Source organism: Mytilus edulis, chromosome 10, assembly GCF_963676685.1.
Source record: "Mytilus edulis chromosome 10, xbMytEdul2.2, whole genome shotgun sequence".
Lineage (NCBI taxonomy): Eukaryota > Metazoa > Mollusca > Bivalvia > Mytilida > Mytilidae > Mytilus > Mytilus edulis.
Genome location: NC_092353.1, coordinates 49333092 through 49569276, shown reverse-complemented (window position 1 = coordinate 49569276; position 236185 = coordinate 49333092). Strand labels below are relative to the sequence as shown.

Genomic DNA, 236185 nt, shown 5'->3' with positions numbered 1-236185 from the left:
GTGCGACATATTTTCAACGTGTATATGCCCTGAACTTCTCAGAGTTTAAACTAACACAAATTTTCTTAACTACCCCTACCTCGAATGAAAGGTTACCACAGATTTCAATGTAAACAATATGCACATGTTTATTTACTGGTAACATTCCCAAGTTATGTCTCTGTGAGATGGAACACAGAGAGAATAACTGGGAACCAGTATGTAACCAAAATTAATTTTCTATCAATATTCAAACAAGCGTGTTTTGAGAAACAGCTGTATTTACAAAGTGCAACCTATAGCGTGAATTTAATGATAATGTTAGCCTTTTTATTCTCCATACGAAGCTCCCGAAAGAAATCTTTGCAATGTATGACATAGGGAGGAAACTAATTGAATGAAACTAAAAATACAAAGCCAGTAAATTGTAATGTTTTTTAAAACAAAACACAAATAAAAAAAATCAACGGATAAATAAAAGAAAATCATCAAGACAATATATCTATGAAATAAGAAGCTGTTGTCCCTCAAAGTATTGTTTCCTTGTTTTCGATTCGTTTTTGTCGATTTTTCTACGTTAGTTATTGTATAACTTTTACTTTGATAAAATTTTAATAAAATATTTATAAATATACATAATTATATTTATGGACAACTTTTTTGAGTGCACATACACGTGTTAGTTCTTTGTTAGATTACGATGAGTGCATTCCTTCGTTTTAAGACCTTAATAATTACATTAATGAAAATATCATCTCCCTTGTTCACAGCTTTGAATTTTCCCGTAAGCTTGTTATCACTTTGTGTTTCTTCGTCTATTATTTATTTGTCGAAATGCACATCGGATGTATAAAAATAAGATATGAATACATCTGTGTATATGCTGATGCGTTTTGGAATGTTCTATTTCGTTATATTGATAGCGATAGAAAATTATGAAATTCATGAATATTATGATGAGTATCTATATTGTTAACAACCATATGTGCGCTATCGGTCATGAACCTGTTTAAGCTTTCATTTTGAACAGTTTTATTGGTTTTGCTCCTAAGTAAGTTTTTATTTTGATGGTTAGCAAAATATTTTGATCTAGAAATCAATGACGGAAATTCTAATTCGTAGATCATGTGACGATCGTACCGATCGTTTTTGCATAAGGATTGTCTTTCGTTTAACGTAAAACAACATTATGCTTAGGATTGTCGTTTTAACTTCTAAAACATCTTAATAGGATTTAAAATCTAAAATTTAAATCAGTTATCGGTAGTGCTCATACCACTGTCCGTCGTTATACTACATCGTCAAGTAATGGTATTTGGTTTCTAGTTGGATTATCGATCTTTGCAAGTGATTGATTTACCCATAATCCTCCTTTTTGACGTCGACATTTAGGAAAAGCAGACGCATTTTTTAGCCATAGATTTATCTTCTAAAAAATCGGAACCAATCTGACACATAAGTTGTTAAAAACCTTATTTGTTTTAAAACTGTTTCAAATAGTATTTATCAAGGATTTAATTGTCGTTTATTTTGACTCGATGGATACAATTGTCGAAGGGTCATGGCAAATTATGATTTTTAGTAGACGGCATGGTCAGGATTTTGTCGTCATTCCGAGAAGAAAAGAGATTACTTCTATACATCGAATTATTTCTAAATTTTATTTCCGATATGCAATTTTGACAATTTGAATTTAGTTCAAATTTAGAGCAAACTTCTAAATCTAAATTTAGCATTATTTTGGTTGATTAGAGACGCACGTTAAAAGTTGAGATGGCTGGATTATTGAATACAAAATAAAATATTGTTTGCTTTACGATGGATGGGCCATTGGCATTGGCAAATCTTATATTCAATTTTTTGTTCTCGTGTTTTGAGACACGATCGGCCACAGCAGAATCAGCAAATGCGTTGTTTTTGTTTGTTTTTTGTTTTTTGTTTCTTTTGCATTGTTTTAATTCTTATATGTTCATATACATATTTACATAATTTATCATAGCATGTCTTTTTCAGTTTAAAATGCTCAAGGTATCTGGAAGGAAGAGGCGACAATGTGTTCTACATAGGCTAAGAAAACTATTTTGCCTTCAAACATTGATGGAGATTCGAGTGTTAACATATATATAGAGGGTCCAGTAGCAACAACTTTACACAGTTCAGAGGTTATGTCTATGACTTACTATGGCTCCGGTATTCACGTCCGCTACTTCTAGTTCTGCTGATGATAATCAGGTAATTTTCCAGTTTTTCAAAATCCATCTCCGTGTAGTAAGGACAATGATGAGCTTGCAAGAAATGTCGATAAGTTAAAACATTTCAGGCGAATATGTTGATCTGGCCTTACCATTAGCTTATTCAGAGGCCTCTTCTGTGGATAATTAGAAAGTCGTTATTTCACAGGACTTGTGATACCCCCCAAAAAAGGGGGGTCTTCCTTTATTTTTATATGTAAGAATGTGACACAGAAACAGGCCCCTTATTTTCATGTCTTGCTGATTAGAACAGGGTTGCTTTTTCTTGCCCTGCTGTCGGGAACAGGTTTAATTTTTAAACAATTAATTAAAAAGAACAGATTGGATACTGGATATTGAAACACGTATGTTTTTTGCTTACATTGATAAACTGTTTGGTGACAGGATTTATATTTCTGAACTAGTCTAGAAAATAAAGGTCTCTGGCCAGAATAAGGTATACATTTTACAAGCGTGTCTAGAACAGGGTATACATTTTCGCATTCTAAGCATGTCTAGAAGGTGATTTTTTTTTTCTACAATATTTCTGTTTAGAACAGGGTATGTTTTGCAATGTTTTCTGGTTAGAACGGGTATGATTTAGAAAGTGCTGTCGGCACAGTTATACCTGAAAAGATAGTCAGTAACTCCCCTCCCCCGGAATACAACCAAGACAGCAACAAAACAGAAATTTACACAATAGGTACATTGGGTAACTGGACAGATGCGTTTTTTTTAGTCTAGATTAGTATATTTTGTACTACTGATCACTCGACTGTTTTTCAAGATTTACTCAAGTACATACATAGTATACGGCTAGGCGCTAAGTGGTGCGCACTAGGATGGAAGTCGTACGATGAAAAATTTCGTCTCAGAATGTCACAGGATCCAGCTGGTTCTTGGGCTGTTGTTGACCCTGACTTATGGCTACTCAATATGTATCCTCCGTCTAGTATTGGTAATGGCAATAAGAATGGGGCGCTTAAAATGTTACGCATTCAATTACCAAGGTTCATGCGGGAATCATGCATGTGCTTATACTCATTCTTGTTTAAGTTGCTTTGAGGAACACCCACTTATGATTCAGTGCCCATACAAGACTGTTTTCCTGAAGGCAGGCAGAAATGTAAGATTTAAGCAAACTAGGCCTCTGTTTAGACCGAGATTTAAGGCACGTGTAAGCAACTCGTTGCAGTATCCCGTCAATACGAACTCGTATACTGGGCAAAATATGAAGTGAATTTTTAGCAAATGCTATTACAATTGATCTTAAAGAGATATCAAATTGAGAGTTTTTGTTATATTAATCTTATGTTTAATTTTGTATAGAAGTTGGATTGCATTGATTTCGAATCCAAACTGATGTATCATCTATTGGATAAACACAACTTTGGGGTTATACAAAAGTGTAGCTTCCTAGCTCCGACTGAGGGGTTTACTTTTGGCTTAAGGTTATCATATGAAAAGCGGGGAATAAATAAAAAATTAAACTACCGCAAATAAATTTAACGTAAATTCGTATTACTATCATGTAAAATCAATCAAGAGCTATACTGGGATCAGATACTTTTAATCTTATTAAATTTTTGTTAAAAGATAATTCTAACCTCTCAATTTAGCAACATTTTTTTTTAATTATTATTTATTAAGATTATATTAAAACCAAGCACTATATTTGATGATTAACAAGCAAATATCAAAGTTAGTAAGGATGTTGATTCGTCCACTAGTATTGTTATTAATGGTAATTAATTTCAGATTTGAGCGTTGTATATTCCAGGCTCAAGTAATGCAGCCGCAGATTCTCTGTCTCGTTTTCGGGTGATCCGATCCCGTACATTGGGACCGGAAGCATTTATTATACCACACATAACTTTCATATGGTCATTTCGAAACTGGAATAGACTTTCAAATACACAAATCGGTAGTAGATAGTACGAAAAGTTTACACGGGCTTTACATTTGTTAAACAGTTTCGGGAAAGATTTCGGTCTTGCCAATGTATGGCTTATGTCCTTGCAGGACATTGTGCTTTTACTGCATATATTTTAAATTAGGATTTGCTAATTCAACAATACGTACACATCGATCAGCTTGATCTGGCTTAAGCATTTACAATAAGCTAAATGTGTATGAAGACTTTACTCAAAATTTACAGTAAGCGTTGGTTTGGAACGTTCAAGGTTGCTTCAGATGGACAGTAGGTTGACTTTTTAAGAGAGATATTGCATCGTAATTTGTCAATATTATCAGGTATATGAAGTTCTGCATACAAAGCTATGATATTCCAGGCTGTTTTTTCCTTAGCTTGTGGTCTTTTTATGTATGGCTGGGGAGTTGACAGTTCAAAATATGAGCAATACATGGTCTACAAATCATGCTTTAAACAAGACTGATGTCATAATTTACAAGAAATATGTAGAAACTCATTTGGTTTCATCTAAGACCGATCAGTTTGGTAGAGGGTTAACTATAGAATAGAGTATTTTAATATTAAAGTGCAACCTGAATTATAACAAGCAATTACATTCATATATACAAGTAATTTTCAGCCAGCCAAATAGGCTTATGATGCACTGTACATTGTGTATCATTATTGAAAGTTAAACAAATAAATATAGTTCAAATTTACACGCAAATTATAGCAAGGCACGTTATCAGTTGATCACAGATTGTCTGATGGTAAAACACTTCAAAATAATATACAACTTTACACATTCTTCCTGAGCAATTAGACAAATGTGTTTGTCCAGTGGCTTTTATTGCTTTGCTATTTGCCAGATAGACTTGTAGTAGGTGGACCTCTATTTTGTCTTTTGATGGTTAGCTAGTTTGACTAAATACCAATTTTCTACAATACTCAAAATATGATCTCTACATGTTTTAGGTATTAAACATTCTCGTTGTTCGTCGAACTCATTCAACATAGGTATGGACCTATAATGGTTACTTCTATAAATTGTGACTTGGATGGATATTTGTCTCATTGGCACTCATACCACATCTTCATATATCTATATATGGAGAGAACTTGTGTTGTGATGGATTATCCAATAAAATATTTAGGTCGTTTGAAAGCGGGTGTATATTTGCGTTACATATACGATTCCCAGTTAATTGTGTGTATGTTGCCGATTCTCCTATAAGGGTTTGGATTGTTAGGTCGTCAATTATTAAGAATGTGATTTTGGAAGCAAGACAACGACCGGGAGGAGGTAATTTGGCTTTGAAAAGGTCGGAAGTGAAAATTTGATGGTAGGTTTGTTTTTACCGATGGCTTAACTATCTCTAAGGTGAAGAATATCTAATGCGAAGATTGGAAGATCCTCACAGCTATATTACAGTGCACATTGGGAAATGATATATTTAAAATATCAAACTAGGTTACTTTCATCATTAGCTAGTTCAATTTATATCAAGGTTATATATTGATTTGCCTGTTACAACTTGATTTGGTCTCGAGTTTTATTGCCAAGACTGCAATGACGGTCTTCAAATATTGCATTATATATATATAGATTAGACCATTGGTTTTCCCGTTTGAATGGTTTTGCACTAGTAATTTTGGGGCAATTTATAGCTTGTTGTTCGGTGTGAGCCAAGGCTCCGTGTTGAAGGCCTACATTGACCTATAATGGTTTACGTTTTTTTTAAATTGTTATTCGGATGGAGAGTTGTCACATTGGCACTCACACCACATCTTCCTATATCTATTTGACAATTTTTTAGTTGCCTATATATGTTCTTAGTGAACAGTTAAACGAAACATCGACATTATTGGGCTGTTTTATAAATAATACAAATAGTTGCTTGTTAATTTACAATTTATATCATATAATGGATATTCATTTATCAGAAAATTATTTTAATCAAATTTTGCTTGAAATGGCACAGCTATGCGCAGCTCCCCCCAATTTTATTGGCGGTTGACGGTTCTGTGAAAATTTTAACTATAGGCTAAATTTGTCGCAGCACCGCCAATTTGGCAGATTTCGCTGCGCTTAGATAACATATTTGCAGTTTACAGACTTATTGTAATCGTATGATAGCATTAGCCTCTGATTTCCAGGGTTAATAGCTTATCTTGAACTTCCCCTTTTCATATATGGTCTGCCACCTCAAACATATTCGGCGATCATCATATAACATTTTCAAAGACACATATGCATTTTTATCAGTTAATTTTAGTTCATATATCTACATGTATCACAAATTGCATTTCATATAATAGTACATATATCATATCTGTTAATAAATGCTGTGGCCATTTCCTGCCAATACCAATCTTGTTATGTTTTATGAGCATCTAAGATAATAGGATTTAAAATCTAAAATTTAAATCAGTTATCGGTAGTGCTCATACCACTGTCCGTCGTTATACTACATCGTCAAGTAATGGTATTTGGTTTCTAGTTGGATTATCGATCTTTGCAAGTGATTGATTTACCCATAATCCTCCTTTTTGACGTCGACATTTAGGAAAAGCAGACGCATTTTTTAGCCATAGATTTATCTTCTAAAACCCGCCCACCCTCCCTTAAATTAGTAGAATGCAATTCCTACGGAAGATACTGCTGTTTGGTTTTGTTTGTTTATTTCAGAATTGTATTGTCTAGACTACATCAGTTAAATCAACACTCTATGTGGAAAGATGTACAAAAGTTCTAATGACGAGACGGTCATTCAAGAAAAAAGATTAATCCTGGACGAGGAGTTGACGTGCATGCATATAGAAATTGAATGGATGACTTGGAAAGAAATTTATTAGTTTGTTGTTGTTTTTTTCTGATTTTATTAAACTTTGCGTTGGTAGCGATAACTTCTGATATCCAGGGTTAGTCGCTTGATTTATGGCAGATTTCGCTGCGCTTAGATAACATATTTGCAGTTTACAGACTTATTGTAATCGTATGATAGCATTAGCCTCTGATTTCCAGGGTTAATAGCTTATCTTGAACTTCCCCTTTTCATATATGGTCTGCCACCTCAAACATATTCGGCGATCATCATATAACATTTTCAAAGACACATATGCATTTTTATCAGTTAATTTTAGTTCATATATCTACATGTATCACAAATTGCATTTCATATAATAGTACATATATCATATCTGTTAATAAATGCTGTGGCCATTTCCTGCCAATACCAATCTTGTTATGTTTTATGAGCATCTAAGATAATTCCTCTCTCCCTTTACTAGTCTCATATAATAGATTAACATTATGTGTCTTAATTGCGATTATGTTGTGTATCTTTAATTTACTTCATAGTTTTCCCTTCATTTGTCTCCAGGCTATTGTGTGTCTTTCGGTCGTATGACTTTTGACCTGTCTCGTATTTATGCATTTCGCTATCGACTTTTCGGTTTTGGTCATTTCTGGTGCAGGTTTGTCCTGATGTGCTAATCAGATACAAGAGGCTTTAACAGTGTTGCTTCTATTTTGTTTACCCTTATATTTAAATTCTTCTTAATGTGTGTACATGGTATGTACTATCTACTCTAAAAACTCAGCGTCTTTGTAAATTTACTACCAACAACAATGAATAACTATTGTTGGCGCAGTTTTTAGATTTATTATTATGTTTGTTTGAATTTTTAAGTCCATGTGTTTTGTGTCGGTGAAGTATGTTTTGACTGCTGGATCACCATTATAGTTACATTAACATATTATAGATGTCTGTTAGACTTTTTGATATAACAGACCACTACTAAAAATAAATCTCCGGATAATGTCTGTACCAAGTCAGATAAACGACAATTATTTCAAACATATTCATTTATGGTGAATTGGGAAACCAGTTATTGCAACTTAATATATTAATTCCTTTCCACTTTTCGGTGCGAGTACTCTTGCAGCGGCATTAGCCTGCTCTTTTTCGAAATCTACAAGGGTGTTTATTCCGTGCAAGAGATATGTCTGTCTCTTAACACGTGTCAGCCATTTATCGTCCCCATCCGACGGACTATCATTGTTTCTCAAGATCATACTCGTAAATGGTGTCTAGGAAGAGCCGAATATTCAGTCCCTGAAATTTTCTCCCCGGACCAGAGATCGAACCAGGAATTGTTGTGTTAGAAGTATAACCACTACATCACGACAGTTGTTTCCCGCGCGTTCCATTGGTTGATAACATTTGATTATGTCAAGAAAAAAATAATAATGGACTTTCCCCTTTCTAAATTTACCTTGGACTTTGGTATTTTTATAATACATGTACATGTTTTTACTGGCGTACAACAATCATCCCATTTCATTCAAATGTAAATTAATACAATACTATGCGGTCTGGGTTTTGTTCATTGTTGAAGGCTGTACAGTGACCTCTAGTTGTTTTTCTGTGTCATTTGGTCTCTTTTGGAGAGTTGTCTCATTGGAAATCATACCACATCTTATTTTATTATACAATAAGAATCTTTAAATAAAGGTATCCTCTTGTACAAAGACTTCTAGAAATAAGTCGAATGATAAACGTTACAAAAAGTAAAATAACAAAATACCGAACTTCAAGAAAATAATCAAAAAAGAAAGTCCCTTATGAAATGACTAATCAAAAGGTCAAACACATCAAACGCATGGAAAAACGACTGCCATATTCATGACTTAGTGAAGGTATTCCTTTATGTAGAAAATAGTGAATTTTCCCCATACTAAAATCCATTTCATAAGTTTGTGTTGAATTAAACTCATGTTTTTTTATTTTTATAAAATGTACCAAAAAAAATGAAAGGACAGAAAAGAAAAGAAAACGATTCAGTTCATTGCTTCAAAAGGTTCATACAAAGAGAAGAAATGAAAACAAAAAGCATAAATAAACCATCTTTCAGTTCATCTAATTTCAAAAATGATAACTGAATGCAGATAAGACCCAAAAAAAGTAAAAAAACAAAAATACTGAACAAGGAAAATTCAAAACAGAATGTCATTTATCAAATGTCAAAATGAAAAGCACAAACAAGGAAAATTCAAAATAGAAAGTCCTTTATTAAATGTCAAAATGAAAAGCCCAAACACATCAACCGAATGGGAAACAATTTTCTTATAGCTGACTTAGTACAGGTTTTTCCTTATGTGGAAAATAGTGATGAATACAATTGAAGGGATCGGATACCTTTCTCATGATGAGACATATACTGAAATATTTCTGAACGTGTAAATATGTAACTAATTTTGTGAACAATACATCGATTAAAACCACGGTTTTAAGAATAGCAACAACTCCCTTATAAACCCTAGCTTCTGGTCCTGGCACCATCACAGAGTACTAAAACAAAACGTTGAAATATGTACAGAAAAAAGTAAAATCACAAAAATACTGAACTTAGAGGAAAATAAATTCGGAAAGTCCATAATCACATGGCAAAATCAAATAACAAAACGCATCGGAAACGAATGGACAAAAACTTTCATATTCCTGACTTGGTACAGGCATTTTCAAATGTAGAAAATGGTGGATTAAGTCTTTATAGCGCTAACCCTCTCACTTTGATGACAGTCTCATCAAATTCCGTTAAATTTACATTGATGCGTTAACTAAACAGACACAATAAATAAAATAGTCAAAATATGGGTACATCAGTCATCATCGTATAACAATTTTAGAAGGAACTATTTAAGAGAACACAAAAACATCTATCTACAAACACATTCATTGATTTGTGTGTCTGACGTCAGAAAATTATGTACGTCACATAAATCTGTCGTTCAATGTGCATACATTCTCACTTTCATATTTACTAGATCATTAAAACAGATAAAATACCATCCGACTGGAACCATGTAAACGTAACACCTGTATTTAAAAAGAGGGATAAACACAACCCAGGCAATTAAAGGCCTATATCCTTAACATGCATAGCTTGCAAATTACTCGAACATATTTTTGCAAAAAGCATGATACATTATCTAGAAACGAGAAACATACTTTATGAATTACAACATGGTTTTAGGGCAAATCGAACATGTGGGTCCTAAGTCTTTTCACTGATAAATGAATAATCACAAAACAATGACAAGAACATTAACACGGATCTCATAATCATGGATTTTGCTTTTGACATGGTACCACTGAAAAGAAACTAATCAAAATTAAATACTTTAGCATATCGGATCAAATATTAAACTTGGTTGGATCCTTTCTTTCAAAAGGAACTGAAACATTACGTTTAGAAAACATATCATCTTCAAAAATATCATTTACATCAGGTGTCCCACAGGGTACAGTGCTTATACTGATACATAAATGACCTCCTAAAATACAACGAACTTAGCCAAATCAGACTCTTGCGAAATAAGAGTATTATCTACCTACAAATTAAATCGTAAACGCCTGCCCCAAGCTTCAAAAAGACCTAGAAGCTGCCGTACAATTACAACAAGTGTTACACCATGAACATTACAACAAAGAGAAATTCCATCCACGACAATATTTATGAACACATTTCAAATTCAGTAAAAACGCAAACTTCAGACCTAAAATAGAACACTTGCATTAAAAAAAAAACGCTAAAGCAAATAAATTCTTATTTCATCAGAAGAAATCTCCACTGCATGGGACCCATTTGCAAATGAAATAAAAGATCACTAGAAAAAGTACAAGGTATGTGTGCAACAACAGTGTGTCCGAGATATTAGATACCATGAATTGGCAAGCATTACAAGAAAACGCACTAAGCGAGGCTAATAATGCTTCACAAAATTGAAAACAAAAAATATAGCAAAATTTACAACAGTTGAGTCAGTCTATTACAAGTTCCAACCATAAAGACTGCAATGGAGAAATTCAGTGTAATAAAGGCAGCCACAAATTGTCTTTCTTTTGTTAAACCATTGAATATATAAAAAAGAAGATGTGGTATGATTGCCAATGAGACAACTGTCCACAAGACACCAACATGACACAGACATTAACAATTTTAGGTCACCGTACGCCTTCAACAATGAGCAAAGCCCATACCGCATAGTCAGCTATAAAAGGCCCCGATAAGACAATGTAAAACAATTCAAACGAGAAAACTAACGGCCTTATTTATATGTAAAAAAGAAAAAATAAATATGTAACACATAAAACAAACGACAACCACTGAATTACAGGCTCCTGACTTGGGACAGGCACATACTTAAATAAAGTGGCGGGGTTAAACATGTTAGCGGGATCCCAACCCTCCCCCTAACCTGGGACAGTGGTATAACAGTACAACATAAGAACGAACTATAAAAATCAGTTGAAAAAGGCTAAACTCATCAGATGGACAAAAATACAAGTTGACGTGGCCGGGTACTTATACATCCCGACAACAACAAAAAAACACTAGGAACAGATCTGAGAGTATGCGCAGCTATCTGACAGCTAGTTGAAGACTGGCACACATTATCTTCTGACATGACTAACAACCCTAATATAGTAATCTCCAAGGGTGCATTCCTTGAAACTTACCCACATCTGAAATAAACAGACAATCATGTTTTTATTTTAGAATTAAAAAAAATTGTCATACCAAAAGAGAGTAAATAAAGAAGAATAACTAGAATAAAAAATTAAAAATCCGAAAAAATATGACCAAACAAAAAATAACTATAACAATATATAACTTAAAATTTGGTTAATCTACTTTTGGTAAAAATTTAATGCATATAAATTTGGATATATTTACCAGACATGCGCCAGAATTTAAACATCAGTACGTTGATTCTGTAACCGAAGGAGAAGAAAAATCTCCTTATCTTTAATGATAAATAGCGTTTTTAAGTGGGGGATGTCAATATTCAAAACGATTATGCATCACCATACAAAGTTGTAATTTTTTTTAATACAGTGAGTTGGTGCAAACTTTGTATGCATTGGTGCAAACTTTGTATGCACAGGCACTTGTTTCCATCCAAGGAAAGACCCACTATAAACGTATATTAGTGCATGGTTCTTAAGTACCTGTGTTTGATTGACTGCAAATCGCCGATGATATTGACAGCCACTCCTACAACGTTTCTGTCTTTGCTAGTGGCACACAAGTTACCTGTTATAATATCAACAGCCACTCATACAATTTTGATGCCATCAGTGGTGGACTGCAAGTCACTAATGACATCATTAGCTACTTTTACATTGTTGATGACACTGCTGGTGGACTGCAAGTCACTAATGACATCAATAGCTACTCTTACTTTGTTGATGACATTGCTGGTGGACTGCAAGTCACTAATGACACCAATAGCTACTCTAACTTTGTTGATGACATTACTGGTGGACTGCAAGTCACTAATGACATCATTAGCTACTCTTACTTTGTTGATGACATTACTGGTGGACTGCAAGTCACTAATGACACCAATAGCTACTCTAACTTTGTTGATGACATTACTGGTGGACTGCAAGTCACTAATGACACCATTAGCTACTGTTACATTATTGGTGACATTGCTGGTGGACTGCAAGTCACTAATGACACCAATAGCTACTCTTACTTTGTTGATGACATTACTGGTGGACTGCAAGTCACTAATGACACCAATAGCTACTCTAACTTTGTTGATGACATTACTGGTGGACTGCAAGTCACTAATGTCCCCAATAGCTACTCTAACTTTGTTGATGACATTGCTGGTGGACTGCAAGTCACTAATGCCACCAATAGCTACTCTTACTTTGTTGATGACATTACTGGTGGACTGCAAGTCACTAATGACACCAATAGCTACTCTAACTTTGTTGATGACATTACTGGTGGACTGCAAGTCACTAATGTCCCCAATAGCTACTCTAACTTTGTTGATGACATTACTGGTGGACTGCAAGTCACTAATGACACCAATAGCTACTCTAACTTTGTTGATGACATTACTGGTGGACTGCAAGTCACTAATGACACCATTAGCTACTGTTACATTATTGGTGACATTGCTGGTGGACTGCAAGTCACTAATGACACCAATAGCTACTCTTACTTTGTTGATGACATTACTGGTGGACTGCAAGTCACTAATGACACCAATAGCTACTCTAACTTTGTTGATGACATTACTGGTGGACTGCAAGTCACTAATGTCCCCAATAGCTACTCTAACTTTGTTGATGACATTGCTGGTGGACTGCAAGTCACTAATGCCACCAATAGCTACTGTTACATTATTGGTGACATTGCTGGTGGACTGCAAGTCACTAATGCCACCAATAGCTACTCTTACTTTGTTGATGACACTGCTGGTGGACTGCAAGTCACTAATGACATCAATAGCTACTCTAACTTTGTTGATGACATTACTGGTGGACTGCAAGTCACTAATGACATCATTAGCTACTTTTACATTGTTGATGACACTGCTGGTGGACTGCAAGTCACTAATGCCACCAATAGCTACTCTTACTTTGTTGATGACATTACTGGTGGACTGCAAGTCACTAATGACACCAATAGCTACTCTTACTATGTTGCTGGAATTGCTGCTGTCACTAATGACATTAATAGCTTATATTACTTTGTAAATGAGATTGATATTTGACTGCAGGTCACTGATGACATTAATAGCTACTCCTACTTTGTAAATGAGATTGCTATTGGACTGCAAGTCACTGATTACATCAATAGCTACTCATACTTTGTAAATGAGGAGATTGCTATTGGACTGCAAGTCACTGATTATATTAATAGCTACTCCTACATGTATAATCCTCTGTGTTTGGAGGACTCCCATATTGGATAGAGGTTCAACACTTAACTTTATTTTATATACGAGTTTTTCCACAAACAGACAAATTAAAACTGAATTTTAAAACAAATATGTATATGTTATTATATTTGTGCTTTTTACATCATTTCTAGTTCTAACGAAGTTTAGAAAAAAGTAGAATTTAAATAATCTTATGTTTCTTTTATTAAGGCTTAGTGGAGTTTTATACCAGATGTTTAAAAAGTTCTCATTATTAAAAACAATCTCTTGACACGTGTCAAAACTATTGGCTTTTTATTCTTATGTTATAATGTATTCTGATGATGCACTTGACTAAAGTTATTTCCCCTATCTGTTGTTATTTGTAACAGTTTTTGTTTGTGTTTTTTTTCTCTCATAATTTCCCTCTCTTTACCTCTTTGTGTCTTTGTTGACCAAACCCAAGCTAACGTCTAATAAAGGTCACATTAAGAATCAATCTGGAAAGAAAATACACAAGGCGGTCTTTAATGATCGTTCAATTGAATGGTGGCTAGAAATTGGCCGATTCATTGAGTCTAGCGCTTTGTTTGTGTTTGTGTTTGTGTGGTATTGTTTCTCTAACTTTGATATTTCAATGTCACATTTCGGACAGCCAGTATAAAATCAAAATTTTAAAACCTTCATAAAGTGCGTAAATTTGAATTCGGTTATCTGTAATTTTGTTTCTAGATGCAAGTAACAAAGAACAATGCAAAATTGCAAGACGACTGCTTTTTTTATGACAGAGAACCGTGTTGATTAATTTAGTCTGAAAGTCGAAACACCGACATAGATACACTTTCATAAAATTTTTCAATGTAACATTTCAGACAGCTAGTATAAATCAAAATTCTAAAAAATGCATAAAGTGCCTCATTTTGAATTTAGTCATCTGTAATTTTAGTTCTAGTAGCAAATAACAAAGAACGATGACAAATTGTACGATGCATGCTGTCTTAAGGTCATACGATATGGTTACAGGGGGGGGGGGGGGGGGGGTAATGACGTTGCTAACATAAATTGTTCTATCGAAAGGAAAAATACGTCCACAAATGCGTATTTTCAGGAAATATCTGAAATTTGAAATTCAATTTACTTAAAAAGTCGCACATGACGGTTTATTTTTTATTACATATTTGATTTAATCAGGTAAACAATAGCTTACATGCAAATTTTCATCAAAATTTAAATACAGGATCAAAACTATATCGTATGCCCTTAAGGACAGAGAACCGTATTGATTAATTTAGTCTGGAAGTCGAAACAGCGACAGACAGATCGACTTTCATAAGATTCATCGATAGATAGTATGGCCAAGTATATTTTCTTGGACCTTATCGTTAAATCTTAAATTGATATATCATCAGTTTAACAAAAAAAACTGCTTTTGTATTATTTGGGGCACTGTAAGCAGGAACATACATATTGATATAGATACACAATTACACTTGTAATTCTATATGACAATATTTATATTATAATATATCTACTTTAAGATTAAACTTTTTAATAATGTGATTGAGCAATCTCGATGGAATTGCAGTCAGACGCTTCCAAAATTCATCAATATTGCGAAGTCTTGCTTCGAGATTTTATCAATTTTATACTAAAAAACCTATCAGATTCGTTTCCCCTTAGATATACTGTTCCCAGCTATATGTAACTTTTCTCTTATTGTGCAATGCATACACATAATTTCATAATTGCAGTAATAATTCTAATAACATTTCATATTTTATCACGTTTTCAATGTGAACTAATTGTATTTATGCACTTGAATTTTTACTTGATAACATTTTTGTTCGCTTTGGAGATTCCGTATATCGTCAAGTTATTGGAATTCCAATGGGGACTAACTGTGCACCACTTATTGCGGACCTGTTTTTGTATTGTTATGAGTTACAATTTATGACTAAAATTAGCAAAGACCCATCAAAACAACATTTGATACAAAAATTTAACAATACTTTTAGATATTTGGATGATATATTGGCTCTAAATAATGACGACTTCAGTATGTATACTAAAGAAATTTATCCTGTAGAACTTACTTTAAATAAAGCTAATGATAACAATGACCACTGCCCTTTCCTCGATCTTGATATCTATATCATAAACGGGAAGCTTAATACAAAAATTTATGATAAAAGAGATGATTTTTCATTTCCTATTGTTAATTATCCATTTTTAGATGGTGACGTTCCCTTGTCACCATCTTATGGTGTTTATATATCTCAACTTGTACGATTCGCTCGTGTATGTAACAATGTATTAGATTTTAGCGAGAGAAATTTATGTATTACTGAAAAATTATTACACCAGGGTTTTCGATATCACAAACTGGTCAAAACATTTACTAAATTTTATCACCGGTATAAGGAAATAATTCGTAAATATAACTCAACATGCAGACATCTTATACGTTCAGGTATTTCACATCCAAAATTTTATGGAAATATTCTTTATAAAGCACAAAAATGTCAGTATTCTCCTCAGAAACTAACAAAACCTTTAAATAGACTTATTAAAAGGGGATATAGTTACGATACTGTTGTCAGGTCATTAAAGATTGCATATTTTGGCTTTAACATTGATTCACTGATAGGGTCTTTGCATCGGAACTAAACACATTTACTTCTAAAAAAACAGTTGTTGGCATGACACGGGTTATGTTCTTCTCATATATTTTATGATAGTATGATACTAAACCCCTAACAGGAGGGATTGTACCTGATATTCATATGATGAAGACATAATCTTTCAATCAGTTTAATTGAGGTCTGGAGCTGGCATGTCAGTTAACTGCTAGTAGTCTGTTGTTATTTATGTATTATTGTCATTTTATTTATTTTCTTTTGTTACATCTTTTGACATCAGACTCGGACTTCTCTTGAACTGAATTTTAATGTGCGTATTGTTATTCTTTTACTTTTCTACATTGGCTAGAGGTATAGGGGGAGGGTTGAGATCTCATAAACATGTTTAACCCCGCCGCAATTTTGCGCCTGTCCCAAGTCAGGAGCCTCTGGCCTTTGTTAGTCTTGTATGATTTTAAATTTTAGTTTCTTGTGTATAATTCGGAGTTTAGTATGACGTCCATTATCACTGTACTATTATGCATATTTTAGGGGCCAGCTGAAGGACACCTACGGGTGCGGGAATTCTCGCTACATTGAAGACCCATTGGTTGCCTTCGGCTGTTGTTTGCTCTATGGTCGGGTGGTTGTCGCTTTGACATATTCACCATTTCCTTTCTCAATTTTATTTTAATTGTAACATATTCCAGCGTTAGAAGTCAATGGTCTATATATATTTATCAAATCGTACGTTTTTATCTAGTTTACATTATTAACGTGCGACATCTGTGTTCAAAATAAAAAATCAATTATTGTATTATCTTCAAGCATGGCCATGGTAAACACATATATATCTGAGACAGATAGTTCAGGCCTGAAATTGATATTTACTTAAAATCTGGTAATAAATTTATCTGTTTAGTTTATATGGATGTACATTTTATCAATACATGCTTGATTGGTAAGTAGATTTCTTTTTTTTAAGCAATAACATGTAATGCGCATCTGGTGCAGGAAAATTGGTACCGTTAATTTTATATGTACTAGATCATTCATTTCATTTATGAATGAATCGGTGTAGCATTCTGACAAACCTTTGCTAAGATTCTCAACTCTAACACTTTGCTATTTTTAAAATGCCTATTACTGTATTAATATCTATAAAGATTTGGATCCTAGATAGACGTTTATGTTTGCTTGAATAGCGTACCTGAACAAGAAAAATGCCGTTTTTATTATTTCAACCTTCTTTGTCTATCATTTTTGTTAATTTGCTTTGTCTATATACCTTTTATTGTTTCTTTGTTACATATTTGTTTGTTTTATAGTAATTAAGATTATAACACAATGTTGACTGCTGTACCCCTATTTTTTTGCATTTTTACCTACCATGTCTGTTTGTTTTGTTCACACATCGTTGGCAATATTATGGAATTTGAAGCCACTGTCAAGTGAGATGTTTAGCTAGCTATAAAACCAGGTTTAATCCACCGTTTTCTACATAAGAAAATGCCTGTACCAAGTCATGAAGTTGTTATCCTTTCGTTTAATGTGTTTGAGCTTTTTATTTTAACACTTGATTAGGGACATTCTGTTTTGATTTTTTCTTCGGAGTTTAGTATTTTTGTGATTTTACTTTTTTTGCACCTAACACGTTTTCCAAACTAACACTTTCTTGCATGTTATCACCAGTTTTGTGTCCATATTACTGCTCAAGTTCTATACTTATTATTTTAGTGGTGTTTGTCTGGCTGTTGGATCCCAAAAAGCTTATGCTCGTCAATACAACGTAACTAAAAACAACTGTCATACCAGAAGAAAGTTTAGGTAGCTTGGCCAACCATTTTCTTTATGAAATGCCTGTATCAATTAAGTCAGGAATATGATAGTTTCTTTGAGTTGTTTCCTTCTTTGACATAGCCGACCGTTCGATTATGTTAGGTTTAATGGGCTCCTCCCATGTTTATTTTCCTTAGATTTCGGTATTTTTGTAATGACATTAGTTTAGTAACTAAATGATATCAGCTCATATCCACTGGTAAGTTAGCCAATAAAATTTCATGATAAACTTGGATATATCACTCCAGAAAAGTATAAGCACATGATACTTACATATCGTGTGTTTTCTATGTTGTAATTATATGCTATTGTTTCAGAAAAAAAGGTTTGGTACCATTAAAACGTTTAATCCCACTGCAAATATTTGCACCTGTCCTAAGTCAGGAGTCTGATGTACAGTAATTGTCGTTTGTTTATGTAATATTACGTGTTTCTCGTTTCTCGTTTTTTGATATAGATTAGACCGTTGGTTTTACCGTTTGAATGGTTTTACACTAGTAGTTTGGGGCCCTATATAGCTTGTTGTTCGGTGTGAGCCAAGACTCCGTGTTGAAGACCGTACATTGACCTATAATGGTTAACTTTTATAAATTGTTATTTGGATGGAGAGTTGTCTTATTGGCACTCATACCACATCTTCCAATATGTATTAGCACACACACACACACACACACACACACACATACACACACACACACACACACACACACACACACACACACACGCACGCGTATTTCTTGATTAGTCTTCGTCTACAATTATTTATTTCTTACAAAATCATTTTTTTGCATAGACCAATCAGATAAGTTCAATAACAAGAAAATGTCATCAACTACCTTGATCTATAGATTTGTATATTTATACAATTTCATCTTATCCATTTGAAATATGTCTGACTTCCGCATTTGGAAACTAGCGTAAAACTATTATTTTAAGAAAGAAAGTAAAAAATAGGTTAGCTTTATTGAAATTATGAAACGAAACTTCTAACTAAATGTCAAAGGAAAAGAAGGACAAAATTTGATTTTATAGTTGGCAAATAAGCCAAAGCAGCTGACGGAAACATTTGATGGCTTCCGTCTATAACGTCACTCAAAAGTATTTACAACATTGAAATGAAAAAGACATCGAAAGGAAACAGAGATACAAGGTTATTACTTCATTTGGTGTAAAGTCTAGAAATAAACCAATTAAAGACAATAAAAAAACAATAATTTATTTCGCGATTTGCCAACACGGATGTTTTACCTCACATATATGACTTCGTTTAATAACTTCTTTATATAAGATGTTTTTACTCTGTGGTGTTGTATGGCTTGTTTAATGAAAAAGAACGATGTTAAATTACAAAGATATATTTTGTCGAAGGCAGATAAATGACAGTTTCGTTCTACCCATGTTGTCTAGATTCCACACGATATAGATCATGACATATAAGGTCTACACTGTGTCTTTTGATGTATTTTTTTTTTAATCGAAAATCTTTACGGTTGCCGAGTCTCAAATATTTTACCTTTTAATTTTTAAACGTCGAAGAGTATTTTGTTTTAAGAAAAACGCGCCTGGCGTACAAATTAGAAGCCTAGTATCGCTGATGAGTTGTTTTTATCACAGTTTAGCTTGTCTTTTCAGTCGTTCACCAATGTTTGAATGTTCAAGTGAAAAGTCATCTGGTCAGATTTTGCATTTCTTTTTTAAAAAGCTCGAGGTTTTCTCACTGATATTTGTTCTCTTAAGAATGTATCCATTTCGTAGCCGTTTTACTAAATATATTCTTTGCTACAATTAATGTAAGTTACAATCGAAATAAAATGACAAATATTTCCACTTTCTAATATAGTCTGAGATGATTTCATCAATATGAAGTTCTGAAATGTGAAGGATTTCAACGATTATTGCTGTTTATATTCATTTGTAGAAATGCTGTCTATCAAAAATGCTTTTAGTAGAATGATAAATATGGTTTGTGCTAACGCAGACATATTGTATGGCGGAATATCTAAATTGGAAAAGATTACTCCGCTGTCAAAAACTATGTAACTAATGCCTGTATTGACTTCAAACGGTTCCTTTCTGGTAATTTGAATTGATTTGTTTCTTGCAGATTATAAATAGGTTAGAAATGCGGTTGATATATATATTTAAGATTGATCAACGACGGATTTAAAAAAAAATGTGTATTAACTTTAACTCCATGTGACTGTGTGTGTGTGTGTTTGAATGTGTGAATGTGTGTTTGAGTTTGTGTATTGTGTATGAGGACACAATCATATCTTTAACGAAACTTTATTATACTAACTGTGTTACATATGAATAAGTCTTCAGCATCTAGGCTTTTTCAAATCGCTGATGATGAATTCAAAATAGCTTTACATATGCTAGGCCGTTTGTCTTCTCGTTTGAATTGTTTAACAATTTTCATGTCGGGGCCTTTTATAGCTGACTATGCGGTATAGGCTTTGCTCATTGGTGAAGGCCGTACGGTGATCTGTAGGTGTCATTTTCTGTGTCATTTGGTCTCTTGTGGAGAATTGTCTCATTGGCAATCATACCACATCTTCCTTTTTATACTAACTTAAATTCCATGTGTGTATGTGTGTTTGAGTGTGTGTATTGTGTATGAGGGCACAAATTAACACATCTTTAACGAAACCCTATTGTTTAAGTCTTTTCAGTATCTATGCCTTTTTTAAATCGCTGATTATGAATTCAAAATAGTTTTAGGAAATTTCTCATATATATGGCGTCAAAAGCAAATCACTGGTTTTGAATCAGTGATGCTTAAGATAGTGTCTCAATACGGTGTTGTATATTATTATTATCAACTTCCTTAAGAACAATTTACAGTGTAATGAATTATTTCTGTATCGTTAATTCTCAATTACTGTTTACACTTTTTTTGTCAGACAACGGAATATCTTAGAAGATTTGGAGAGCTAATTTGAAAAATTAATGACGTTCACTTTTCGCGTCCCTGTCTTTGGACGTGTTCTAATCAATATTATATTTTGGAAGGAAAAAATGCGCCGAGCTTTAATCAAATTTATAATTAACTCTCTGTGGAAGCTGATTTCTACTTGAACAACTATTATTAGACTATCCATTAAGAAACTGAGTTGTGTCAATGATCAATACACGCTATTTCTTTAGGGGGAAAAGTTGTTCAGTAATTGGTGGAAATGAAATAAAATCAAATTTGTAACCTTAGAATGAGGCGAACAAGAAAATATCAAGTAAAATATCATTGCTGATGACATCGACTCTTGTCCATTATGTTGTGTTAAATTTGTACATTTTGCTTATTACAGTTTCAATATCAGAAGACATGAAACCACTATAATGTCTCGGAGAAAATGGTTGCTAAGGGATACAATTTGTGCGGAATAAGATAAATGTGAAGATTTTACAGAAATTGAAAGGTTAGTTATAAATTATTAACTTAACATTTAGGTTTTGTATTTTGAGTATTGCATGGCTTGTATAATTGTGTTTTGAATTTCTTGAGTAAATATATGTTTTGTAGATATGATTAGAACGACAATCTTATTTTTATGCCCCATTTACGAGCATTATGTTTTCTGGTCTGTGCGTCCGTCCGTCTGTCCCGCTTCAGGTTAAAGTTTTTGGTCGAGGTAGTTTTTGATGAAATTGAAGTCAAATCAACTTGAATTTAAGTAAACAAGTTCCCTATGATATGATCTTTCTAATTTTAGTGCCAATTTAGAAATTTAACCCCATTTTCACGGTCCACTGAACATAGAAAATGATATTGCGGATTGGGCATCCGTGTACTAGGGAAACATTCTTGTTTTAAAGTATTTTTCAGAGACCTCATATTATTTGGTGTGTTTGTTGGTTGTTTGTTTTGTGTGTTCTCATGTGAAGTGAGATGACATTTTAAACTGATAGCTTTATTACCAATAGTAAAAATCTAGCAATATGGGAAGGCTTGCATTTTATGTTAATTTATTTTTCTTCTTCCAAGATCGAAATCATTATTAATCTTTATATCGACAATGCCTTATAACTTCAATGAAGTAATTGAGTTACGATAAACACCAACTGAATACAGCGGAAAAAGGGGGGGGGGGGGGATTCCTCAAAAGAAAGAATGTGATATTTTAAGACTACCCTTTACCAATTATGGTTGGCTCTTTCTATACCGCCTCTTCGTTATTTTGAAATTTATAGTAAAGTTTGTTGATAATGATTAAATTGATATTCTTGATATAGTTGGTGCATTTGATTTTGATTTAAATCCTCCTCATTTATTTCCCTTGAACTTTTTGAAGAAAATAAAATTATAAAGATTATATTAGCTACACATTTATTGAAATGAATTTCAATCTAGTTGATTTTCATCTTGATAAAGTACTCTTTTTTTCTTTTGATCTTGAAATGTAGATATAGACTGGATCAATATATGAAGGAAGCGTTTGACTGTGTTACTGAGCTCTCTATTCCCTTTGAGCAAAGTCTAAATAGTTTAACCCTTGTAATTTTGTATTTTTCTTTAATTTTAGTATTGTCATTTTGTATTTCCATGTTAAGAACGTTATGTACTTGGATGTGCATTGTCTATAATGTAGAAGAAGACAGAATGGTAAAATTAAGTGTTGATTCTTATTATTCAAATCAATATTGCATTATTATATTGTGCAGATGAGAAAACGCACGTGTTTGCCCGCGAGACGAACACAGTCGCTAGGCAATAACCGTTTATCTTAATGATTTGTCTTTTTTAAAATGCTCGGAGAAATAATGTTATCTCATTAGAAGCGAAATCCATAAATTCTGAGTCAAGATTAGTGTACAGATAAGATGACAGTCATCGAATCAAGTATTTGATCAGATTTCAGTCCGATGCCCCCTCATGAATCAAGGAGCATTAAATCCAAACAACTTCTCTGACTGTACATCTCAAGTTAAAAGAATAATGACTGTTGTTACCCTTGACCCTTAACTACAAGTTTTACCTCTTGAAACTATGAAAATACGCTAAGTTACCTCCTTGAGAAAACTTTACGTATACTTTAAAATATATTAAATCTACAGACACTTATATCCCTGAAACATGTGAAAATAAAGATGAATTTCATCAAATGAAAAAAATAAAATAAAATGCAGATGTTCTATTTTAAAAAAAAAAACCCAAATGATTGCATAACGGAAAAGTATTTGCATCTTATTTTTTTTGGTTCGAAAATTAGGCGAAGGTGAACAATAAACATTTGTGATATAAAAGGAGCGAAAGATACCAGAGGGACATTCAAACGTATAGATCAAACTGACAACGCCATTGCTTAAAGGAAAAAGACAAACAGACAAATAATAGTACACAAGACACAACATAGAAAACTAAAGAATAAGCAACACGAACCCAACTAAAAACTGGGGTACATCTCAGGTGCTCCGGAAGGGCAGACAGATCCGGCTCCAAATGTTGCACCCGTCGTGTTGCTGATGTTATTATAAACTCGGTAAATAGTCTTATTCGGTCGGTCAAAGTGAAAATTGACCGGGATTGTCTCATTCTTTTTTTTTCTGCTAGTCACTAAACAACAACATGAATAGCCTGTGTTCTAAACTGGAAATTTGAATACATATATTTATAGTTCGTTCTTATGTTGTACTGTTGTACCACTGTCCCAGGTTAGGGGAGGGTTGGGATCCCGCTAACATGTTTAACCCCGCCACATTATTTATGTATGTGCCTGTCCCAAGAAAGGAGCCTGTAATTCAGTGGTTGTCCTTTGTTTATGTGTTACATATTTGTTTTTCGTTCATTTAATTTTTTTTTTTACATAAATAAGGCTGTTAGTTTTCTCGCTTGAATTGTTTTACATTGTCTTATCGGGGCCTTTTAGCTGACTATGCGGTATGGGCTTTGCTCATTGTTGAAGGCCGTACGGTGACCTATAGTTGTTAATGTCTGTGTCTTTTTGGTCTTTTGTGGATAGTTGTCTCATTGGCAATCATACCACATCTTCTTTTTTATTTGTATATATATATTTATTTGCCTAGACCACAAATTAAATTGACGTTGTTTATTTTCAAAATCTCTATTTCCCTTGTAAGATAGTTACATTCAACATATAAGGAATTCCTTTTGAATAAAATAGCCTTTTTAAAAAAAAGAATACGTTGAAAAAGTAAACATTTCGTTATAATCGATAGTGTATAAGGTTTTGTCAAATTAAGCCGATGCGCAAATGTTTCATTACTATTTTTCTAGAAAATAGAAAGAGATTAAATAAATAATAGTCTGTGTGTTGTTTTAATACCGTGATCAGATAACGTCAAGATGTTACACATTTTTTTTTATCATGACATTAAATGTATCATATAAAAAAAGAAGATGTGGTATGATTGCCAATGAGACAACTCTCCACAAGAGACCAAATTGACATAGAAATTAACAACTATAGGTCACCGTACGGCCTTCAACAATAAGCAAAGCCCATACATCATAGTCAGCTATAAAAGGCCCCGAAATGACAATGTAAAATAATTCAAACGAGAAAACTAACGGCCTTAATTTATGTAAAAAAATTGAACGAAAAACAAATATGTAACACATAAACAAACGACAGCCACTGAATTACAGGCTCCTGACTTGGGACAGGTACGTACATACATATCATCACCATTACAGCTGTGATATCGATTGACTTCCAAATAAAATTGACCAAAATTTAGAATGGAAACGGGGAATATGTCAGAGAGACAACAACCTGACCAAAGAGCAGATAATAGCCGAAGCTCACGAATGAGAATTCAATGCAGCGACAAAATCCCGAACCCGGTGGTGGGCCTCAGCTGGCCCCAAAATAGAAAAATGTGTACTTGTTAAGTTAAAATGGACGTCATACTAAACTCCAAAACATATAAATAAACTAAAATTTGAAAAAAACAACATACAAGACTAAAGAAGGTCCGAGGCGCCGGGTTCAAGTTGGGACAGGTGCAAAAATGCAGTGGGTTAAACATGTTTTATGAGTTCTCACCTCCACCCCCTTGTATCTCTAGTAAATGTATAATAAACAAATACAAAGTCTATATTTAATTGTCTACAAAATAAATGTCCTTAATTTGATTTGGATTAAAAGTAAATAAATGTATGTCATAACTACACTTCTTGGCCGACGTTAACAGGAGTGTATGTGTAAAGTATTTTTTAAAGTGTGGTGCATCCATGGACTCAGGGGGCATATAGGGATCGAATAAGCTCCCCGCTTTCCACGAACTTCAAAAACACACACAAGCTGTGATCAGTTTGCAGAAAATCGTCTTAGAAAATTTCGGATCGCTACGCTCGGTATCATATTTATCATTTCGCAACAAATACAACAAATTTCCTTGAACCATCCGCGACTGTGTAATCAATGTCCAGCCAATGATGTATTTCCGATCTTGGCATTAAATTTTGACTGCAGATATTGTTATTCTACAGACCTACTCTTGTATCATGATTATAGTGTCACTGGTATTTTTCATCTCTTTTAGTATATACAGTAAATTGTCCAAATTATACATATCATCTTGTGAAATGAACAATACATAAAATGGTGTCCAATATCAACTGTCGGTCAATATACGATCTCCTTGTTTTATTGACAATTATTATCAGAAATAGTCAGATATAAGATCATGTGAAAGTATTGTCTGCATAATATTTTCTTATTATAAACCATATTAACAAACGAATTTTCTAGCTTTGTCGATGTTAATGGTCGTCTCGTATTGCTCTATGGTTAAGGTCTTGAACCTATAGGTCAATAACTTTAGTTAATCTCTTTTGCAGCGGCGGTTGTCATGGCGTCATAATTTTTAAGCCATACAAAATATATACTTCCTTATGTTCTTAAGTTTGTTGTTCAATAAATCTGTCAAATTCCTAAGCTGATGAAAAATAAACTTGAAATAAAGGTACTAAAAATGACAAAATAATTGTTCCAAACTGGTAATATCAGCTGTGTATGCCTTATACAGGTTCTAAGACTTGTAAGAAATCCTGCTTCAAAATTGTTGTTCTGTCTTTTATTCATTTTTAAGTAAGTGGTCGTCCTATTGGTAGATGGACTATTCAGTTTATTGTTGGTTCGACTTTTACGAAAAATGATTTAGATTTGTATTTTCACATAGACCAAGGTGAGCCTCTATTTTATTTACTTAACGTATTCCATAAAGATGAAAAAAATAAATAGGATATATAGATTAAAACAAGAATGTGTCCCAAGTACACGGATGCCCCATCCGTACTATCATTTTCTATGTTCAGTGGATCGTAAAAATGGGGTAAAACTCTTATTTGGCATTACAAGTTTCAAGTTAATTGGACTTCAACTTCATCAAAAACTACATCAACCAAAACCTTTACCCTGACCTCGACCAAAAACTTTAACCTGAAGCGGGACAGACAGACGTACAGACCAGAAAACATAATGCCCATAAATGGGGCATAAAAAAGGTATTATACACTACCAGTGACTACACAAACCAACAACACCCGACTCCTTACAATAGACGGATAACAACAACGAACAAAAGTGATCAAAATAGCCTAATTTATAGGACCTGGTACAATAACATAACAGGTTTTCAACATGGACACACATTCGGCAATCCTCGGTAGAATCCGCTACTCTCCTAATGAGGGTACGGAATCGGACGAGTTGAGACGAATGCATGGACACAATCTCCTCCTTTACAAATCTAAATCATTTTTCATACATCAGCAAAAATTAATTGTTAGTAGATCTGGACTTATCGATCTTTTTTGTAATTTAAAGTGTTTATTCATCTGTTATATATTTATCATATAAGGCGAAACGCCAAAAAATGTTGAAAATCGTCATTAAAGGCAGTAACTCCATTAAGTAGTCGAGATGACGATTTCGAACTTGTTAGACATATTTTGTAGAACGTGTCTTGCTGATCAATTTTGCAAATTAAAGTTCCTCTTTGACCTTTTATAGTTTTCCAGATAGAAGCCAAAACTGAAAATTAAAATTCACCAACCGGTAAATTCTGCATTTTTTCTTTATAAAAAATGACAATATAATCAAGACAATTAGGGAAACACTGTCGGAAAAAAATACCCCCTTTCTATGATAAAAACAGTACTTAGCGTTATCTTGCATTCTGTATACTTCAGTCATCATACGAACAAAGTGATGATTACGTGATAATTATTTTATTAAAAAGAAGATTACAAAAAATAAACTGAGTCATTTAAAGTTTTAATGATTGCATTTATTGATTCTTTAGTTATTTGAAAGGAACATAGTTTTATGCAAACCAATCCTCGAATGAAAGGTAGAATACACAAGAAATTATTTAGTTAAAAATTATTTTACAATAATATTTCTGTCTGAATGCATTTAATATCGTGAATAAAAACTGGACATTAATTCTATTAATGCTGTGTTCACACGTAATTCGAATTAGTTTAATTCGCATTCGAAACGTTTTACGTCCAAACTCGAATTGTAATGCGCGTCAAATTCGCTAAATACTGTCCGAACGACGTTAACTTTTAATTCGTATTAACAAAAACGCATTTCTAATGCGAATTGGATAATGCGATTTAACCAATTCGAATCAATTCGAATTAAAAAGAAGAGTATGTGAACGCGATTAGCGAATTCGATTCGCATTCGAATTAAATGAACGTGTGAACGAGGCAATAGTTTCATGTTATTATATAGCAGATTCCATCATCAAGAATAAATTCCTAAGAGCATGCCGTTCATGAAATGTTGATCAAGTATGTTTTTGAAGTTTTATATTCAAAAAAGAATCCTATATCATAATTGTGTAAGATATTATCTAAATATTCTAACGGTTATAATTAGGTTTTAATAATTGGTTGAAGATATCTTTATTAGAAAAATGAAGAGCCCTCAATTTATAACTGTGAAGAAACACTTGAATCAAATGTATTAATAAATGAAATGTTAATTAATACCCTAGCGTATTTGTCTATCAATTTATCAAGATGATCGCAAGCTATTCTTTCAATAACTTTGCCTAGGGATTCCACGAAAACAATTTCCGTTTTGTTAAATTCTTTACTTTTGTAAATATAAACTTAGAAATCCATAAATACGACCAAAAAAGAAAGAATTTAAAAAGGTATCTCGTTATCAAGAATAGGCAATTCTACACAAACATGAAACAGATAATAAAAATCTAAAGACTTTTTTGTATATACTGTAACAAACCGCCGCCACAGGCCGAGTAATTGTGGAAGGGTCTGTTGACAAGTTTTGGGGCTCTCGTCAGGAATATTCTGCATCTTGGGGTTTTTCCTTTTTCTACCTCTAAAGACGAATGGATGCCAGGCAATGCACTCATATTTCTCATGAAAATTCCTGAATGGTAACGAACATTCAGTTCTGTCATTACTAGTTTGCTTTTTATCGCGATCGATATGGGTTCATTATGTAATGAATTCCAAAAGGTACAATATTGGCGACTAGCAGATTGTATAATTTTGAAAACTAAATATTAATAATTTAACATTATTCGAAATAACAATTGAAATATTGCGCTTAAATCTAATCCATCATGTTTTTAAGAGGAAATAATTTCATTTAGAGTATTCAAGAATGTATAATTGAAGAGAACTTTCCATTAAAATCAAAAAGGTTTCTTGTAATCAATTTCAAATTATCCTGTTTCTATGTTTTATTGCGTTATGTTTGTATTTTCAGTGCTTAAATCATTCTGAAGTTTACGGTTGTCGTTAATGGTGACTGAAGTTTACGGTTGTCGTTAATGGTGATGAAAGAATGGATTGGAGTCTTTCACGATGATTCTGTTTTTAATATTGACTGTCATGTTACGTTTCCAGACTTATTCATCACTTCCACAATTAGGAAAGAAAGTCGCAAATCTGACAGGTAAGGTTGCATGATTCCTGGCAAACTTTCCCGCGTGAAAGATACTTACAGAAATAAATGTAAAATGAGATTCAGATATTCATCACTTCCACAATTAGGAAAGAAAGTCGCAAATCTGACAGGTAAGGTTGCATGATTCCTGGCAAATTTTCCCGCGTTAAAACTTCGGAGTGGCTATTTGTCCGGCTAGCCGGACGAATAGTGCCAGGGCTATTTGTCCGGCCATTGTAATGCGCATGTCATATAATGCGCGTTCGGAAGTGCGTGTAATATTATCTTCAGTAACACCAAGGGGGCGCGTGTAATCTGATCACTGATTTTCAATTTTATGATCATATGGCTGAAAACGGTGATATCAATATTTGTGATAAATTTTGCAGTTTGCAGAATTTGACAATGGAACATGATATTATGAACTTCCAAAATGATATAATCTTATAAAAGGAACTAACAAAAAATTAAAATTACAAGGAAAATGGGAAATAAAAGATAATTGATCGGAGAACTAGTTTTACAAAATTATTCGACTCGCTACAGCTGTGTAAATGGTGGAAAAGATGTTCAAAGCAAGAGCAGTTGAGAAAGGCCTTTACAAGGGGGTGGTGGGGGTGGTTTTTTTTTTTTTTTTTTTTGGGGGGGGGGGGGGGGGGCTACAAACTTGAAGTGGGGATGATGGAAATAGGATTTTAAAAAGTGTGGTAAAAAAAGTGGGATAATGAATACACGGGACAACAAAGATGGGATCAGGAGAAAAAAAGAAAAGAGAAATTTGGGAAAAGGAGCACACTATGTCACCCCGACCTACTCACGTAAATAGAATAAAAAAACAGTGTTTTTTACTTCTTTTTATTTTTTATTTTTTTTTTGGGGGGGGGGGGGGGAGGGCATTATAGAAAAATCTCTCACCTTTCACTCAAAATATGGATAACTTTATGTCAAGGGGTCTATAATTCTTTTTGACAGCTACAGACATAATAATTTTGTACCTTTTTCAGCTAGACAAAATCCTATACGTTAACTTAAAATGCATGAGTCAAACACTACCCAAGTTTGTTTTACAAGTAATTCCTTCTTTCTTCTTATATAAAAAAAAAGGGATATATATGATTTTTTTCTGATTATTCGTTATCCACATTGGATTATATACTAGTATGAAGAAAACAACAATTTCAAATACCAGTAACAAGATTAGGCCCTAACACTAAAGATTACAAACATGTGCTACCCCCTGGTGCTGCTGAAGATAATAAAACACGAACACATACATATTATAGTGACATGCGCATTGTTTTGGCCGGACAAATAGTCCTGGTACTATTCGTCCGGCTAGCCGGACAAATAGCAACTGCCTTAAAACTACTTATCAGAAGACAATGTGAAACGAGATCAGATTAAAAAGATTTTGTTTCAGATGTATACGGTGTTGATATCCATGGAGTCAATGTACATCACGATAAGGAGGAAGTGTTGTAAAAGCCACAATATCACAAAAAAGGAAACAGTTTTTTTTTGTCATGTGATATTGGCTCCGGCTCACTGGCGAAGACCGTACGGTTGGGACTGTTCTTTGGTATACAGTTATGTTGTTGTCTTATTGTCCAAATTATATATAACTCCTATATTAAATCGAATATACATGTATCTTTAAGTTTTTAAAGAAATTTAGCGATTGACATATTGGGTTTGATTGGCTAGTAATGTCCATTCCGATGTCAGATTTTTGTTTTGAATCGCGATAACAACAAAAATAAATTTACAGAAAACGAAAAAAAATACAGAACCGGTTAGTTTCATATATTTCATGTATTGAGAATGGAACGAAGATAATTATCGAGTTACTCACAGAGACTAATTACAATTGCATCGCAATTCCGTTATAACTGGTTTATAATCTAATAAAACTTAAGGCTCCGTGCTTCATTCAATATTTATTAAATTTTCAACTTGAATTTCAATTAATGAAATAAAGATAGTTAAACAACATTTTTCATCGAGCTGTTAAACTTTCTTTGAAAAGGAGAACATTTTGTAGATAGATGCATGATATTTCTCTACTAACAGAATAGTTTTTAAATTTACAGTCAATTATAGTTAATATAATAGACAAACTTTCGAGTTCGATGCATTTCCGTCAAAAACTCTGGTTTTGGTGAACATCATTCGTGCGTTTAGGGGCATCGTCATTTTCGCTCTAATGTTGAGCGAGTGGTTGGAAAATTAAAATACTACATTGAACAATTTATTCGGCAAACTAAATTCTCAAAATTAACAATCAGCACTGCTGTCACTCATTAGGGAATTGTGATTAAGTACTTACAAAACAAAAATTAATTCTAGTTTATTCTCCACAATGACGATCACTAAGACGCTTGATGAACGTTGATATTGCAGGGATACAGGCAACCCCCTCTATCTGGTAAATGACGTCACAAAGGCGCGCCTAATTGACGAGTTTTTTTTTCCGGTGACGGATGAACTCAAAAGTGGTCTATAAGCTTCAAGGTTATTTTGTTGTTACGTCTAGATCTTGTTGTGTTTTGATTATCTTACATGCTTTGTATGCTTGGTTTCTCAATCTTTTACTTGGACATTCTAAAAAGGTTGTTTCAGTAACACAAAACGTGCATCCAGTGAAAATTGTATACTGTATTTTATGTAGGAAAACAAAAATAAAAGACAATTAAACGATTCAAAAAGTGAACGTTGAAAAATAACTATATCTAGGCGGAATTGTTGCAGCTGGAAAGGAGTAGGTTCAGTAAGACCCCTTTTTGGCCCCAAAATATAGCAGTTTTACAAAATTGTTAAAATGTAAACCTTTAGTTGTTTATTGGACAGTAGAATGCTTCTGCTACATAAATATGGGCTGTTTTTGACAATACAATGCACATATATCCGGTACTAGCACCATTAAGTCATGCTAAATTACTGAAATCCTCATAATTCTAGCATTTTAGTTAAATTTTAGACGGGTTTCGTGTAAAACGAAAGTGGCCGCATTCGTGTTCATCCTTAATATTGAAATGTAAGTTGTATTTTATGATGATACATAACATATATAAAGGTTGAGGATGAGCACGGATGCGGCCACTTTCATTTTTACCAAAAACCATCTGAAAAGGGACATTTTCGGCATATTAGGTAGATTTTTCATATTTGAGCTTGAATCGGATCGTTTTTAATGACTAAATCTGTTAAAATCTTTCACATAAACTAATTAATTCAAATAAAATAGACACTTAAGTGTTTAAAAAGTGGTCAAAATCTTTCTTCAGATGAACCTGAAAGAGGCCAAAATAGGTTCTTACCGGACCTACTCCTTTGTCAAATTTGTGTATTACATCAATTTTTTTCCATATATATCTACAATACAATGCATATCAACAATAGTCTTCCTAAGTTATTGCTGTATATTGTTATAAAAGATAAATCAATATAACAATGCGATGTATATGCTGCAAATAAACATTAAGATGTTCATCTATTGAAAAGTCCATTCCCGTGAGGGCTAATTTGATATATCTTTGTAAATATGTTTGCTTTCAATTTTTATTCAAAGTTTTGGTAAAAGCATTAGCCTACACACTGTCAGCGAAACACTATATATATTATCTGTGTGGTGTGTATTTTTGAGAGAGAGAGAGAGAGAGAGAGAGAGAGAGAGAGAGAGAGAGAGAGAGCTGATAATCGAATATACTTTAAGAATAGTTCAACAGCAAAGAAATGATAATCGAATATACTTTTCTCCTAATTGTCAGTTTGGCTGGTTCCGTAAGAATTGTCCTCAATCTTAACCTTTCTTTTGCCAATGACAAAACTGTCAAAACAAACATTAACTGAGGACAAAATGATATCATATATTTTCATCGAAATGTCGTCTGCAAGAAGATCGATGAGTTGGAAAGTGTCTGTCAATAATGTAAACTTCTTTAATCACATCTAATTCTCATAGACATCCATGAATAAAATCAAATTGCGAGTTTATCTGAGTATACTTCTGGGAATCGGATTTTGGAATGACACGTTTGTATTTAATGACCAGTATGATTTGATCACTGAAGGAATAGATTCACCAATTCCCTAATAACTCTTTTCTCGCCACTGCTTTCAAGAAAAGTGCCAGTAAAGATCCTCAATTTCCGCTCAAGTGAAATTAATGGAAATGTATTCGGTGACTCCGTCAAAATGGATTTTTAAAATGACATGCATTCCGATTTAATGCATCAACGTTATAGGTTCAACATAGAGCATTCCTGTAAAACCATATTAGTTCCTCGTTTAAATCCTAATTACAAAAAAAAAACAGTAAATCTTTCGTCTTCTTGAATTATAAAACAAAATCTTAATTATATGGCTTTTGAAAAAAGTTTTACGTTTAAACACATGCGTGGTGCAGATAATCAAAAGTAGGAAATGCAGTAAAATATTCGAAATGACATTTAAAAATCAAAGTGCTTGTTAGCATTGTGGGTAAAGGTTGCTTCAATTTATCAGTGGGAAGTAAAATTAAATATTACATTGGTTGTAGTTGAATTAACAGCAAGTCTAGACTTAGGAAGATAACTCCAATTTTTAAAGACGACTTTAACAATGACATTATTTATAATTTTAGAACAGATACTAGTATTTGCAAAAGTTATGTAATTTTCTTGACAAGCTTGACATCATGTTGTGCCTTGAATATTTGAGCATATATTACATTGATAAACTAGAAATGTTCATGGATGGGATTTATAGAATGTTATGATCAATGCACTTTAGTTTTTATATCAAGAAGGTAGTGATAAGCCTTGCAAAGTCTAGATATCAAGACAGCCGCATGAGGTTTTGCTTGCATTTATGCAATCTTTACAACAAAAAAAACCCAAATTTACCAAACAAATGGAAGTTTATAACGACCTTGACCGGCTATACAGCCCTTACACGGTCGGTCATAATTTACCACATTCTCATCAACCAAGCAAAGATTCATATGCACATTTATTAAAGATCAGGCATTTAATATGGCATGTTTTTTCTGTGTGTAGCTTACAAAATATTTGAAACTGTTTAAACGGTGTAAAATAAGAATTACCATTATTACAGCAAAATGCATTGAGTGTGTAGGTAGTGGTAATGTCTTTGGTTAGCTTGCTTGTAAGCTGAACCTGGAGTCATTATAAGGTTATGTGTACCACCCTCCTTTATCCTTTAAGAGTAAACTATCTGTAGTCTGTAGGACTGGACTACTCCGAAAGGGGGGGGGGGGGGGTAGTCATTATAAATACTACCTTCACCTACACACTCAATGCATTTTGCTGTAAATGGTAAGTAGAAACTGATGAACGGTTTACGATGCGGATTATACATTATCTACACTTTTTATTCTTTTTTTTCAGAGGGACCAGTTAAAAGGTGTCGTCATGAGTATTCGTTTAGAGAGTATACATCCGGTATATTTATGTCGCCACAATTTCCCGAAAAATACGGTAACGAATTGAAATGTGTTTATTTCTTCCGAGCTGATGATCGAGGAAGGATAAAGATAACCTTTGACCTCTTCAAATTAGAAGGACCAAATTCAGACAAGGGGCAAGTGCTATCATATTCCTTACACAATAATAATGAAAATATATATTTTTATTGTATCATAACATCACAAAATTCCTTTTTTTCGGGACTTTTCTTTTTGAATTTTCCTCGGAGTTCAGTATTTTTGTTACTTTACGTTTTAATTGAGCTTTCCTCAAACCGATGGTCTTCATCGTAATACGATAGGCGAATAAAGTATCAATTTAAAAAATACCTGTACCAAGTCAGAAATTTGACAGTTGCTATCCATTCGTTTGGTGTGTTTATGCTTTTGATTTTTCCATTTGATTCGGGACTTTTCTCCTTGAATTTTCCTCGGAGTTCAGTATTTTTGTTATATTACATTTTAATTGAGCTTTCCCCAAACCGATGGTCTTCATCGTAATACGATAGTCGGATAAAGTATCAATTTAAAAATGTGTATTAATTTGTTTGACAGATTTGTTAAAAGTAAATTGATTTTCTAACACGACCATGATTATATATTGTGTAATTTAATGATGTTGTCCAAAAAAATAAAGTTTGATAGGATTGTTATCATTCAATTGAGAGAAAAGATGGAAAATACGACGTCTCCAGGGAATTGCAAATGATGGTTAAATGTTCTACTAAAATTAGATCTTCCACGTTCTTTTATTATTTTTCTGCTACTGAAAATCGATTTTCAATAGAAACTTTTACGATTAGGCTTAAGGGATTACTTCAAGTATTTTATAAGGAATCTTTATGTAACTGATATTTATTTAAGGAGACATGTAAAATTTAGATTCGTAATTGCTTTAATAGCGCACAAACAAATATACTTAACTAGAAAATCATTAAACTGAAAGAATTCTATAAAATCTACGTACAAATCCTACATCATTAACATTTACCCATTTTAATACTGTACAGCATTTTACAAACTGATATGAGATATAAAAAAAAATGTTAATTCATAAAACATGGGACTTTTTTATGTCCTGGATGTTTTTATTTCATATCTATCTTCTGAATACTTTTTCTGACGCAGAACTCATATAAACAGCACTCAACATAAAATAGTTCAATGGGAAATCAAACTTCTACCATTAAAATAAAATATATCTTAAAAGTAAAATATATCAAAAGTTAATTTTAAATTTTTAATATTTTAAAAATCACAGATGATAATTGTCAAATATTTCAAATATTCTGGCCATGAGCATCACTGAAGAGACATGTATTGTCGAAATGCGCATCTGGTGCAAGAAAATTGGTACCGTCAATTTTATTGTCAACTGCATAATTTTATTTCAGTTGCCAGTTTGACTACATTGACATCTACAACATAGATCTCTCTGGATTCAAGGTATTAATGGATAGATACTGCGGAGAAAGTGTTCCGAAAGAATTCATATCTCAACAATCGAAATTGGAAATCGTATTCAATACAGACTTTACCAAGACTCTACATGGATTTATTGGACATTATGAATTCCTAGACGAAAGTAATGCCAGTACATATATAAATAAGTATGGGTATGATGTGGGTGATGTAGTACTTACAAATGTATATTTATTGGTTTGATGTAGATATAAAACTGCACCACCATTTACAAGGATTTTAATTTCAACATTTAAAAAGACACACAAGGTTAAGTCTTCTGCTAGTTATTCGTATTATTTAATTTAGGCGTTAAGAACATTTGGCGACCCCACAGTTTAAATTTCTATAACACTTACGATATGACAAGTTGGCGTTACAGAAGAACGCTTACCTAATCTGACCCAGTCAATCATTGATAACCTGACTGGGCGCGCCAAGAAATGGTCTTGTACACGCTGCTATGAAAATGGTTCTATCTATTATTAGCTCAGCTAACATGGCTAATCTTGAGGAGTATGTTCAGTATGTTTCACCATTTTCTACATCGTTTGATGATTCTGAGCTTTTGATTTTGCCATTTGATATAGACCTTTCCGTTTCAATTTTCATTGGTGTTTGGTATTTTTTAATTTTTGCTTTTCACTATCATACTCGTTGTTTATGCCTTGCACCAGAAACCAACAATCTGTTGAATAAAACCAACTAGTCTAATGTCAGCTCATTCACCGTGCATTGTCATATCTTAAAACTTGATTCAAGTGTTCTTGTTAAACCGAAAAATGATCATCTTACACATCAAATCGTAGGACGGTATAATGTTAACATCTTCGAAACTTTAAAGGCTCTTTTGTGTCTTGCAAGTTGTTTTTGTATCTTCTACTGAATTTATTATCTGACGCCGAAATCATTAAAACAGCACTAAACATGATTACAAAACTTTAAGCCCATTTTATTTATTCCCAATAGCATCGTCTGTCATATGTATTTTGTAATATGCTTGTTGTTCGGTGTGAGCCAAGGCTTCGTGTTGAAGGCCATACATTGACCTATAATGGTTTAATTTTTTTAAATTGTTATTTGGATGGAGAGTTGTCTCATTGGCACTCACACCACATCTTCCTTATCCTGATAAAATTCTTTGCGATATTTGTCCAAGGACATTTCGGATAGCGTTTTGTCATGAAAAATGTCCTGTTCCTAAAATTGTTGAAAAATCATTATACGATAATTAAGAGTGGATAATTAAAGTGTAATATTTTTCCATATGCAAGAAGATGTCCATATTTCAAAGAATATAATAACCATTTTAGATTGGCACCAATTTGGAATGTCGACTATTGGTTGTGGACCGGGCTTCCATACTGGTATGACTGGTATCATCTCCTCTCCTAATTATCCAGATAATCCAGTCATCTCAACTGAACCCGGATCTCGTTGTACCTGGATCATTAAAGTGCAGGACAACGAAAATATTCTTGTCACCATGGTGGATTTAGATTTATCTAGTAAGTCATCTTGATGTTGTTAAAAGTAACTTAAAACCCAAAACACTAATAATTGTAATAAGTTGTTTCAGAATCTTAAGGACATTGTTTGTATGTACTGAAGTGAAAATAACATGGGTTGGATGCCATTGTTGAAGGACCACCATACGGACGTTTTTGTGACCGCTTTGAAAACACTTCTCAGAATGTGTTGTTTGCACACCAAAAAGAAGATCACGTTTGATGCCTTTCAATTGTTGAGAATGCTATTAACCAAACACACTTTTTTGATGAGCGCTTTTCAGAATACAAAAATAAAATATCCGAAACACCTGAGATCACCCTTAGTTTTTAGTGGGGTTCGTGTTGCTTAGTCTTTAGTTTTCTATATATGTTGTGTCTTGTGTACTATTATTTGTCTGTTTGTCTCTATCTTTTTTAGCCATGGCATTTTCAGTTTATTTTTATGCCCCACCTACGATAGTAGAGGGGCATTATGTTTTCTGGTCTGTGCGTCCGTTCGTCCGTCCGTTCGTTCGTTGTACCGTTCATTCGTCCGTCCGTTCGTTCGTCCGTCTGTCCCGCTTCAGGTTAAAGTTTTTGGTCAAGGTAGTTTTTGTTGAAGTTGCAGTCCAATCGACTTCAAACTTGGTACACATGTTCCCTATGATATGATCTTTCTAATTTTAATGCCAAATTAGAGATTTTACCCCAATTTCACGGTCCACTGAACATAGAAAATGATAGTGCGAGTGGGGCATTCGTGTACTGAGGACACATTCTTGTTTTATCTATGAATTTGACTGCTTTTGTATCTTTCGCCCCTCTTTTCTAAAATTGTAAATTACAAAAGACACATTTAAAACTATCAATATATATTTAGAAAACTAACAAAAGTAAATGTGAGTCACACGTCAATAAGACATCAACAAATGTTCTTGACTCTTAGGTATTATAAAATCAATTTTCTGGCAACATATGGAAAGCAATCGTTATTGGAACAATTGACATATGACCGTTATATATTATGGCTTGGTGAAAGCGTTTATTACAGTGCATAACATCCTACGAGTAAGACTTGTTTATGGTTTTATATATAGAAGTAGAGTCTTAAATTGACAATATGTGCTGGCTAAAACTTCAAATTGCAAAGCGGCATTTTTATAAATATTTATGATACTAATGTGGTTGCATCAGATGCGTATTTCGACAATCAATCCTGGGTCGGATCCAGCCATTTTAAAGGGGGAATCCTAACCCAGGATAAAAGGGGGGTTCCAACTATATGTCCCTATTCAAATGCATTGATCGGCCAAAAAAAGGGGGTCCAAACCCCGGACCCCCCCTGGATCCGCCACTGTAATCTATTCGATGATGCCCGAGGTTGATGGTCGTGGCTAAGAGGTTTTTCATTCCGAAACCTAATACAAATATTGAAGAGTTGATATAAGACTAATCTGTTTACTTTAAACAAAATGAAAAAAAAATAGACGTAAGAAAATATATTCAACATAAAGAGGTACAAGAGAAAGTTACCAAAATGGACGAAAGAGAGGTAATATCATAATCTAAAGAAAAAGAACGAAGAGTTAATTACAATAAGGGCAACAGTATTATACCGCTATTCAAATCATAAATCGATCAAGCGAAACCAAAACCGGGACATAGACTAAAACGGATCGAGGGAAACAATTCATAAATAAAAGGAAAACAAAGGAACAACAGAAACACAGAACTGCTAGCCTACAAATACAACTGCCAACGTACACTGCAACGGACTATTTGAAAACAACTGTAATACATGTCATTCTTTTGTAAAACTATTCAGTTTTTGCACAGCTGAAAAGTTGGTTGACGGTCTCTTTGATTATTAATCATGTTATGCATTTTATGCATTTTATCATTACTGGTATACACGGTACGATAAACCTGTCAATTTTCAGATCAATCGACTTTTCTGGTAACTTGAGATTCAAGAATTCAATAAACATGTATTTCGTTACGTATTTCGTTACTATACCATATATTGAGCAGGATTTATGTACCCTTCCGAGGTACTTGATGTCAAACATCGTATTTGTTAGGGTTCGTGTTGTTTAGTCCTTTGTTTCTAGTAATTTACGCCTGTTTGTCTTTTCTTCGTTTTTGGCACGGTGTTGTCAGTTTCTTTTCGACTTTTAAATTATAATTGCTATTTTAATTTCTTTCGCTTCGTTTTGGGGAATCAGACACAATATAACGTATTGGTTATCAAAGTCGTGATTGAGAACGTAAACCTGAAGTAGTGTCGGTTTCAATCGTTCTCATTACATTGCTGTAAAACATTTAATGTGAAAATAATGTAAACATACATGCACATAACATTTTCATAACTGCGTGTACAACGGCAATACTTATGTTAGTAAAATTACTTAATCAGTTTTAGTATTCAACATTTAAATCACCACACAAGGTTTTATTCTCTGCTAGTTATTCGTTTTATTTGATTTAAGCGTTTAGAACTGTTGGCGACCCCACAGTTTAAATGTCGATAATACGAACGATATGACAAGTGGTCGTTACAGACGAACGTTCATCTAATTTGATAACTTGAGCGCGCAAAGAAATGGTCTTGTCCCGCTGTTATGAAAATGATTCTAATAATCGCGATAAACAGACTTTGATAGAGGGTATGTATGTACAGAGAAAAGTGAGGTTGCCAATTGGGCAACTGATATCGTCAAGTATGTCATAGATCGAAGTTTGAAGTTGTCTATGGACAACTTTAGGGAAACGGATCTACACTATTTACAGCAAAATTCACTGAGTGTGTAGGTAAAGGTAATATATTTGGGTAGTTTGCACGTTAACTGAACCGTGAAGTCTTTATAAGGATAACTTTACTACAAACATTTCGTTGTAGTCTAGTCCTACAGACACATAAATAGATTGTTATCTGTCGGATAAGTTTATTCTACAAGGAGGGTAGTATACCTAACCTAATAATATCTTCACGGTTCAGTTAGCAAGCAAGCTAACCAAAGATATTACATTTGCTAATTACACACTCAGTACATTTTGCTGTAAGTTATTTGAAAATGTTAGAAGTAAATTGTCTGCTTACAACTCTCATACATCTTAAGAACTGCAGGAAGTTGGAAATATATTATATCTCCTTGTTTACTGTATACAATATCACTAGAGCCTTTTTATACCTGTCAAACTAATATTTCAATACCTTCTAGAGAAAAATAATCTTTACGTTTATTGGGTTGACAATTTTCTTGATAGCTGGCTGGTGATAAACTTTGCATTTTATTATGTAACATTTACAATACAAGCATTAATAATTACAAAGTGTCATTTTTTTTAACATTTACGATACTGCACAAGATGCGAATTTCGACAAGCTATTCAGGTAAGCTCCAGTCCAAATGATTTTTCTAATCCAAAACCATATACAAATATTAAGGAGTTGATAAAACCAATATTTATACTTGAAACATGTTAGACAAACAAAAAATAGACGTAATGATTAATATGTTCAACATAAAGAAAAAAGAAAAAACATGGAAGTATAAAATTGATAGACATTATCATTCCAAAAGAACAAAGAACAAAACATGAATTGCAATAAGGGCAACAGTATTATACCGCTGTTCAAAAGTCATAAATCGGTAAAGCGAAAACCAATCCGGGTAAAAAACCAAACCCGTGGGAAACATAAACTTTAAGAGGGAAACAACAAAATCATCAAACTTCCACAAATCAAACGCCAACATACATGCAAATGGACTATTTGATATCAACTGCAATATATACCATTCTTTCTTTAAACTTTTCAAAGTTTTTGTACAGCTGTCGATTTTATTGACAGTTTCTTTTTATTGTTATTCATGTTATGCATGTTATGCATGTTCTTCACTAATAGAATATACGGTTCGGTAAATCGGTCAATTTTCAGATGACACGACATTTCTGGTATCTCATGATCTAAAACTGCGAAAAACATGTATTTCGTTACTTTATTCAATCCTTGGTTTCTATGTAGTGTGTTTTACGCCTGTTTGTCTTGTCTTCGTTTTTATGTGTTTTTATGTCCCATTTATGGGCATTATGTTTTCTGATCTGTGGGTCCGTTCGTTCGTCTGTCCCGCTTCAGGTTAAATTTTTGGGTCGTGGTAGGTGTTGATGAAGTTGAAGTCCAATCAACTTGAAACTTAGTACACCTGTTCCTTATGATAACAACAACAACAACAACAATTTTTATTTGTCAATCAAGACGCTCCGAAAAGCAGTACAATTACAGTTTAAATTAAAGTGTACAAATAATTTGGGTGAATTTGGTTTTTTTTATTGAACTATTTGAAATTACGATAAAAGTTTTAACCAAAACTATATAAGAGAAGGGAGACAACAAACATAGTATATGATATGATCTTTCTTATTTAAATGCCAAATTTTAGTGTTTAACCCATTTTCACGATTCACTAAACATAGAAAATGATAGTGCGGATGGAGCATCCGTGTTCTTTGCACAATTGTTGTTTCGTTGTTAGCATGGTGTTGTCGGTTTCTTTTCGACGTTTAAACTTTGGTTGTTATTTTGATTGCTTCCGCCTCGTTTTGAGAAAACAGAGACATCGTGGTTTTTTTTATCGATTTCGTGATTGCGATTTCAGTCGTTCTCATTTTCACATATAATATATTGCTGTAAAACATTTAGTATATAAATAATATAAACATGCATGCACATGACATAATAGTCGAGATTAAATAAACTTTGATAGAGGGTATGTATGTACAGAGAAAGGGGAGGTTGACAATTTGGAAACTTATATCGTCACGTGTGTCATGGATTGTAGTTTAGAGTTGTCAATGGACAACGTCAGATAAACGGATCTAGATAGATTATATCAGTTAGAAAATAAGCCTCTATGTTAGAAGTAAATTGTCTCTTCACACCTCTCTTAAATCTTAAGAACTGCAGGAAGTTGGCAAAATATATAATATTTTCTTTTTTACTGTTAAAATATCACTAGAGCCTTTTTAAATCTGTAAAACTAATATTTCAATGCTTTCTAGGGAAATAACCTTTAAGTTTATTGTGTTGACATTTTCTTGATAGCTGGCTGGTGATAAACTTTACATTATATTGTGTAACATTTGCAATAAAAGCATTAATAATTACGTAGAGAAAACTTTTTTTGCCTCTTTCCAGACATAACAAGTTCTCATAATTTTTATAAAATAGCCTATGTAATTACCTATAAGAAATATGCAAGAGATATAATCAATATGAATGAAAGCAAATGTTGTTTATAGTTTTCATCAATGGAAACGTAACCAAAGAACGAAAAACATGAAGGAGAAGATGGAAGACAACATTCAAACCACATAAGGCAAATAAAGTACACACAACATTTTGGAAGTATTTTGTATTGTATTGACAAATTTTGGTTTGCGTTTGTTCACATAAACGTCCTTTGTTTGTAATTACCTGTTTTATTTCAGGTGTTCAACATCGTTTTGCACATTTACGTCTTTTATTCGCCTATTTTACTGTACCATTACATGCTGACGAGAACTACTGTGGTAAATCACCTGATGCATTGCATTGCAGATTTATAACATAAACATCTACTATTACCGGTTTTAGTACTATTAATTACGTCTATTTTTACCTGTTTCATTGCAGGTTGTTCACATGTAATTCTATTATTCGCCTGTTTCATTGTAGGTTCATATTTAAGTCTATCATTCGCCTGTTTCATTGCAGGTTGTTCTAAAACACGTCTTTCATTTTCTTTTTCATTGCAGATTGTTCACATACACGTCTATTATTTACCTCTTCCATTGCAGGAGGTTAACATACACGTCTATTAGTTACCCGTTTCATTGCAGGTTGTTATTTACCTGTCGAATTGCAGGTTGTTCACATGCACGTCTGTTATTTACCTCTTTCATTGCAGGTTGTTAACATACACGTCTATTATTTACCTGTTTCATTGCAGGTTGTTCACATACACGTCTATTATTTACCCGTTTCATTGCCGGTTGTTATTTACCTGTCGAATTGCAGGTTGATCACATGCACGTCTGTTATTAACTTGTTTCATTGTAGGTTGCTCACATACACGTCTATTGTTTACCTCTTGCATTGCAGGTTGTTAACATACACGTCTATTGTTTACCTCTTGCATTGCAAGTTGTTAACATACACGTCTATTATTTACCCGTTTCATTGCAGGTTGTTATTTACCTGTCGAATTGCAGGTTGTTCACATGGACTTCTGTTATTAACTTGTTTCATTGCAGGTTGTTCACATACACGTCTATTGTTTACCTCTTGCATTGCAGGTTGTTAACATACACGTCTATTATTTACCTGTTTCATTGCAGGTTGTTCACATACACGTCTATTGTTTGACCCTTGCATTGCAAGTTGTTAACATACACGTCTATTATTTACCTGTTTCATTGCAGGTTGTTCACATACAAGTGATAGTCTATCATTAACCTGTTTTATTGCAGGTTGTTCACATACACGTCTATTATTTACCTGTTTCATTGCAGGTTGTTCACATGCACGTCTATTATTTACCTGTTTCATTGCAGGTTGTACACATACACGTCTATTATTTACCTGTTTCATTGCAGGTTGTTCACATACAATTGATAGTTTATTATTAACCTGTTTCGTTGCAGGTTGTTCACATACACGTCTATTATTTACCTCTTTCATTGCAGGTTGTTAACATACATGTCTATTATTTACCTGTTTCATTGCAGGTTGTTCATATGTATACAAGTCTTTTATTTACCCATTTCATTGAAGGTTGTTCACATACACGTCTATTATTTACCTGTTGCATTGAAAGGTTGTTCACACACAAGTGAAAGTCTATTATTTACCTGTTTCATTGCAGGTTGTTCACATACAAGTGATAGTCTATTGTTTACCTGTTTCATTGCAGGTTGTTCACATACACGTCTGTTGTTTTTCAATGGCTTTACTGTACCATTATATCCTGATGAAAACTACTGTGGTAAATCACGATACGTACAGGAGGACTTGGAGTTCATTTCCGGTAGTTCTAGGCTTGTAATAAGGTAAGCGGTTTATTGCTTAATTTGAATACCACTTTTTTTATACTTGTTTCGACTGGTTCCCAACTTCAGAAATGATTTGGCTTCCAGTTCTGTTGACTAGAGTAACAGTAATTTATTTTATGAAGACACACGAGTGTTTTGCATATCGATAACCTTTGACAGCTTGCTAGCTAGCATAGGTTAATTAAAATTTTTCCCAACATAGCCAAGTTTGACACTTATAATTATTATTAAATAATTATTTTATTGTTGCCTTTAAGTAAGCAATTTTTTATTCATATTGTTTCTTTTATATATATATATAAAGGTTCAACTGATAATACAGAATCAATGAATCAAAGAAGTACAATATAAAAAAAGAAGATGTGGTATGATTGCCAATGAGACAACTCTTCACAAGAGACCAAAATGACACAGAAATTAACAACTATAGGTCACCGTACGGCCTTTCACAATGAACAAAGACCATACCGCATAGTCAGCTATAAAGGGCACCAAAATGACAATGTAAAACTATTCAAACGAGAAATCTAACGGCCTTATTTATTTAAACAATGAACTAAAACAAATATGTAGCATATAAACAAACGACAACCACTGAATTGCAGGCTCCTGACTTGGGACAGGCACATACATACATAATGTTAGCATTTGTAGTATTGTATTCTTTTTTTTTCTTTTTACAGATATGAGGCTAATCCTCAAGTAGATGCATCTAAATTCAAATTAGTTTGGACAGCAGTCACTAAAGTGGAATTAGGTTAGTAAAAACCTAAGTTTAAAATACATTTCGCCCGGTTAACCCTATGTTCAGATCTAATCAAAAATCATATAATCTTTATATATATGAATAAAACGAGATATGTGGCATGATATGAACCAATCGGACAATTTTACAAAAACGAGACTGTATTTTCTATAGACAAGGTTGACCTTAACGGTATAGCTTTCTACAAATTACGCTTTCAAAACTTAACAGTTGCATAAAAGTTCATTTTGAAGATTACGTGAACAAATACAGCAGCACATATTGCTTTGGTTTATTTGCAAATAGCTGATACCACTGCTTGGTGACCATATTCCACGAATTCATCCAGTTATCAATTAAATAAAATGATTTTCGATAATACATTTTGAAACAAATTATTGGCTGCATGTTATTTTGTGAATAATTTAGAACCGAGGTTTCATTTTTTTAAGGGATTCATCTGATTTTGTTTGGGTTTATTTTTGTTGTGGTTTGTTTGTTATCAAAGTATGTATTATGTTGTGTGTGTGTTTGTTTGTTTGATAAAATGGAAATCAGGAACAACCAAAAATATTAGACAGTACAACAGACGCTACCAAGATCCACCATCCACTCTTTTTTTGTCTTTTTTTGTCTTTGTTTTATAGATTTTTCTAGATATTTTGTTTTTCTGTGAGTATGGTTGGGGAATTGGGGATGGATTGTTTTGGTTTTGGATATCAAGATCTATCGTTTTAGTGTTTTTGAAAGTGTTAAAAATACTAAAGCGTCGAACGTTTTTTCTACTTTTTTTTAAGTTTTAGTCTAACCCATGATTGGAAGAAGAAATCCAATTCTTTGTCATAAACTATATCCATTACTTCCATTTTATGTCTTAATTTGTTCATTTACAGCTAGCTTTAATTAAAAGAAATTCATATATTCTTGATATTTGATAACACCAAGATCTCTTATAGTCAAACGATCATACGAACTAAATATAGAAAAAGTATCGCCGTTCCAAGAAGTATGAGTATAATATATCAACCCCTGAATCAATCGAGTTCAATTCGTCTATGCATTTGGTGATCTGTACAATCATAATGCTAATTCAGTATTATCAGATTATGACGCAACAATTTTACGAACATTGAAAATCTAATTCAACCTGTATTCCATAAGATTAATTATTTTGTGTCAAAGAAGCTTGTTTAGGAGTGATATAAGCTTAAAACAACATTTAGTGAGTACATAGTTTTCATAATTTTGTCGAGATATTTTGTCATTTCACATGAAGATAACTGACATTCACAATTTTACAGGAAAATGTCATCAGTTTTTATGTCATGAGACAAAACACTGTTTGGAAAATAAAAACAATGGATGTAAAACACCAACATATCAATACTGTATTAACCATTCATTGCTATGTAATGGTCTTCCTAACTGTGGAGTAACTGACAATAGTGATGAAGCAAGATGTAAGTAAACATTTCGGACTGATATAAAGGGAAATAACTCAATTGAAGAACGAAAAATCAAAGTACGTAAAGTACTATATAAGAATAATGTTACAACCATTAGGCTGTTGTCTTCAATGATTTGGTAATATGTTTTAAAAGAAGGACGACAGATTTCAGAGATTACAACTCATAAATCGAAAAATAAACCGACAACAACAAAGAAAAAGACAAACTGACAAAGAACATTACACAAGACACAACAAAGTAAACTTAAGACTAAGCAACTTAAACCCCATCAAAACCTGGGAGAGTCGCTTGTTTAATTTTCAAATGTATGGTACAACCTAAACCATTTTTGTTTGTTTTATCAAATCTTTAACGTTTGGATTTTCAAATATTTCGGCATCGAGCTTACTGAAGAAACATTAATTGTTGAAATTTGCACCTAGTGCAGTTAAATTGTTACCGTTGATTCCAACTAGACAAATCAAAAGAATTAAACAAACACTACAAAGAAAATCAGAAGAGCATCACGAATGTTACGAAACATGGATGCAATGCAGAGGATGTTCTTGTTCCAGTGGGAACAACTGGCGTGATACTCAATTACATTTAGCAGTATTTATAAAAATAGTTATCTTTATATGAGGTTATTGCTGTATTAGATTTTCCGAACAAATTATACAATTCTGATTGAATACATAAACAAGGCGCTGATGTTAAATCTTTGTGAAATATGGCATCCCTATGGATTTGATCGTGGCATACTAGTAGATCAATGATCCTGGTTCTGTGTTAGCAAATTGATATACTGTCAAACATAATTCAAAAGCTAAGATCTATTTCTGGTCTTCTTTAATAAGCTCACATTTGGGTTTAATTTGTCCAGTATATGATATATTGCACTTTGGCTACGACTTATTTGGATTTTGGATTTTCACATTTATATTTTAACTTCGTAATGCATTCACCACTGTGTGAATTACACAAATATATTCTACCTCTATTAATAATTAAGTCCTGATTGATAAGGGTTATTAATAAATGTTGAAAATGGTCTCTCTTCGCCCAATATTTTAAATTATACTTCTACGGCTTCAATTTGACATATCTTCTTTACGATCAAGTGACTACACTAGTTACTATCTAATTGCTATCTCCAGCGTCTACGTTTCATTCTCTTTTAATGTTATATTTTTCATGAAAAACACAAAAGTTTCTATCTTGTGGGTGGAATAAAATATACACTTTTTAAATTTTTTTAGATGTTATGATCAAATATTATGATTGAATTTCTGAAGAAATCTATTGCAGAAAGATAGATTCCATTTCCATTCTCAATTCTATGAATTATCAAATATGATAATAAGTCCTCGTTTATTCTACTAAGGTCCTGATGACCTAGAACTTAGGTAATGAAAATGGATTTCTTTTTATTGTGTTGCTTCTTTAAGACTGTATCGGTGTTATAGGCATACGTCAAATAAAGGAAAATAAAACGGCCGATGTAATAAAACGAGCTATATCAAAACTTTCTGGTACAAAAACCAAAAACCAAACACTCCTATGTCTGAGCTCCTTTTTCTAAACAGGCATTTATAATAGAAAATGTGTATCGATATTACGCATAAAAACATATAAACTCAAATGACTAATAAACTGCACCAACAGTCTATAGAAAACAATACCCAGAACTCACGGGGTATAGATGATTAACTTATAACCAGTCGAGTGTATCGGCCAGATAATCTGACTTGTTACATACAAATAGATACTTATTGTTGGTTTACTAGTGACATGGCTGAAAAGGTTAACACAAGACTCTGTTGAACCAACTCGTTAGCTATTTTAACACACAAACACTATATAACGACAATCAACTTTAATTGTAAAAAGCTTTTGTTTACATAATGTCCTTTTGCTAAATTTCTTGAGACATTATTGCTATTACTAAGATTATTCAAGCTTGTTGATGCTTACATTAGATTAGTCCTTATCTTTCAGGTTTAAACAGACTGGTTTTCATTGTAATATATGTTGCTGTGCCCGTCTCGGCTATTCTGTTAATACTCGTCATAGCATTATTATGTTTCCGATACCGAAAACGTAAACAGAATGTAATAAAAATGGAGTCACAGAAGCCACCACAGACACATTGGGTATCACCACACATCAGAACATCAGATCCGGGTTCCATTGCTGCGCAGTCTGCTACTTTGTTAACAACGAGTTTTGTTTCGGATGATAAAAATACGACGGATTTTGTCGATATGACAATAGATCGACGAAAAAAAATTCAAAATCGAACAATCGAAAACATTAAAAGTAGTGAAATGTTTAATAAAAGAAAAGAAAGAGATAAAAATGTTCATTATGAAGGAGTTGATGTTGGTTCAAACAATGAAGATGAAATTCATGACATAGTGACACACAATATTCATTTAGAACCTCAAATGCCCAATCAAGGATTACGAACTCATAAAAAACGTTCATCGTATCATATGATGCAAGAGTTAAATTTAGAACATGGACCTGATACTCAACTTAACGTTTAGTGTTTTCATAGGGGTAGGCACGTATTTGGGGTGTCGGGTATCGAGAGTTAATAGTGGGGTTTTGGGATATAGGGTGTACAAAAGTAGTGATGAAGGATATTTGGGATTTATGGATCTAGGGCTAAACGAATGAGATCTGGAGAAAAGAAGGAAAAACTGATGAAAGGGTAACCATTATAAAAAAATAAGGATTTGGACAATGAACACCCCTTCATGCCACCCCTCATTATGACATTCCATAGTAACAATTATTCAAATTGACCAACTGCTGTAGAATGTTTAATCATTTTTTATATTTTAGTACTGATATTATTAGTAACTTGTCTTGTAATCTTTTAAAATTCTTCATTCAAGCAAAACTAATTTATAAACAATCAAGTCATACATTTTTATTTACAAATGTGCAAAAGAATCAAACTTATGCAATCATGCTTTTTTTTATATATTTGACATAAGTCGAATTAAAGGGGCACTAGCTGTCAAATTCATGTTCACCAATTTGACTCCAATTCTCATATTTTATTTATAACAATGTAAAATATTTTTCCAAACTATCAAAAGTATAAAATAAACAATTTACAGGTCATGGTCTCAAGACTTAGCTTCGTTTCGTGTGAATTTTAGCAATGACGCCATATAATTAAATTCCGAGTTGACCTTCTGTGATCATATAAGCGATGTAAACATAAACATAGATATAAATAGATTAAGCAACTCGTGCAGTTGGATTTTTATAGGTCTACTGAATTTTGTATTATAGATCAAAAGTGTATGTTTATGGTCGTTTTTTCCAAAATAAGAATGATTTTTTTTTTAATCGAATCCGTCAATTAAATTTTTTTCCTTCGTTTCACTTTCATTGTTGACATTCTTTTCCTCTAAATAACCGTACACGGACTATGCATGCGTTATTCTATCTCTTTCTATGGGGTTAAATTGGAGTTCACCTGAATACAGGTTTAATGAGGTCGAGTTATTCACTTGCAAGTGAATAATTTATTAGCTTAATTTGACAAAATTGAACCATTTTAGCTGCTAAAAGTGAATTATTATTTCATTATTTCACTTTCATTATTGATTGATAAAAAAAAATCATACTTTAGATTTTTTATATATCTCGTAGCTATAGTGCCCCTTTAAATCCATATAAAGTATATTTTTATATACTGAAGATGTTCACATAGATAGTACTGAGATAACAATTGACTTCACATGTAAATGTTAATTATTGTACATTATGTATTTGTTTAATAAATAGATGATAAAGGAGTGGATGAACGAAGTTCAACATTGGGCCCCTCATTTTCCATGAAAATATCGTTTTTAAATCTCCTACATTTGAAGAAAAAAATGCAAATTACAATGATAGCTGACAAATATCATATCAAGACAGTTTTGGCAAATTCCATCAATGATGCATTTAAACATCATAATTGTGTGCTTTGTTGGTGAAAATCATAATATAGAATGATTTTTATAAATAGATTAAGGTAGCACAATACAAAGATTTGTTTACTTCCAATCACTAAGCTTTAAAATGCTGTAACTCTCTTATGATTGTGTAAAAAATAATAAAAGAGTTATATATAGATAGATAAAAGAATAATCTTTAAAATGCATGCAATATTTTTATTATGCAATTATTATGTAATCAATTATTATGTAATTAGTGGCAAAATCTCGGTCAGTTTCCTTGAATGAATTTAGCTCTATCATCTCTTTAACTATGCAGAAAATTTCAACGAAATCTTATTCAACACATCATGGGCTTCAAAAGTGTGTCTCAAATTGTCCCTATGGTATTCCATTCTCTCATAAATCTCTAATTAGTGTGAACATCCTAACCACATAAAAGAAGATAATTTTTATTAGGTGTAAAATTTGTTCGATACATTCTATCTGAAATCTGAGACACCCTTTTGTAGATAATGGCCATAGGAACAACATATAATAAAATCAACTCTCTAGGAATACCTATGCAGAAGCTAATTTCATTTGAAAGTGGAAATTTTTGGGGAAATATTTTAGACACAGTTAACATTATAATTGGTTACATAATTGTTGCATAATACTAACATTGCATTAATTTGAAAGAGTAATCTGTTAGCTATCCATAACTACCACTTTTATAAATTTTCAAGCATTATTAAGAAAGTTACAGCATTTTAAAACTTGGGAGTTGGAGTTATAAAATCTTTGTATTGTACTACCTTAAATTAGTATTTCTTTTAATGCATAGAACCAACATACTGTCGTGTCATAACGTTTATCACACCGCTCTTTTCATAAGCGATTTTAGTTTAGTCTAAGGTTGTGGCCATTACTGTCGGGTCAGAGGGGCAATATGCTATTAAATGATTTGAAATATAACAAATAACTTCACATACCTTTGAAGACATACTGTTTTATACAAACAATGAACTAGTATCACATGCTTGGTTTTCACTTTCGGTTTCCTGTATACGGTTTATGCTGTGCTTTACACAAATTCGTATTTTCCAGTTGTGCTATCTTTGTGACGTTGCTGTAGAAAATCTTATGACCGTGACGGATATTAGAGTTAGTTAGAGCTTTGTGCTCGCTCTATTGCAAGTATTCTTTTGCATTGTATGATATTATTTCTTTGTGTTTGATATCTATTATTTCGTTATTTAAGATAAACTGATTTGATTGAATATTCTTCTATGTACATTATTAGAAGACCAAAAAACGGTTGAATTTGATATGAGTGAACTAGAAATCAGAACTTAATAAACCCTGCCACATATCCATGGACCTATATATAGCCATTCGCATCGTCATTTGGTAGTTTTGTTTCGTATTTGTATGTGTTACAAGAGCATCGCTTCCATATTTTTTGTGTTGGTTCCATTGATACTGTGTAAAGGTCAGTAATAAAACAGTAACTATATTTTGTATATCCTGTTTAGCATGATAACTTAAGTATTATACTTTCGTGTTGGTACATAGTGATTATGAAACATGTCCGTCCCTCCCACAGTCCTTCTGATCAGATTTTGCATCCACAGTTGTTTCTGTTCTACTTAACATAATTATGTGACATTTTCATTTTCTTTTACACCTCTTATTTCATTTCTTCATCAAGGATGTGTATGCCCGTGCAACTAAAAGTTGGGGTTCATTGATTTACCTCTGTCCACTCGTCCGTCCGTCTCATTATGGGTATATATCTATTACAGGTCCTCCTTTGAGGACCTGTAATAGTTATATACCCATTCGTTCTCGCGTTTAACCCATTGCCGGGCATAATTCTCGACTGAATCCACCAGTATTTTGAAGTTGTATTTCAAATGAATGCGCGAGATTTCGGACCTTTGGATAACAAATTTCGCAGGGACGTGTTATTGACAATGTTGAGGTCTCCGGTAATAACGTGGCCAGCCGAATTATATGTGAATTGGGAACTAGCACAGGATCAATCAGGAGGTTTATACTTGAAGTTGTTAATGTTGAGACCCTGTTAAACGTGTTTGCTATTGAACATTTTAGTTGCAATCGGTTTGGTATAGGTATAAGAAATTATTGGTACAGATCGATCTTTAAGATAAGGAGGTATTTTCGACTGAACTAATTTATGATGAAGGATATTGCCTAAGTTGACGCCATCGAGACCTTTGTTGGCAAAGAAAAGTTTAAGAAAGATCTTTTCTCTTTTTCATCTTTTCCAATGCGAACTGGTTTGTAAAGTCTGACTTGCAATATTCGAAATGATAGCTGTAAGTTTGTATTGGTTTGAATGAGGGTTTGTAACAGTGGTGTCCAAACATATATTGAGCAGATAATTTTTGAAAGGGGTATTGAATGAAGTTTCATGCGAATGTGATGAATACATAACGGCTTTTGTATAAAGGGCAGCACGTCATTATTAGAAACATCATGAAAAGTAGGTAATGTATAATGACGATGACCATAACTGCGACTACTTCGAGGAGTAGAGTTGAAAATATTCATCACATTCACCGAGCTACAGTAAGGACTAGATATAATACCTATACCATCAATTTTGTCGAATCAATTGGTCCTCTTTTTGTCTACGGAGAGGCGTTGCAAGTTGAGGATTGTTAGTCTTGCGGTATATTTTTTTCTGCTATCTGTTTGTTCATATATTGAAGGTGTGCAAGTTTTAAGGGTTTGTATTTTATTGATACTTTCTTTTTAGAAGATGGTTGAACTCTAACATTTTTGGAGTATATACTTGCATAAAAGGTGCATAACATTTCCGGATAACTCATCATGCAGTGAACCTGAGACCTATGTGCGTCAACGCTCAACTTTTTGTATTTTAAAACATCACTTTGAACTAACTTCAGAGTGGATTGCGGGGGAATAACGTTTTAGTTAATGGTTGAGTTTTGAGATGACTGGAATTAATCATATCTGCGAAATAAAGGATACGTTTGTGGGTACCCATTTTGTATACCCTAATTTCCCTTAACCCCTTAATTAATTCAAATTGTATTCCCTGTGTGGCGACACATAAAGGTGTTATGCAACAAATATCAACTTCTAACTAAATTAATTTTTTTTATTTTTTTTTATTTTTGCAAACATTCTTTGTATTAATTTTTGTATTGTCAATTGATTAAATAAAGGCAACAGTAGTATACCGCTGTTCAAACTCATAAATCCATGGACAAAAAACAAAATCGGGGTAACAAACTAAAACTGAGGGAAACGCATTAATATAAGAGGAGAACAAGGACACAACACTACAATGTAACTAACACACACAGAAACGGACCAAGCATCAGACAAAATCCCACGAGAATAACAAATATAACATCAAAACCAAATACATGAATTTGGGATAGACAAGTACCGTGACACGTCTTATCGCAATGTCAATTTACACTCAAAAATAAGAGAAAACAAACGACGCAACGTTAAATTGTAACACACACAGAAACGAACTATAATATAACAATGGCCATATTCCTGACTTGGTACAGGACATTTTTAAAGGAAAAAATGGTGGGTTGAACCTGGTTTTGTGGCATGCCAAACCTCGCACTTTAATGGCAATGTTAAATATAACAAAAAAAATGACAACATAATATTACAGGACTATAATACAAATAAATAAGAAAACGTATTAGACAAAGAAACACATGATTAACAAAAAGCATCAGGTTTAAAATTTAATACGCCAAAAACGCGCCTCGTCCACACAAGACTCACCAGTGACGTCCAGATATAAAAGATCGATAAAGATAAAAGTTGTACAGCACTGAAGATCAAAAGTTGAAAAAGATTGTGTCAAATACGGCTAAGTTTTTATGCTTGGGATAAGAACATCCTTATTATTTAGAACAATTAATGCTATTGCAAACAGTAAATTTTATCAAATGAATATAACAGATATACATAATGAAACTGAAGTATTAACTCATTACATAAAACAAAGACAAATACATAATGAATGACCAACACAGAATAGACACACCCGACTCAGTCCAGGCCTCAACGCAGTAAATTATGAAAATGACGTCACATACCATGGTGAAAAGGCATTAAAAATTACGTCACATACGACGGTGAAAAGGCATTAAAAATTACGTCACATTTGATATATGAAATTTCTGAAACAGCAGAAAAATTACGTCACATATTAAATCATTCTTTTAGTAAATAAACCATAAGATTATAGTTGTTTTTGTTTGTTATTAAATATATGTGTATAGAAATATGTATACCAATTTAAAAAGACATATTACCAATGCTTCCTGGAATAGTCTTTAAAAGTTTAGATTAACACCATATGTTTTCCTGTGAATGAAGTGCAGAGAACAAGAAATAAGTTATTTTTGTAGTAATCTGCATTTCATTGCAAAACTTACATATTTCAATGTACTGAGCTGAGAATTCTTTAGAATAAAGGCATCATTAATTTTTTTATTACAATTTCAGGTATAATTGCACTTTTGAAATGAGAAACAACAATAATAGCTCTGTTAATTTGTTTTATTAGTGCTTGTTCAGACTTTGTGTCATGAGTAACTACAACCTATCCATATGTATATCCTATCAAATGCTGGTTTGTTGGTCTGGTTGTTCAAGTGTACCTTCTATTTTGAACTTTGGGTCAGGTTCAAATCCAAATTTCAGTTTTAAACTGAAAACTTACTCTTTATCCTAAAAACAGTATTTCATTTAAAAAAACCCATCCTTTTCAGAACTTCTGTGAGAGGTCTAAAATTTCTCTTTCCGACGCAAAGTAACCCTAGTATTTCCACCCCCTTTTATCAGTTTGATTATTTTTTGGATATTTTTTATGCTGGATTTTTACTGCATAACAAAAACAAGACTTATTTCATAGCTATGTTGGATTTTTACAGCATTTCAAAACATAGTTCATATTTAAAAAAAATATATCTTAAGTCATGCATCTTTTAGCAGAAATAGAGCCATATATAGTTTTAAACAATTGATATTTATTTGTGGTGAAATATTGTATGCACAATCTCCGTTCTTAGTGGAGCCTGAAAGAGGGAGATCTCCCACCATGTAGAGGTTTGCAGATATGAGGCACTGACACAAGTAAAACGATGATAACAGCTGAACTAGTACAATCGAAAGAGGAATAAATTAGATGAAACACAAGATATGAACTAAATTTTAGTTTGGAGGATTATAAAATTTTAGCTCTGTCAAGATAAATGTATACTTCATCAGATAAATATATATTGACATAAATATAAATTCATTTGAGCCTTTATAACAATTTATAATAAAATTATCACAAATTAACAAATAACATTTCAGAAGTATATCAATTAACATGTCATCAATGATTTATATAATTTATAGATCCCCTAGTTTTTGGTGGGGTTCGTGTTGTTTTTTCTTTAGTTTTCTATGTTATGTCATGTGTACTATTGTTTTTCTGTTTGTCTTTTTCATTTTTAGCCATGGCGTTGTCAGTTTGTTTTAGATTTATGAGTTTGACTGTCCCTTTGGTATATTTCGTCCCTCTTTTATACATTTATTCAAACATCATATTGTACTTCGATAAAGACTGCCCGAATGGCCAACTTCCCTTCATTTATAAGGTTTAGTCATGTTTGCAGTGCTTACCATCTTATATACACTATGAAATTATATCCAAATCAAATAACAATTCTAGCAAACAATGGTTCATGTATGTAATATGCAGTGTAACTTGTGATTTTTTTTTACTGTTGAAGACATAAAAATTGTATAGACATCTATTGAAGTGATAATAGATTTTTGGTAATTTAGTGCAGCGGCGAAATCTGAAAAGACGCTTAGTTAAGGAGTTTAATGCACCCAAAGAACACACACCTGAATTTTTTTTTAAATGAAAGAATACATGTTAAACTTATATTTTAAACATGCCGTAAGAAAATCGTATGGTCGAATTTCCGTAAAAATGGCTTTTTAGAGCGTTATGTAGTGTATAAAAAAAAATCACTGATACACTAAAATGTTAATTATTATTACGAATCACAATATTACGGCTATTCTTTAAATTGATAATGTAAGAATATATCACTTACGATAAAAATAGTCAATAATTGTTTTAAAAACATTTACCATTAACATTTTAAAACCCGTTTTACTTCAGTAGTTGTGATTAACACGATTTCACCGGTTTCCGTTAATAACAGGATAATTATAAAACACTTCATTTGTGTTTATTTGGCATAAATATACACTTCGATATTTACTTTATACAAAACAACTTTCGTTTGTAACATTTCTTATTCGATTAACAAGAAATTTTTAATTTGAATAGAACACCTCAATCTGTTACACATTTATTTAATTCCGGAATTACGGTCCGGGACGTTTATTTTTGTTTAATCCTCACTCCGTTCAGTTCTATCACTGTACAAGCCAAATGTCGATTAGCATTTCACATTGAAATTGTTTGATTAATATCAGTTTTAGGGTTTATATTTGTCTTTACACTAGTTTTATATTTGCTTTGTTGTTGATTTTATTGTTTTTTGTTATTTTTAATACCCAGAGTGGTAATATATTGGTTTTTTTTATCATTGTTTACATTGTGTTGAGTAATCGCTTAAAAATTATTCCGGATCTGTTCTGAAAATTTTCCGGATAATGTCACAGTTCGGTAGTCCTTTAAAACTTACCCCAACAAGTGCAAAGAGAGGGAAGTCTTCCTTAGATTGGCAGGGATGTATAATTTGTCAGATTAAAAGCCCGGAAAAATTATATATTTTCACTGACAAGGGCAAAGTTAGTTTTATTGAAGCTACTAAACTACGGAAAGATGAGATCTATTTGAAAATTGTAGAAGAGTTGTCTTCTATTAATCATTTTTTTTCGGAAAATATTGATGTTAAATACCATAGATCTGGTTGTAAATCTTACACCAGTAAGCAGAATCTATCTGGTTATAAACAAGATTGTATGGAAACGGAGGAGAATATAGGTGGTGCTTGCATTTTTTCACCTGCTGCAAGCACATCTAGAATCACAACTCGATCAGAGTGGTATTCCTGTATTTTTTGTAAGAACAAAACTTACAAAAAAGATGCTAAATTGCACAAAGTGGAATCAGAAGACAGAATAAAGAATATACTTGAGGCAGCTAGAATTAATTCGGATCATGAAATTGAGTCAACGGTTTTACATGAAAATTTTACTGAAAATGCCCTTTATCATTCGGCCTGTATAACTAAATATCTACTGAAAACACCCCAAAAAGTAAAAGCAGAATCTTCTGACCACGATACTGCATTTGTGAAGTTGGTATCAGAAATTAATTCAGACCTGATGGTAAAGCATAAGGCTTTTATGATGTCCAACTTGCTTGAGAAATTTCGTTTCTTGCTTCCACAGGACTATGCCGACAAATACACAACATATAAATTGCAAAATAGGTTAAAGAATTATTACGGCGATTCAATTGTCATACAACAACAACAAGGCCAGGGTAAATCAAATATCATGTTCAGCAGCTCTATATCCATCGGTGACGCAATCAAAGCTGCAAGTCAGCTAAAATCTGAACTCAAAATAGCACAGTTAGATTTGGAAATTGGAAGTTCCAAAATACAACAAGTGAAGAACAGATTTTACACACCGCTGCCAATATTTTAAGGCGTGATATACATAGCCTTGATCTAAACAATGATTATTACCCAACACCTTCCGAATGTTCTCTGCCGTTGTCAATTCAATCAATGCCCCCAAACCTGACCAAATTTATTTGTTGGTTAATAGATGAAAAGTCTTTTCTGGCCGTTTCAAACCAAAACCATACTACCGTAGAAAAAATGCGAAATTGTATGTCGCTTACAGAAAGCATAGTTTCAATGAGTACAAATGTTATCACTCCATTTCAAATTGGTCTTGCATTACAATTGTATCACGAATTTGGATCAAAACAATTAGTTGAAACATTAAATGCTCATGGGTTTTGCAGTTCGTATGATGAGGTTAGGCGTTACCTAACAAGCTTATCAAGTCATGAAATTGATAGGATCAAAAATGGCGTGTATGTTCCAAACGGTATTGTACCGCTGTCTTCCAATGGTTGTCTTATCCAGGAAGGATCAGATAACATTGACATAAACACGGAAACGGTGGATGGCAAGGATACTTTCCGTTCTATGGCTAGAGCTGTTTTCCAACTGCAGACTGAAATGACAGATTCAAGCGCTGTACATGCTGAACAGGTTAAAGTTAAACGAGGACAGGAAAAATCTGTACCAGTCGACGAGCAGACACTGTCTTTGATAAACTGTGTACCATTCAACAAGCCAAAAGAGCGTCCTGAGCCTCCACGTCGTGAGAATGCATATAGTGATATACAATCTTGTTCAGAAAGATGTGAGGCTTCTTTAGACTCCGTTTGGGTTTTGCTGCGACTTCTGTTCAGAGAAGTAATTAAATTTCCAATGGAACTTCCAGAACAAATTAAACAAGCAATCCCCTTCTTGACTGGGTTTAATGGCCTAATCTCAGAATCACTTCCTTGTCGGACACTTGTTACATATGCACCAGTTGTTGACTCGAAGCCAATCGATATGTCAACCGTTTATACAACTATGAAGAAATGTATGGACATGTCAAAAGAAGTAGGACAGGACTTTGCAATACAGACGTTTGATCAACAACTTTACGCAGTATAACAGCAAGTGAAATGGTCAATGCCGGAAGTTTTTCAATCCCATATTTTGAGGCTTGGTGGATTTCACACACTTTCTTGTTTTATAGCTTGTATTGGCAAATTGTGGGCAGATGGAGGTCTTCGGGATCTTATGGTTGATTCTGGTGTTTATGCCGGATGCACTGTTGACCAGATGCTCTTAGGGAAACAGTTTAACCGATCAGTTCGAGGTTTAACACTCGTATATGAAGCATTACGATCGTTATGGTTTGCTTCGTTTTTCAAATGGTGTGAGGAAAATGATGGTATTGATGCAATACCAAAGGATGTATGGGTGATGCTGTCCAAATGTCAAGCAAAGTTTTCAGATGAATCGGAATCTTACAAAGATGTACTTAACGAGTTAACGATTCTGTACACCACCCATGTATTACCATTAACAGTAAGATTCAGGAACTGGGGATATCTCGAGTCCCCGACATTTAAGTACTGGGATATGTTCCTGAACGCGGTTGAAGTAATGCTCCAAAACATTCGTGCAGAACGGGAGGGTTTGTGGTCATTGCATTTACATACTACTACTGATATTCTGCCATACTTCTTCATAACCAACAGAACAAATTACTCCAGATGGACCCCGGTTAATATTCTTGATATGCTTGATATCCCTCATAAAGTTCAATCAGCATTTGATTCTGGTGAATTTGCAATTCACCAAAAAAAGGGAACTTTTAACGGCATTTGGAGTGATATGGCCACCGAAAAAACCATTATAAAAGACTCTAAAGGGCATGGGGGGATTGTTGGATTAACCCGCAAAAAATCTGCATTGATTAGATGGACATTAACGAGACATGTTCTCGGTCATTTCGGTTCAGAAATGCGTGATAGAGCTGGTTTGTCCATAGAGAGTGATTTATCTCACGAGGAAATGAAACCAGCAGCAATGACACGAGACAACCAACAGGTTAGTGATTTGATAGACCATATCATCAACAAAATGACAGATCCTTTTGATGTTACCTTACATCCAGTTTCTCTCATAAACATTTCAACTGGGATGCACGCATCTAAAGAAGTTCAAGATTCTTTATTGAATTCTATTAATAAAGGCACACAAAGGGTTAAATCCTTTGTTGATGGTTCTTTGTCGAATGGGCAGTCTCGAAGTTTCTATAACCCGATATCAAGATCTAAACTAAAGTCTTTCGAGGATATGACGAAAAAAACTAAACTAAAGTGTCGTTCTGGTGACACAGTTAGTGTGCATATCAACCCAGAGTTAGTTTTTAGGCGTGCCTTATCTTTGGCAAATTGTCGAGAGGATGTAACAGTTGAAAACGTTCTGTCCTATCCAATTAGCCCAATCCCAACATCCATGTTCCATGACGATGGTACAATGCGCAAGACTTGCAAGGCAGATTTAGCTCACATACTGGAACAGGATGTAGTAGTCTGTCAAATCCTTCCAATATTCGATATATCTCGAACCACCCATATAAGAGATGGCATGGCATTATTGCAATCTATCAATGCAAAAAGGTTTAAAACATTTGGTGAATTGGCTTTAGATTTTGTCCGCAATCAGGTTGCTTGCTTTCAATATGCTTCAGTGGTTGCTGACATTTTTGATAGATATGACATTCAAAATTCCATTAAAAGCTCTGAACGGGAACGTCGATCAAAGTCATTTTTCAATCCAAAAGTGTTTCAAGTAATCGGAGGAAGAATCATTCCAGACTGGAAAAAATTTCTTTGTTCAGGTGAAAACAAGCAGTCACTTATAAAGTTTCTTGGTGAATTCACTTTGCAATATATGAAAGAAAATGGATGGACAAAAACTGTACCTTGCTGGATCATTTCCCAATCCAGAAATAGTGAAAATAATAAGTCCCAAAGGTATATCAGATTGCAGTGAATTGTCAAGTACACAAGAAGAGGCAGATACACGTATTGTTCTGCATGCATTTAATGCTGACAAACTGTACAGGGAAAACGATGTAAACGGTCGCATTATTGTAAAGTCTCCGGATACGGACGTGCTAGTACTTTTAATTCATTATTTCCCACAGATGACTCATATATCTGAATTGTGGTTTCAAACAGGAATGATCACTAGCATTAAGGATTGTCGGCGTTACATTCCTGTTCATGAGCTGTGTGGGTCGTTAAATTCAGTTTTGTGTAAAATCCTACCAGCTGCACACGCTATTACAGGATGTGATACTACATCGTCTTTATTTGGCATAGGAAAGAAATCCATGCTAAAGGCACTAAAAGAAACGCCTGTTCATTTCAATTACTTGTTCCAGATATCTTTATTAGATATGGAAGACTCGGTAGCCGTCAGTCGAAAACTCGTAACTAGGCTTTATGATCCTAAAGGAAAGTCCAAACGCTGCCATACTAATCTGAACAGTTTCCGGGTGAAATTAGCCACATGTAAAGATTCTAGCTTGGTCCGACTCCCTCCTTGTGAAGCATCTTTCAAACAGCACGTCCTTAGGTCTTCTTTCCAAACCAAAATCTGGATGACTGCACATATCGCCAAGTCTGCTATTGGATCGCCTTTACAGTTTGGTTGGAAAGAAGGAAAGTGTGGTCTTGAACCTGTCTTGTTTGAAGGTCAAATGTCATCTGACTTCCTTCAAGATTTGGTGTGCACATGCAAAGGAAAATCAGTTTGCAGTAAAAGTTGTGTGTGTTTTGAACAGAATTTGTCCTGTACTGAACTGTGTCAATGTCAAGCATCAGACCTTTGTAAAAACATCAATACACACCTGGCAGATATAAATGATGATGATGATGATGATGATGCTTGATTACCTGCTAGATTACCTGACCTATCTACGTCTTTATAATGCTAATTCATATATAAACTTGTTTTGCTTTTAGTTTTTGTCCACTTTTTCTGTTGATTTAATATACGTTTAGTTTACTTTTACACTGAAGCTATTTCCGTTTATTATGATAGGACGATCGGGCATTCCTAATGTTAAAAAACGTCAAAAAAACGTATGATGCTAACATATTTTATAAACCTTATATGAATACATTTTGATTGAACAACAAAAATATTAATGACAGCTTTTGTCTGCAAAAAAAATGTAAAAAATTTACTGAAATAACCATCATGACCATTGAAACTGAAATCAATGAAATTAACTTTTATCACCCTTTACCTGACTTTAAACTTTTGTATAGTAGCAAGTCGTCTTAAGACTTCATTTTTATGGGAAAAAAATATTACCAAAGTTCAAGGTCATCCTTGTATGGAAACTAAATGAAGTCATAAATAAACAAAATGTATCATATAACGAAAAACGTCAATTTTAACGTTAAAAATGACGTATTTAGAAAACAAATGGTATGCCCAACAGGCTCCATATATGTTGAATGAAATATTGTCCCCTGATTGTTTAATATGGTTTATGTTCCTACGTTTAGCCCAAAATAGACAGTAAAGTCAAAATTTTGTAATATTCAATTGTTGACCTTTGACCTCAATTATGCAAAATTCCGACCACTTCTCATGCTTACGGCATCATTAATATTAAAGTTAACAATTTTATCTTTTCAATGATATATAATTTAGCCGTGTGTTCGGTGGGTGCATTAAAAAAATTGTTTTTGATTCTACCGCTGGTAATTCATTTTGATAAAAAAAAGAAAAAGTTGAAAACAAATTATAAACAGACTGGGTGAAATGGAAATGAAATGTCCTGATAATTTGTTCACTTGTTAATAAGCATAAATGCATCCTTTTGGGAATAAATCTTTGTTAGCTATTATTTGTGTGTTTCTCTGGTCTATATGTTCTCCCATTTATTTGTTTTGTAATGCCACAAAACCAGGTTCAACCCACCATTTTTTTTTCTTAAAATGTCCTGTACCAAGTCAGGAAAATGGCCATTGTCATATTATAGTTCGTTTCTGTGTGTGTTACATTTTAAAAGTTGTGTTTCTGTGGTGTCGTTGTTCTCCTCTTATATTTGATGCGTTTCCCTAAGTTTTAGTTTGTAACCAGGATTTGGTTTTTTTTTCTTAATCGATTTATGAGTTTCGAGCAGCGGTATACTACTGTTGCCTTAATGTAACATATGAATTTGTCTTCACTGAAAAATATACTATTTAGTATTATTTGAGCTGTTTTCATACAAAAAAAATCACACATAAATTAGATCAATGCATTTTCGAATAAGTGAAACTTTGTAACGAATCTTTGGTGATATAGAACAATTAGTTCTTATAAATAATTATAATTTTCTGAAGATAGTACAATAGATCATTGGTTAAATATAAGGAAAAATGCAACAAAAAAAAAAGCCCAAATTGATATGTTCTGTAAAAATGTATCATTTAGAAAGAAAAAAAACCAAAACATCAATACCATAGACTTTAGCACAGGCACTTGTCTCAGAAAACAATTTTCTGAGACAAGTGCCTGTGGACTTAGGTAGAGGATAAATATGTACAAAGAAAAGGAAAGTCGACAATTGAAAAACTGATATCGTTTATTTCTAATTCTTCATTCAAGCAAAACTAATCTTTAAACAACCATCCTGTTATATATTTGTATACACATTTGCAAATGAATCAACTTTTTGCAATTATTTACATTTCACATAAGTTGGCTTTATAAATATAAAATATATATTTTTATATACTTACATGTTTATGTTAATTCTTGTACATCGTGTTTCATGAATAGAGGACATTGAACCCCTTATTTTCCATGAAAACAAAATGTTGTAACTAACATAAACATTTTCCTGAAAAACAAATTTCAAATGAAGATAGCTGACAGATACAATATTAACCAAGTTTCATTTTCTCGTTCGTACGTCATAATTGCGAGCTTTGTCGATGAAAATCTTAGTTTTGAAGTTTTAACTTGGTTTTGTATAAACTCAATTATATGGTCTTTTAATCATACAAATCATGTGCAGAGAACTGGAATATACATTCTTGTGCGAAACAAAAGGTCATTATTTCCTGTCTTGGATTCTTTATGACGTTGCTGTATAATATTACTCTCTAATGAACTGTGGCCAATATTAGAGTGAAGTACGACATGATGTCTTGTCAGTAGGTAAAAAAACTTTGAGCATTCTTAAAATGAACTTAATTATTAGCCCCGTCACATTATATAACATATAAACAAATATTTTTCAAATTTGGCGTTGAAGGGATGTCTAACATTATCCTAAAAGTATTCATTACAGACTCTAGTCGATTAAGAACTTGACGTATTGAATAGACACCTATCCTGTCTTTTGTATTTTTATGAATTTATGTTGCTATCTGTGTGTCTTTTGTCGTTACTGCCGCATTGAGGTAGACCCCATTTCTCCTTTTAATCATATTGGTTTACTGAAAATTACATATCATGCTACAATATGCTTATTATTTCAAATGTATTTCTTGTGTGGTGACACAGTAGTGTCTCTTGTACCAATAACAATTTCTGAATTTTTTAAAACACACCTTTGTATTCATTTTTTGTACTGTTTATTCTTTAAATCATTCCTTGTAGTAAATAAACCATAAGCATATAGGTGTATTGTTTGCTAGTATTAATATGCCTATAGATATGAAATGACATATTATCCATGCTTCCTGATAAAGTCTTTTCAGGTAGCACAATACAAAGATTTTTTTACTTCCAATCACTAACCTTTGAAATACTTTCTTATGAATGCATAGAAAATAATAAAAGAGGTATATATAGATAGATAAAAGATTAATCTTTTAAATGAATGCAATATTTTTATTATGCAATCATTATGTAATCAATTATTATGTAATTAGTGGCAAAATCTGGGTAAGTTCACTTTAATGAATTTAGCTCTATTATCTCTTTAACAATACAGAAAATTTTAACAAAATCTTAATCAACACATCATGGACTTCAAAAGGTGTCTCAGATTGTCTCTATGGTATTCCATTCTCTCATAAATCTCTAATTAGTGTAAACATCCTAACCACATAAAAGAAGATAATGTTTAAATAGGTGTAAAATTTGTTCTATACATTCTATCTGAAATCTGAGACACCCTTTTGTAGATAATGGCCATAGGAACAACATACATTGTATAATAAAATCAACCCTCTAGGGATACCTATGCAGAAGCTAATTTCATTTGAAAGTGGAAATTTGAGGGAAAATATTTTATATGCAGCTAACATTATAATTGGTTACGTAATTGTTGCATAATACTAACATTGCATTTATTTGAAAGAGTAATCTGTTAGCTATCCAAAACTACCACTTTTATAAATTTTCAAGCATTATCAAGAAAGTAACAGCATTGTAAAACTTGGGGGTTGGAGTTATAAAATCTTTGTATTATGCTACCTTAAAGTTTAGATCAAAATCATGTTCCCCTGTGAAAGAAGTGCAGAATAACAAGAAAGAAGTTGTAGCTGTGATGATCTGCATTTCTTTGCCAAACTTACTGAGTTCCATGTACTGAACTGAGATTTCTGAAGAATGAAGACCTTCTTATTTTTTTATAATCATTATTGATTTTAAAAACAATCCCTGGTATGACTGCATCTTTGAAATGATGAATATTATCCTTAATTCTCTATTATATAAAAATTGATCAATTGCACCTTTCTATTTTGAACTAAGGGCAAGCGAGGTTCAAATCCCAATTTCAGTTTTATGCTGATGATTTATTCTTTTTCCTTAAAAAATTTAAAACAAGAATGTGTCCACAGTACATGGATGGCCAATTTACATTATCATTTTTTATGTTCAATAGACCGTGAAATTAGGATAAAAACTCTATTTGGGCACTAAAAGTAGAAAGATCATATCATGTGTACTAAGTTTCAAGTTGATTGGACCTCAAATTCATCAAAATATTTGCCAAAAACCTTTAGCCTAAAGCAAGACAGATGGACAAACGTAACTGGTGGACAAACGAAAGCACACAGACCAAAACACATAATGCCCCTAGGTAGGACTAAAAAGGTTGCCATGCACAATCTCCCTCCTTAGTGGATCTGGAAAGAGAGATCTCCAACCAGGTTAGCAGGTATAAGCCACAGAGGGATTTTTAACGATGATATTAACAGTTCATCTGATACGTTGGAAAGTGGAGTAAAATTCTAGCAACACAGAATATGAATCAATTTTTATTTTGGAAGATTGATAAAATTTAAAATCTGTAACAAATACATGTACACATAATATGATAAATATATCCTCATTAATATATTTTCTTATGAGCCTTTATAACATATCACAACTATATTTTATGGTACAATTATCATAAATTAACAAATAATATTGTGGAAGTACATCAATTAACATGTCATTAAAGTACATAGCTTAATACAAAGAGACATTTATTCAAACATCATATTGCATTTTGAAACAAGACTGGTGGAATGACCAATTAAAAGACAATAACACAACTTCCATTCATTCATGATGCTTTTATCATGTTTGCTGTGCATACCATCTCATATACTCACTTATTTTTCGTGGGTATCAATTTTTGTGGATTGGGGGAAAATCGTATGTTTATTGGGGGGGGGGGTTCCGATCCCAGATCCTGCTTACTGTTTTGTCAGATTCCTGTATCCCGCTTACACTATGTACATAAGCAATTTTCATTTTTTTGTCATTTCCCGGGTCCCGCTAGACCTCATTTCCCGTTTTCACGACACAATAATTTGACTTTCACGTGTCCCACTTACAAAAAATCGGCAATCCCCCGTCGCGCTTAGACCCCAATGAGACCCACTTGATGGATATTTGATTTCATGGTTTTTCTAAATGCAACTTGTGAGACATATATAAAATTCCTCCTTCTTACAATGAGATGCTTATAGGTGTTACTGTAAAATTTTACCTATAGCTCAACCTGTTTTTAAAATTGTCAACACAATAGGGACATTTAAATTGACCAGTTGGTATTGTTAGATTTAGATATACCTTGATTCTACCTGTACAGATTTTTATTCATCTAACCCAAAGTTTCAGCATGCTTTTTTTCCTGAAGATTTTCTTACCTAGGATTATTCTATTAAAAATTGATAGGGAAGAAAAAAGTTTTGGTTTTCATTGTTTTAAATCCCTGATATATATGATTTATCTATTTTTTACCTAAAATTCTAAATCAGTAAAAGATTAAAATAAATATGTATTACTATGTTTGAAAATTTAAACTGTTTTTACACCAAAATGCTTCTTTAAAATTCTAACCCTTATATATAGTATTGTCCAGCTGCCAGTGAAACAAGAAATAGCTGCTCAGGTGTTTACAGTTTAAATTTTCAGAGGGATATGTTGTTCTTTTCTTCACATGACCCTTCAAGATTTTCATTTTGGATTATTATTTGCAATGTTTTAAATCTTTTGGTGTCATTGTGCATACAATATTGGATTTATTTTATTTGAATTCACTAGCAATTTTGCTTCTTAAAATGTGATGTGTTTCTTTCAAGATTTTATTGTCATGACGGACATCAAGGAGGAAATAATTCATTCTAACCGTTTTGTGGGGCTTACATATGATGTTGTACATATAAAATTAGAAATAATTTTGGAGTATACCTTGATGTGTTTTTTATTTGAAATCTATTATAATATTAGTGGGAGTTTTGTGCATAAAATGCTGTGTTCACTAAAGGAAATTCAATTTTGCATATGATGGGATTTATTAAATTATGTTAAAGATTTAAAAATTTCAAAACTGGAATTCAAGTAGGAGATATAGTGTGTGTTCATCCAACATGTTTCTGTGGCTTTAAATGTGATTTTTGAAATATTCATTATTAATTTTTGGATCTATTACAAATTTAAGATGATTCCCTATTTAAATGGGATCTTGGAAATGAAATAAAATGTTGAAGTAGTGCAGTGGATATAGTCTAATCTAGTGATAAAGTGAAAAATAAAAGTAAAATATTCTAAAATATTCCTAACGTGAGGAAATGTTTTTTAAAAGTGAATGTGAAATTGGAAATAGTCATTATAAAATTCTGAATCAAATAGTGTTTGATTTGGAAATTATTATAGGAAATGAAATAAAATGTTGGAGTAATGCAGCGGATATAGTCTAATCTAGTGATAAAGTGAAAAATGAAAGTAAAATATTCTAAAATATTCCTAACATGAGGAAATGTTTTCAGTGAATGTGAAATTGGAAATAGTCATTATAAAATTCTGAATCAAATATTGTTTGATTTGGAAATTTATTATAGGAAATGAAATACAATGTTTACTGTGAATATATTAAAATCAGGTGATATATAGTAAAAATATAAATAAAATATTACAAAATATAAGTGAGGATAACTATTTGGAATATAGTAATGGAAATGATTCTGAATTATGTATAGATTCTGCACCTGTTAAATTAGGATGTATATCATTGGAAGTTAATAAGAATTTATACTATGGATTTAGAAAAAAATCTAGTGAAGTAGTGAAAAATGAATGAAATTTGGGAATTATTTAAAGTCTTTGGAATTCTGGTTGAGATGTCAAATATTAGTGTAAAAAAATAAATGAAATTGTTTATTCAAATATGATTTTGAGGTTTCATCAAAGTGAGTGAAATATTACAACTGGATTATTTAGGGTATTAAACACTGCTAGTAGTGGCTATGCAAACATTTATATGAAATGTAGTGCATTTTAGGTCATGCAATTTTAAATTACAACTGAAAGAAAATAAAATATATGATATAGTCATTCTTGTTTGGCTTGATCACTCATAAGATTTTGAATGACAGTAAAATAAAAATCTCTCAACAGAATAATCCTAGGTAAAAAAAAGTTCAGGAAAAAAGCATGCTGAAACTTTTGGTTAGGTGAATAAATTTTTTTACAGGTAGCATCAAGGTAGATTTAAATCTAACAATACCAACTGGTCAATTTAAATGTCCCTATTGTGTTGACAATTTTAAAAACAGGTTGAGCTATAGGTAAAATTTTACCGGTGCATTACGTTTGCGCGCATTACCACTACATTTGCGCGCAAAAATCATTACGTTTGCGCGCAGCTTTTGATTACAATTGCGCGCATTCTTTTGACAGGTAAACCCAGGTAAAATACAGGTAATAATACTTATTTATTTATAATTTGTTCAATTATTTACCCTGCTCACCAACGATGAGGTGGAAGTGGGATTTCGAGCAAGATAATTCTGTTTTATTTTGCACAAGCACTTAATCCTAGAAATCTATACAGATAAAATTGTTAAAATGCTTAAACATAGCTAATCTTAAAAAAGGTAAAGGTATAATTGATAAATTCATTACTTCACATGTTGTTACGTGCCGAAACTCCATGTTTGTGCCTTGGTATAACTTTAAAAAAATAACTTAAATTATTTACTAATTTTAAAAACGATCACTATTCATTGAAACACTTTTTATTCTGAAACATTCGCAATGAAGTTACATGTGTGTCTTAAGCTATACTACGGAGTTTATAATGCTCACTTTAAAATTTGTTTTACAATTTTATATGAACAAATTATAATTTGAATTAAGAAATATTTTCAAAATTAATTATTGATAGTCATGTTTATTATGAACATGAAAAATATATATAGTCAATTGTAATTTAATTTAAATTTTTACCTGAATTTACCTGTAAAATGAATGCGCGCAAATGTAATCAAAAGCTGCGCGCAAACGTAAAACATTTTAATCCCCAAATGCGCGCAAACGTAGTGCGCCCAATTTTACAGTAACACCTACAAGCATCTCACTGTAGAACATTTAAATTTCTGGTTCACCTATTCCCATGAAATAAATGACAATTAGTATCCAACGAGTGCTTATGAATCCACAGAACACTATGAAATCAAATTACAATCAAATTCTGATTGTAGCAAAACAAAATGCCCATTTATTTTAATCTGCAGTGAAACATCAATTATTACAGGTCAACCCATTATGAAAGTTGTAAAGCCATACATAGACGCTAATATAGAATGTTTATCCATTCTGATGCATTGAACATAAATTAAAGTAAAAATAATATAAAAAATTAGTGTGAAAAGAAAACAAACAGTCCTTAAATGTTTTCACTTTGCAGGTAAAATACTTTTTTCTGGTATAAATCTTTGAGACATATAATCTTTTCTACAAATTAAAAACAATATTCAAAATGAATACGTTTTTGTTATACATCTATGAGACATATCAATCTTTTCTACAAATGAAAAACAATATTTGGTATTATTTGTGCTGTTTCTATACTAATTATCTCACAAACAGATAGTATAAAGCATTTTTGACCAAGTAAAACTACCTGTACTTGTTTCTTTGGTGAAATAGTAACTAACTAAAATATAATTATTCATAGATATTTAAATAATTGTATTAGATAATGCAGTACATCCTAGGCTAAATAAAAAGAAATTGTAAAAACTTTCAAAAACGACAAATTGATATGTTCTGTGTTTATTGTTTACAAATCTTTCAATGTTAAAAGTATTTCCATATATCTGGTAAATAAAATTGGTGTGGTAAAATATAAATGTTGACTTTCAAGCATAATGAACTAGGTACACTTATGGTTCAAATGATATGTGTAAATGTGAACTCTTTCAACTGAAACCAAGTTAAGACATAAAATGCTTATCAACATAAAATGAAGAAATAAGAAATGTCCTTTTCAGGAGAAAGCAACAGAAACAATTATTATGGCATTTTACTGATTCCAAAAACAACTTTTGAAAATTGATTATTGCACCAATACAAAAATAAACTAGAGAGACATATACAAAAATAGCATTGTCTGCTTAATTCTTCATCAGAATATATCATAAACAGTAGAACCTGTCTTTTAGTCTGGTCTATGTTTTGATTGAAAATTCTCATTAGAACTTTGGAAAAAACTTTTTTTTGGTCACTATTTAAAATCAATATTGAAAATTTTCTGTAATAACACCTGTCATTTTAGATAGTTTTTGATGGCATACAATGGACATAATTTACAACTATATAAAAAAATTATTTATTTGGTTTCTTAATGTTATGAATAGCACCAATAGAAAGAGAAAGTTTTCTATTATACAGTAACCTCATGAAAATATTGGTTCTTTTTTACATCTTACTATTCTATTTGTCTTTAAACATTTTTTTTCTTAGAGTCTAACATTTCTATAGTATCTTTTGAAGAATATCTTCCGCTAGACTCAATAACATCCATATAAAAAACATCTATATAAAATCGTCATCAAACCCATTCTCTTGGTTCTTTGAGAACTTTGAGTAATTCTTCCTCTCTAGATCCTGATTCTGGTTCATGGCAATACTCCCATCTCTAAAACAGAGTAATGAATTGTTAATTTGTTGCATGATTACACAGTTATCAATTGAAATTAATTACAGTTATTTCCCTTGGCCCCTAAGTTGGAAGGCAAACTGGTTGATTTTCTTAACTATAACAAACCAAATCAAATAATGTGATACAAGATGGTCCGACAAGAAATCTTTACCAATTCCTAGAGATGAATTAATCAAGCTTTAAACAAATGGAAATTATTCAGAAACAACTTTTTTTAAAGTCCAGCAGTCACAATAAGAAGTTGAATTAATTTCCCCCCCATTAAATTGATTCATGTAAGAATTTATGCCTACTACCTCAACATAGAAGCAAAGGGCAATAACTCTATTACAAATTATGTCATTGGAGAATTTTAATGAAACAAGGAAAATACAGAAATAACTGTGTGCAAAGGGAAATAACCCTACCTAAAAAAATGCATATTGAGCTATCTTTCAGAAAAAGGCAAAAGAAACAGAATATACTGAAATAAAATTTAAAAATCCAGTAGACAGTAAATAAAAGATATTTCAAAAGCAATACAACAGGTGATTTACTAAAAAAAATCCAAAAGAAAGTAAAAGCACTACAACAGGTGCTATACATGAAAAAAAGAAATGTAAGAATAATTAGCACTCAGGAAAATTAACTACCATCAACTTGTGTGACATTAGGTGCTAGGTGTAGTAAACATATCCAAGTTTGTATTCAACAACTAATATGACTGTTATTATTTATGCAAATCATCAGTCAAATCCTTTAAAAGGTACAAAATTCTAAAAAAAAAAAAATGGATGGTCGTCTGTAAACCATCAATAACAATGTATCCAGGTTGAATGAAATCTTTAAAATCACTTCTAATCCAATATCATGAACTGTTTTAAAAAGTTGCAAAAATTTGTGCTGTGAGAGACTAGTTGTTACTGTAAATTTTAGAAATTTTTGTGTGAATTTATTATTGTGATTTTGTCATTTTGGACTAAAATGCTATCTAAATTTGTGTGATATTGAGAAAAATCCACAAAAAAAATCAAAATGTGAGTTTTAATTATTGTGATTATAACCCTGTCACATTTTTCAAAATAATAAAAACATTGCAATAATTTCTGAAATTACAGTATTATGAATCTATTCTTAAGCAAAAAACCTACCGCTGTTAAAGGTAGGGACATCAGAATACTCTCAATTCTAGCACCTGGTGTCATTAGTCCAAACTTTGTACCTCTGTCATAAACAAGGTTAAATTCTACATATCTACCACGTCTCAACAGCTGCCACATTCTGCAAAATAAAATCTCTCTTATATTCAACTCATTGATATTTTGAACATCCATTTTGCCAGATAGACTAAATTCTGTTCAGAAAAACTTTTGACAGATTGTTATAAGTAAGTCAATGACTGGTTGAATCAGAGGAAGCATATTTTGATTTTCCATTTGTTTCCTTAGGTAGTTAACTGACTGAATTCTTAGGAACCAGAACATTTGACAAAATGAATTATAGAAAAATTGGAAAAATAATTAATTGTTCTCTCTCCACTGCAAATATCAAACAGAATGAAAAAAATATTACTATCTCCTCCAAATAAAATTACTTTCCTTTATTTCCCCATCTTTTTAAGCATATCCTATTGTTTAAAATTAAAAATGATTCATTCAGTCACAAGTATTACAACTTATTTTTTATTCTTTGATTTATTTTCATTGATGCTATTATTGAAATATTAATTTACCTTTCAGCATATGAGTAACCCTTGTTTTTATTTTTCTGTACAATTGGTATATAGGATGGTATCACTGCATCAGCACATTCCTGGTAAATTAGAACACAAAGTAAAACTTGTTTTACACTACTTTTAACAATATCAGCTTTATCTTAGCTATTGGCTTATTTGTAAAGGAAACCAGTGCCCAGAGAGAACCATAACATTTCAACAAGATGTGGTATGAGTGCTAATGAGATAACTCTCCATCCAAGTCACAATTTGTAAAAGAAAAACCATTATAGGTCAAAGTATGGTCTAGATCTTCAACACAGAGCCTCGGCTCACACCGAACAGCAAGCTTTAAAGGGCTCCAAAAAATGACTAGTGTAAAACCGTTCAAACAGGAAAACCAACGGTCTAATCTATATAAAAAAAACAATAAACAAGAAACACTTAAGAACAACATCAACAAACGACAACTTACTTAGATCACTAAGCTTTAGAGGCCCTCTACTGTAGCTAGGTGAAGAAACCAATTTATTTCAATTGGACATCTCTTACAACCAGTCATAGTTTCCAGGGATTAAAAAGACAACTAAACTGTGTTATAAATTTTGAAAAGTTAAATTAAATGCGAGTGTGATTCAATTGCAACAATTCCTCATATCTCTATCCTAAATTTGTACACAGTAAAAAAAATAACTTTGAAATGTATCGAATCTAATTTATCCAAAAAAAAAAACAAAAAAAAAGCTGGAACCATACCAGTAAAAAAACCAATTCTATATATAATGAGTGACAATTTTTCATTTTATTAGACATATGGGTCTTCTCGATGTTAACAAATGATTGATGAATAGTTGGTTTTCATTGAAAACTTCAATGATCTTGGCTTTTTATTATGGCAGTCCTTTTTTTATTGGTGGAGAAAACAGAAAATTCATGGTCATGCATCCAAAAAAAAACCATATATCTCCATGTCAATTAAGAGACTTCCAAACACACCTACCATGCAAATGGTTTCAACTCAGCTAGATTTAAGAATATAAGATACTTACAGTGGCAAATTTGAAAATTTTGTCTTGATCATCATTATCTAAGTCATCATAAAAGATACCACCAACTCCTCTACTCTCACCTGTCAATCAAATGAGAAAGGTAAAGTTTCATGCGAGTTAAACAGTTTACCATAATATAAGGTATGAGCTCTGCAGATAAGAAATCAACTTATACTAATGAATACTAATACATCTGTTAACCTTTTTCGGGTTGAAAAAGTCTCTATGCAAAGTATTTAACTTTTATGAAAATTGTGTGAAATGAAAACCTTACAAAACAGACCAAAATTCATCTTTTATTTCGTAAACAAATGTTCCAAAATCAACCAAGTTCTTATACATGTACATTTATACATGCACTTGCATTAGATTGGTTTCTATCTACTATTTTATTCATTGAACAAGAATGTGTCCCCAGTACACAGATGCCCAACTCGCACTTTCATTTCCTATGTTCAGTGGACTGTGAAATTGGGGTAAAAGCTTTAATTTGGGATTAGAATTAGAAAAATCATATCATAGGGAACATGTGTACTAAGTTTCAAGTTGATTGAACTTCAATTTCATCAAAAACTACCTTGACCAAAAACTTTAACCTGAAGCGGGACAGACGAACGAAGGGATGGACAAATGAATGGACGGATGAATGAACGGATAGATGAACGAATGGATGCACAGACCAGAAAACATAATGCCCCTCTACCATCGTAGGTGGGGGCATAAAAATTGTAAGAGATAGAGTGCTTAGGTAGACATCACTTGTTATACACCTTATGATATCACTATACTGGCTATCACAGATGTTTCCCGTAAACTCTTAACGTCAAAAAGAGAAAATATCTGGTGCAGCAATGCTAATGTGATTGTTGTAATATTTTTAAAAATAGTTAAAGTGTCACATAACAAGAAGTCAAGTCGTGCAGATTCAGAAATAGCAATAAGGTCTACAAGAAACAGAAATCATAACTCAGATGGTATAATAAAAAAAATCAAAGAATAGTCAAATGGGAGAAACTAACTACCAAACCAGAAAAGACCAGATCAATTTATTATACAACCCTGACCTGATCTTTTATCACTACATGTATTTTCTTAAGATAATCAATAAGTATCTTCATAATGATAATGTGTACAAATTTATATGAGGATTGACCAAGCTTTTTTTCTATATGTAGTTTGTACATTACATTCTGAACAAGCTATTTTACAGTTTCTCATCTAATCTTCACAAATGTTAGTTACATACCTCTGTGTTTGACAAAGAAATAATCATCACACCATTTCTTGAACCTTGGATAGTAACTTTTGTTGTGTTTGTCACATGCTGTTTTCAGGGTCTTGTGGAAATGAGATACATCCTAAAAATATAAAATGAAAACAAAGTTGTACTAATTACTTCTACAAGAGAGGGGGGAATTCTATCTGGGTTCTTCTTCTCTCTCCACCAATAAATACTAGCAGCCATAATAAAGCCAAGTGTGCTGATAGATACCAAAGAACTTTTAAACTCATGAATTGATAACAAACTGACATTGTCTTTGTGAAAAGTAAAAAATGAGAAAAAAAACCTAAGAAATATTTCCTGGTCATGCTTTTCTTTCAAATATAATTTACACTATAAATCAAACTAGCTGATAAGGACATTGTATCATGTCTGTAAACGGCAACAAATAATATTAATGATAGATTATTTAAAAGAACCTACTGTTAATTAATTGCTTCACTGAGCGCAACCTGATACGACAGCAGATGTTAAACCCTGAACAGTTGGGACAAATTTGGACACAACATTCAAGATTGATACTGTCTGAATTTGGATTGTGATCAAATCTTTGACATAGTATAAGTTTCTGACACAAAATAAATGTAACGATCTTAAAAATCTATTGTGCAATACTGTGCAATTAAAGATTCTACTTGAAAATTTTCAACAATTTAAAAAAAATTAGAACCCTCAAAACTTTTGAATTCCCCCTTGGAGCAATTACCCCCACACAAAATTCCAGCATTTCCGTTTTAGTATGGAACTTTGTAGTAAAATTTCAAAGAGATCCATACTCTTAAACGGAAGTTATTGTCTCGAAACTAGAAAAATACTTGTTTTTGGCCCTTGATTCCTGCATGAATTGGGCAATTACGCCCAAACTCAATCCCAGCCTTCCTTTTGTGATATGGAACCTTGTGGTACAATGTCAGAGAGATCCATATACATTGTACTTACATACATGTTATTGTCCAGAAACTACAAAAATGCTTGTTTAGGCCCCTTTTCAATCCTTAATTCCTAAACTGTTGGCACCATAACTCCGAAAATACATCCAAACCTTCTACTTGTGGTATTAAATTTTGTGGTACAATTTCAGACCAATTGAATTACTAATACACAAGTTATTCACCTGAAAATTGAAAAATGCTTGTTTTGGCCCTTTTTGGGCACCTAATTCCTAAACGGTTGGGACCATCAACCCCAAAATCATTCCCAACCTTCCTTTTGTGGTATTGAACCTTCTCCTTAAATTTCATAGAGATCCATTGTCTGTAAACCAAATGTGTCTTCGGCTACAACGAGGACAACATCATACCATTATTTGATCCCAAAATTTATTTTGCAGTCGTATAAAAATGTGTGTGTAGTTCAAGGAACATGAGAAAAATATTTGACCAGTGATTAAAATTCCTGTTAAGGGGGCTTGCGGGTATAAATTATTTTTTTTCTAATATAGGATTTCGCTATATTTTTCTATAAATGAACTTTATCAAATACTTAATAGAAAAATGAAATAAAAAAATGGGGTCACCGTTCATTTAAGCTCACAATCTGTATACGATACAGTTTTGATCCCATATTGAAATTTTGCTGAAAATTTGCATATAGTCTTTTTTTTGCATGATTAAATCAAATATGTAATAAAAAATATACCTTCATGAGTAATATGAGGTCGAAATTTTATACTTTTGCTCAAAATTTGGATTTGAGGACATATTTTTCCTTTCGACAGAAAAACATAACTTTTTTGTTTAAAAAGATAGAAATACATAACTTTTTTGTTCAAAAAGATAAACAAAATCTGTTTTTTGTTAAATTATTTGTAAATTCTGTTTAAGACAAATTTCATTTAAATTTGTGCACTTTGTTTTTTCAAATTATGAACTCATATTTATTAAATTGTTCATGAATATAGAAATAAACATCATATATGCATGTATATTTATCAAATTAAAAAAATTGCACTATTTACGTTTTTTCGTGAAAATTGGCACACATTATCCTCTTACGTAATCAAATCAAATGGCATTTTAAAAAAGAGGGCTCCATGAACTCGTTTTCATGTTAAATCAGTTTGAATGATAAAAATCAGTCGAAAACTACATCTTTTCCCGATAAGTCCTAATTTGACATCTTGAAAATAACAATTTACCTTAGGCAACGTCATCACCTCTCTTGTAACTGTATTGTATGCTCTTAAGGGAGTTCGCTTCTCAGTTTCAAAATAATTAATTTTTCATAACACTTGTCTATATTGATAGGGGATAAATAAAGGAATCAAAAAAGCTAAAACAAGAATGTGTCCATAGTACACAGATGCCCCACTCGCACTATAACTTTCCATGTTCAGTGGACCGTGAAATTGGGGTCAATACTTTAATTTGGAATTAAATTTAGAAAGATCATATCATAGGGAACATGTATACTAAGTTTCAAGTCGATTGGACTTTAACTTCATCAAAAACTACCTTAACCAAAAACTTTAACCTGAGCTTCGCACTATCATTTTCTATGTTCAGTGGACCATGAAATTGGAGTCAAAACTATAATTAAGGTCTTTCCCCTACGTGGGGAAAGACCTTACTGTTTTTCTAATGGTTTTTTTTCCAACATTTTTTCTAAATGCCCTCCCCCCGTTTCTATTGAAGTCATCAAAACCAAATATGAACCATTGATAGACCTCATCATGAGGTATTACCAGATGAGGCTGTGTAGGATTTCATCATCCCCTTTAGAAGTTATCTCCCTTTTATTGATTTTTTTCAACATGCCCCCCCCCCCCTCGTTGTTTTTAAAGATATCATGACCTTATTCGGACAATAGGTACATCTCATCATGATGTATTACCATATGAGGCTGCATAGAATTTCATCATCCCCTTTGAGAGTTATTTCCCCTTGAAACAATTTCTTTCCTTTGCATATTTCTCAAAAAGTGTTAGAGATAGAATCGATTTGAAAACGGCAACATGTACAGGAACAGATGGCAATGTTAATGAACATATACAATCATTTTGTTATTAACCTTTATAAGGAGTTATTCCCCTTGAAAAATTGTATACAATTTTTGAAAAAATCTATTTAGAGAACCGGAAGTGGTAGAGACTTGGGACCTTCACCAATAATCTTTAATTCATGTGACCTTTAATATGCAGTCAAGGTCAAAGGTCACAGAGTGCAAAAAAAAATTACACTGCAATTTCAAGCTTACATATTAGGAAAACGATAAGACTTTGCTGCATACATACAGTGTATAAAATGTTCCTCTCGATGAGCTCTATATTTTAAATAATAAGCCCAAAAATGTCCGACTGTCTGTTCAAAAGTTACAACAGGATGATTCTTAAAAGTATAGAATTTTGTGTATATCTTTTTAAAGGTAACAGATATCAACCTACTATAAACTGCAAAGATGATCAGTAGTTCCAGACCTTCAATTTGAGGTCAATGTCAGGTCATGATGAAATTTCACCTTGACCTTCACATTATACTATGACCTTGACCTTCTGATATTTGAAAGGTCAAGTGGTCCTGAGTTGAATGGTGATAGTCCCATGTCTCTTCAACTTCCGGTTCTTAAGTTTGGTATTGCATCATATATTTGATGATTAATTATGACCTTGGTGAACTTTAAAATTGTCCCAATTCTTTTTCTATAATGTTGTCCTTCAACTGTAGATCATTAATCATTGAACAGATTTGAGATATCTGCTGTCATTTTAGAGATAATGCAGTTTGAAGTTTTGCGAGCGAAGGCATGAATTTCTGAATCAACAAGAACTTACCACTTAAAATGTTTTAGAAATTGACGAGGTTAACATAGTTATATGTTTGACCAAATACCAAAAACATTCCATGGAAAAAAACACCAAAAAATCAATTTGAAATTTTCAAGTTTTGCATTGACTTTGTAAGTTTCATAACTTCTATTTATATAGTTGATATTGCATCATTATTTGCACTTTGTCAAATGGGGTCATTTGATATATCAAATTGAAGGTCTTAATAAACTCTACTTACAAATGAAAATTTTAAACCCCCTTTTCATCCAAGGGGGACGAGTTGGGTCATTTAGTGCAAACATTCAAATTTCTCAGATGGTAAGGTTGTCGCATTTCAAATGAAAGAACATAAAGCGTACATTTCAAATTTCAAATTGACGTCTCCCAAAAATGGGCTGGATGGGGTCATTTAGTGCAAAAAATAAATTTTCTTTTAAGATAGGGTTGTTGTATATCAAATGGAAGGTCATGATGTGTACATTTGAAATATCAAATTCCCGACCTCCAAAAATGAGTTGGATAGGGTTATTAAGTGCAAAAATCAAACTTTCTAGAACATGGCTTTGTTGCATATCAAATGAAAGCTCATCTACTCTATGTAACATATATCATAATTCCAATCTCAAAAATGTAGGTGGATGAGGTCATTAAGTGTTAAAAGCGAAAAGTTTCAGAAGGTATGCTTGTCGCATATCAAACGAAAGGTCGTACAAAGTACATTACGAAAACATCACTTTTACAGGAAAGACCTTTCAATTGTTTAACAAACAATTGAAATACTAGTTTGGCATTAAAATTAGAAAGATCATATCATGGGGAACATGTGTAGTTTCAAGTTTCAAGTTGATTGAACTTCAACTTCATCAAAAATTACCTTGACTAAAAACTTTAACCTGAGCAGGACGAACAGACGCACGAACGGAGGCACAGACCAGAAAACATAAAGCCCCTCTACTATCGTAGGTTGGGCATCAAAATATATAGGTCAAAGTGCTTGTTTTCAAGATATTAGCCATTGAAATTTTGGCGGGAAAATATTCTCTTTTGACTTTTCATAGCTTTATCATTGACAACTTTAAGTTCTCAAAAACTATTAAAAATAAATAAAATTTTATAAGACTTTTACAGATGGCTAATCATTATACATGTAATAGATTTATAAAAAGAAAAATGGGGGTCAATGGGCAAATTTTTTTAAGGCATTCAAATGGATAAAACCAGAGGATTCAGAAATCCCAAAATATGACAAGCAAACTTCCTTAAATATTGTTCTGATATTACAGATTTTCAAAACACAACAAGACTTATTAAAAGCATCTGATGCACTTAATGATTCAATTTAAATTTAGAAGTTGTAGATGTGGACTGAAAACAGATGAACTCTCTCTTATTAGCAGTAAGGTATGAAATTCACGAGTCACCGCAAATCACAGACTATATATTTATGTATTAAGTTCAGATATTTCAGCCTTCTTATTCCTGGAAGTTTGATTTTGCAGATGAACCTGTAAGTTGTATTTAAGGTATATTAATTTATCCGCATAAAAATATAGTATATGCCAATTCACAGTGTATGTGTATTGGCATTTACTATACTTTTATGCTTTCACATTTTCTCAGAACTATTGGCTATTTTATGGCAGCCAGTGTTTACTGGCAAAAGAAGCCGCAATTTCCGGAGAGAATCACAGACCCTCCACAGAATAAATTGCGATCCTAGTCACTAAATCCTACCACATGTGGGGTTCAAACTAACACATAACCTCAACAATAATTATACCTCTTTGTCTAGATAATAAGGTGTCAGATCAGTACCTCCTCCAAACCACCATTGTACACTACCATCCTCATCTGTCACTTCAAAGTAACGATAGTTGAAATGAATTGTTGGAACATGTGGATTTTTCTGTAAAATATAAATATCTGTAGAGATAAATTTGTTTCATTTACACCTTCAGTCTATTGTTTTTAACCATAGATCAAAAACAAAGAAATCAGCATTAAGGAAACAATTTTAATTAAGTTTGCATAATTCATATCCAAAAGATTATGAATCTTTCACCATTTACAAGAGAAAAGAAATTTAAAAGCATTTTTGAAGCAGACAAAAACAAAAACAAGTGTAACTGTGAGTTACTGCTCACTGATGATATCCCCGCCCAAATATTTCGATATGTATAGTAGTTCCTGAGAAAAATTGTCCACTTGGCTACTCATGCATAAAATGATGTAAGTGTTCAGTAAACAGGAAGTTGTTGAGTGATGAACTTGAAAATGCATCACACAGTATAACTGGCTTATATAAACCTTGAAACCAAATTTCAGAAATCATTAAATGTAGTTCCTGAGAAAGATGTGAAGAAAAATATTCATGGTACAGACAGACAGACAGACTGATAAACCGAGGTAAAACCAGTATGCCTGCATTTCTTTGAAGCTAGCAGGGGTATAATTATCTTTATGTAATTTCAACTACTATATAACACAAACAGACAGACTGACACACAGTACAGAAAACACAATGCTGCCCTACAATCCTACACAAGGTATTTTTTTTATTTTAACTCTATTTATTAAACTGTAAAATGTCAATTTTAATAATAATACAATCAGTGCAAATAATTGACACATGGGCATGATTGTCCTGACTTGGTTCATAATTATCATGATTTCTAATGCACTTTAAAAAAAACCTGTTTACTGTGGATTCATTTATTTTCGTGGGTATCAATTTTCATGGATAGCTGAAAACTTGCATTTTCGTGGATATTTGATTTTGTGGTTTTGCCAATCTCTGTATACAAAGCCTATCAAATAAAATTGAGAATGGAAATGGGGAATGTGTCAAAGAGACAACAACCCGACCATAGAAAAAACAACAGCAGAAGGTCACCAACAGGTCTTCAATGTAGCGAGAAATTCCTGCACCCGAAGGCGTCCTTCAGCTGGCCCCTAAAAAATATGTTATTCGTTGAAAATATGATTTCGTGGTTCACCTGTACCCACGAAAGTTGGTATCCAACAAATAATAATGAATCCACAATATCTTTAGGTTTACTTAAACAATCATTTTCTATCATAATCTTGAACCATGAAATATGTAGCATTTATTCCTTTTGAAATATATTTTGTGATCTTTATATATTCAATGATGAGGTTTTAGGTTTATAGCTCCAGTAGTTCACATCAAACAACTAAAACAAAAAAATTATCCATGACATGTATACAAGACATAGAAAACAAAATTATGTTAAAAATGCGATTTTAATTTTTGCAATATTGAGAAAAATCCTGTTTAATTCATATAAAAAAAAAATTAAAAAATGCAAGTTTAAATTGTTGCATTTATAATTATCCTTTTGCATTTTTGGCAATAATAAAAAACATGGCAATAATTTCTGAATTTACAGTTTGCTTCCCTGATGTAGCAATTGAAGAATAAAATAAAAGGTCTTTATATTAAACCTACTGGATGGACCACACAGCTTATTCCTGTAGCAAAAAATGGCAGATCTTTTCCAGTAAGATTTTTACCTCTGAAAAATAATAAAATAACATTCAGTTTACATTGTCAGATAGCATCAAGTTATCAAAATAAAATCTTGATAAATTGTATAAATGCAGGATTTGTATATTAATTAATTTATACCATTATGTTCTTATGTTCAAAATTTACCATTACATGTACACATATCATTTTTGTATAAGGTTGATTAGTTTTTCTCAATTTCTTTAATGCATGTTCATATAAGGTTTTCTAAAATATTTGTCCATAATGTAAGATATCATCTTAGATGTTGATTGGGGTCTTAATATTCAGGAAATCTTAAATTTGTACATTGAAAACAATGGGAATCAATCTTTTTGAAAAATACATAAGATATAACAAAGTGAATACATATTTAATCTAGTCAAATTGATACATTTATTTAAAGTTAAATTTGACAGTTCCAAAAGTTGGAAACATTTGATCTCCATGGGAAAACTGGCAATTCTAGTCAATTGGCCTTTTCAGAATCTAAAGGACTATGGGTAATCCCATTGTTCGTACATCAAAATGAAAATAATGTTACGTCGTTGGTTGGATTTCCATTGTTTAGAATGTTTTAAACCAATCACAACATTTTGGTGTATGCTTTTGAAAATATTACATAGAATGCATTAGATTCTGAAATAGCAAATTAAGACCTGAGTTAAAATAACCATGCCTCAAGTGAAGTAAGAACTCACTAATTCAGAATTGAAAAGCTACTGAACTACTTTGATCACTAACTGATCATCAAGCTCCTATGGAAATTTAAGAAGCGAACACAAATCAATTTCAAATATCAAAGTCATTTGCAGTTTGACATGGCAAAATGTTTTAAGATTACATTATCAGAATCTTATAGAATGTAAAAAATATGCTGTACACACTATTGCAGCTATCAAATATGTAAAATAACCTTGATCTCATCTGTGCAACAGCAGCTGGAGGCAGGTTGCCATGGACAACAGAAATATTTACACCTGCCTTCTCAAATACAGTCCCATCTTGCATAACACAGGTTATTCCTCCTCCTCCCTGAAATACAGCATTCACAATGTGACACAATATATAACTCAACTAACTCAACTAACTGATATACAAATGCCTTATAATATCTACACCAACCTCTCCCCTCCAAACAAATAAATAAATTGGACATATATAAACTAATACATCATACAAACTCAAACTCAAACTTCCTTATCCTAAAATACAAACTACTATAATACTAAACGAAGAGCCGCTTTCATTGAGCTGCAACTCCTCTGAACCATACAAAGTCGAAAATATTTATGAAAGGAGGTATAAATGTAGTGATTTGTACTTCCTGAATTTTTCATTGAAAACAATCTTTTTTTTCCACAGAAAAAAACCTCCAATATCTGAGAAAATATCCAAATTTGGAGACCCTGTTAACAATCTGTGTCCTAAATGCTTTCATGCATGCCAATTCGACCTACTGCCCATTAAATTTAAAATCTCTTTGTTTCAACATTACCCCAATTATACAGTGATTTCGCAGGCATCTTGTAGTATTAAATTATAACTTACACAATGTTAAACTCTATCTCTCTTAAATATACGCATATAAAGCATTCATACAAATTGAAAATCCATATTCTGAAATTGGAGCATACTCATGAGGACCAAAGTTGTCCATTTCCATGTTCATATATCTTTTTTCAATAGCTGTATACTTATCAATCAAAATACAAATTTGTGTACACACTTATTTGAAAAATGTGTGTTTTATTCATATTTTATTGACAACTAACTGCTTCTGTAATAATCACATTTTCATACAATTTAAAAAGTTTTTCATGCATGCAGAAGTCATCAAAACTTTAAACTGAAAACCCTTTAAGGAATTATCTTCATGACAACTTTTGGAATTATTGATCAATATTTTAAAGGAATGACTGTAATATTTTTTCTGTCTATCAGGAAATAACATCAAAAATGTGGTGCACACTGAATAACCTGATTAGGGGGTTATTTAAAAGTGTGCACAACATTTTTTTTATGTTATTTTGAATAGACAGAAAAAATCTGACAGTTATTTCTTATAATTTAATTCTAAATTCCATTTTAAACCGGAGGAAACCATGAAAAAACGTTGATGATGTCATGGTCACATGACTAAGTTATGTCTATCGGCTGATAAACAAAACAATGTCAGCCAATCAGAAGACGTGTTACATCCAAAATTAAGTTATAGTGAAATAAAAATGTAAAATCACCTCTTTTCTTGCCCATCTTTCTACCAGAAACTTTTTATCATTATCTTCTTTCTCTAACAATCTACAAAGTTCACCCTACAAGTAAAAATCAATCAACACTTTTTATAACTTTTATAACTGGTTAAAACTAAAAGTATCACATGATTATAAATGCACTTCACACATATCATTGTACTGGCAAGTGTATACAGGAGTCTACATATGATTGGAAAATATGTTGTTGCTCTTAGTTTGTGTATATGCACTGGATTTTGAATGTATTTTATTGGTATCTGCTAAGGTGCAAACTTTCTAACAAAGAACTGTGTCATATTCTGTATTTTGATGAAGCAGATAAATTGAATAAAATTGAGAATGGAAATGGGGAATGTGTCAAAGAGACAACAACCCGACAAAATAAAAAACAACAGCAGAGGGTCACCAACAGGTCTTCAATGTAGCGAGAAATTCCCGCACCCAGAGTCGTCCTTCAGCTGGCCCCATAACAAATATATACTAGTCCAGTGATAATGAACGCCATACTAATTTCCAAATTGTACACAAGAAACTAAAATTAAAATAATACAAGACTAACAAAGGCCAGAGGCTCCTGACTTGGGACAGGCGCTAAAATGCGGCGGGGTTAAACATGTTTGTGAGATCTCAACCCTCCCCCTATACCTCTAACCAATGTAGAAAAGTAAACGCATAACAATACGCACATTAAAATTCAGTTCAAGAGAAGTCCGAGTCTGATGTCAGAAGATGTAACCAAAGAAAATAAACAAAATGACAATAATACATAAATAACAACAGACTACTAGCAGTTAACTGACATGCCAGCTCCAGACTTCAATTAAACTGACTGAAAGATTATGATTTCATCATATGAACATCAGGCACAATCCTTCCCGTTAGGGGTTTAGTATCATACCATCATAACATATATGAGAAGAACATAACCCGTGTCATGCCAACAACTGTTTTTAGAATAAATGTGTTTAGTTCCGATGCAAAGACCTTATCAGTGACTCAATATTAACGCCAAAATATGCAATCTTTAATGACTTGACAACAGTATCGTAATTATATCCCTTCTTAATAAGTCTATTCAAAGGTTTTGTAAGTTTCTGGGTGAATACTGACACCTTTGTGCTTTATAAAGAATATTTCCATAAAAAATTGGATGTGAAATACCTGAACGTATTAGAAGTCTGCATGTTGAGCTATATTTACGAATGATGTCTTTATACCGATGATAAAATTTAGTAAATGTTTTGACTAGTTTGTGATATCGAAAACCCTGGTGGAATAATTTTTCAGTAATACATAAATTTCTCTCGTTAAAATCTAAAACATTGTTACATACACGAGCGAATCATACAAGTTGAGATATATAAACACCGTAAGATGGTGACAAGGACACTCCACCATCTAAAAACGGATAATTAACGATAGGAAATGAAAAATCATCCCTTTTATCATAAATTTTAGTATTCAGCTTTCCATTAGTGATATAGATATTAAGATCAAGAAAAGGGCAGTGGTCATTGTTAGCATTAGCTTTATCTAAAGTAAGTTCAACAGGATAAATTTCATTAATATACATACTGAAGTCGTCATTATTGAGAGCCAAAATATCATCCAAATATCTAAAATTATTATTAAATTTGTTTATCAGATGTTGTTTCGATGGGTCTTTGCTTATTTTTGTCATAAATTGTAACTCATAACAATACAAAAACAGGTCCGCAATAAGTGGTGCACAGTTAGTCCCCATTGGAATTCCAATAATCTGACGATATACGGAATCCCCAAAGCGAACAAAAATGTTATCTAGTAAAAATTCAAGGGCATATATAGTATCAAAGCATGTCCAATTAACATAGTTTTTTTGTTTATTGCTACTAAAAAATGACCTAAAAGAGTTTGAACATATATATTCACATTCTGATTTTTTGAATGCCCATTTAATTAGGTGTGTGAAATTTTTCTTAATTAGAATGTGAGGCAATGTGGTATAAAGGGTAGAAAAATCAAAACTTTGAACAGATTAAAAATCACCAATATAAGCATGCAATTTATCAAGTACTTCCAACGAGTTCTTGACACTCCAAAAGTAATTTATTCCACTATTTTCGAAGGCCTTATTTGAACAATTCATTATCAGGTTTTTAATTGTACCAAGTGTGCTGGTAAGAAGAATAGACAATTTAGTAGTTGAACAATGGCTTGAAGACGAAATAAATCTATATTTGTAAGGGGTTTTGTGTAGCTTCGGAAGCCAATACATAGTTGGGACTTTCATTGTATTTGGCTCTGCTTGTAAAGCGGTGGCTAAAAGTTTATGTTTGTTACAGAAACCTTTATGACAAAGGTAATTCAGATTCCACAAAAAAATCTACTTTACAAATATAAAGGCTCACATCAAAGAAAATACTTTCAAAAAACAAAATTTGGCCTTTCAAATTCTGCATATGTGAAAATTGATTAAACAAGCTGTACTATTATTAACACATGCAACCACAATCTCATATTAATGCAGTACATTTTAAAGGTTTTCTTAAAAACCAGAGGTAGAACATCAAAGGAACTGAAACGTTTTAATACAGTATGGTATACATAGATAAATATAGGAGTATACTTGTAGTGGCTGAGTAAAATGTCAATGAAATGTGTTATGGAAAGATGATGTAGGTGAACTTAAAATAAAACTGTGGTTAACAAGTATACTCCCTCTTTTAAAGCAAGGATATAATAATTGTTTTTATAAGTTAAGGAATTCCGTGTTTTATTTACCTGAACTCTCATAATCATTTTCTCAAACTTGCATCTCATCTCGTCAGGATTCTGAAAAAAGGATGTCAGTAACTATTATAAAATTACTCAAGTTTGTTTATTTCACTTAAAATGAATACATTATGCACTAAATACTGGAATAGTTCTGATTTAAGGGGGCTCGCGGGTCTAAATCGAATTTTTTTATTTAATATAGGATTTCGCTATATTTTTTCATAAATGAACTTTATCTTATACTTAATAGAAAAATGAAATAAAAAAAATGGGGTCACCGTTCATTTACGCTCACAATCTGCCTTGGAAAAAGAAGCATACATTTTTGTTAATGTCCTTTTTTTCTGTTGAACTAATTGGAGAAATAGCGGTAATATCGAAATAAAAAAAATAACCAAATTACAGAAATCGCTTAAATTTTACAATTATTTAGTTAATGTACAGCTTATTCGAAAACAATTATAAAAAATATAGGTCACCGATGAGTTAAAAAAGATATTTCAATTTTAATGCCAAAAAATGGCATTTTTGCACCTAAGGGAGATAATTTGGAGCTTTTTCAATGATATCTACATTTTAAAAGTCACCTGGGGCCAACACGAATTGATTTTTTTGGAATGATTTTTGTACCATATGATAAAGTAACAACTACTAAAGGTTATAAATAAAATTGTAATGAAAAATAAATGTTTAATTTTTTTTCTTAAAATCTTATACCCGCGAGCCTCCTTAAGGCTCAATAATATTGTCTTTAAATAAACTATTCTTAAAATTTCAATCCGTTTATAAGTACTGTGACCCTCACATCTGATTTCCTTTAAAATTATTTACAAAAGTCCTGTCCTTTACAAAGTACTCTTTATGTGCAAAGTCTGGTGAAGGTTAGGCATATTCAACTTGGAAGTCATCCCTTCGTTAGTTTTACAGAAGCCATTCTGAGTAGGTTGACCGTAATGGAATATCCATTTCACAGATGAAAACAAATCTACAATCCTGTACCCTTTTTCTGAATGTCACCTACTGACTTGTTACCGGGTTTGTAATAACATGAGCAACACAAGGGGTGCCACATGTGGAGAAGGTACTGCTTACCCTTCCAGTAACCTGGAATCCCCCCCCCCCCCCCCGTTTTTGATGGGGGTAAACTAGGGGTTCCTGTTGCTCAGTCTTTAGTTTTCTATGTTGTGTTTTGTGTACTATTGTTTGTCTATTGGTCTTTTTTTTTTTTTTGTCATGGCATTGTGTGTTTATTTTCAACACATAAGTTTGAATGTCCCTCTGGTATCTTTTGTCCCTCTTTTAAAACAAATTATGTCTACATCAATTTAAAAATAATTTTCATGAAGTTCTCTAATTTGTCAAAATTTTAGCTGTGACCATAACCTTTAACCAAATATGATGACCTCAAAATCGTTTGATGTATTCTTGGTATCCATTAATTATCAAACTTTGAAACTAGAAAGGTCAAATTTGGACATATGGTTTTAAAGGTTACATCATAAAACCAAATTAGGTTTTTTAATAGTTTCTTTTTTTAAAGTACTAACAGCAGCTGCCATGTTATATTGCAGTACTGAAACCAATACTGTAAATTCAGAAATTATTGTGATGTTTTTATTATTGTGAAAACTGCTACAGGATGATAATTGCAATAATTTAAACTCCCATTTTGAATTTTTGTGTATGAATTAAACAGGATTTTTCTCAATATGATAAAATTAAAATAGGATTATAGTCTAAAATCACAAAAACACAATAATAAATGCACACAATAATTTCTGAATTTATAGTATTCAATATCAGTACAAACTATTTACCTCTTCCAGTAATTCGATACTGGTAATAGGATCTGACATCCATGCTGACTTGATTCTTGAACTGTTGGAACTTGCAGCATTGACCTTAATATGCAAAAAAATATAGCCTTTAAACTATCAGATAAGAAATACCCTGTCATTATTTGTATACATTTTTGTATTGTTCAGAGGAGTGAAAATACAGATCAAGAAGTAAAAAGTAAGAAATGAAACATTTTGTCAGAAAAAAAATATATAGTACTCAAAGTAAGTAATAAAAGTGTATAAGAATAATAAAGAAATTGGCTCTGTGTGTTGTCTTTTGATCATTAAAAAGTCTCTATTCAATTCCATAAATTCCATGAAAGTTTGATAAAGTTATTGAAAATCTTTAACCACAGACTGAACCGAAATGTTGATGACAGTAAAAATAATGGATTAGGATCACTATGTCTGACAGTATCACTTCTGTGACTTAATTCAAACTAATCAAAATTTAAACCAATATGGAAATATCAATGAAAAAAAAACTTGCATTGAAAACTTCCTCATTTAATTTGTGTTCAGAGGCATGACATTTTCAAAAATTAAAAATTCCAATATTTTAATAATAATGGATTATCTGCCCTTTGACCATTTGTTATCTTTTGTCTTCATTGTTATTTTAAATTGATCCATATACAGTCAAGTGAATATATTCTGTTTGTTCTTAATGTGAGGCATTTAAAATAATAACAAACAAATTGTAGACCCAATCAATTGAATACTTAGAGAAATAGTTTAACATTTAAAAAAGAATGAAAGACTTTGATTTTTAAAATTCAAAATCAATTTTCAATTTTGCAAATTGTAAATTGCATCAACGGATATTGAGTGGGTTTTCTTTGAATAGATAACAAGATGATAAATGGAAAATTTGACAAAGAACTCATATAGAAATTTTATGCTATACATGAATGTGTTCAAAAAGAAATTTTTTTTTTATAAATTTTTGCTACTTAAACAAACTAAAAAAAATAAATATCTGATCATTCTGATTAATGAAATACAAATTACTAATTGAAACACAATAAGCTGAGTTTAGTTCTATTAATCATATTAAACTATGGAATTAAGCAAACAATAATCCATCAATCAACCATTTTGGTGTTAAGCAAGCAATAATCAATCAATCATAGGGTTTACACGGTATGATTTCTTATCTGATTTCCATCCAATTTTGTTTACCTATAACGTCATTTTTTGACAGACATCACATTTGTGTGAACACTAAATTGTGATTTGGTTTAGTTACTCAAATGGAAAATGGTATTGTGTGAACAGAACAGTAACTATTTACCTGGGCAACAGTATTAAATCTTATTGATAGTTGTTGTTTTAAACGCCACATTTAAGCGTTTCTTTTGGCTATTTCGTGGCAGCCATTTTTAATTGGTGGAGGAAACCAGGGTGTGCAAAGAAAACCACTGACCTTCGACGGGAAAACTGACAATCCTTGTTAAATAAGATTGGAGTGGAGGGCACCTGCACAAGCGGGGTTCGAACAACCAACTTCAGTATTGACTGGCTAGTGACAACAGTAGTAGAACTATTTAGACAACTTGGTCATAGAGGCCCCCATATCTTAATGAAATAAGATTAAAAATCATACTGTGTAAAAACTTCTTCGACTACTACTCTATGCATATATTACCTTTAATCTTTGCTGGTAATATATAAACAGTGATCCAGAAACTGCACCCACAGCAGCATATGTTTTCCTAGAAAATAAAGAAAGAATGGATAAACAGAATTTAAATAAACATCATATTACATTACATTAAATACTGAAGGAAAAGTATTACATAAAATAGTATTAACAAAAATACAGAACTCAAAGAGAAAACAAGAATGTGTTCAAAGTACATGGATGCCCACTCGCACTATCATTTTACATGTTTAGTGGACCATGAAATTAGGGTCAATTCCTTAAATTTGGCATTACAATTAGAAAGATCATATCATAGGGAACATGTGTACTAAGTTTCAAGTGGATTGGACTTCAACTTCATCAAAACCTACCTAGACCAAAAACTTTAACCAAAACTTTAACCTGAGCTTCACACTCTCTTTGTCTTTGTTCAGTGGACAAAGAAATTGGGGTCAATACTTTAATTTGACAATAGAATTAGAAAGATCATATCATAGAGAACATGTGTACTAAGTTTCAAGTGGATTTGACTTCAACTTCATCAAAAACTACCTTGACCAAAAACTTTAACCAAAACTTTAACCTGAGCTTCGCACTATCTTTTTTCTTTGTTCAGTGGACCATGAAATTGGGGTCAAAACTTTAATTTGGTATTTAAATTAGAAAGATCATATTATGGGGAACATGTGTATTAAGTTTCAAATTGATTGGACTTTTAACTTCATCAAAAACTACCTTGACCAAACACTTTAACCTGAAGCGGGACGAACGAACGGACGGATGAACGAACAGACAGACCAACTGACAAACGTATGGACGGAAGGACGCACAGACCAGAAAACGTAATGCCCCTCTACTATTGTAGGTGGGGAATAAAGACAAAACAAAAGAAAAGTCCATAACACCAGACAAAATCAAACACACAAGCACAATGAATAATAACTTTCGCTATATCATTACAAATTCAGAAAATGGTGTGACTATGAGATCAAGTTTAAAGACAGTGGATCAGAGTTTATTACTTTAGAAAATTGATTTAAAAAAAAACAGTCGACATTAAACAAGGGGAAAGATCTTAATAATAAATTAAGTTAGACATACCATGCTGAAGGTTTTGGTACAGATCTCAAAGTAGAGAACTGTCTAATGCAGTACTGTATCTTCTGTAAGGGTCTCATCCTACAAAATAAAACAGAGAATATGTCATGTAAATTATTGGTAAAATTAAACTGTAACACAACATAGTAAAATAAAGCCTGAACATTACGAATCCTACAAAAAATCAGAGGGGGATCTCAAGGGCTTAACAAGGGTAAACAGATCCTGCTCTACATGTGTCACCCATTGTCTTGATTTTGTTATTCATTTATATATTAAGCACAATTCTGGTGATGAGTCTAATTAGGGAAGACATACCATTAGTATTTTATTTTTCAAACATTAAATGTCCATTTAACATGTTTAAACAAAGTGATCCAACAAAAGGCAATTTTATCCATCCAAGATAGATTGAATACTATTTAAAACAATTCTAACAAAGTATTGATCATTTATTACTGCAGTGAAACAAAGGGAGACAATCACCCTCCCTTTACTTGAGTATGCATTTTTATAATATATAAAAAAGAAGATGTGGTATGATTGCCAATGAGATAACTCTCCACAATAGACCAAAATGACACGGAAAATAACAACTATAGGTCACTGTACAGCCTTCAACAATGAGAAAAGTAGTTGTTAGTGAGCCCTTGCTGGTTCACTAAGCTACATAATTGTTTTCATTGTATACAGATATAATTTTGATATCAAATTTATCAAAGTTTATTCAAATAATAATAAATAAATGATTTTTTTTAAGATGGACAGTCATTATAATTTTGCTGACAAAAATCCTAGACTCTTTCTATCATCATGATCATGCTTATACAAGACGAAAAATCTGAGGACAGGGAAATCATAATTTATGTATCACAAATGACAGTATTCTGTTCTAAATTGGTAAATGTTGAAGAAAAAAAGTTCTCTTTACCTATTTATAAATTGTTTGAATATTTTAGTAATATGGCCTGGAGAGTATATATGGCTTATAATTTATTTTAAGTACTTTTGAGAATTGTGGTCTATCAAATATATGGATCTTCCAGTGTCATATTCCCTTAGATTGGATAGAAAACTGTGTAGAACATAGACTATAAGACCAATTTCAGCAAGAATGTTTGTCTGACATTTTAATACAAAATCAACAATTTGTTATTAAAAATTTACGAATTAGTTCAGTTTTGAGTGTTATTTATTGATACTATACAGGTATATAATGATTTTTTTTTACGAAAATTCAAATGTGGCTGTAATCCTTTGCCCATTGAATCGGGCAGGGGGCATAAAATACATAAGAGGGAGGGTTGAGATCTCATAAACATGTTTAACCCTGCCCCATTTTTGCGCCTGTCCCATGTCAGGAGCCTCTGGCCTTTGTAAGTCTTGTATTATTTTTAATTTTAGTTTCTTGTGTACAATTTGGAGTTTAGTATGGCGTTCATTATCACTGAACTAGTATATATATTTGTTTAGGGGCCAGCTGAAGGACACCTCTGGGTGAGGAAATTTCTAGCTGCATTGAAGACCTGCTGGTGACCTTCTGCTGTTGTTTGCTCTATGGTGGGGTTGTTGTCTCTTTGACACATTCCCCATTTCCATTCTCACTTTTATAACCAGGTGCTCCGCAGGGTGCAGCTTTAAAGGAACCCAGTGGTTGAACCCTGAAAAGTTGGGGCAAATTTGGTCACAATATTCAAGCTTAATTCTGTCTGAATTTGGATTGTGATCAAATTTTTGACATACATGTAATATAGGTTTTTTTTCACAAAATTAATGTGGTTAAAGATCTGACAAATCTATTGCACAAATGAAGATTTCTTCTTGAAACTTTTCAAAATTTGAAAAATTTTGAAAAAAAGGAAGCCCTTCAAAAAATGGTAAACAAAAAATTCCCCCCATTTTTTTGAAACCCCTTGGAGCAATTACCCTTAAACTCAATCCCATGCTTTCCATTGCAGGATTGAACCCCAAAAACTGTGAATAAAATTAAGTGAATATTTCTGGACAACACCTTCCTTATTTAACTCTTCTTGTGTAAATACTGAAAAAAATCTGGACAACCCATTCCTCATTTTACTGTTTTTGCTTAAAATACTTAGTTGAAAATACATATTAAACAAATCTATTAAACTTGGGTGCCGAATTGACTATATCAAGTACCGATTTAACCAGGTGCCGATTTGACTATACTGGGTGCCAATTTAACCAGGTAGCCGATTTGACTATACTGGGTGCCGATTTAACCAGGTGCCGATTTTACCAGAATTCCTCATTATCTGAATAAGAATTATCTAACAATCTATCGAGATATATTGACCAAACACAGACTTACATTATCACAGAAAGCTGTTGTTGAGAATTTTCTTTTGATCATAAAATTATTATTTACTTTCTCTTCTGTCGTCGTAAGAAATATACATGTGTAAATAGAGCAAAGAGTTCCACTTTTTGAGCTTTCACCTTTTTAGTTTTACGTGTCATATACATATAACACGGCTGTCCGAATGAAAAACTATATGGTTAATTACAGTTGTCAACAGTTTCATCAACACAAATTCAAAAATTTAGCATAAATATTTGAAGAAGCTTTGAAGTATAATGCTCAAAACCACATCATTGTCTCCAAAACATGGGAATATAATTTGCGTTTTGGTGTTTATTTTGTTACATGGGCGCTGACATCTTGATTTTACAAATTACACAGTAAATATAAAAAAACGAATTTAAGCGTAGTCTCATCATCAAATCTTAATTTCGTAGATTCAAAATTTTCATTTTATCACTGATAACATGAATACATAATTCAATCTGTATTTTCATATAATAATATTGTATTTTTCAGAATAATAGAGATGTGAAAAGATGATAAAAAATTGTTTCGTTTTTGTTAGTACTTTGTATTTTATAAAAACAGAACTTGATAATTAGAGCATAAACTCAATGTTCATCCGGGTTCCTGTCTGTCAAGTAATAATATTCAGGCAAAATGGAAGAACGTGTCAACGGCTCGTTACATGTACAGAGATTTAATTGGAAATGGCTAAAATGAATAAGAAGAAATTTAATATTAAGGGTGTGTTCGACGGCATACGATTCTCCGTCGGCGCTCAGCAAAAATCAGAAAATGAGATCGAAGAGACGTTACGAACAGATCACTTTCAAGTTTGCAACGTAAGTTCATCAACATCATTTTTGCATCTGATTGTACCACCTTTCAAATCAAATCATTTTACTGTACCATTTTGCTCTCATTTCTCCCATTAATTTAAATTTGTCTTTTTCTTGTTTACAGACTGTTAGACATGGATTTCCTTATCAACCAACAGCAGTAGCATTTGATCCTGTGCAGCATCTTCTTGCTATCGGCACAAAAACAGGCTGGCTCAGATTGTATCCTTAAATACTGTTCATGTATTGCATTATTTTTCAAGCACGCTTTTTGGGATTAGTGCTATTAGAAATGATTTGGATTATTTACATTTAAGATAATGGAAGGAAAAACAGTTGACATTGAAAAGGTAGGTGGCATTTCATTAAAATATCATGAATATTGACAGTTGTAAAAAAAATCTGGTGTTAGCATAGTAGAGGTTTTTGGATCAATATTACAATATATAAGTGAAGTACATGAGGCACTAAAGGGTCAACAAAGCCTTGAACTCTATAAATATTTACTGTTTTAGCATTTGTGAGCTAATGTTGTTTATAATTTTAAAAAATATACATATTATATTTAAGTGAAACATAATAAGAGAGATTATAATATTTTAAAAATAGAATATGTGAAGATCTGAAGAAGTTGCAATGAAATATCTAAAGTATAATTCCTGGTTCATGCTGTTATAAATGAAAACAACCTAATTAGGTTGATGTGAACTCGTTGTTATCCAGTCAAAGTTACGATTTAATCTTCTTTTCTTACATGTAGTATAAAAATCAAGTATAAATTATACAACTGCAAATATTATCAGCTGATAAAAGGCTCATTATCCTTTGAACGCTGGTATCATCTATGTATACATTATATGTTATATTCAATTAAAATCCAACTGTAAACCAGAGAAAAAAAATTTAAAAAAATTTAGTCCATATATATTATATATTCTACAAAGTTGTCAATGATACTGGGGTTTCATTTGTTATATTATTACACTGTAAGACTTTGCAACTCATAGCCACATGTACAAACGTACATGTATGTGATGAGCAAGAATTGTTTACTTTTGTTTCCTTTTTAGATTAAATTGTACAGTCATTCACATACTTTGCTTGTACATGTACATGTATGTTAAACAATAATTACATGTATCATAATCACATGATGATTAATATTCATTGTAACAGAAGTTACATTATACACATGTTATATATATACATTGTAAATACAATGTATTTATAAAATACAACATTGAAGGAATACTGTCATTCGGTTTAGAATTGATACATGTACATTTGTAGTTGAACTGAAGATCAAAATTACAAAACATGTTGACTGCTTTACAATCTATCCAGATTTAGAGGAATCCCGCCCCCGGAGGTGGCCCTCAGCTGGCACCGAAATAAAATTGAGTGCTAGTTCAGTAAAAATGGATGTCACACTAAACTCCAAAACATATTTATGAACTTAAATAAAAAAAAACCATACAAGACTAATAAAGAACTACTAATAAAGACATGTTTTGTGAGATCTCAACCCTCCCCATCCTCTAGCCATGCTAGCCAACTTAGAATAAAGTAACACATTGCAATACACACATGTCATACATTTGTACTTCAAAACTTTTGTCTTAGTTAGGTCAGACTTTTAATCCAGTATTGCAATTTCTGAATAACCTGTTACTATTGTAACATACATGTACTAAACAGGCAAACATCTGACATGCAGCTGAAAACCTAATATTCCTGAAAGTTTTAGACACTTAAATAAATGTATCATGTAACAGGGATTATGTGAGTCTGCACCAAAATCTTTTCCCAACATGAACTACATGTACCTGAACTAGTCTGAAGACCAACATTCTGACAATTTTCCTATGTTTATAAACAAATATTTACAAAAAGTTATTAGCCAGCATAAAATTTTACTAAAAAAATAAAGATTATATGCAAATAAGGGTTCTGACCCAGATTTTACTGACCATTTAACATGTAAATTTGATAGCATGAGTGGGGCTTGGGTGTGACCTGTCCTATATGGACATGAAAAATTTATTCTTGTGCTAAGTATTTTAGTTTTAATTGAAGATTTTTATCACTAATTGTGGTAATTATTCACCAGTCCAAGTGGAGGGGGTATTTAGTTTTACCCTGGTCTGTTATATGAAACTTGTATACATGTATATCTCCCAATTGATACAATATGCCCAGGCTTGTATTTCCTATCATGATTTCCTTGATAGAGGATTGCTACTCACAAGGAAGCTATTAAACCAACAGTTTCAAATGGTGAAGTTGAAGTCATCCCTTCGTAAATCTTACTGACGCCACCACAAGTTGGTTGACCGTTATGGAATAACCGTTTCACAAATGATATCGGATATGTTCCTTACATGTATGTCGTAACTACAATACCCTTCCCTTTTCACAAATGTGACCTACCGAATTAGACTATTTACGGGATTTGTAATAACATAAGCAACATGACAGGTGCCACATGTGGAGCAGGATCTGCTTACCCTACTGGAGCACCTGAGATAACCCCCAGTTTTTGGTGGGGTTCTTGTTGCTTAGTCTTTAGTTTTCTATGTTGTGTCTTCTGTACTATTATTATTTGTCTGTTTGTCTTTTTGTTTTTAAACCATGGCGTTGTCAGTTTATTTTCTATCTATGATGAGTTTGACTCTCCCTCTCGTTTCTTTCGTCCCTCGTGTACACAATGACTACATGTATGACCACAAAACAGGCCTGAGGTCAAGTTTGAATTTTGCTGACGTCACTTTAGTTCATGAAATATATTGAATAAAAAAAATCTCAAGTATTGACACATGCATGTACATGTATGCACATTTCAATTTTTTCCATTTTCACAGCTTGCAGTTGTTGAGCTTTAAATAACTACTAAACATGCATGCTTGATGATCAGTTGTACATGTACATTTTACATGTATGAGAGATTTTCATTTATTCATTTTATTTTGATTAAATATCAATGAATATTGATGGTTGCATCAATAAAAGTATATTAGTTCTTGGGACGAGTCTGATTGCAGTATTGCATGTTTGAGAAGTATTTTGTAACCGATTTCTTGTCAAGTTAAAACAAATGCAAAGTAGTGAAATAGAGAATAGTAATTGATTTCTATAAATCTAAAGAGATTGCAGTGCTGTTTGTTCATCTCATTTTTCTTTGAAGAGACTCAGATTATGCTAAACGGTAGACAATGATATCAAAGTTTCTTTCAAAAAAATTGTTTCTTCGTATATACTTAATGTAGTGTAGAAAAAGTCAATAATTTAATCATGCTTTTTATTGATATTTCCATGTAAATGCTGTTATGATTTTTACACTGCATTTGTTTGATTTGTGATCCGCCACCCACAAAGGAAGTTGTATATGCATGAATTCGTAGGTGGGTTAAGTTTATTATTCAATATTTTTATTTTTCTAAAGATTACAAATTACATGTACAGTGCAATAATACAATCTAGAAATATAGGAATTCACAGACATGAAAATTTTATCACATTCATGTACAAATTTATATCATGTATATTCATGATATTTGTGATATTATGTATGTATCTCTCTTAGTCTTGATGCTCCTCAACTATGTCCTTTATTTGGCTTTTAAAACATTTTTTTTATTGAAGCAGCTTGGATGAGTGTTTTGTAGACAAAATAAGGGTAAAGCTAATTACAAAATGATTTGCCTGGTACATGTATCTTTGATAAGATTTTTTTCCATTCCCTTATAGAGACTAGCAGTGGTGGATCCAGGAAGGGGGTGGTTCCGGTGGTTGGAACCCCCCTTTTTTGGGAGGATCAATGCATTTAAATGGGGACATGTAGTTGGAACCCCAATTTGTCCTGGGTTAGGCCCCCCCCCCCCCTATACATGTATATATAAATAATGGTGAAAACATTAAAAATCACAACTTTCAAATCCAATAAAAACACAGTCGGTTGAATCATCTTATCAATCCTGTAATTAATACAAGTCTTATTAACTGCAGCCTTTATACCTTTTGTAGAAGATATATAACTTATAAGACCAAACAAAAAAGTATGTGTGTTAACTGTCACATGCTGAAAAAAAATAGGATAGGTAGGTAGGAATTATTTTTATTTTATGGGAGCAACAATGGGCTTTAACAGTGCCTAATCATTGTTAATAAAAAATGGCCAAAAAACTTAAGGGGAGGGGATAAAGATTAGGGTAGGTCGGGTACAATAAACACACAATTTTTTTTTTGCCTAATAATCAAATGAACACCCATGGAAGTCCTCTGCCTTTCATCACCTCCTCTTTAAATATGTCTCCTATTTAAAAGTAAACATAGTAACTTCTAAGACTTGGGGTATTATTAAATCCTCTTATTGATCATTTTGATAAAAATTCTCATTTAACTCTTTAATTGAATTTTTCTATTTGTAGATAGATTAAGGTACTTATTGTAGGTAACATACATTTTCAATTAAAAACATATCTAGTTTAATTTTTTCTTCAATTAAGTTTATTTTTCTACTTTTTCCAAGCTTTTATAATGTTGATTCATTAAAAAAATTGAAACCACAAACACGTGTCGTGAGCTAATGTGAAAATTTGAAGCATATGTACTTTTTTGTGCATGTACATATTAAGTGCCTTTGTGAATAAATTCCATACAATACATGTATGCATACCAAACTACATTTTAATTTCATATTCAAAGGTAATATCTATATGCACATCTTTTAAATGAAACATTATGGCTGAAAATTAGATTTTACATTGTATATTATAGACTGATAAGTGTTTTTAAATGCAGCAACATTAATTTTGTACAGGATAAATTATCTCATTCATGTCATTGGAAGCTATTGGATTTAATATGTTTATTATGGAAGATGCAGCGATGCACCAATTGCTTTAAGAACAGTGACCTGATACGTGTATATTCAAAATCCCTTCCCCTACTCTAACCTCTCTCCCTCCCCCTTCTACTGCCACCTCACTACCCCCTTTCTCCCAGACAAAAATCTGTCCATATTTTCCCCATCATATGCCTATTTTAAGTCCCCAGTCTTTCCCTTGGATCAATCACCCCTACCTTCTGCTCAATGACCCTGACTTTTTGCGGATCCAGGGGGGGGGGGCTTTTGCAGCATGACTGGAGAGGGCCCCTTAGGTCAGTCAGCAGGCCCCCCTAATATGAAAAGTTCTGGATCTGCCACTGCTGACCTTACCCCTGTCCATCTCCTCTTTTAAGGACCTTAAATAATGTCTAACATGACTGTGATGCTCATTACAAAACATTTTCTCCTTTTGATGAAAATATTTACAGCGTACATTCATATATATATATATATATATGTATATATGTGGTTGGAGGATTCTTATAACTGCAAGCATATAACATCAATCATAAATACAAAATACTTGAAATTCAGACATTTTCCTCCTTACAAATTAATAGCTATTTAAAGGAATTTTAGTGGCATTGTGAAAATATAATTGAACTAGCTTAGCTAGTTAGGAATTGACCTCACTGTCAAACACACACAACTTGTATTGATTTTCTCTTCATGTAGCTGTATGTCTTTTGCAAAAGATCCACAGATTGTCAAGATCAGTTTTGTCTGATGGGCTGTAGTGACTCTTGTGCAAGAGAATGACAATGAACGAGAAATAAATAGAAGAGAAAACAAGGAGACCCTCCACATTTTAATTTGATGCTTTGAAATTTAAAGAAGAGCACACTTTTCTAAAAACTTAAAAACATGAAAATTATGTGGAAATATTTATTTGTTCAAAAATTTAGCTTCATTTATAAAAGTAATAGATGAATAAAGAAAAAGTATATATTTACAGTGAAATTGCTTAAGGCCAAATAGAATAATATGTGTGTTTCCTATTACATCTTTGAAAAAAATAGAGTAGGTATATATTATTAGCTATATGAGGGTAATTTATTTTATTTTACATTTTTTTTTACATTGAGTCTATGGGAGAGAAATTCTGAATTTAACAGTGCTTATTGAAAAATGACAAAAATAACATTAAGGTAAGACATTCCTAAGCTTAAAATATAGGATAGGTATGGAAATAGGAAACACATATGCTTTTATTTGGCTTAAGAGGTTGACCATCTGATTTACAAAATTGTAAGCAGAAACCAAGGCAATTATTTTAATGTACCTTTATCTATCCAATAGGCCAAAATAAAAGAAAACCGGCATTTTGGGTTTCCCATGCCGGGTATACCCTACTGACATTACTGTTTTGTGTCAGATTATCTGACGTTTTTGTGTGTGTTTTTTTGGTATAGTGAATTTTGACAAAATTGCGTGCAGTCAAATACACACCATGTAAAAAAATCAAGTAATTTTAAAAATGAAAAATCATACAAGTCTGACATGCCTGAAGCCTGCTTAATTTTTCTATAGGAAAAAACTCAAAACATACCATTTAAGGGGGTTCGCGGGTCTAAATCATTTATATAGGATTTCTCTATATTTTTCTATAAATGAACATTATCTAATAGTTAATAGAAAAATAAAATAAAAAAATGGGGTCACCGTTCATTTGCGCTCACAATTTGCCTTCGAAAGAAGCATACATCTTTGTAAAAGTGTTTTTTTTCTGTTGAACTAATAGGAGAAATAAAGGTAATATCGAAATAAAAAAAAGAAATTTATTACAGAAATCGCTCAAATTTTACAAAGATTTAGTTTAAGTACAGCATATATCGAAATTATATTAAAAAATATAGGTCACCGATGAGTTAAAAGAGATATTTCAATTTTAAAGCCAAAAAATGGCATTTTTCCACCAAAGGGAGATAATTTGGAACTTTTTCAATGATGTTTACATTTTAAACATGTTAAAAGTCATTTGGGGCCAACACGAATTAATTGTTTCGAATGTTTTTTGTGCCATATGATAAAGTAACAACTATAAAAGGTAATAAATAAAATTTGTAATGAAAAACAAATGTTTAATTTTTTTCTTAAATTTTTATACCCTCGAGCCTCCTTAAGACTTTTCTTTGGTCTTACTGTAATGTAATTATTTTTTTGAAGCTTCTAAATAGTCTGAATGTGCATGTACATGTACTACATAGATATAGGAAGATGTGGTGTGAGTGCCAATGAGACAACTCTCCATACAAATAATAATTTAAAAAGTAAACCATTATAGGTTAAAGTACGGCCTTCAACACGGAGCCTTGGCTCACACCGAACAACAAGCTATAAAGGGCCCCAAAATTACTAGTGTAAAACCATTCAAACGGGAAAACCAACGGTATATATGTACACATTTCACTATTGCATAATTTATATATACAATTTGTATATATACATGTACATGCATATTATCATAAAAAAAAAACAACTAGATAAAAAAAAATAATTGTATACTTCATTGACAAAAATGATTGATAGGTTTCCTTTAGACATTTAATTCTAAAAATCATGGCATTAATGCATAGTCAGATCAGTGTATCATGGACAAAGCATTATAACTGATAAAAAATAGGTAGATGGACTTCAACAATTCAGAAGAAAGGACATATATGGTAATTTTTCAGATTACTTCAAATGTGACATTTAATTGCATTCGTATAAATATATATATGTACATGTAATAATTGGTAAAAATGAAGGTCATTATATATATATAATTATCACCTATCTATTGATCAATAGTATATACCGAGAATGTACATGTACATTTGTAGATCCATTTTAATATTTTCATCTAATAATATTACCTACACAACATGTACAACACTGCATAGTTTATATTTAAAGAATTGCTATATATATAAAATAATTTTTAAATGAAGGCAATATATTCAAATCTATTTTATGAAAACACAATACAATCGGAGACATGTGGTGAATGCTGTTTTGCATATATGTGTCATTATATCATTTTGTAAAATTGATATATAATGTATAAAGTAAATTGTCCTATTGAACTAGTTTTCCCTCACCAAAACGTTCCAAAATTTATACTTTTAATAATGGGGAAATATTTTAATGGATATAAACCACTTCATATAGTATTCAATGGTGTTCATGGATAAGTTATATTTAAATTTTTATTTTGAACTTTGTTATGCTATCGATCTGATTGCATTGACCATTTAAACCTTTATGTGTTATGATTTTTTTATGCCCTTAAAGGGGCATTAAGTTTTACTCTTGGCAGTCTGTCTGTATGTACCACTACCAATATTGGTTTCTGTTCTCTAACTTGAGTTTGCCTCAACCAAATGTTATGAACCTCATACACAATGCTTATTACCACAAAACACAGATTTTGTTTAAATTTTAGTGGGTCACATTTAGCTTTCTAGAGTAATGTTCCTTTTCAAATGGAAAATTGCTGAAATTTTGATTCCATTCTCCATTCTTTAGTTTGCCTCAAACAACTGTTATAAAACTTATATGCAATGCTTATAACCTCAAAATGCGGATCATTTACAATTTGGGTTGTGTACCTTTTAATTTTCTTGAGTTATGTCCCTTTATAAGGCTGAATGCAGTTGGGGACATCATTGGTGTCATGCTTTTTGAGAAATTCTAGATCCAAATGTAAACGACTGATATAGTTGATGAATTATAACAACATGTTTTCCACAAATTCAGAAGATTTTATCCGCGATATTATTTTCCTACATTAACATGATTAAAACAGAGTTGACCAATAAAAACTGTCCGCCACGAAAAAGCTGAAAAGTGGTGGCGTTTAAACACAGAAAATCAAATCCTGATGTCAGTCATAGTTCTCTCTGTTCATTGTGGCTTCCTCTACCAATTTGATATGTCCTTCATCCTGGTTTAACCACTTTTTGGAATCAAACTACTGTATGAATTGTTTAATGTTTGATATCCTAATATGTATGAAATAATCGTAACTGACTGTTGAGCAACTTACAATCAGTCAACCATGTAATCTTTTATGAATACATTCAATTCACTTCATAGCATGAATTAGAAGATTTAAGATTTGCAATCTTATACTGTCTAACATCAGTTGTTTTCATGTGCAAGCCACATAGTACTTTCCCAAGACAGACAATCAAATCACATATAAATGGCCATTAAGTAGCTTTTGTCTAGTGATATAGACAATTTGATAATGGCTTTGAAATTAAGCAAAGAAAATTTGATTTATTCAGTTACTGCCACAGTCAGTTGCATCAGGATAATATGAAATTAGGTTTATCATGTTTATACTTGTATGCTTGTGGGAAAAAATGTTGCTGGATAGGTTTTCAAAATTTAGAAAATAGAAATTACATAAAGGATTCAGTTGGGGTAACAGACAAAATGACAGAGTAGAAAATAATGAAACAAAAAAGAAAGGAATAGTAAATATAAAGGGTAGATAATGAATGACAGAAAAATAAAGAAAGGAAAAATTTAAAATTAAAAATAAAGTATAAAAATACAGGATGGAGAAAATAAAAGTTTAAAAAACAGAGGCAGATTTAGAGGGGGGCCCCCCTTTTCTGGGAAAAATTTGGTTGGTTATATAGGGAATCACTGAAGCATGACAGTAGCGGGGCCCCTCTTAGGCAGTCAGTGGGCCCCCACTTATGAAAATTTCTGGATCCGCCACTGAAAAATGCAGAATGAAGACCCCCTTCCATGCCCTGAGTCACATTTCAAAAGTATATTTGACAATCAAATTTATAAAATACCTATGATATTTGAAACATGAGAATAGCAGATCAAAGGTACATCAATACCAGCAACACATTGTACAAATAATAAACATTGTTACAAAACATATATATATAGATCTTCAATTAGCACATTGCATGGGAGATTTCACAGATACAATGTACATGTAATAATAGACTTCAAATATTAACAATGATATTTGTGTATATAAGTACAGTATATTTACCTCAGTCAATGTCCTTGGGTGATCTATTGCTTTTTGTTTACTAATTGTAATCGGGTATTGACCTTGTTGGCTTGTATGAAGATTATTGTTGTGTATTGTCCACTCTTAACCATTATAAAAAGAATTTTATGAAACTGACCAAATTAATTATATAAAAACAGCAGTTACAACACTGCCTTTTGTTTGCTAAAATATTTTGCCTATGACCTTGAAGAAAGATTTAAATTATGGTGTACAGCTGTCCTTTCTTGACCATCATGGTCTAGACTTTTGAAGAACTGTTCAATTTGTGTATTTTTCACTGTTGACCATCATAAAGTCACTTAATGAATTTAATAAAAAAAAAGCGGCAGTAAACACAGCTTTTTGTTGACTAAGATAATCAGACATTGACCTTGTATAATGATTATTGTTGTGTGCTGTCCATTCCAGACTTTGAAGGGACTATCCAAATGAAAACAGCAGTAAACACAGCATTTTGTGTACTAATTTAAACAGACTGACCTTTTCAGAATGAAGATTATTGTGGTGTACATATATTGTCCAATCTTGACCATAAAGACTTTTAAGGAACTATCCAAATGAAAAACCAGCAGTAAACACAGCATTTTGTTGACTAAGATAATCAGGTTTTGACCTTGTATAATGATTATTGTTGTGTACTGTCCACTCCTGACCACCATAAAGACTTTTAAGGGACTATATATATATCCAAATGAAAAACAGCAGTAAACACAGCATTTAGTGTACCAATATAAACAGACTGACCTTGAATGAAGATTATAGTGGTGTACATGGTGTATAGATATAGGAAGATGTGGTATGAGTGCCAATAAGACTACTCTACATGTACATGTATTGTCCAATCTTGACCATTAATTATAAGACTTTTAAGGAACTGACCAAATGAAGAACAGCAGTTAACACAGACTGTTTCTATAATATATATATATTGTTATTTACCAATATTTCATGGGTTTTCATCTCATTGGAAATATCGGACTATTAGATACTGTAGATTCAGAAATTATTGCGTGCATTTATTATTGTGATTTTGTCATTATAGACTTAAATGCTAATTTGATTTTTACGATTTTTGAGAAAAATCCTGTTTAATTCATATAAAATTTTTCAAAATGTGAGTTTAAATTATTGCGTTTACAACTCGATCACATTTTTTGTAATAATAAAAACCTCGCGTTAATTTCTGAATTTACATGTACAGTATTCTATTCCAAATTGGCAATTTACCTTGAAGAGTCTCCATGATATTTTGCCCCCATTTTTTATGCACACAGTATTGATATTAGTATCTTATAATTTCTTGTCCATTATCTTGTCAGCGGTCTGTTAAAATGACAGTCCTACTTCATTGATCGGACCAACATTTTCATTTACTGGTAAGTCAATTATTCAACACTGTCATCATCTTGGCAGATTTCATTTGTATAATGGCCTCTGCATTGAATGCTAGCTAAATTTCAATTGTCACCACGTTAGAAAAAAAAATTGACTGATATAATGTTAAAGCTGTTTTTATTTGATTGATAAAATCCTAAAATGTTGATTGTATCGATATATCTTTGAAATGGATGCATGGACTATGGATAGATTTATATCATGTATATAAAAAAGAATATTTGATTATGATATAGGTATATTATAAAATAGATACAAATATGTTGTATATATATGGGTAGTTATGGAAAGTCTGTTATTCTAATATGACGTGCTTCTTTCGCTTTGTGAATAAACCCATGCTCTAAATCCAATAAAATTTGTTTGCACATGCGTATATTGACTACTGCAGAATAATGAATTTGATCAAATTGGCATGGATTTAATTTATTTTATTAACTAAAAACACTTCCAAACATGCACATGTTGTTACTAGTTCATTTATCATGACTGTAATGTGTTGCATTTAGAAATTGACATATTTGACCTAGTTACGACAACCGTTCATGCTGGCTGTTCAAAACTCCTCCCTCTGAAAAATCACAGTGCCAGTCGTTTGCTTCTTAAATTAACAAACAAAAACAGAAGGTTCATGGAAGAGCCTGCACTAACGTTCTACACTTATACACATCGGACATAGAAATGACCTTAATCAAAATGTCCTTATCAGAATCGAAATAATTGATGCAAGCTATAGTTTATTGTAGTTTTAACATGGATAGGCATTATATTCTTGTTATTTTAGCCTTCACTATCGCTCAGGCAAAAATAATCATGAATATGATGCCTACCCATGTTAAAACTACAAGTAAGTATAACTTGCATCAATTATTTCTTAATTAGATTTTACTTGTGTAACCTTGAAAGGCTTGTTTCATATATTTATTAACACACCTAAAAGGATAATCGAATTCAAGCAGAAATAAAATGATGCATTGTGATAAAATTATTATGGATGGTGACTTTTTTGGACTGAAAAAGAGTTGATATATACATGAAAATTAAAAATTCAATTACAAAAAGAGTTCACCATAACATTTTGTTTTGGAAAAATGGATTTACAGTAATTTCATAAAGATTTTGTGAGGGCCTAGGTGAAGCATTATATGTTATATAAGTTGAATACATGTAAATACTATATGCAACCATATCTCTACACATTAATAACCAATAGCTACTGAGAGGACATTTAATGAATTCTTGAATTTTGGTTAGAAAAATATCCATTAATTACATGTAGTATTCTAAATATTATATGCAAGTCAAATTTAATGTATCAGTTGAAGAGGGTGGTAAAGGGGGGTGCTTGCATGGAAAAAAGTGAAATAAGACATAATTTCACGTTGGACGTGAAATAATTTCTTTCATGAACGTTGCACGAAAAATAAATAATTTGATGTCAAAATTAACCTTTTGTGACTGAGTCACTGTCTTCTTGTATATATAAACTCTATGTTTTACTTGGTATTCCCGATTTAGTATACACATTAATGATAAAATTGGTTTACGACTTTTAAAAAAGTGTTTCTTGACGATCCCTGCCAAGTGTTTGAATTTCATTTGAAAAATACTGAGTACGTAAAATAAGCATTTCAAATCACAATGCACGTCAAATTAAATAAGCAGAACACGTTGATCGAGGCACCTGTCTTGCACGACTGAACGTCAAATAAAAAAGAAGAAACACGTTGAACGTCAAATAAAAAACGACAATCACGTTTCACGAAAATAACTCTTTACCACCCTCGTTGAATATACATTTATATTCCACCAAATAGCTTAATCCATGTTTAAAGACTAAGATTACTTGCTGCTTAATGAGAAATTTATGCATCATCATATATATGTATATATGTTCCTAGAACAATGATATAATCATTCAATGATATATATAGATAAATTTTAAAAAAAACAAATATACCAGTAGGGTTTACACTGCATGCGGGTTTACATTGAAATTTACTGTCTAACAGTGAGCATGGTGAGGAAAAAACCAACAAATATACCAGTAGGTTTACACTGCATGTGGGTTTACATTAAAATTTACTGTCGGTGAAATTGAATTAAATTTTCTGTGTCATTGATAAATTTGGTTGAATTAATGAATTAATGGTGGAGATAAATCGGTTCCATTGATCCGTTAGGAAATAGAACAATACTTAGGCAGTTTGCAGACAGAAAACAAAACGAGATGCGATGAAGATTTGTGAAAATTATATTGGATTGGTATCAGATTGGCATTTTAAGTTAGCTTTTAATGATTCCCTAGGTGTTTTCATTAAATTTGTGGTTAAGATATCTTTAGACATGAAACTGATATTGTTTTGAATTGGGAAAAAAATAAGGTTTGAACGTTTCAAAGCAAATTGTGAAAGTACATGTACCTGTACAAATAATGCAACAATTGTACTTTTGGGAAAATGTTTGGATGGCAGATATAAAAAATTAATAATGTACGTTGAATGAAATATAACATGTACATGTATGTGTGTGTTAAACCAAGGATTTGTATAGTTATACAAATCCTTGGTTAAACTTTCTTTAAACCATTCAAGTATGGAAAATCAGAGTTCTTGAAATCTTTTTTTCTCTGGTGGTCCTTTAAGAAAAAGTGCTGGTCCTCACTATATTAAATAACTATATCTATTACAAAATACCAAAATTTTGTCTGTCCTTTGCTATTTTGGTGGTAAAATCCTTCTGACCACCACTTTTCAAGAACTCTGGGAAATGGAAAAGAAAAGGTAACCCATTGAAAAATAATATAATCTCAGTTAAAAGTTGGTTTTAAAACAGTCTATTGGAAATTATAATGAGGCATAACATGTCACTTGAACAAAGTACTTCCATACTACATGTACATGTATATCTTTTCTTTTACAGGTGAAAGTACTAGTTGTCAGCCTGTGATTGATTATATGAATGAAAAAGATTTAAAAAAGAATAGCTGTTTCCCCAGTATGTTATTATCACTTCAATGTTGATGAAGACATTTAGTTTCAATCATCAGTCAGTGAAATGGTCACCAATTTAAGAGATAATGAGTCTCTTGACCAAGGGTCTGGAAGCGATCATATTTGCCAGTCATGTCCTAAGAAAAACGCTATTTGTCCTAAACGAAAACTAGGGATTTAATTTTTTTTTTTTTTTACAGAAATAATTTTGGTCGTTAGACTCTTCATGACATTTAAAGATCATTCCGATGTATATATTGAATTTGTTATATATTGGAATTTTATAAAAATGTTATTGAATCTCAAATGGAAAAATGTTTGTCTGAAAGAGATAAGAGAAACTCTGCAGACAATGTAATGAGTTTTCTTTGTAAATATCTTACATTATATCTCAATATATAAGGAGAGATATATATTAGAAGAAGGTGAAGAATACATTTATTCTCAATAGATGTTGTACAGTTGTTTGTATATTAGACTGAATAATCTGTCTCACCATGTTTATTTTTGACATTTTCTATTTCCTATTTATCATTTGCATTTTTTATTTTTTTTTATTTATTTATTTTTATACGACCGCAAAATTTGAAAAAATTTTCGTCATATATTGCTATCACGTTGGCGTCGTCCGAATACTTTTAGTTTTCGCACTCTAACTTTAGTAAAAGTGAATGGAAATTTATGAAATTTTAACACAAGGTTTATGACCACAAAAGGAAGGTTGGTATTGACTTTGGGAGTTTTGGTCCCAACATTTTAGGAATTAGGGGCCAAAAAGGGCCCAAATAAGCATTTTCTTGGTTTTCGCACTATAACTAATTTACTTTAGTTTAAGTTAATAGAAATCTATGAAATTTTGACACAAGGTTTATGACCACAAAAGAACGGTTGGGATTGATTTTGGGAGTTTTGGTTTCAACAGTTTAGGAATTAGGGGCCAAAAAAGGGCCCAAATAAGCATTATTCTTGGTTTTCGCACTATAACTTTAGTTTAAGTAAATAGAAATCAATGAAATTTAAACACAATGTTAATGACTACAAAAGGAAGGTTGGTATTGATTTTGGGAGTTAAGGTCCCAACAGTTTAGGAATTAGGGGCCAAAAAGGGACCCAAATAAGCATTTTTCTTGGTTTTCGCACCATAACGTTAGTATAAGTAAGTAGAAATCTATGAAATTTAAACACAAGGTTTATGACCATAAAAGGAAGGTTGGTATTGATTTTGGGAGTTTTGGTCCCAACAGAATAAGGGTCCAAAATTAAACTTTGTTTGATTTCATCAAAATTGAATAATTGGGGTTCTTTGATATGCCGAATCTAACTGTCATGACTGTGTATGTAGATTCTTAACTTTTGGTCCCGTTTTTAAATTGGTCTACATTAAGGTCCAAAGGGTCCAAAATTAAACTTAGTTTGATTTTGACAAAAAATGAATCAGTTAGGTTCTTTGATATGCTGAATCTAAAAATGTACTTAGATTCTTCATTATTGGCCCAGTTTTCAAGTTGGTCCAAATCGGGGTCCAAAATTAAACTTTGTTTGATTTCGTCAAAAATTGAATAAATGGGGTTCTTTGATATACCAAATCCAACTGTGTATGTAGATTCTTCATTTTTGGTCCTGTTTTCAAATTGGTCTACACTAAAGTCCAAAGGGTCCAAAATTAAACTTAGTCTGATTTTAACAAAAATTGAAATCTTGGGGTTCTTTGATATGCTGAATCCAAAAATGTACTTAGATTTTTTATTATGGGCCCAGTTTTCAAGTTGGTCCAAATCAGGATCTAAAATTATTATATTAAGTATTGTGCAATAGCAAGTCTTTTCAATTGCACAGTATTGTGCAATAGCAAGTCTTTTCAATTGCACAGTATTGTGCAATGGCAAGAAATATCTAATTGCACAATATTGTGAAATAGCAATTTTTTTTTAATTAGAGTTATCTTTCTTTGTCCAGAATAGTAAGCAAGAAATATCTAATTGCAAAATATTGTGCAATAGCAAGATTTTCTTTTAATTGGAGTTATCTTTCTTTGTCCAGAATCAACTTAAATCTTTGTTATATACAATATACAATGTATATTCACTTTTTACTACCAACTGATAAATTAAAATAATCTTTACCATTCAGTGATAACAAGCAGTTTTTTAACCGGATTTTTGTGACAAAAATGTCGGTTATTGATTTGGGGATGTACGGCGGGCGGGCGGTCGGTCGGGCGGGCGGGCGGGCGGGCGTCATCAAATGTTGTCCGTGCATTAACTCATGAACCGTTCAACCAAAGCTTTTAAAATTTTAATATGTTGTTACTGACAACTAAATGAAGGTCAAGTTCAATAATGGCGATTTTCACTTTTACCGTACAGGAGTTATGGTTCTTGAAAGATTGAAAAATGGAGTTTCCAGTCGTGTCCGTGCATTTACGCATGAACTGTTCTACCTAAGCTTCCGAAATTTTAATATGTTGTTACTGATGACAAAATGGAGGTCAAGTTCAATAATGGCGATTTTGACTTTTACCGTTCAGGAGTTATGGTTCTTGAAAGATTGAAAAATGGTGTTTCCAGTCGTGTCCGTGCATTTATGCATGAACTGTTTTACCAAAGCTTCCCAAATTTTAATATGTTGTTACTGATGACAAAATAGAGGTCAAGTTCAATAATGACGATTTTGACTTTTACCGTTCAGGAGTTATGGTTCTTGAAAGATTGAAAAATGGTGTTTCCAGTTGTGTTCGTGCATTTTCTCATGAACCATTCAACCAAAGCTTTTGAAATTTTTTTATGTTGTTACTGATGGCAAATTAGAGGTCAAGTTTAATAATGACGATTTTTACTTTTACCGTTCAGGAGTTATGGCTCTTGAAAGATTGTGAAATGGCGTTTCAATTCACGTTGTTGCATTTACTCATGAACCATTCAATCTAAGCTTTTCAAATTTTAAGATGTTGATACTGATGACAAAATGGAGGTCAAATTTGATATTGACGATTTTCACTTTCACCATTCATCAGTAATGGTTCTTGTGATATTGCCAGGACACAAATAAATATTAATAAATCCGGTTTGCTGTCGTTGTGACAGCCTCTTGTTTACATCTTATTTCCTTATCTTATCTAAAATGTTTTTTAGATAATGTATGTTGGACATTTGCCAGACATGACTATGATGTCATTTTCTATTTTTATTTGCCAATAACTTTATGTAAATAACTTCATTGGAAATTTGCCAATATAAAATGTTGCTGATGAAGTTTTTTTTATTGTTTTATACAATAAACAATGTATATTCACTTTTACTACCAACCAATCTTTACCATTCAGTGATAACAAGCACTTTATTTTACATTTTAATATTTTATGATGTATTTAAAAGAGTAGTTATTGTTGCAAACTCCATTAGAAATTTGAATTGATATCAGTTTTGGAAAAAGGGAAACGGGGATGTGAAAAAAGGGGGGGGGGGGGGGGATTAAATTTTTCTCATTTCAGATTTCATAAATAAAAAGAAAATTTCTTCAAACATTTTTTTGAGAGGATTAATTTTCAACAGCATAGTGAATTGCTAAAAGGCAAAAACAAACTTTTAAGTTCATTAGACCACATTCATTCTGTGTCAGAAACCTATGCTGTGTCAACTATTTAATTTTAGATTTAAAAAGTTTGAAGAAGAAATCTTTAATTGTAAAATTTGTAAAATCTTGACATTTGTTTTGTGTAAAAAAAAAAACCATGTAATGTCAAAAATTTGATCACAATCCAAATTCAGAGCTGTATCACGCTAGAATGTTTTGTCCATACTTGCCCCAACTGTTCAGGGTTCGACCTCTGCGGTCGTATAAAGCTGCGCCCTGCGGAGCACCTGGTTAACATGTGTCCCAATAAAAAAATAAAAAAAAACTTAAAAGGTCAAATGAGGAAAATAAAATATGGGATGGAAATATGGACACAGGAGACATTTATATATATATTTGTATATTAAAATTAGATATATGTTATAACATGAAAATTAGTTGAATACATGTTGATTTTTAACCATAGATATGTTTTATCCATGAACAAAATTGTCCTTAACCATAATTCAGACTTGGGCGTCCTGGTGTTGATATTAGTTGTTGCCATGACAATGAAGTTGCTGTTACACAGATTGTCTTTCTTGGAAATGAGGTAATAAACATAGACAATGTGCCTTAATCACATGACAACTATAGTAATAATGAGAGATGTGCAACATGTGCACATTTAATGATTGCTGTAAATTCAGAAATAATTGCATGCATATATTATTGAAAAGAATGGACAAAATTGCAAGATATTTTTTGCGATTTCAGGAAAATCTGCTTTATATATAAACGTCAGTCTAAATTGAAAACTACGTTCAAACCTATAATTGCGTCGGATAAAAACCTCAATTTTTATATGTGTGCATGTAAAACAAATTTCGTTGTAGAAAGGGTAAGAACAGCACAAACAACATTTTCCAAAAGACCAAAAAAGTGAAAAAGTATATTTAAACAAAACACATTTGACTAACAGGTCGATATATATATTTACAGATCTAACATTGTTGGGTTGATGTTTAGACGAGTTGTATATATATATTTATAGATTATCATTGATTATCTCAATGAGATTGATTTTTTCGCTTGAGCCGGTACGGCGCAAGCAAGAAAAGCAATTGAGTTGATGACCAATGATAATCTGTTTATCACTATTTTACCTATGACGATGTTGTCAATATCATTAGCAACGCCACATGCCTTCTTAGTTTCTAGCCATAATTTTTCATCTCAAGTGAGTAGCATGATATGAAAAATTATCACAAAAAAAGATCAAAGGAAAAATGCACAAAATAGCGATAAATATATATATATATATATATATCAGACATTAGAATATGAGTTATTAACTTATTATAAATACTCACTCAACAGCATTATTTTCATAATAAAAAGCTGGCAATAAATTCTGAATTTACAGTATGTGATAAACTCGGTTGCAAAAATAGCATGTGTTTACTATTTATATATATGCAAATCTCTGTCTGACCTTGACACTACAGTTTCTCCTGCATATAAATTGTCATGCCAGCTGATCCATCAGATAGGAATCAATACAAAGGTGACATTAAATGTATGCTATGGTTAGTTAATGGTAAGAAGTAACTGATTTTTATAGGCGACCTTGAAATGAAAGATTGAGGCAGTCTTACTGAGACTTGACCATTAATTTTCCACTTCTAGGTATAATGTTGCAATTTTTCTGAGAAATCCAGTATTTATGTTATTCCTTAGAAAGTGAAACATGTTTCCCCCATAGTTAGGTCAGTATGACCTATATTTTAAGTTTCGTGACTTAGGTTGAGTTTTTGTTCTGCAGTCTTCAACAATGAGTAAAACCCAAACGTTTCACATGTCAATTTGCTTTGCAGGACTTTTGTCATGTGCCATAAACAGATGCTTTTTATAAACATACAGGTATCAAGTGAATATATATTCTATATGAAAAACAAATTACTTAAAAAGAATTGACTTATTTTTAACTACATGTATGTTATTTTAAAAACTGATTTGCTACAATTAAATAGTTGGATACAATTTCGTTCACTGGTACAAAATGAAACTATATAGCTAATGCAAATTGTTTATTTTCACAGGGTGCTTTGGTTACTGTGTGCTCTGACGATAGTCTTCATTTATGGAATTTCAGACAAAAACATCCAGAAATTGTTCATTCACTCAAATTTCAAAGAGAAAGGTAAGTTTCCAAATAGCCTTTTACAATGTTACAGAGATCTAGAGACTAGATGAAATTGGAATTATCTTTACCATAATAACAGTATTGACTCACCTAAATACAAATAAAATATGGAATAAATGTTTGAACCTAGTTTATACAATGTATAATGTTCCAGAGTTTAATTTTCCTATCCAGATTTGCCTATAAATATGTATACCGGTAGTTATATAAGGAAGATAGTGAATTCAGATCCAATCCCTTTTCCATCCTCTTTTTTTTAGATGGTCAATGCATTTGAATTGGGACATACGATTGGTAACTCAACAGGTTCCACTAACAAATGACTAATGTTTAGTAGTGTTTTTGTAGACTATTGTTTGCCTTTTAATCATTTTTGTTGCAATATTGTACTTGCCTTTGAAATATGTGTTGGCATTTTTTACTTATTCTGAAAACGTTATATTGATATGGACTGTTTACAAATGATCATCAAATGCTGCTGAATTTAGTAAATGGAAATAAAGTATTCCCTAAGAAACCTTCTTTTAAGAAAACTTCATTGACAGAAACCTCCTTTTAAGAAAGTTTCATAAATTTCATTGACATTATGTCTCAGTTATTACAAATTTCACAGACCTTATATTTTCATTATATATTATATTATACATATATTATTAAAAATATATCTACATAAATATGTAATTTTAATCCTGTTTTCAATATATAACCTTTGATCTAGCACCTGTTACTGTGAAAAATATTTTAATTTTCATAAAGATCGTGGATAAACAGTTTTCTACATTAGTAAAAGGATATGTTACTGATGGCCGTATTTAATAAGTATTACGATGTATATTGAACTTTTAAATTAATAGTAGGTAACTCAATAATATTATTATAATGCATGCTTGAATGATTAGCAAGAATAAGCATTTTATTTGTCAAGGACATCCCTTTTAGAAGGCTGCATATATCATGTACAAAATGTACATGTATAGTTATACATATTTGTGAACTATTTGGGTTTTGATTATCTTTGAACTAGTTTGTTTGTCACATAAGTTTGCGAATACTGAAGTTTACCTTTTAGGGTCTATAGCTTGAAAGAATTAACCTCATTGTTAAGATTTTATTTTAATGCCCAAGTCAAGTTTTTCAAGGATAATTCAGCATACATAATTGTTTAATTATAGGTCATCAGTTTGTCTGTAACTATTATAAAGACGGGGGAGGGGTTTATATTGCAATCATCTTACCACTCATCAGTTTTTAGAACAAATATTTTCATAACACATATCTCAGAGACTTCATATTTGATCAACAGCTACAATGATGATATGTAACACGTAAGGAATTTTCAAATCTGTCTCGATAGTCATTTTAAGATGCTTAATAAGAACCTGTAGTTACTAATAAATTTGATAGGGTTTATACGTTGAAACACATGATATACATAATATATATATATATATATATATGTTAACATATATATGTTAAATCATATTTCAGTAACCAATTATTGCAATTCAAAAGTAATTGTGAGCATTTATTACAATTTTGACATAACCAACCAAAATTTGAGATTAATTATTGGGATTTTAGCAAAATCTGCAAATCAATATGTATCAGATATCCAAATGCCAGTTCTAATATTTCTAGACTGGCCCATATACGCATCTAATAGCATTAATAAAAACCTGGCAATAATTTCTGAATCTACAATATATAGCAGGTTGCATGTGATTTTCAAGTTGATTAAGTTTGTATATTTCATAGAAGTCATATTGTACCAGGGTCTTAGTCATAGCTTTCTTAATGTGACTTACAAAAATCTGTTGTAACCACCTGTACTGACAAAGGATAACTGTACAAACTCGATGTGTTTTTAAAGCAAAATTATACTTTAATGAACGAGGGGGCCTTGGTGGCAAGTAGTCTTAAGTAGTCAACAAACACTCAGGTTTTGAGTTTGAATCCTACCCATGTGGGTGCTTTTGACTCCATTCTTAATTATATAATTGACTAGGATTGTCAGTTTTCCTATAGAAGGTTGATGGTTTTCTCCAGGCACTCCAGCTTCCTCCACCAATAAAAACTGTCCACCACGAAATAGCCAAAAACCGGTGCTTAAAAGTGGCGTTTAACCCTTTCCTCCATAATGACGCCTTTTGGACGCCACCCCCTTACTCCATAATGACGCCTTTTGACGCCTGTTTCACCTCAGTTGAAACACTTTGACTACAAAGTGTCTGCAGTTGACTTGATAAAATTTGTATCCAATATGAAAAGGAATATCATAGGAATATCCGACTTAAATAGTTGTTTTTCGCAATGCCTTAATACTTTAAATCATATGTTTTTGTAAGCAAAATTATATTTTAATGAAGGATAAGACACTTAAACATTTATTTTACAATCAAGATCACCCTTTCTACTAGGCAAATACAGAGTGACAGACAGCACTATGAATATTGTATTTACAAAAATGATTTATATGTGAAGTTATAAGGTTATTAGACCGTCTCAAAACCTTCAATATAATAACTTAAATTATGAATTTTGATCTACTCTAATCTGTAATATTACCAATGTGATAAATCAAGAAATCAGTGGACCTGAAATCTGAAAAATACTAACATTGACATTATAACAAATTTATGAAATGAAAACTACCATTAGAGTTTTGTACCTTCTAAATTACTACCGTATATGAAAATCTTGATTAAAATAATATTGATCATCAATCTTCAAACTGTGTACTGTAAACTTGGAGCCAATAAAATAATCTACTTTTATTTCTGACTGAGAAATTCTTAAAGTTCAAAGGTCAAAATAGCCTATACATTCATCAAAATATATATGCTGTTTTTGAATTGACAAGGTTGTTTTATAAAATTAATTAATAAATATTGCTCCACTAAATATAGATCAATAAATCTATGTGTTATTCTCATCCTAAAACATTGCTTCAAGATCAAATCTTCATGTTATTTTAAACTCTAGACTTCATAACATCTTTTACTGTAATACATGTATAATTAAATTACAAATTGAGACATGTATCTATTTCTCTATCGTTTGATATATTGGTTTTCCTGATGCAACAAACAAATAGGATAAGACATTGTAACGCCACAGTGGCGGATCCAAAAGGGGGGGGGGGGGGTCCTGGGGTTGGAACCCCCTTTTTTTGGCCGATCTGACAATGCATTTGAATAAGGACATATAGTTGGAACCCCACTTTATCCTGGGTTGGGAACCCCCCTTTTTAAAATGGCTGGATCTGCCCCTGCGCCAGTATTGTTTTGTGAATGTAGAGCCGTGTTTAACAGTCTTATACACTCCAAATATCACCCAATTTTTAATTTAATATTTAAATGTTATTCTGAAGAAATTGAGCACTGTATGATTTCAAAATCAGAGGTGAAAGGCTAAGATGTCAACATGAAATATGTATGCAGTCTTACAAGTTTAACCCCACCATGTTATGTATGTATGTGCCTGTCCCAAGTCAGGCGCCTGTAATTCAGTGGTTGTCGTTTATTTATGTGTTACATATTGGTTTTTTGTTCATTTTTTTATATAAATAAGGCCGTTAGTTTTCTCCTTTGAATTGTTTTACATTGTCATTTCGTGGCCTTTTATAGGTGACTATGCGGTATGGGCTTTACTCATTTATGAAGGCCCTTTACTGTGACCTATAGTTGTTAGTTTCTGTGTCATTTTGGTCTCTTGTGGACAGTTGTCTCATTGGCAATCATACCACATCTTCTTTTTTTATATAGACAGACTGTGGATTCATATATTTTCATAGGTACCAATTTTTCGTTTTTGAGGAAAACTTATTCATGTATATTTGATTTCAGGGGTTTTGGCAAATAAGATATATTCGTTTTAGAAAATTAGCAATTTGTTGAATATTTCAATTTGTGGTTCCCCTGTACCCTTGAAATCCAGGAAAATGACATAATGAAAATATTAATGAATACACAGTAAAGCTTTTTGGCATACTTTAGCTTCACTTGCATTTAAGTAATAGGCTTTAGATAGGTTCATTATCCTTGGCACTGAAGAAAGCTTTAATCTATTTCAAGGTCATTGATCTAAATTTACCTTGGAGCATTACATGTAAATATAATTGGATTGTGACTTTTGGGTAGCACGGTAGTGTTTTTATTCCAGAATTTTGGTTGCTCTGTAATTTTGTGTACCTTACTTAAGTCAATGTATCTGAACAGTGTGATTGGACTAAAATACAGTATCAACTGAACATACCTTCCCAATCAGGTTTAGAAAAATTTGAAATAATTTTACATACAGGTGAAAATGAATATTTGAGATTTTTTTTATATTTTGTATTCACTGCATGAAAAAAGACAAAAAATCACTAGTGGCCTAAATTTTCAAAGATATCAAAACAGTCATGATACATTTTACATATTCAAATTTATTTCTGAAAAGTATTATGAAAGTACTTCACGATATCTCAGTAGCACCAGTTTGAATCCCGGCGAGGGAAGAACAAAAATATTGCAAAGCAAATTTGTAGATGTTACATTGTTGGGTTGATGTTTAGACATTGCTTAAATCATTGCGTCTTTATAATACAGATGCGACCTCCCTGATTTACAACATGTAAAAAGCGGGCTATAAAACTAATAGAATGTTCGTCAGAAAAGCCACACTACATTGTACTTACAATATACCTATTGATTTAAGCATTATGCTTATTTTGGCTACAGTAATTAAATTAATGATGGAGTCATCAATTAGTGCACTAGTATTGATATCAGAAGTCCATTTGTGTAATACAACTGTCAATATTGGTTTATGACAAATTAAGTGAAAATACTGTTTTTCTCACCTGGTTCAAAGAAAATATAATATATATGTTAATAATAAAAAACAAATTATTCACAAGGAAATTAAGCTTCCATTGGGTCTAGATTATAATTCTAGATATTCTGTCTACATATAGTGAATGAATTTGTCAGCCGGATTGTCATCTTCCAATTTAAGATTAAAAAAATTTAATTAAGTTGTTTTCCAAAAATGAATTAAGGATCTTGTATTTTATACACATTGACATAAAAAATAAAACTTCTGGAGAAAGTTTAACAAGCACTATCTTTAAAAAAGATATCCGACGTATTTAAATTTGAGTATATGTTTAAAACTATCATTTCGATAACCTTCAGAAGCACAAAGATACCATTCAAATAACGTTTTCTCTGTTTGTGTTCAGTATTCTCGGTCCTTGTATCTTTCTGTTTACAATTTCATCAAAACCCCGCAGAAATCTCACATGTGTAGGTGCGTTCTAAAAGTTTACATTAAAAATTATATAATTGTCCCGAATAAACAGCTGTCATGGATGCAAAGAGCTATTGGAGAAACAATTATTTTAATAAAAATATAAATCTTTGTAAGATCTAGTTCAAATATTTATAGTTTTTCACTTGCTTGCAATCAGGATATAATTAACGAGACGTTTTTTTCAAACACAACCAAATCACCCACCATGACAGCATTTTGTCCAATCACAGAAAGGATTTTCGAGCATGGGTATTCTGTTGCCATAGTTAAGCATCCTTAAGTTCAAATGGCACAAACCGAAACATGAGTATACCGACTACGTCGGAAAAAAAATGCAAGTCTGCATTTGTTTTGATTGGGATGAGCAGATATGCACCTCCTTGAAAGCTGTGTACGTTGGCATGTGTTAACATTGTTGTCATTGGTTGTCTCTTTTTATCTTTAATATCTCGGAAGCCAATGATATGAAAACTTCCATTCAGTGGTCTTTGGATGATCCAGTTTAAAGACTATGGCAGGTCCTTCTGAATAAAAGCAAGCAAAGTTAATCCAAAATAAATGTTTTACATGGTTTTGGGTGTATTTCTACAAGATGCATGTCAAAATTAGAATTTGTTCATTTACTGATTAAAAAAAACAACTATTTAGATTGCACTTATAGATACAATCAGTTTGAATCAGGTCTGAAAAAATTATTTTCAATGTTACTTAGATTGGTAAATGTAGTCTTAAGTGATAATAGACTGTCAAAACTGAGGTTGTTACATATAATAGTGCTTGTAGCAGGTGCACTAGACTCCAATTGTAATTGATTAGCATTGAAGGTTTGATTCTACTGAAGGTTGATGGTGCAAATTCCAGGCTGGGGCCTCGTTAGTCGAGTGGTCTACATAGTTACTACTGTAATCACTAGCCAGTCAACACTGAGGTTCTGATTTCAAACCCCGCTCGTGCAGGTGCACTTGACTCCAATCTTAATTGACTAGGATTGTCAGTTTTCCTATCAAGGGTTGGTGGTTTCCTCCTGGCACTCAGGGTTCCTCCACCAAAAAAAACTGGCTGTCAATAAATAGGCTAAATGCGGTGCTTAAAAGTGGTGTTAAAACACTAAAATTCAATCAATCAATCAGATTCCAGGCTCTCTACTTTTCTCCATGAATAAAAACTACACCATGAAATAGCACAATAGTGCTGAGAGTGGTGTAAAACACCAATCAAGCTATCAATCAAAGTGAAAGAGGAAGTAGATTATGTAAATGGCGTGCCTTTGCTCTTTTATCTCAAACAATTCTGTTTGTACCATTGCTGTTGTACATATAGATTCATTTTATATTAAGTGGTGCAAAACACCAATCAAGCTATCAATCAAAGTGAAAGAGGAAGTATATTATGTAAATGGTGTGCCTTTGCTCTTTTATCTCAAACAATTCTGTTTGTACCATTGCTGTTGTACAAAGATTGATTTTTATAGAAGCAAAGAAATTAAATGAAGTAATACTATAAGTGAACTTTTTTATGTAGAAGAAATAATATCTTTTCTTTGTGTTCAAATGGGAAGAAGTCATGAAATTTTAATCCATAGTTTGAGATATTTCAATGGCAGTCGATACCAATTGCATAATTTTTAGGAAAGAATATAATATTCTGTTTGTAACTCATAACCAACATAATTAAATCTGTTTTCATACGGAGTGGTTTATATGTCTCAAAATATTTGCTGATGTGTAGGATATATGTTTAAGTTACAAGATATATTTGTCTGATTTAAAAGGAGAAAAATAGTTTGAATAATGATTTATTCATGTTGGTTGACTGGAATATCTGTTTCACAGATGATATGTTCCTTATGTTTTAACTACAATCTGATCTCTTTTTCTCGAATTTGACCTGCTAATTGAGACTATTTACCGTCGCCGCGCTGGAACACTGTCTTGCAGAACAGGGGCTTGTTGTTACAATTGCCGGGTTTACTATCCATACGAACCCCTAAAAAAACAACAAGTGTTGTTTTTTTAGGGGTTCGTATGGATAGTAAACCCGGCAATTGTAACAAGCCCCTGTGGTTGCAGGAATAAATATAGAAATATAAAATGAAAACAAGGGGCCCAGGTTTATTCCTATCTTTGTGCCCCTTATATAAATTATCTAAAAGTGAAAATGGATAGCTGGAAATTTTTTAAATGGTGAAATATTTTTAAATATTTTAATTTGAGCTGGGTCATATAGAGCATTGGTTCAAGAGTTGTAGTGATTTACTTTATTTAGACTAAAGCTGTTTTCTCTTCAATTACCGTACAATAATTTGAATAAAGCACACAAGAATACATGAATATCAATTTTGACAAAATTCAGTCTATATCAAACATGAAAGGATAGATAAAATTCCCAATATTGGGCCAGATACAACATCTTACGCGTTAATTAATAAACTAATTATTTATATTATATATAACTAGGGGCTGAGTATCCAACTGATAAAATGATTAAAAAACTAAGTGGTTTTGTCACAGCTTGAACATGTTCAACTTGTCAACAAAATTGACATGAAAGGCAAGTGCCTTTTTTGCTGTACATATGAAAAGAATGTAATTATAAGGCCACACTCAAATAAATTTTAGTTTGCCCAAACCCTACCCAAAGGTCAAAACAGTTGGTAGTTAGTAAGTATTTTCTTTTTTCACAAAGAAAAATAATGCATCATATGTTTTTTAGTCTCCATGCATGCCGTATTTATAATCTAATTAAAAAAAAAATCATCACATCAAGACAATAAAGAACTTTCAGTAGGCGCCTCTTTTGGTGGGTAGGAAGCATTATGGGCAAACATACATTTTTTTTTATGGCCTAAGCAAAGGCTATGTATGGCAAGGCTACCATTTCATTAACTTAGAAGTAATATTTAGCAGTTGAAACACTTATCAGTGCAGGTTTCAAATGTAATCATTATTTAATAACATGAAAAGCATGTCAGCAAAGGCAATAGCCAGTCTACCATTTCATTAACTTAGAAGTCTAACAGTTGAAACACTTATCAGTGCAGGTTTCAAATGTAATCATTATGTAATAACGTCCCATTTGTCTCATTAAATAATCAGCCTTCTAACAGTAAAGGTTCAATGAATTGATTATTGATTCTACTATACATATAAATACAACTGTATCAAAACAAAACTAAAAAAATCTGATTTATTTGGATGGTATTGGAAACTGACATCAGAATGGTCAATCAATAAGTTTAATTTCAAGGTCATCATTGATATGGATTTGCATGGATCAATACGAGAGTTCTGTGGGAGATATATATACCATTAATTATTTGGATCATTGTGGTTGTTCTCTAGGTTTTTATTAAGCGTTATGTAATGGCTTTGCTCTTTTAATCTAATGTCCAAGTCCTCCTACAGGGTTTTGGTTTGTTAAATGTTTAAAATAGATATAAGAAGAAGTGGTTTGAATGTCAATGAGACAACTCTCCATCCATTTGTCACAATTTGTAAAAGTAAACCATTACAGGTCAAAGTACGGTCTTCAAAACAGAGTCTTGGTCTTTCAGTCTTGTCATTCCAATTCTTTGTACCAAATAGTAGATAAATTAACCCTTTCCTCCATAATGACGCCTTTTGACGCCACACCCTTTACTCCATAATGATGGCTATGTAGTACCTCAGTTGAAACGCTGATTACGAAATGTCTGCATCAGACTTAATAAAATTTGTATTCAATATGAATAAGAATATCTTACTTAAATTTATTTGGTGAAATATTTGTTTTTTGCAATGCTTTAATAGTTTAAAGCATATTTTCAGCATTTTATTGAAAAATCCTATGCGAATCAAGTATGCAAAAAAAAAAAAATTCCATTGAGGAAAGGGTTAAAGGAGAGTAGGGTAACCTTTAAAGAGTCAGTATCCTACCTACCAATTTAAATACTAATCAGTAGAACAATAGGGACCAAATATTTTATTTATTTTTTTAAACATATATGTGATCTTGGTTGGTCTGCAGATTTTTCACATGCTTTCTTAATGTCTTTGGTCTTTTGATCTAATGTTCAAGTCTTACTACAGAGGGTGTTAGTTTGTATTACTGTCCGACCAGCAACTCAACTGAGGTTCTCAGTTTAAACCCAGCACGAGGCAGGTAATTTCAACTCCAATTTTAATTCACCTTTTCAGAATCTAAAGGACTTTCGGTAATTTCATTGTTCGTACACCAAAATGAAAATAACGTCGCGTTATTGGATGGATTTCCATTGTTTAGTATGTTTTAAACCAATCACAACGTTTTGGTGTATGCTTTTGAAAATATTACCCAGATTGCATTAGATTCTGAAACAGCGAATTGACAAGGATGCCAGTTTTCCTGCAGAAGATTGAAACTGACCACCACAATCATCAAGTAATATACTTTTTTGGAATACCATTAAAAAGTAACATTGCTTTTTCTGTATTCACTCTTATTTCCATAGATTATTGTTTATTTGTCATAATTAAAAGACATTTGCATAAATACTAGTGAAAAGTAAACTAGGAAATCATTTCAATTGAATACACTTGTATGAAATTCATTTTTTTCTTCTTTTTTCAGAATCACATTCTGCCATTTAGCTTTCCAAAGTAAATGGTTATATATAGGAACAGAAAGAGGAAATGTACATATTGTCAACATAGAGTCGTTTGTCCTGTCAGGTTATGTCATCAACTGGAACAAAGCTATAGAACTGTAAGTGTATTTTTGTTCATCTTTTCTTACATAATTTACTTTTTACACCTAATAATTACAGAACATAGGTCATAGACCTAAGAAAAAGTGGTTTATAAAATATAGAATGGAAATTGGGAATATGTTAAAGACTTAAAGAATGTTCCATAGAGTACAAAACCAGCTGAAGACCACCAATAGGTCTTCAACACAGCAAGAAAATCCTGCGAACCGGGAGGCAGACTTTAGCTGGCCCTTAAACAAAAATGTGTACTAGTTCAGTGAAAATGGAGTCATACTAAACTCCATAACATATAAATAAATGAACTGAAATTTAAAAAAAAAACATACATCCTGACTTTGAATAGACTCAAACATTCTTTTTATTTGTAATAAACTTTTTTATACAATTTAACAGGCATTGCTATAAACACATGTTCTATTCAAAATCCATAGCTCTTTTCCCTGATATGCTTTTTCTCAGATATGCTTTCATCTCATAAAAAAGTGGTCATACTCATCTAAATACAATTTTTTTTAAGTTTAATATAATAATTTATTATCTATTTGAAAAGACACAACTTATAAAGATGTTGTTATTTTTAAATTACAGTTAAATTACAATTTAAATGTTTTAATCTGTTATTTTTTAGGTCAAGAAAAACACACCCAGGAGTAGTGGTACATCTGAGTGATAATCCAGTTGACCCAAATAAAGTAAGTTTCAATTGATATTTTATATTGTCTCTTTCCATATTGTAATGTTACATCAATTAACTTTGTCTGTCTGTCATTATGCACATCCCAATATAAAAAAGAAGATGTGGTATGATTGCCAATGAGACAACTATCCACAAAAGACCAAAATGACACAGACATTAACAACTATAGGTCACTGCACGGCCTTCAGCAATGAACAAAGCCCATACCGCATAGTCAGCTATAAAAGGCCATGATAAGACAATGTAAAACAATTCAAACGAGAAAACTAACGGCCTTATTTATGTAAAAAAAATGAACGAAAAACAAATATGTAACACATAAACAAACGACAAGATTGGTTTCTGTTCTCTGACCTGTGTTTGCCTTAACCAGCTATTAGGAATCTTGTTATGACACTTACCAAGAGGAAATCCTGGATAATCATATGTCTGTTCTATGTCCCTTTTGAATTTCAACCAAAGATGAAGAACTGGATCTTCCATCACTGTATTTGATATCTAAACTACATAAGTGTCCTTACAAACAATGGTATATTGCTGGGTCTTCCAAGTGCTCCAAGAAACCTCTTTCTAATTATATAAATTATTAACATCTATTTTATCAGCAACCAAAGCTGGGCTCCAAAGTTATTGTGAAACGCAGCCTTTTCTAGAGGTGGCTTGAATCAGATGTGGATACTAAAAAATTCCAAAGATCTTTTAGAGTACATGCAATCTAACAATATCTAAGACTCTGTCATCTTGCAATAGTATTAAAACATTTGACTTTCTACACTTTACACAAGTATTCCCCATTCCAAACTAAAAGACAAAAGTTCCCCATTCCAAACTAAAAGACAAAGAGTTGGTACACAAATGCATTACTTTGTTTTATTAAAAGGAATGGCAAACGTAGATACGAGTATCTTGTCTTGGAGATGGATAAATCCTACTTTGTAAAGAATCACTCTGATTCAAGCAAAATATTCTCTGAAACTGACATTATCAAGATGCTTGATTTCTTGATTGACAACATATTTGTTATGTTTGGAGGACATCTTTTTCAACAGATTAAGAATTCCAATGAGAACTAATTATGCCCCTCTTCTTTCCGACTTGTTTCCTTTATTATTATGAGGCTGACTTCATACGGGAACTTCTTAGGAGGGAAGAAAAGAAGTTAGAAATATCCTTTTACTTTAGGTTCCGCTATATAGATGATGTTCTCTCACTAAATAATACAAAATTTGGTGACTATGTTGACTGAATCTATCCTATCGAACTAGAGATAAAGGATACTAAAAATACAGTTAAGTCTGCTTCATATCTTGACTTTCATCTAGAAATTGACAATGAGGGTCGGTTAAAAACAAAACTTTACGACAAAAGAGATGATTTCAGCTTCCCAATTGTGAACTTTTCATTTCTATGTAGCAACATTCCAGCAGCGCCTGCATACGGAGTATATATCTCCCAATTGATACGATATTCCTGGGCTTGTATTTCCTATCATGATTTCCTTGATAGAGGATTGCTACTCACAAGAAAGCTATTAAACCAAGAGTTCCAAATGGTGATGTTGAAATCATCCCTTTGTAAATTTTACAGACGCCATTACATGTTGGTTGACCGTTATGGAATAAACGTTTATTCAGATGATATTTGATATGTTACTTATGTCGTAACTACAATACCCTTCCCTTTTCACGAATTTGACCTCTGAATTAGACTATGTACCGGATTTGTAATAACATAAGCAACACAACTGGTGCCACATGTGGAGCAGTTTTTGGTGGGGTTCATGATGGTTCTTCACCTTTTGGTGGACGTTAACGTTGCATGGCGACATTTCTGTACATTTTACCTTTTGCAGCTATACTTCATCTGTTGATGTATACTGTGAACGTTTTGTGCATATTTAAATATATTTACTTATGTTGAAAGATGTGCATAATGTCAAATAATTAAAAAGACAAATTGTTTCGACTCTAAGAAAACATGTAGAATTTTCGCTGCTACTTTTACTAAATAAGTGCAATTTGGGTACTTGGTGCAGTTTGGGTACTGTGATGTTATAGATATCAGAAGATGTGTTATGAGTGCCAATGAGACAACTCTCAATCCAATTCACAATTTGCAAAAATAAACCATTATAGGTCTAAGTATAGCCTTGGCTTAGGCCGAACAGCAAGCTATAAAGAGCCCCAAAAATGACTAGTGTACATGTACATGATGTAAAACCATTCAAACAGGAAAACCAATATATAAAAGAAAAGGAGAAACAAGAAACACCTATGAACCACATCAACAAATGACAACTACTGAACATCAGATAATCAGATTCCTGACTTAGGACAGGTGCAAACAAATGCGACAGGTTATTAGGTACCAACCTTCACCCTTATCTGAAATAATAGTGTAACATCACAACATAAAAAAGACTGTTAGTACAAAATATCTAATCTAATACAGCAAAGATCTAAAGGAGATTTTAGGTACTTTCTGGCAAAAATAAATTTGCGTTGTTTTACACTACAGGGAAGCAGCAATTTGTCTAGAACGTGTTGGATCAACCTAACTTTTAACAAACTATGTGTGAAATTTATTTATTGTATCTCTGACAACACAGTAATGATGTAATTGAAATATAAACTTGATCACCACGTGTAGTATCAATTTCTCTCGAAATTACTACATTAATGAAGGTCAGGTTTAACCGGAATAAGATCATGTCTAATCATTAGGGCTGATAGAACATAAACACCTCATCAAAAACCTAAGAAAAGTACATTCTATGGACTATTATAAGGTTCAGTATTTACAGATGTACCATAAACTTTTCTTTATTTGATGGAAACCAATCAGTAAAGTCTTTTTGTCAGACCATTATAAGGACTAAATTATTTGCATTTTGAGTAACCTGATAGCCTCTGTGAAATCAATTTGTTTTGCTGAAGAATACTTACCAAAGAGTTAGATAAGAGGGTTGAAAGATACCAGAGGGACATTCAAACTCATAGATCAGGAAAAAAACAACTAACTAAGCCATGGCTAAAAAAGAAAAAGACAAACAAACAAACAATAGTACATAAGACAGAAAACTAGAGACTTTAGCAACAAGAACCACACAAAAAACTGGGGGTGATATCATGTGCTCTGGAAGAGAAAGCTGCGATCCTGCTCAAAATGTGGTACCCATTATGGACTAAGGACTTACACATTACATTACCTTTTTAAAGTCATTGATATTTACCAAAGAATATGATCAATGGATCGACTTGCTGACATAATTTTAGTGAAGTAATAATATCCTTAGAAAATATGGTTTCTTAAAAGTAGTTGGACTAAGTTATGGGGGTCAGGTCAACTAAAGTTAAATTTTCTTATGAGTTGGATGCAAGAACTGTAGGCCTCCTACCCAAAAATAAATAATGGAAGAGTCCTGAGGATCATTTCCTTCATAATGACGCATTTTGATGCCACCCCCTTTACTCTATAATGACGTCTTTTGACGCCTCAGCCCTGTGTAGTACCTCAGTTGAAACGCCTTGATTATGAAATGTCTGCATCAGACTTAATAAAATTTGTATCCAATATGAAAAGGATATTCATAAGAATATCTGACTTAAATTTATTTGATGAAATATTTGTTTTTTCGCAAATGCATTAATACTTTAATGCATATTTTCAGCATTTTGTTGAAAATCCTATGTAAATCAAGTATGCAAAAAAAAATCATTGAAGAAAGGGTTAATGAACATATTCCTATTCCACCTTATTTAGATTAAAAAAAATCAGTGAAGGTTTATAAGTCTCATTGTTGTACAAAAAATTTGGTGTGAATATCATGTATGTAACCTTAAAGTTTAGGTATATATGTGTTGAAGACCGTACTTTGACCTATAATGGTATACCGACTTGGATAGAAGAGTTGTCTCATTGGAACTCGTATACCATCGATATTTTCTTATTTCTATTAGCTTTAAAGTTCTAGGAATGTTTTCCAACTGATATTGGATTTCTTTTTTTATATCTATACAATTTCTGTAATATGATCCTTGATTAAAAAAAAAATCAAAACAATTGACATTTTAACTTCTGTCTATGTTAAGAGAAATGGTTTTAGTGACTTTAATATTTGTATATCTGAGGCCATGTCAAGGATGTATTAGATTTATTAGTGCAAGGAATAAAAGGAATCAAATATCTAGTCGATTAATTGTCCGGAATCAGACACTGATATTTAAAATCAGAGGTTATTCAAATTAGGTTTTGATAGTTATTATTTTTTTATGGCCGTAGGATGCCATTAGAAAATGTCAAGCTTCCTTCATAATTAGATTCATCATTGGATGGTTCTCTTATTTAGTAATTATTGAAAATTGGAAATGATTTCTATCAAATCTGTTCTGAAAACCCAATTTATGATTTTATGCAGAATGTCAAGGTCATATTAAGGTTCCTTAGATCATTGTTTCCGATTTATTATCACATCAGATAACAAATCTGTTGGAAAGAAATTGCCGCACTTTTATACAGTAATGTTGAAGATATAATATTAATTATTTCATGGGTTAAATAATTCACTACTGTTAACATATATTTTTTCATAGGTTGTTATTTTTCTGATTTAAAAGATAAAATTTTGGCATGGGGAATGAATTTACACTTTAATAATATCAATATTTATGCTTTCTAAAAATAATTTGTGCCCGACAGAATTTTGGCTCATTTGATGTGTAAACAAGAAATAAGGGTTAAAAAAACAAAATGCTAAACATTTGATTATGAAAATCCCTGATTATATTTGATCATAATTTCATAGATTAATTTATTTAGTAAAACATATTTCATTCATATTAAAGTAAACAATAGCATTCCTAGTTCAATTTTAACATTACCCATTAGCATTAACCATGTCATAAGTTTGGTGACAGTCTGAAGCACTTTCATGGAATGCTCAAAGCTGAATATATTCATTATAGGCCCCCTTTTTGTGAGAAAAATTTGGTTGATTATATAGGGAATCACTGAAGCATGGCTGGAGAGGCCCCATCTTAGGTCAGATCACAACTGTATTTAAAAGAACCAGAACGTTTGAAAACCTGTATCACCAAAAAGGACCCACAACATTATGTCCCTTGTGGAGATTTTCCTCATCGGCTATCATATCATATTTTATTTGTTAACCTAATGATTAGCACAATCCAACTATACTTGGAACTTGATAATGTTTATCTATTCTGGATAAGCAGTAATCTACCTTCAATGCAGGCACTTTCTTTTTGTTGATGGTGTGTAATTTGTATAATCAACTCCTCTTGCAGACTAAATAATACAATTTTCAAACAAGATCCTTGAAACGTTTAATAAAGGATTTATTCATAGACCCCCCTTTATATTATATAATTTCATTTTTTTTTTAATATTTAAAAGTTTTCACAAAACCTTAATGTTCTTGAATTTTCTCTTTCCATGTAACAATATTTTAAACAGTGGAATATGAATATGAAAACTTTAAATTACTACATTATTGTTTTATTACATAATTCTTACAAGGAAGTAAAAAGTGATTAGGGCTGAATAAGTTCTGAAACCTAATTTGTTTTCATTGAAGTTTTAGCATGTCATTATCAATTCAGGGAAATCAAAAGCCTTCAAATTATTTTTTTACAACACGGTGCATTTGTGTGAAAGTAGTTCAAGGCTCTAATCAAATGGAAATCAAAGATGAGACCTTACAGCTATTCCATAATAATAGTTAACAAAAGATCTGAGTCGTTGTTACAGAACTTTCTTTGAAATCATTGAGTTAAAACATCACATTAACATCCTGTGCTCCTGTGATGTAGCAAAATATTTAACAGTTAGTTTTCTACATTTAGAAAATGGATTTTACATCAATTTAAATAGATAGTCTGATTCGGTGTTCAATTTCTTTGAACAAATATTGGAGGTCCTTGTAGTAGATGATTGGATAGTGTTGTCCGCCACAGCGGACGGTGATGAAAATTGATCAGCATGGCGAATTTTTAGTAATTAGATTTTGTTGAGGAAACAGATTAGGTGTTTAGAATGGCAGGAATATTGATCTAGGTCACTGTGATTATCATCCAAGATTAATGTAATAACGTCTTTAAAAGGTTATAGACATTTGTCTTATGGCCTAGGCATTGATTTGTCAGGGTTTAAGATATCGTGTGTCTCTTCACATCAATGACAAAGCTGTTTAGGTTTGCAGTTTAATTTTTTTTTGTCTCAGTGCGTAAATGCATTTTTGAATTTAGTAATGAACATAGAAAAAAATGGACTATTTCGACATTTACCCGCATTCTTGTCTCATAAAATCAGTCAAGATATCATGTGTCTCTTTTTTTCAATGACAATTTTGCTAGTTTGCAGCAGAACATTTTTTGTCTGTGTAAACGCCTTTTATAATAAAAAATTAAAAAGACAGACTGTTTCAACAAATACCCGCATTCTGGTCCCTTAAAATTAATCAAACCCTTGTAAGTCTGTATTAAAAAAATGTTTCCAGTTGATGATAAATACTTTATAATAAATATATTGTAGATCAGTTTATATAACTGTTTGTTCAACCATTTTAATGTAAGTTTTGCAATTGCAATCACTTGATAGGTGGTGTTTCAGCTTTTATAATGCTATTACATGCTTGTGCAAACATTTATACAAATAAAGCAAGCAAGCCAACCAAACCTTTGAACTACATGCATTAGGAAAATAGCTGTAATCAATTACCAAAGTATAATATATAATAAACCCACACAGATACAAAACATCATACATGTACATTGTTCTCCCTCTAGGGAAATACATGTAGCATAACCATGGTCATTATTTATCTTAAGCAGAAAAGTTAAAGTTTTCAAATGCATCCAACATTAATACTGGGTCATAATTCATTGTAAAAATACATTTTAAAGGTCAGATGTGTGCAGCAACTCCCATAATTAATTCTATCGGAAAATGAAATGTCTGATGATTTTCTGGATTTGAAAAGTCTATATATACATTATGAATTTACTGTATAAAAACAATTAAAAATTTCAAACAATTTTATAAATCAAAATGACAGATAATTTGGATTCATTTATTTTTGTGGGTACTAATTTTCATGGATTTAGAAAAACTTACATGTTCATGGATATTTAATTTCATGGTTTTGCCGTAGTCTCAAATACAATCCTCTATAAAACTTGTCATTCTTTGAACATTTAAGGTTTATGACCACAAAAGAAAGGTTGGGATTGATTTTGGGAGTTTTGGTTTCAACAGTTTAGGAATTAAGGGCCAAAAAAGGGCCCAAATAAGCATTATTCTTGGTTTTCGCACAATAACTTTAGTTTAAGTAAAAAGAAATCAATGAAATTTAAACACAATGTTTATGAACACAAAAGGAAGGTTGGTATTGATTTTGGGAGTTTAGGTCCCAACAGTTTAGGAATTAGGGGCCAAAAAGGGACCCAAATAAGCATTTTTCTTGGTTTTCGCACCATAACGTTAGTATAAGTAAATAGAAATCTATGAAATTTAAACACAAGGTTTATGACCATAAAAGGAAGGTTGGTATTGATTTTGGGAGTTTTGGTCCCAACAGTTTAGGAATAAGGGGCCCAAAGGGTCCAAAATTAAACTTTGTTTGATTTCATCAAAATTGAATAATCGGGGTTCTTTGATATGCCGAATCTAAATGTGTATGTAGATTCTTATCTTTTGGTCCCGTTTTCTTATTGGTCTACATTAAGGTCCAAAGGGTCCAAAATTAAACTTAGTTTGATTTTGACAAAAAATGAATTGGTTGGGTTCTTTGATATGCTGAATCTAAAAATGTACTTAGATTCTTGATTATTGGCCCAGTTTTCAAGTTGGTCCAAATCAGGGTCCAAAATTAAACTTTGTTTGATTTCATCAAAAATTGAATAAATGGGGTTCTTTGATATGCCAAATCTAACTGTGTATGTAGATTCTTCATTTTTGGTCCTGTTTTCAAATTGGTCTACATTAAAGTCCAAAGGGTCCAAAATTAAACTTAGTTTGATTTTAACAAAAATTGAAATCTTGGGGTTCTTTGATATGCTGAATCCAAACATGTACTTAGATTTTTGATTATGGGCCCATTTTTCAAGTTGGTCCAAATCAGGATCTAAAATTATTATATTAAGTATTGTGCTATAGCAAGTCTTTTCAATTGCAAAGTATTGCACAATGGCAAGAAATATCTAATTGCACAATATTGTGAAATAGCAATATTTTTTTTTAATTAGAGTTATCTTTCTTTGTCCAGAATAGTAAGCACGAAATATCTAATTGCAAAATATTGTGCAATAGCAAGATTTTTTTTTAATTGGAGTTATCTTTCTTTGTCCAGAATCAACTTAAATCTTTGTTATATACAATATACAATGTATGTTCACTTTTTACTACCAACTGATAAATTAAAATAATCTTTACCATTCAGTGATAACAAGCATTTTTTTTACATCTTAATATTTTATGATGTATTTAAATGAGTAGTTATTGTTGCAAACTCCATTAGAAATTTTAATTGAGATTAGTTTTCGAATAAGGGAAAGGGGGATGTGATTAAAAAAATTGGGTTCAATTTTTCTTATTTGAAATTTCATAAATAAAAAGAAAATTTCTTCAAACATTTTTTTGAGAGGATTAATATTCAACAGCATAGTGAATTGCTCTAAGAGAAAACAAAAATTTTAAGTTTATTAGAACACATTCATTCTGTGTCAGAAACCTATGCTGTGTCAACTATTTAATTGATAAATTGAAGTGCAGGGAAATGTATCATAAACCTACATGTATGCTGTGCTTGTAACAGAACCGCTATATGACATGTTTTACTTCTTTGGGGACTCAATGGCCAAGTGGTCTAAGTAGCTCATCTACAAAAATCACTAGCCTCTCAACACTGCAGGGATTGAAGTTAAGGTTTTTGCAATGGTAGCCCACACCTTAAATTTTGTAGCCAATATATATAGTTTTATACAAGAAAAGCAAAAACTATGAGCCCACACCAAATTTTAGGTGCCATTGGTGAGTGGGCCCCTGCTTATTTCAAACTCTGCACTGAGGTTGTGAATTTGAATCCCACATGTGACAGATGTGTTTAACTTCAATCTTAATTGACTAGGATTGTCAGTTCTCTCCTCCTCCAATAATAAGGGGGTCTCAGTAGTTACTACTGTAATCAACACTGAGATTTGGAGTTCAAACCCAGCTCGTGCAGGTGCACTTGACTCCAAATTTTAATTGACTAGGATTGTCAGTTATCCTAATTATATAATGAAGGTTGGTCAGGTTTTCTCTGGGCACTCCCACTTCCTCCACCAATAAAGACTGGCTGCCACGAAATAGTGGCGTTTGGGAACCAATTTTTGTGTATTTTACTGGAATAGAATGTACTAATTTGAATGATCAACAAAGTATGAATTTCTCATTGGGTTGAATTGCAAACTTTGACAGAACCATTAAATAATGCATCACTATCAGCAAGAAATAAAATTTCTTCAATCAAATCCATGAAAATCTGTGCAAACGAAAATAAAGGAATCTACAGTATGTTCATACCAGAAAGTGCAGCACCATGCAGTCTACATGCACAGTAAACTTTATAGTAATTGTACTATTTTTCTAATTTCAGCTTCTAATTGGATTTGAAAGTGGTACCATAGTATTATGGGATTTAAAATCAAAGCAGGCAGAATTTAGGTACAACTCACCTGAGGTAAGGCTTGAGATTTTTTCGTGTACAAGGCTTTAATTTTGTACAAGTTTACAGCTAATTTCCTAATGCATGCAGGGTAAGACTTTGGTTAGCTAGCTTGCTTTGTTTGTATATTGACAATTGTATTTCGGATAGCGTCCAATCAAATTTAAATTTACTATATATACTTGTTCAATAATGCCTGTCTATATTGTTTGCAGTTGTCAATCTTAAATACAATGCTTCAGCTTACGTTTATACAAAGCAAGTAAACCAGCCAAAGTTTTACTCCACAAGCATTAGGAAATTAGCTATAAGGATTTTACCGCAATACCCTAATGTCAGATTTATTCCTCATGGTAATGTCACAGATGCTATATTTCTGAATGTGATGCTACCTGAATTGATTTTCTTATAGATAGTGTAATGGATGTGATGCTATAATTTTAAGGAACAAGATGGTATTTCAAATTTCCTTTTCACCAGGATGCTCAGGGGTGGATCCAGGCATTTTTAAAGGGGGGGGGGGGAGTCCCAACCCAGGACAATATGTCCCCATTCAAATGCATTGATTGTCCAAAAAAGGGGGGGTTCCAACCCCCTGGAACCCTCCCCTGGAACCCTCCCCTGGATCTGTCACTGATGCTATATAAAATATCTAGGGAGACCAATCAAGAACTGAGATCAAACATACCACACTTTGATTGTAAAAAATAATCTTTGGTTAGGGAAATGACAAATTGTCTAATTATATAAGAATAAGAGAAAGTTTGTTACGTTATCACTATTTGCTGTTCATGGTTTATTGAAACATCACAAAGTAAAGAGCAGTGCCTTTATTTAAATGCTAGTTGTAAATTTAATACTTTGGAACCTTTACTAAGCAGAGGAGGCATATGCTTCTATTTACTCTAGGCCAACGAAGATTTAACTTCACAATACTGTACAGTACTCATTAAAATGTCAGAGTATCATTTGGGAACTGTTATAGGGTTTTATAAACAATTATATTGTAAAGACTTTAAACATCAAATCATTGGGTCAATAGACATTGTGTAAGATGTAAATATTTACTTTTAATTATCCCAATATGTGGCTATTCAATACAACTTGTTTGTGTGAAGCTCAAGATCTTTACTAAAAATATTTATGGTATTAATATAGGGATAATCTGTTGAATGGAACCAAAATGGGATATATTTGGTACTTTTCTAATGAGCTATTGTTAAATTTTAAGATTTAAGAATAATTTTGATTGTCATATAAGTGATAAGTGATAAAGGCTTAAATAGATAAGATTTATTAAGAAATGTGAGGAAAAGTTACCTGCTCTAAAATTATTTTTAAATGTTTATATTCGACTGTGGATTTACTATTATTCTTTGGACCTCCATTTCCCTGGATTTTCTGGGTACATGTGAACCATGAAATTAAGTACTCTACAAATAACAAATTTTCTGTAAGATAATATGCAGACTCTGTAAAAACCACAAAATCAAATATCCACAAAAATGCAAGTTTTCATTTCTACACTAAAATTGATACTAATGAAAATAAATTATTAAATCCACAGTATTTTTTTAGGGTTTTTACTTTTTCACATAATGGAGTTTACCTTATTATGTGTATGTAATAAGACTGTTTATTGATTTTTCCCTTAACAAGCTATTTAGATTTTTACAAATGAATATGTAGTTTGTACTAAAATTGGGGAGGGGGGTAACAGGTTTTGAATGAATGAACACCTCTTTGAAAACAAATAAGCACTGGGACAGTCCACGTTTTGTTTGAATTGTAACTGTTAAAGTTCAGTATGATTGTAACGAGACCCAAAAAATCCTAAAAAAAAGGGTGGTTCCAACCCCGGAACACCCCCTGAATCCGTCACTGTTACACTACTCTAAAAGCAGTATTATATTTGCAGGCTCTGAGATCTGTGTCCTGGCATCATGAGGGAAAGCAGTTCATGTGCAGCCACTCAGATGGCAGTTTAACCAGATATAATGTTCGACAGCCACCAAAATACATAGATTTAATGATGCCACATGGTAATGTATTACAAATATCTGCCAAAAGTTAACACTTTTAAACAGACAGCCACCAAAATACATAGATTTAATGATGCCACATGGTATAAAGTACTACAAATATCTGCTAAAAGTTAAGGGACGACATTAAAAGATCAATGTAGGATAAAAAACTTAAATCAAATACTTTGGAGGTGGGATGGAGCAAGTTTTGTTTATCCGACATTGATTTTACATATATCCATATTGGTCAATCAATTTTTCCTAAATTAAGTAAAGGTTGAAGGGTCAGTGAAAAATCTATGTAAATTAAGTTTTTAATCCTTCATTGGACTTTTGATGTCGTCCCTAACACTTATAAACAGTAAAAAATTGAAAATGGAAATGAGGAATATGTCTAAGAGACAACAACCCAGATCAGAAGAGCAGAAAACACCACAAGGCCACCAATGGGACTTCAACACAGGGAGAAAATCCTGCAACAGGAGGCAGGCTTCAACTGGCCCCTAAACAAAAATGCCATAGAATACAACTGAAAAATAATGTTATGAATAATTATAACTAAACTTCGTCTCAAAGTATAGAATTTCTTTGTCAAAGCCTTAGAAACAGGTATGTGAGAAGTTTTTCTAAGCTTTTCTATCCTGTTTCAAGCTAATTGGGAATAAAATTTTATTTTTCAAGACAATGTATAGCTGTTCTATTTACAGTGACATTTACAAATGTTTCAAATAATATTTCAGTTTGAAGCAAACCCAAATTCTCTTTTGACATTGTAAATAAACAAGGCAATATACAGTGATATATATATCGTCAGTGACTTTATCATGTTTATGTCCAGTGATATTGTTTAACCTGAGAATAAAGGCTTTTTCCCCTGGAGAAGAATCCAAATTTGAAAAAAATGGCTTAAAATTATTCCCAAAAAGACACAACTTTTTTTTCAAACAGTGCAGTCTCAGTAGTACTTGTGCATGAAGACAAACTGAAAAACACTCATTTAAACATTTTTCATGCCTAAAATGACTATATGTGCAGATTTGAGGGTCTATTTATGTATCATCACTGATAATAAGGGGTCTTATTTCAAATGAGGGTTTACCTCTTGAAAGGGGGTCTGCAAATTGAAATTCCAGTCAAATTCATGGTTTTATTATAAATTTCCCAATTTGATTAAAATGACGCAGATTTTCCCAATAAAAAAGGGTAGAGGTAGTTTCGAAAAAAGCCAACAATATCACTGATGTCACAAATTATTGTACTGTGAATGCAGTTTGAGTGAAGATTTAAACCACTGAAAATAAGAAATTGTTATTTGATGTTTCTTTTCATACATATTTTTAATAAGCTTAAATCCCTCTAGGCACATCATAGTTAGATAATGTCAGATGTAAAAAGGAGTTTAAATTATTTTTAATCAGTACTATCCAGGAACACAATTGTCCTGATTAGGTACATGTATTATACAATTATACATGTATGTAGGAAGTACAAAAATCCTATGACCATACATGTACATAAATATAATTGGTAGTTTTCCAAAATATACAGAAAATGTATTTTATAATATATATTTTATCACTAATGAAAAAAAAAAATGTTTTAGTTAGAGATTTTTGCATTTAATGATCAATTATTTAAATTACTGTGGATTCATTTATTTTCGTGGGTACCAATTTTCGGCAATTATAAAGGAAAACTCACATGGTCGTGGATATTTATTTTTGTGGTTTTCCTGAAATCTGCATACCAGCCTTTAAAAAATTTGTTATTAGTTGAAAATTAAATTTTTTCGTTACCTGACACACAAAATCCATGAAAAATTGGTATCCAAGGAATAATAATGAATCTACACTAGTTAAATGTATGGTTCTAATGTGTTTCCCCCCCCCCCCCCCCCCCCCCCCCCCCCCGCTAAGTCCTTTATCTTGTAAAAGGAGGCAATTGTACTTTATTGAAATAAACCAGGAAAGCATATGAATATTGATAAAGACTTAGATACTAGAAGAACCAATTTATTGCATTAGTACAAAAGGTCAACTTAAAACGCTAATAGTACATGTTTCGTATGAAATGATCTTTCGAATTTTAATGCCAAATTAGAGTTTTTACCTCAATTTCACAGTCCACTGACCATAGATAATGATAGTGTGAGTGGAGCATTCATGTACTATGGACTTATTCTTGTATTTTTTTCTACTAAGTCCTTATCCTGATAAAAGAAGACAATTGTACTTTATCCTATTAAATGAAATAAACCAGGAAAGCATATGAATATTGATATAATAAAGACTTAGATACTAGAAGAAACAGTTTATTGCATTAATGCTAAAGGTCAAGAGACTTCAAGACATCATCACCTACACATAATTCTACCCCTTAGAACTGTTATAGAAACCCCATCAATTACAGCCAGCCTCAATCAAGTTTTATACACTGGCTTCAAAATTATTTTTCATGCTCAATTAGACTTTTTATCAATTACTGAATTTTATGTAGACATTTTGACAGATGTTGAATACAACTAATTAAAACAAGTGATTTTGGAATAAAGAATATATGTTTTTTGGTTTGATCTATTCCGCCATAATTTGTATTAATTGACGAAGTTGTTTGAAGTGACAGAAGATCGGTTGTAAAAAATAGTGGAAAAAAATCAATGCACCACATTATAGATTCTGGGAAGACGATATTATTTAATATTATATAAACTGTCATTCCAGTAGAGACAAGGTTATATTATGGCTCTTTTATGTAGATTTTACACTTTTTTGAATATTGGAAAGATCCTTAGCTGCAATTTATACTGAAAACTGATGTATTAAGAAAAGTCTGATTTAACCATATCTTGTGAACTTAATCTGTTTGTGCCAATTCCTAGTCAAAAAATTTATAAGTTGATTTTAATATCTATTGTATATAGATATATGTAGAAGATCTATTGTTACTCCTTGTATAGTTATCAGTAATTCCTTACTTATAATTTTGTACGCCATACACAGGGGTGGATCCAGCCATTTTAAAAAGGCGGGGTTCCAAGCCCCAGACAATTAGGAGTCCAACTATATGTCCCCATTCAAATGCATTGATCGTCAAAAAAAAAGGGGTGTTCCAACTAAATGTCCCCATTCAAATGCATTGATCGTCAAACAAAAAGGGGGGTTCCAAACTCGAAACCCTCCACCTGGATCCGTCACTGATACACATGTTTTATAGATCTGCATTAAACTCATTAGTGCTACTCAAATTAAAACAGCTAGAAAGCCAAATCAAATACTAAGTTGTAGAGCTTTGAAAACCAAAAATCTACAAAAGTTGTTTCAAATATATATGGATGAGACAATCTATACCTGACACGGTATAAAAACCATGTGAGAGCTTATAAATATGAGAAGATGTGGTATGAGTGCCAATGAGACAACTCTCCATCCATGTCACAAAGTATAAAAAGAATATAGGTCAAAGTGCAGTCCTCAACACAAAGCCTTGTTTAACACTGAACAGCAAGTTATAAAGGACTCTGATATCAAATAGTGTAAAACCATTCAAACAGAAAAAACAATGGTCTAATCTATATAAAAAACAAGAAAGGAGAAACACTAATTATGAACCACGTCAACAAATGACATTTACTGAACATCAGATTCTTATAATCGAAAAGACTGAAATACTGTAAACATGCAAATTTCTGCACTTTGCATGTTTATGTTTATTTTTTACAATTGCCTTAATTGCTCATAGATTTTCCCATCCATATACAATAATATCGATGTGAATGGAAGACTTTTCAATTGATGAATGAATTTGATTTTAACCCCTGAGAGTATGCTGCATATAATATGCATTGGAAACCTGAAAATAACAACCTACTAAAATATCAAACTTTTCTGTTAATAACTGTTGTAATGTTGGCTTATTATTAAGTTTAGTTAACTTTATACATACCTTTAATTTCAGCAAAGACAGGCCGTGATGGGAAAGCAGAACCATGTAAACCTATAGCAAAAGTAGAATGGAAATCTGTCAAAAATAGGTTTGTAAATGGAATATACAGTGGTTTAACAACCAGCATGACAAGTGACGCTTATACATTCATGAAAAAAAATACATGAAAAAAATTTGAACATCTTTTACTACTAAAGGGAGAGACCAATTTTATCATGCTTCATCTCCTCTGAAATCATACACAGTCAGAAGTATTTGTGATATTATGTATAAATGTTGTGTATTGTTTTTCCTAAATTTGTCTCTGAAACAATTTTTTCCCCCAGAAAACATAATTTTTTCTAAAATAACCCAATTCAGTGATCGTTAGGAATTTGTGCCTTTATGCTTTCGTGCATGCTCAGTTCATGAACTCCATGTGAAGTTTAAAAACTCTTCGTTTCAACGTTCTCTCAATATTGTTCCTCAATTTCATGGGCATCTCCTAGTGCTGATAGATTTTCAGAATAGTTGTATAGATATTTCTCTTAGATTCCAGATTTAGATTCTTTTTTGGGTTAAAATCATCTTGAGTAAGCTGTTTTGCTTGCACAATAATAATATTGCTTTCAACACCTTACAAAATAATAAAGATAGTTTAAGGTGAAATTCAAATATCACTCACCAATTGTAATACAATTGTTTAACACATACATATTCTATAGGTGTTTAAATTATTTTGAAAATAAGTTCAAACAAACTCATCCCACTTCTAAAAATAGATTCTAATTTCCAAAACGGTCTTGTTTACAAATAAATATTTTTGGATTCTTGAAATATCATTCTTGAAAATAATTAAAAAAATTGAATATTTATTATTACAATACACAGAAGTGATAATTAGTTTTTGCGTCATTCATTGTCAGTTGTTTTGATAGTGTAAATTTATTTTGTTTGAAAAGCATTCTTATTTTATGTTATTTAATAATAAGTGTTAATGGATTTGTTTTTATTCAATTGTTTTTTCATAGAGAACAATTTAATTATAGCATAATTACTGAAGGTGACAGAGGTTATAGGGCTTCATTCAAAACAACTATGTATTCCAAGTTTCCATTCTCATTTTCAACTAAATTGTTGAGAACTTATATCCAATATTTTAGAAACAAAGTTCTTTATATTGTTTTTAATCAATTTTGAGGATAAAGAGGTTGAAAGGTTATAATATTATTGATATGAAGATGTAGGTGTTTTGACCCCTATTTCACACTCCTCTGATCATAGAAAATGATAGTGAGATTAGGGCATCTGTGTACTATGGACATATAATTGTTAAGGCCTTGGTGGATGAATGGTCCAAGTAGTTCACAGAGGCGGATTTAGAGGGTTTTTCAGGGGGCCTGGGCCCCCCAAATATGGGAAAAAATTGGTTGATTATATTGGGAATCACTGAAGCATGACTGAAGCTGGCCCCCTCTTAAGCAGTCAGTGGGCCTCCCCTTAAGTAAATGTCTGGATCCGCACTGATTCATCTATGTATGACTACCTGTCAACACTGAAGTTATGAGTTTGAAGCTAGTACATGGCAGGTACATTCAACTACAATCTTATTTGTCAATGATTGTTATTTTTCCTGTTGAAAATGGGGTAAATCACCAAAAATCAACAAATCAATCATATAATTTTCAATGAAATTAAGTGTTCATTATTTACCGTCTTTAGCTGTGTATAGTATGCATTTTTAACCCTGAACAATAGTTGGTAGAGGGGTGCGTATAATTATAAAGTTATAATTATAATTATCGATTCTCGCTTAATCTGGCATGGCAAAATTGAGAAAAGCTATTGAGTTGAGAAGACCATTGATAATCTGTTTTACTATTTTACCTATGAACATGATGAAAATGTCTTTAATTTCATTGACTTCGACAACTGCACATGTTCCCTTGGCTTCTAGCAATAATTTTCATATCACTCTTCTGTTCTGAGAATGGAAATAATCAGTAAGATTCAAGGAAAATTTGGTAAAATAGTGATTAAACACAACTATAGACAATTTTTTAAGTATTTATTTTTTTATTATGCTCCATTTATGGGCATAATTTTTTCTGGTCTGTGGGTTCGTTCGTTCGTCCGTTTGTCTGTTTGTCCCTCTTCAGGTTAAAGTTTTTTGGTTGAGGTAGTTTTTGATAAAGTTGAAGTCCAATCAACTTGAAACTTAGTACACATGTTCCTTATGATATGATCTTTCTTATTTTAATGCCAAATCAGAGATTTCCCCCCATTTTCACGGTCCATTGACTATAGAAAATGATAGTGTGGATGGGGCATCCGTGTACTATGAACACATTCTTGTTTTTCATCTTTCTTCTTGTATTTTAATTATCAGTCAATTATTTAGCTGTGGCTACATTTTATTTTATTCTTCTGATTAGTTTTAACTTTTTTGAACGGTGAGTATAAGCCTCTTCAAATTATACAGAATAATATGCCTTCAGGGACTTTAAAAAAGCATGTGAAAACATTTTGATATTTCATCATTTTATCCGGACCAGCTTCTTGTCTAAAAATATATTTTTTTCATAACATTGCCTGTGTTTGCTGCACCTTTGGCATGTTGAAGGTCAAGGTATTTTTACACTTTTTAAAAAAAGTGATAATTTTTTGTATTGTATATATAAAGAAGTGTAAGATAAATATTTAATCCTTTTAGTGCATATAAGTTCAGGCAATAAATCACTGACCAAAAAACATATGTTATTTCTAATGACACAGTGACCTATTTGATCGTAAACTTCATGTAATCACAAGCTTTTATGGATAAAAAAATCGGTAAAAATAGACTTAAAAAACTTGAAGTGACAAAATTAAGGCTGATTTTTATCAGCCTACAGATGCATCCTAATATTTATTGACATGGAAAAAGCTCAATTTTTTTTCTAAGGGGTACTCAGATTTAAAATTTTACCACATCACTCTAATCACTTTAATATTTAGGTCACAGTGACCTCTGTTAATACTTCTGATGATCCATTTTCACTCAAAATTTTATGAGTATACTTATGAGATGTTTAATTCTGAGATAGATAGCTTGATTTAAGGGAATATGGGTGACTTGAAAGTCATAAAGTCCTAGCTTGATTTAAGGGAATATTGGTGAATTGAAGGTCATAATGACCTACTGTTGGTATTTGGCTGTCTATTATAAATGGGTCATTTTATGGTTTAAAACTGAATGTATACATAATACTTAAAATAAGTGAATTAAGGGTTAACTGAAGACCTACTTAAGATGATGTTCTGTCTTATTTTTAGAGATGCAGATATTTTGATGTTAGATAAAAAGTTTATATCAATTATGTAAAGTAAATCAAGAGGTCAGAGTGACCTACTTTCAGAAGGTGGCTGAAAAAGTGTAATATATGCATCTTTTTAAAAAAAAATGGATAATTTTGCAGCGATATGTTTTTAAGATCTTAACTTCTATAAATAGAACTTTGACAACAAAATCAAAAATGTGCAATGTTTGTCAACATAAGAGGTTTAAATGTATTTTCTTAGTCTACATGTGTTCTATGCTCAGAAAAGATACATTTATTGCATGATATTAGAATGCTGTTGTATTTGATATAACTTCTAGAACAAATACAAATCTTTCAGTACGGAATATTAATTCTGGGTTTTCGACTTGAGGAAATAAAATATCAATACTTTTTGCTCGATATTTGAATATCTGTTGAAGAAGGATGCCCTGTATTTCTAGGAAATCCCCTGTAATCCTGTAATATGCATTTCTTGTCATGATATTAAATGCTCTGTCAGTGACAGCTGTCCAACAACTATCCCATAATTGATAATTAATCATTCTTTGTATACATACTGTATTGAATTTTTGTTTATATATCATTTTGGTGAACAGTTTGAATATGGTTGATTTTTTTAAATCTTTTTATATGGGATATTTGGTTATTTTTGCAGCATGATTTAGCTCTATTTTTTTTACTTTGTTAGTTTTTTTCATACAATTTAAAACAAAAGTAGATGAGTTTTTCTTTTCTCTTTACCTAAATTGTAGACCATCTAGATATAATATTATTTCAGTTTAAAGTCAAATCCCCCCTCTTAAATCTATTTTATTGTTTTTCCTGTTAGAAAAATCATGTCTGTCTTTCAAAGTTTCAAATTTTAGTTCACATTTTGCAAAAAAAATTACTCTTTTTCTAAACTACATTTTTAACTCCAAATCTTATTTTTTACAGTGAACCTTTAGTTATGTTCTCTGGTGGCATGTCATATGACAGGGCCGGACGGACACCAACAATAACTGTGATGAATGGTAAAAGTACAACTGTTTTAGAAATGGAGCACAACATTGTTGATTTTGTTGTTCTGTGTGAGACACCATGGGTAAATGGTATGTACTTATTAACTTATGGTCCAATTTTGAGGAACAGTGTCGCATACAAATTTTCAAAGTTTGTAGAGATAAGAGCACGTAGTATGAGTGCCAATGAGACAACTCTCCATCCTTAAGTCACAATTTATAGAAGTAAACCATTATTGGTCAAAGTACGGTCTTCAACATTGAGCCTTGGCCAACACTGAAAAGCAAGTCATAAAGGGTTCCAAAAATGACTAGTGTTAAACTATTCAAACGGGAAAACCAACGGTCTAATCTATGTAAAAAATGAGAAACGACCACATCAACAAACAACTACTGAACATCAGATTCAACTATAAAGAATGATCAGCACACATCAAAATGTTTTTACAATCCGAATTTTTAAAGCAATTCTACCATTTTTATACGACCGCAAAATTTGAAAAAAATTTCGTCGTATATTGCTATCACGTTGGCGTCGTCGTCGTCGTCGTCCGAATACTTTTAGTTTTCGCACTCTAACTTTAGTAAAAGTGAATGGAAATCTATGAAATTTTAACACAAGGTTTATGACCACAAAAGGAAGGTTGGTATTGATTTTGGGAGTTTTGGTCCCAACATTTTAGGAATTAGGGGCCAAAAAGGGCCCAAATAAGCATTTTCTTGGTTTTCACACTATAGCTTTAGTTTAAGTTAATAGAAATCTATGAAATTTTGACACAAGGTTTATGACCACAAAAGAACGGTTGGGATTGATTTTGGGAGTTTTGGTTTCAACAGTTTAGGAATAAGGGGCCAAAAAAGGGGCCAAATAAGCATTATTCTTGGTTTTCGCACAATAACTTTAGTTTAAGTAAATAGAAATCTATGAAATTTAAACACAAGGTTTATGACCATAAAAGGAAGGTTGGTATTGATTTTGGGAGTTTTGGTCCCAACAGAATAAGGGGCCTAAAGGGTCCAAAATTAAACTTTGTTTGATTTCATCAAAATTGAATAATTGGGGTTCTTTGATATGCCGAATCTAACTGTCATGACTGTGTATGTAGATTCTTAACTTTTGGTCCCGTTTTCAAATTGGTCTACATTAAGGTCCAAAGGGTCCAAAATGAAACTTAGTTTGATTTTGACAAAAAATGAATCAGTTAGGTTCTTTGATATGCTGAATCTAAAAATGTACTTAGATTCTTGATTATTGGCCCAGTTTTCAAGTTGGTCCAAATCGGGGTCCAAATTAAACTTTGTTTGATTTCATCAAAAATTGAATAAATGGGGTTCTTTGATATACCAAATCTAACTGTGTATGTAGATTCTTCATTTTTAACCGGATTTTTGTGACAAAAATGTCGGTTATTGATTTGGGGATGTACGGCGGGCGGGCGGTCGGGCTGTCGGGCGGGCGGGCGGCAATCAAATGTTGTCCGTGCATTAACTCATGAACCGTTCAACCAAAGCTTTTAAAATTTTAATATGTTATTCCTGACAACTATACGAAGGTCAAGTTCAATAATGGCAATTTTGACTTTTACCGTTCAGGAGTTATGGTTCTTGAAAGATTGAAAAATGGAGTTGTCCGTGCATTTACGCATGAACTGATCTATCAAAGCTTCCCAAATTTTAATATGTTGTTACTAATGAAAGAATGGAGGTCAAGTTCAATAATGACGAATTTGACCTTTACCGTTCAGGAGTTATGGTTCTTGAAAGATTGAAAAATGGAGTTTCCAGTTGTGTCCGTGCATTTATGCATGAACTGTTCTACCAAAGCTTCCGAAATTTTAATATGCTGTTACTGATGACAAAATGGAGTTCAAGTTCAATAATGACGATTTTGACTTTTACCGTTCAGGAGTTATGGTTCTTGAAAGATTGAAAAATGGTTTTTCCCGTCGTGTCCGTGCATTTTCTCATGAACCATTCAACCAAAGCTTTTGAAATTTTAATATGTTGTTACTGATGACAAAATAGAGGTCAAGTTCAATAATGACGATTTTGACTTTTACAGTTCAGGAGTTATGGTTCTTGAAAGATCGTAAAATGGCGTTTCCATTCAGGTTGTTGCATTTACTCATGAACCATTCAATCTAAGCTTTTCAAATTTTAATATGTTGATACTGATGACAAAATGGAGGTCAAATTTGATATTGACGATTTTCACTTTCACCATTCATCAGTAATGGTTCTTGTGATATTGCCAGGACACAAATAAATTTTAATAAATCCGGTTTGCTGTCGTTGTGACAGCCTCTTGTTTGGTCCTGTTTTCAAATTGGTCTACACTAAAGTCCAAAGGGTCCAAAATTAAACTTAGTCTGATTTTAACAAAAATTGAAATCTTGGGGTTCTTTGATATGCTGAATCCAAAAATGTACTTAGATTTTTTATTATGGGCCCAGTTTTCAAGTTGGTCCAAATCAGGATCTAAAATTATTATATTAAGTATTGTGCAATAGCAAGTCTTTTCAATTGCACAGTATTGCGCAATGGCAAGAAATATCTAATTGCACAATATTGTGAAATAGCAATTTTTTTTTTAATTAGAGTTATCTTTCTTTGTCCAGAATAGTAAGCAAGAAATATCTAATTGCAAAATATTGTGCAATAGCAAGATTTTTTTTTAATTGGAGTTATCTTTCTTTGTCCAGAATCAACTTAAATCTTTGTTATATACAATATACAATGTATATTCACTTTTTACTACCAACTGATAAATTAAAATAATCTTTACCATTCAGTGATAACAAGCAGTTTTTTTACATCTTAATATTTTATGATGTATTTAAATGAGTAGTTATTGTTGCAAACTCCATTAGAAATTTTAATTAAGATTAGTTTTGGAATAAGGGAAAGGGGGATGTGATTAAAAAAATTGGGTTCAATTTTTCTCATTTGAAATTTCATAAATAAAAAAGAAAATTTCTTCAAACATTTTTTTGAGAGGATTAATATTCAACAGCATAGTGAATTGCTCTAAGAGAAAACAAAAATTTTGAGTTCATTAGAACACATTCATTCTGTGTCAGAAACCTATGCTGTGTCAACTATTTAATCACAATCCAAATTTAGAGCTGAATCCAGCTTGAATGTTGTGTCCATACTTGCCCCAACCGTTCAGGGTTCAACCTCTGCGGTCGTATAAAGCTACGCCCTGCGGAGCATCTGGTTTAATTATAGTTTTACACATTGTTGCCTTTGCAGATGTTTTACAATAAAATAAAACCATACCCATATAAAAAAAGGGAGATGTGGTATGATTGCCAATTAGACAGCTATCCGCATCCAAACTATGAAAAATATTTTTTGTATATATTATAGTTAATCGCTATTTTAAGAAATTTTCCTTTAATCTTACGGACTGATAATTATAATTCTCAGCATAGTAGAGTGATGTGAAAAATTATTGCTAGAAACTCAGTATGCACATGCCATTGTCATTGAAATTAATGTTTTCGTGGGTAAAATAGCGATTAACAGATTATCATTTGTCATCTCAACTTTTCTTGCTTTTCTTAATTTTGCTGTGCAGGCTCAGGAGAGAAAATTAATCTTGTTGCGATGACCAATGATAATCTATAAGTATATTATTGAGTGAAATTTGCCTTTACAGACACTAAAGATGAGTTGTACTTGCAATAATTAATATTATATTATTTTTTTTGTTTACAGATTTTCAGGAACCTTATGCTATAGTGGTGTTGTTACAGAATGATTTGGTGGTAGTAGACTTAACAACTCCTGGGTAAGATTCCAATACATTATACCTTAATATGTGTGACCAAAATGACAAAATAACGTAATTATTGCCATGAATAATAAATTTCCAGAAAATTGTCAACCAAGTTTGGGAGAAATATTCCTGATTTATTTGTTTTCCTTTTAAATTATATCTAATGACTAATAGAAAAAAACTGTTTGTTTAATTTTCATAAATTTTTTACAATATTTTCTTTAGCCCTTTGACAAAAATATCAAAATTTCAAAAAACTTGAACCTGACACATAATTGGGAAAAATTGGTTGGATATATAGCAGTTTGACAAACACTAATTTTGATCATTGAGAAGCTTAATATTTTATAGAACGTGATTAAAACATTTAGCAGATTTTACAGATTTTATCTCCCTGTAGTGTTATTTATCACCTCAATTGACAAAACTACATTATATGTCTGTTTCGGGTTATGCACAACATAACTTGCATGTTATGAACAGTAAACATTGCCAGTCAAGATACAAATAGAAAATATGAATGAATGAAAATAAAGAAATTGTATAACAGAGGAACGAAAGATACCAGAGTGACCTTTAAACTCATAGTTAAAATAAATAAACTGACAACACTATGACAAAAAAAAGAAAAGACAAACAATAGTATGCAAAACACAATATAGAACAATAAAGACTATAAATTAAAGCAAAACAAACCCACCAATAACTGGGGTGTTCTCAAGTGCTCTGAAGATCCTGCTCAACATCTGGCAAAAATTTGCAAAATATCTGACTTCTTTTACAGATATCCGTGTTTTGAGAATCCTTATCCTATGGATATCCATGAGTCTCCTGTTACAGCCTTACCATATCTTACTTCTTTTACAGATATCCATGTTTTGAGAATCTTTATCTTATGGATATCCATAATGTCTTACTTCATTTACAGATATCTGTGTTTTGAGAATCCTTATCCTATGGATATCCATAATGTCTTACTTCATTTACAGATATCTGTGTTTTGAGAATCCTTATCCTATGGATATCTATAATGTCTTACTTTGTTTACAGATATCCATGTTTTGAGAATCCTTATCCTATGGATATCTATAATGTCTTACTTCTTTTACAGATATCCGTGTTTTGAGAAACCTTATCCTATGGATATCTATAATGCCTTACTTCGTTTACAGATATCCGTGTTTTTAGAATCCTTATCCTATGGATATCTATAATGTCTTACTTCTTTTACAGATATCTGTGTTTTTAGAATCCTTATCCTATGGATATCTATAATGTCTTACTTCTTTTACAGATATCCGTGTTTTGAGAATCCTTATCCTATGGATATCCACGAGTCTCCTGTTACAGCCTTACAATACTATGCTGACTGTCCACCAGATATTATACCAGCATTTTATTCTGTTGGATCCAAACAAAAAAGAAGTGGATTCAGCGAAAAAGTAAGTACTGTCATACAGCGAGATGTTAAGCTAGCTATAAAACCAGTTTTAATCCACTATTTTCTACATTAGAAAATGTCCTTACCAAGTCAGGAATATGACAGTCGTTTTCCATGCGTTTGATGTGGATGAGCTTTAAATTTTGCCATTTGATTAGGGATTTTCTGTTTTGAAATTTAATTGGTGTTCAATATTTTTTGTGATTTTACTTTTTCCTTTTACTTATAATCATGCAGCACTAATGGAATGGTCAAGATATTTGAAAACTTGGGGAAATCTTAGAAGATATAAGAATTCACTCCACAACTCAAGATATGAACATTAAAATAAGAATATGTGGTTTAATAGCTAATGAGACAACTCTCACCAGAGATGAAATTACTAATGAGAAGAAGCTTTATGTCACTTTACAGCCTTCAACCATGAGCAAAACAAATACTGCACAACAAGCTTTAAAAGGCACTGAAATGACAAATGTAAAACAATTCAGACGAGGAAAAATAACATTCTTTTTATGTACAAAATAAAAAAATGGATAAACGAATACGATGTACAGCAATAAACAACAACCACTGAATACAAACAAAATTTACAACCCTTGACTTGTAAGTCATGTTGTTCTTGATGTTATTGCGCTGTTTGATGATAAGCTCTATAGATTTGATTTGATTTTTGGTGTTTTAAGGGGGTAGACCTTGGAACAGGGAGATAACTCTTTAAATCAGTTATGTGTTTGTAAAAGTCAAGTTTCCTCAATGAATTTTAAGCATTTACCTGAAACAGATTGAAAATAATCTATGTAACCTAGAAGCTTAGAATATATTTATGAAAATGGTTGACACAAACGTACTGATGATTTTAAGAGTTATTTTCCTTAACCTTGGTCTACCTCCTTAAGCCACTTTTAATCAGCGCATTTAGGCTATTTCGTGGCGGCCAGATTTTATTGATGGAGGAAGCAGGAGTGTCCGAAGAAAACCACTGACCTTCATTAGGAAAACTGACAATACTAGTCAATTAAGATTGGAGTCGAGTGCACCTCAGCAAGTGGGTTTCGAACTCACAACCTCAGTGTTGACTGGCAGTAGTAACTACTAAGACCGCTGGGCCACCGAGGTCTCTAAAGCTTGATAGATATAAGAAGATGTTGTATGAGTGCCAAAGAGACAACTCTCCAATAAAGTCACAATATGTACAAGAAAAAACCTATATAGGTCATATGAGTTTTTATAATATAAGGACTAAGTATTTTTAAAAAGGAATTGCAATTATTTCAAATCTTGTTGCCAAATGGTTTTGACATGTTTAGTAAATGTAAGAATAAATAATATGTACTTTTAAACTCTTTGAAAGACTGACATCAACATGCTTTCCAGTGTAAACAGTTCATATATATATAAACTTTATTTTAGGAATGGCCAATCAAAGGAGGAATATGGGGAACAACCACGTGTAGTTATCCAGAAATTCTCATTACTGGGTACGTATTTAAAAAAAAATATTACATAAAAAAAAAAAGGAGATCTATGTGGTTTTGATTGTCAATGAGTCAATTATCCATCTGACTTCTAATGAAGTGGATGTAAGCAATTATAGGTAACTGTAAGGCCTTCAACAATGAGAAAAACTAATACCGTTATTGGCTTTCAAAATGCCTAACCTGCAAAATATTTAATGCTTCAATTAAGAAAATAATCCGCCTAATTTATAACAAATCAATTTACCAAAAAAAAATCCAATATGACAGAAAGGAACCATCGACAACCATTGTTTGCAATGCAATACAGTGTTTCCTCATTCAAACATCATCATACTTGTTAAAAAATATTGTTTAGATTTGAAAGAATATAAGTTGTGCATTGTGTATGAATCTTTTCGTTAAAAAAAAGAATTATTATGTCTTAAGATGATCAATGCAACAGGAAAAACTGTGGATTCATTTATTTTCGTGGTCATCAATTTTCGTGGATTGCAGAAAATTTGCATATTCGTTGATATTTGATTTTGTGGTTTTGCCAGTCTGTATACAAAGCCTATTAAAAATATGTATTTCATTGAACATTTGAAACCACGAAACCCACGGGAATTGATATCCAACGAATAATAATAAATCTACAGTATAAGATTTAGTGTTGATATCGTCGCTGGGCTTCTATAATGTGGTAAATTACAGATTTTTCAAGAAAAAAATATCTCACAAACAGGCTTTGAAAATTTTGGCAAAATGCATGCTTCCAAAATGTTGTATGTGAACTTGAACATTTTTGTAAATAGCAGTGAAATAAAAACTTTGACATTTCTGGATCCAAGAACTCAAATTATTTTCACAGAAATTAAGAAATGTACAATTATTTTTTTCCCAAAGCCATTCTACAACGATTTTCAAGTTTTCATACAACATTTTAGAAGCAAACTTTACAAAAAACTGACATTGGCAATTTTGTAATATGTCTTATTTCACACATTTTGATTGGTCTAATTGTATGCTATTTTGTAATACCAAAGATTTCCTCCCGCCCAGACCATTGATGTCAAAAGTATTTGTAGCCAAAAAAGTCATAAACTACATTTTAGAAGCCCAGCGACGATATGTATATTTATGAATTATTAAGGGAGATGTAAGGTATACATCAAAGAGAAAACAACTAAACACCACAAAAAACAAAGAATCAGGTCAGACTTGAAATAAATGTCTCTTACATAGTTATAAAGATTTGTCTGAAAATCACAATCAACTGTTTAACAATTGTAGTAGACCTGGATATATAAAGGTAGCCTAACCAGTTGAGTTAGGGAAAATCTTATTTGACTCAATTGGTTAGAACTTAGAGCACTGCCTTTAGATCCTGAGATTGAAGTTTCGAAACCCACTGGTACCATCCATAAATTTTCACAACACATTCAATATATGGTTTATTAAAAATGTATCCAACTTGTCAGTACTGATTTAAATACATAAAGATTTAGAAATTTTTATTTTGTATTTCAGCCACGCTGATGGGTCTGTCAAGTTCTGGGATGCTTCATCAGGTAAGACATATACTATTTTATTTACTTTTTTGGTGTACCATGTTTTTATGGATCGACAGTATATCAATTTTTGGAACATTGTAAAACTCAAAAGAATAACACGTATTATTTGCACGTTGCATAAAAACATTGCCTTCAGCAAAGAAGAGATGTAGAGTGAATAAATAAATAAAAGTTGAATAATAATTTGAGATTGCATCTTGATGGGAAAATACATCAATTAAGTCTTATTGGCAATCATACCACATTTACTTTTTGTATATGAATATATTGTTTCATTTTTCAGTTACACTTCAAGTTTTGTACAAATTAAAAACTGCCAAAATATTTGAAAAACCAAAAAAGGAAAGTCAAGATGATGATCCATTTGCTGTGTATTTAATACATTTGTGTCCAGAGAGCCGAATATTGTGTTTAGCGGGGGCAACTCATTTAATACTCTTTAAATTCTCAAAACAAGAGATATCAACAGAAGTTTCAGTGAGTATATTTTTTATTTATTTATTTAGAGAATAGATTGATGTTTTGTGTTTACATGATAACATGAAAAATAAAAATCTAAATTTCTTGCCAAAGTTGTCATGTTTCTATGTCAGCATACATAACATTACACATTGAATATTCTTGTAAGATTGGCAAAAAGTTGTAAATTGTAAATTACCAATAAAATTTTGAAAAAAAATTTAAACAAATTTTGTATTTTAACAAGTCAAATTGTAAAAGTCATAAATTTTATCTTTTCAGAATTACTAAGATCCTTTTGTCTATTTCAAATTCAAATGTTTTCTTAAGCATTCATCATCTTCCCATTGAATCATAACTGTATATCGATACAAATTAAACAGATGATTACCTATTTTTTGTATCATTTCAATTCTTTTATTTAGAGCTGTATAAACAGTTGTAAGATTTTGTTTTCTATATAGCATAGTTGAAACAGCTGGCTACAAATGAGTTTACCAATGATTTACATGAGTCTTAACTTAAACATATTGCTTTCAATACATGTAATAGGAAGATGTGGTATGAGTGACAATGAGACAACTCTCAATCCAAGACACACATTGTAAAAGTAAACCATTATACCTCAAAGTACGCACTTCAACTTGGAGCCTTGGCTCCCATGGAACAGCAAACTAGAAAGGGCCACAAAATGGCTAGATTAAAACCATTGAAACAAGAATCTATAAAACAAAAATAACAAGAAACAAGAAACACTAATGAACCACATCAACAAACGACAACCACTGAACATCAGGATACTGACTTGCGGCTGGTTTAAATGTTTTAATAGGCACCAACCTTCACCCTAACTTGAAACAATAATGTAATAATGACATGTTTTACCATCAAAACTGTTCTTGATCAAATAACAAAGGAATTTTACACTTGTAAGAAATAGGGTAATGTATGTATGCCATCTAGTATTTCTGGAAGATGGTTACGTTAAAAATTCTTGAAATTACACGACAAAGACATCAGTGTCAATTTACATAGAGCTTAATTAAATAGTTTTGTAATATTTTAAACAATGATTAAATGTTTTGCAGAGTTTGGATATTTCTATTGTGTATGAAGTGTACGATGATTTAGATTCACCAGATTTTGAGTGTCCAAAGTCGTCTACCCCAAGTCTTAGTGTAGTTAGTCAGCAGCAAAGTGGTAGTATGGGGTCATACTCAAGTAATACCTCAGATAGTCATAGCTGTAAAGTAAGTTATTCTAGTCTTATTAGGGCCCAGCCTTTAGGCGGGTCGCCCTATAGTGATCAGTCTGTCCGTCCGTCCGTCCGTCCGTCCGTCCGTAACACTTTAACTTTGTGTCCGCTCCATATCTAGAGAATCATTATGATTTCATACTTTATACTTTACATGTTTATTAACCACCACCAGAGGGCGTGTCATGATGTATGTACAACTTCCTAGGTCAAAGGTCAAGGTAAAAAAACTTTGGTTTCAGTTGACAACCCTGTGTCCTGTGGTGAAGATCGTGTCCGCTCTATATCTTGAGAACCGTTATGATTTCAAAGTTTATACTTGACATGTATATGAACCAACACCAGAGGGTGTGTCATAATTTATGAACGACTGCCTAGGGCAAAGTTCAAGGTCAAAAACTTTGGTTTCAGTTGACAACCCCATGTCCTATGGTAAAGATTGTGTCCGCTCTATATCTTGAGAACCGTTATCATTTTAAAGTTTATACCTGAAATGTATATAAACCAATATCAGAGGGTATGTCATAATTTATGTACAACTTCCTAGGTCAAAGCTCAAGGTCAAAAACTTTGGTTTCAGTTAACAACCCCATGTCCTATGGTAAAGATCGTGTCCGCTCTATATCTTGAGAACCGTTATCATTTCAAAGTTTATACTTGACATGTAAATAAACCAACACCAATGGGTGTGTTATAATTTATTTACAACTTCCTAGGTCAAAGGTCAAGGTCAAAAACTTTGATTTCAGTTGACAAACCCATGTCCTATTGTAAAGATACAATTTTTTTTAATGCACATTATTCACAGCGGGGCCCACAAAGATGGCTCCCATCTCAATGATATCTAGTTCAAATTATTATTGTTTTGTTTGCATAAAATGAAACAGAAAAAAATTATTATAAAAAAAACAACATAAAAATTACCAGGATAATAATTCTGTATGCCAGAAGCACATTTTGTTTACAAAAGACTCATCAGTGATGTTAAATGAAATCAAGTTTCAAAATGGATGAACATTGAGAAAGTTGTGTTATGGAAGAACTGTTGGTATTAACCAATAAGACCATGGAATTTAACAGCACTTTATATTCTTGTAGTAAGAAATTGATTAAATAGAATAAAAAAAACACTTATGTATGAAATTTCTTGGATATTATATAACAACTTTTGAAAGTGAAATGCTGATAACAGTTTCTTGCTGGAAGCAAAATTAATTATGTGCTTTTATGGCTACAAAGATCATAATGTTAACATCTGTAGAAAACGTTTAAGCTGTAGTGTTAAAAAATACCAATATGTGAAAAATAAAATGCAATAAAGTGCACCCCTAAGGATATTTTGTGAACATAACCTTAAACTGACTGACTGGAACAACTGGCCACTTTTGTATAAAAACATTGAGATTAAAATGAAGGGTAGGATGCATATGGACTATTTCAAAAAAGTTATGCCTTTCTTTCTAACCTTTGTCAGTCTCTTGTGTGATACTATATATGTGATTTTTTTTGTGTCAGATAATGTATTATGATTAGTTAGTTTTTACTACCAAAGATGGTAGCGGTATGTGCTATGTTACATAATAATATATGTATAAAAATAATGTCCAAAAATGTACCCCAAAATGTGAGGAGTGTAACGCTTTTAGTGGGACATTTACAAGAAAGCATGTGCATCCATTGATGATGTAAAATAAATTAGGGCCTGCAGATCTAGATACACTACCAAACAATATCTCTCCTGAAACTATTATATCTAGACTATGATTTCTTGTTTAATTCTCCCATCTATTTACATTTTTAAGTCAAATAAGTTTTAGGAAAAAATAATATGGATATTATCATTGCTATATTGATAGATATCACTAATGCTTAATATGATTTTACTTGTACAGTTGAAAATAAATCATAAAAATTATGTTTACAAGTCCAAACTTAATATATTTTCTATTCATGACATGTTTATGTAACATTAAACATTCTTATTTTAACAGCTGGAAACAGGGACAGCATTGATTGTAAAGTCTGGTAGTCGGAAGTTCAGTGCTGGTTACTACTCAGATTTAGTGTGTTTATTACAATATCTGGATAGTGAACATCCTGGAAATATTACATATATATCAGTCAATTCAGTGTATGGATTGTAAGTATATCAGTCATATGAGCAAAACCCATAATGTATACTGTGGATTTATTAATATTCATTGGATACCAATTTTCATGGATTTGTGGGTACAGTGGAACCCTGCATTTCAAAGTTCAATGAATTACAAATTTTATAATGGCGTGTATGTAGACTTTGACAAAACCATGAAATTATATATCTATGAACATGCAAGTTTTCCTCAGTCTGTGAAAATTGGTTCCCATGGAAATAAATGAATCTACAGTATATGAGCAAAACACATAATGTACAATCAACTGTAAAAAGCTGTGGGGTGATTTATATTACTGTGGATTCATGTATTTTCGTGGGTACCAATTTTCATGGATTGAGAAGAACTTGCGTTTTCGTGGATATTCCATATTTTGGTTTTGCCAAGGTCTGCATACATTTTTATAGAACAATTTGCAATTTGTTGTACATTGAAATTTGTGGTTCCTGGGTATCCAACAAATATTAATGAATCTGCAGTATATACATATACAATAAGATTTTACATTTATTACCCTTATTCTTCAAATCTCTTCTTAGAACAAAAACAAAAAAGACTCACAAAGTAACAATCAAAGAGTACTGTTAGTTACTGCAAGCTAGATCAAAGCCCAATTTCAACTATGGATATAAAAAGACCATGTTTCACCCCAGACTAAAATGTACGCAATATACTTTTAATTGAATATGTTCACAAGACAATAAAGGGAATGAAATAAACAAAACACAAATGTCACTGCAACAATGAGCATTTCACAAAATTTACAGAAAAGAAATAAAAAGTTAAACAAACTCAAAAGTTAAATAACAAAAATACTGAACTCCAAGGAAAATTTAAAACAAAAAGTCACTGTCCTAAATCAAATGGCAAAATCAAAATGAAGGATAACATCTGTCATATTCCTGAAATGGTACAGGCATTTTCTATGTAGAAAATGGTAGATTAAACCTGGTTTTATAGCTTGCCATATATATATTTATAAATATTTGTTTCTTTGTTTATTTTTCAGATTAGCGTTTGGTAATGAGTCAGGTCTAGCAATTATTGATTACCTGCAAAAAACGTGTCTTTTAAATTTAGGAACTCCTGATTTATATGGTAAATATAGAATATTGTAATTTCTTTGTAAGAAGGGCTGTATAAAAATAGAGTCACAATTGTGCTATGACATCGTTTTAACATGTGGAAATTTCAAGCTGTACTTAGGTATGAGAAGAATATAGTTTAGTGTATTTCCAGTGCTTTTAATGTGAAAGTTTTCTACCTCCTTTGGTATTGGTAAGGTATCTGTCTCTGGTGATTTTTATTAATGACAAATCTTGTCATTACTCTTATCTCATATCTGTCACTTGTATCCTTTGTATTTGGACTTCTATAATTTTCACAAGAACATAAAAATATATACGAAAGGGAATAAGTTCTTAAAACTTTCTTTTTCTTTAACTGTATGTTTCTTACTACATCTTTTGCCTAATAAACATATATGCATGTTTTCTGCATGTGTTTTTTAGGTTCTATGGATCCCTATCAGAGGGCTCCAAGGTCGCCCAGGGGTAAAAAGTTCAACCAAGCCGAGTTTTCAGGGAATGAGGAAGGCTGTCGTTCTCCCACCACTGATCAAGTAAGTGATTAAAACATATGAAAATTGATGAAAAAAAGGAATTTTGCTGCATTATTTAAAATATATACATCTGTTAAATTGATTTTTATCATTCTTGTTAATATCTAAGGGGAGATAATATTTCAATTTTATTTGAAAATTGTAAATTGTCTCCCTTTGTTAGAAAAAAATATTGGTAATTTACAAAGAAGTTATACTGTAGAAACAAAAATAAAAAGATTATCTTTTATTAATTAATTCTTTTTGTTTATGATTGAACCTATCAACATCTGGCCCTCAGTCAGATCTACTTTTGCATTTTGTTAAAACCATTGAATTTTAATAGTTAATTTAGAAATGCTTGAAGTATGTAGAACTTTTAAATTATACACCATTGGAAAAGTTTTGTAACACCTTATTCTTTTTGTTTTGTGTAAGGTATTATGTAATTCATTTTTAGGACCCCCACCCCTTTTCCACAAAATACATTTAATATAATTTCAACTTTGGGTAGTTGATATAAGAAGGCTTGATGTAGAATTTTTAGTGCAACTAAGAAATCAGGGTGGATTAGGTATGACCAGTGATATAATAACTCAGTGGGCCAACAACCTTTTCTAGTCTTTTTTGCTTAGAGAGTATATTTTTAAGCCATTTAGTGGGCAGAATGCAAAATCTTTCCAATGTTTAATTTCTCTTGACCAACTCAGTATAAAATTTATTTGTAATATGTTGAAAACTTTTGCTTTGGTGTATTATTTAAGTAGTTAATAAGATATATATAAGTACAAATTGAATTACTATAGTACTTTAATAACAAACATTGTTTTTCTTACAAGTTAGTCTCTGTAATCACCAAATGGCTCAGTGTTTTCCCTGCATATAATGTTAACAGGTTAATTTGAAGGAAAACATTAATTCAAAGCATGATATTTATGAATTATTTTTATACGACCCCAAAAATTTTAATTTTTTGGTCGTATATTGCTATCACGTTGGCGTCGTCGTCGTCGTCGTCCGAATACTTTTAGTTTTCGCACTCTAACTTTAGTAAAAGTGAATAGAAATCAATGAAATTTTAACACAAGGTTTATGACCACAAAAGGAAGGTTGGGATTGATTTTGGGAGTTTTGGTCCCAACATTTTAGGAATTAGGGGCCAAAAAGGGCCCAAATAAGCATTTTCTTGGTTTTCGCACTATAACTTTAGTTTAAGTGAATAGAAATCAATGAAATTTTGACACAAGGTTTATGACCACAAAAGGAAGGTTGGGATTGATTTTGGGAGTTTTGGTTCCAACAGTTTAGGAATTAAGGGCCAAAAAAGGGCCCAAATAAGCATTATTCTTGGTTTTCGCACAATAACTTTAGTATAAGTAAATAGAAATCAATGAAATTTTAACACAAGGTTTATGACCACAAAAGGAAGGTTGGGATTGATTTTTGGAGTTGAGGTCACAACAGTTTATGAATTAGGGGCCAAAAAGGGGCCCAAATAAGCATTATTTTTGGTTTTTGCACCATAACTTTAGTATAAGTAAATAGAAATCTATGAAATTTAAACACAAGGTTTATGACCATAAAAGGAATGTTGGGTTTGATTTTGGGAGTTTTGGTCCTAACAGTTTAGGAATAAGGGGCCCAAAGGGTCCAAAATTGAACTTTGTGTGATTTCATCAAAAATTGAATAATTTGGGTTCTTTGATATGCCGAATCTAACTATGTATGTAGATTCTTAATTTTTGGTCCCGTTTTCAAATTGGTCCAAATCAGGATTCCATATCAAGTATTGTGCAATAGCAAGAAATTTTCAATTGCACAGTATTGCACAATAGCAAGAAATATCTAATTGCACAATATTGTGCAATAGCAATTAATTTTGAATTGGAGTTATCTTTCTTTGTATAGAATAGTAGTTGATAATATATGTTGGAAATTTGCCAGACATGACTATGATGTCATTTTCTATTTTTATTTGCCAATAACTTTATGTAAATAACTTCATTTCAGATTTCATAAATAAAAAGAAAATTTCTTCAAACCTTTTTTTGAGAGGATTAATATTCAACAGCATAGTGAATTGCTCAAAGGCAAAAAAAACAACTTTTAAGTTCATTAGACCACATTCATTCTGTGTCAGAAACCTATGCTGTGTCAACTATTTAATTTTAGATTTAAAAAGTTTGAAGAAGAAATCTTTAATTGATTTGTAAAATCTTGACATTTGTTTTGTGTAAAAAAAACCCATGTAATGTCAAAAATTTGATCACAATCCAAATTCAGAGCTGTATCACGCTTGAATGTTTTGTCCATACTTGCCCCAACTGTTCAGGCTTCGACCTCTGCGGTCGTATAAAGCTGCGCCCTGGGAGCACCTGGTTGTAATTGGCAGAAAGTTGATAGCTAAAATTGTAAAGAATTTAACCATGCGTTTACAATGTGCTAAGGAAAACTCTGCTGTCGTTATATAGTTTTGATATTCCAAAGCTGAGTACTGAGCATTCTTTATTATTCATTTGATACCAATTTTTGTTGATTTAGACAGGATAGGTCAACCACAAATTTAAACCTTTAAAAAAGAACAAATTTCAGCAGACTTTTGTGAATCCAAATATCAAATAGTTCATTCTGAGCCCTCAAAAACTGGTACCCACAAAAATAAATGAATCAATAGTATACTGTGGATTCATTTATTTTTGGGGGTACCAGTTTTCATTGATTGAGAAAAACTTACATTTTCTTGAATATTTGATTTCATGCTTTTCATAAAGTCTGCATTTAATCATATAGCAAATTAATAATTCATTGAATATTTAAATTCGTGGTTATCCTGTACCCACGAAATCTAAGAAAAATTGGAATCCAACGAATAATATTAAATCCACAGTAAATGATGGCAGTTAATCACAAATATGCATTATATCTGTTTGAACTTTGAACTTTGAACTTTGTTTGGTGATTACAGATACTGACCTTTATTTAAAGTAATTTTATCAGGGTTCTGTAACTTGACCCTTTATTTAAAGTAATTTTATCAGGGTTCTGTTACTTGAGAGGTAAGGAGCATAGGAAACAATTCATCACTAGAGTCACACAGGACAATAAAAAAACATGTTGTACTAGAGTTATAAATAAACACCTAGCAACAAAGTCTCTTTTATGTGTAATAAATTGTTTGTTTTATTATATTCATTTACAAAAATGAAAGCTGAAACCTTTTTTGTGGGAGAAAAAGGGGGAAATGTAATGTCTTGATGAAATGTTTTTTCGACACAAATCAAAGGAGACTTAGTTCTTAAAACCAAATATACACATAAAAAATATGACACATGTATTTGTAAAATAGAACTTATTGAAAATTTATGACACAGAAAAATACAGTAGATAGTATTTTAACTATATCTTTTAGGTAATCAAATATTATTCATTTCAATTAAAAAAAAAGCTTGAAGATAACATTAATTGCTTATATATTATGACATGATATTCATCAGCAAAAGATTTCACCATGGCTCAAATCAATGAAAAATAAAGGCTAAATGTACATTCTATTTGCATTTTGAAATATTTTAAGATTTGGGGAAATTATGAACAATGGTAAATGTTACATGTTATAAGAAGCCATAACTGAGAAAAGAAATTGAATTCCGCTTTTAAATCATGAATATTATTTGCAGTTTTGTTTGCTGTAGGAATTGATTTTGTTTAAATGTTTAATTTGTTACTATACAGAAAAAAACATAACATTAGAATATAAGCTATATACCTGAATTAATTATGAGGTAAGAAATTTAAAAGCCAAATGCTGTCCGAAAATGAAAAGCATTTTGATTGTAATAAATTTGAAACTGCAGAACATTTAATTAAAAAAAAATTCATGTTTAAAAAATAACAATTTCATTCAATTGCAAACAAAGCTATATAAATAATGCTTATTTCCAAATTAAATTCTTATTTTTTTTTTTAATGACAATAATACTGAATTGTTTTCGATGGCATTTCAAAATACATATTTACTAGCAAATAATTTTGAATTTTGAATGCAAGCATTTAATTTTCTAAGCAATATCTCTTTCATTTTATAAATGATGATTATGGTGTATTTTCTAACAAATGTTATGATTTTACTGTACATTTACAAAAGTAGAAATTAGAAGTAGACAATTTTATGTTGTTATTTTTTTTTAGAAAAAAGTAGTAGTTTTAGTTGCTGTACGCTTGCAAATTTGTGTTTCAACCTTATTTTTGTTTAATGTTTTTGGAGAATTAATGTTATGGCTATTTATATAATTAAACACTAATAATTAAAAACATTATTGTAGAAAAAAGTACATAAAGAGATGAAAAAGTAATGACCTTTATCTGCCATCAATACTAATTTCAAAAAATTCATTGATGGCAAATAATTAAAAACAAATCTTTGTGTAACCTTTTGTAGAAAAATAGCACAAAGACAGATGAAAATGTAATGACCTCTGCCATCAATACAATTTTTGTTAATTTAATTTGAAGAACATGACAGGAGAAGAATTTGTTTTTAAAGACCGTAAAAACTTATAAACTCAATGAACATCATTTACTTTTGGCTGTGAAAAAGTTGAACTTTAAATCTGTATCTCAAATTATTCCTAAGGATATATATATATATATATATATTTATTTTTAAATCTGGATTGATATTTCATTAAAAAAAAAATCAAATATTGTCACTCACCTTTATAAATGCAAATGTTGATGTAAAAAAAAAGTGATATCCCTTTAAAAAATTTAATCAGAAACCAACCATACTTTAATGCTTAAATTATCTCTTCAAAAAAGTATCTAAAGCCATGTGACATTCTCCAGACTTATTAAGCATGTTCAGAAAGCACTCTAGCAGATAATGCATACACTCCTCCAAACACTATATGTGTATGCATCGTTGTCCTCTTTCCCTCCAGGTAGTATCCTTATTTTACCTTTGTTATTTTGTTAAGTTTTTCGTGTTTTATTTACTTTTATGTTTTAGTTTTGTTTGTTTTGTTTAAATCTACAGTCACCATCCCCTGAAACCAACCCTGCCAGATTAAAGAAAAAATCCTCTTGGCCTAGCGATTACCCTTTGTTGGCTATTAAAGAAAGTCAACAGACAGACTCCGATAAAAGTGATCACGAAGTTAATTCTAGTGTTGAAGACGAAATTGTTGAAACTGCAGTTTTAGCAGAAACTTTGGATAATGATACTAATACTTTAAATGATAAAAAGGAAAGTGACGATGGTGGTGGTGGAATCGGTATGGAAGCCTCCATGAGGAAAAATATTCGTCGGATGTCTGTTCAACCACTCACGCTTCCAAGTTTGAAAGTCCAGCTGGCGGAGACATCCTACTCAGATGAAGAAAGAACTCCTACGAACAATAACAATAACCATAATTTGACATTAGAAAAAATGCCATATATGGGCAAAAAGAAAAAAGTAGGAAAAACGAAATCAGAGCCGAGTGGTTTGATTGCGAAATACTCAAATGGTAAAGGTGATGATAGACCAAGGTCATCATCAGAACCTGATATTGATGTTGAACCCCCGGAAAAACAGAAAACCAGGAAAATCTCATTACATAAACTTGGTTTTCATCGTAAAAAATCTCATTCTTCTAAAAAACTTAAAGAAGACGCTGGAATTTCAAGTGATAGTGACAATTTAAACAATAGTAAATCATCGCACACAGATGACCTTGACTTCCATAAAGACAAGCACCATAAAGAGATTACGGACGATGATACAGATGACGAGAAGCCAGATACAGGATTTTTTAAAAGTATGAGGCGAATGAGTGTCCAAATTCAAAATAAGCTTTTCAAAGAGGAGGACAAGAAACCAAAACTTGAAGTTCTAGACTTGTCAAATGATAAAGAAGGGCATACAACAATTAGAAAAATGAGCATTACAGAATTATTACAACCTGGTATGTTTCAGGACAAGTTTTTAGTTCTTTTGCTGAGGTATCTTTGGTATATATTTAAGTATTAGTCAAATATGTGTGTGTCTTTTTCTAATTGCAGGGTAAGAAGGGTCTTCCTGAGCATGACAAAAACTCTGGCCAACGGCTAAGTCCTCCAGTATTACTTCGGTGTTACAAATTGATGAATCACAATTCTGTTTATTTCATTACTACACATTTTATTTATGATATTGGATCAAGTCAAGTAATTAGTATGATGATACACAAATTTTTGTCTAAAAATGAAACGCATTACCTTATTCGGCTGTGTATAGTGCACACCTCTTTTCATTCCCCTCAAATCATGAAAAAAATTGAAAAAAACTACAATGCTCAAATTGAGACTATAAATTTCAATGCAAGACTGTGATTGATCCATTTGTGGCAGCATGTTAAGTTTGACCTCTGTTGTTGCATGTATCCCTCGCTTTGCATTCTGGGATTATAGCATGTATATTCATCTTCATCATTTTCATCTCTTGTAACCATGGTAACTATACTTTTATTTTTTCAGCCTGTGTTGTCATGGTTTGCCTAAATTTTGCTTTGTTATAAAAATATGGGATTTTTTTGTTGCTGTTTTTAATAGAATTATAGTGTTTTTCTGGCGCTTTTTTTTATTTTCGAGTTGACAATAGCAGGATTGGTTAAAAGTATAAGAAAGTTCTTTGCAAGGTTTAGCAAAAACAAAAAGGAAAGGGGGTAATATTAACAGTTGCCAAATTCAGTAAAAAGTTTTATAGCAAAGCTGTTTACTGTAATCTAACTGCATGGCATGAATATAAAAATATTCTGCAAATTCATTTGTAATTTCTTAACTAAAACATTATTAATTAAGGACAAAATAATCTCAGAACCATGTTTGTTTTGGCCATGAAACTAGTGGCACATGTAGATAAACTGAGTTTTGACTTTAAAACTACATGTAACTCAGATGGAAACGTCATTGGTAAGTAATCTATAAAAGTAAGTTTGAGCAAAAACTGAACTTGGATGGCACACAACTCACACACTTGGATATAATATAAAATATAGGTTCTCCTATGTTAGGAGGGAAGATAATCAGTAGATGTCCATGATTGTTGTATGAACCCTTAATTTATAGATAAATGGTGTATGTGTGAGTCCAATGTGTCTAAAGCAAAAAAGGCAACAGCAACCTCCTGAATTAAAACGAAGCAAGTCACAAGGTATTCGAAAACTACAGAAAGCTCAAAGTGTGGCGTCCGTAGAGGAAATGACTGGTGGAGGTGCACACCATTGCTATTATAATCTATGTCTTTTTATGTTGTGAAAAAAGTTTGGTCAACGTTGTCCTTGTACAGAAATTATCTGCCGAATTGTATTTCTTATGATTCTTGTGAAATTTTTTACAATCTGGGTTTTGGCAAAATTGTCATAAAATATCATAACAACCATAACAGATACAGTTCAGCTGAGTGAGCTATGCAGAAATTAACTTGATAACATAAATTGGGGTTTCTGACAATTCAAAGAAAGGAATGCAATAGATTTTCAACTGACTCGATGTTGTCTGACCAGTTTTCTTCTGACCTGTAGAAAAAATTTCATTTATGTTCTTCACAAGAAAATGTAATTGTCATCAATTAAATCATGTCTTTTCCACTGTTCATCAAAACATTACTTAATCTATCCTAATCTTGAGTTCCATTTTTTGTTTTGAGGGTGGGAGGATCTATTCACTCACTGACATATTGGAAATTCTATCAAAAATTGTATAAACAATGTAAATCATGATCATTGTCACAGTGTTACTGAAAATCTAATACAAATTTTCATATAAACAGGACATTTTTATGGCCCCGCAACAAAGTTGTCAGTGCCATATAGTTTTACCCTTGTCCGTAATTGTGTAATTCCGTAATTCCGAAATTCCGTCATTCCACAACAAACCATTATACGGAGTTTTTTATGCCCCACATAGGGGCATTATGTTTTCTGGTCTGTGCGTCCGTTCGTCCGTTCGTTCGTCCGTTCGTTCGTCCGTCTGTCCCGCTTCAGGTTAAAGTTTTTGGTCGAGGTAGTTTTTGATGAAGTTGAAGTCCAATCGACTTCAAACTTGGTACACATGTTCCCTATGATATGATCTTTCTAATTTTAAAGCCAAATTAAACTTTTGACCCCAATTTCACGGTCCACTGAACATAGAAAATGAAAGTGCATGTTTCAGGTTAAAGTTTTTGGTCAAGGTAGTTTTTGATGAAGTTGAAGTCCAATCAACTTGAAACTTAGTACACATGTTCCTTATGATATGATCTTTCTAATTTTAAAGCCAAATTAAACTTTTGACCCCAATTTCACGGTCCACTGAACATAGAAAATGAAAGTGCATGTTTCAGGTTAAAGTTTTTGGTCAAGGTAGTTTTTGATGAAGTTGAAGTCCAATCAACTTGAAACTTAGTACACATGTTCCCTATGATATTATCTTTCTAATTTTAATGCCTAATTATATTTTTTATCCAATTTCATGCTCCATTGAACATGGAAAATGATAGTGTGAGTGGGGCATCCGTGTACTTTGGACACATTCTTGTTTCTAAATGCCTTCAGATATTGGGCTGATTTTTGGTATGTGAGTTAACCATGATGTGTTACAGATCAAGTTTAAGTTTCGTTCCGCTCTGCTAATTTTTGTTGAAATTACGGGCTTTGGACTTTGATAATTTGTTGAAAATCACAGTTATACAGACCTTTTTTATGCCCCACCTACGATAGTAGAGGGGCATTATGTTTTCTGGTCTGTGCGTCCGTTCGTCCGTCCGTCTGTCTGTCTGTCTGTCTGTCTGTCTGTTTGTCTGTCTGTCTGTCTGTCTGTCTGTCTGTTCGTTCGTTCGTCCGTCTGTCCCGCTTCAGGTTAAAGTTTTTGGTCAAGGTAGTTTTTGATGAAGTTGAAGTCCAATCAACTTGAAACTTAGTACACATGTTCCTTATGATATGATCTTTCTAATTTTAAAGCCAAATTAAACTTTTGACCCCAATTTCACGGTCCACTGAACATAGAAAATGAAAGTGCATGTTTCAGGTTAAAGTTTTTGGTCAAGGTAGTTTTTGATGAAGTTGAAGTCCAATCAACTTGAAACTTAGTACACATGTTCCTTATGATATGATCTTTCTAATTTTTAAGCCAAATTAAACTTTTGACCCCAATTTCACGGTCCACTGAACATAGAAAATGAAAACGCATGTTTCAGGTTAAAGTTTTTGGTCAAGGTAGTTTTTAATGAAGTTGAAGTCCAATCAACTTGAAACTTAGTACACATGTTCCCTATGATATTATCTTTCTAATTTTAATGCCTAATTATATTTTTTATCCAATTTCGCGGTCCATTGAACATGGAAAATGATAGTGCGAGTGGGGCATCCGTGTACTTTGGACACATTCTTGTTTCTAAATGCCTTCAGATATTGAGCTGATTTTTGGTATGTGAGTTAACAATGATGAGTTACAAATCAAGGTAAAGTTTTGTTCTGCTCCACTAATTTTTGCCAAAATTATGGGCTTTAAAACTTTGATAAATTGTTGAAAATCACAGTTATACAGACTTTTTTTCTATACGCCTCCAGATTTTGACCTGACTTTAGATATGTGAGACTACCGTCATGTTTGCGTCCACATGTGTTATTCAAATTGCAGATTTTTCCACTTTTTGGGACAGGGCCATTTGTGTCGCTTTGACACATCTAGTTTTTTCTTTAAATTCTCAATTCTACTGACCTAAAAATACTTAATTTAATTTTTAAATGGGGTAGGGGGTGGGGGTGAGGTGTAATGCTCTTTCAATAATTCATCTATTTTGTCACATCATTTCTTAATAATTTTATTTTAAATACCAGCTATACTTCCCATTCATCAAGGGTTCTGAGCAACAGTATGGCACACAGCAGTTTTTATTTTTCGTAATCTGATTTCTGTGGATAGAAATGCTCACTTTCTTTTTAGTATGTACAATTACAAGTTGATCAAACTGTCACAGTAGTGTAATGGCATGTAAAATGATTTGTGACCAAAAAAAGTACCTCTTTTAGTGCAAGATATTTTTATTTTCTAAAGGGTCTTTATTTGAGGTTTAAATTTCATTGCTGGTCATGTTGCTGGTCCAGAAAACCTTTAGGCTTGTTAAAATCAAATATCCCATTTCTTTAAATTGATAGAAATTGTTAGTGACTATCTTGTTTGATCATTTAATTGTAAGTGATAATATTTTTAAGATGTGTTGTTTTTGCTTGCTTGATGGCTCCCATTGTCAAGGAGAGGGTTTTAAGGTTGACCCTCATCCATCAGGTTGTACCCATACATATGTCCCAAATTGGTTTCAGTTTACTAGTTTTAATTTGCCTCAACCAAACCTCATGAAACTAATACACAATGCTATAGCCATGAAAACTCAGATCAAGTTTTGGTTGTGTCAATTTTACTGTTTTGGAGTTATGTCCCTTTATAAGGTTGAATGCGATTTGAGTCTTCATCTGTGTCAAGGTTACAAGGAAGTAATTATTTACATAGGCGACAATGGTAGCCTTATTTGGTCCTGCCTTTTCACTATCAAAGATCCATTGAAAAAAATTTCGAATTCTGAATTATCAACACCTTTGGGTGTAATTGTCAAACACATATGGTGCCACAGCTTTTTTGATAGAGACATGGCATTTTTTAAGGGTACTCAACGGTCTCGGAACTTTCGAAATAGTATGAGAACACCCCTTGCTTAATTTGGCATAGAAAATGTTGCTTGTCTTGGAGAGTTTTCTCTAAATTTCTCGCTATTTCTACACCAATGGCCAACACCCATTCCTCATTATTTCAATTTTAATTTCTAATTACCAAGGCAGCAGAAAATAAATTTACTTCTACCTATTATCTTGGATGTAAAATCTAGGTGGCGCCAGTCATCTTTATTTACTTCCTTTTAACCTCAAATGGACACATTTTCAATTTATTGTCCCTACCCGTAACTCATGTGGGGAAAATGGAACTACAGGGGATCTTAGCCTCTGTTGTATGTCTGTCCGGTCTTGTTGACACTCTCACAGGTACTTTTCTTGCCAGATTTTTATAAAACTTATATTATATGTCAACATCAGCAATATCTTGAACAAGTTCTAAAATGATGGTTGATCAACTTTTTTTTAAAGAGTTTTGCCCCTTGAAAAACTAAAATATGTGCAAAGCAGGGGACATTGTTCTTTTATTAAAATTTGAAATGATATATGTATTCAAAATGTAATCAAGAATTAGAACAGGGAACATGTCATTACCTACTGGTACCTACTTATGTGATGTATTTCCCCTCCATGCTTGCTGTTGTGGTGTTTTTATACAACCAGATTTATATACATGTGTATATATATGTTTATTTTAATTTCATTTACGTTGGGTTTAATGTGGGTGATTTTTGGTTTTTTATTTTCAATCTTTAACTGGTAAATGTACAGTTTTTTGTAGAAGATGTTTTTGGAATTTACCATTGATTTTCACAAATTATTTACAAATGTTAAATTATGAGAGGCATATCCACTGTTTATTATAGATATTCCTTGGTTTTATATTAACACCAATAACAAAAATATTGACATAACAGAAAAATTGTGAATGTCAGATGCTATTTTTTGCATCATGATTATAATTGACATTAGGAATTATCCCGATTATTAGCATTGACAATTTTCATGACAATTGACATTAAAAAACGAAAAAAATTTGGATAATTATTGAAAAATTAAATTGAATATAGATATTCTTTTGAATTATATGTTAACAGTTTAACACCAATAAAAAAGTTATTTACATAACTGAAAAATTGTGAATGTCAGATGCTATTTTTTGCATCATGATTATAATTGACATTAGGAATTATCCCGATTATTAGCATTGTCAATTTTCATGACAATTGACATTAAGAAACGAAAATTTTTTTGGATAATTATTGAAAAATTAAATTGAATATAGATATTCCTAGATATATATGTTAACACCAAAAAAAAATTATTGACAAAACTGAAAAAGTGTGAAGGTCAAAAATACTGAAAAAGTGTGAAGGTCAAAAATACTTCTTTTTGCATCATAATTGACATTATGAATTATCATAATAATTGGCATGATAATTGATATTTACAACTTTAATGACAACTGACATTAAGAAACAAAAAAAATTTGGATAATCATTGAAAAATTCAATTGAATATAGATATTCTTTCGATTTATATGTTAACACCAATTAAAAAAATGTTTACATAACTGAAAAAGTGTGAAGGTCACTTGCTATTTTTTGCATGATAATTATATTTGACATTAAGAATTATCACGATTATTAGCATTTAGAATTATCATAATAATTGGCATTAAGATTTTTTTTTATTATTGACATTTATGATTTTTATGACAATTGACATTAAGAAATCGAAGATTTTGCATAATTATTTGTTCAATGACATTCCAAAAGTAAGCAAACATGAATAAATATAACTGGAAGGAAAATTTGAAGGTACAAAAAAAAAATTTAAATAGAAAAATATATTTGCTGTCAGATATGATGTCCCTTACTGAATTAATGGCATTTATAAAAGTTTTAAGGTATCTTGGGCAACTTGTTGATTTTAACACTAGATAAATTAAAAGTGCATTTGCTTCAGAGGTTATTGATATACAATGTACATGTAAATATATCTATAAATATATATATCAATAACCTTAGTACATTGACATCTAGACTACGTTAGCTATCTGACATTTCCAAAAACATTTGTTTATTCATAATGAAAAAGAATTTTTGAAAAGTACAAGATCTTGATAATTAACCCCCAAAAAATATTAATTCTTCATAAACTGGTGGATATGCCCTTCATATATATGGACATTAATTGATCTTTATTAATTAGATGAATAGCTCTTGATTCTTAACTTCACGTTGAATCTTATTCTAAATATTGTGAAACAAATGATTTTCATATAAGAACATTTTGTCATGATTTCCATATGGTGTCTATTGTTGTATAGTTGAACTAGAAATCTCTTTATATGATACATAAAATTGAGAATGGAAATGGGGAATGTGCCAAAGAGACAACAACCCGACCATAGAACAAACAACAGCAGAAGGTCACCAACAAGTCTTCAATGCAACGAGAAATTCTCGCATCCGGAGGCTTCCTTCAGCTGGCCCCTAAACAAATATATACTAGTTCAGTGATAATGAACACCATACTAAACTCCAAATTGTACACAAGAAACTAAAAATTAAAATAATACAAGACTAACAAAGGCCAGAGGCTCCTGACTTGGGACAGACGCAAAAATGCGGCGGGGTTAAACATGTTTGTGAGATCTCAACCCTCCCCCTATACCTCTAACCAATGTAGTAAAGTAAACGCATAACAATACGCACATTAAAATTCAGTTCAAGAGAAATCCGAGTCTGATGTCAGAAGATGTAACCAAAGAGACAATAATACATAAATAACATCAGACTACTAGCAGTTAACTGACATGCCAGCTCCAGACTTATACACACATAAGATAAGGATGTCACTTACTTAATGTTAAACTTTTTTTTTAAACCAATTTTTTTCTTTGTCCGTATATTGACAAAATATATCTAGAAATGTAAATTGAAAAGTTTGAATCTTCATTTACTTAAGTTCTTGTTGTCTATTAATTGTTTCTCTGTTTTGACACAATATAGATTTTATCACGATAAAATGAGATGCTGATTTAACATCAATGATACAGCAACCCAACAACACAAAAATAAAAAAGTCATCTAAAAACCAACATACAGTTTTCAGCAATACAGTAGTATCTATACAATATATCAACCTCTATATGAATTTTGTGTTAAAAAACACTATCCAATTTCTCTTAACAACATCAAATTCCATAAAGACAAATATTCAAAAGAGTTACTTTTATATAGAAGTAAGGAGCCCAGTATAGGGAACCAGATGGCCATTAGCAGTTGCTTAAGAAAGACAAAACAAATACAAGTAGTAATGTGTCAATATACAGTTAAAATACTTACAAGGTTCCCTTACTTAGAACACACATAGGAAAATGCTATGTTAAAACTAGTTTTAAGAGACGTCAACTCTCCTTTTTTAACCTTTTTCAATGTAATAACAGAAAGTAGATAAAATGTTCATTTGATATATAAGAAAAAGTAGACAAAGAACATTATATGAAAAAGGAACTAAAAGTACACTTTGTTATAAAAAAAATTAGATAGAAGTACATTTTTAATAGTACGAGAAAAGTACTTAACTTTTATAATGATTTTTTAGATAAAATCAAAAAAACATTAATACAAACTATCAACTAATGTTGTGGCAAAAACAATTATTATTTTGTCTTAATTTGAACATAAGTTGTTATAAGCCAATGGTAGGAGGCATTGTACTTAATCATATTTTCCCTATATTAAATGTTATTCTGTCTTTTTATGAAGTTGTAGGAAGTAAAATGAAATAAAAATGTGTTTATAAGGAAGGACAATTCCCTTCACTTAAATTAAGAACTGACCATACCCAAAAGTTCCTAATTTAGATTTGCTCCTTTGCACATCCTCTCATTTACTATGAGATGTCTGAATTCTTTTCAATCAGTAATAATGAACTTAAGTGCAGTCAACCATTTATTTAAGTATTTCAGAAACTCAAGGTACATTTACATGTTTATAATACGTGGCTGCATAATAGAATTTTTTTGAATCTTGGAGTTCATTTAAACTTTTTTGTAAATTTTGAAATCAGTTGTTTTTTGGGGGTTTTAATTGCTCACTTTTAATGTTTCTGTCTTATATTTATTGATTTATCCAGTTTTTATGATAATTTAATTCAGATATTGACGTTAAACTATAATTATAAAATTTTGCCATCAGATCTCAAAAAAAGAGATGAACATAACTTTTTATTAATTTACTAAGATTAATTTGATTATCAAAGTAAGATTATTTTTTTTTATTGGTTGTAATTTTTTTTTTACTAAGTTTAATTTGATTCATCATTAATCATATTGTATTTACATGTTTAAATTATCAGCTATGTAAAAAGTACTGACAATATTATAATTGTTGTTTTGATAGCCATTGTTTACCTCAAACCTGATTGTGGTGAGTCTGAAGCACATTTCTTCTAACCCTTTCAGCACATAAAAAATTATTGTTGTTGTCACATTTTAGAGAGAAAAATTTTTCACATATTCATACTTTTTCCTTTGCAGTAAAAATTGTTGAAGTACTAATGTTATTTTACTTCCAGGAAAGCTGTCACTCATATTTTCTCTCAATATGATATTGTTAGCCTACAGAGATATTTATACCAGAGTAAAAAATCTTGAGGACAAATCTTAGAAATATATTTGGTTATGATAAAATTTCACCATTTTCATCAATCATGCCTCTTGTCCTAAACATGCATGAAATATTTGCCACTGGACGGGGTTAAGCAACAATCAACCAATCATCAATCATGTCTGCATTGGAAACTAATATAGCAATAGGCCATTAAAAAAGTCACGCTTAATTTCTTTAACTTTTTAACACCCGAAACATAGAATAGTGAGAACTAAAATTGTATGCTGATGTCAGCATCAATAATTGTTAAAGTTTGTAATTAAGTTACTCAATGTATTTGATGTATTTGCAATGATGAAGAGAACAGATGTATCAAAAGTGTGTTTCTGACTTTTTCATGGTGCATTACCAGCTTTATATTATCCAAACATGGTCTAAGCTGTTTGTATTTTTTAATGGTAACAGATGAATAATAGAATTTAAAAAAAAAAAAAAAAAAAAACTGCTAGATTTTTTTTAAAAAGAGATAAGGGTCCAGAAAACATAACAAAATTAAAATGCTCTTTTATGTCAATTAAACATATGGAAAACAACTGTTATACTCCTGACTTCGTACAGATGTTTCTGAAGAAAATGGAGTTAAACCAACTGAAAATTAAAAAGATATTATGAAATCGATTTAGTCCAAGATGTTTTATTTTATAGTTCAAGCATCATCACTGCATGTGTTATTTTCGCAGGCAAATTGTTCATTTTAAGCACAGTTAACAATTTTATTATTGTTTGACAAACACCAACTCTATATTATTACTTTAATATGCTTGTAAGCTCATTAGTTTTGATCGGAATATTTTGTTTTTGTTAAATTACAAATTGTGTTAAAAAATGTATAGAGATGCATTGATCAGAGAACTAGAGGATATCAGTGTTTAAGGTAAAGCGATTAAGGTTTCTGATGAACAATTTTATGAAGAGCATATTTGTCAATTTTAATTTTTTACAGTATGACTGGTGAAAATACATTGTCTTTAGCTATTTCCTTCTTCACAGTTATCTTGTTTATAATCTAGTTGGATTATAAGTTTTTGTGGTATTCAATGTGCTTTGTACGGACCAGTGAACAAAAAAGGCATTCTGCCATTTATCTAGAAATTGTAATGTTTGCTTTAAAGGTTTAGAATAAAATAAACTTTTTAACGCTTATGGAAAACACACTTGGTGATTGATACTCATATTACAAGTTTGTAAATCCAAGGCACAAATTATCACAATAATTAAGATGTAATGTTATACATGTTCAAAAGTGTTGCTTTCATCAAAATAGAAAGTTATTTGTTCTCCTTTTAAAAAATGTTTACATATAGACTTGCGAAATTTGTAAAACATTTCAGTATAAAAAAGAAATAATTTAAGTTTTTTTGAATTTCAGATAAAAATGATGGTGCATCTTTTTCTCGGTCCCGTAGTTCTAGTATGTCAAGTTTAGAGAATGTCTCAAAAGAAGCAATTCAGTCTCTTATCTTTGCTGACTCATATACCAGAAAAACAGGTGAGCTCAATAGAATATGTAGCATAATAATTGCAATAGCAACGTTTATAAAGTATTTCGAGGTCAAAGTATTTTTTCAGTAATCAGTAGTAATGTAACTTGAAATGGTAAATTCTATAGATAATTGGGCTTTGAAGCTGTGGTTTATATCAATAATGTCTTGGACAAATCTGAAAGCTGATGACTGAAATAGTAAATTGGTATTTAGGTCAAAAATATTTTTATCATGGCTTCCCAAAAAGGCCAACATTGTGTAACCAAAATGCCTGTCTTGGTAATGTCACATTATGGTCTGAGACCACAATTGTCGTCCCTTGATTTTCGTTGTCAACAAATATAGTCCCTAGTGTTGACAGTGGGTTACTTGCCAATATTTTTCATACCCCTACCAAATTTATTTCTCCATGTTTTATGCCTCAAATTGCAAGAAGGGGGGTGAAATTACACTGTAAAAAAATTTGGGTCCAGAATTTTAAAGGAAAGTAGTGATTTGGTCCAGTTGAAAAAGGTTAAAAACAAGCACTTTGGAAGCTGTCAAAAGATTTCAAGACGACCTAAACATAAAATTGTCCATATTTTGAGTTATAGCCCATGAAGTTTTCTATAATTTTGATATAATTTGTCCCAAAAGTAGTACGACACACTGTAAAAATTTCATTGAGAAAGCGCAGGTGGGATTTTTTTAATTTTCATTTATGTTCTAAAAGAAATGCACTACGAAGTAAATGTGTTCTCGGACCTAATGTTTGTATGATTGTAGTTAAAAAGATAAGAATAGTAATATATCATTGATACATAATTTTTTTTCTTTTAATTACAGATAATTTTACCTGTCCATGTCTGTGGGTAGGTACCAGCCTGGGTTCAGTGCTGGTTATTGTGCTAAATCTACCTCCCCCGGGAGACCAGCGACTTAGTCAACCTGTGATAGTCTCACCCAGTGGTAGGTAACATTATTAAAATTAACACACAAAACCTAAAATGATTTAGATAAGCCATGTGTTGGAAATGTGATCTATCCTAAAACACTCTAAAGTCAATTAAAAAATTAAACAAAGCATACATTTCAGAATTTACAATAGCAATGTAAAACAAATTTGATTATGACAAATTCTAAAATCGATATGTGCATTAGTATTTCAAATCACTGGTTTATGTAAGAATGATCTTGAATGGGATTTAAAAAATTTGCAAAGAAAATTATTACTTAAATTATGAATGCAAGTTTTTATATACCCATTTACAGGACTTATGGTATCTTGTTGTCTGTCCGTCGTCAACATGCGGGACAAAAACTCAAAAATGCTTGAACCAATTCACATGAACCTTTGGTGTATTGTTTTATCTATTGATGTGAGCTCCCTTTTGTTTTTTATAAATTTTAAGTTTCTGAGTTTGTTTGGTTTTTTTTTCATTAAAAAAGGGGGATTTCCAGTTATTTTGGACAATAACTCAAAAACACTTTCACCAATTTGCTAGAATTTTTTTTAATTAATTGACATGAGCTGTCTGCGATTAGTATTAATTTTAGATTTTACTTTTCCAAGTAATTTAAAATTGGGGATTGTCCAGTTTTCAGACAATAACTCAAAAATGCTTTTAGCAGTTTTCATGAAACTTTGGTGAATTGTATATATGGAGGTAAGCTCCCTTTAGATCTTTATATACTTTTAGATTTTACTTTTGGGATTTATGTGATTTAATTCATGATTAAATTTGTTTATATTTTAGGAACGATATTTAGGTTGAAAGGAGCAATATTAACCATGTCTTTCTTAGATTGTAATGGGGTGCTAATTCCTTCCATACATAAGGCATGGAGGGACAAAACAGAACAAAAGGAGACACCAACAAAAGAACCGAAAACGCCAAGTATGCTCTTATTTTGTTTAACCTAAATGTATAGCATAAGATATGAGACCCAAAGAAATTGTCTGTTGATTGTACCTACACATACATATGAAACAATTGGAGATTTGAATTCAACCATTACATCTTGCTTAGAGACCCAAAGAAATTATCTTTTGATTGTACCTACACATACTAGTGACATACATCTGAAACAATTGGAGATTTGAATTCAACCATTACATCTTGCTTAGAGACCCAAAGAAATTATCTGTTGATTGTACCTACACATACTTGTAACATACATATGAAACAATTGGAGATTTGAATTCAACCATTACATCTTGCTTATTGAAAGCCCTACTCTTGGTAGTATATACACTTAAATACCCCTTAGATTATGTTAGTTCCAATTTGCTTAATTTACTGTTGGGGAATAAACTTACAGTGGCAAATATTATTTTAACTTCGGTAACAAAGTGAAATTAAGGTGGTATTAACACTTTCACTAAAATTAATTTGGCTTGTTTAATTTTCATAAAATTTTGACAAAGTATTTACTTTGACCCTTTGACAAAAATATAAAAATTTCAAAAAATTTGAACCAACCAATTTATCACAAAAATTACACTGGTTATATAGCAGTTAGACTAACTCTAATTTTGATCATTGAGAAGCTTTATATTCCCTTAACAACACAACATAATTAAAACGTTTAGCAGATTTTACAGAGTTATCTCCGTGTAGTGTTAGGTACCACCTTAAATCAGCATAGACGTTATTGTAGAATTCAATCTATTTTGAAGTGAACATTACTGAAACTAACAAGTATAAGCGAGGGTTTAAATCCTTTTAAGCCGGGAATGCAGATTCAGGTGCATTAGTATGTCAGTCTGCACTGTTAGCCACTAGTCCGATGCCCCAGACTAGTAAATATTGATTTGGACTAGTGAAAATTTTCAAAATTTTATATAGGCACAAGTTTTGATATTTAGTTTCCGGACTAGTAGATGAAAAGTTTTTGGCGCAGACTGGTCTGTCTGTGAAAATCTTACTCCATATGACTTTTTTGCCTATCATGCAATGCAAGGGTACATAATACATCTGTTATGACATCACTGCATTATATTGTATACCATTGTATACTGTAAACCAACTAATTTCCGCAGGCAATGTATTTTGGAGTCTTTCGCTAGTAGAAAAATAACGTGAATATAAATCGTAGCGATTATGTTAAACTTTGATCTTTTCACATTTAACTGCATAAAAAAAACTATGAAAATCGTGGAATTAAATCGCTGCGAATTAGGATAGTAAGGGCTAAACACAAAATGAAGTATCCACAAAAATCAGTTGGTTTACAGTATTGGATTCTGTAAAAAGTAGACCTACATACTTTGATTACAAAGAAATACAAAACTTTGATGTTAGATGTAATTTAACTTTAAAATAAATGGTGAAATATGATGTTCTTCACAGTCATTCTTTTACGGGATGAAAAAATACATTCATTTTGTAAAAACCCGGGGGGGGGGTTACTGATTATCTTTTTGGGTATAACTGTGCCGACAGCACTTTCCAAATCATACCCTATTCTAACCAGAAAACATTGAAAAAGATACCCAGTTCTAAACAAAAATATTGAAAAACATACCCTGTTCTAGACATGCTCAGAAAATGTTTATCCTGTTCTAGACTGTTTAAAACAGATGCTGTACCAGACTATATCTTAAACAGTTAAATAAGCTACTCTGTTCGAGACAAATACTTTGTTTAAAAAAGACCATGTTCTCACCAGCAGGGCATGAAAAAACTACCGTGTTCTGACCAGCTGGACATGATATAGGGACCCTGTTCTAATCAGCAGGGCATGAAAAAGCGACCCTGTTTTGCGGCACACTCATATCACTAAAAATATATAAAGTTGCCCCCCTCGGGGTAAAAACTTCATAAATATATATAAGTGAAGGTAAGACTATTCCAAATGTTGGACAGATATTCTATGTTATTTGTGATTTCTTTATTTTTAGGACAATTATCTATGGCCCAGAAACCAAGGATCTCACCTACGTCATCAACGGAAGTCTCAGATAAACAATATGCTGTTTTATGCTCAGAAAAACAAGCAAGAGTATGTAACTATTGTTAACTAATAATTTATGAACATGAAATGTTTTCCTTCATAAATAATAAGTTATTTGTTGGAAATTTTGTTACTCCATGTCAGAAAATTTAATGCCCCAAAAAGGGACTATTTTCCATTAGTTTAAAAAATTTCAGACAGAATCAAAAATATGTGACAAAAAATTCTTGATGCACTTATAAAATTTGAGCTCATGAACATGTGTGCTTTTTACACAATCTCTGACCAGAAAAAAAATGAGATTGACAAGCAAAAAATCAGAAAACGGCAAGAAGAGTGAATAATTTTATGATACTTTTACATTACATTAAAATCAGAGCACAATATAGATTTTTCATCAGTAATAGATACAAATACCATGAACAATTCATTGAATGATTTGTCATAAGACAAACGATACTAAGCATATTCAGGCACATTTTCCTAGATTTTGATATTTATGCAGTTTGATTTTTGATGTTTTAACGCCACTTTTAAGCACCACATTTAGGCTATTTCGTGGCACTCAGTTTTTATTGTTGGGGAAAGCCAGAGTGCCCAGAGAAAACCACCAACCTTTATAGGAAAACTGACAATCCTAGTCAATTAAGATCGGAGTCCAGAGCACCCGCACGAGTGGGGTTCGAACTCACAACCACAGTGTTGCCTGGCTAGTTATTACAGTAGTAACGACTTAGACCTCTCAGCCACCGAGGCCCCTATTTACGCAGATAATATTCATTGATCTGTTATATGTTAAACCAAGCTTTAGATTTATTTGTATTTTATTTTGCCAGGTTGTATCCTTGCCATCTCAGTCATGTCCATATAAAACAAGGATCACGGATTCATCATTTGTTGTACGAGCTGATATTGTATCAATGAGAGGTATTTGTTATAGAAAGACTGTCTTTTTTACCAAATCTGTTAATCTCTTTAGGTTATGGATGCAATACTTTATACTGGATTGCAACATATTTTGGATGGTTGGTCACATGTAATAGATAGATCCCTATTGATTTTGAAGTCATTTGTTCCAAGCTGGGTTTCTGCTAACAGTCGCTATTTTCACGATTGAATTCATTATTGGTAAAAGTAATATAATGATTTGATTTCAATTTTCATCCATCTTGTTTACTTTTTTCTGGTTTCTCAGACTTTACCTGATCAAACAAAATTTGGAATACACCTTGAACTTGTTAAGATTTTGACAAAAAAACAATAATCAGTTGATTGCATTTTATAGCTGTGAGCAACAATAGACTTATTAATTAAGGTGCTGACTGTATTATTTTACGAAATGAGGTGGTCAAATAACATCACTCAATTTACAAATATCTGCAAAGTCAAAAAGGCAATAATTTCTCCATAAACTATATCTGTTAGGACGAAATTATTGCAATATTGACATGACTAACCAAATTTGAGATTAACCATTTCGATTTCAGCTGTATACAAATAAATGTATCAAATGTTGGAATGCGAGTTCTTACATTTGTGATACTCACTCAGTAGCATTATTCATATAATAAAATCATGCAATAATTTTGAATTTTCAGTAAACTGACATGAAAGTGTTTCTATGGTTTATGAACAAGAAACATTAATTTTTATGCCCCATCTGTAACTTTGTCTGTTTGTCTGTTTGTTTGTTTGGTAGTTTGTCCATCTGTTCCACTTCAGGTTAAAGATTTTGATCAAAGTTTTGGTCAATGTAGTTTTTGATACATATGTTCCCTATGATTTGATCATTCTAATTTAAATACCAAATTAGAGTTTTGACCCCAATTTCACGGTCAACTGAACATAAAAAATGATAGTGTGAGTGGAGTATCTGTGTACTATGGACACATTCTTGCTTGATAATAACATTTTACATTTATCTTTCAGATAGTGTATGTTTAGCGTGTTATATTGCCAATGGTCGGATTATGACATTTAGTTTACCCAGCCTTAAGCCTCTTCTAGACATAGATTTTCTAGCATTAACAGACCTGCGGATAGCCCGAACATTTAGTTTCAGTAGTAATGGACATGCTAGTTATTTATGTTCACCTACTGAGATTCAAAAAATATCATTTTCTGCTGACCTAAGGTAAAGTATAGATTATACTGAATGAAAAAGTAACAATACAAAAAATACCATGTTTCTGCTGACCTAAGGTAAAGTATAGATTATACTGAATGAAAAAAGTAACAATACAAAAAATATCATGTTTCTGCTGACCTAAGGTAACGTATAGATCAAACTGAATGAATAACAGTTAGTTATGAGTTGGTTGACTGTTATAAAATATCTTAATGGCAGATGAGTCTTATTTATTCAAATTGTCATACAATTTTAATGAGAATACCAATTTTAGTGGTTTAAGAAAAAATCGTATTTTTGGCTGTAAACAAGCTTATTGAAAAAAAATTGTTTTTTGCTTAACATTAAATTTGTGGTTTACATACATACTCATGAAGACACAGAGACATGATAATTTGATTCAGGCTCAATGCATGGTTTTCTTGGTATTTAGATAGACTATACAATTGTGTGATTTCCATTTAGAAAAAGGACATATTTGATAGGATAAAAAAAAAATTCTCACAACTGACCATTTACAAAATACATCAAAGATTTGTTGCATGTGTATTTGACATACGGTAAACAAAAAATGGTTATTATTATATTTTGGTTATGTTCATACCTTTCAATTTGTAATTTTTAGAGAAACTTGAAATATTAGGTTGAATATTTTCCAAATTGAAGGTCCAACATATAGTGGATAGTTTTATTTAAAGTGCATAGTATATCTTCTTAAAAAATCAAGACCATGCTTAAGCTAGGATCTCCAGCCATACATGGATTTAAGTGCATGTTTATATATCTGACACAATTAAATAGATGTCACTTCTGGTTGTCGGATGCTGTGCTGTAACAGAATTGCAGTAATACATTTAAGAAAACAAAGCTTGCCATAATATATTTGGTTTTATAAAGTGATTATGCCTGCATAATCTTAGTTATTTCTTTCCACAACCTTACTTGTATAGGCAGTAAAAAAAGTTGAAGAAGTTATAAAAAATTTTAACAAATAGAAATGATGGGCATGGGAAATTTAATGTCATCTTGCAGGAAAGATTGTTCAAAATCCTAGTAATGATATATTTCATAACTGTATTTTATTTAATTAACTCTGAATTTGTTACTTATTTTGCGTAAAACATTTCAAATTTTCTTTCAGTGATAATTTAAACGAAATGTTGGGAGATTTGTTTGTAGCAACTTGTGAAACACCAGAAGCTCCTAAACAAGGCTTCTTCAAGAACCTGTTTGGTGGTGGAAACTCAATTCTAGACAGAGAAGACCTATGTATGTTTGTTTTAATTTTTAAAAAAATAGAGGGGATTATTTGGGCTGAATAACATGTGAAGACTAACTTGTGAAATGCAGCATAGTATAAAAAATCAGAATAAAGATGGCCATTTTTTTTGGTTATTTTTTTCTCACATAAGTTCTAGCAGCTGGAGAAGTTATATCAAATATAAAACCATATAACAAGTATATTGTCAATAAAGTTATGTGGAATTTCTTTAATTTTTAGCCCACTTTAAATCTTCTCTGAAACTACTTGGCCATATTAAACTTTACTTGGCCACAATCATTATTAGAGTATCTAGTTTAAAAAATGTGTCCAATGAGATTCGATGATTTGTAATTTTAAGAAAATTTTGCAGCTTTTGGTTATTATCCTGAATTTTTTTATAGATAGAGATAAACTTTTAACAGCAATAATGTACAGCAAAATAAAATCTAAAAATAAGTCAACATGAACAAAATGGTCAATGGACCACTTAGGGAGTTATTGCCCTTTATAGACCATTTTTAACAATTTTCATAAATTTTTTAAATCATTATAGATAGAGATAATTGTAAGCCGCAAGAATGTGCATTAAAGTAAGATCTACAAACACATCACCATCACCAAAACACAATTTTGCCAAAAAACCATATGTGTCCTTAGTTTAATATAAACATAGACAAAGGTGAGCGACACAGGCTCTTTAGAGCCTCTAGTTATAAACACAATCAAATTTATGATACATAATGAGGTTGATGAAAATGGAAAAATGAGCAGGCATTCTTTCAATTCGTGGATGAAAAGAATTAAAACAATTGAAAATATTCAACAAGGTTTATTATTTATTATACATGTTCATCACTTTTCCCTCAAGTAGCAAATACTTTTGGTATCAAGTTAGCTTTCGTTATAATGCATTAACAATATTTGATTTGGTTAAATCATAGTATTTGAATCAAGAAAGTTAAATAAATATTGAACTGAAAATCAAAATGGCTTTAAAAAATGACAATTTGTTGGAATAAACACTGTAAAAAATTAATTTGAGAAGGATATACTTAACAACTATAATAACAATATTTTAGTTGGTGAATCAAGTGGTAAAGGGTCAAGAGGATTGGCTACAAAGATACCAGGACGAACTAACATGCAGTATCTACAAGCTGGAACTGTTGGAGTCACTGGAGAGGTGGCAAAGACAAGACAGGTATACAGTCACAACTTTTATTTCTTGTCATACCTCAATCACTTGTTTGGGTTATGCTCTTAATTCCTCTGAATAATTTCAGAACTGATGTTTTATGTTTATTGACGTTCCTGTTAACTTTTTTTTTTTGAAGAAGAAGAATTTTAGATTACACTGAAAAACAAACCATACAATGTTTGCTTCTGAATATTGTATCAACAATGAATGAGTTAATTATGTAAAAAGACATCAATTTATTGTCCCCTGTGCAACACATTGTAGGGGACATGGAAATACTGGACGTCCATCCAGAAAATTGCATTGTTAGCCCTCTCATGTGTACAATTCTGGCCAAATTTTTATGTAACTTATATAGTAGGTTTAGATCAGAAATGTCTTATACAAGTTTGAACATAAGTGCAAAGCACCACTTTTAAAAGAGTTGTGCCCCTAGGAAATATTTTAAAATGATATGGAAAAATTTGTTGTTAGCGCTCTTATGTGTACAGTCGGATTTAAGGGGGGCCTGGGGGCCCGCCCCCCCCCCCCCTTTTGTGGTAAAATATGGTTGATTATATAGGGAATCACTGAAGCATGACTGGAGTGGGCCCCCCTTAGGTCAGTCAGCTCAATGTCAATTTTTCTTGATTTAAAGTATGATATTTAAGCTATTTTCAGAAAATGTCAAAATACAGATTTTTGCACCTTTTTAAATACCATTTTAGCCTAATATCAAAAAAAAATTTCACAACCTCAACATCAAAATATAAACTTCAAATAATGCCTAACTATATGTTGAAATTATTTTTTTTCTTAAAATTGTCATTATCATGAAATTGCTGCAACCAAAAAGTAGACATTTTCCAATTTTCATGCCTGATTTCATCATAAATTCCTCAAAAAAATGGCTGCATGTTTCCATAGCAACCGTTCACCAAAATTTAAAAAAAAAAGCTTGCAAACTTTATTTTAATCTTAGCTTACTATATATTATATAAAAGAATAAAGCAGTTCTGAGACATACATGAATCACCCCCTGCCTGGATCTTACAAATAGCTGTACTTTTAAAGAGTTATTGTAACATAATGTATTACACTTATTTATATAATGATGTCTACATTACTTGAATATTTTCCAGTTATTTTTGGAGAGGGGAGAGAAACTTGGAGAACTTGGTGAACGGACAGAACAAATGTTACAAAATGCAGATAGCTTCTCAAGTGCTTCACATGCAATAATGTTAAAATACAAAGACAAAAAGTGGTATCAGTTTTAATTCTCAGCACACCAATCATTGACAGCCACGTCATCATGATTAAGATTCATAGCATACAATGGCAAAGTTTTGATTCTGCCATGGCAAAAGATCATCAGAGTTTGCAGAGGTAGCAAAACTGTAGGATAAGTGTTGCCATCCTAACACAGATATGTTACTGTAATGCTCCACCCATGACAAACAGTTGCTATGGTTATATTAGTTGCCATGACAACTAGAAATGAATAATGGTGTTATGGAACCTAGTTTGTGCAATAATTATAAATTTAAGATATTTATAAGGTCTAGAGTATTTTTTCTGTTTATTGAAATATTCTGATTTGTATGTGTAGAGTGGTTTTTTTTTATATTAAGAAATATATATATTCATTATTTTATTGGGAAAATGCAATTTTTTATTGACTGTGTTTTCAATTAATTTGTTTCTTTAAGTTATTTAGCTAGTCTATAAGTCTACACAATTAATTCTACTCTTGATAATGGAAGCATTCCAGTACAAATTTTGAAAAAAAATGAATGAGTAGGTTCTCATGGTTTAACATTTGACCTATAACTCCATGAAATACTAATAAGCGATTATATAAATTCAAAAACAAACTCTTAAGGAGGTAGACCTAGGTTAAGGGGAATAACTCTTAAAATCATCAGTACGTTTGTGTCAACCATTTTCAAAAAATTATTCTAAGCTTCTAGGTTACATAGATTATTTTAAATCATTTCTGGTAAATGCCTAAAATACATTGATGAACTTAACTTTTACAAACGCTGAACTGATTTAAAGAGTTATCTCCCTGAACCAAGGTCTACCCCCTTAAACTTAGAAGGATACAGAATCAACTCATTTCTATTTGGTGATTGTTGATATTGTCTTACTTTTAAAGCTTTAATGTTTTACAAACCAACATAACGTTTTTATTCAGTTTTTCAGATACAAAAAAATCTAGTTTCTGTCAATGATACCATAGTATAACAAATTTAACATCATATATACACAGCTGCTTTCTATTTTCCTCTAAAAGAATACTGTCATCACTGAAATTATTGCATGCATTTATTAATGTGATAGTCACTGATCAGACAAAACTGTTATTAATTAATACTTTTTCAAAAAGTTGAATATTTAACATGTGAATTTTAATCAATGTGGCATTTTCCCAATTACATTTTCACAACATAAAAGCATTTAAAATTTTCTGACTCTTATAAGTATTAGTGTGCAATAATATACAAGTCTGCATTAGTGCAATACTAGTTATAGGAATATGTTATAATCAATTATACTTTATTTTCTTACATTACCCAAAGATAATTAAGATGTTAGAACTTAGATATATAATGTAAAGATAATTGATCTAGCATATGAGCTTCGCCAGATAGAAATTGACCTTATGCAAATAGATATCAATACATCTATTTACCAATTTTGGATTTATTAAATCTATAGAGAAAGTCTGTAACTGTTTGAAAGTTGAGTTGTTAGATTAGTTCCCTACAAATAAGACCAAAATTCATCTTTATTTAGTACTTACTGTAAACCAACTTATTTTTGCGAGCGATTTATTTTCGCGAGTAGAAAAATAACGCGAATATAAAGCGTCAGTAATATGTAAACCTTGGATCTTTCCTTATTAAACTTCATTAAGTAAATCAGAAAAGAGCGAAATTAAATTGCCGCGAAGTGGTTAAGAAAGGGTAAAACGCGAAATAAAGTATCTGTGAAAATAAGTTGGTTCACAGTACTTGAATGTTCCAAAATTAATGGAAGACTTACATATGTACATGTATACATACACTTGCATAAGGTCAAAATCTATCGGACCCAGCTCATATTATGAAATATCAATTCTGACCATTTAGGACATCACCTGTTAGAGAACTTTAGAATGTAATAGGTCAAGCTGTATGAACAAAATATAAATAGTTTGTTTGTGGTATGTAGCTTGTGATCAGACACAATATTTCATCTTTGGATTTGAAGTATATATCTATATATAGTATGAGTATGTGCTTAAAAGTTTTCTTGCTCATTTCAATAAACACAATAAAATAATCAGAGATCGGCTGTGACTTGTTAATCCTATCAAATATTTATCGCTAGTTATGTACATAGTGAGGTCATTTTATTTGTAGTATAATTTAGTTTTGTAGACAGATTTATTCAAATAGTACAAACTGTAATGGCATAAGATAATCTTTCATCCTAAGTTAAAAGAATTTCATTAGTTTTAATAATTAGAGCTATTTTCCTAATGCATGTAGTTTTACTGTTTGGTTGACTCGCATACTTTGTTTGTATAAATGTTTGCTCAAGCATTGTAATTAGATTGACATCTGCCATCAATAAATAGGTGGGGATTCAGCTTGTATAATGTTATTGGATGCTTAAACAAACATTTTTACAAACAAAGCAAGCAAGCCTACCAAGCCTTTAATCTAAATGAATTAGGAAAATAGCTCTAATCTGTTTAAAATTCAGATTCTGTGTCCACACTTTTCATACAAGGATTTGACAACATTTCCTCCCACTCTTATTTGCATGGATCAGATACAGTTTTTATTTTGCTACAACTCATGTTATATTGCCACTGGTAATACAAATAAAATTTGGTATTGACAACATTCTTATTTATGTGTTCAGTTTCGTGCTGAATATTCACCATCTAGATATCAAGAAGGAATGCTTAATCTTTTGTTTATAAATACATGTCATGGTCAAAATGTTATGTTAGATTTATGAATATTGGTGTATTTATCTAAAATTAGGTGCAATAATTTTTTGCAGGGTATAAAGAAATGCTAGTCTTTAAAAATATCAAAACAGAAGTATTTTTTTTTTCTCGCTTTTTCTATAGCTCTTATAATATTTTTTTTTAAATTCCAATTATTTCATATGTTATATATGTCACAGAATAAGATATTTTCAAACTTTATAATTTTATTTCAAATAAGTATTTAATAAATAAAAAAACATCAATTCTTTCTTTTGTAAATTTTACCAGTCTTGATTTGATGGGAGGCTTATTTCAAGTTTATTTTTGCAGATTTTTTTTTAAGTAGAGGACTTCTTTTATAAATCTTAAGGTTGACCAGTAAGACAGTTTTTGTTGATAAGAGAGACATTTTTAAGGTGATGGGTTTAAAGAGTTGATGTTGGAGACTGACATTGTACATTTGGTGGATAGATGTATTTGATATGCATTTTTTGATATAGCTTTTTTTATACTTTTTGTTGTTAACATTGTTTTCAATTTGACTTTTTCATGATCTTAAATGATTATGTATCCATAGTTTTCTTGTAAAGGGCATATGGATAAAGCTTCAAAAAATTTCCTTCATTTTAACTTTAAAAAAAGAAAAGTATCTTTCTCTTTTTTTCTTTCTTTTTCAACTTGTCATGTAGCTATTGAAATCATAATTGCTTGGTTGAACTCTAGTTATAATTCTAATAGATATGATCAAGGAAATCCAGGTATGAGGTGGTGATCGTGCAATAAAGTACAGTTTAAAATAAAGGAAATGCTTATGATAATTGTCAATCAATGCAAATTTATCATTTTAATAGAATACAAAGATCTTTTTTTTTTCTTTAAGACATTTGCTGTGAATTTTTTAAGATTTTGTTAGATCAAATATTAAGCTATATTTCAAGACATGCCCCTCCCTGTTGCTTTGTTTGTAGAAAAAATGGCACAGTATTATTGCTGAATCAAATATTTCTTCTTATGTTCATACTTTTAAATATCTTTGCTCAGAAAAAAGACTTAGATGGGGAATCCTTGAAATAGCAGATGGCAGATGACCTTGAGACCTGGCCACTCCTCTAAATCTGCCTCTAAACTCGGGCACTGCAGTTTGTCAATATCTATCTTTCCTGGACATTTAAGGCATCATTACATGTTAAGGATCCAAGACCTGTTCCTGTCTTTGGCAGACATGAAAAATAACAATAACAATTTTAAGTCTGGAAAATTATAGTTTTGTCAATACTTAGCAATATTTTGTTTAAAGGGGGGATTGAATGTTATTTTATGTAGAGGTATAAATTTATTTCAATTTCGTAAAAGGAGATATTATTCACTAAATGATTGATGTTAATTCTATATTTGTAGATAAATGAATTGTATATAGATAAATATATATATATGTATAGTATATATGCTTGATGTGTACAGCTAATGGAGTAATCTGTTGTATATAAAAAGCTACTCACTTTTCATACTTGACCTTTGACCTTATGTAGTATTTGACAGGCATTTACATACTTTTTTACTTGGCATTATGGGTAGGTTGCTGGAAAGAACAAATTATTACTATATTTATTTGTTGTTTTGCAGAGAAGTCTTCTGTTAAGATTACAGCATTGTATACCTTGGCTACGTCTATACTATTCGTCAATAAATTTCGAAATTTGCGCAAACCTGAATTTTATCTTTTAAGAATGATAAATGTATTCTGTAGGTAAAAAATATTGATTATACTGCAGATTCATTTATTTTTGTGGGTACTTTTCTCGTAGATTGCGAAAAACTTGCATTGTCGTGAATATTTGATTTCGTGGTTTTTCCAAAGTCTGCATACAAACTTATAGAAAAAAATTATTTGTTGAACATTTGAATTCTTGGTTTTCCACTAAATTCATGAACATTGGTACCCAACAATAATAATGAATCCACAATAGCCACCTGATTTAATAAATCTTTAGATATTTTGGTCAATATCGACAAAGTTTTAAAATTGTTACAAATATAACATTGTTTATTGTTTATTTTTTTATTATAAAATAAGAAAAAAAAATCAAGATTTAAATTTGTTGCTAGTTTGAAAATATTAAGAAAAGGGATATAATTGGCCAATTTGAAAAAAATTAAGATAATGGATATGATTGGCCAATTTGAAAAAATTAAGAAAAAGTATATGATGCAGATCTTAACAAAGACTTCTTTGCTGATTATGAATTCCATGTTATTTATTTTTTTGTTATTGTTTTTTGTTTGATTGTTACGATACATTTTATGATGCACAGATTTTCATATACATTTGCTTGTATCCTGTTTATTATTTGATTTCAACACAAAGGTATATGGGACCTTAAGCATATTGTGATACTTATTTTGGTATAAATAATTCCAGTTTCGCCTTTGTGTTAAGGGTGACTTATGTTTCCATGTCTCGTTAATTAACATTCCTTATGTATTTATCATATATATTAAACAATAGGGTAGAAAATAATAAGTACATAGATGTGTAGAAGGTTATATGATACTGTTCATAGGCAAATACAGATTTATAGGGGTTTTAAGTTATATAAAGCGACATTGTTAGAAATTATATGATAAAATCAGATTATATATATTCATACTGCAAATATGCTATTTGTGCATTCTGAATGCACTCAGTTTAAACTTTGGCTTTATATAGTCTTTGACCATATAAAGCTTTGTTTGTGAAGTTGATAATGTGTTTCCTTAAGAGTTTTATTAATGACATCTTGAAGGAATGTAGATTTCTTTAAATTTTAAATTTTCTGCTTCAAATCAGTAAGTGTATGTTTTAACCTGAAATATTACATTTAAAACTATTTTGATAGTTGCTGTACGAAAAGAACAATTGTATTTAAATATATAAATTTTATTTATATTTGGCTTGAAATAGCAAGAAATGCTCGGCACAGTTTTGCATTCAACCTATTTCTAAGCCTTGTACAAATAAATCAATGTATTGTTAATCTATATTCATAATCATAATTTATTTAATTACATATCTTTATTAAATCCTCTTTGTGAAAAACTTTCAGGGATATTGTTTATTTATAACTTATCAAATATATTCAAAAGTACATGAAAAAGTCTTTTCTGATAATCTTGCACTGCTTTACACTTGAGTGAATATATCATACAATATCAAGATGAAGCTTGATCTGTAAATGGTCAAAATTTTACAGAAATTTAGTTTTATTCTGTTATCAAAATTTTTTCATGATCATCATTTTTTTCTCAGACTTTGGCTTTGAATAATATATTTTTCTCTTAGGGGAAGTTTGGTATATTATTTTTTTGAAATTTGTTTTTTTAAGGGCTGTATCTTTCAAAATATAAATAAAACAATAGTCTGACTTGGAATCTGAGAATACAAGGCCTGTTATTTTTATTTGTGCTAGTCTTGAAATGGTAACGGAGAACTTAACATTATGATAAATACCTTCCTTGTGCAATTCTGTTGTTTTGTATTTTTGATCTCATTTTATTATTTGTTATAAGGGGAAGTAACTCTCTTGTTTTGTTAAATGGGAGATAACTAGCTGTGCCGTATGTTGTAATCAATCATTGCAGTTGTTAACTAGTGAAATGAACACTGTACATAAATCTGTAGAAATTAAGAGAAATGGTAATAAAAACTAAAAATGATTCAGTGTTTTATATATAGTTATTTGTTGTTAATTTCAGTGTTTTATATATAGTTATTTGTTGTTAATCCTTCCATTTTAGATAATCTGGCTTAAAATATAAAAAAGAAGATGTGGTATGACTGTCAATGAGACAACTATCCACAAAAGACCAAAATGATATAGACATTAACAACTATAGGTCACCGTACAGCCTTCAACAATGAGCAAAGCCCATACCGCATAGTCAGCTATAAAAGGCCCTGATAAGACAATGTAAAACAATTCAAACGAGAAAACTAACGGCCTTATTTATGTAAAAAAATGAACGAAAAACAAATATGTAACACATAAACAAACGACAACCACTGAATTACAGGCTCCTGACTTGGGATAGGCACATACATAAATAATGTGGCGGGGTTAAACATGTTAGCAGGATCTCAACCCTCCCCCTAACCTGGGACAGTGGTATAACTGTACAACATAAGAACGAACTATAAAAATCAGTTGAAAAAGGCTTAACTCATCAGATGGACAAAAATACAAGTGGACGTGGACCGGTACTTATACCTACCTACTTAAAAGGCTGTTTGAGCTTTTGCCATCACTTGGAGTCAGTCATATCCATCATTGAATACTTTAAAACAAAAATCTCATCTAAAACTGGTGGTTCAAATGTTAGAGAACTGTAAATTCAGAAATTATTGTGAGGTTCTTATTATTGCATAGAATGAGACAGAGTTATAAAGGCAATAATTTAACCTTGCATATTGAAGTATTTCATATGAATAAAACAGGATTTTTTCATAAAAATTTAAATCGCATTTAAGTCTAATATGACAAAATTGCTATAACAAATGCATGCAAAAATTTCTGAATTTACAGTATCTAATTTGAAAATTGAGGGCCTTCATTGGTCTAAGTACATGAAGTTTGACTACTGTAATCACTAGCCAGTTAACACTGAGATTGTGAGGTTGACCCCCACTAGTGTTGGTGCACTTGGTTCCAATCTTAATTGACTAGAATTATCTGTTTTCCTACTGAAGGTAGGTTGTTTTTCACAGGAGTCTCCTTCTTTCTCCACTTAGAAAAACTGATCGCCACAAAATAGCACATTAGTGTTAGAAGTTGTGTTAAACACCAATCAATCAAGTTATGAATTGTATCTGGAGATTTGATGCCTCAATTAACATCCCCACTGTTGCTAAAAAACAACACATGGGTAAAATTACAGTTTGGGGCTCATATATAAATAACTTCAGCAGTTAGAGCAAATCTTACATAGGATCAAACTGATTAGAAGGTCAAGGTCTATCTCCTGTTGAATTTTCAGAAAATTGGACAACCCATTATAGGTTTATTGCTTGTATAGATTTAAGAAGATTTGGTATGAGGACCAATGAGACAACTCTCCAGGCAAGTCACAATTTGTTAAAAGTAATCTATTATAGATCAAAGTACAGCCTTCAACACAGAGCCTTGGATCACTGCAAACAGCAAGCTATAAAGTGCCCCAAAAATGACTACGTTCATACAGGAAAACCAACTTTCTAATCTATATAAAAAAAACAAGAAAGGAGAAACACTTATGAATCACATCAACAAATAATAACAACAGGTTCCTGATTTAGGTCAGGTGCAAACAAATTTAGTGGGTTTAAACGTTTTAACAAGCAAAAAAGTCTCAACTGAATATGTTCAAGTATCAAGTCAAAACCATAGGTTCAATTATTGAACTTCAATACTTTGTAATACCTATAGTTGACTTATTTACACCCAACACCTCAAATTCGTCTTTTAAATGAAAATAAGGAGATGTGGTATAATTGTCAATGAGATAATTGTACAGCCTTCAACAATGAGAAAAACCAATAAAGTATAGTCAAGTTACGCATACTTTAGTGCTACTACTAATTTGTCCGTCTGTCTTGTGCACATTTTATTGGGTTTATAAAAGATTTAAAAATCTTTGCTCCTGGCATTGTTCAGACATGATTTGAAGCTATAATTTCTTGCATAGAAATATTTTGTTTGTTATAGCAAGATTGTCATACTATCAGCATGCATATGGGTAATCGTGGTACCGCTGATTTTTTATGAAAAATTTCAGAAAGCGTATATTTTTGAAAAAATGAAAATGAGGCTTATGACACACATTGTGAGCTAACATGCTTTAAAGTCTGAATCAGTGATTGAGTTGAAATCAGGATATGTTCATATTTTGTTAAAATGTTTTCCTGAGTATTCATTTAATATTTGCCACTGGACATTAAGCATCCATTTATTAATTGATCAAGATTACTGCCATTCACTTATTCGTCCTAGTTGTCGAACAGAAGAAGTTTTATGCATAAAACTTATTCTGTTCAACAACTATGGTTGATTGATGCTTGCCTAATCTGTCAACAACTACAATGAATAAAATCAAGACGCTGCGATGGCATATATTAGTAAAGATAGTAAATAATTTACCACTTGACTTTTGTTGTAAGATTTGTTGATCTTGTCTCTTGTGTATGCTTTTGGCATTTCAATACATACTGTAGCAGCAGTTGCTACATGTATGTCAATATTGCTTGTTGATTCCACCCTTAAATCCAAGTAGCCATTTTGTATGTATTTTTTATTCTGGACATGGAGGAAATAATATTAAGCTTACTTAATGATACCCCCGTGTTTGAAGTTAAATGGTTGTTCCCGGCTTTTCTGTCCTTTGAAATTTCAACAAAAGATGAAGACTAATTTCCCCCTACTGGATAAATGATTTACATATGTATCCTATCGTAATATATTGATCAGTCAGCAGTCAAATGGTTCATGAGTTTTCTTTCTAATTTCACAACACATACATTTTAATTTTATGAGAAAAGTTACTAAAGTTAAGAAATTCTGTCAGAGTTATCACTCTTCAGTCAACACCCATATATGTACAATGATTCAAATGTTTAGATTTATTGGTGTTGAATTAGTGTCCAATGGCGAATATATCATGCACTTTCAAGTTAAAATACTCTGTGGGATACTGTAAATATATTTTACATTCTTATTTTTAGGTGAGATACACACGTAAAACGTCTTCTTTAAAAGCTTCAAATAATCTTAACGTAAAACTATTTTTTATTTTGAAGATGTCACAGTTACTGTTTTTATGTTGTAGTTATATTGGGTACCACAAGAGAGTCATTTAAGAATTGAATGTTTCTTTTTGTAACTTCATTGGGTTGTAAAAGCGTTGACCGAAGTACATTTTGTATGAAGCGCTTCATTTCAAAAATTATGCGCACGGTCAACGCTTTTACAACCCTATGAAGTTACAAAAAGACACCCTATCCTATAAGTATTTGCTTTATCAATAAGAAAGTTATTAGTGTTATTTGTCTTCTAGAAATAGTAACAACGTATACTGTATGTACGGTAGAGTATGGTACAGTATGCTATTAGCTTTTTACAACAGACTTCAAGTAAATATTTTTTTCGGAAGCACTCAAGTCCTCATTCGGAACTTGACAGCATCATGTTTATGAAGCGGCCATATTATCACTGATACTGCGGTTGGAACCCAAATAAAGCAGAGAGTCATACATTTGTTTATGGTAAAGCTATCCTATTCTGAGGATTGCAATTTATTATAATTATTATATAGATAATATAAAGGAGAATATGGTCAAAAGTTTTCGTCACCTAGACATCTACATCAACATTTGATCATTTCATATAGAAACACATTTTTTTCAATAATATCTGGAATGACATGGTTGTATTTTAACAAATATTAAAGGTGTTGAAAGACACATAATCGTGTAAAGAATTATTGTGTAATGCACTACCGTGTCTAGTCTACATGGTCTAGACCCCTCATTACGCGTTGGGGGGGTCATGGAAATACCAGGCGTCCGCCCGTCAGGTCGTGTTCTGAGACTGAGGTCCTGTTAGTGCTCTCACAGTCAGGTCTGTACAATTGTAACCACATTTGATATAACTTATACTCTAGGTTAATATCAACAATATCCCTGACAAGTTCTAAAATGGTGGGCAATCAACTTTTTTAAAGAGTTATTCCCCTTGGAAATATTAAATTTGTAGAAAATAGCCTTGCTAGCACTCTAACAGACCTGTACTACAGCCATACAACAATTCTTCTCTGATTATTTTATAAAACTCATCATACTTTAAGTTAATATCTGCAAAATCTTGGACAAGGTCCATAAAGGTGTCAAATCATCTTTTCTCAAAGAGTTATGCCTCTTGGAAATATTAAATTTATGGAAAATGGCCTCGTTAGAGCTCTCACAATTACAATACTTGGCAGATTTTTACCAAACTTAAATTTTTATAGGATAGTATCAACATTATCTTGAACATGTTTTATAATGGTGGCCCATCACCTTTTTTTCAAAAGTTATGCCCCTTGGAAATATTAGATTTATGGAAAATTGCCTTGTTAGCTCTATGACAGGTACAATTCTTGCCAGATTAGATAAATCTTATACTATAGGTTATAAACAACAATATGTCAGAATAGTTCTATAAAGCCCAATATATATATATGTCTGTTTAAGGTTACATGCTTTAAAAAAAATAGGGTAGGTAGGTCGGTAATTTCATTTTATTTTGTTTTTTTCATTTTATTTTTTATGACACGATTTTGAGTGTGCGGTTTCATTTTGTCGTGGGCAAAGTTGATCATGGCTGAGTTTACCCATATTTTTAATGAATGGATTATTTTTTTTGTTATTGATTTGAAAAAATGTAGGCAAAATGATTATTTCATCACACCACTAGCAAATTTCTTTAAACAGCGATCATATTCATGATTATGAATATTAGGATGTATCAGGCAACATTATATTCACTTTTAACACAAGTTCAGTTTATTTTTCACTTTATGATGGAAATAAAATGGATTAGGTTCAGCACTTGGTCGGGTAACCGTAAACAGACAAATATTTTTTGTTTGGCCTAATGGTGGCTGTTCCACTTTTTATGCCTCTGATGTAGCGGAGAGGCATTAAGTTTTATGTACACTGTATATCTGTCTGTACATCAGTCCGTCCTTATGTCCCATAGTTGGTTTCCATTCTCCAACTTAAGTTTGCCTCATCCAAATTTAATGAAATTAATACACAATGCTAATTACCTCAAAACATAGATCAAGTTTGAATTTTATTGGCATCACTTAAACCCTCTTGCTGCCGGAGGTACACATATGTCCATACTGACTGTATCAGAGGGTCAATTATGTCCATATTTCAATTTATTCATTTCGCCTCAGTGCTGTATCTTTCAAATGAAAGACTAAATTTTAAACATGATTACATGTTTCATCAATGGATCCCAAATGTAACAGTCTTTATGGAATGACATTATCGTAGAGTGGACATCTTACTTCATAGACATTGAGCTGTTCAGTGTTGTATTTTCTGGCACATGAAATGCAGCCTTCAAAAACAATGTTTAATCCCTCAAGAGTTATGTTGGTTTAAAAATGGAAAAAATGCTAATTATTTTGTTTCTGTCCTGTAAATTAGCTTGGCTTTACCAAATAGTATGAAACTTATACCTAATACTCTAGTTTAAAAACACATATCATGTTTAAATTTTGGTTATTTCAGTTTAACTGTTCTAGAGTTATGCTCCTTTAAAATGGAAAAAAAGGCTGATTTTTTCATTTCAATTCTCTTACTTGAGTTTGTCTCATCCAAATGTTATAAAACTTGTACACAATGTTTAATATTACAAAATATAATCATTTTTGAATTTTGCTGGTGTCACCTTGCCTGTTCTAGAGTTAATTAAGCTCCTTTACAAATGGAAGAAATGCTAAAAAGAAATTTTCTGAAACTTTAACACAATGCTTATTACCATGAAATACATATCAGGTTTGAATTTTGGTGGTGTCACCTTGACCGTTCTAGATTTAAGCTCCTTTGGAAAAGTTTCTGAATTTTTTGTTTCCATTCTCTTACTTTTAAAGTTTGCCTTAAACAAATTTTCTGAAACTTAAACACAATACTTTTTACCACAAAACTCAGATCAGGTACTAATTTGGGTAGTGTCACTTTCACTGTTCTTCAGTTATTTTTGTTTATAACTTTATATGATATGCAAGCATCATCCCATGGATACATTTCCCATTTATGTTAAAAAGTGTTATGTCTCTTGGAAGTATCAAATTTATGGAAAATGGCCTTGTTTGCCCTCTCACAGCAGACATGATTTATGCTACTATAAGTTCTGAATTCGGACACTTTAAAATTAGGAGATGTGCTGTGGTATGATTACAAACGAGACAATTCTCCAACACAGACTAAATGACAAAGAAGTTAACAACTATATATGCCATGTCAGTTAACTGCTAGTAGTCTGTTGTTATTTATGTATTATTGTCATTTTATTTATTTTCTTTGGTAACATGCATCTTCTGACATCAAACTCGGACTTTTAATGTGCATATTGTTATGCGTTTACTTTTCTTCATTGGCTAGAGGTATAAGGGAAGGGTTGAGATCTCAGAAACATGTTTAACCCCTCCACATGTTTGCGCCTGTCCTAAGACAGGAGCCTCTAGCCTTTGTTAGTCTTGTATGATATTTTCATTTTAGTTTCTTGTGTACACTTTGGAGAGTATGTTGTTAAGGGGCCAGCTGAAAGATGTCTCCGGGTGCGTGAATTTCTAGCTGCATTGAAGACCTGTTGGTGACCTTCTACTGTTGTCTGTTCTATGGTCGGGTTGTTGTCTCTTAGACACATTCCCCATTTCCATTCTAATTTTTATACATTGCCATAGCTTCCTGTACATGCTGTATGGCCTTCAACAATGAGTTAGACTTATACCGCATAGTAAGCTGTAATAAGGCTCTGAAATAAAGAATTTAAAAAGAAAACTAAAAGCAGTGATTAATGTACAAAAAATAAATGAAAAAACAGATATAACAGACATTTATCTAGGTTTATTTGGTCTAATATTGTATAACAAATGTATATTTAAGATATGATATATTTGAAATCCTACATGTGGCTTCCCATTATTTTTGGTTCTTGTGTGATTATAAAAGAACAAGGAGGATTGTACCTGGGAATTTTGATGACATTGACATTAAGTTTCTAGGAAAAAAATAGTCTAAGGACATAAGTTGCTGACATCAGACTATGCTAGTAAATTCTGTAACCATGGACATTTTACACAATAAGTTAAAACAACCATGACTAGTCTACTAATATTTGTCTGTCTGGACACATTTAACAAGACTAATTTATCTTTTAAATATGAAAGACACTGTAATGAACATATATGTCATGTATAGATGCTAAATAATATTCAGTCAATTTCAGAGGAATTACTGTGGATTCATTTGTGTTTTTAGTGGGTTCCAATTTTCATGGATTAAGGAAAATTTGCATGTTTGTGGATGTTTAATTGCATGGTTTGGCCAATGTGTGCTTAGTGATGATACAATTCTATAGAAATTTGTTACTTGCTGAATGTTTGATTTTTGTTGTTTACCTGTACATACGCAATCAATGAAAATTAGTATCCAAAGAATAATAATGAATCAACAGTACATGCAGTATATTGAAACAAAGACATCAATTTTACAATAATCTTTTATTAGGTACCATGCATGATGCTACAGCTGTATTTAGATATGAATCACATTCATTGAAAAACTCATCTATACCTAACAACCATTACTTGGAAGAAGAAGATATGACCACCATAACCATGTGGCATTTGCTAGGATGTTGTCTGTTCTAGAGGATGTGTGGATAAAAAAGCCAGCATCATTAGGAAATGTGATATTGCACCTCTTAAAGAACATATTAAAGTATACAGTACATGTATAGCTTAACTAGAGATCCCATGCTTTTGTGTCTTCCACTACTATTGGAGAATTTTCAATGTGGGATAATATTTGATTAATTGAATTGCAAAACATTTTATTTCCTTTCTGGTTTTATTAATGGTCGAAATTAATTAAACAGAATTGTATATTTTATTAGGAATGAACTAATTGAAAACTGTTTCTTGGTCTTTTTCATATTTCTCTTATAAATATCTGCAAATTTAAAAAACATAATATGTGATAGTTTACTGAAAGTTTTATCTCCTTAGATGCTATGACATGGAGAATTTCGTTATTATATTCTTCAACTTTGTACTTCATTTAGCCCTTTAAGGGAAAATGGTAGTATTACATTTTCCCAGAATTAGGTTGGCCTTTTGTGTACCCAAGACAGGTGGGGTACAATTATTTTTTTTATTTATCTATGAATAACTACAGTGTGTAAATTTACCATATAAATTTTAAAACCTATTGAAATATTTTCTAGAGAATTATTCGAAAAGGCTTCCAAAATTTCATAAATTTGGTGCAAAATGACAGTGGGCATGGATAACATAAACAAGCTCCGTTGGAAATTGGTCATGATACTATTTGGCTTCAATTTTCAGAATACAGTAATAAAGTACTAACACCACACATAACTGTTTTATCCAGGTTTTTATTATAAAAACTGGTAAATTTAGAAAATGTTAGTAAATTTGTCGCCTATGGCAGAATAAATAGTACCGTTTTCCCTTAAAGTTTTTTATTTTGATCATCACTGATGAGTCCTATGTAGAGAAAATGTGCACCTCTGGTGTACAAAAAACAAAAAAATATAAACGTGATAAACCAGCTTTTATTTCTCAAACTTGATTTGTGGTAAAATTAAGCCATTACTAGCATGTCTTGCTAACGAAGTTTGCATTGATTTATTTTTGTGATTACAGATTTTCTATAAAAAAATATTTATTTCTACTAGGAAAGATCTATTTTTTTTTTAAATATTCGCAACAATTAATATTCACCTTGTTCATGTTGTTATTCTACACTTAAAAGTTGCAAAAAATATTGCATGGTGCAAAAAATAGTTGGGTTACAACTTACAGTAATATTTATTAAATATATATGTTTATTACAGAATTGGTAATAACAGTGAAATATTCCTAAAAAGAAATTTATAAGGAAGTAACGTGCAAACCAACAAAGTACCTGACATGGTGGACCTTCAAGAGTTGAAGATGTGGTGTAAGTGAACCTTTTTTCAGGTATTTATCCTCAATATTATTATATAGATAAAGATATTCAAAACTGTAAAAGGCAAAAATGTTCAGCAAAGTACATGTAGGATCCACAATTAGGTTTGATGACCAAAATTTTAAATTGACTTTTTCTGGAGAATTGCCTTTTATAGACAATTTTTCACAATTTCAATTTGTTCATTTATTAAAAAAGAAGATGTGGTATGATTGCCAATAAGATTACTCTCCACAAGAGGCTTAATGACACAGAAGCTAACAACTATAGGTCACAGCACAGCCTTCAACAATGAGCAAAGCCTGGACCTCATAGTCCGCTATAAAAGGCCCAGAAATAACAAATGTAGAACAATTCAAACAAGAAAACTAACAGCCTAATTTATGTACAAAAAAATGAATGAAAAACAAATATATTTGTAACGCTTAAACAAACCACAACCAATTAATTACAGGCTCATGACTCATGACTTGGGACAGGCACATACATACAGAATTTGGAGGGGTTAAACATGTTGGCGGGATTCCAACTCTCCCCCAAACCTAACAGTACAAAATACTAAAAGAACGAACTATATAGAAATCAGTTAAAAAAAGACTTAAAGCATCAGATGGATACAAATAAAAACAGAGTGGATCAATGTGGCCGAGTACTTGTATATTCCAACAACAAAATTAAGATTCTGATCTGAGAGTACTCACAGTTACTGCGACTAATTTGCTTAGTTTTAAAAATCTTCTTCTTTGAACTTGCTGAATTAATTTCAGCCAAACTTCAACGGAATGAGTTTCAGAGTGTCTAGTATACATTTTGTATTTCATTTCCTTGTATGTCAAATAACTTATCCACAATGGCTAAAATGGAACATAATGGTTAAATGTATTTTTTTGCAGTACAATGTAGGTACAAATTGTGACTGCAGCAGACTGAATTTAGTTTCTAACTTTTTTCCAAAAATTATAGATGTACTGAATACTTAAATCTGACAGAAATTTTTTTTTAATAGATTATGTAAATGTTATTATATTTTTCAGTATCTGAAATTATGGGTTTATGAATTTGAACAGCTTTTAATATACCAGCAGTTCCAACAGCATGGTTCCTGCAATCCAAAAAAAGAGGTATTCCTCTAATAGGTTTTCTAGGAAATTCATAAGATTTTTTGTTTAATGGTGTCGTTGCACTTGCTTTACTTTTCTTCCAGCATCTAAAAGACGGAATTTCCTTTTTCATTAATTTACATTTATCTTGAAGAGTACATTGTATAAATCTCACATCTCTATATTTTCATAATCAAAATTTTTTTGGTGGAACTTTGTATCAAAAACATCTGTTAGGATTTGGTCTTAAATCTAATTATTGCATACTTCCTACTTAAAGAAGGGCCCAGAATAAAACCCAAAGATCTTATCTTATTTTGTTGTTGTCTTGTATAGTGGCGCAGCAAAACATAATGATCTATTTTATAACTTGCCTGTTGATGAAAAGTTTATATTTTTATTCAGAACTGAAGAACTACATGAGGAAGTTGCTAAAACCTGCTTTAATATTTTATGTATGAGAACAAATTTCTTATTTACATGTATATAGCTAAATCTTAAATATATATAGTTTTAAAATTATGTAAAATATTGTTTACCGGTAATTAATTGTTTGATATTATCTCATAATTCATAATAGAATAGGACTTGTTTGTGTTTTATTAATTAAGCTAAATGTTATTTTACTGTTTTAGTTTTAATATATGAGAAACTTTAAAAAGAAAAAACAAGATCACAAAAATATTCACCAATTTTATTGAAAAATATGATAATGGCTATTTAGATGGAAGCCTTGGTTGTATATATTGATGTTGGGATGTTTTAATCGTTTTCTAGGCGCATAATTGAATTCAGTCAATTCATGGCAATTGATTACTTAATTAACAAACAAAAAAATTACATTTTCTTTCAGTATGTTATCAGTTAGCTTTAATATAAATTATGGCAACTATATTCATTGAACTATTAATCATGTTAATTCAGTAGTTAATTTTGTTTATAATCAGATGTACATGAGTAGAGAAAGTGTTTAGATTCTGATTTCTGTGCTTTCAGATAGGTACAAACCAGCTAGTATAGGCCAAAAGAACAAAGTACAGAACAGCGTTGTAACCACAGATGGGATTCATTTAATTGTTTACTTAGTCTTTTAATTAATTGATAAATTAGATGTTTAATTCTAATATATAATAGTTCATGCAAATAAGAATGCTCTTCCAAAAAACTTGGTGTGTTGTAGTTGGTTATGGAAATACAAATTGTCTTTGAATAGTTAGTCCCTTCCTGTCCAAATCTATTTTATTGGGTCAATCAGCTCGACAGATATTATTGTCAACTTTTTTTAACTAGTTTATTGTGAATTCTATTTTCTCACATTAATTAAGTTTGTTTTAAACTAGTTCATTGCATTAAAAGTTAATGTATTGTATTTTAATACGTATATTGGAATTACGTTGTCGTTGTCCTATTAAGAGTGAAGACATTTGGTTTTTCCACAATTACTTATATAGTATATAAAGTAAATAGAAATTTATGAAAATTAAACACAATGTTTAGAATTTTTCTTGTTTTTTCGCACAATAACTTTAGTATAAGTAAATAGAAATCTATGAAACTTAAACAAAGGTTTAGGACCACAAAAGGAAGGTTAAGGTTGATTTTGAAAACTTTGGTCCCAATAGTTTAGGAATTAGGGGCCAAAAGGGTCATTAACATAACTTAGTTTGATTTTAACAAAAAATGAATTCTTTAGGTTCTTTGATATGCTGAATTTAATTTTGTATTTAGATTTTTATTTTTCTTATCCTGTTTTCAAATTGGTCTACATTAAGGTCCAAAGGGTCTAAAATTAAATTTGATATTTGGGCTCTGTTATCAAATTGGTTCACATAGAAGTCTATAGGGTCCAAATTTGAACTTTATTTGGTTTCATCAAAAATTGAATTCTTGTGGTTCTTTGATAAGCTGAATCTAACCATGTATTTAGATTTTGGACCATAAAAAGTAAATGTCCAATTCAAAATTTCTAAGTTCTTATTAAACCACATTCATTCTGTGTCAACTATTTAATCACATTCCAAATTCAGAGTTGTATTTAATAGGCTTGATTGTTGTGTCCATACTTGCCCCAACTTTTCAGGGTTCGGTCTCTGCGGTTGCATAAATCTGCACCCTGCAGAGCATTTTTTATTATTTACGAGTTTGTCATGTTAATTTTTATCTCTAAGAGATAAAAATTTACACTTAAGAGATAAACATTTACAGTAAAATAGATAAAGACTGAGTCTTTATCTATTTTATTGTAAATTTTTAATTATTTATTAAAAACTTAAATCATATTTATGATATTAAAGTCCTAAAAACTATACTTATTGAATAATGCCTTATTTCACTTTCAATTAAGCAGCTCCCTTGAAAAGTTGATCTGTTACTGTAAGTTTAAATAGAGTCCCCCATGAAATGATGTCCCATGGACAAAATTTCACAGATATGACCTATGAAATTTGGTCCAGGACATAATTTTATTATAAAATATTGTCCACTTCTATGTAAAAGTGTCCCTTTCTTATTGTGACCTTCATTAGACATTTTTTCATAGTAAAATCATGTCCATATTGTATAAAAGTCTTGTCTAATACCAAAAAAAAATTATTTAACAAAAAATTTAAGACAAAATTGACATTTGTTTTTGTAAAAATATACAATAGGACTGGAATCTATGAATTGTTTTAATATCTTTGAATTGTCCTTTTTAACAAGACCAATAATGTCAGGAATAATATTCATAAATGCCTGATTGCCGTTTCTTCTTGCGCATACGTTTCAGTCTTGGAGGCACTTGTTTCAATTTGTCCTTATGAATTACAAGTTTTAATGTTTTCTCTTGTGTTTTTTTGTCAACATGTATATAATACATTTCATTGTTTTTAATTTGAAACTGCTTTGCCTTCCTTCTAAATGATCTTCTTTAATTATTATTAAACTCTGGAGGGTATTGACCATCACACACATAATTATACAGCTGTTTATATTCATCACTTTCCATTTTGTTCACATCAGTGTTGTCTTTATTTAAATTTCAATTATGATTTAACTAATTGATTAAAACATTTCAATGATTTCTAAATTATTTCCCTTCTTTAGGGACAGAAAAAAATAGCTACACTATGAAATATTGTCCTTTGTGACATATTTTTATAAAGCATCCATGAAATTATGTCCAAGTCCTAGGGACAATTTTTCACTAAGGGAGACACTATATTATAGTTTACAAATGTGATATTCTGTCCCATGAACAAAATTTCACAGATGAACTGTGAAATAATGTTCTAGAGGACACAATTTCATGGGACACCTTTTTGGCTTACATTACCACATAAAAAAAAAAATTGAAATATTTAGTATAAAAAAAAAATTTGTTGGTTATGTCAATCAGTACTTATTAGTATCAGTTTTTATGCATAGGTGAAGAATTTTGAAATGAGAATTTATATATTTGTTTTATATGCCTATTCATGGAAGGTATTGTGGTAATTTTGCATAGGTACTATGTCTGTACCAAAAAATCTGTAGTACTGGAAATATACTTCAGTACTATTTTGTTGCTCTAAAATTATTGTAATATTTAGCAACCTGTATTTTACAGTACTTGATTTGTACTTGAAAATTTGATAGTTATTTTATTTTACTATATGACTTTAAATTATTTGTTTTCTCATTGGTAAAATCATAGGAAACACTCTTTGATAAAACATATTCACTGTGAAAAAAAGATGTATTAACTGTAATCAAGAAACAATCATTGTATATTATCTATATGCTTGTGTGCCACTGCAAAGTATTTGTATGGTTATTAATCAAGTCAAATATAGAGTTATCTCCCATATGAAAAACAGTTTTTCCATAATCACATAGAAAAATCAAAGTATTGATTGGAGTCAAAGTGAAAATGTATTAGTTCAAAGACTCAGTAGGTTAATCTCAACCCATAGAGTTTACATGCAAACAATGTTCCCTGAATGAAAACAGGTCAACTAGATCCTTAAGGAGGCTAGAGGGTACCAAAATGATAGCAACTACAAATTTTAATTATTTCACTATAAGTTGTTTCTTTATGTTATTGTACAAAAATCAACCAAAAAACTGATTAGTTTTGGCCCCAGATGACTATATGTTTATTTCATTGAAAAAGCTCCAAATTATCTCCCTTGTTATTTTTTTTCAAATAAGCTGTACTTTAACAAAACAATGAACTAAACAACTGTAAAATTTAAGCAATGTCTGTAATATTTTATTTTGATATTACTCTTTTTCTCTCCTATTATAATAGTTCAACAGAAAAAAGTATCTGAACAAAAAAGCAAGTTTCGTTCAAGGCAGATTGTGAGCTTAAATGAATGGTAACCCAATTTTTATACGCCCGTCTTTTAGACAGGACGTATTATGGTATACCGTTGTCCGTCTGTCCGTCCGTCATCCACACCTCGGACAATAACTCAAAAACACTTTCACCAATTTCCATGAAACTTAAATGAATTGATGTAAGCTCCCTTTCAATTTTTATAAATTTCAGATTTTAAGTTTGGGATTTATGGGGCTTTATTCATAAAAAAAGGGGGAATTTTAAAGAGCAATGGGCGTATCATGCGGTAAAGCGCAGCCCTTTATTTTATTTTAATTTTCTATTAAGTAAATGATAAAGTTCATTTATAGAAGAAAAAAAGCGAAATCTTATATTTAAAAGTTATACCTGTGAGCCCACTTCAAAAGGATGTTCAATATTACTGTAGATGGAATTGCTGCAGGCCTGTGTTTTTGTGTATTTAGCTCTTTTGATTATTCATTGTACTGGTTTACATATTGTCTGTCATTTTTATTGTCATAATTCATGATACCTAGTTTCACATTAAAGCTATAAAAACAATTTCTATATTTTATCGTATAAGAATTCAAAACACAGTCGGGCTAAATTTAGCATCAAACTTGAAAGTTCTTATTTGCCTAATTTGGTATATATCAATATCTATTTTATTGAGTAGAGCTAACAATATCTTATCATTCTATCAGCTTTTCTCTCCCAGTATTTCAATATTCAGTTAGTTTTTCCATTATTTTCCATATTTCTTCTTTAATGCTAAGATCATGATACAGATAAATGACATGATCAAATGATCAATATATTTATATGCATTGTTATATAGATTCATGAATGTTAATTATTTAAATCATCATACTAATATTGCATTCTATTGTTTATTGTATTATGCATTATATGCACTTGCAATAAAGACAGTTTAAATTTCTAATTGTTTGTATTTTCCAGTCAACCAGCCATAGGTTAACTGTATTCAAATACACATCAGTCAGACATTATTGGTCACACACACCATTATTCAAAGTTGCAAGTCAAGCATTTAACCATCATTCCCCCAACCCAACAAACACTCTATTGTATCAACACATTCAATAAAAAAAAAATATGTACTATTTGATGTTCCAATACATTTCCATGTGTCAAAATTTATTGGTGGCCAAGGTTTCTTGGTCAAACTGATATATTTTTGTGTTTTGGTTTGGTTTTCAAATACTATAAATAGCAATATGTAAGCTATAGAAAAGAAGATTTGGTATGATTGCCAATGAGACAACTCTCCATAAAAGACCAAATGACACAGAAATTAAAATCAATTGGTCAACATATGGCCTTCAACAATGAACAAAGCCCATACCGCATAGTCCGCTGTAAAAGGTCCTGAAATGATAAATGTAAAACAATTCAAACGAGAAAACTAATGGCCTAATTTATAGGTACAACAATAGACAGTAAGTTGATGGGCGAGACGTTTCAGCATGGGCACTCTTGTTTAGTTTGTTTTTAGCTTGGAACATTGCCAAAGATGTCGAGTTGTGGATATTCAGTAGAAACTACAGGAAACCCTGTGTAAAAAGAGGGGGCAGTTATATACCACTACATGGCTGAGGCATATAAAAGACAGAACTGTATACAGACAAATTTGACAGAAAAAAAGTGATATCAGATGCTGAAAGGGAAGCATTGACTGGTTTTGCCATGTCTGCTATATGGACAATTGGTCAATGACATATTTAGTTATAAAGGTGGCAAAATATATTCTTGTTATAGCTGAGAACTTAGTCTAGTATAAAAAAAAAAAAAAAGAAGATGTTGTATGAATACCAATGAGACAACTCTCCACAAGAGACCAAATGACACAAAAATTACAACTGTAGGTCACTGTATGGCCTTCAACCATGAGCCAATCCCATACCACATAATCGGGTATAAAAGTCCACGAAATGACTATGTTAAAAAAAATCAAATAATAAAACTAGTCTAAAACTTATTGACTATGATTATTTGTGACAGACTCAACCGTTAAAATTCTATTGACTTTCTGTTTAGACAGTAACACAATTAAGTGGACTAGTTCGTTGTTGGCTGAAGCAAGAACGTATATATGTTAGTTATACGTCATTGGCTTAAGATATACTTACAATGGGAAGAACATGTGACACCTATATCTGTGAAAACTAACAATGCACAATTCAGGGTACTTTTAATTCGAAAGTTCGTTTTTCTGTTCATTTTCAAACTTACAGTATTAACAGTGAGTATTGCAATACTTTCATGTGAATGAAAAATGTTGAAATTTTCCAGTTTGAAAGCATAACCTGTTCATGACAACTAAGTAGCTAGACTTTGAACATCTTAAAGTTTTTTTCACATAACTATTGGTTGTAGTTGTAACTTGTATATATGTGTGGTATTATTGACTGAGGGTATAATATGTATAAGGATTCAGAGGCGGATTTAGGGGGCAGGGGGCCCGGGTCCTCCCTTTTGGAAAACATTTGGTTGCTTAAATAGGGAATCAATGAAGCGTCTGAGGCAGTTAGTGGACCCCCACTTGTGAAAATTTCTTGATTCGGTCCGCCACTGGGATTATACATGTATTTTCTATTCTATGGAGTGGTACTTACTGAGTATTTTTACTGGTACATATGCTTTGTAGAATTTATAATGGTTTTGTCCATTTTTTTTAATAAAGCAATCATTATTTATTATTATCAACCGGTTTTGTTTGTTGGCAACCTAAAATAGCTAAGGCACTGGCTACGGTTACATGGAAATGTAACAATAATAAAAATATTATTGTTACATTGGAGACTAAATGCCGGAATGCATGGTTGGGTAAGGACCTGTTTAATAACGAATGTAACAATAATTATTGAGGCTACGGTTACATTGCGTTATTGTTACATGAAAAAAAAAAGCAATGTACGATGGGACTAGTAATATATGTACTAAATAATAAAAGTTGAGGACATTTATTACATGCATTTATAACATACAATTCATTTACTGTAATCTTTTATTTACAATGACAATTTCTACAAATCCAGTAAGTTGTTTTTAAAGTCCGACACATTTTTGATGAACGAAATTACGTCCTCCACGGATACGTGTACATACCGAATTTCTTAGTATTTAAGTTACAGTTAGCAAACTTTGCTTTTGATTATAAATGTGCGTCAAGTTATAAAGCTGTATGAAATGTATGTCTTGATATTGTTTCAGTTTCTTTTATAACGCATCCCAAGTTTTATTTTTTTCACCCTAAACAAAATTGGTCCAAAGTATAATGACAGTAATTAATAAGAGTAGGTGTGCAGTTAAATACTTTAAAAAAATGAAACCATTGAACTATATTTTTCGCCTTTGACAGTCACACTTCTAATCTTGAGTAGTATCTTCAAGAACATCAAAACCATTAATACGTAGTAAAACTATTCAAGTTGTACACCATTTGTTGAATAATAATATTTTATTATTTATCAGTATTAAATTACAAGTATTGTTTAGTACATATGAAAGAATGAAGCAATACAACTATAGAAGATTTAAGTTTAATCAATCTAGCGTACATTGCTGTTTTTATGTAACAATAACGTAATGTAACCGTAGCCTCAGTAATTATTGTTACATTTGTAATTAATCGGTTCCTCACCCAACTTTGCATTCCGGCAATTAGTCTCCAATGTAACAATAATATTTTTATTATTGTTACATTTCCATGTAACCGTAGCCAGTGCCAATAGCTAAAGCACCAAACAGCAGATTCACTGTTACAGTCTTTAAGAGAGAAAAATAAAAACAAAATTGACGATAGCAATAAGTCATCTAAAAATTAAAGAAATAAGTAAAAAGCTGCATCGGTTATGATCACGACTAACCTCTCTAAACAGTTTTTCGTTTTACCTGCGTTGCAATCGTTTTAGTAACCAATTGATTGATTACGTCCAGTGGCAAATATGTCATTCATGTCCAGGACGTGAAACCATTCACGATGACTACAATTAATAGGTAGGATATGTAATCGCAAGCGTACTCCGTCCTGGTGTACAAAAACTATTAAGGACCAGTGGCAAATATGTCATTCATGTCCAGGACGTGAAACCATTCACGATGACTACAATTAATAGGTAGGATATGTAATCGCAAGCGTACTCCGTCCTGGTGTACAAAAACCTATTAAGGACCCGTGGCAAATATTTCATTCATGTTCAGGACGAGAACAAATTTACAATGAAAACATTAGGTAGGACATGTAACCGCTAGACTCTGTCCTGTGTGTCCAACAGCATGTTTAGGTCCAGTGGCAAATATTTCATCCATGTACAGGACGAGGACAAATTAGCAGTGCGGGATACGATAGGTTGGTCACAGGACTATGTCAACCTGTCCAATTAACTGGATGGAAAAAAATATTTTCACTGCTTCTACTAGACGAAATCCTTATGTAAGTTGGTCTGCAGCTTGGTAATGTTAAAGCCAGTAAATAAGTACACCCGCCGTGAATATTTGTTAGCACTGTATCCGTATCACAATGTTTCAAAGACATTTTGTTTATTAACTATGTTGTCCGCTGTCTCAATATATATATATATTATAAGAAAAAGCACTGTGTAAGCCTGTACCCAATCGTTTATATATATATATATAGTAGACCACACGAGTGAAGCTTAGGTGGTCGTGTGGTCTAGCGGGACGGCTGCAGTGCAGGCGATTTGGTGTCACGATATCTCAGTAGCATGGGTTCGAATCCCCAGTGAGGGAAGAACAAAAAAATTGCGAAAGCAAATTTACAGATTTAACATTGTTGGGTTGATATTTAGACGAGTTGTATATACATAATGTACACAGCCATGCATGTATCACCATCTTTGCTGATTATCCGAAGGATACATCTGTTGTAGAGTTGTTACTGACTCAGACGTACTTGTATTACATATTTTTTGATAGGAAATAGCCTCCTGTATCCCTCCACTAGAATGATTTCGATTCAAAAAAATGGAATAATACTTTCTAGGAGAAAAAAAAAACAATCTTTATACCCTTAAAGTTTTAGTTAGAGCACCGTGTCTGTCTGTATTTCCGTTTGAACGGTATTTTTCCAATACAAAAGAATCATGTTTCAATGATTTGGAAAAATATATATACATGTATACAGCTATGCGACACCTGCATCACGTTTGTTTCTATCATTTTAAACATGTAATTGCAGTTACTTGTATGACTCGTAGGTAATATATATTTACTTATCGGTCCTTTAACAGTACTTTCGTCTGTACTATTATTTTTGTCTGTTTGTCTTTTAATTTTAGCCATGGCGATGTCAGTTTATTTTCAATCTATGAGTTTGACGAGGTTCTTTGACTCTCCCTCTGGTATCTTTCGTACCTCTTTCATACTATACATGTAAAACAAGTATACAAGCAGATATCATAAAAGAACCAGAATCAATGCATACAGACTGTATATAATGTATATAATAACCATATATAATACTTACAGACTGTTACTAAAAACACAGACAATACTTACAGACTATAACTAAGAACCAAATACAATACTTACAGACTGTTACAAAGAACCAAATACAATACTTACAGACTGTAACAAAGAACCACAGACAATACTTACAGACTGTAACAAAGAATCAAATACTTTACTTACAGACTGTTACTAAGAACCAAATACAATACTTACAGACTGTTACTAAGAACCACAGACAATACTTACAGACTGTATCTTAGAACCCAAGACAATACTTACAGACTGTATCTAAGAACCATAGGCAATACATACAAGACTGTATCTAAGAACCATAGGCAATACTTACAGATTGTATCTAAGAGCCACAGACAATACTTACAGACTGTAGCTAAGAACCACAGGCAATACTTAAGGCATGTATCTTAGAACCACAGACAATACTTACAGACTGTATCTAAGAACCACAGGCAAAACTTATCATGCTTATGGCATGTATCTAAGAATAACAGACAATACTTACAGACTGTATCTAAGAACCGCAGACACTACTTACAGACTTAATCTAAGAATCTCAGGCAATACTTACAGACTGTATCTAAGAACCACAGACAATACATACTTACGGACTGTATCTAAGAACCACAGGCAATACTTACGGCATGTATCTAAGAACCACAGACGATACGAACAGACTGTATCTAAGAACCATAGACAATATTTATGGCACGTATCTAAGCATGCTAAGAACCACAGACAATACTTATGGACTGTATCTAAGACCCACAGGCAATACTTTCGGCATGTATCTAAGAACCAGACAATACTTACAGACTGTATCTAAGAACCATAGGCAATACTTACAGAATGTATCTTAGAACCACAGACAATACTTACGGACTGTATCTAAGAACCACAGACAATACTTACGGATTGTATCTAAGAACCACATACAATACTTACGGACTGTATCTAAGAACCATAGACAATACTTACAGAATGTATCTTAGAACCACAGACAATACTTACGGACTGTATCTAAGAACCACAGACAATACTTACAGAATGTATCTTAGAACCACAGACAATACTTACGGACTGTATCTAAGAACCACAGACAATACTTACGGACTGTATCTAAGAACCACAGACAATACTTACAGACTGTATCTAAGAACCATAGACAATACTTATGGCATGCATCTAAGAACCACAGACAATACTTACAGACTGTATCTAAGAACCACAGGCAATACTTACGGCATGTATCTAAGAACCACAGGCAATACTTACAGCATGTATCTAAGAACCACAGACAATACTTACGGACTGTATCTAAGAACCACAGGCAATACTTACGGCATGTATCTAAGAACCACAGACAATACTTACGGCATGTATCTAAGAACCACAGACAATACTTACAGACTGTATCTAAGAACCATAGCCAATACTTATGGCATGTATCTAAGAACCACAGACAATACTTACGGACTGTATTTAAGAACCACAGGCAATACTTACGGCATGTATCTTAGAACCACAGGCAATACGAACAGACTGTATCTAAGAACCATAGGCAATACTTACAGAATGTATCTTAGAACCACAGACAATACTTACGGACTGTATCTAAGAACCACAGACAATACTTACGGACTGTATCTAAGAACCACAGGCAATACTTACGGCATGTATCTGAGAACCACAGACAATACTTACGGACTGTATCTAAGAACCACAGACAATACTTACAGACTGTATCTAAGAACCATAGACAAAACTTACGGCATGTATCTAAGAACCACAGACAATACTTACAGACTGTATCTAAGAACCATAGACAATACTTATGGCATGTATCTAAGAACCACAGACAATACTTACGGACTGTATCTAAGAACCACAGGCAATACTTACGGCATGTATCTAAGAACCACAGGCAATATGAACAGACTGTATCTAAGAACCATAGACAATATTTATGGCACGTATCTAAGCATGCTAAGAACCACAGACAATACTTATGGACTGTATCTAAGACCCACAGGCAATACTTTCGGCATGTATCTAAGAACCAGACAATACTTACAGACTGTATCTAAGAACCATAGGCAATACTTACGGCATGTATCTAAGAACCACAGACAATACTTACGGACTGTATCTAAGAACCACAGACAATACTTACAGACTGTATCTAAGAACCATAGACAAGACTTATGGCATGTATCTAAGAACCACAGACAATACTTACAGAGTGTATCTAAGAACCACAGGCAATACTTACGGCATGTATCTAAGAACCACAGGCAATTCTTACGGCATGTATCTAAGAACCACAGGCAATACTTACAGCATGTATCTAAGAACCACAGACAATACTTACGGACTGTATCTAAGAACCACAGGCAATACTTACGGCATGAATCTAAGAACCACAGACGATACGAACAGACTGTATCTAAGAACCATAGACAATATTTATGGCACGTATCTAAGCATGCTAAGAACCACAGACAATACTTATGGACTGTATCTAAGACCCACAGGCAATACTTTCGGCATGTATCTAAGAACCAGACAATACTTACAGACTGTATCTAAGAACCATAGGCAATACTTACAGAATGTATCTTAGAACCACAGACAATACTTACGGACTGTATCTAAGAACCACAGACAATACTTACGGATTGTATCTAAGAACCACAGACAATACTTACAGACTGTAGCTAAAAACGATAGGCAATACTTACCAACTGTATCTAAGAACCATAGACAATACTTACAGACTGTATTTGAGAACCACAGACAATACGTATTATAGATGGCATCTAGGAACCATATGCAATACTTACAGACTTATCTAAGAACCACAAACACTACTTACAAATTTTATATCATAACCTCAGACAATGCATACTATGGTTTGCTATGGGTAAATCATATTAATTTCCATGTGCATTTGTATTGTGTACATTTTCGTACATATTTCATCAACTATTTATTTAAGAGTTGTTTTGTGTACATGCCTCACATCTTTCATATTATCTATTTTTAACTAAATTAAGGCCAAGGTCTTTATTTACCTGCCTGTATATTTACAGTATAAGTACACTTCATAGACAAACAAACCATATTTGACTTCTAAAAACACACAACAGTACACAAACTGAAAGGTCTCACCTGCTTTACAGACCAATGATCTTAGGATCGAGTCTTGTAGATTTAGGTTTCACTACAAGTATCACAGACAATTCACATTTCAGATAAATCCTGCCAGACACAAACACACCTTACAAAGATTATATACACACCATATAGTTGACCTACTGCTTCAAGTGTTTGAGGAATGAAACTTAACATATAACTTTAAACATAAAATGAGGTCAAGCACATATGAACCCTGTCTGATGGACATGTAGACATTGCAAGAAACCCATATACCAAATATAGTTATCCTATTCCTTATAGTATCAGATGCGGATTTAGGGGGGGCCCGGGCCCCCCCTTTTTGGGAAAAAATTTGGTTGCTTATATAGGAAATCATTGAAGCGTGACTGGACCGGGCCCCCTCTTAGGTCAGTCAGTGGGCCCCCACTTATGAAAATTTCTGGATCCGCCACTGAGTATGCATGTTATTCAAATGAAAATCATTTTTTACTTAGTGAATATATTGTAGTCTTCTTTTAATGAAATATAATTTCACACATGCTTAGCTGCAATACAGTCCATAATAGGCCTTATATCAGCTCTCAATTCCTGTTTTTTACAGGAAATGGGACTTTGAATATGACCCTGTGTAAGAAATTTTCTCTCTTCTTCTTCTTTTTTTTTTATATATAATAAAAGTTATATATTTAGACACCAACTTTCCTTTAAATATACATATTGGATTAAAAAATATCAATCAAAACATATCTAATCAATTTTGTTCTTTTATTATAAATCTTCTAATTTTCTAAATTTGCATATAGGTAATTGAATAAATTGTCAGTAATACCTAAATAAAGTTTATAAAATATTAAAGAAAACAAGCATTCTGTGAGTATTGCATGGCAATAGTCCCTACATAGTCACCTAGTGTTAAGAATTCACTGTATTGGAACAAAATTCTAACTTGATCTATAACATGTCATGGTGTAAACAAATATCAATTAAGTCAATATCTTCAAACATGATGAAAAAAGTTTTGATAACTGATTATCTATGTGAATTTTCTAAGTTCAAGGAATATAACTCTGCAGAAAATCATCAGACCAAAACAAAATTCAATCTTGATCTGTAACTTGTGATGATAAAAATATAAACCAATTATCATATCAATATCTTCTAGCACGACGAAAGAGTGCCGAAAACTAATTATTTTATTGATATTTCTAAGTTCAATTAAGAGCCATAACTCTGCACAAATCAGAACAAAATTCAAACTTGAACTGTAACTTGTCATGATAAAACTATATACTAATCATCAAATCAATTTCTTTAAAAATGACAAAAAAAGAAGTGTGGAAAATTGATTATTTAAAAAGTCTAAATCGAAGGATAACTATAAAAAAAAAAAGCAGCCTCAGAACAAAATATGATTGTGATCTGTAGCATGTCATGATAAGACAATCTACCAAATATCAAATCAATATCTTCAAGCATGAAGAAAAATAGTGCGGAAATTAAACTGATTTGCAGGACTGACAGATCAAACCTAAAGTATACTTCGACTTCATCAGTAGGGGACTAATTATCCATACATATGTGACATGCATCATGTAAAATTCATACTTATCATGCATAATATTATGATATAAAAGAAGTAGACAAAAAAGTTACTAATTAAAAAAAAAGAGTAAGAGGTCACAATGTATTTTTGAGAGAATTCTTTTTGAATAGGAAGACTAATACAGACATTTTTTTTAATATATTCTAATATATTATAAACCAAACAAATTTATTAACCAATTTACCATTTTCGAAAATTAATAATGCATAAGCAATATGTCTTAGAAAAAGACAATAATTTATACATTTAAATAATTGTAAATGAATTATTTGTGACTCTTTGACTTTCTGTCTGGTTACTCAAGGTCCTTTGAATACTTTTTGTTTTTCAACACAAAAGGCAACAATCAAGGGGCATGACATATAAATAGTCAATTCAGTTTAAATATTCATCATAATTAAAAGTAAAATTATTTGTTATAATGAAGTATTTATAGCATATCATAATCATTATGTATGTTTTTCTGTATTTACAACAAATACATATACAAATCACATTGTGGGGAATATTAATCTAATGATGAATGCACTCTCTATACAATGAAGAAAATCCCCAATAAAAAATGAAATTTAAAGTATTTGAATACCAGAATTATACAAAAAGAATCACTGGTGTGACACTTTCCAAAGTTTCTTCGTATGTATGATGTCATCTTAAGTCTTCATAATCTAATGTCTTTTAGAAATTTGTTTTTATTTATGCCAAGGTTCTCTAAGTTTTATTTAGATAGGCATTTATATTGTTATGGTATAAATGATAAAATTATGTTTTTTCAAAGTTAAATGCAATTGGGGGGGAAAAGATTAATACTACACATATCAAGTAAGAAACAACACAGTTCATACCTACAAGGTACTAGTACTCAAGAAAAACATCTTAATCTTATAAAATAAAAACCCAAAACAAAGTAACGGTACTTAAAACTTTAAATAGTAAATGTCAATGATACTCAAGAAGGAAAATGATTATAAACATCTACAACATTTTTAAAATGAGTATTTACCAAAACAGATATATTAGAACAATACATTACATGAATTTTACACAACTCTGTCATAGTCATAAAATATAAAGCAAAACTAAATATTAAGTGCAAGTCTTCTCTGTTCTTTAAAGTCATTCTTGTCCTTCAATCTTTGACACTTGTATTGCAACCACTAAGGATCACTAAGATATATTGGTGAACCTAAAATAACATTGATTCATGTAAGTGCACAAAATATAGTTCAATTAATACAATAAACATTCATGTTAAAATGAAAAAGAAATAAGTTTGAACTGATCTGTTAACATCTGCACTAGATGACTGACTTTTCCAATGATGTGTTCAAAACTTAAGTTGAAGCTGTGTCTTTCTCTGATCTTCCTGCTTGGGAATGTTGCCAAAAATACCTTTTTTGGTTTAAGAATATTTTACCAAGTATAATTTAATATATTACTTAAAGTCCTTAAACATCTTTTATAGCTTGACAATAAAATAAAAAAATCTCAAGTGTGATTAAGCGTCTCTTAATGTTTAAAAAAAAAATCCTCTTTTAATTCAAGGGCTGTGCAGATAATAACATTGATTATGTAAGACAATTTGTGTTTTGTTTTTATCCTGGAGGCTAGCCCACTGGATTTTTATTTGATATTTATACATATGTTCCAGACCAGAGGATAATTTGGGCTGTACATGTACAGTCTGGACCGTTTGCGAACTTTTACACAATATGCATACGGTTGGATTTGAGATAAACAAAGTGGTGATATAGATATAGAGAGTTGAGATAAATATACAAAATGGGGATATATAAACATAGTGGTGATAGATATGGACTTGAGATAAATAAACAAAGTGGTGTTATATATACAAGTGGGGATATATATAAACATAGTGGTGCATATATAGAGTTGAGATTAATAAACAAAGTGGTGATAGATATAGAGTTAAGGTTAATGTATAAGTGGTGATTAATATAGACTTGAGATAAATTAATAAAATGGGTATAGATATAGCATGTATAGAGAGTTGAGATAAATATATATAGTGGTGATAAATATAGAGTTGAGATAAATATACAAAATGGGGATAGATATAGAGTTGAGATAAATAAACAAAATGGGGATAGACATACTAAGTGGTGATCGATAGATATAGAGTTGAGCTAAACTTACAATTGGTGAACAATATACATAGTGTGTTAGATATAGAGTCGAGATAAACATACAAAGTGGCGATAGATATAGAGTTGAGATAAATATACAAGTGGTAAAAGATATACATTGTGGGGATAGGTATATATACAGAGAAGTGACAAGTATACAGAATGGTGAATAAATAAATTCATCATAGATACCAGGACTAAATTTTATTAATACGACAGATGCTCGTTTTGTCTACAAAAGACTCATTAGTGATGCTCGAATCCAAAAAAGTTATAAAAATTAAAAAAAAATGCCAAATAAAGAACGAAGTTGAAGAGCATTGAGATCCAAAATTCCTAAAAGTTTTGCCAAATACATAGATATTCAAGGTGGTGAAATATAATTTAAATGTTAAATAAATACAAAGTGGTGACAGATATAAAAGGAGGGACACCTATATAGTGGTAGGACAGATATATATACATAGTGGTGATAGATATTCAAAGTGGTGATAGATTTACAAAGAAGTGACAAATATAGAGTGGGGTTGTAGATATATAGAGTAGTGATAGAAACACATAATTTTGATAGAAATAAGAAGAGGTTTTAGATATACAAAGGGTGATAGATAAACAGAGGAGTGATTGATATACCTATAAATATTCTATACCATTTATTCCATTAGGAACATAGACTGTTATATTTATTCCTGTGGAAATAATATTCCAGAATAATGTTTCCTTTTGGAACTTGTATTATGAAGGAACTTCAATTCCATGACAGTGATAGATATAGAGGTGAGATAAATAAACAATTAACAAAGTGGTGACAGATATACATAGTGGTGTTAGATATAAAGTTGAGATACATATACAAGTCGTGATAGATATACATAGTGGTGATAGATATATAGAGTTGAGATAAATAGACAAAGTGGTGATAGATATAAAGTTGAGATACATATACAAGTCTAAATAAATATACATAGTGGTGATAGATATAGAGTTGAGATAAATAAACAAAGTGGTGATAGATATAAAGAAATGAGATAAATAAAAAAAGTGGTGAAAGATATACATATTGGTGATAGATAAAGAGAGTTGAGAGAAAAATACAAAATGGGGATATATAAACATAGTGGTGACAGATATAGAGTTGAGACAAATCTAGAAGTTGTGATAGATACACATAGTGGTGATAGATACACATAGTGGTGATAAATATACACAGTGGTGATAGATAAACATAGTGGTGTTAGATACAGAGTTGAGATAAATAAATAAAATGGGGATAGATATAGACTTGAGATAAATAAACAAAACGGGGATATATAAACAGTGGTGTTAGATAAAGAGTTGAGATAATTAAACAAAATGGGGACAGATATATATACAAAGTGGTTATAGATATAGGGTTGAGTCAGAGATAAAAATACAAAGTCGTGAAAATATACATATTGGTGATAGATACAGAGAGTTGGAGCTAAATATGCAAATGGGGATATATAAACATAGTGGTGATAGATATAGACTTGAGATAAATAAACAAAGTGGTGTTATATATACAAGTGGGGATATATATAAACATAGTGGTGCATATATAGAGTTGAGATTAATAAACAAAGTGGTGATAGATATAGAGATTAGATAAATAAACAAGTGGTGATAGATATACATAGTGGTGTTAGATAAAGAGTTGAGATAAATAAATAAAATGGGGATAGATATGAGATTTGAGATAAATAAACAAAATGGGGATAGATATAGACTTGAGATAAATATACAAAATGGGGATACATAAGCATAGGGGTGATAGATATAGAGACATAGTGGTGATAGATATAGAGAGTTGAGATAAAAATACAAAATGGGGATATATATAAACATAGTGGTGATAGATATAGGGTGGAGATAAATATACAAAGTGGTAAAATATATATATATTGGTGATGGATATGGAGAGTTGAGCTAAATATACAAAATAGGGATATATAAACATAGTGGTGATAGATATAGAGACATAGTGGTGAAAATATAGAGAGTTGAGATAAATAAACAAAATGGGGATATGTATAGAGTGGAAATAAATAAACCAAAATGGGGATAGGTTTACATATTGGTAATAGATATAGAGTTGAGATAAATTTATAATTGTTGAAAGACATACATAGTTATGATAGAGAGAGTTGAGATAAATATACATAGTGGTGATAGATATAGATATAGATATGAAATTATACAGTGTGGTGATTAGTTTTCAAAACGTTGATAAGTTTACAGATTGGTGAGATACAGAATGGTGTTCAATATATAGTGTTGGTATAGATATACAAAGTAGTGATATGTATATATGTAGAGTGTTTTGAAATACACACAGGCTAGCAAACACCTTTATCCATACAGTGTAAATTCATTCATTTTTTATGAAACCATTTTAAGGATTTCAAGATTTAAAAAAAAACTACAGCTGTAAATTAACCTTTTGCAATGACTGGAGAATTCTTTATTTTCCTTGGTAAATTCTTACACCAAACAAGTCCTCATTTTCAATCCAGCATGTTATCTGCAAAATATAATATACGTTTATACTACATGCGAGTACAGTAAAACTAATATCCTGAAAGTTGAAATAAGTAATTTTTTATTTGAAGTGAAAAGTCCTTATATAAAAAGGTCTTCAAATTGTAGGGTAATGAAAAAAGTGGTATAACCCTGATGGTTTTATACCTTAAAGTTAATATACCATCTACGATATTTTTTTGGGGAATGATTGCTTTATAAACCGTGTATAGAAATAAGGTGAGGTCTCTGAAGGATTGTTCATTAAACCAACAATATACATGTAGGTAAAAATGATTAACCACAATTTTCTACAGGATCAACCATTATAAAACAAGCTATAAATTTGATCAACCATTAGTTTCCATTGGATCAGCCTTCATAAAACTAGCAATATAGTTGACAGTGAAAAACTTCTATTTAATACTAGATCAATAAAAAAAACCAAGAAACTAAACATGCTTAAGTGAGGTTGATAAGCAGCTATTTCAGACTACATATATATATCTACAATACAAGCAATATAGGAAGGAATGATAAACCTCCATTTTATACAGTATCAGTCTTGAAACCTGAAACATAGATAAGGCTGATACATGTAATTTCCCATTTTATAATTGATATACCGTTTATAAAACAGGCATATACTAGGTTGATAAGCTACAGTTTTTAACTGGATCAGCCTACATAAAACAAGTAATATATTATAAAGGAGAGGATGATGAACCACAATTTCAACCTGGATAAGCCTTTCGCAAAATAAGAATATAAGTAAAGTTGAAATACGCCCATTAAAACCTGGATTAGCATTCATCAAACATGGTCAAACTAACAATATAGTTGCATGAGGCTGATATCTATACTTGATCAGCCTTCAGAAAACAAGTAATAAAAGTGAGGTTGATGTTACACCATTTAAAACTGGATCAGACTTCAATCACTGAAAAAGAAATATAGGTGGAGTTTATATGATATATTTAGAAAAGACATTGGTGGACAAAGTCCGATAAACAGCTATGGTTTTCAAAACAATGGGAGGGGGAGCCAAGTTCCTGAATAAGTAAGTAAATAGTTTACAATTTCAACATTTCAATTAAAAGCCTGTCAACATTCAGATTGTGAGTTTGCAATAGTATATGTGGCAGCATAGCCAACTGTATTAAATGCCAATTTTAATTGACTAGAATTGATATTTTCCTGTTGAACAATATCTCTGGGGCAACTCAAAATATTTTTCTTAAATTTTCAGGGTAGTTATTATAGTTTTTGAGATATTAGCCATAAAGTGCAGGTTTGGTAAAACAGATTTATTGTGCCTTCATGAAGCATTATTGATACTGGCACAGAAGTTGACCAAACATCATCTTATAAACTTTAAAAAGACATTGAAACATTAATTGTGACTCTTATGTTAATCATTACAAAAATAGTTTTTTTTTTTATTTAAAAAATGGATAAAAGCCTTAAACTCAAAATGTTAACCTTTATCATGCAGAAATAATTTCCATCTTTATAGGCACAAATATTTTTTCCTTTTCAAGTAGAAATATTTTCCGCCTCTTTCGGTTGAATATTTTCAAGTGCTATATTTCCCTGTTATAGAACAGATTTTTTCCTTCCAATATAGGCGCATATTTTGGCTCTATTCCTACTTGAATATGTCTGGAACCCATGTAAGAAAGTTTCTAGGCGTAAAGGGGGACCTCAAACGGATTCCCTGTAAAAAAAACCCACCTGGAATCCATCAAAAATCCACATGGATTTTTTTATTTAGGGACTACATTGTAATAAGAGGAGATTTTGAAAGAAAAGTTTACCGGTAACAAAGAATAATACATGTAATGTAAAGCTAGGGGACAAACAATAGTGGACTTTTTATATGTGCTCTTATTTTTTGCAATTTCATACTTTTCATACCATTAAAACTATTAATCCAGCTGCAAATGTTTGCACCTGTCCTAAGTCAGGAATCTGATGTACAGTAGTTGCCGTTTGTTTATGTAATTTACATGTGTTTCTAATGTTTCTCCTTATTGTCGTCTCGAGCCTTCGACTTTAGTCGAAAAAGCAAGACTAAGCGATCCTAAATTCTGTCGTCGTCGGGTGTCGTCGGTGTCCAGGAATATTCACTCTGTGGTTAAAGTTTTTGAAATTTTAATAACTTTCTTAAACTATACTGGATTTCTACCAAACTTGGACAGAAGCTTGTTTATGGTCATAAGATAGTATCCGAAGTAAATTTTGTGAAAATAAAATTCCATTTTTTGCGTATTTTACTTATAAATGGACTTTGTTTTTTTCTGCGGGGAAACATTACATTCACTCTGTGGTTAAAGTTTTTAGAATTTTTATAACTTTCTTAAACTATCCTGGGTTTGTACCAAACTTGGACAGAAGCTTGTTTATGATCATAAGATAGTATCCAGAAGTAAATTTTGTGAAAAAATAAATCCATTTTTTCCGTATTTTACTTTTAAATGGACTTATTTTTTCTGCGGGAAAACATTACATTCACTCTGTGGTTAAAGTTTTTGAAATTTTTTAAATGACTTTCTTAAACTATCCTGGGTTTGTACCAAACTTGGACAGAAGCTTATTTATGATCATAAGATATATAGTATCCAGAAGTAAATTTTGTAAAAAGATGACTCCATTTTTTCTGTATTTTACTTTTAAATGGACTTAGATTTTCTTCCAGTTAACATTACATACAGTCTGCATTTAAAGTTTTTTAAAAACATTTATTAGATTCATTAACTATCATTGATTTTTACCAAACTTGGACAGAAGCTTCTTACAATCATAAGATAGTATCAAGAGGAATATTTTTATTGATTTTTTTCCCTCATTTTTGTTGAGCCTGTTGTTTACAGCAAAAGTAGGCGAGACACTGGGTTTGTTGTTTGGTGTGAGCCAAGGCTCTGTTTTGAAGGATGTTCATTGACCTATAATGGTTTACTTTTTTTTAAATTGTTATTTGGATGGAGAGTTGTCTCATTGGCACTCACACCACATCTTCCTATATCTATTTTCCCTGAAATATTGCAAAAAAGACATATTCTGACTGAATAGAATCTCAAAAACACATTTTGCCTTGAAACATTTGTGAAATAGGGATATTAGACTGTTAGTTTTCCCGGTTCAATGGTTTTACACTAGTAATTTGGGGGCCCTTTAGAGCTTGTTGTTCGGTGTGAAGCAAGGCACTGTGTTGAAGGCAGTACATTGAACTATAATTGTTTACTTTTATAAATGGTTATTTGGATGGAGAGTTGTCTCGTTGGCACTCACACCACATCTTCATATTTCTATACAGTTTGTGTATATCCTGATATTAGACCCTGATGCAGAGCAACTATATACTCATTTTCTTAATTTTTCTCCTTATTTCATATATTTGACTATAAAAGAAAACTTAATTGTTTCTAACTTTAATGCCAAATTAGATTTTTTACCCAAATTAACATTCCATTGAACATGGAAAATGATAGTGCGAGTGGGGCATCCGTGTACTTTGGACACATTCTTGTTATCATTCAATGGGTCCACAGTATTTTTTATCATGATGCTGTGCGATTTGGATTTAAAATTATTTTTTGCAAAAATCCCAGTAGATCATATGATCCAAAAACTTCATTCAATCCCATGTTATATAATTTTAACAGCAGCAGCCAGGTTTGTTGATGGATTAAAACTAGGCAACATTTTTTTTTCTGTTTTTGTTTTCAACTTTAAATTTAGTTTAATCAAAAGTAGGGTATGGAAATTATACACAATACTTATTACAACAAAGCACAGATCAAGTTAAAAATTGGATTGCTTCAGGAGTTGTGCCCCTGTTTTTAACATAAATTTCTGATCTTTTAGTTTCTGCTTTCTAACTATAGTTTGTCTCCTCCAAATTTCATGAAACTCCATACACTATGCTGAATATGTAACCAGAAACACAAATCAAGTTTGTCATTGGTTGGTTTCACTTAAACTGTTCTTGAGTTATGCCCCTTTATAAATTTATATTGAAAACTGTATAAAAATCGCTCATACAGTTGCTCGGTAATAATTTATTGAAAATTATTGATTTTTGTTGAAATGATAGGACAATTTTTTAGTGGGAACTCACTTTTGTACAACGACTTTTGTATTTGGACCAGTATAAGTTGGTCCCTTCCGTAAAACATTCAGTATGCCTTCTAGTCCAGTCAATCTAGCATAAATTTGACCTTAACCCTAAAGTAATTGCAACAGAAGATTTTTAAGTTTTAATCTTTTGCATTATACCCCAAATATACACAGAAATAAGTCCCATCAAATCTAACTTGAGGAAGACTAAAAAAATCACTATTTAAAATTCCTATGGAGATTTTCATTGAAAAAGTAGATAACTCTCGCAAAAAAGGCAGAAATTTGAATAAAAATTGATAGAAAGTTATTACTTTACTGCTTCTATTCATCAGAATGTATTGATTCTTGATTTTTTAGCTGTCTTTAGAGTATAACAAACAACTCTAAAGGTGTTTTATATCTTTTATCAAGCTATAAACTTAATTTCATAATTCATTGGTTGACCCTTTTTTGAATTTTTCAACGTGTTAAGGTAAAGAATCTCAAATTTAATCAAAATAATTAAGCATGTATTCTTCTTTTTTGTGGTTTAAAGTTTCTTTAGATAAGTAAGTTGCTGAAAAAATATAATATACAGATGTAAACAATACCAAATTTTCACATTACTTTTTCTAAATTGTCACAAAGCTTCAAATTTGCAATTTTTTAAATGAAAAATGCATGGAAAAAATAAAACTACCCATAACACTTAGGTTTTGTACATTTCATGAGCAGAAGATTATATAATTTAGTCAAATACAAACCTATAACCCCATTTAAGTTTCATACCTTACATAAATTTCAAGAAAAACAACCAAAATCTGACTAAAAAAAATACTTATTTTTGAAAGAGTTATCTCCCCTTCTAATGTTAATTTCCATAGGAAATTAAAAATGCTGATTTTGAGTTTTTCTCAAGCTGGGAACAGTATATCTAGTATATATAACATATTATATAACAATGCCTCAAGTGAAGTTAGATTTAATAGGACTTTTTTCTGTATACATAAAAAGGGCATAATGCTATAGATTATAACTAAAACATTTTCTGTTGCAATTAGTTTGAGGATAAATCTTAGATTGACTGGACTATTCGGAATACAAATATTGTCAACAATTTCAATAACGGCCGGGAAACAGACTAACACCTCAGTCTGGTAAGGCTAGTATTTTATTTTTTTCTGGAACGCCTCACATTTTCTAATTTTATTATCTATAGCATGTATAGGACTGTCTACGAGTGCAGCTAAAACAAAAAATATATCATTTACACCCATTACTCTTTGGCCTTCTTCCATCTTCATCGTCATTACCAGTCTGTCCCGATTTTGTTGTTCATCTACTCTTGACTCTTGCTGATGCGACATGCTGTAATGGCCGTAGAAATTATTTATTTTTGTAGAAATATTCGAAGCAGCTCAGGAAAGGGATGCTGGCCTAGTTCCGGAACAAATCACCTGTTTACTTAGTCTGTTGTAATAAGCTAATAGCATACTGTACCATACTATACCGTACATACAGTATACGTTGTTACTATTTCTAGAAGACAAATAACACTAATAACTTTCTTATTGATAAAGCAAATAGTTTTTGGATGGGGTGAAAAAGAAGCATTCAATACTTATAATTACATTCTTTAACTAGGATCATGAAAACACGATTTTTATCAAGTTTTTATTTAATTTACCTGTGCACTTTATTGTGGGACCTCGTGTCATCATGAATGATACATTTTATTGTGTTATGAAGTTGCTTTAGGAATAACGCGAGATTTCAGAGTAGCCAATCAGAATCACGTATTATAATGAAACATACATCTAATGTAATTATAAGAGAAAACAGACGAGATTTGATGTTCGATGTTGTTGGTTTTGTACGTTTGTTTTTTTTCTTTCAATTTCATGTCTTATTGGGTGAGTTATTAGGTGGGTGGTTAGGTATACTGAACTGTTTGATGTTTATGTTACTTCCTGTTGTCTTTCTTTGTTAATTTGATAAACGGAATATGTTTCAATATAGATCAAATTCAACGTTAAGTTGAAATATTTAATTAAATTGCTACATGTATCTAAAATATAAAGATATGGCTGTTTCAGTGTATAAATCTGTTCCTTTTCAACTATAAAATTAGGGAGCTACCAATTAATTTTTTTTTGGGGGGGGGGGGGGGGGGGGGGGGGGGCTAGAATAAAATTTATAAAAAGGCAGGTGATTTGAGTAAAAAAAATTAGGCAGGATGAGCAACTTAGCCAAATAAAAGCAGGATGGCAAGGCAGGACAGAGATTACTACTCACAAAAATGCAGGACTACATTTTTCATCCTAGCCCCCTCCCCCGAAAATTAAAATGGTAGCTTCCTTATTGGTAGACATTCTATATCGAGTCTGTCGTTCCTATACCTTTGATAAAAGTATTGTGTTTTCTATAAGCTGTTTTCGAATAGACATAGATTTATTTTTTGCATTTGAAGTTTGTAATTGAAATAGTGTACGGCGACAATTTCTAATTTGTCTAGGTTCATATGACCAGGGGACATTTAACTTAAACGTCAAACACGTTCTGTTTTCAGTTTTAAAAGTCATGGTCTCTTTAAGTGATCTGCGATCAAAGCCAGTAACGAAGTGTGACTAGTTTCGCTCTTATAGATCAGGGCTTGTGTTTTAAAAGATGAAAGGGCAACCACTTAAGATTCGCTTTTTCTTTTCAGTTTTGAAGAAAAATTGAAATTAAAATTTTCAAAAGATGAAAAAGATTAAAATAAAAGTGTCTTGATTATAAGGGTACGTTTTAACGTGAAGAGCACTCAAAATATTTAATACCACAGAAATAAAACTTAATACTGTGGAAAACTCTACAAACTAGGCGTCAAAATTATTTTAAGTAAAGAAAAGTAAATATTTGTATTGACATTATTAATTAATAAATATTTAAAGTTTTACTAAATCTGCTTAAACCTTCTTGACTTTCCTCTTTCAAAGATTAACTTGAATATTTTAATTGCAATTTATGTCATTTTTGATCCCTTCGATTGAGATAGAAATCTTTACCCGTCACATCCTTTGATATTTACTGCACGCCTCGGTGTAAGGTAAAGATCAAAGTGACACCTGTATGGGTAACTGACAGTCCGAAAATATAAAAATGTTAGGAATTAAAAACAAACGGCGAAGCAAAACAATTAAATATAAACTAGAGTATAAAAAAAAACCCAGACCAGAGCAAAATAACCAGAACAAAAGTAAAACAATTAAAAACAAACAAAATTAAAACAATGAAAAATGAACCAAATATAGTGTAAAAAAAAAAAAAAAAAAAAAAAAACATCACAAAACAAAGGAAAAAAATCAAAGATGACGAAATTAAACAAAATCACAGTAAAACAAATGAAATTATATCAAAGTCAAATAAATAAAAACAAACAAACAAATATTGCCTATTCATTGCCGAATTATCTGTATACACAATGTATACAATAGTTCATTGTTTTATTTGTGTTTTAATGGTATGTCTTCTTTTTCCGTAGCAGGCGAGGGTCCGTGCTTTTTATGATCTGATGCCACTGCTGGTGGACGTTTCGTCCCCGAGGGTATCGCCAGCCCAGTAGTCAGCACTTCGGTGTTGACATGAATAGCAATTATATGGTCATTTTTATAAATTTTCTGTTTACAAAATTTTGAATTTTTCGAAAAACTAAGATTTTCTTACCCCAGGAGTAGATTACCTTAGCCGTATTTGGCACAACTTTTTGGAATTTTGGATGCTCAATGCTCTTCAACTTTGTATTTATTTGGCTTTTTAACTATTTTGATCGGAGCATCACTGACGAGTCTTATGTAGACGAAACGCGCGTCTGGCGTATAAAATTATAATCCTGGTACTTTTGATAACTATTGAATATGCGATGATCTTTTTTTTTGACAATTCCTGTTACCATTTTTATGTTTTATTGGCTCAAAGTACCGCCACCAATATTAGACTTAAGATCGGCATGGTTTTATATCACTAGTTTGAATACTTTGATCCCGCAATCTGCATGTAACTGTATACTGAGTTAAAGTTGATTTTTAACATCACACTTTTGAAAATTTCCTTTAAAAAAACATTCTGTTTAAAATCGATGTTATCTATAGCTGTCTCACTTAACCCTCTTTGGCTTTTTTTTGTCATAATGTTGCTTTTTCATTAACGTATATTCGACTTCATATTTTATTCAAATTTTATACATATGATAATTTTTATTGAAAAAAAAGTTCATTAAGAAATGCTGATTTAATAACTTTAGTAAAATAAACAAAAAGTTCGAAATCGTGACAACAAATTTATTTAAAAAAAAAGCAGAAAAATGATTGATACGGTAAAGGTATACATTTTTAGAGAATGACCGAGAAAAAAATCTTGTCTCAACTGTTCAGAAGTGAAAAACACCAATATCTGCATATTTGTTGTCCTGCAAATTGTTTTGGTTTTATATGTAACGTTTTTTGTAAATTTCAATTCTACGGGTATCTTTAAGAGCTATTATTGCACCGCAGTTAAATGTTTTCTATGAAAACGGAATGATATGTTTATAAAACACGTGTAACATTTAACAAATTTATCCTCACTTCAAATATATTTGGCGCTTATACTGTTTACATTTTAATTTAATATGTCTTAGTATCAAACAAGGACCCAAGGCACGTGAGTATGAACATTGTTTGTACAGTTTTATTTGCTTATATTTCGATGACAACACAGTGATGTTTTGATAATCTTAGTTTTAGATTAATTCCAAATTTTTCAAATATATTTCACGAACCGCAAACCACCTGACGATATATCATTACAAAGTTATGAACACTTTAGTCTTAATAAATCATTTGTGCGTGTTGTTTTGTAATTGTGGTAATACTATAAGCTTAACAGACTACCATCAAAAGTGATCGCGCGAGCAAGCTACAAATTACTACGTAGTTATCTGACGAACTCTTGACAGTTTACTACTAATTACCTAAGATAAGAGAAATGAACATTTCTGATCACAAACATGAAAGAAGAAGATAAGAGGAACGTCGTACTTTAACAAAGAGGGGTTAAATGGATTACCCCGATAAAATAGATACGTTTGGTTGAGATCAGCTGATTGGCATTGTTTTGTATCTCACGATATGCTATACTGTTGAATATATTGGGATTAAACATTTGTAAACGATAGAAAATAGTAAATTGCCGTTTTTAATAAAACATCTATGGTGCATTGAGAATATTTAGAAATATATTTCAGAATAAAACGCTGAAATCTTCCCTTTATTCAGGCTTCAAAGAATGTCTAATATTTCTGATTATTCATTTGTATTGCTTTGAATTTGTCAATGTTTGGCAAGTTACTTCAAAGCACATGTACTCTTGTTGGAACATTGCATACATGATCATGATAGATGATAGTTTACATGTCACATGTACATTGTATAGATAGACAACGAAGGCACCGTCACAATAGATAAATGTACAATATAGAGAAATTCATTTTTTTCTACCAATTTGATGCATATGAAGTTCTTTTATGAATCGACCTTCAACAATGACCCTCGAAGTAAACATAAATAGAAGGCACACAACCTCAACAGCTAATGTATTTTAGGAATCGCACATTGTTCTTGGAAAAATCATCATACAATTTACCAGGAAATCACATGCCAAAAGTATTTCCTGGTAAATTGTTTTTGGAATTTAAAAGACAGTGCTAGACATCACCAATCACAGATACACATAAATATGACAATTTAAATATGAGGGGGGGCAAGGGGGGTCCCAATAACAGCAAAACAGCAAATTGATTTGGCTCATAACAGATAACAAGGAATTAAAATGGACAAAAACAGATAACAGTAAATGAAATATTAAAATAATTCGGTCTTTGACAAATCAGTATTTCTTATTACGGATATAATCCTTTGTAATGCATTCCATTTTTTTATGACTATGTTTTTAGTATTAATTTATGTATCTAGAATGTGTTTAAATTACTACTCAATATATTATATTTTTTATACGCTCGTTTACGGAACGTATTATGGTATGCTGTTGTCCGTCTGTTGTCAACATGTCGGACATTAACTTAAAAACTCTTTAACCATTTGCATTAAACTTTGGGAAAATGTTTATATCTATTGACGTGAGCTCCCTTTTTTTTTTTTTTTTTTTTATAAATTTTAGATTTTAAGTTTCTGGGTAATGAGTTTTTATTCAATAAAATTGGTGTTTTTTTTTCAGTTTTCTGATAATATCTCAAAAATGCTTTCACAAAGCAAGGAATTTTGGTGAATTGTTTATATCTATTAACATGAGGTAACTTTCAATTTTTATAAATTTTAGATTTTACGTTTCCGAGTTAACAGGTTTTATTAATTAAAAAGGGGTGATTTTCCAGTTTTCAGACATTAACACAAAAATGTTTTCAGCAGTTCTCATGAAACGTTGGTGTATTGTTTATATATATTGACTGAAGCTCCCTTTGTTGCTAATAAAAAAAGTGACCTAAAAGAGTTTGAATATTCTGACTTTTTCTAAATGACCATTTAATGAGGTGTGTGAATTTTTCTTAATAAAACTATGATCGAGGCAAAGTGGTATATAGGGTAGAAAAATCAAAAGCACCAATTATAAGCATGCAATTTATCAAGTACTTCGAACGAATTTTGACACTCTAAAAGCAATTTATTCCACTATTTTTAAAGGCCTTATTTGAACAATTTTTTATCAGCTGAGGTTTTTGATTGTACCAAGTGTACTAGTAAGTAGAATACACAGTTTAGTAGGGAAACAATGGCTTGAAACGAAAAAAATCTTTGTTTGTAATGAGTTATGTGCAGCTTCAAACCCAAGTTCATGGTTGGAACTTTCATTGTACAATGCATTTGGTTCTGCTTTGAAAAGAATCAACGAGCTGAGTCTATGTACCATATTATATAAAAGGTTAAGTGGTTGTTAGGACCTAGTCCTTAATTGAGATCCTTGTCAGATATTCCTGGCCATATGTTTTCCTTTTCGTCATATTAAGAATTGTTTTAATTTAATATGTTCGTACGGAAAACAAGGAACATTATTCTCATACAAAAAATTAAGAAAATTCTAAATACACATTCTAAAAAAAAATGGAATTTATTACAAAGGATAATCATAAGATATACTTGAATTGTCCTGGACCTCACTTTTGTGATGGGTATATGTTAATGGAATCCTTCTCTGAATACGGGACAAACATATTAGTAGTGGTAGACCCCAATGGCCAATGATCTTCAATCTATACCGAATATTGACTGTCAAAAAAAATGCTAACATTCCAATTTTCAATAACAGTTACAGCTTTTACATTTAATAATGCTAGCAAGACAAATCTTTGTTTGGCTTGCTTGCTTTGTTTGCATCAATGTTTGCTCAAGCATGGCAATTAAGATAGGCGGGGTTTCAGCTTGTATACATCATACTTAAATTTTATTGGACGCTTGAGGTTAAGGACACTAAATTTTCAAACATCACATGACAAATATTCTCACATGTTGCCTTACCTGTAAAATTACAATACAGGCAGGATTCTACTTCGTCAAAAATTATCTCCCCATTACGCCAGTTCATTTTCACAATCGTAAAATGGAAGCCAATTTTTTAAAAAAAAATTTTGAAGATAGGCATTTTCATCATCCAACTTAAAGAGTGTCGTCAAGTACTTTCAGTAAAATAGCTATTCGAACACACCTACTCCGATTTTGTGATTCATTGAATAGGTATTTCACTTGACCCCTATATTTCATCTTTTAGTACTGTGATTTTTTTTATGTTATAAAGTCAACCTGTAGCTTTGCTATATAAAACTGATAGAATCTGAAGCGAGATGATGTATCAAATACTCTTGCATTGTACGTTTTCAAGACAAAATATTCATCTCAAACACACCCTAACATATTTTTTCTTGAGTCACATAATGGAAGGGCAGACACGGTTTTAAACTGAACTAATAGATTGATATGTTATAAAAAAAACAATATTAGGTCAATGTCACAAAAATATTAAAAAAAAAAATTGTACTCGGCGCAAAACTGTGGAAGGCTAGTTTCAAGAAAAAAGTTTATATTTTTTTTCCATTGACCAATTATTGTATTTTTACAGGTGAGGAAACATGTGAGAATATTTGTCATGTGATGTTTTAAAATTAAGTGTCCTTAACCTCAAACATAACGTCCAATAAAATTTAAGTATGATGTATACAAGCTGATTAAGCCCCGCCTATCTTAATTACCATGCTTGAGCAAACATTGATACAAACAAAGCAAGCAAGCCAAACAAAGATTTGTCTTGCTAGCATTAATGTAAAAGCTGTAACAGCAAATACATTATCACAATAACAGATAACAAAAAAACCAAAAGCCCAATAACAGCTAACAAAGAATCAGACAATAACAGCTAACAGCAAATATATTTTCAAAATAACAGATAACAAAGAATTAAATTGCCCCATAACAGCATAACAGTTAAACCCCTTGCCCCCCCTCAAATATGTTTCTATCCGTATTGGTTCTCTTCGTGTTCAACGCACGTTGTTATGGCAACTCCGAAAAGCCTTGTTCTTTGAATGACCATTTAATCAAAGAGATTGAAAGGAACTTGGTGGATATAAAGTCGATACATGTTCATACACCCGAGTATCGCGGTACGATCTTTTAAAATATGAATTCCAAACCAAAATGATGGATTTGTTATTTAGAGACATTAAAAATATATGTACATGCGCCAAAGAAAAAGACACGAAGAGAAGGAGAAAAGTATATAAATACTATTAAAACTTGTCTTTGTCATTGCTCTCAATGTATTACAAATCTTTCAGTTGATTTATTATATTTTGTTTTTAGGACATAATGGTGCAACGTATATCAGATTGGGAAAGTCCAACTGCCCACAAAATGCAATACTTGTTTATGACGGTATTATATAGTTATTCTATTTCAAATGTATAATTTTTGTATTAACTCTTTACATTTACATTGCATGAAGTATAGATTTGACACGAAACTCCACCTTTATACATTAAATTTAAAAAAAAGGAAGAACTTTTCATTTCCGATTGTTTATTTTCCTTTCCTTTGCAAAAGTGTTGGTTTGGCACGTCTTGTAGA

The 236185-nt window shown here is 31.6% G+C and overlaps 4 protein-coding genes and 2 long non-coding RNA genes across 22 annotated transcripts; 3 read left to right on the top strand and 3 right to left on the bottom strand.

The window, feature by feature from the left end:
* Window positions 1-12247: 12247 nt before the first annotated feature.
* Window positions 12248-17888, bottom strand: LOC139492800 (uncharacterized). Its single transcript, XM_071280955.1, has 2 exons — window positions 17863-17888; window positions 12248-13658 (listed from the first exon to the last, which is right to left on the bottom strand). Exons 1-2 carry the CDS (start codon window positions 17886-17888, stop codon window positions 12248-12250), a joined length of 1437 nt encoding a protein of 478 aa, XP_071137056.1.
* LOC139491392 (neuropilin and tolloid-like protein 2) lies at window positions 17260-51666 on the top strand. Of its 7 annotated transcripts, none has more exons than XM_071279057.1 (10): window positions 17260-17374; window positions 21621-21731; window positions 29031-29219; window positions 34598-34790; window positions 36069-36268; window positions 37449-37643; window positions 44579-44714; window positions 45401-45474; window positions 46764-46922; window positions 48909-51666. In XM_071279057.1, the coding sequence occupies exons 3-10, from the start codon at window positions 29129-29131 to the stop codon at window positions 49457-49459; spliced, it is 1599 nt and encodes a 532-aa protein (XP_071135158.1). In that variant the 5' UTR covers window positions 17260-17374; window positions 21621-21731; window positions 29031-29128; the 3' UTR covers window positions 49460-51666. The 7 variants fall into 7 exon arrangements, with proteins under 7 accessions (XP_071135158.1, XP_071135156.1, XP_071135160.1 ...); XM_071279055.1 differs by having other exon boundaries at window positions 17287-17434; XM_071279059.1 differs by having other exon boundaries at window positions 17288-17434; window positions 36069-36259.
* A 15049-nt stretch (window positions 51667-66715) lies between these two features.
* On the bottom strand, window positions 66716-95528 carry LOC139491391 (oxygen-dependent coproporphyrinogen-III oxidase-like). Its single transcript, XM_071279054.1, has 15 exons — window positions 95156-95528; window positions 92827-92904; window positions 91729-91795; window positions 90057-90140; window positions 88246-88296; window positions 85468-85542; window positions 84144-84262; window positions 83168-83234; window positions 81479-81604; window positions 75897-76008; window positions 74651-74730; window positions 73620-73699; window positions 73039-73168; window positions 70323-71884; window positions 66716-67409 (listed from the first exon to the last, which is right to left on the bottom strand). Coding segments are annotated over exons 1-14 (1158 nt in total). The 5' UTR covers window positions 95158-95528; the 3' UTR covers window positions 66716-67409; window positions 70323-71797.
* Window positions 95529-95739: 211 nt separating this feature from the next.
* Window positions 95740-191872, top strand: LOC139491390 (syntaxin-binding protein 5-like). Of its 10 annotated transcripts, none has more exons than XM_071279047.1 (31): window positions 95768-95994; window positions 96116-96213; window positions 114383-114464; window positions 115954-116054; window positions 125940-126074; window positions 126707-126770; window positions 136431-136514; window positions 138418-138541; window positions 142478-142553; window positions 144880-144897; window positions 146704-146858; window positions 150492-150564; window positions 151847-151994; window positions 153407-153474; window positions 154984-155024; window positions 155311-155504; window positions 156575-156736; window positions 158733-158881; window positions 159904-159992; window positions 160406-160515; window positions 167581-167725; window positions 175571-175597; window positions 177210-177329; window positions 178150-178272; window positions 179061-179201; window positions 181208-181308; window positions 182097-182187; window positions 183190-183394; window positions 184530-184657; window positions 185732-185853; window positions 186972-191872. In XM_071279047.1, the coding sequence occupies exons 1-31, from the start codon at window positions 95860-95862 to the stop codon at window positions 187107-187109; spliced, it is 3447 nt and encodes a 1148-aa protein (XP_071135148.1). In that variant the 5' UTR covers window positions 95768-95859; the 3' UTR covers window positions 187110-191872. The 10 variants fall into 10 exon arrangements, with proteins under 10 accessions (XP_071135145.1, XP_071135147.1, XP_071135148.1 ...); XM_071279043.1 differs by lacking the exon at window positions 167581-167725 and adding an exon at window positions 165530-166439; XM_071279044.1 differs by lacking the exons at window positions 144880-144897; window positions 167581-167725 and adding an exon at window positions 165530-166439 and having other exon boundaries at window positions 95740-95994.
* A 5089-nt stretch (window positions 191873-196961) lies between these two features.
* LOC139491389 (uncharacterized) lies at window positions 196962-208923 on the top strand. 2 transcript variants are annotated; one of them, XR_011656532.1, is made up of 5 exons: window positions 196962-197090; window positions 201111-201323; window positions 202462-202588; window positions 203612-203698; window positions 204674-208923. It is a non-coding gene; the product is annotated as an uncharacterized lncRNA (long non-coding RNA). The 2 variants fall into 2 exon arrangements; XR_011656533.1 differs by lacking the exon at window positions 201111-201323 and having other exon boundaries at window positions 204674-205739.
* An 8506-nt stretch (window positions 208924-217429) lies between these two features.
* On the bottom strand, window positions 217430-228613 carry LOC139491388 (uncharacterized). Its single transcript, XR_011656531.1, has 3 exons — window positions 228308-228613; window positions 222856-222939; window positions 217430-219436 (listed from the first exon to the last, which is right to left on the bottom strand). It is a non-coding gene; the product is annotated as an uncharacterized lncRNA (long non-coding RNA).
* Window positions 228614-236185: the final 7572 nt, after the last annotated feature.

Excerpts from the sequence above, each read along its gene's own strand:
- LOC139492800 (XM_071280955.1), bottom strand. The coding sequence starts at position 17,888 with ATGTGTGAACAAAACAAACAGACATG. Across the intron at positions 13,659-17,862 it reads GAACAAAACAAACAGACATG|TGACAGCAGCAATTCCAGCA; the intron begins GTAGGTAAAAAT and ends TAATGTCATTAG.
- LOC139491392 (XM_071279057.1), top strand. The coding sequence starts at position 29,129 with ATGATTCTGTTTTTAATATTGACTGTCATGTTACGTTTCCAGACTTAT. Across the intron at positions 37,644-44,578 it reads GGTGGATTTAGATTTATCTA|GTTGTTCACATACACGTCTG; the intron begins GTAAGTCATCTT and ends GTTTCATTGCAG. Across the intron at positions 46,923-48,908 it reads CAATAGTGATGAAGCAAGAT|GTTTAAACAGACTGGTTTTC; the intron begins GTAAGTAAACAT and ends CTTATCTTTCAG.
- LOC139491391 (XM_071279054.1), bottom strand. Across the intron at positions 88,297-90,056 it reads GTATCGAATTACTGGAAGAG|AATCCTGACGAGATGAGATG; the intron begins GTAAATAGTTTG and ends TCCTTTTTTCAG. Across the intron at positions 84,263-85,467 it reads AAAGATGGGCAAGAAAAGAG|GGAGGAGGAGGAATAACCTG; the intron begins GTGATTTTACAT and ends GCTGTATTTCAG.
- LOC139491390 (XM_071279043.1), top strand. The coding sequence starts at position 95,860 with ATGGCTAAAATGAATAAGAAGAAATTTAATATTAAGGGTGTGTTCGAC. Across the intron at positions 96,214-114,382 it reads AAAACAGGCTGGCTCAGATT|ACTTGGGCGTCCTGGTGTTG; the intron begins GTATCCTTAAAT and ends ACCATAATTCAG. Across the intron at positions 155,025-155,310 it reads GTTCTGGGATGCTTCATCAG|TTACACTTCAAGTTTTGTAC; the intron begins GTAAGACATATA and ends TTCATTTTTCAG.